A 271,268-nucleotide genomic window follows, 5' to 3' on the forward strand; every position below is an offset into this window, starting at 1 on the left:
CTCTCCTCCTGCTGCTCTCTTCTCTGATGGCCACTCTGGCTCACTCCCACAGCTCTGCCAGCAGCTTTTGTATTTCAGCTCTTGGAAGAGTCACCATAATAATGAGAACTGGACATGGTTTCTCACCTCACAGGAATTTTTGAAGCCATTTCTCCGGCCTCACACACATCACAGGGAACTCTTACACAATCCCTTTTCCTTTACTTAATGTCATCACTCCCATTGTAGCAGAAATGCCCCTCACACATGTAAAAACCTGGCTGCATGCTAGCCCACTATTTCTTGACACTTTTTCTCCCTTCTCTCCATGTGATGCAGCTGAAGGTCACTTCTCCTGTGGGATCCCCACCCTGGGGCTGCGGGAAGCAGAGTGGAATGGAAATGGAGGTGTCTTCACTCTTGACTTGGACTATAGAAGGCTGCACATATTTACGTAAGTCTTCTTCTAGAGCAACTATGCAGCATCCTGTCAGGTTCTCAACTTGTCCATTCTTGGACTTCTTTTATGACTCACTGTGAGAAACAAATCAAAATCGCCAGAATTTTGGGGATTTTGCTCATCTATTTTTTTTTTTCCCTTTGAATTAATCTTTTTCTTTTATTTGTTTGTTGGTGGCTTTTTTGTCTGCACTCTGCAAGCTATTGCCCTTTTCAAACTGCTTGACATAACACTGCTTCATGACACAATGTCGACAAGCAAAATATTGAATGGTTAAATGCTATTTTCTAAAACAATATGGGACACCTTACCACCAGGAAATGTACCATGGCCAGAGACACTGGGAGAAAAACCATCACCACCTCAAGTCAATGCTGGCACTTGATATAACATTAGGGTTCTAATTGTCTTAAACCAGGATTTTGTGATCTAAGAGAAATAATGAAAAGGTTTAGATTTTTTTACAGCTAGTCTTTATACTAGGACAACTTGAAAGAGCTTGGAGTTTTGCTATTGATTCTGACCTAAAGTGATATTGATATGAATTTTAAATGCAGGTGTAGATAAAGAGGGTGCAATCATCAGTTCAAATATAGTCTATTAGTGCTTGTTCAGGCAATTTTGTATTGTATAACATGATAAAAATTGGACAAGACCTTATTTGGTTTCTGTGTTTGGAGCTTTAGCAGGTATATGTCCCATGTCTAATCAATACACCCTGGTTTTTTGGATGGGCCCCAGAGTCACTGCTTAAGGACTGATGTAGCTTAAATGCTGGGACTTTACTACATTGTGCTGTTTCCCCTTCCATTTCTGTATTATAATTGTCATTCTGGAGAGACAAGGTATTGTATATCAAGGGGCATATTCACAGGCCTTTTGTGTTGGCTTTCATCATGATAACAACAAAACTACTGGGGGTAGCAGTAATACAAGCAGTAATAAAAATATACATGTATGTCCTGAATTGCACCCTATTGTGTCTGAGCACAAATCTTTGTAAATGCTGATAATCATTTGTTTTCCTAGACCTAGAAGATGCTTTACTCTTTCAAGTTTTTCTGCATAGAAACTCTTTTCAAGGTTGAGGCATTGTTGGAAGCTAACAACGGTGGCTTTGAAATATGTCATTTAAGCTGGAGAGTGACAAACACACTACTCTACTCCTGGGAGAGTTAAGTGAAAGCTGTGCTTTCACTTAATGAGGTAGCTGAAGACATCTCTGGTCCTTTTCCTACTTTGAGCCCAAATGCCAGAGGCAAAATGGTGAGCTTTCCTTGCATGTGTGCAAAGATTCCAAGCTCTGTGTCTCTATGCACTTGCAGCTATTGTCACCTTTCTGGAAAGGTCATTTTGGCTTGCATAGTTATTAAATCCTTCCTCTTTTGTTCTACCCAGATCAATCCTAGGCCAATGCATCGATGAAGCAATGTCTGATTCTTTGTAAAATGGAGCATGATGGCAAATATTGTTGGTAGACAAAGGCAATTTAAGCTTGACTGTGTTCTGCATCTCTTGGTGGCAGGGCAGCTGGGTCTCTGTGACCATTATGTCTGTTAGTACCACAAAGGGTAGCAAAGCAAGAGTGCAGCTGTACCAGCTATGATAACTACCTGGTTCAGGGGCACCGAACAGAGGCAGACAGAGAAGTATCACTTAGTGATTTCTGCATGCATGGTAACAATGAACTCTCCTTCTACCCCAGAAGATGCCTCAACTTGGAAAGCTCATTTGCTTCATAACAATGGCTGTGTCTTCTGCACTATGTTCTTTACAATATACACTTCAAAAAGGTTCCTGAAAAGAGACCCTATGTAGCACCTCTGTATGTTATATTCAGAGCATATAAACTCTTCTTTGTGTAGCACTTGGATAATGAGTAGGCCCAACATTCTAAATATAGGGTAAATGTCACATGCACATGGAAGAATTAATCCATGAGATACATTACAGATTTATGATGCACAGCTCATTAGGTTTTGTTATCTGATTCACCAAGTTTTCAATGAAGGCAGATTGCCAAACAGGAAAAGAAGCGAAGAAAATCCAGTCAATTTATTCAAAAGGATCCATTCTATCCATAGGACATTGTTTTGGGAGAAATCTGCTCTAAATCAGGATGCATGCAATTGGTTAATGAAACACTTTGATTTAATGGTACTTGGTTGTCCTTATCAAGTAGTATTTATTTCATCAAAGCACAGGAAACAGAAACTCAACCAGAAATTGGAAGCCTTGCTCATTAATCTAATGAGAGCTGTCTTCTCTTCCTATTTCACTTTCATGCCTGTTGGGGACAAGAAGGTTGTTTGTTTTATCATCATTGTCCATACAGCTATCCCACACTGCAGAATCCATGATGACTGCATTTTTGAAAGAGGGTCTCCCCAGGGACTGTAATTATTCATCTTTCAGGAGACACAAGATCTATAATACACAAGTGCTGCAGACAAGAACTATTTTACAGGTTTATCTCATGACTGAAAGTATAATCCATCTTCCCTGGCATGATTTAGGAGGTGCTGCATAAGAAAAGAAAGAAAGTGGGTCAACCCCATTTCAACTTGTATTCCCCTGTTCACACAGGTCTTATTCTTTTAATTTCTCATTGAAGAGAATTAACGCTTGAGTGAGCAGAAGAAATGGGCCCTGTTTCCTGTTTCCTGTAGCACACCTTGTAGCCATCAGGGTTGTGCCTGCACCAGGTTTGGACTCCCTGAGAGCTTTCTTGCCCCAGCAGCGACCCAGACTGGCATCAGCTCTGTTATGAGAAAGTAGAACAAGGAAGCCCTGTTTCTAGTGGAGATAAGTGGCTTGGGATCTGGAAACCTTGACAACTTCATGAGGTAGGAATCAAGCTATTCATAGAGAACTTGAGTGTATTAATGGAATTTTCCTAATGTTTACATGGTAGGTCTAAGCCTCTGAACAGGAATTCCAAAATTTCCCATGTTTCCCCTAATGAATGATACCTTAATACACTTCCTTGTGTCTCAATCCTTCCTCTTTTGCCAACAAGTTGGTCACTTCCCACTATCGCCAGAGAATAGCCCTCCTTTCCCAGGAAAGTTTATTCTCAAGATGGGACTTCAGATAGTTTAAGTTTCTTGGAATGCAATTTAGCATCTAAAGACACTGAAGACACAAGACTGGCATATGTTCATGCATCTGTTTGGAAGTCCAGGTTGGGTGTTCAAAAGAAAACGTGAAGAGACATGGCACCAAACTGAGAATTCATCTGCAGAATAATATGCCATGTATGACCGTGTTGACTCCTTAGAACTTATTTTTTCACCTCCATCCCCACATATTTTTAATTTCCATGTATGCTAAAATCCCCATTGGAAACAACCCATTCCTCTGTGTTTCTTCTCCCCACACCCTACAATAACCATCTGTTATTTCTAAAGGGTAAACATAGCTTGTCTTTTTCATTGCGACATAAAATGTTACTCAACAACCCTAAAATGTTTGCATTTTCTATAAAAACCTTGGCCAAATCTACTTTCTGTGGTCTTACACACAGTCTTGCCTGCTCACTAAGCACTAAAAAACCTACTAAAGCATTGTTAACAGAGAGAGCACACAGTCTCTAGCACTGGGTACATTAGGAAGCAGGCATCAGTCCTGGGTGCTCACACTGCAAACTATTTCAAATACCAGAGTAAGACAGGAACAGCTAAACTGTGCTTCAGACATCTAAATTTAAGGATTTACGTTTCTTCTGATGCAGCAGATGACATTATGAATCTGAAAGCAACAGAAGGAATGTACTGCTCTGCCTTGCTTTTGCCATTAGAGATTACATCAGCTTTGCTGGGCCTTTGCAGATAAAAAACCCAAAAAACTCTAAAGAAACCAGTTCAAAATTCAGCATCAGTCCTAAACAGCCTAAATAAATTTTAGCTGTAGCTTTTAAATACCTCTAAAACATACTAGGATGGGTAGCAACCCTAAATCTAGGGTTCTTTGAACATATAAATTCAAATATCATTGTTGCTCCTTGAGGCTGTCTCTGATTTTGTTAGGCAGAATTACTGATTTTAGTAAGGAGCCATCCTTTGAAATCAATATGATGGTCTGGGCAATATTTAGGAAAAACATCCTCATCTCTAATATTTATACTCATTCAATTATGACCATCGGAAGTGAACTAAGTTAAAAATAAGTCTTATTTATTTTTTACCACTTCACATCAATGAGTGAGCTGGCTGATTTATATGATCATTGGTATCACAGTGTCTAGATGAGAACTTGCTTACAACTACCTTAATATTCCTGGCTCATGTGCACTTCTGTGCAGACTCTGGAAGGCTGCAGACACTGCAAGAAAATAATGATAGGCAAAAAATACCCCAATAAATTAATAAGATAGTTTCCACAAGTCCCAGGTCTTGCAACACAAAGAAATAACCACAGCTGAATTAAATTTTGGGCTTCACCTACTCAGACCATGTTCATGAAACAATATAGGTCTTCCAAAATCTTACTTATTTATTTGTTGCAATAGGTTTTCAGCTCACCTTCATTGTCATGCAATTTTAGGATGGTAAACTACAGTAGGAATTGATTTGTCTGGAATTTGCTAATTCTCTCTTCCTGCCTCCCATGTTACTATAGTTTCTCCCTGACACCTGCCCTTCTGTGACATTTTTCTGGGAAGCTGACCACTGTGCTTTAATTTATTAAGCCCTCCACATGAAGATATCAATTGCCTCCTGGCAACAGGAGCATTCATTATGTGTCTTTGGGGGACAGGCACTTTCAAGAAAATTTTCTGAGTGAGGGACACCACTTGCAGTTAGCTCTTTACAAAGGAGGACAGTTTTTTACTCTTTCTTTCATCAAAATTATTCAAAGGCAGAAATACGGACATTTCTGTCAAAATGGTCACTTGCCAAGAGGTGGAGAGGCAGTTTTAGAAATTATATGTACAACTGTTGTGCCCAGGCTTTTCAGAGCAAAAAGAGTTTCTTGAAGGGGAGAAGCATCTATACAAGACTCTGTGCCTATGATAGTTTGTGGGTTTGGCTGTGAGATTTGCTTGAAGCCCTGATGAAGCCCAGACTCCCAGGTCCCAGGGGCATGCTCACTGGTTTCTACATTCTATCACTTGTTTGCATGAAGGAAAACAGCAAACTTAGTCTTACCAAATATTCTAAAGAACTGAACTGGGGTGCTTGGGATATTATTAGAGGACTAGACACTAATTCATAGGCAAGGATGCTCTTGATGCAAATCTGCTAGTTCTAAGAGAGTTCAATCATTGCAGCGCTCAAAAAATGCATGTAAATGAGTGCCAATTATAAAACATAATTTTTAAAAGAATATACATTGTAAAATTTACTCTAAAAGGACACTTCAATTTCTGGGCACCAGGACACAGAATGAGGAATTGATGAGCAGAAAGGAGACAGAAGGTCAGTAACAAGACAAAATGATTTGACACTTCATCTGAAAAACTTGTAATCCAGATTTGCAGTTCATATGAAATCTTAAATATAAAGTGAGGAAGCTGAGATAGAAAATGCCCTGGCAGATATTAACTTCTGAAGCCACAAGACTGCTTGTGCCAACACTCCAGGTCCCACTCCTGTAGAACCCTTAGCACACAAAACCTATCTCACAGCTGCCTCCATTGTCCCCTTACTTCCCTGATCTCTTCTGAGAACATCTCCAGGATGTCTGGCAAAGAGCAGATCCTGTCTGTGCAAGGTGTTTGTCAGTTGCTGATTTCCCCCCACCTGTGAATCTTGTAATCAAATTTAAAGAGAAGTCAAGGTTGTTATAATGAATACTGGGGAGAGAACAAAGGTAAATTGTTACAAACCCATGTTTTTAGCATGCCCAATGCCAAAAGTTTCTTCCCATAGCATGTTCCTACAGCACTGAGCAGGATGGTGCCTGGGATGAGGACAGGATATTTGGCTAAGGAGGCTGTGATAGTGGGCAGCAGCAAAGTGAGGCTGGAGAAGCCACAGGAAGGAAACTGCTCTTTCTTGGCAGCAATGCAGCGTGGCAGAGACCATGAGCACAGAGCGGGCAGCACCACAGGGCAGATGAAGAAATATCTGGGTGGACAAGAAAAACTGCCTGCAGTAGGAAGTGAAAGTTTGGGTTTGTAGAAGAAAGGAGACTTTCCTAAGAATTTAGAGAAGACCATAAGAAATTCATAGATCTTGAGAAAAAACTGAAAGTTGCTGGACAGAGTGAAGAGTGAGGAAACTTCTACTAACCCATTTTACTTTCAAGCCTTTTATTTAATTTGTCTCACCCATACACTGCTCTGCTCTTGTTGTGATTCAATTTGTTTCAGGGGGTTGTTCTGCTTATTTGTGCACATCTGTCTAACAAAGCACAACTTTGGATCTTGAATGCCTTTCTTCTCTATATGCTTGCTTAAAAGAAAATGAGAGATGCATCCTTCTGAATGTGTCAGCTATTTTGTTAGGCCAATCCAACGATAAAACTGATAGGATCCAAAATAAAGCCAAATCAAACTGACTCCACCAGGCTGTACATCAAAGAGCACGTAGTAACAGATGAGAAAAGCTTTTCAGCAGCTTGCCACTATGAGTTAACTCAGTAATATACCAAATCTAGAAATACCCACCATTTCACAGACTGTTGGATCTGCTGTAAACAGCAGATAACTGGGGAAAAAAGTAAGATGGGATGAGGTGTTCATTCATGCATTTTTGGGAGGGATCAGTCCATGGATATTAAGTCAAAGGCCATTTGTGTGAAGGTACAGTGAAAGTGATTTTTAAAGACAAAATATGGGCTTAGATGCCTTGCTGACCACCCATTTGTGGTTAAGTGAAAGGACATACATCACTGGAAAATATTAATAGCTAGTCTTCAGGGAAAAACAGTGGAATACAGTCAGCATTAATCACACCCCTGACTCTATCTCAGGAGCCAAGAAGAGGTCATTTTTTTTTCCATCAGGAACATCTTGGTACTTAAAAGAAAAAATGCATTCACACTTAAAGGTTTCTGTGGTGTAACCATAGAGATGTGTTAATGTAATAATCACACACAGCCATGTAGGGGCTTGTGCTGTTTTGTGTAAATGGGGTTAGCAAAGTCCAACCTTTTTGTACACAAATGCACCCTTTTATAAGTAAAGATAAGGAAATATGTGAGTTTTACAAAAGCAAAGGCTTTATTAAAATTTAATACACTTCGTTCCCCTAATTATTTTCTTTGTGGTCTAAAATTGTGACAGAATCTCTGCATGGTGCAAATCAGCACACCCAGGGTAGCTCTGGGGATCTGCTCCTGCTAAGAAACCAGTCCATCACTTCCTCAAGGCTCTGACATTTTTGAGAACCGTGTTACGACACAGAACAGCAATTCTGAAATGCCAGAGCGATCCCACTTTATCACCACGTGGTCCTGCTGAGTAAAATAACAAAGCTCAGTTTCTCTGTGCAGTGTGCATTTCAGCATGCAAGTTTATTTTTCTGCAATGACAGTTTTCTTCCTCCTCTAATTTCACCAAGAATTACTATGGGCCTGCATACTCCTCAGGTGATACTGGCTCAGCAAACTGATTTGTTAGCGTCTGGACAGAATCAAAATACATTACACTAATCAGATTCTTTGATAATTCTGTAGAGCACTGCTCTCAGGTGTGGTGTGGAACCACAAATACAGATATTCTTAGTGTCCAGTAGTTTTAAAATCTGGTGAGATACCTTAATGGACAGTTCCCCATCTGTGCTGATGTGTGCACATGTACTTTTAACATTATACTGAGCCATACTGAGCAGGCATAGTAAAACCCACCAGAATATGCTATTTTCTGTATTTGTAAGAAGTGAGCCCACCTCTGTGGGAATCCATCCCCAGCACAGTACAGAGACATCTGGTAGTTAATAGCAAAGCCACAAATCACCTCTAAATTCACCTAAACAAAGCCAGAGATGATCTAAGTTATTGCTGATGGCAGTCCTGCTTTGACTTACTGTAGGTAGCCCCTAGCAGCCCTCTAGCAGTTAACAGGAAAAAAAAAATCCTACTGGACTTGAAATGAATGGCCAATGTTTGGGGAGAGGGGAGCAGCTTAAGATTTTAAAAATTTCGTGAACAAATTTCCAATTTGACCAGGAATTTGTCCCCTCTAACATGTTTCATTTTCAGCTTGCTGATGCATTTAAAAGCATTATTTTTCTAAAAAGTGAGAAGATAATTGCCTGCCTGAGAATGAAAATGTATTGTGATACCTTTAGCTGGTTTCCATTCTGCGGATCCACAATACTCCTTTGAGTTTGTGATTGCTGATATACACCATGTACTGTAACAAAATGTTATCTTGTTTTTGTGCTACTGAAAGGGTTGTTAGCTGTTTCTTTCCTGAACTGTGGCACCACAATATACATATTGTACTCACTGGCAGGCAATTCTCTGACTGCTTCCATCTTCCACTTTACTACAGGCAGAGCTGCATTTCAGCACTGCACAGACACGCACTGACGGGTGCTGAGCTCTACATCTGGACCTGTCCAGCAAAGGGCAGCAAGGCTCACGACAGGTCTGGAAAACCTGTCTTTTGAGGAACAGCTGAGGGAGCTGAGGTTGTTTACTTCTGTCATGGTTTTTAAGTTTTGTTTCTTTACATTGTCAGTAAGAAAGGAAAGGTTGTGGGGGGAGGAGAAGCGTTCTGAAGGTTTTGTTCTGATTCTTATTACTCTTTCTTATAGCGACTGTTAATAAATTTTTCTTAATACCATTTTAAAGTTTTGAGCCTGCTTTGCCTTTCTCCTAATCCTACCTCACAGCAAGAAGTGAGTGCACTGATGATTAGCCAGCACTGAACCCACCACACTCCTTGGTGCATAGATTGAGAAATCTCAAAATTCGTGAAATCTCAATATGCAAACTAAAACCACTACACAAAATTGGTGCTTCTGCCTGGTTTCAAACTGAAACCACCACAAGTTCCAAGTAGAAGAGGCTCAGGAGGACCTCATGCTCTTTGCCACTCCCTGAAAGGAGGTTTTTGGGGCTGGTCTCTTCTGCCATACCTGCAGTGACTGGACTAAAAGGAATGGCCTTGAACTGAGACAGATGTTCAGATTAGATATTAGGAAAATATTTTTCACTGTTAGGGTGGTCAGGTGTTGGAATAAGTTGCCCAGGAGGTGGTGGAGTTGTTCAAGAGGCATCTGGATCTGGCTTTGGGTGATGTGGTTTAGGGGTTCAGGAGTCAGAGAGGCAGTGCCGGGTGGGCGGTTGGACACGACGATCCTAAAGGTCTCTTCCAGCCTTGATGATTCTATGTAGGCAAATCTGCACTTCTACATGGTTCCAACTTGCCTGCCCTGACAGTTCCTACAAGATGGCTTTGAAGCTTGCTTTCTTGCCCATTAGGGTTTCAGAATGGTGAAAATACGGACAATTTTCCAGAGACCAGGAAGATACCCATATAAGGGTATACTCAGTTTATCCTATCTAACCTACATTGCTATGTCCCCTCCAGAAACTTCAATTAACCAAAGTAGGTGTCAAAAAAAGTAGGGAACAGTCACAGCTCTGACTGAACTGCAGCTGAACATGCTCCCAGCAGTTAGGAGCAATAAAGAAAACCCTCTTGAGTGCTCAAGCAGGGGATTAATTATTTCCAAGCTGTATTTTCACAAAGGTGTTTAGACTCCTGATAGTGGCACCTGAAGAACTGAAAAACAGAGAACTTGCTTCAAACATAGACATATTTGGGAACTTTGTACAGTCACATTGTTTCAAGACAACTGTTTGACAAATGAGAGCATGGTGAGTGCTAAACAAAGGTGATCTGTTCAAATAATGTCACAGCCTGAAAGAAAATACCACCATCAGAACTAGTCAAGTGTGCGTCCATCACGACTAATAGCTGGTGTCAGGCCCCCCTGAGTGACAAGCCCTGTGCTCTGGGGCAGGTGGGCTGTGGTGGCAGCACACCAGCTGGGCCCCTCCAGCTGGCCAGGGGCTGCAGCGGCCCCAGGGCTGCACAGAGGGAGCCACAGCAGCAGGGCTGGGCGACTCACAGTGCTGGTAAGGAGGCACATAAAGCACCCTGGAAAATACAGGTCACAAGCCAACGCTAAACTAACATGAGGAACCAGTTCATTTACTGCTTGGCAGCTGTAATGGGTGGGGTTGGGGCAGAAAGAATCTGTGGGTCCCTGAAGAACTCGCCTTGCTGCTGTCCACAACAGCATGGATGGTATCAACAAACATACGAGTATTAATGGCACTGCAATTCTGCTAATTTTCATTTAAAATCCCCCAAACTATCAATCAAATGAACAAAACCAAAGGTAAAACCTTAGCTGTAAAAGATCCAGTGGAGAATCGAGAATTTCCCTCGTTTTCTTGGTTTAAATCATGCCCAATTCAAATTATATGAACCCATGTACCTTGAATCTGTAAGGGCTTTGTTGTGGTTACCAGAAAAATAGGAAGAAATTACTGTCCCAGTGATTTCTTTTTCAATTATGAAATAAAGGGTTAATGGCTATAAAATATGAGTGACTTGTACAGAGAATATGTGATATCTTTTCTCCTTGTCCTGACTACTGCCACTGTAATCATATAAGCAATTGAGAACAGACTGCAGCAGCCATTATAATTCCCCTTCGAGGCACTTAGAAAGGATGGGAATTCATTCTGTTCCACTTGCAGCCAAACTTTGCAATTCTGAAATTTCCTATCCCAGAAAATCACATTTATGAGGTAAAACAACCATAGGGGGAATGTGAGTCTGATGGAGGAAGAAGGCTGATTAGGTTATTTGGTGTGTCCACAGTAATAATCATGTTTAAACTGGAACTGGAACATGGCAATGTCCTTAACAGGCCTCCTCGATCAGACCCTCTAGAAAGAAAGTGGAAAGAAGGGAAAAAGGTAAATCCAAAGAAGGAACGTGGTAGAAATAATGTAGAGCAAGGAATATGGGAAGAAAATACTGCACCAAAAAGCCAGCAATGGGCTGCACGTGTTCTCATGTATCAGGGATCAGTCAATCCAGCTCATGGCTTGTTCTCACACCCTTCCTAACTGCACGGGGTGCCTGCTCAGCGTAATACAACATGAGGTGTGCTTCTGTATTTTAGCTGAGTTTTTAAGTTCAAACCACCTTTAAAGTGCGCTAGCAATCCTGTAACACCTGACAAAGAGGAAAGGCTGGGTACAGTTCTTCCTCCCCAATACACCCAGTCTTCTGCACCACGCTCTCTGCCCCCAAAAAGGCATGGTAAGAAAGAGGCATTCTAATCTTTACAGACCATTCACTTCAATTGGCTGTGGATTGCTTGAGCCCTCCACTTTTGTATTCTAAAGAAACCAAGAGAAAGCTCATGAAGATCAGAGGCAGCTGAATGTCTTTATGTATAAAATAGCTTGAAAGGTAGGGCTTAACCCAGCAAAAGAGAGAAAAATTCACAGTTCACCTACTCTACCCAGTCACGGATTTGTAATTTTGACACTTGTGATAAAACTAAAAGAAAAAATGTTAAAATTACATGGGGAAGGGAGGAGGGTCATGAGTCTAAACTAAAAGCCTGAAAAAAATAATTTCAGGACTTCAATTGTCCCTACAGATTTCCACTAAAGACTGACAGCATGTGGCACTATCTTACTCTAGTTTTCTCCAAAGGGAAAATGTGACATTGTATTAACATTGAATTAATCAGAGGACCAAATATATCTGTATGCACAACATATCTGTATCACCCTATCTCAGAAAACTTTCTACCCCAACTGAGCACCAGCTGGAAGTGAAATTCTTGCAATGGAGCCCTTTCTGTTTAATCCCTTAATCTTCTCAACAGTAGGGATTCTCTCTTAAACCCGACTGGAAAGTAACATCTGCACTGTTGAAAGAGAGAAAGCACCAGAAGGCAAGCCACGGAGGTCTCAGCTCCCTCTCTCCCACTCAGTAGTTTTCTCTTGAAGACGCCTGTTTAAGGGCAGTTTACATTTAATGGCAGAGACACAGATCAGGCAGAACCCCAGAGGCTGAAATATTTTCTGTTTCTCAGCAGTTATAGCTCCCCATTCTCATGATGTGGCAGGAGAACTTTAAATGACAAGGAGACTACAGAGATGGATTAACCTGCAGAGACGGATTAACCTGTAAGTGTTATTCCCTGAAAGTTACTACCTGTCCTCCCTTCAACCTTCCCTATAAGTGTTGTTATTCCCTGAAAGTTACTACCTGTCCTCCCTTCAACCTTCCCTTCTTATTATTCATGTTTAGTATTTTGACAGCTTAGACCACAGTGATGTTCCTGTCTGTAACATGTCCTGACTGTCAGTCCTGGGGCTTTATTATGGGTTTCAATGTCTCTTTTAGATTCGAGGTTAAGCAACATAGTAGTACAGATTAATTGAGTGGCTGCCTCCCAAATGCTAGGTCAAAATTTCATGGGTCTCCTGCTTAACCCAGCCTTAAAAAAACCCCATGAAAAGTCAGGCACAGCACTCACAATCTTGTTGTGTCTTCTTACAATCTAACAGAATGGGGAAAACACCCATCTCTAATTAGAATTAAATGTAAACATGTTTTAATGTATAAAATTCCTATGTATAATGTTTTCAAAATCTCAAACCACTCTGAACTCAGGTGACCAGATACATTGCTAATGTGACTCACTTCATTCTGTTCTCTCTTTGAATATCTGTTTTGTTTCCTCTCTGCCCTTTTCTCCCTTTTTAAATTCTGACAATGCTGCAGTACAAGTATCTGTTGCAGAAAGGAGAGGTGACAGTAGCTAGCCTTATGTTGTTAGACTGGCCTGTTTCTGAAACAGTACTCACAGTCAATTAAAGAAAAACTTTTTACCAATGGCCAAGAAAATCTTCACAGAAATTCTTCATGCTTACTTTTTAATAGTAATCACGATATAATAGTAATCACTTGCTCTGGAGAACAGAGCCTGACCCATGCCATATCTTAGGTTAGAAGCTACTTTTTGGAAGCAATACTGAGTTGCGAGTCCAAATTTGGCATACGCTGAAAAAGGCAAGTGCACAGTGATAAGAATGCACCTTTTTGGTCTTCCATCTAAAGTCTGTAATTTATCACAGGTTGCATTGGATATTCTGTGACTTCTGGTGAGGATTAAACATAAAGAATGCTCTACTACAGCTTTCTGAGATCAGAATATGTGATTTGTTTTATGGTTGCAGAAAAGCTGGTATGCAGGCCCAGAGTTTCCTTCGGTCTCAGCTGGAAGCTTCTGGCTCCTCACTAGGGTGAGACCTGCCAAAGAACCAGTAAGTTACTGAGCTGTAACCACAGAAAAGGTCCCCAGGTGAGACATTTAGCTGGCACTGCAGTGGTGGTCCAGAAAGATTCAAGGGAGAGAGGACCTAAGTTTACAAGCAGCCCTGAAGCCCCGTGAGCATATGTACGGTATCATGCCTGTGGGTATTCTCTTTATTCAAGTGATGCTGATAATAGCAAAAACCTCCCCTACCAAACACACCACACTTTCCAGGTTGTCTGTGTCCAAAACGGATCAGAGACTTGAGGCAGACCTTCTGATCTCCTCTGTCTTCCAGCTGGATCCATCACACAGAACACAAAAGAGTAACCCAGACTCTCATAGAATCAGGTCTTAATAAAACATATAACTAATAACTTAAAGATAAGTAAATTATTTCAATGGGGAAAATTTAGGTAAAGTGACTGAAAAAGATGAACTAGAAAGGCTGGTAAGAAATTTTTCTTCTATCCACTGGGTCCTGAATAGGTAGACACATTCCTCCAGTCCTTATTCAACTTTCAGCGCTGTCATGAGCCAAAAATACCCCATTAAGGTTTGGCAGTAAGCCTGCGTTCCTGTCAGGCCTCCTTCATCTCTCACAAGCTTCTCAGTCTGTTCCTTGCTTGTTGCCCCTTTTGTCCACTGCCCATCCCACTCTTATTGGGAAAGCTACTGTGCCCACCTTTTCTTAGGGAAAAAGAAATCATCCTCATCATTTTCTTTCTTTCTTTCTTTTCTTTTCTTTCTTTCTTTCTTTCTTTCTTTCTTTCTTTCTTTCTTTCTTTCTTTCTTTCTTTCTTTCTTTCTTTTCTTAGGGAAAAAGAAATCATTCACCTCCCCCTGCAAGGTTTGGCTTGACCCAGAAGGCAGCAGTGAGACCCTTCTTACTCTCATAACCTCTGCAACATGATGTACAATACGCAACAGTGGGCCAGAAATAAATTAGAGAAGGAATACTTATGTTCCAAGGTTGTGGTATACTTTGCTGCTTTTATGTCTGCAGTGTTTCTGGTGGGGCCCTTCAGAAAGCCAGAGTTAATGCAATGGTCTGTGAGTAACAGAGTGCAATTAGTGAAGGCTCCTGGAAGTATGCGATGCAGGAGAATCGATCTTTGCAAACCTTGGCCTTAGCCTGGAAAGAGCTGGTTTATGATCATGGTGCTTTTTGACCTGTCAGCATCATGGCAGTATATTACAAAGGCTGTTGCTGTTCCTCCCTGGAGCAGCACTGGAAACAAAAGTGGATTAAGGGGCAGAGGGCACTGCACTGCCTCCTCAGCTACCCAAATGCAAAAAGAGATATACTGCATGGCCAAGAAGAGTTTGTAATGTAACAGCTTAGTACTGTTGTTAACACACCAGTCCAGTAAGGATCCCCATGCTGCTGCATTCAGAAGGTCAGGTGCCTCCCCTCACTGTATCTTAACTGGGAGGCTCAGTGGTGAGCACTGATTCATGGACAGCATCTTTTCATTTCTGCCCTGACCCAGATTCTGAGCTTTTGCTCCAAACTGGCATGACACTGCAGGGATCAGAGGCCATTTGCTCTATTGTTGGCAGCTAGTTACAAGACTGTCCAGGGAGAGGTGGAGTGGAGGTGTTGCAAAAAGATAAGTCTCAAAAATAGATATTTTTACCTGGGAAATCCTAAAACACCACTGTGCAATCAGGTGATGCCAGGGATATGCCATACTCTGCCCTTAGAGCCAACAGCTCTGCTTTGCTGAGGGCCTTAGTGGAATTGCAGTTGGGTGGTGATGTAAGCACATGAACCTCTCCCTTCCAGCTCTCTTGATCCCATTGCTTTGAATTGCAGATTCAGGCTGAGCATACAAAAGAACACACTGTGAGAATACATTTTTCTTTCTTTCTTTCTTTTCTTTCTTTTCTTTCTTTCTTTCTCTTTCTTTCTTTCTTTCTTTCTTTCTTCTTTTTCTTTCTTTCTTTTCTTTCTTTCTTTCTCTTTCTTTCTTTCTTTCTTTCTTTCTTCTTTTTCTTTCTTTCTTTTCTTTCTTTCTTTCTCTCTCTTTCTCTCTCTCTCTCTCTCTGTGTCTTTTTCTCTCCTTCTTTCTTTCTTTCTCTTATCAAAATCTGGGCAAGTGTGCTGAGAAGGGGCGGGAGAGTGTCTGCTGCAGATTATTACTGAGACCACTTGTGACACTTTCTCATTAGCCTGTGTAATGGGAAGCCAATCTGCTGCTCAGGAAGCAGCACTGCAAATTATTTTCAGCCACAGATGATGCAGCCTGGCTTTGAACTGCTTGGGCCTTGTTGCAACAGAAGCACCAGCAATATTCATTTAATGTGCATTGACCTTTCCCTGACCTGGGAGACAGAGACAGCTCCTGCTCTGGCCTTTTTCTATCACCATGCTTTTTAAAGTAAAGATTTTGCTTGGCAGACTACCAGGAGGAAAACACTAAATGCTGGCTGCAAAAAAAGTACCAAGTTTGTTTGGCTTCAGTACAGCTAGGGGAGAGAATTTTGTGTATCTCTCCTCTCCTGTAGCCATGCTGAGGACACATGGCAACTTTTGAACCTTAAAGGACAGCAATATGGAGTGAGGACAAAGGAGTAATCTGGACAAAGGGTGCCCCTAGGGCATTAAAAATAACTACTCCCCTCACCTTCTGTTGCTGCAGTAAGCTCACACCACTTGTCACTCAGCAGGAGATCTGTATCAAATAGGATGAAACTGGGGATGACAGGAAGTTCCTGAATGTAGACAAATCCATCAAGTCCACGCTTTGGACATGAAACACTGAACTACTACCTGCTCCCAAAATGATATCACTTTTATATGCAGTTGTAGGGGCACAAGCTTTTCATTTTCCCTGACAGCAGAAGAGAGACTGGGGATGATGCCCTGACCCCAAAGCTTGACACACTACACAGTAGCAGGCCAGCACATCTGTAGGACCAATTGCACCAAAATTTGAGCCCCCATAACAAAGGCATAAATGAGGAGAAGGGGAAATATGAGACAGATGTGGAAGGGCATGAAGTAAACACTTTGTCTTTGAAAATCAACCAGAGCTCAAGGGAAGAGATCACAAAGAAGCAGAATGGAAGATGGGAGATTTCTGCCTGGTCAAAACCATAAGACTTCATACTTGAGTTGGATGAGCCTTTACTGACAACACTACACAACCATCACAGTGCCCAGCTGGGTCAGGCATGCCTCAAGACCTGACGACAGAATCACAGAATCATTAGGGTTGGAACGAACCTCTGGAGATCATCCAATTCAACATCCGTGCCAAGGTAGGGTCACCTAGAGCAGGCTACACTGGAACACTTCCAAGTAGGTTTGGAATATCTCCAGAGAGGGAGATCCATGACCTCCCTGGGCATCCTGTTCCAGGGCTGTGCCACCTTCAAAGTAAAACAGTTCTTCCTCATATTGAGGTGGAACTTTGTGTGTTTTAATTTATGGCCATTGCTCCTTGTCCTGTCATTGGGCATCACTGAAAACAGTCTGGCACCCTCCTCCTGACACTCACCTTTGAGACATTTGTATGAATTGATGAGGGCCCCTCTCAGTCTTTTCTTCCCCAGACTAAACAGGCCCAGCTTCCTCAGGCTCTCCTCAGGAGAGAGGTGTTCCAGATCCCTAATTGTTTTTATGGCCTCCACTGGGCCCTCTCCAGTAACTCCTTGTCCTTCTTGTATGGAGGAGTCCAGAACTGGACACAGCACTCCAGATGTGGGCTCACCAGGGCCAAGTAGAGGGGGGAGGATCACCTCTCTTGACCTGCTGGCCACACTCCTCCTGGGCACCCCAGGGTCCCAGTGGCCCTCCTGGCAGCAGGGGCACTGCTGGCTTATGGTCAACTTGTCATCTACCAGGACTCCCAGGTCCTTCTCAGCAGAGCTGCTCTCCAGCAGGTCAGCCCTCAGTCTGTACTGGTACTTGGGGTTATTCCTCCCCACATGCACGACCCTACACTTGCCCATGTTGAACCTTATTAGGTTTCTCTCCACTCAGCTCTCCAGTCTATCAAGGTGCCACTGAAATGGCAGCACACACTTTGGGTGTATACCTAATGGTATACTTTTATATCATCTTCCACCAGAAGGCAATTTTTTTTGTATTTATTCCCACTCCATCTTGTTTTCTGCCTCCCTGCTCTACAGATTACTCTCAAAGCTAAGAAAAACATACTGCAATTTCAGATGCCTCCTTGGAGGAAGGCCTTTGTATTTCCTTCTTGGCCCTTCTTGTTCCCTGGTTTATGAATTGCTGACATACTCATGTGGCCTTTGTTCTGACCTCTGCACTATATGCCAGGGCTTGACAGAACTCATCCAAGGAGCAAATGAGCATTTGTCAGGAATATTTATGCAAAGACAGAGTAGTGATGTCTCAGATATCCTGCCCTGGATGCAAAAGGGTTGTGCCACATCAAACTGTTCTAACATCAGTTGTCACCTTGGCCAACCACATAAGCAAATGTTGGTCTGGCACCCACTTCAAAGAAGCTGTGCAGAAAGATCTCACTTTTCCAAAGTGCAGGGCTGTGAATTCTTCCTCTAACATGTTTGCACAAACTGTGAGGCTTAGAAGGGATAAAGGTTCCATTCCAGCTATTTATCCTGTGTAGAATCAGAAACCCAAAAAGATACAGCCAAATGAATTTCTGGCAATAGAGGAGTTTAAACAAATTGCAGAGTCACGGGGCAAAGCCTTGCTGCCTAGAAAGGCCAAGAGGGAATAATACTAGAGCCAATTGCAATTACCTGCTAACCCTGGTACTTCTAAAGCTGACCTCTCATTGCTATTGCCGGCTGCTTATTTTTTACAGCAATCTTGAATGTTTACATTGAATTAATAAAGCCCAAACATCAGTGTCATTAATTTCTGGGCTTGGTAATTCTGACATTTCTGGTATTTCTTCTCCAGTGTGCAGAAAGCACTCCCCCACTCCCACTCCTCCAGTTTTGTAAAGACTCCAAGTAGCTCAGTATAATCTCTGCCCTTTGTTCCAAGATCCCCTTGTGGCTCCTTGCCCTGATTTGGGATCAATCTGAATATATCCTCTGACAAAATGACTACACCCCATCTCAGCACACTCCTGCTCCACATTCTGCTAAGTTGATTATAGGGCTAATTGGACACAGGCAATAGAACAATTTAACTTCCCTGGAAGATGACAGCACTTAAATGCCCAGAGCCATTGAGAGTAGATCTATGCAGGAGCTAATTTTTCCACCTCACTTATCACAGGCAGCTTTCATGCACTGGAAGTTTTAGGGCAATACTTCTCATCAGAAAAGAAACCAAGTGTTGGGAAGCACACTGCATCAGCCCAGGACATTAATTTTCTCATTCTCTAATCTGTGTTGAGGTGTGCCCCAAATGGCCCTTTTCCCTACTGGGAAACATAAGAGCCAGCAGCATTACAGCTCCTACAAAAAATGATACAGAGGATGGAGTGAGCCTGCTCCTGTTCACTGAAGAGAGCTGATGAAAATGGGATGACATTGGGAAGGAAAAAAAAAAAAGAAAAAAAAAAGGAAAGACTGAGCATTTGGAGAAAATTAAGCAGAGGAACAGAGAAAGGCAGACAAGAGGACAGAGGCCTCTCCTTTAGTTGAGTTGCTCCTTTCTGGACATGTAAAGCTATGGCCCTGAACAACTTTGGGAAAAGCCTTCTGGTCACCCGGCAAGAGGCTGCTGGAAAAGAGAGCTAAAGAGTGCTTTTGATATCCCTGTAGTTTTGAAACCTTTCAAAGGAATTGTTTCCTCCTGGTATTCATCAATGCTGGTTTCCTATGGGTGTGATAGGGAGGTGGCCTCTTTTTGAAAGGTTTTAGCTGCTTGAAGGTCACCTCAAACACGACTCTGAAGATAACGACATGGGTAAACATTTCAGCCACATCTGTGCTCCAGCAGAAAGAACAGAAACCTCGCTGGTTTTGTGGTACCAAAGTGCTCCCTTGTGAAAACCCATATATCCAAATATCTCAGACAATCATGTGGCTTGAGCCCCACCACACACCTAAGCCCTGTTCACAGCCATCTTTCCACGATGGGTGCGGGGCTCTGTGCTGGGGACACACAGCACTGCCCTAGGAAATGCAACCTGTTGTGCAACAGCATGTCACCCCCTTTGCCAAACAAAAAGCAGCTGGGAGAAAACATCTACCCCTAAATGTAGATTTATTAACACTCAGCACCAGGAAAGTCAAGGTCAGGGGTTAGAGCTTGCCTTTATCCATCACCTCTTGATATGACCTTGGCGGGGCTTTTTGCAAAGGGCAGGGACAGTTGACGCCGTAATGAGCTGCCCTTCCCAGGAGACCCAGCACGATGAAACAGTACAGAACATCCACTTTCATGTATCAGTGCAAGGATACAGGTTTGATTGGCAATAAGTTTCCCATTAAAAATACATGGGAACTTACCTCAGAGAGACAGAGAGTAGACCCCACAGGATAAAGTCTTTTCAGCCAGCTTTTAATGAAGACAATTATATCCAAGTATTTGAGGCTTCCCTTCTTCATTCTTCTCCAAAGAAAACAGGCTCATTTCATGGGGCAAAACTAGAATGAAAAAATAAGTGTACAAGTGTCGTACTTTAACTGGGTCAATTACATTTTGAAATCTGAATGACTGTGGTTTTAATACAACTAAGACAGTCCATAAAAATATTAGCTCACATGAAATGTGTAATAGCTGCTTTTCAGAATGAAATGGTTTTTAAATTCTGAGGAAATTAATAGTTTCTAAAGAAAGAAGAAAAATACAACTTGGGTGGTCATTGAGACCATTCATTTTAATGAGTTTGCCAATAGATTGACTCATACAAGGAAGGAGCTAATGCTGCTCTATTCTGAGTACCTACTGATGCATTCATTCATCTCTCAATCAAGACTGGATGTCACAAGTTTTGTCATCTGTTTGAACCTATATTCCAAACATAGTAAACTCTTCGGTGCTCTCCTTCACTATTTCCTCTCCTGTCCCTCCCTCCCCAGGCACACATGGAGAGCCTGTAGCAGATTGCTCAGTGGATTTGTGGATTTTAACCAGTGAACTATGGATTTTGTTCCACTTATCTGTATTTCTGAATCTGAACTCCAGTCTCATATTCATAACTGATGTATCTCGAAGCATGGAAATTCACAGCACACAAAATATCCTCTTCTGCTCGACTGGTTCTCTGTTACTACTGACACTGACACGGCCATTATTCTTATGCACGTAAAGACAGAGAAGAAGGCCACTCAGTCATCAATCCAGACTGGAATGATGCCAAAAATTACTGGTGTTTCATGTGGAATAAAGGCAGAAAGACGGTGCATGTAAACCAGTTTACACCCCTGTCTGCTAGCAGATCTGATCCATCAGGATTAGATTGTTCTCATCTATGAACATTTTACCTTCTGTGCAGTACATCATCTTCTGAGGTTCTGAGATGAAGTAAGAGGTGCAGATGGAGTTCAAGCATCATTCTTAGAAAAGAGAGTTGCTTTGGAGTACTCAGATCATGATACCTTTAAAGGTGCCCAACAGGTTCAGAGCAGACACGGTAAAGAATACCTCTTTTCAAATTGTCTCCAGCTGGAAATCAGAAGACAAATGAACCATAGTCTCCAGCATTTTTTAAAACTTTGGTCTTGGTTTAAAGAGCTGAACTGTGAACAAGGTATCATGTGAACCATAACAGCCTCATTAACTTCAAGCAGTACTGGACCTGCAACTCTCTTAGAATGGCCAGGACACAGGGCCAGTCACGTCTCCACCCACCTCCAGCAGCACTGCGGAAAACAGAGGCACAAACATCTGCCACACACACGCTCCCATCTCAGGAACCATCACACCAGATGGTATTAAAAAAACCATCAGATAGCACAGGCAAGAGCCCATGGACAACAGGGACTATAGCAGCACTGAATCTTGGCTGACTCTGGCTGAATCTGGCTGAAGCTGAATAGTTGGGCAAAATGGCTCTTCTGTTCTCCCTGCCTTGCACTCTGCCCTTCTATGAAGCAGCCACAGTGGGCCACCATCATGGCACTTGGCTGTGTTCTACTCCATCCCCAGAAGCTGTAAGAAATTCACACAGGGGAGTACCCTTTATCAAAGTGCCCAGCCCTGCCAAGACAGGCTTTGGGTTCAAATGACATTAATTTGCAAAATTCTCTGATTTCTCTCTGAGTGTCTTGTCTCTGTGTTGTTTAGGCAAAGTGCTTTTCTTAGAGCAGTCTATTTGTTCTCAATATTGCATTTATAAGAAGAATTTCCTTACCCAGAACCAGCAGACACTCCTCCTGCTCCACACTTCCTTATCTTCCTCCTTGTCCCCATAAAACTATTATTTAAAAACAGGAAAAAATACTCTGGCAAACAATCTTCCCCCCACCCTCCCTGCTATCTGTTTAAATATCCTTGACTGCAAGACATTCAGTACAGAACAGTCATCAATTTTTAATTCATTTAATCTCTTGGTAACAGTGTTCTTGTGAACTGAAGGGCCCCTGAGGAAACTTCAGAGAAACCTCAGACGCCGGATCCAGGAATGAAATTTTGAGGATAGAGCGGACTCTGTGACACTGTATGGGTTAATGGGGGAAACAAAAGATACTGAAAACCGAGAACCTTTCACCCCCAGCCAAATCAAAACACATTGTAAACCAGAGCTCTGTATCCTAACACAGCACAGATTGAAACAAGCAGCAGGGAGAGAATTCCCTGCGTCAGAGATGTTCATGATTCAGCAAACTTGGGAAGGAGCCCTCTGAGTAAACATGTGGGTTGTCTGCGCTCCTGGTCCTGCTCCTGCTTCTTTGTTCTTCTTCCAAGAAGCTCAGAGAACATCCTTATATGCTGTCAGTAATTAAATTCTGCCTGCTTAAATGCCCTGGAAGTCTCAAGAGAGGACAGCTTTTCTCCTCGAGTCTGTAAATGTGGGGGAGTCGAATACTGTGAGTATCTGCATTGTTCTCCAAAGAACTGTCACCCAAAAATGGACAAAATGCTACCTGTGTACAACCTGAATGTTAATTGGCTCTGCAGGCATTTTAGGGTAGGGAGCAAGAGGATTCTTGGTTATATTCAATCATGTCATATAATGGTAGCACTCGCAGGGCCCCGATGTACTGGAGTGTTGCATGAAAACAGGGAAAGAGCAAAACCCCGTCCCCAGTATTTTATCATCTCGTGAAAGAGGTTAAAAATAACCTATAGCTCCAGTTCTCTGGCAGCCAGAAATTATGTGGTTTATCTGAGCCCAAGTTTTCTCTTCATGTCATATATAAGAACTATATTTCTCTGAGGAGGCTTTTGGAAGGCGAAGCAGGTTTGATCACACGCTGTATGATACAGAACTTAACGCACACATAGAGCCACATCATCTCTACAGCACCCAAGCAGCACAAAATGCACACAGCTCCAGATATCCAAAGTGTCTGGATCTCACTGAGCATCACAGGGAAATGCAGTGCTAACAAGGGTGGCAGCAGAAAGAAACCTAAAGCCTTCAGCCACCCTCCTCAGCACCCTCAGCCCTCCTTCTGAGCTGAGATTCCTGACCAGAATTTCCTTACCTGTAATACCTGGCAAGCTGCTCTGTAGGGATGGGCATGGCCCAGTCCTGCTCAGCTTCTAGAGGCCAATGCTAAATAGCTACTTCAAGCAGACTCAGTTGTAAAGAGACTGTGACTGTGACTAAAGCACACAACACAATTCCCGTCTTTCCACATGCACCTTAACGCAACAGGCAGGCTGCTGCTGCAATGACAGGAGCACAAGAACACAAGGCATTACACTTCAGAGCTACTCAGGAAATTGGTAATTTTTTTTTTGCGAGATTATGCAATGTTTAGGACATTTGGGGTCTATTTTTCAAAAAATGGTGACTAGAAATTTGCAACACAAAACATGGCCTCGATGCTTAGCGCTAAAGCGCTTTCCACGACACCCACCAGCAGAACTGCAGCTCAGCCAGACACAGAGGTGCTGGGACAATTTGCAAAGTTACTCTTTCTTGCAGAGACCTCCCCTATTTGTGATGCCTTTTTCTAGGCAAGTTATTTGCCATTTACCAGCAGCAACCTCTGATTCTTTGCCTGTGTACCTCCTGTTCTCTTTCACACTATTAAGAACACTATTTTCTATTCTTGTGTCAGTGGAGTGTGCTGATGATTAGCACTGCAAAATCTGGTCCCCTTTATTGAAAATGTTAATCCTTCCTTTTTGCAGGGTTTCTTTAGCCAGGGGTGTTAATACTTGACTAATAGAATCAGGCTGCCTTTTTCTTCAATCCTTGTGTTGCATGTCTTTTAGGAAGGGAATTATTTTTGTCTTTTGGTCAGAATTTATTACAGTCTCTTGTTTGGTTCTCTTTTTTTCTCCAGAGGGGCTGCTAGCCGGGCCCCGGGCAAAGCCCCGGGAGCGGCCCCGGGTGAGGCCCCGGGCAAAGCCCCGGGAGCGGCACCGGGAGAGGCCCCGGAGCGGCCCCGGAGCGGCCCCGCCCGGAGCCGGCGCTGCGCACGGCGCCGCCCGGTGGCAGCAGCGCCGCATTGCAGGGGCAGCGCACGGAGCCCGCCTCGGGTTTGAGCGACAGCCGTCCCTAATTATGTTAATTGCACAGCTTCTTCTCTTTTCTTTTTTTTTTTTCCTCTCCAGAAACCCTTAGGCTTTTGTTTGCAGGGAATAAATAAAGAGGGATTAGTTACGTTTATCTGTGTTTTCCTAAGTCTTTATGGAATAACTGTTACGTGTAATTAAGTGATTTGTCTGTCCTTGACCATGCTGATAGCAAATTACCAGACATTACTGATGAGGTTCCATTACATTTTAATAGATTACATGGATCTGGTATTTATTGATTTTTTTTTCTTATTTTACACAGGATCAGCTGGAAATAATGGTCTTATGAAGGTGAAAATGCAAGGTGCTTTGACAAGTTGCCTTTATTTATCAGTATTGTTTGACTATATATGGATGTGGGACTTCAAAACCATTTTTAATATTGCCCCAACACAGAGATATGCTCCCTCTAGAGAGAGTTTCAGCAGGCACGCCTGGAGCTATGGGAACTGATTGAATCCCTCCCTCCACCCACCAATCCATCCAGCTGAGGAGCTGTTGTCTTCTCCACAAAGGATCTGCACTGAACCAGCTGCACAGCAAGTTTTCTATTCACAGCTTTCCCCTGCCCAGTGTCAAACCTGCTGATTTGATATATTCAGGCAATTTTTGTTAGGAGCAATATCATCCTGGATCTGTCCTCTGTGATCCTGCTGATATTGAAATAATTCACACTCTTCAAGGATCCAGCTTAGCTCCTTCCTCTATACTTTGCTGCATCTCAAATCACTAATCCATATACGCTTTTCTTAAAATCTGCTTCCTGTGGGTTTTCCCATATAATTGCCACCCCAGATTGATAAATTTCTCTTCAGGAACCACGAAACATCAATGTGCAGAGATAATGTCATAACATCATGTCTAAAAATAGATTCTCTTGTCCAAGATACAGATACCATTTCATTCACATACTTTGAAGCCACTTTATTGGGCCTGCCAGATCCTTACAGACTCCCAGGGAATATGTTCTCCTCAAAACTGAGACTGGATACTGCACCTTAAAATTTACTAATTTCATTACACCTTTGGTTTTTAGGTACACATTAACTTACTATAATCACACAAACATACTTCATACTAAACATATACACCAGCAGAAGGCTTGGAAGTATGTCCACAACTCCTGACAAGTTGCAGAGAGGAAAAAAATCTTCCAAGGAGATACTGCACTGGTGCATTTGCCAAGAGGCCTGGCCAGAACTGATTACAGCCCACCACCGGGCTCTAGAAAGTGTGGCATCAAGGCTAGGTCTTCAAAACTGAAAGGCAGCAACTAATCATAATTAAAGGGTGTGGAATTTTTTTGTCCCCTGGGAACTAGCTCTTGGGGTAAAATAAGAAACTCTTTCACTAAACCCCATTGTGTGGCTTTGTCTTCCAAACACACTGGGGAAAAGGAGGGGAGGAGATTCAGTAAGGACATCCAGGAGAAACTTGGATTATAGCCAAGAGTCGTGATCTGGACAGTGCCAAGACTGTCAGCAGCACAGAGAGGAGGGGTCGCTTCCAAAAGACTTTTTGCAGAGATTTTATCCCTGCCAAACACTCCTCCCCAGCCTGTAAGTAAGCCATGATAGCTGTGCCTTTTTTTAGTGCATGCAAAACCTCTGTTACCAGAAATTACAATGCCATTGTGATGCTTCTGTTTCTTGAGGAAATGTCAGCAGTTTCCTCAGAGAAGTGAGCAGCACCCAAGGGCAGATGCCAATGCACAGAAAACATTTTAGGTGGTTTTGGTCACGGGCCAGCCCATGCCTGTAGATACATGAACTAAACTGGTCTAGTTCCCTGGGACATGGGTTTAAGGGTTTGTTTCTCTGACAACCTGACCTGGCGCACAGGCAGCAGAAGATGCTCCAGGGAAGGCAGCTATTTTCAACAAGAGAAGTGCGAGAAGCTGGGAGTCCCCCAGCCCAGCGTGGGGCAGCCCCAGCAGCCAGCAGGGCTGAAGCACTGGCTACCCACTGCTTTGGGTGAGGTTTACCAGGGTGGGATAGGCTGCCTCTGGCTGCTCACTGGCATGGCTGAACGGCAGCCCCTCTCCCTGCTCCTCTCCTCCTCTCTCCCCTGCATGCATTTGGATGTGTGTCTGGCTGCTTCTCTCAAATCGGCTCTTGCTCTCAGCCTGCCCTAGATGAACTGATTCAGCTCATTAAATGGGCTGAAAGATAATTAACCGTGCCTGTGAGGGAAAAAGGGCAGGACACACTCCTCAGGGACAGGGAGAGGTGGCCCCAGAGACATTTCCCCCGGCTGTGAGTGGCTAGTCTTGACCAATCCTCCCTTTCAGATAGGCCAAGGAGGGACAAGCAATCACAATTCCTGCTCAGGCTACCTTCCTTGAGATTACATGCCCTGTCCCCCTACCTGCATCCAGGTTGGCAGCTAGTAGCCACCAGGGAATTCACATGCCCCTCACACACTACACACACCACATTCAGCATGAAGGCTCCTCTCCTCTCCTCTCCTCTCCTCTCCTCTCCTCTCCTCCCACACGCAGCATCATCAGTCCGTGGATCTTGCCAGAAGTCCACCACTGGCAGCTGCAGTTGTGCCACCTTAGCCTGAGCACAAATGTCCAAATTTTGTTCCCACTGATAAATATGTGAGGGTTTCGTAGGTGTCCCTGAGGAAAGATGATAATTATTTTGCTTATTTTAGGAGTTTTTGTAATTGACCTCTCTGTTGTCAAAACCACAAGTCCCACAGATCAGAATATAAGTTACATTGTCTTTTTTCATCAAGGGGAGCAAAACTTCTCTCAGTTTCTTTCTTCTCCTCCATGGGGAGAAACAAAACTTGTTTTTTTTTCAGTAGCCCAGTCATTGCCCCTTTGTTCTGTTTGTATAAAGCAAAATGCAAAGAAGCCTGAAGAAGTAACCAATTTTTGTACTCTTATTACAAAGAGCAAGTATATCAGAAATCTTTTGGTTTTTTTCCCTTGGAACCTGTCTTTTTATGTAGGCATCTCTTGAAACATAAAACATAAGTCCTTACTTCATTTCCCTTTCCATTTGGAACGGGTGGAGAATCACACAACAGAGAAGGACACTTCATTTTCCAAAGTGCTTTTTCTAACAGCCAACAGGGTGGCAACTTAGAGCTGACACCATCTCTTCAGGTCTTAGGGTCTTGGCCAGGTCACTGTGGAGAAAAAAAAGCCCAACGTGTCTGGATTCCTTGCAACAGCTTTTCTGAGTGGCTGCTCCTGCTGCTCTCTGGCTCTGCCCCACGCTTCGCTGGAGAGCGCTGATGTCCCTGAGCTGCTCCTCTGCCGTCTGCCCTGCCTGCCCAGCCGGGCAGCCCGGCAGGGACCCGGCAGCCCTGCCCTGCCCTGCCCTGCCCTGCCCTGCCCTACCCTGCCCTGTCCTGTCCTGCCCTGCCCTGCTGTCCTGCACACCCGCCCCAGCATCACAGGCTGGCCCCCAGCAGGCAAGCTGACAGGGCAGGGGCTCTGTGCTCAGGTCTGGGTCCCTGCACAGCGTCCTTCCACCTCTGAAGGCAGCCAGGTTCCCCTGGCCAGCAGTGTCATCCTCAGAGCTGTGCACGGGGTGCCACTGACCGCTGGCCCAGCCTGGCCGTCTCTCCCTGGGCAGCATTTTGCCCGGTGCCAACCTTTTCCTGACTCCAGCCTGCTCCCTTCACAGCACTGAGGCACAGCTCTTGTGAGTGTGAGCTTCAGCACAGATGGAGCTTGCACTGCTCAGAAGCCCTCCAAAGCACCTCACTGTGTGTCTCATTCTTGTCACACAGACCCTCTTCCCTTGGCTGCCTCGCAGAGCACAGCAGTCAGGCTTTAGTTAGTCCCCGTGTCTCCGTGCTGTCTCTGGAAAGATGCTGTGGAGCAGCTCTTTCTCTCCAGACACCTAACCTGGGTCTCTTTACCTCATTATCTGTGAAATAGAGGCCATCTATAACAGATTTTTTCTTACATCTGATTGCTGACTGTGTGAAAATTCTTGCTGTAATACCTTCTCCCCATTTGATTTTTAGCAGATCTGGACACAATTTCACTTTACTCAGAGATGTATCATCATTCCTTCTGAAATCCTGAAGTGTTTGAGGATAGCTTTTAAATTGGGGTGCTGTAGAAAGCGTTGGCTCTCTCCTGGTTTTCAGCTGGTGCAGGGTACCAGGAACAAAAAAAAATGGACAAACACTGAGTTATGTGCTTGCTGAGTGAGACTGTCCCTATTTAAAAACAGTTTCACCTTAGGAAAGGTTTTCTCTTGACAGAGATTCTCAGAGATTCTTTACTCTAACACTTGTAATGAGTATTTATTACAACAGTTGCATTTGTCAGTCCTTTGTATGCACTGGGCTCTGTGGAGATTTAATGTAGCTAAATGAGCCAATGGACTGGATTTCTGGTGAAATATCAGATACCCGTCCTCTCCTAAAAAAAAAAAAAAGCAACAACTTCATATAGTTTTTCAGCTTTTCTTACATGGCAGCACCCATTCTGTTTCACATGGTGCCAACAAGACACTTTAAAATTTCCTGGACCTTTTACCTTGGCAGCTCAGCAAGAACAGCTTTCTCTGAAACCTCCCTAATCAATTGACTTTGCCAAGCCTTTTGCTTAACAAATCCTGCAATTGCTTCCAGCTTTTTCCCACAAGTGATACCAAATTAATGGATTTGCAGTCTCTTGGTGAGTCTCTTGGCCTTTCATTGTCTGATTAGGCACACTCTGGCCTTCTGGGAGAAATGTACTGCATTGATAAAGATGCTGGAAGAGCTTCATTTCATGTCCCATTTTCTTTTTGCGTTCTTGGATTCACGCAAGTCAAAATGCTACAACGAACATGGATGAGATTAAAAAGCTCAGAGTCCCTCAGTATGGGCGCATCTCACATCATGACTAATCCAGTGTCTTAGGGATCCTAGGCAGTCATGCGTGCTGTTCCAAATCTGTCTTGCGTTTAAGAACTTGGCCCAAATTCATAAGAGTGTATTCTTAAAATATATTTGGGGCCTAAGTGTACATGCAGATGAAATGTTCATACAGGTAACCTAAGAACCCAGCAAATCTAACTTTATGCCTCTATCAAACAATCCAAACCAAAGCAGTATATGAAATTACAACATTTTTAAGCATGGATATTTTGAGCATACAACTGCTTTCCGAATGCTATTTTCTCTGTCATATGTTTAGAATCACTGTCCTTAAACAACAGACTTTTCTTGGAAAGAAAAACAACAAACAGGATTTTGTTATTTTTCTAAACAGTTTCAGCTCTATTTCTGCCTTGTACCAGATATTGTTTCATTTCCAGATAATCCAGTAAATCTCAGAAGTAGCTGACTCTTGCACCCCACATATGAAAATGCTTACACTTCACCTTCCTCACTCTTCCTTTGGCCACCAGTCATGCTGCACATATGATAGGGTTCAAGTCTTCTTTCACAGAATCTGTGTGCAGACTGCTAATAATCTCCAGTTCTCTAACTGCCCCCCTAGAACTAGCAGGTTCCTCTGACCCTGGGCTTCCCTTCAGGACAGATACCAGTTGCTGGGCTGGAGAGGTGCTCTAGGACTTGAGGATTATGATGCTGCCTTCTGCAGCATCCACGGACAGGAATCCCACCACCAAGCCACTGCACACCCCAGGCAGGAGAGCTCTGCGCAGATTCTCCTGGCACTGAGCCATTTCCCAGCCAGGAACACAGCCACAACCCCATGAGACAGAAGGGCAGGCAGAAAATCCTTTGGTCAGCCTAATTACTGAGTTACAGCCTGGGAGGGGAGAGATACAAAACCCCTGGATTGTTTCTGTTTAATTTCTTAAACACTTCAGTTTTGGTCCTTGGTGTGGATGTCATCTGCTCAAGAGAGTCTTGGATAAGATGGGAGCTATAAATCGTGGCATATGTTTGGTTTTGCATGCTAATCATGCATTCAGAATTTTAACAGTCCTGTTCTCCAGCATTTTTCTGTCATCAAACTACTTCTTCCCCCCTAAATTTTTGGACTGGAAAAAACAGGGACTTGAAGGATTCTCAGTTCAGAGAGTTGTAGGCAGAGTATTTGAGGTAAATCTCCCTATTCGATCAAGAGCTGCTCTGAACCTGATCACTCTTCTTTGTTTCTGGGGTTTGGTAATACTGCTATATTTCAGCAGCTCTTGATATTGCTGTACAATTTTCCTTGGGTTTCTTGGGGGGTTTGGGTTTGGTTTTTTGTTTTGTTTTTCTTCTAAAAGGCTTATTTCTCCTGTTCTTACCCCAGCAGTGAGCACTAGATCAATGCACCTTCCTTCCATTCCTTTTTTTACTTGAAGTTGAAGGTAACTTTTGCTGGACTGACGATCCAGAGGATTCTCAACATTTTATCTAATAGTGAGCAGTAGAAGAAATGTCACTCAATCTCTTGGAAGATCCTCAAACACTTCTCACTAGTTTTGATCCACAGCCACTCCAGTAATGGTGTCCCTTGAAAGGGACTCAACACTTGATACATATTACTTCTGACTATTAACATCAATACATTCCTCACATTTTATAACTTACTCTTACACCCATCTCTAATAAACCCTCAGTGGGAATAAAATTTATCCTCTTTCTGACAGTACATCTGAAAATTCCTCTTTGTGCCAGTAACGCTGTGTGTAATGCCTGTGTCCTTGTTCCCAGCAGGCTGTCTAGGTCATTCTTGGTACAGTACTTGGTTTCAGGTCAACCCATTGAACATCTCTTCCAATACTACTGAGAAGAACACCTCTGAGCAAACAGGACCTCACATCATTCTCTGTTGACATCATTGACATTCATACTTGGGCAGTGACAGTGTTCAGAAATCACAGTCACATCCAGAAAAATGTCTGGCACCACTAAAGGTCAACCCAGGCAACTCCTGTGGCATTGGGACTTAACAGGTATGCAACCAGATAAGCAAACAGGTTCACCAGAAACTTCTTCTCCTCCCTCATGTATGTGAAAGAGAAAATAAAGGGTAGAGGAAAAGGAATCCCACACAAGGCATCCAAGTGCTCTTTCTGTTGTCATGACTTCTGATGCCTGCATGTTCCAGCAAGACAATAAAGTCATTGCAGCTCCTGGATATTTCTTTTCAGTCACTGGCTCTTAGTCATGCCTTGTGATTTTCCATACTTCAGGGAGATCCATGCCTCCATGGTTTTTGTGGCCTTTGGTTTAGGGACTTGCTTTTTTCTTTTCTGGTAAGATATTTCAGATAATCTATAAGTCAACTATGGGAGTATTAACATTTGCCCTAAGCTTCAATGTGAGCTAGGCAGCTGTCCTTTGTGCAAGAAATTTTTGTTTTGCTGTCAAGGGTTAATTATCTTCACAGTAGTACTTCTTTGTTTCCCACTCTTACTGTCTTAGAATGTAAGGGTTTGGGGCAAGTTTCTTTGTTACAGATAACAAGCTGCTGTTTTACCATCTCTGAAATTACAAGATTGACTGGGAAACTTTAGATCAATCACAGACAATGTTAGGCCTTCACCTTCTCTGTACAGTATCAGTTTAAAAACGTACTGCTCATTTCAAGGGTAGTGCAACACTTTTCAAATATTTGTAGCAGTTTCACAGATAACTTTCTCTGTCTGAGTGGATAGAAAATGATTAAAAACATCTTCAGGATCAGCTATTGTGAAAAATAAAGCTGCCTACTGTGTTCCTTTTTCCTCTGCAGAGCTGACCTAAAGCTTTGTACTTTCCTCACTTACCTGTTTCCATTTTCCTGGAAAACTCAACACTGGCAGTGCTTCTCTCTGCCTTGTAATTCCAGAAGTGCTGGCCTCGTGCAGCTTACCCGTGGTGCTGTGTGCTGCCTGCCCAGCACTCAGAGCCACACAGTATCCCAGAGACAGGCTCCCTCTGCCATCTCAAGCTCTAGCTTGGCAGTGTGGGGTTAGCCTGAGAGTTTGAAGCACATCACAGCTTGTCCCAGCCAGTTCTTGGCAGACTCTTCAAGGCCATAATTTCTTCTTGCTTTTAGTGATCATTCCTTGGTCAGATTGAATGAGTGCTGCCACCTCCGGGCATACTTTTCAGGTATCAACCTCCTCTCAGTTATTAGCATTCACAGTTATGCCAATGTAATGGAAGTCAACTCACTGGTGGAGCAAGTTGGTTGATCCATAGCACTGGAGGACATTGTGTCAATGGAGACCCTTCTGGAGAACGATCCTCAGTTAAGAAATACCAGGAAATCTTTAACAGCTGCCTTCCTGCATTTGAGTTTTCCTGTTAAAAATTTCCTGGTATTTTTTTTTTCCCCTGTCCATACTCTTTTGATCCAAGAGATAAAATATCTATGACTTTGCCCATTGATCCCAGCTGTGGTTACATTTTCAGCCTGACTACAAGAGTTTATGAAATGGAAAACTTGAGCAGATATCTGTGGATATTCTAAACAAAAATCCAAAATGGATTTTCCTCAGCATATTTCCCCTAGTATGAAGTGATATTCTCTTGTACAGCAGCTCATGTGCTGCTCCACCAAATGTAGAAAGACAAAAGTAGATGTTGCTATCAGTGGAGACCATTTAGCTCATTACTAGTTAATCATACACAACACATGTGTGTCACCTGCAGAAACAGGACTGGGATAATATTAGCAGGCTGGGGAGAACCAAACCGAAGATTCAGAGCATTACAGCAGAATTCCAAAGTAAGAATCAGACTTTAGGACATCAGCTCAAAACACCGAATTGTTGGGTGTTGAAATAGGCAGCAGCTACATTGGTGAAGGCTATGTCCTGAAGTGTGCCTCTGAACAGGCTGCTTTGCTAGTTGTTGAGACGCCCACCAGCAAGGTCTTGGCATAGTCTCTGCCCTGTACTGGATCCCAAATTCCAGCTGAGGCTGGTCAATGGATGACCAAGGAGGCTGACCTGATGCATACCGTCACAGAGCAATGAAAAGTCCCAGTCTTCAGCTGCAAAAGAAAGAGAAGCAAATTTGCCTATTGTCCAGCACAGAGTTCACAGCCATGTGATGCACATGCCCAGCTCAAGAGCTTTTTGCACAGAGCAATGAAAAGTCCCAGTCTTCAGCTGCAAAAGAAAGAGAAGCAAATTTGCCTATTGTCCAGCACAGAGTTCACAGCCAGCTCTGTGATGCACATGCCCAGTTCAAGAGCTTTTTACCCTTACTGAGACAGAGAAATGGTACATTATCTCAGTAGACTTCTGAAGAGAAGAGCCAATAGCATTTTGGGTAAGATCAATAAACCATGTTACAGGCCTTCCACACAAAACACTCACTGAAGCATCTAGTGACAATGGTTTGTATAACTGATTTAAAACCTGCATTTCTGAATATTCTCTTGCATGGCTTCATTGCAGTTCCACAGAGGTGCAGCACCAGAAAAATCTTAACCAAAAGTGTATCAAGTTTACAATTTTGTAAGTCCCAGCTGTTGAAGAGGTCAGAGAACTTCCAAATGCAAGTGTATATCCAGTTCAGCTGGCAACTACCAGCAAGCTAAGTGAAAAAATCCCAACTCCACCCCCCAAACATATTCTTTGCTAGGCACAGTAATACACTGTAATATGTCCCCTTCTTCTATAAGCTTCTGGCATCTCCAAGTCTCATCAATAGGGAAAGAATAGTTGGAAAATTACCACAGCTTTTTTTAATAAGATACCATTGTGGTTTTAGTGAACTCCAATATCAGGAAGCATTTTTCAAGCACGTCACAGAAAATTAATTTCTTGCAATATTCTTTAATTGAATTGTATTTTAATCTATCGTTTCACCAATAGCGCAAGACAGTTATAGTTCAGGATTTTCTGTCTCAAAAACAACTCTTTCTCACAGATCCCACTTCTTCATACCTGTGACATACCATGAATCATGACATCACACTCATTACCATGGAAAGACACTTACCTCACAACATTTATTGTGTTATCAAACAGAAGCAGCTGGGTAATGTGGGTGAATAATCCTGTTCTGTATATTCAGCAATAGCAAAATGAATACTGAAAATTACTAACAAACTAAATAGCTACTTCTATAAATACTCCCCTTGCAAAAGTTCACCCTATTTTAAAAGCCACTTGTTAAATGCTATTTAGTATATATTTAAAGACTGGTGGATGAATACCAAAGTCCTTGAAACAGATGAGAAAAATACCTCATTGCTAAGTGTAAAGTAAAATTATCTCTTTGCCTTATCTGTGTGACTTTTCTGTCCCCATCAGCCAGAAAGAGGCATTTTGCTTGCTTTCACTACCACCTGCTTGGGCATTTTTGGTTTTAAAAAAAAAAGTAAACAAGTGTCCTGTACATCAGTTACCGTAGCACTTTCCACCACTGCATTTCATTCCTCTTGATGCTGAGAGGCAAGATTGAATCCCTACTTGGATTTAGAACAACCAACTTTCTCCACAACAAATAGACAAGTAGATAAGTGACAAGTAGTGAGGGATGAGCACCAGAAGTCTGTTCTGGAGAGTCAAAGTATTCTGTTTAATCAGTATCAGTGGAAAAGAAAAAAAGTATTTTCCATAGAGTTGGAAAATACCACAACAGTTTCAAACCAACCTAATTTGGGCCAAATTTAAAGCCAACACCAGTGAGCAAAGCACCTTGAAAGGAAGCAAATTTCAGCGCCCCATGATCTGAGCTGCTTGGGTACTCAGCAAGATGATTCCCCATGTTGTTGTCATGACTGATGATAGCAAAGTTGACAAAAGAAAAGAGCCCAATAGCATCTGGGCATCATGGTAGGGCTCATTCTTAGAAAAGGTATCCTGCCCTACAAGTGGATAAACTTTTTGCTATGGAGACATGTCGTGTCCTTGTGTTTAGATGATGAAGCAAGCCCATCCATATTGCACACAAAGTCCAAGCCACAGCCCAATGAGTTGTCACTGAGGGCAGATCTGTCTACACATGGAGAGAAAATGTGCACCAAATAGCACTGAAAGCTCCAAGGAGATTTTGGATAATAGAGCTGTTCCCTTTCCTTCACACCGAAACAAGTAAATGAGATCTCTTTCCCCTCTTCTCTCTCTAAAATATTAGAAATCATTACCAAAGCTTGGCTATTATATTCCCTGTGCATGAAAGCACCTGTTTTCTTCTTCATGTGAAAAGAACGTTGAATGCATCGCATTTGCCGCTGAACAAATGCGTTTGCCAGTTCTCTTAAATGCCGGCACAATTGCTTTAACAGAGTTAATAAGGGGGGGTGGTGATGTGAACAGCCTTATTTTTGTCCTTAGTGCCCCAAAAGGAAATGTGTTTCTTACTAATAATAGTGTATGTGACAGAAAATACCAAGTACATGCAACTGTTCTCATTCACTTGCCAAAACGGATAATACACATCAGGGCTTAAAAAAGTAAAACAAAATAAACAGAAAATCACCCCAAGTAAACAAATTAACCCTTCCCCTTCTACCAGCAATTCTCCTAAACCAGAAGCTTGAATCTAAATTATTTTGCCGGTTACCAGAGGGTGAATTAAAGGGAAGAAGAACAGAGCTTGTGTTTAAATTCCCTGAGGAGCTTGTAAGAAACCATCCTGTCTATCACATTTTTTTTCTCCAGTCAACCGTTAAGCACACCCTGCCAGTGTAAACCAGACCTGTGGAGGAAACAGCTTATTCACACCCAAATTTATTTCTAGCCATCCTTTTTTTTTTTTTTTTTTGTAGTACTCAATACAATTCTGACAGGCTCAACCATTCAACAGTCATAAATTCACTTTCCTCATGCCTTCCCCTAGAGAAATTGTGTAAGTGGGCTTGAAACCAGGGAGACTTAACTGAAATTTATTAATAAATGTTGCACTGTTTTATTTGTTGTGGTTCCTGATTCTCGAAGCTACGTGTACTCTCTGCTGCATTTCCAGGATTTTCTGTAACCACAATGACAAGGAATGACATTCTTTACACCCCTTTATTTCCAGTGGCTGGAGCTGTAGGGGGAAAACAAAAGTGAATCAGTATCATACAGCTCCAGATGGAACAGATGTATCAGTGCTGCTGCCTTGTTAGTTCAAGCCCAGCATGCTTAAACCTGAAACCCCAGCCTACTGCTTTCAGGGGTGTTGGAAGTGAATGCCACACCTAATTCCAGGGAACAAAATGGTACAAGATGGTTGGCTGAGGGTATGTGCCTGCACCTCATTAACAACTTGTCTCAAATTAGCAACCAGCTTTCAGAGAAAAGTCTTCTGCTTGAAATGTAATGGATGGTGGCATTCCCAACCTAGCCAGGTATTTCTTCCCTGCCTTGGGAGATTTCAGCACAGCAGGAGATGACAGAAAGTAGCTGGGGGACCCTGGAGCTGGGATGTCACCTGCAGTGGTTCACTGGTTACCAGGAGCCTGTTCTCAGGCTGGGGTGTGCCCCTGTGGGTGGGCTTGGCTCAGAGGGCCCATGGCCAGCAGGGCAGGGCGGTGGGAGCTGGAGACTGGCCCTGCTGATGGCACTGGTGGCACAGGGGCTGGTGGCCAAGGGGTGACGTGGGGCCCAGGGCCTGAAGAGGTGGGAAGAGCCCCATGGGGTGGGCAGGGACAGGCAGGGCTGTCAGTGCCAGGATGTGCCATGGCAGGGCTGTGACATTGTCTGGGGCAGTCTGGAGTGGATCTTCTCACAAACATGGGGAGGAAGGGGATGTTTTGGTGTTCTACCATGTGCACACAAATATCTGCAGATCTGTAAAGCCTTCCCCAAAGCCCTTATAGATACCCTGTGCAAAAGATGAATTCCTTCCTAGATTAACCCTGGGTTCATAGAGGGACCAGAGGCTTATAACAAGTACACCAAAAATCTGCTGCCCGCTACAGGAAAATCCCTCTGTGCCTTTTATTCACTCTCTGGCCACAGTGAACCAATGAGTAATTGTAGGGAGCATTTTCCTCCATGGAGCAAGGGCTCTCTAAACAATCAAGAACGTCTGGTTGAATCCACTTAAGACCAAGCAATAGCTTAGCAGTCAGCTCCTGAAAATCCATTTTTGACAGCCCAGGACCTGAGGATATATCTTTCCTTGCCTCCCTGTTGGTGCTCTCTGGAGGCCAGCATGCTCCTGAAACCTGGCATCCCCTGCCCATCTGCCCTGAGAGAATCAGTGGGTCCCTTCCTCCCCATCCAGGGTTTCAGCACAGCAGGATCACAGTCAGACCCAGGCCCACTTCTCAACTCCCTTCTGTGTGGCAGCTGGACACAAAATCCACACTATTCCTCTCAAAGGCTTATTTTATTTGTGCAGCAGGACTTCAAAGGTTGACCAGGTATGAAGCCTTTCTAATTTCTGGTTCCTATGATGTATTTATTCACTGTAGAAACACTGCTTTCCTGGAAGTTTAATCTTCCAGGAAAAAAGACACCAAAATAAAGCAATGAGTAAAGACTTACTAAATAAAACTCTTAACCCTGTCACGTTGATCTCCAATAGTAGAAAGCATTATTAATGCTTTCATCCAGTGCTGTGGAAAGAGCTGACCCAAAACCTTCCTCCTCTCCTTGCTTGGACAGAGTCAGTCCAGGAAGTATTCAAGCCTTCTCTTCTTTCCAAGACTCTTCAGAAATGCTTGGCTGTGATTTAATAAAGACAGGTTTTTCTACATTTTATTTTACGTCTTAACAAGTATGGATCTTAAGGCTCTCTTGGATTGGCACACTTGGATCTACTCTGCAACAAGATCAAAATAGCCACTAGTGCACATTTGAAGGCATGGCCTGGGAAGGTACAATCCCTCTGAGTTCTCTTTGGGGCATCCCACACATCATTTTTAGTGTACAATGGATAGAATAAACTGATACCATGTAGACTGGCTTAGCACCTAGACAGAGGCAGCCTTGCAAACCAAGGGCTGCTATCAAAATAGCATTCATAGTCCAGCAGAGAAGCATCTCCCATCTCTCACAAATGGATTCAGTTTCTATTCACCCTTCTATGAGCTCCAAGAATTAACAAAAACCAGCTGATCTCCACAGCTGTCTATATTTTGGGGGAGATAGTGAGGATCTGGGATCCACAGGGCTAGAGATGTGCCTATGCACAGTGCTAACAGCCCTTCTACCAAAAAGCGTGAGGCACCAAAATTCTGCAGTGGAAGAAAAAGCCCATCTTTCTTATGTATTTGGAATGACAATCCAGCACAACTGAAAGCCTTCTGGGTGCCCATTTTACATCAGCCCTGGTGCATGGATTATTTTCCATGTTTTGGTAGCAATGTGACAAGCTTATAGATTACGTAGTAGGAGAAGTAATTCCTTTTAAAATCATTCCTAAAAAGTAGACACAGGTAAAAACCTAATTATTGGGAGCGTTCCTAGCCGTATTAGGCTTACAGTTATTCCTAGTTCATGTATAATGCTAACTAGTCTAATAATTTTTATTGTCATGTGTGAAAATGCAGCATTAAAGGCCAACTCCTTATTTAAGACTGAGAGTGTGAAAGAAAAACAAAACAAAACAAAACCAAAACAGAAAGGAAATTAAAGCTCTGTATGACTTTTATTATTATTATTATTATTTATCTTCAGTTGCTGAGAATTTTATAGACTCTCTTTCATCTTTGTTCCCTTCAAAGACAAGTCTGTTTTTTCTCCATTCTGAGGGCATTCACTTGGTGTGAAGCAGTGGCATGGCTCCCTGGGCAGAGAGCTGTCAGCAAGCCCAAAGTGCTGCCATGCAAACCAGGCCCCCATCAAAACTTGCCACATGTTTCATGAAGCTGTCTCAGGGAGAGCCATTTTCTGAGAAAAATGTTTCCTCCTTCCCCCATTACTTTCACCATCCATATTTTTATGGAGGAGCCCTTTTAGCACAGTATTTATTTCTGAGTCATACAAATCAGCTCCAAAGCTTGGGTAGTGCCAAAAATGGGCTATTCATATTCATTCGTGCTCTTGTGCGCATCTCTGCTCTCATAAAATGGAACATGTGTCTGATGAGCTTATTTACTTTCTAAATGTGTGGCAGGAAAGGATGGAGAATGTGCAGGAGATAATGGTAGAAGCACTGGAACAACATCAATAAGGCATTTGCAAATAGCAACTTCACAGTTTGCCTGATTTCTGCCAAACTCTGTGAAGTTTGGTTATAATGGTGCAGATTTTATTGTTAGGCCCTTAAAATACACAGGCAAACGCTTCCGTCAGTTAATTCCCAAAATAATGATGCTGCTCAGTACAGCGATGACTCATTCCAAGACGCCACTTGACTGGTTGCTGTTCACTTCCACAGGGAGGAAAACTGCTTAGGTCGTCACCTGTGCTGTCACTTGGAGCCTCTTGGGGACCAGGGCTTTTTGAACACCCCCATCTGCAGCAGGTTGAGTCTGCTCTCACTCATCCTGCACACAAAACTCACAGTCAGCTCCCATACCACAGCCCTGATGGATAATGCAATACAGAAAATGCTCAGGGAGCAAATTTCTCCACTCCCTGGTGCACCCATGACATAACAGCACCTTGCAGAATGGGTAGACCGCCCCAGGGAGCGTGGGGAGTGCTCACAATGCTGGCCTGCAGCATCTCTTTCCACATAAGAGAAAAAGGCTTTATTTTCGCTGTAGGACTTTGGTGCCCCCTAATAGGACCCATACTAGAAAGGAGGATGCTCCCCACCCAGCTGTCTTGTGTACATGAGGCAGTGGTTAACTGACCAGTCTTCTCTTTGGCAATAAGAAAGCAACCTAGATAAGCCTATGTGTACCAAATTACAACAACAGAAAATGAGATTGCTGTCCTTTCTCCAAAAATATTGAACATAAGTTCGGGTTTTGCAAGCGTGTTTCTTACCCACATTGCTGACATTGTATCCCCTGTGTCACAAACATTCTTATATTTATGGTAAAAGTATGATGGAATTAAAGAGTATGATTCTGAAATATCCTTAGGGAATAATTTTGTAAATATATATTCAGTGCTATGAGTCCACTTCAACAGTAAAAAAGAAAAAAAAAAAAAAAAAGAAAGGAAAAGAGGAAAAAAAACTTCTCAGCTCTTCAGAATTATTTTTATGAACCTCAGGGATGAGTCATCTCTGGCAGAGGAGATTTAACAGGATGCAAAGAAGGGCTGATTCCACACCGAAGCAGGGAAATCACCATTCCTTCAGTTTGATGGCTAATTTTTTTAACTAGAACTTTCCTTACCACCACAAAAAGTCCCCAGTTCCTCATACATGACTGACAGTCCTCTCTGTCCCCACACTGTGCATGGACAACCTTGCCCATAACCTGGGCCAGGGGATGTGTAATAACAGGGACAAGAATCCTCTGCTACCTTGAGAAAGATCCAGAAGGGCTGCTTCCTTTTTTTCTTTTTTGCTCCCCAGAAAAATGTGTCTCCTTCAATAACCACCCTCTCCTTTCCTCACCGGGCATGGGAAGTCAGTATCAGACAGAGCCATCTCTAATCTCCCATGTACCTTTCAATTTTACTTGCTACCAGGGCACTAAGATTCCCCTCTCTCTGTGTGGCAGATAAAATGAGCTCAAAGTTACACTTTCAGGGATGGAGGTCAGTTCCCTGATATATCTAGACTGAAGCCTCTAATCATTTGAGATTTGTCCAAGTGAGAGCTGTGAATATGCTGCATTTCTAAAATCTACTTATTAACATGATAACTAATCTAATGGATGCCTTCAGATGCTTGAAAGCTGAAGGCAGAAGCAAGCGTGCATACACATAAGGACAGCTTCTACATTTTTAAGCCAATTTGCTACTTGCCTAGAATTACAAAGAAGATGACAAGTTCAGATCTGCAAAGAGTTTAATGGGAGCTAACAAAGTCTAACTATGGCTGACAGGGCAGAGATGGATGAGATCCTACTGCAGATAGGATTTTATTTTGTGGTCTTAAATCTTTTGAGTCTAAATTTTAAATACTCTATTATTTTCTACCATTTTGATGTTTGCGTACAGATTCCTGTAAGAGAGTTGCAAAAATCCATTTGGGATCATTTTTCAATCAACAGATTAAAAGAAAGACAAAGTGCTCCCAGCTATTCTACCAACCTATCTAACATTTCTAACAGCAGAAAGTACATTCTAGAAAAAGCCCTGGTCTTGGTGTGGGCTCAACAAAGTTTTCCAATATCTCACTCAAAACAAATTGGTGACAGGATTTTTCTGAATTAAGATCAGAACAGTCTCACCTGTTTTGGTGGAAGTACCCTTTCCAAGTGCAAGTCAGGACCAGCTTTTCCATTGTTCTCAGCACTGAATGGCAGTCATGCACTTGGCTTCCCAAAAGTCTTGGCCCAGGTTTGACACTGGACTGTTACCTGCATGAGACACTCAATTCAGCTGGAAGGGAAGAGCAAAGATCCTTCCTAACACCAATAACACACACACACTTGGAAACAAACTTGTGGGTTTAGTTAGTAACTCCATACGTGGAGTGGGAAGGATGGTCCTCAGTTCCTAAGCTTTCTCAGTTTTAGATCAAATTGCTACTTCTGGGGTGGAAGTAGTGTCTTTCCTGCCCCAAGCACAGCTGTGCAGTGCCATATGAATAAACAATAGAGCAAGGCAAGAGATCAGGGAAATGTAACAGTGCTTTGACACCTCGAGTTTGGATTACTTACAAACTGCATCAATTCCTGGCAAGGCTGACCTAACTTGTGCTCCTGAGAGCTCGATAAATTGAATTCCACAGAGTTCACCATGTAGTGGTTTTTTGATGAAAACTTTAAAAAACAGTGTTGTTTGGTTTTTTTCCTCTCCACAGCAGTATAGTTCTAAGAGTGTTGCATAAGAGTCGTGACTTCTCTTTCTGCTTTGAGACAAGTTTCTTGCCGTGCTATGCACTGAGTTCTCCTTGGGTTTTTCTGTCCACCCCAGAGGATGCTGTGTTTCCATGATGTATTATTAAAGTGTGCATGTTGTTTATGAGCTACCCTGATATCCTTCAGTAGGGAGACACAATCTAAATGTAAAATAGCATTACTGTGATAAATAAGGAGAATTCAAAGCTCTGGCATCTTTACTGCATGTATGAGATGTGCTTGGATGTTAAAGCTATACTGTTTTGCATGTAAAACACTAATACTTTGTAGTTTCTTCACTGAGATCTGTAAGTACAGAAACAAAGTCTGACTTCTAAATAACTAATGTTTGCAACTGCACTGCAGACCTGAGATGTTGCCTCCGCAGCCACCTGAAAATGACTGTCTGCTTCATGCCAAGCAGGACGGAATGGCAAGAAGAAAGGCCTGAAGCGGAAAACTACCCTGCCCCATCAGTTGACAGGGAGTTTATGAGATGTTTTGTTGATTCATAGCACAAAAAATGTGAGAACTGGGGGAGACAGAGGCCCAAAACCTAGAATGCTTCACTGGCATTAGCAAGGCATCTCATGGAGCGAAGGGTATAATTCCCTCCCTGAGAGAGCTCTGTGGGGACTGTGTAGGAGAGCCACCAAAAGTGAGGCAGCAATGACCCCACTCTGCAGCACTCTTTTGACTTAATAGGAACAGCTGGTCAGTGAAGTGTTTGCTAGAAATTTAACAAGGCTCAAACAGTGAGAAACGCCTGCCAATAAATCAAAAGGGAGCACCGAGCTAAATGAGTTTTAATTTAAATCCGTACCTAGGGCTGACAGATGAGAGCTTCATGGCTCTTCTGCGTTGCATTGGCACACACAGGTCTGTGCCACAGCAGCAGCAGCAGCTCAGGGCAGGTGTTTCTGGGTGGCAGCCTGGGGTCCTGGGTTAGGTGTGTGGCCATCGTGCATCACACCAAGGGGGGCTGTGGGGAGAGGCAACGGGGAACTTCTCCCTAGCGGCACAATTTCCAAGCCATTTGAACACCATGAAAGCCACCTTGGCAGCAAATGTTTTGGGCTCTGCTGTACCCCATTGCTGCCACCAGCTTGATTCCACTGTTCCCTATCAGAGCCTGTCACCATATCAGAAAAGTCTGCAGCCATAGGGATAACATTCCTCCAAATGGTAACTGGGGATAGCAAGGGGAGGGAAGTCAACTAAAATTTCTGTTCCCTTACCTCAAGAAGCCCTCACTGCCCTCAGTGAAAGGCCAGCTTTCCCTGAATCCGCAGAATACACTGGGTGTGGGCGGAAGCCTCCAGAAGATGATGACCTCACAGTGACCAAGGCCATCACAGGAACAGGGGGTTCGTGAATCCTTCCTGCTCCCCTGGGCAGTTTTCAGTCTGGCAGTAAGGGCTGGATTTCAGCCTGAGACACTCACAGGAAGACTGGGTGCCTTTGATCCCCTGGGGGATCAGGAGAGTCATGCCAAGGGAAACATGGATGTTTGCTGGTTGTGCCTGCACGTCTCTCTGCCCTACCACGAGCAAAGCTGACTTATTTTCAGGGAATGCTCAGTCGCACTCACTGTGACTTTGGAGAAAAACTTCGTGGCTGCTCATGGGCAACTTGAGCATCCACAACAGTGGCAATTCCACTGCAGACTTTGTGCCACAGCTGAGCCTGTTTGACATCCACGCCTCCTGGCTGGTCTGAAGGAGGCTGGCATCTGATTTCCAGTTGTGCTGCACCATGCCACACGGGTTCCTGTGCTCTGGGGAAAACTGAAACTGAAAAAAAACAGCATTCACTTTGCCAGGAGGTCCTGTGGTGCCATCAGTGGAAATAATCCCTTTTGAGGCTGTGAGGATAATGCAAGCAGCCAGTCAAAACCGCATGAACAAGACTAGCAAGTGGGATGTTGCTGCCTCACAGAAGTGAGAGCACAGCCAGGTGCCAAGGTGGCTGCCTGTGTGTCCCCGTGGTGCAGGGTCCTGGAGCACCCCCAGGGGCCTCTCCCTATGGTAGAAAGCTCTGCAGAGGTACATGGACAGCAAGCTGTGCCTCAAAACATCATCTGTGCTGCCCAAGGTGGCTTGCTTTGGACCTCACAGTGTTGCTGGATTGTTTGCTCACAGCTCATGCTCCAAGGGCTGGTTGTCCCTTCATCTGGGATGTGGCATCACTGGAGAGGCAAAGGAAAGAGAGAAGGTGGAAATGGTTGAAGGATGAGCTGCAAGGTGAATTTCTCTGGGCTGGCCTGTCACTGAATTCTGCATGGCTACTCTTTGCTTGAGATGGGCATTCAGTTTGGCAGCTTTTTTTGGTTTTCCCCCAAATGAAATTAAAGCTATCCAAAGCATGATACACGACAAAGGGTACCAGGGGGTATTTCTGGTCTATGAACAAACCTAAATAAATGCATCTGTATGGAAAGAATTGTGATCACTGCCTCTTATGCTCATTGATGATCTGACTGCAAGAAACTTCAACAAACTCCTTTTTTGTAATGTTTTCCAGAAGTTTCAAACAAAAGAGACTGAAAATAGTGCACAAAATTAAAACAAACAAACAAACACAAAAAAACCACAAAAATCCCCAAAACCAAGAAAACCCCCAAACAGATATATTGGTATATGTTAGCTTTTCATACACAAACTTCCATGCATGCACACACACATATGTGCACATAAAATGGATTAGATTAGTTCTGAAGCTTTCAAAAACAGCAGCTAAACTTTTTGAAAGCCAGAGGCAGCTGTATTCCCTTCAGAAATTATCTGGTAGGAAAATATCAAAAGCAGAATGTGCAGGCTTTTAAAGAAATGTGTAGGAGAAAAACGAGCTCATTTCTGTTTTAATCCAAATTGAATCATATGTCTTATGTCAAAGCTATAAAAAACAAGGAAGGTAAAAGAGGTAATTCATGTATTACGAACTTTTAAAAAATTTTGTGTTACATTATTTCCTTTTCTTTACACAAAAGAATCAAAAAAAAGGTATCAATTCCTAGCAAGAAAATTTCACCTCCTTCCTACCATTAAGAAGAAACTAAGGAAACACATCCTCTTCTGGTATAGTCTGTTACAGCTCCTCAGGAATCAAAGCAAGTAGGACAGTTTCCAACAATGGAGGACATGATCCTCAGATCTTTAGTAAGTGAAAAAGCATCCTGTCTGGAACTATTTGGGAGAGGAAGCTTATCCAGAGCTAGCTAATAAAATACTTTTGGTGCTCTGTAAAGGAGCTCAGTCGATTCCGAGCAAAAGCTGCAGCCTGTTGGGGGAAGCGCGGCGTGCCCTGGCCCTTTTCCGCAGCCCCGGCGGAGCAGCGTGCGGGTCAGAGGAGCTGCCCGGCTGGCAGAGCTGCCATCTGTCCCCTTGGAACCCGCTGCCATTATGTAATGGCCCAGACTCGGCCAACTGACCAGGAGGCCCTGCAGAAGGAGGGTTCTCAGATGGCAATCTGCTGCCGCCGCGGATGCTGAGCGCACTGCTCCCTCCTCAGGTCTGGGGAGCCCGGGGGAGGGACAGCATCCAGAACCGGGCCGCAGGAATGCTTGGGTACCAGCAGCCTGCTGCTTCCCTCTGCTTGTTCACAGAATCCTCAGATCCTGCAGGAGCAAGAGCTGAGTCTGTTATGCAGCAAGGGCTGTGCAACAGTCTCGGCTCTGAAAAATTACAGTGAGCCAGGTAGTTTGGGACAGCAGAACACAGTCTGCATGCCCATCCTGTCTGCAGGGCTCAACACGCCCAGCTGGGACAGTCAGACGCCCCAAAAATGAGCCTGAGACTGGGCTAGGACACAAAGAGGATGAAAGACCTAAAGGTCCCAGGCAAGCTGAAAAGGTTCTAGTAGCCTTGGAGCATATTCAGCTAAAAAACCTTAGGCACTGACGCAACAAAAGGATGATGTTTGGCCCAGAGAGTATTTAGAGTAAATTGGGTTCCTGTAGGACAGAGACCTCCCACTGATATTACAGACAGCTTCAGAGCACCCGAGAGGCTGAAGACTCCAGCAGGGAGCCACATCCATCCAAACAATACAGACTCCCTGCTGCCTGCTCAGTGCTTGCCTTGGTGCGTGGAGCAGGACCTGCCCTCTCTCCCTCCATTGCTGCAAATCGGGGTGTGTGTGCTCATTTCTCTTGACACAGTGTGGTGGAAGGGGACGTTGTTTCAATCCACCACTGGTTTTTACTTCCTTCCCTTCTCGGAGCAGACTGAGAGACCTTCACAGCGTGGCTTCTGTCACTGGGTCCCAGGCCACGATGGGGGCTCCTGGACACAAGATGAGAAATTAATAAAAGAATAAAAACCCAGTAACAGTTCTTGCAACTACCTCCTCCAGCTTCTTGCTTTCCCATCCCCCTCACTCCTGGGTTCTGCAGCAATAACAGCAGCAGCAGAATTTCTGTGAACAGAATAATACTGCAGAATTCAGGTTATCTCTGGAAAATCTTCCCAGAACAGCCTGAAGTGGCCACATGATTTTGGAGAAAGTGGGAGGATGTCACTTTCACTCAAAGGCCAAGATTAATTGCTGAGCTGGATCCATTAATCCTGTCTGAGCTGCACAGGTCTAAGAATCACCTGCCTCTTCAGGGAACATTGAAATATTAGCAAACTAATACAAAAACTATCATCACCCCAAGACGTGTTCATACTATGCTAAGAAACTATTCCATGCCTTTGCACAAATTATGTTGGCCTCTTACACTACCAAAGTAGCCTTTATTTAAGAGATTTAACCAGGTTCTGAACAAACAAAAGGTATTTTGGAAGATCAGAAAATCCAAAAGATCTTTTGGATTTTATACAGAAAACTCTATAAAATCACTACCATGAAGAGAAAGATGTTTCTGTGCTGCTCTCTCTATTTATTTTCTGCATGTGAAATCAGTCAGTCATTTTGAATGCTTGATAAAATCAAGGACAATTAAACTAAATTGAGCTTTAATTTCAGACTGTGACATATGTCTATGGCTAAGTATTTCTTTCTGAAATGTCTGGAATTACTAACCAGCAGCACAAGCTAAGTTCAAATATCAGTCAAGGTGGGAAAAAGTCCTTCAGTGATCAAAAAGCAGACAATAAAAGTGTTGGAATACTTTGCACTACTCTCAGAACAGGACAAGGTCAAGCAGCAATGACCCAGCTAATAAGGAGTCTCACCTTTCTGTGCCAGAGGACAAATGAGCCCCATTGAGGGCTGATCCCTCAGTATTCCTGAACAGCACCAGTGCCTGTGCTCCCAGCTTCCTGCACACTCGACATCACCTTCCTGAGCTGCATCACTGGAGATCTGTAGAGAAATGATCTTTTACTGGTGAAGGCACAACTGCAACAATTGTTTTTAATCCCAGTGTCAAATTCAATTTCCATATCTCATAATACCAAAACCATTTTTCTCTGCTTCTTGTGTCTATTGGATCTGCCTGTTCCAGGGTCTGGCTCTTCCTCTCTGAGCGACTGGTGCTTCCCTGTGAACTGACCAGACAATTGGTCCTCCTGACAAAGTTTGCTCGTGCAGCAGACTTTATCACCACCCCACAAGAGCTGTGAATTTGACTCTGCTCCTGCATTTTTGATGGCAGGTCTAGGCTGGTTTTTAGCCTGGCATGAAGTGCTGTCCCTGCATGATTTTGATCATGTTCTTTCCTTTCAAATCCTCAGATGACCTCTGAGAAGAACAAAGCTTTTCCAGGCTGAGCAGATGGCTTGCAAAGGGATACTTTTTCAGGAAGGGCAGACTGTGTTAATGACTTTTCCAAAGTTCCATCATCCCATTGCCAACAATGTCATTTCCAGAAATGTGTGGCAAGACAACAAGGAAAGATCATTTTAACAGCACAGCATTATCCTCTGTGAAAAAGTTGTAAAGACTCTTTGGACACACAAACAGTGATCCAGATTAGTTTTCTGTAGGCTCTAGATGGTTGAAGTCCTAGAGAGGGGAGCTGAAGGGAGATGACTTGTACTTTCTGGAAAAATCAAGTCAGTTGAGACTGAAGAGGCTAACTGAACCATTTCATTAGAGACCACATGGATTCAGAAAAGGGTTTCAATTCCATCCAAACCTTCTCTTAATCACAGGAAGCTACAAAGTAGGATATTATATAGACTACGGGGAAAAAGTTATATCGAACTCCTTATGAAGTTGCTCATTTGTGAAAAATCCGTCCTCTAAGGCACAATGGCTGGCCTGTCAGCAAGGCACTGTTCAAATCCCCTCTGTCCAGTGACAGCTCTGTCACAGCAGAGGAGGTGTTAGATGTCTTACTAGAGGTTGGCAGAGCAACTTACAAAGGGAACTGTGGGTCTTACCATTTCCCTCTCAGCCCTAATGAACACTCATGTCTAGAGCAATAAAATCTCCTTTTCTCAGTGATGACCTTGAGAGAAAAATCACCTATGAAGCTGATTAAGATACAGCTCGGGTACAGTAATTCTGTAAAATTACTTTTAAAATTTATTTTACTTTATAAGGTAAAATCTATCTCCATCTACCTTTGAAATGCAGGCTGATACACAGAGGCAACCAAATGTCCTACTTTAACCTCTTACGTGGTTATCGAATCAAAAGGAAGAACAGTGAGAAATTCAGCAAATCAAAGGCTTCACAAGAGGGTTCAGGGACTTCAAAAGAGCCTCTTCTCACATGCCACATTTGCATGGGAGAACAGGGGGAGAAAGTGGTGTGTTCATCTCTCCAGTCAGTTTAGGACTTATTCCTGTCACTTTCTGACATCATTTTCTATTATAATAAAACTTAATCCCCTTCACAGGCGTGACTTATTACCAGTTCTGTTTACAGCACAGAGTGCCAAGCAAAAAACCTTCTGCAATAATAAAAGTTTCCACCTCAAACAAAATCTCTTGACAGCAGAAGTACCTTTTTTCTATTATTTATTTCTTGGAAAGATATAGAAATGCTATTTGAATTACTAGCTGCCCAAGTAAATCAGAGAACAGCATGTAAATAGGATTCACTTGCAAAATGGAGGCAGAGCTAGACCCATGGAATATGTCAAAAGGGAGTTTAATTATGCCCTGTTTTTAATGAGTGACAAAACTGCCATGAAATCTATAACCGAGGTATCAGAGAAATTTGCAACTCAGTGAAGTTGAAACAAATATTTAATTCTGCACTATGCACAGTCATGGCTGAGAAATTACCCAAAAATTTATCCGAGAAACATCAAAGCAGTAAACTTCAATCACATTTTGCTGGGGCTGATATTCTTTTTCATTTTCAGAAAGTTTAGGGAATTAACAATGGTCTTGGCAAACATTTATTCTGACAAGTTAGTTTGCAGTCCTTCTAGCTCTAACAAGTACGCTTATTCCCTGGATCTCAGTGTACACATCATTCCCTCTGCCCACCAGCATTTTGGAACAGAGCCCTGTGTGTTGAGGAAGTTACAGCAATAGAAAATGCTACCCCCATATCCAGTCACATGGATGTCATGAAGCTGAATTCCTCTTTATCCAGAGGAATAGAGGAGGAACCAAGAAAAGCTGGACCAGCTCAACTGAATGTATGTGAGCTGCCTCTGATCCTGCCTGGATACCACATCCTGAACTTAGTTGATTCATCTTCCCTTCAACAGGAGCCATCACAGCCACCTTGGTTGTGACAGTCTTCCCTCCTCCAGGACATTGAAGCCCTAGTCCAAATCATGGCTACAGAAGGTCTCACCTTCGCATCACTGTGTTTTGATTTTAGATGGTTTGCTATTCCTGGAGCAATTGATTTTTCCTCAATGCTGAGAAAAACAGGAACAGACAGACATAGCGAGCCACCAGAAGCTTTGTGTTCCCATTTAGGGAATGTCAAATGTGGCAATGATTTAAGAATCACAGACATGAAGGAATGAGACTGGATCCCTATTTGGGGAATTACACTGTTTTAAATATAAGGCTGAGACTGGAGATTTTTTTGCAAAATCATCTTCTAATTACTCGAGGCTTTATGCACCTGTGGGTTTTTCAGGCCGTATGTCTTTGGGAAAATGCAGGAAAAAACTTTGGTTTGCATGGACGGTAGTCTTGTACTCTGTCACAGGATCATGGCTCAGCAGAGAGAAGCTGTAGGTTTTGCCATGGAAATGGCATTCCAAATAGCAACTCCTCTGACTTTTTATCCCCATTTGCAAAACAGGACAAGAACCATCTTGCAGGAGCATAATGCCATGTCAGTGAATACCTTTGTGACCCCAGAAGGGAGGGCACTTCAGACACACAGAATGTTGTTTTAAGCATTATTGCCAATGAATGCATTTGTGACACCAATTACAAACTGCCAAAAGACCACCTGCTTGTAGAACTTTGAGGTGCAGTGGACATTGACAATGGGCTTCTATAGATGCCGTCTTTCAGATTTAATCTATATGTGCTGTATGTGCACATGAGACACTGCACAACAGCTGTTCACATGTTAGACAGTAATTGTGGTATCCTGGATGATGATTTGTTGGCTAGTTAATTGCTGCCACTGAACATACTGTATGTACATTAGCTGTCCTGTTTTAATGAGAAACAGAACTCTTTAATGTTCCTCTTCTGACATTGTTTCTTTTCTAATATGCAATTAAAAAATTACAAATGCAACCCTCAGAAGAGGTTGGACTAGACAGTCTCTGGAGGTGTCTTCCAATCTCAGCTATTCCGTGACTTTGTGAAATTATCTTGGAGTATTTAAACAGCATCAGGGGGAATATCATCACCTGTGTGTGAACAGATACTTGAGACACCAACATGGTGAGAGAACGAGAATGAAGTGAGTTGCTTTTATCTCACACTGCAGCAGAAATGCCTTCATTACAAAACGTGAACACGAGAGCTCACTGAGTGCCATTTCAGATAGGCACTTGTCCCATGTAATTTGTAAATACTTCTCCTGAAAGGCAGGTATCAAAAGCCATTATCAGGCTACATTTCAGCTGGTCCCATCTTTCTGCACCTTACTCAACACGAGCACAATGAATGTGTCTCTTTGTAAAGGAATGAAAGAAAATTCCACCTTGCCATCAAAAAGAGCACAAGGCTGGGCCTTGGGCATGTGTGTCCCTGGGGAAGGGTACAAACACCTTGCTGCCTGCCTGACCTTGTCAGCCCTTGGACTAGTAAGACCTGTCACAACAATGGTGGTGGCACAAACTGGGGTCTGCATCTATAAGTCTAGGCTTGGTGTTGCATTTTGCATGGTTGATGATGACATCCTGCTCCACAGAAGAAAAAACAATATCCCCCTTTCCCCTGCGGTTTCATGAGGAACCACATCTACCTGAAAGTTACCTTGGTTGTTGCTTACCCAGATTTTTGCTGTGCTGTAACTTTCTGTCAGCACTATCACCTGTGTTTCATGGAGTTAAGCCTGAACAAAACCTTCCATTATATCTGCTAAACAAAATTTCTGGTTTGTGATACAAAAATGGCTTAGCTGGCATCCCATGCCCTAGCACAATACATGCAAGCTTGTGTTGTAGGTCACCTACAGGTCGCCCACCTGAATGTCAAAATGAATTCTGTCACTAAAGTACCTGCAGCTGGGCACAAGGGAGGTGATGTGACACTCTGATACCATTTATTTTAAGGAACAACAGGCACTCTTTGAATGTGAATTGAGTTCCATTGCCACTTAGAATCTATCCAGGAACTTGAAAACAAGAACTTTAGCACTTCCAGTCTCTGGGCTGAAGCAATTTGCACAAAGTATTGCAAGCTATTTTCAAGGCTCATCTAAAAAAGCTGAAAAAATTCAGTTTCTGAAAAGTGCAGAAAAGATTTCCTGAATTCTGCCTTCTGACTGTTGTACTGAAGAGCACACATTGTGTGTGGATAATCTGGACATTGCATTGCCTTTGCTGATCACCATTTACCCCACAGACCAGCTGGCCAGTAACTAGCAAGCAAAGAATCCTCACATGCTTTTTGTAACACAACAAACCTGGACTTGGTAATCTGAGAGGCCCTAAAACAACCACTTTAATAGTTTTATGATTCTAAGGCACATCATAAGAGGTGACAACCCCTTCAGCTGTCAGTCCATTTGCTTTAGCACAGTGGAGAAGGGATAAAGGACTAGAACCAGTTTGCTTGGTAAATGAAGCCCTGCTGCTGTGAGGGGGGAGGAAGCCACGGTAAGAAATTACTTCTCAAGAAAAGAGCATAATTGTGAGACATTTTGTAGTTGTAATGCCTCACGGATAGATTTGCATTTGCATACTACACACTAACCAGTCCCTTGTGCGTCATTTAAACTCTCTTCACACAGGCAATGCTCTGTCAGTTTTCATAACCCAGCTGCCTGTACAGGAATTGTTCTGTTTTCCCTCCTGAAGCTGTATGTGAAAGCAGAAACATTCTGTGCTCACAACTGGCTTTGTGGAATAGGCATTTTTGTCAAATCTCCACAAACTCAGAAAATATTTTGCCTATGGATTGAACAGGAGCTGCTACATAATGCAGTAAATTTTGAATTTCATAATCAGTGAAAGCTGATCTTTCTCCTCCTTGAAGCTCTCATTAGCAGATGTTGCAGGCATTTTGTACCTGCTGCACACTGCTCCACAGAGACACAGGTACGTGGGCTCAACTCTTTTCTCCATCAGTAGGGTGAGGAGTCCCAGTGTCACAGGCTGCTCTTCTCTTTCCATTTCTGCAAGCCTCATGAGCACTCCCTGTTCCTTCACAGCTCTGGGCCAGCATGACCAAATCTTAATGAGCGTGTCTCTAATTTTCTGTGAAGCATCAAGAAGCCTCAGTGGCACAAACAGATTTCAAAAGGACAACAGTTATTATACACAAGTCCACAAGGCCTTAGTACTTGCACAGCCACTCTGTGTCAAGGGGTTTGTGGCTCCCATAAATTGAAGACAGAAGAGTTACAGGAGTTGGTAACTACAAAGTTGTAGCTGAAAGTGACCTCCTTTTGCTTCAGACCTGTGTGCCTGCACGCCTGCTACCGATGGCCTGTCAGCCCATTTCCACCAGGCGGGATGACCCAGCCATGCGCTTCACCTCTCACTGGAGCTAAACAGCCTCCCCTGTTCCCCTGGGACCAACTTGCCTTCCCTGCTGATAAAATGGTGCCCTTGAGGGAAAGGAAGAAGGGTATTTTGCACCTCCTTCAGACACCTCTGCCTTTCTCCTCCAAAGCCTCCAGTCCAGGGGACTGAAGAGCATTACCAAGCCATGCGGTCCAAAGCTGCGCAGTGGGGAAACGCACACAAGCCTGTCAGTATCCACGTGTCTCAGCTCACCTCCATGGGGCAACGCTCTAGTAAGGCCATGATGAAAAAAGCTAATTTGTACTTTCACAGCTACAAATGCTGGAGGAGATTGGACTGGAAAGGAGGGTGCAACAGCAGCCTTTTCCCTAACGCAGCCACACTGCTCCCGCTGTGCCTGGGGGGCTGCACAGGCAGCTCGTCCCACACGGAGGGAGAGTCCAGCACCACTTCCAATGGGCGCAGCAGGCTCAGCAACAGGAAGTCACCATCCTCATTTAGCTACATGCACTTTTGAAAAATGACTTGGCTGTGACACCAGAACCGAAGGAGGTTGTGTTTTCCTGCTTGGCGTTTTTAAGAGGAAGTGAAAGGCCAGCTGCTGGTTACACTGGCTGGCACAGGCTCCTCTGAGTTTCAGGGATAAAACACACATATTTGATGAAAGCAGCAAATGGTGAGATGCACAAAGCCAACCACGGCTGCTTCAAACTACAGCATTTGCCTGCTGTAGATTATTTTTGCAGAATAGCAGCAGGTCACTGACTCACACGGATAAGTATTACCTGGAAGCAGAATTATCATCGATTTCATACAATTGATTTCTCAGCCAAAGAGTAACATACTAAATCTTTTCTGTTAAAAGAACAAACTGCCATGGCAGAAGAAAGTAAATTATTCTGGAAGACCACAGCTTAAAGCCCAGAAAACCTTTCAGAGACATTTTTCACTGCCTGATGGAGGAAAGAGTCTTGTTTTGCTCCTTAGTGCTTTCCAGGCAGTTATTTTATGAGTCTCAAACCTCCATGTTGTCAAACCAGAATTCTTCATTAAAAAGATCTTGCATGCAATAGTCGATAAACCAAACCAAAGGAGATTATAAGTACTAAAATATACAATGAAACAGGACTGACTGCCAAGCAAACTGACAAAGGGAAATCAAACTAAGATTGTTTTTCTATTCTTATCTTACCTCATTATAAGTCAGAGCTTTTGTTTACCCTAGAAAGAGACATGTTTTTGGCTTTGCACTCCTTCTGTGCCAGTCTGAATGTGTCCCCTTGTTCCTGCAAAGCCAGGCCTCTCAGCAGACTTGCTTTTCTCTTGGTCCACTTCATCAGAAATGTGGCCCATTTATAAGGATTCTTAATCTGGAGTTCACCAGAACAGTATTTGGCAAAGACAGGTCCTGGTATTTCTTCTTTTACCTCTCCAGTCCTGGAGTCTGCTCAGTTCTTCATCTGAAATTAATACATACACAGGTAAAATGTGTGTATTTTTAATTGGCAGGATATGAGGTAAGAGGAAAGTGGAGCATGGCCTCACATGCCCCACCCTGAGAGTCCAATTTGCCCGTGCCATGCAGCCAGGCAGCAGGAAGGCCAAGGCCATACCCAGCTGCTGCAACAGTAAAATCTGTCTCGAGGAGCTCTATTGGCTCTGCACATGGGTTTAGATAGCAGATTTACTTTAAAAGGGCTCCTAAGTGTCTCCATGCTCCGGTGCTCTGATGCAGAGATGTGTCTCACATTCACTGTGCTACTCCCAGTGATCTGGGAGTGTGCTCATGCCCAAGGATGAAATTGTAACCCCAAGCTTTTGGAGCTCAGGAATGGCATAGCTGTTAGAAGAAAAATGTCTTACCTGTAACTCTGCTCCTTTAGGATCTCATCACGAACGTGCTGGCTCTTGGTGCTCCCTCCCTGCTGCCAGCCCTCTCTCTCGGCAATGCTCCCGAGTCTCCTGGCTCCAGGGTAGCTCCTCACCCCTCTCACCAGCCCTTGCTCCTTCTCTTGTTCTGCTTCCTCTGCTCACCAACTTCTTTTCCTGTGTAAATGCCTCTTTTCTCAGTGTCACTGATGTCTGCTCTGCTCTCATCTTTCCACTGGAGTTCCCTACTCCGAGTGCCATTTATTATTCTACCTCTTCCCTTCCTCTTCTGTACATGAGATACGATCAGTCCTGGCTGCCTTTCATGCCCTTCCTCCACAAGACCAAACTTGTAGCATCTGTATGGTGTCCTCTGTATTGTTGCCTGGTCTCCAGTTGCTCCCACTGCACTGCACTGATTTTCTGGCCACAGAAACACTCAGCATCCCCTTCTGCACCCACAGCAATCTATGGAAATTTTTACTCTTCTTCCAAGCTTTTTCTGTTGAATTGTCTTACCTTTTTAAATGGAATTTTTTTACCATTTGGATTAAAGTTTCTCATGCATTGATGATTAAATTAGTTCAGAAACTTTTGAAGTATGTTTTAATAACAAAATACCGTTCCTCCAGTGTTATGTACTCGGCATTTATACAGACCTATTTCACATGATAATGTTATCGTCTCCCCACATTAGAGAAAGTTCTGAGTAGAAGAGTTAATCAAAACTTAATTTTCTCAAAGTATCATAGATGAATGCTCCTGCACCCAATTAGTATGCTTTCTGCTAGTCAAATAGACACAATGATACTGAGGGTGGAGGAAGGAGAGAGATGAACAGTATTTCTGATTAAATAAATTCCTATAATGGGAGTAGATTTGACTGTAATTTGATTGGAAAATGTCTATTGCTTTTACATCCAGTGCTAAGAGAATTGGAAATGGTTTGCATTTAAATTTTACGTTAGGTTTCTTTGTAACACTGAAAGAACGTATTATTACTGTTCCCTCATCAAGTTCAGTCTTCTGTATTTTCACACTTCTGGAAAGGTTCATGCTCATGTGCTCCCCCCAATGTTGACTCTGGATTGAAATAAACCAGATTAAAATGAGCCCTCACTGAGGGAAAACTGTTTTGTAAATGTCTCAATCAACCTCCAACCTCAGCCCTACAGATCTCTGCAGAAGCTCAGCAGACTCTCACCAGGGAAGCAGAGAGAGCGCTAACCTATACTCCCACTGCAAACATTAACTGATTTATCCAGATGTCAGTGTAAGGAGTATGTCTTACCTTTATTTGTACATGAAATAGGGAGATGGGGTCATGAGGGAGGGAAGGGGAAAAGGGCTCCCTGCTCATACAATGAATACTGTCACAGCTGGTAGATGCTGCTTTGATTTCCCTGAGCAAGAGTGACTGACAGGGACAGTACTGCCCTACCATCGATCCTCAAGGCTGGCATCAGGGATGAGCACACAGGGATGAGCACACAGGGATGAGCACACAGGCTCCAAGTGGAGCACTGCCCTCAAAGAACATGAGTGGGGGGTCACTCACAGGGCACAGGTTTCTCTCAGCCTCACACCTGATCACAGGACAACTGGAGAAGCAGGTAGGTAGGTGTAAGGAGGAACCCAAGCTTGGGGAACTATGCTGGAAGCACAGAGCATAGAAATTTGACACTGAAAACAAAGGGGTACAGGTGAAATCCAGCCCCTGCAGGGTTTGTGAGCCTTGGAAGCCGCAGCAGCCCCAAGGCAAAGTGAGAGCAAACCTTGTGCTGTAGCATAGGACAGAAGTGGTCTGGCTGTTTAAGGCATTTCAGCCAAATGTCACTCCCATTCAAGTTAGCAGGACTGCTTGGATTTAGCAGCAGCTGTGTGGGGCTGGGCTGCTGGCTGGGGTTAAACCATGACAGAGCACTAACGGAAAGCAATATAATCTATTGAAAATAAATAGCTCTTGACCAACTAATTGGATATTTTTAATGACCTTATAAATTTAACTGACATTGCAAGAGTTTCAATGCTATGAAATAAAAATATTTAACACCTTGCTCACAAAATCCTAATAACACAGGGGAGTAACATAAAATGTGACACATCATACTGATTGAGAAAGAATTGAGAGGAAGCATTGAAGAGACAAAAATCTGCATGAAAGATGCAAGAGGAACAAATCTGATTTCAGCTCCCTTTCTCTTTCTGCTGAGTATAGATGAATCTTAGGAAATTACCTTGCTGTGCCATCACCTTTGAGAATACTCTGAGGTTGCAGGAGACAATTATGCTTTACACATTATGCAAATATAAAGTCACACCTCTTAGACACAGAAGTGAAGAGCTGCCATGCAGAGGAGCAGGGATCCTGAAGGAGCGCTCCAGTGAAAAATCAAGCCAGCAAAAACTACACAGTGTGACGTGCTGGCTCAGGCACATCAATCCCCTTCCTTAATGCACACAGAGCCAGAGAACTGAGCAGGGGATAGAGAAGTTACCATACCTCTCCTGGTGTGCTCAAATGTCAGATCTGGTTTGGCATTTGCACTGAAGCACTGCGAAGTCAGAAATGGTTGAGAGAAGCACCACAGGCATTGTACACATAACAAGAACATAACAGCAATGGAGGCAGTATCTTAATTAGAAAGAAATTATAAAAATCAAGATAGGCTTTTTAGCTCCTGAAAAGTGCCACCTAGACAGCTGCAGCTTGAAAAAGGAAACTGCCTTATAACAATACAAGTCCAGGAGCTGGTCCAAGAAGGTGGGCTACCAGCTGTAGGGTCATGCTGAATGATAAATTGTCAGGAGAGACTACTACAGACCGCTTGCACAACTTTTCATGCAGCTGCACTTAACACTGAATAGATAAGCTACACAACATTAGCCTGTCATAGAATATGTACTTCAGGCACCAATTGGTTTCCTTCTGGTTCTATTTGCAGCAAAATCAAATTGCACTTAAAAAGGGCACAGTGGATCATGGGCACCACTGGGCTGGGGTACTCCTACCTCAGAGAAAAGCCATTGAAAAATGTGGACCATTTTCTTGGAGGACTAAACAACAGTAGCACTGAGATATCCTTGTACTTTGCACTGGTACCACAGTTCCACTGGAAAGGCATCAAAAGCAAATACGTCTTTAGGGAAAGTATTTTAAACCATTGACTTTATTAAAATACATAATACACGGTTTTTAGAGGAATGTACTTACATTTTCTGGAAACTCCACTGAACCCAAATTTTAATTATATATTTAACAAATGACAAAACAGTGGATGAAATCATGCTGTACACCAAAGAGTAGACAAGTTAGGGTATTGTTTTTCACCATCATCATTATTTTCCTGGCACAGACTCTTCTTTGCTTTTTAGCTTCAATCTCTTGAATATCTAGTAGCAGAGAAAGGAGGTTTACGTGTCTCACTGCATGAAACCCATCTGGTCCAAGTGGAAGTCCATTTCTTTTCACCACCTTCATTCAAACCTTCCCCAGGAGCCTCCCCTTCCAGAATAGCAAAGGTGATTGACCTCTCTGAAAAGCTACAGGTCACAGTGCAAGATGAGTTCAACAGTCAAATGTGAATGTGGAGCTCTGTACCTTCTCAGAATCATTACTCTCAAAATATCCATTTCAAACCGAGAGTGGGAAAAAAGACACTGTCAAAATACAAGGGCCAAAACACATACATGGACTTCGTGGAATGCACATGGAAGACAGTTTGCAGTGCTGCACTCTGGAGTAAAAGGTAAATCAGAAGCCAGGTCTTGTTGAAATTCAAGATGCAAGAGCTGGGAAGGAGAAAGACAGAAATAACCTGGACACATTCTTAAAAAAATGAAACGTCGTAACCTCAAGGAGAAGGCTGTAATTATCATACACACTGCAATTGCCATGAACTGTGGAGATCAGTGACAAAGTGTATGTTACGACAATCTCATTGACAAGTATAATCTGGGGGAAATTATTCATACTGAGCAAAGAAATAATTAACTGTGTTTTTCAATGCAAGATGCACAGAGGATGCATAGGTTTTCACATCAAATTAATAAGGCTCTTTTTAAGATATCATTTTGCAACCTTGCATAGGTGATATTATATCTTTTCAATAGATAATGTGCAGAAACTATGTACAGTTGAAAAAAAGAACTTTGATGAAAGCATTTTTTTCTCCTCAAGTTTTACCGTAGTATAAAAAGTAACTTATATAACTCCTTCAGTTCTCTAAAACACATATGGAATATCCCAGAAAGAGAAACCAGGAACGCCATCTAAATGATGCCATGTGCATTTGTACAACAGGTTGAAACAACCAGTGAAGCCACCACAAAGCAAAGTCGCAAAGTTTTCATATAGAAAAAAAAAAAAAACAAAAACAAACCAGGAGTAAATTTTGTTTACAAACATGAAAACTCATTTAAACAGAAATGCATTTTAGTTATAACAAATTAATGACCTTCACTAATCAGACTACTGAATGCATGGATGACTCACACCCTAAGTAAATGACAGAAAGAGCCAATTCAATCCCTGCTTGATAAATGGACAGTAAACTTTAAAATCTGCATTTGGTTTCCAATTAATCCCAGCTCAGAACAACTCCTCCTTTAGACAGCCAGACGGCAGCTTCTCAAAACTAATATTATGAACATCTGCCAGTCTGCTGCAACAAAAGCCATTAGGGCATTCATGTGCTTCTTCATTTGGTAAGAAAGAAAGTCAGCCAGAGGATGAGCACAGTGCCACAGGACAGCCAACCCCATCTTTGAAAATGAGTGTCCTGTTCCCTGGGACACTCATCCACCGCCCCAAAATGACTTACTTTTGCCCTGTAATTATGTAAATCAAGAGACTTTCTGTCTCATGTGGCTCTCTTCCACTGAAGCTACCTTCTCCTTTACACAGGAGCTGCCTGGCATTTGTTTTGCCATTTTCTGCCTGGATGCAAGACTTCATTATTAGCTGCTTATTACTCTTGCTTATCACAGTGATGTGTACTTTTTAGAAGTATTTACAGTGGTATCACTGTGGAGAACTAAGCCCTGTACTAGAAACAGTCTCTTTAACAGAGACCTTAATACTAAGGATTTGGTACATTTCTGATCTACAGATAACAAGACAAAGCTAAAATCAGCCCACTATACATTTGGCATTAGGTTCAAACATGGGGGAAAAGCAAACATCCAGCACATTCCCTTGTTTCAAAGGGATGCTATTTACAAGAAAAATTCACTTTTTTAATATTTCAACAACAAAAACCCAGCTAATTTTAAAATTAGAGTAACCTAAGGCGGCTTAGTTTTTAATCAACAGAGAACACAAACAACATTGCTGTTTGCTGTTAAACACAAATCTCAGAAATGCAGGGAAACTATGATCTGTTACACTATGGGTGACAAATCACAGCCAGTTTAATAACAACAGTAAAAAAACCACTCTGCTTTTTTTAAACACAGCTCCTAAAAAGTACGGCATCCCAGTATTTCCTCAGTTCCAGACTGTTGACATTATAAATTAAAGGTGAAAAGAGATCCATATATAAACAAGGCAGCTTTCCACTGATTTCATTGTACTTGGTTCTTGTCTAAACCTTTGGAAATTTAATCTTCAAATACCATAAGGTAAGGTTGAATTTATCAGTTACAAAACAACGTCCATTTGTAAGGGAAATTCAGAAAAACAAAACAAAACGAAAACCAAACTCAAAAAACACACACAAGTATTTAGAGCAATCCAGATCTCTGTTTTCCCAGCCTTCACACTTGCACGTCGCCTTCAGGAGAACTGTACACTCACGATGCTCTGAGACCAAGGCCCTATGTTATGGTACGAGGCCTTTTGGGCGGTGGGGGTGGCATGAGTTCAGTGTCAGGATCAAGGTGGTGCTTCCGCATCTGTCCTTGGGAAGCAGCTGCACATCTGTCAATGAACTCAAACAGCATCTCCTTCGTCACTGGATTCTGGATGCTGTTGCAGACAGCTGGGAACAAAGAACACATTCTCATGTAACTAAACTGATTTGTTCTAGTCGGCACTTCAATAAGCTCACCCCCTCCTGGCAAAATAACAACATACTCTGGCTCGAGTATTAAGCCTTAAACGCACGCTTTGACAAGGTGGTTGTGTGTGGAGTCACGAATCTCTGCTCTGCCCCCCAGACAGCAAAGCAATGCCGTGGGCCTCTACTCTCATGGGAGTCTCTCTTTCTAAAACAAACTGAAGGCATATATGTGTGTAAGGCTTCCTGAAGCAGCTATAACACCACCAAGAACTGACATGCTATTGAGGCAAGGAACAGCAACGAGGGCCTTGTGAGACATGGCTTTGAAACACACATCAAATCCAAGTAGATGGAAACAAGACTGGCTTCTAATATTGAAAATGTCTGAATTATGGCAACTTATTTTTTTCACCAGTAAGTATTATAAATACTCTAAACCTGCAATGCACAGCCCTTTTTTTTTTTTTTTTTTTATTAAACTCATATACCTTAATGGGGTAGAAAGATTGGCACCAAGCAAATGGCATGTCTAGAACACCAGACCTATATGACAGAGGAGCAGCCATGGTGCTGCGTGGTGGCCAAGGCACACATGTAGAGGCACTCTTGCGGTACTTAACACAACTCCCCAGACCACAGTTTGTAAGTCATGGTCCATGGGATTTTATGGAACAAATAAACAGGCTTACTTCACTTTAAACAAATGAAATATTTTTTAATGCTTTCCTATGTAATTTTATATTCCCCTAATTAATCCTCCTGAGAGACTTAGAGGAGAAAAAAAAAGGAAAAAAGGAGCATGAAATTAAGTGGGAATCCTACAACTATCTTGGAAGAAAGCACAAAATGATTAGAGGGTAATTGATAGCATGCAAGGGCTGGCCACAGTAAGGATGCAATTTCCATGCAAAACAATCTACTGACCCCCTAGAGTACTAAATGTTAGCACTCCTTAAAATCTACTTGCAATGCAGCATTGTTATGAATAACAATGATTCTCAAAAACATTCCTTTCTTTCCTGCAAAACACCAGAACCAAAGGATTACTTTACAATTAATAAAGTACCTTTCTAGAATTATTTTAATTATCTCACTATTTTTGGTGAAAAGATGCTTTAAAAATTGCACAGTATTTGAATTTAGCAGTTACGAAGCATTAAGATTACCAGTAATTTAGGAACAGAATTCCAGTCTCTTGGCAACTGGTGTAACTCATGCAACTTATCAACTTCTGAGCACTGCCTTAGCTTAATCACTCAAAAGTACCTCCTGTTTTCAATTTGAAAGGTAACAAAGTCCAAAAGCAAGATTCAGACAGATGCTTATTTTGTTGCTATTTCAACCATGGGGAAAAATAAATAGCATTTTTCATCAAGAGAAAGCTAATAGAGGAAAGAGGATCTAGAGAAAGAAGTCTCAAATGATAAAAGTATAACTTTTGAAGATTTTGAAAAATGATTAAAAGTGAAAACTCAAAACCAAAAGAAAACTTTCTGTTCTGAAAGTTCCTATAGAAAATTTGAAATATATCCTAAAAATTCTTCCTGTAGCATTTAATTTTCTTTTCATTTTAATTTTTAGGAAGTCCACTGTGTTTTGGGAGAAAAAAAGGTCAGGAATAACAAAACTGCTCTACAAATGGAGAAAATGAGAGGAGAGAAAGGACAAATATATATGCTCTTAAGAATGAAGGAAAGAAGAATATGCTATTAAAAAAAAAAAAAAAAAAGAGAGAGAGAAAGCTCCAGGGAAAACTAACTATTGAAACACTAAGGTGAACCAGAGAAGAAAAATTTAGGTCATGGTCACAAAGAGATGTCGTTCTTGTATGACTTGTGGTCCATGCCTCTTTCCTGACAGGACTGCTCAGCAAGTATTTCAGCTACACTCTGAGCTGGTTCCCTAACATGCCAACAGACTTATTATGTCCTAGCAAAATAACCACATTATGTTTATTCAAGAAAATCTACTAACTGCTCAGGCAGAAATACAAGTAGAAGGGTCTAGAGAAAATCCTACATCAGCCCTAGTAATTAGCATGGTCTTAAATATGATTAAATTTCATTTTGGCACTTAACAAAAGTCAGTATCAATACATTTATTGTTACTCATCCTTGCACAGACTTCTACTCAAACTCTTACACCTCATCTCAAAGTAAATATCATTCTTTAATTTACAATATTTGGCAAAATATTTTTTGGTAGAGGAACATAAAAGTTTCGCAACTCTGCATAAATATACCCCCACCTTTCATTAGTTTCCCGGCTTCATTGTCTGTGTAACTATTGTTGAAACCCAAGATGACATTTTTCTCCTATTAATTTTCTAGCCCATCTGCCAAATAATGGTTTGGTCTTCTAATGGATTTTTTGTTTAACTAATTCCACTCATAATGTGCCAGTCTGCATTACATCCCAGCAAGCCAACACAATGCTAGGCACTGATGTCAGCTGAAGCGATGCTATTGTAAATAAAAACTTTCTTGGCTCTGACTTGAAAGGCATGCCCTGCCATTTAAAGTCATCTTTGCACAAGTGCTTGCAGTTCTGCAGAGACTTAGGCACTTGATTCTGTGTTACCTGTTAAATTCTGCAACAGAGTATTGGTTTGACTGGCTTTATCAAATAACCCTGCAGCCAGAGGATCCATGCTATCTAAAAACTAGTGATAAGCCTTTGCAAGATGAGGCATTACTTTAATAAGTTAGGGGAGTCAGGACTCAGACCATAAATGGGAACATAGAGTGCCTTTCTTACTTAGAACAGAGGTAAAACATTAAAATTTTAGCCTGGGAACCTTCTAAAGCAAATTGTTCTACTCACCCATGGCAGTGCTGTAGGCATTTGGAAAGCTTTTGTCTATCCTCTGTCTCATGAAGACCCAGCTGTTGTTCTCAAACTTGCACTCTATAATTTTGTTGTCGTACTGTTTGAGTTCTTTTGTCACCTGTATAAAAAAATTGTTTAGTATAAACAGACTTTAATTCACAATTTCTTCTTTCTTTTAGGCATAAATAATAGAAGATCAAAAGCTGCCCTGCATTTTTCAGCAACATGCCTCCATCCTACACAAAAAAATTGCACAGAATACATCTCCATTTTACATATGCTCAGCTACTTAACATTTAAAAAATACTTTTCAAATTTGCTGTCAATATTCAGCAATTATATTATGCTAAAACATCAGCAGTGCTAACAGAGGGGGGGAAAAAGTCACTTCTGGCCCAAATGCAAATAGGTTTCCATGGGAATAAACTGCTTCCAGTTTAAGTGCTACTGCCAGCCTAAGTGCACGAAATGTATTATCCATGTTTCATCAACCTTCTTTGTTGAAGGTCTCACAGCAAAATGTCAGATTTCAATACTGGAAAAAGCTTACAAAAATAATCTTACTCTTTACATGACTGAGGTTTTTTCTTCTCTTCTTTTCTTTTTCTTCATTTATCTTTAAAAATTAAGATTGTAACTTCAAATAATGCAGACTTTCAAATGGCATATATTCTAAATCTCCTTCAGGCCTCTCTTTATTGATTCATAGATTTGTCAGCAGCCAATATCCTGAGCTATTTGTCTTTCTGTTTGGCAATGCTGTGTGGTTTGGAAATGTAGTTTATATGCATTGGACTTCGTAGTTGTTTTGGCTACTTCATCCTATGCATCCTAATCTATGATACAATGCAAAAATTTTCATGTAACCATGGTAACCTGAGAACCTAATCTAACGCTTTAACAATTTTACCCATACACTTCACTTTGTTCCAAAGAGCCTCTTCAGCAGTATAAATCTGTGTTTAACTGCTAGCTGCATTTAGTTGCTATAGTTCACCAATAAAAAGCTGTACAAAGTAATGTAACACTTTGGATTCAGGATCTTATGCATAAGCACTCTCATAGAAGGAGGTGGTTATTGCAATTCATCAGCATAATTTTTCACCTCTGTTGTCTTCTTGCTCCTGAGAAGTGACACAGGAATTTACTACTGACAGAGAGATGCAGATTTGAAAAAGGCCATAGCTGTCTCCAGACAGCTTAATAGCACATACAGTGGAAAAACCCACGACCCCCTTTTCCATTAAACTCGCAGATAAAGACAATTAATTAAGGAAATGGTTCTGAGCATGGATCAAGTCCTCCTATATTGCACAGTACAAGATTTGATAAGCAGAATCCTAACATTGTTGGTATTTAATCTGAATACTTGTGTTCGCTCCTGGATAAGGAGCCCTAGGATTCTACTTGTCAAGTGAACATGGAAATTTAAGAAACTGTTGTAAAACTCACTTAAAATTAAATCCTGTCCTGCTGCAGTACTGACAGAGTTAGAGTCAGGTTTTCATGTCACACACTCTTCTTTATCCATTCTAGCACCTGCAAAGAGGTTTTTTGCCCTCAAATCATTTACTACTTAAGTGGAGTTTGTGTCTTCTGTTGACCATTAGATTGCTCAGATTAGCAATATTTTCCTTTACAGAATGCTCTACTCAGCACTGCACTTCTTCCATCTGCACTGAAAAGCTACATGCAGCCCAGAGGTTTGACTGACACGTGTTTATGGATGCATTATGTTTCATTAAGTGTATGCAGGAAAACACAACATCCTTTTCCAGCCTACTATGGATGCATAAACCCAGGAAGAAACTCCTGGCTGTGCAGTGCCTTGGGAAGGTATATTATTTTGAAAACAGCTGCCTAGTGGAAGTGGAGGCAGCGGGGGGTATGGCCACATGTCTGATTTTCTGCCAAAGCAGGGAAATATTACAAAGATCACCTGATAGAGAAGGAAATGTATAAAACTGCAGGTAATGACTTCAACTAACCACCCACCTCATAAGGTTTTCTCATGGCTTATCACTCTTCTAGTGTTCAGATACTCAGAATAGCAATAAATTAGATGGCAGCTTTATCTGACTGTGGCAATTAAGCAATATTATTAACTATCGAGAGACATGCTTGGCCATTCATTAGCAATCTGGAAGATGGATCTTTCCACAAAATATGAACACCTGCTAAAGCACTGACTTAAATGAATTTTCCCATTAGAAAACTGGTGATCAGAGCCTTTAATGGTTGCAAGTTGTAGTAATTACTTTACAAAGGAAGAAATACAGCACCTACTATTCCCAGTACTTTGTTAAGTGACCTTAATCTTACATAGGCACTTATTCTAATATAAAATAACCTTTTAGCAACTTCTGGACATTTCATTAAAAGTACACGTATTCTGAGCAAACCACACTTTCAGTATTAAAAACACTCTTCCACTATTGCATCTTAGTAGACTTCTAAGTGGGTATTGTTTATACAAAGGACTGAACAAGACCACAGTGATTCTTGTATCCGTAATTCACGCTTTACATCTACCTGTCATGTACATGCTACTTTCTGGTACTTTAGATTCAAAGTGGGACAGGGAAATCATCAAATTTAACTGTCTAGAAATTCCTTCCTTTTGGGAATTAATTCTGAGCTCCTCAGCACAGTGTCTTCTCAATTCTCCCTTTGCAGTGTGTTCATCCCTCCTTGTTCCCTTTAAATATTACAGTCTATAGCAGTATTTGAATAATGCACCATCACTTCTCTTCCTGAGAGGTACTTCTTCTAGCTTCTAGTGTTTCACAGAAGGTCAGTTAGGAATGATGGCAGTTCTCAGCCAAAATGCTTATCCTCAGTGCTGGTACAGTGCCAGTGCTTCTGCCACACTGTTGATAAAAGGCCTTGAACCAGCATTCAGCAATTTCAAGATGGAAACTCCCACCACACTAGGACTCCATGGAGCCTTCCTTAATTAAACATTTATTCCTTAGCCTATTTTCGGACAGCCAGTCAGAATTAGAATCCCAAAAGATCAAGTCTTGGACATGGGGCTGTCAGAGGTGGTGTGCATCAGAACAGTCGCACTGGCCTGGGCAACAACTGTGTCCTGGGCAAGGACAAACACCAACTTGTACTCTTATTTCTTTTCAAGAGGAAGGAAATTGCTCAGCAGCAGCAATGTTCAGTGGTCCTGCCCGTACTTGATCTAATTATCAGGAACCAACCTATTTGCCCGACAGAAGTAATTTCCAAAAACACAAAGGGGCATACTTTTGGAAGCTGATTCACTACATTACTGCTAGTCTGCAAGGTGTGACTGGAAAAAAAATGGGCTTGAGCTGCATCCCCATTTCAGCAATAGTTCATTATCAAATCAGACTCATGTAATACAAGACCATTGCCTAAGAATGTCAGATTACATGATTATATCTTCCCCACCATCATCATCTGGGCCATTCACTGGGAAGAACTTCAGTGGCATAAGCTTATTTCTTTTTCTAAGAATGAAGACAGATAAGGCTTAGGAAATCTCTCATTTTCCAGCCTCCTTCTATCCCCTATGTTCTGGAAGAAATTAAAAATATATTTAAAAATTTTAAATATCTAACCCAATTCAAATTTTCTTGCCTGGCTGAATAGCAGAGTAATTTTGAGATGAGTCACATGCAGCCACAGTTTATGTTAAATTAGAGCAAAATGTGAATAAAACCCTAATATATCCAGCTGAGAAAGAGAAGAACCCATTTAAATTGAATGTAGTTAGCTCCAGTCCCATGAAGATGCCTTTACTATCTCTGCTGACTACCAGCAGCCAATGCTTTTCCATGTCTCTCCAGAGGGCACCTGACTGTCAGACTTGTCCATCATTCCACTCAAACATTAGTCTCATCACCCTTAACCCCAAAGGAGAAAGAAATTCCTGGGCAAGCTCCTATTCTACATAGGAGGCACTAACAATGCCAATTTAGGTTTTAAGGTAATTAAGTTAGCATTTCAGAAAGCCTGTGTACAATGGACAGGCTTAAACTTTACAAATGCATCTACTTTCCCCATTTTCAGGTTCTTTAGAAAGAAAAAAGGAGATAAGCCTTTAAATAAATTTTGAGACTTGGCTGAAAGAAGCCTTATGTTTCCATATGCATGTTTTTTCCAAAGCAATTGAAATTATTTCAGTTTAGTAAATAATCCCCTTTAAATAAAGTGATGCTTGTAAGCAAAATTGTAAACATTCTATTTCAAATTCTTTTCTCTTTAAATGCTTGTTTTGCTGCACTTTCCCCCCTATTATCAAACACAGATAGAAAAACATTCTTCAATTCACTCATTTCTATTCTTACTCCACACCCCTAGTCATCAGCCAATTTTTAATGTCCCAGAAGAAAATATCATAATAGTAGATGCAGAAAACCTTCACTTCCATGAGAGAAAAAATGAATAAAAGCAGCTGTTGAAGTCTTACAAAATTAAAAACATTGGGTTTTTTTCTCAAATAGAGAATTAAAAAGTAAAAGGAACTGTAACATAAAGGCAAGATGGATTCTAAATGCAATGGGTTTCTACTTTCTAAGAAGAATCTGCCTTTTTATAGCTAGCATGAGCAATGAAGGCATTTCCTTTTGATATGCTCAAATACACAGACTGGTTTTTTTTCTTTTTTTAAATATAAGTTCCAATGCCTGGAGGCGAGAAAAGTTTAGAGCAGCTACATAAGGCCAAGAAAGTAATTCCTTCTCTTACTGATATCATAATTACATTTTCTCCATTAGGACACACTCCTGCAGCCAAAGTGAACAAACAAGTGGAAGAGACACATCCCAAAATAAAATATCAGCTGTGTGGTCATGAAGGAGAAATCTTTTGGTTGCTTCCCAGTCTCTTACTGCAGGAGAACTGCAGTCCCACACCTCCCCTAGGAGGTCACCCTGCAAAAATAAATCACATTCTTGTAAGAACTGTCCAAATCCACGACATGTGCGAGCTCCCTGTCCTGCGGGTATTGGGATATCTTCAGCCACAAAAGACAGTCTAGTAAATAAAACCTTTATAGCAAAACACCACATCTCAAATTCCAATTTCTGCATTAGTCTCCAACGTTGTCACAACTGCAAAGTATGAGAGACTTTATTTCCAAACTTCTCCAGTGGTGTGCAATGTCCAAGACAAAGGGAGAATTAAGCTGCCCACTGGTACTATGACTCCACAGCAGTTGGGCAACATCTGAAGATCAGGGAGATGCAATCACAACAGTCAGGGAACAAAAAGAAGAATTACATGGGAATTTGAGGAAACAAAGAAGGGTCAAGACTTCTGAAGGAATAGGATGGAGACAGAAAAAATAAAGCAGCAGTAACAAAATAAAACAGCTTCTGATGATAGAAAGACAAACCAAACTCAAAGCAAGATCTTTTTGAAGACCCAACACTTAAAGGTGATGAACTCCAAGGACATTCATGTCAAACCAAGGCCATTGAGAGGAAATGAGGCGTGAGAAACAGGGATCCTTTGAAAGCACTTTTACATGTGATTGCTGGTGAAGTCATGAATATAAGAAATTCTAATAATTTGAGTAAGAACATCTGAGACAGTCAGTAGACATGAAGTTCTTAGAGCCCTCAGCACTTACAGGGCACAGTCCAGCACCTAACACAGATCCCAAGCTGTTCATTCAGTGCTTCTTCCTAACTCTTGGACTGTTTGTTCAGATGCTTTTGAAGAACTTTTTTGCCCATTCACATAAAGTACCTCATGCTTTTCATAGTCAAACTTCACTAGAATAAAAAATTTACCAATTGTGTGGTTACTAAATGCTTGTTCACATAAGTTGTGTACACTGAACCACGTGAATACTGTCTGCTGGAAAAAGTTAATCAGTTAATCTGCTTTGCATTTTTACTCAAGCCCAAACAGATTTTGTAATGCAGCTTAATATCTATTTCTTTATACAATTCAAGAGATTATTTTATCAAAGTATAGATTTCTTGCTAAACTAAACATACTGATTGTGTTTCTTTTTTAAGGAATGTTTACCCAATAAATGGTTATCAGCTTGGGTAAACACAATGCAGTTGAGATGGTTATTCAACATTAATAAAGCCTTCTAAGTGCAACTATGCTGCTTCTTATGTACACAGGAAACGGAAATGCTCCAAGTTTGAGATGTCATTCCTGAAAAAGAATATTAAGACATATAAAATTTTAGCACTTTTGTTCATGTTCATTAAACCACAATGTTAACACCAAGCACAGTAGAATCATGGGAAAAGCAAAGAAGAAAAATCATGTTTCCAAATTACAAGAATGAGGCTTTTTTAAATTGTGGATTTTCTTTGTTTGTTTGTTTTTCACTTCCAGTGCCTAGTACTCTCAGTTCATTATTTAGTCTTTCTTTTTAGCATATAATATTTTCTCAAAGAATCTCTTATTCTTACATGTAGTAATTAAAAATATGGATACTGTTTTCTGATACATATAATGGGTCAGAGTCCTGGGGTTTTCCTGGCAAGTGACAGATGGAAACATCAGAAATAAAAAGCTTTCCTCTTATCAGTGATATTACAAGTTTAATGACTTTCAGTGCCAGCTGGAAATAGATTTCTTAATGTATCCTGGAAGGTCTCCTGCACACCTGACCTTGTAACACCATTTGAACTATATGTAAGAAAGCAATGTTTTCCTGAGCTTTGCTTTTGACTCTCAGAGTAACACCCTGGTATGTATGAGAAAGCTGGTAACTGGTAACTGCTTAGACCAAGATGCAGAAGTGGACAAGTGTTTGTACAAATATTTTCCTCAATGATCACTCTTCTAGATTTTTTTTTATACTTTTATACATCTCATTTTACTCAATGGTAAAGCTATTTGCCACAGCAAACCAATAAACTCTTTGAACAATTTTGGGCATTATAGTTCAGGCATCTACATTACTCAAAGAGCAGCTGATCTTCCTGCTAGACATTGCCATCTCCACCTAATTCCTGAGAAAACTCTAAAGCTTTAAAAAACCCTATTTTCTTTTAATCATCATCAAGAATGGGACACAGAGATTTGGGTGTCCATACACATCTTGAACAGTTAAATGAAACAAAGTAATAAATTATTGTCCTCCTAGATTGATATCCCTTTCCCCTGCACTCTAATCATCACAGGTCCCTGGATTAAAGAAAAAAAATCTGTACATCTCCTGTGAAAACTGACAAACTGAAGAATTCTGTGCTCAGGCTTTGTGAACTTGGCATAGCTCTGCTGTGATGAGTTCTTAAATAAAGTGTTATTGAAAAAGCAGCTCATATAATTCTGACCCTCAGCATGCTGATGAAAGAGCAAGAAACTCTCAGGGGAACTGCAGAAACACCCAGGCATTAAGAGAGCAGCAAGAGAGCTCTCAAAGCAAGTTGTCAGTGTGACCTTACTGCAGAGAGGATGTGCATTTGCTGCAAACAGAGCTTCACCTGCTCTACAGCTCATGAATCTGTAGGAAGAGGAAAAAACAATGCTCTGCAAGCACCTGGGGTTACTTTGCAGAGGCCAAAGATAGCTACCTTGGTTTTGGTACATCATAAATAATTGTGCTAATAATAATAATCCCTGGAGACAGTGCTGAAACTAAAAAGTGTTTTTAAGTTCCAAAGAAAAACAGGCAGATATTTTTGTAGTAGTAAAATGCCACAGCAAACTGCAGAACTGTTCAGCAGGTTATGCAAAAAACAAATAAACAACAACAACAAAAACCCACCAAAAAAAAACCACAAAAAACCCCCCCACCAAACAACAAAAAAACCTAAACCAAACAAACAAACAAAAAAAAAAACCAAAAAAAAACCAAACCAAAAAAACAACCCAAACCATCAAAACCTTTCAGTGAAGAACAAGGAATTCACAGGAGGTTTCTGAAGAAAAAGCCACCCCATCAGAAAGGTAAGCAACTGTATGAGGGGGAAGAGAACAAGGATCTACAGTCCAGTCTGGTAAAAAAAAAAAGCTGAAATAACAATATAGAAATGATTCTGTGAGAAAATATTTCACTCACAGCCTGACACATTTTGAGGACTGCACCTCTGCGTGCCATGATCTACCTTGCGGAAAGCCAGTCTTAACTCTCATTTGTGCTTTGTTCACTCAGACTGCTTTTGCAAAAGGGAGCCTGCCCCAAACAGGGAGTGCTGCATAATGAGACAAAGATCCAGGAGATGAGAGTTATACACTGCTAGTAAAGAATATAGTTTGAAAACACCACTTAGCTCATTCATAAATTATTAATTCTTAAGGCTTATGATTCTCAGTTTGCAGATGGGGAAGAAAGAGATAGTTTGTGGCCACACCACAGGGAAAGCATTTACCCCCCATTAGGTTCTCTAAACCCAATCTTAATTACCCCTCAGGTACTTACACTCATACTACCAAGAAATCTTGTGACACAGGACAGCAGAAATCTTGTTAATAATTTATCAGTAGAAACCCAAACAAGTCTTCCAGAGACAAAGCAATGCTATCACTATTTTATAATCACTTTGGCAACACTATTCCTACACCACAAAATAAATGAAAGAGAACTTAGATGATTGTGTCAGAATAGAAGAAGTTTTTCTGACATTTGCTGCCTTTCACATGCTGGAATTCACCTCCAATAGGATGGATTTTCAGACAAATGTTTGTGCTTCTCACACATAGATTTTCCAGGGTACTTTCTCATATTACTGTTTTTCATCTGTACCCAAGCTCTTGCTACTGTAGGAGCCAAAGTTAATCTTGTTTTACCAGTTCTTTTTACACCATACAAGGGGTTCTGTCACTTGTCACAGAACCAGGGATGGGTTAGAGGGAGACTGCACAGGGCTGGGCTATCAGGAGCTTCCCATTAGCCTTTCTATGGAAGGAAAAACTCCTTTTACAAGCTCAGACACTATCTGATGGCTATTCATGTGGGATCCAGATCTACCCTTGTAAATTTTATGCCTTTGAGCAGCTTCAGAAGATCAATTAGCCTGCGCTAGCATCATCAGAATTGGGCCCTAAACCTAATTCTTGTTATTTCTTATTTGGCTTCTGAAATGTCCTCTAGAAACCGTGGGTTTGTACTCTTTCAGAAAGATGCCAAATCATATCAGAATACACCAAAAGAAATTTAAAATAAAATCCAAAGTATCAAGTAATTGCAAGTGAGTCTTTTAAACCCACTTTCACTCACAACAACACAGAGCTTTCAAATTACAGCCATTAAGAATCATATTCTTTTCTTCCATTTAGATGCCAAACAACCACTTGCTTAAAGTTTTTTCCCCATAAATCAAAATTCACCACTGCGAACAACTGTGTCAACACTATAGGAAATTTGTTTGCTGTGCTAAATTGAGCTTCAAAAGCCTGAACTGAACACATGATTGTGATCACAAGTAATGCCTCTTCTTATATCCATTCAAAGTGTTTACCTTATTACAGCTTATTATAAATGTACTGTCTAAAATGCAGCAGCATGACTGTTCCATTTCCAGGCCCTAATTTTATGATAATCATATGTAATATATTCATATGTCTACTTCACTGCCTAACAAAGCCCAAACTGGTTTCTTAGCAGATCTGCTTCCCCCATGGTTCAAATTTCTTTGCCTCAGAACGTTACTGAAAAACAACATTAAGAAAGATATAATCAAAATTTTACTTTGTATTTTGCACTATAGTAGGCAAACAAAGGAATATATCATTGGAGGCTGAATTTGGCATACTGACTTTATCAAATACTGGTATCTAAGTTGTATGTAAATTATTAAACATGCTATGCAAGCATTATTAGAAAAATGGGGGTAGAGAGCAAGATTATAAATTTATAAATGTTTTCAACATCTAGAAATCCTATTAATACTTGAAAACATTGGGATTGTACAGAGAGAATGTGCAGATAAACTAAGACCAGAGATAACAAACTTGCTTTTAATCTCCCATATTGAATATGTTTTGGTTTTTGCCTAGAACATATTTACAAAAAATAGTAACTTTTTCATCATAAATTTCAGAGGCAATTCCTAGTTACTCACAAATCTGACACTAGAACACAGAGAGATTTACAGAACTCATAGGAAATAGAAATTCTTTTGATCCCCATCTATTCCATTAGACTGAATGGTTTGTTATTAGCCAAATCTCCTAAGAACCAAAGTGTTGAGCCAGAGAAGAGGGCTCAGTCTTGCTCATCGTAGCTTTTGCACAGTACATGTAATAGTTTTTTTGGATGAATGTCAGATCTTGAAATCAGAGAAGTCTCTTTCAGCAGAATAACATCTTATCTTTTAATGAAATTTTCAGGTTTTGTATTTGTATTATATACTTGTGCTGGTTTTGGCTGGAGGAGCATTAACTTTCTTGACAGTGGCTGGTGTGCGACTGTGTTTTGGATTTGTGCTGAACACAGTGCTGATGATGTGGAGACACAGAACCAAGGCATTTTCTGATTTTTGTACTGCCAGGCTGGTGGGGAGGGCGCTGCAGGGAGCTTGGTTGGGAGGAGACACAGCCAGGACAGGTGACCCCAAGTGACCGAGGATATTCCGGACCACAGAACATCATGCTCAGTACATAAGACAGGGGAAGAAGGAGGAAGGAGGGAAAATTTGGGATGATGACATTTGCCTTCCCAAGTCACTGTGAGGTGTGATGGGCCCTGCTCTCCTGGGGATGGCTGAACACCCACCTGCCCATGGGAAACAGTGAATTCATTCTTTGTTTTGCATGTGTGCACAACTTTTGCCTTCCCTATTAAACTGTCTCTATCTCAACTCATGAGTTTTCTACCTTTACCCTTCCTATTCTCTCCCAGGTTCTGATGCTGGGGGTGTGAGCGATTGAGTGAGTGAATGAGTGAGTGAGTGAATGAGTGAGCGAGTGAGTGAGTGAGTGCATGGCTGAATGGAGCTTGGCTACTGGATGGACTTAAACTATGACAATAATAGAGCACAAACTTTAATTTTTGTAATACATGCCAAGAAAAGTCAAACTACAATGATTTTTAAAACCACCCCATTTTGAGAAGGTATTCTTACACCTAATTGTGAGGTTGGACTTCACAACTCTACTGATTCCACCTTTATTTTTGTAAATAATGAGTTTTAATAGGATGAGTTTTAGGTGACTGTTAGAACCACCTGAGGAAACTGATAAATGCCTTGATGGAACACTGCAATAATATACAACATAAAGTCAAGAGGAGCCAAACAATGATAACACCAACAACAAAAATAATCACGACAGTGCTATGACATCAAAATAATAAAGCAAAGATGTGTTGGGAAAAAAGCTGCGAAAGTCATGTTAGGGATTTCTCTTCCTTCTAAGATTTCAATTAGAAGGAAAATAATCTTTTTTTCCCATTACAGATAATACCCCACAACAAAAAGATTAATAGCTGCTGACTTAACGCAGACTTTCAAAAATTAGCTTTGATCAAAGGAAGTGCTGTAGTGAAAGTCAACTGCCCTAACCCACTTCTCATCTCCCTTTATAGTATTGAGCTGGCATGAACTCCCTCCCCTTTCTTGAATGGTTTGCTTTAAACTTCAAAGCCTAACTGGCTTTGAGGCTTAAGACACAGAAAGCTTTTTCCTTCTTCTTCAAAAGCAATTAATGACATGATGTATAATCTGACCTACAATCTAGTATCTAAGCACACAGGTCTTCTTGATCATTGTGGGGCTACAGAATGTAAGGGGCTCGACAGAGAAGTTAATCGTGGCTCAGTAAGTGCAAGTGGTTTTAGGGTGCCTGCCAGCTGATGAGGTCAGTCTGCTGGAAGAAAGGTAAGCAAGGGCTAATCTATCAATGGCACAAATTTGTCGATAAATGAGGCTATAGAGGGATTCTCACTGCTTTACCTTTCATTGCAAGCTCCTCTTTCCTTTCCATGCTTTGTTATTAGTGAGTCTGCAGAGTTTGCAAGTCAGATTTCCCAGAACACCACAGTAATGGATGTGGGGTGGGGCAACACAGACTGCAGTAATCATGAGGTAGAGGAATGGACAATATTCATGGACTTTTAAGAGACACAACTGGCTACAGAAGATATAATGGATTTTGCAAGATCAGGTTGGAGAAATCTATAAACTTCTTGGTCTGTTTGGGCAGCAGTGTTTCCAGACAAATGAATAAAGACTGTATCTGAGTTTTTGTTTTACTGTCAGCTAAAAGGGATTGCAACTTCAAATGGTGAATGCTGATAACAGGAAATAATCAATGGTTTAATATCTGGTCCTGCCAAAGTCCTGAAAGATAGGAAATCTGGGAAAGCCCGCTGTACATGAGCACACTTTTCACAGCTTTGTCCATACATTTTGTTATTATATGTGGCATCAATAACAAAGTAAGCGAGCAACAATATTTAGTCTTCATTCTTATTTCACTAAATGATTTCACCCACTTAGTCTGCAAAAGCTAAGGTAAGAAAAGCCAAGGAAAGTCTCTCAAGTTTTCTATCCATATGATGTCTCCAAGAAAACTCTCGTCATAAAGCTGTTTCCTACAAAGATCTCTGCATGGGCCAATTCTTAAATTCCCCAGAATTCTGAGCCTAATTTGAGTGCTCTGCTCAAGTGCTACACTTGTGTTTGAGCTGCTGTCCTCCCCTACCTAAGGCACAGGACACAAACAGTTTTAGTTCCCTAACAAATACATTTGTTTAAAAAGATTTCTTTTGCTTTCCACATGATGTAATAGTATTCCAAGTAACATCGTAAGCACTTTCTAGAGACAGCCAGTGACACTAACATTGCCATCCAGGAAAAAAAAAATCCTTGAAGGCTCTTCCCTAGAAGAACAGAAATAAGAAAAGAGAAAAAAAACAAAGTAACAGCAATGGCAACTCTGTAAAAATCTGTTTTCCAATAATCTCAAAGGGTATTCTTACAACTTGTAATGTGTATAAGTAACTTGTAATGTTAAACTCATTTCCTTAGCATGCTTTAGATAAAACAGCTGTATGTATGTAATTCTGCAGTTGAGAAGTCCAAGGTGAAAGGGAGTTGATTTGTCAGGCAAGAGTGCACACAATGGAGAAATTAATGAAAAAGCCTTGGTTTGTAGTTTCCTGCTGTAACTACTAGCACTAATTACTAATTAGCAATTAGTTAGTACAGACTTTTCCTTAAAGTTCTGAATGAAATATTAACAAGGTAGTAATTAAGTAATTCAAGGTCTGTTTGCTTTAGTGTTTGCATTAGTATTAACTTTAGTGTTGTAAATCCAAAACCTGACTCACTGATCTATAAACGTCCTTCTAAATTAATCAGAGACACCCTTTGCTTTCCTTCTATTGAAGTTAAATTATTCTGGAACCCCTTTCTATGCATTAATGGTATCCAAAATGTAACAGGTGGAAAGACAAGGTAATGATATAGTAAAATGCAGTAATTGTATCTTGCATTATTTTCTAAAAGAACAAAAACATTCTTGTCTCTAATCCTGCTTTTGCATATTCCTTTACATTGCTTCTACTACAGACCAGCCTCCTCCCTACATCCCAGCAAGGTTTAAAAGAAATGCTACAATGTAATTAAACTGTTCCTGCAACGATCACCAATCAAGCATGGCTAACCATGACCCACTAACCAAATGAAGCAGAAGCTGTGTTGCACTTGTGTGTATTACTGTTAAATACACCTGGGGAGGTTAATGTACAACTCTAATGGGCTGTTTTATTTCTCGTGTGGTGCCGCAGGAGCACACAGGCAATGGGCAGCTCCTCAAGGCAGTGAGGACCACGGTAGCATGAACCACCTCTGCAAGGGGCAAGAGGTTGTTTGGCTAGAGCCTCACTGCATCCCACTTAAAGCTCCAACAGGGTCTTGGTGACCCAGTCAGAGTCCATGGATGAGTTCTGCACAGCTGAGTGAGACAACTGGCTTCCAGCAGACACCAGGTCATTAATTCTGTTCCAAAACAATGCTGACTTCACTATTTCATGCATGAAAAATAGAGCAAAATCTCACATCATTGCCGGTACAGAATCCAGCATGGCATCTCATGAATCTACCGCTGAGAACATGCTCAAATATTTTTTATTACAACACATTAAGCTAAAATCAATAGATTCATTTACTGAAACGGATTTAGTACTTCAGTGAACCAAGAGAAAGTAACACTTTTAAAAAGAAGTGACATTTCATTACAGCATTTGGTTGTAAACTCACCGGCAGAAATTTTTCTGTATACCAATTAAACAGTAACTCACTGAAGTTAGCAACATAAAAAGCAATATTGCGTATTTACAGTTCCCTTCCCACTAAATGAAAACATCTACAGCTCTCAGCAATACAAATAAAGTCTCTGCACAACGGTTCTAACAATGCTGCCACATTTCTGATATTTTCAAATATTTCTGAACTATTTTCCCCAAAGATATAATATGCTATTGTCTCTACAATCAGCCTTTTTTCGTTTTGAAAGAAGCAGAAGTGGCATTTTGAAAATTTCAATTTGCTGAAATATAATAGCACCACTGACTTCTGTTGCTCTTCACTTTCATTCTCACTTTATGCTAGAATGATAAAACCACAGTGGCTTTACTACTGTCAAATAAAAAGTAAATGAATAATGGTTTTGTTGACTATTACATAACAAGATACTGCATCACTATTAGTCAATTGAGTTTTAATATACATTTCTCTCTCAAATGTGAAACTTTACCAATACTATAATAACTCTGGAAAACTGCCAAGAAAAGGTGTATGTGACCTTTGCAATAAGAATTTTGAAACCAAATTTGATGAAGAAATAATTTAAATATCTTAGTGTAAATTACACAAATAGAGAAACAAATAAAGAATTCAAAAGGAAATAATCTTACCTAATTTACTGCCTATGTACAGCTTCATTTTCCCCTAGGATTACTGCTTTGTAGATATCAAGGACAGTTTTTGAATTGTACAGGTGCTATTTATCATTTCCTTGAGTAGATCAGCATCCTTCTACTTTTACTAGTATGAAATCTCATCTTTTTCCCAACAGGCCAGTCTTTCAGGGGCATAATCTAGTTTAGTTACATCTTGTTCCTTATTTGCTAACCTTCTCTAAGAGCCACCAACTTTTTCATCAGAGCTCGAACAGACCCTAAGCTTGCAGGACTTACCTGGTTTTGAAGACTTCTATTATAGAATAGAAGTGGTGGAAAAAATGCTTATCTGAAAATCAATTACCAGTAGCTGAAGTGATGATTGAACTACAGGACTTGTCTGTGGGGAATATTATATTGGAAATGCTAACTTCCAGTTAAAACTGCTGTACAATAAGAATGTGTTTTTACTCCAGCCTTTAATCTCATACTTAGAAAAGTCCAGAGAGAAAGGCAAGACAAGCATTTATGCCATTATATTAGTTACTTAAAATTCAGGAGCTAGTTTCTATATGCAATTCACAGAGACTGGCACCTCTAGAAAGTGATTTGAAAGATTCAGTGAGGCAACCATCAGGCACTCTTCTTAGAGGATCCCAAACTCACTCTTGGATTCAACTGTTTTCCACCACCTATACAAGGAGCCTGCAGGGTCTGTGGTGGCTGAAATTAGATCATGTGACCTTCTTTATAGGTATTCTAATTAGACAGGATATTATCTACAACCCCGTTTCCTTTCAAAGCTGATATCCTGCATAATTATCTCATTTGATATTTCTTCTACCTTCTGTGTTATTGTTTGCAATCCTATTCTTTTTCATTTATCTAAATTTAATCTGCATTTGCCTTTTACTAGCCCTAAACCAGCACAGTACCTCTCAATACGATAATTTTTGCCATCAACTGCTTTTTCTCCAATGTTATCAGTATCTGACATTTAAAATATTTCTCATTCATGATATTCACTATTCATTTTACATATACTATAAAGAAAGGTCTCAGAAACAATTTCCTAGTCAAAGAATTTCCCTATTATACCATCTCTCACCCTTTGCAACTTCAACATCTTGATTTATTCATGAGTAATTTATTTTAAAGACATTATCATCTGCATTTTGCAAAGGTACTACAAGTTCAAGCTCATTTATCAAGTTCAACCTCATTTGTTCAGTTCAGATTCAAAATAATTCACCTCTAAAAAGCCTAATAAATTTAGATACTCTCTGCCTATAAACTGTACAGTAACAATTTGCTTTCTTTTCCCCCATCAAGCCTGATCTTGGCTGATGTTCTTATTCTTTAAAACAATAAACGACTAAGAAATGGTAAAAAATACCTAAAACATCTTTTGTTGCCCCTTTCAATTAGAATTCATTTCTAATAGGGTCTGATATTTGCAATTTTATTTAGAATCTACTTTTTTATTTATTCTTTCTCTTTGACTGTTATCCATCCCACTGCCTTTATTTTATTTGCCTCTACTATCAACAAAAGCCTCTAATAGAAAATAAAAGATGAAGAACTTATTTCAAAAATCAGAACAGATTAATAAAGAACAATTATGATCACAAACATGGTATGAAATGAGTATTTTCTGATGAAAACAATGAAGACATGCAAATTTAGACACGACTTTCTCTGAGAAGACAATTATCTACATTAAGTTTCCTAAATTGCCTAAAACTCCTAGAAACTTGAGCACACTGCCATACTGTCTGAGTATTATATTCTAGTCAAAAGAAAATGCAAATGCAATCACATTTATGGAAACTAAGCGTGGGGATGTCGGGGATGTCTACATCAAAGGAAAAAACAGTCCCTACTGCCACTCACTCAAGCATAGGAGCTGGCCCCATAAACAGCTGCTGTCATCAAGGTATCCTCAATTCAGAATAAATTACACTCTCTATGTGCAGAGGCACACCCAAACCAGGTTTGACAATGCAGTTATAACAGAAGAACAGCTGCAGCAACAAATTACCATGTTCAAGAGCTTAAAATCATCATGGACAAATCATTCTCTCTGCCAGATGATTTCTGTAAAACATAAGAAAGCAAAACAAAAGATGCTGCCAACCCCAAATCACCCATGTATGGGAGCCAGAACACTCTCAAACACTGAAGCTTGTGAAATAACAATGTGACAAAGAGGACAAGGACAATAGCAAAGCACAACTTGCACTACAGCACAAGAAATCTGGCAGTTTTACAATGACCTGATCAGTTATTCCACTGTGACAAGTATGAAGGCTCAACGCAAAGCAGATGAGAAATATCTGCAATATCTATGCTCATCTATTGCTAAAACAAACCTTTCATTTCCAGGATCCTTCTCAGCATTTTTTAGTCGGTAGTGAGCAATAACTTTATGGTTCAGAAACAGAGCTTAAGCCTTTTGTTTTGCCATCTTTTCAAAGTGGAAAATAAACTGTCTATTAATGTGTTATTATAATGAGACATAATCTGCATGTCCTAATGCTCACATTTATCACAATATGTTTCCATACCACTGGACACAGGAAAGATACCATAAGAGCAATCTGCTTACCACTTTGAAAATCCAGTTTTCTGTATGACTGTACCTCTCAGAATGGTATCCGTAGGGGGTCAATGGTAAATACTTGGAAAATTACAGTAAGGTAAGAAAGCAAATGAATTCAAGAAGAAGGAATGCAGGGATAAAAAAAATAAATAAATAAAAAAGAAAACTAAAGTCTCATGGCACATACATTAGCTACAACTGGTTTCAAATTTCCTTACTTATCAAACAAAAGGAAATGGGAAACTCCAAATCAAACATCTCTAATGTGATAAAAAACTGGGTTTTGGCTTAATCTTGTGGGTAGTACGACAGAAGTACCCCAACCAAAGCAACTGAAGAAGAAAATACTAATGGCCTTAGGGATTAACTCTGGAGGTTTTTTCCAAGGATCAGTGTTGCTGCTGGAACAGGGGCTGCAGACAAGACTGTAGGGGAAGGAAGGAATGAATGTTAGACAGCATGACTGTGCTGTCAATATATGCAAGTGTTGTTTCTTCAGGTATCCTGTATTTTAATGCTGTTACACACCCTCTTCCCTTACTAATGCACAACAAGCCATTTGACACATTTACAAAAGTCTCTTGGCTCATGTACATCCAACAGCTACTCACGGGCAGCTCTTCTTGCAGCCCGTTACTCCTGAGCTTTGCTACTAATCTAGCTACTGCTGCCACTTCCAATTTCTTTTCTTCATTGCTATATTTCTTTTTAAATTAGTTATATGGCTCTGAACAATCTATAAGCCTCTTGAGTTTTAGACACATTCCTGAGAACACCAGCTTCTCTCAGCTCCAGTTAGACTCACAAATTTTTAGATTAAGACAGAGATGCTTTATTTTCAACATATACCACATAATCCATTAAAAAAATCCATACTGTGTCATTATGGGAAAACAGCTGCAGAATGACCTCAAAGTAAAACACCCATCTTTCTTCTTCTAAATAAACATTTTAGTGAAGAAAACACAGCATGTTCTTTGAAAGAGGACCATAGGATTTCTGGAATATAATGCAATTCTACCTCTTAATGGAAAAAGGGTGCATCTTTTTGTATTTTTTGTATTATGAGAAAAAACGACACTTTCAAGGTAAACATATAACAAGAAAGATCCCAAGATACTAAGAATGGAAGTACTGAAAGCCTTGTATAATGCAAGTTGTGGTCACAGCCATCAGAAAAGATAAGAAGGAAGAACTGATGGGAATACTGTATGCTAAAATTAATTAAGGTATGCTATTCAACCAGTAACAGCAGAGGTTCAGAAACATCCAACTGATGGGAATACTGTATGCTAAAATTAATTAAGGTATGCTATTCAACAGCAGAGGTTCAGAAACATCCACCTCTAAAATTTCCCAATAATATATCCTTATGAACTAGTTAAATTCACAGCAGTGACTGCTTATACTCCCAAATGTCACAGAACCCTTCAGGTCAGAAGGGACACCCAGCCACCAGCCAATCCAGCCTCCTGCTCTAGGCTGGTTAACTTCAAAGATTTGTCAGGTTGCTCAGGGTCTCTTCCAGTGAAACTCTGAAAAGCTCCACAGAGGTCTTCAGGAAACCTGCTGCTGTGCCCCACCAACTTCCATGAAATTTTTTTCTTACATCCAACTGGAATTTTCCTGCTTGTCCTTCCCCAGGCACCTCTGAGAAGTGTCTTTCTTTTTTTCTGCAATCTCACGTCAGATGATGGAGGATTGCAATAAGTGCCCCCTTTACCCCTCCCTTCTAAACAAACCCTATTTCTTTAACCTCTCCACACAGGCCATATGCTCTTCCTTTCACCATGACCCCCACAGAGGTCACTCCAGAGGGGTGGCTTCTCATGCCCCAGGGAGCCCAGAACTGTGCACAGTAACCACAGGTGTCTCTCAGAAACGCGTGAGTGGAGAACAGGGACCTTCCTCAACCTACTGGCAAAGTCCTGGGTGAGACAACCCAAGATGTGGTTGGCCTTTCCCAGTGCCACAGCACGTGGCTGGCTCAGCTTGTGGCCACTGGGACCTTTGGGGGCTGCTCTGCAGAGCTGCTGTGCAGCCACTCAAAGGCTCCAGCTCGCTCTGCCCATGATGCACAACTCTGAATTTGCTGCTACTGAACTTGTTGAGGTTCCTTTGTCAGCACTTGTTTTTCTAAGATTTTCGAGAAATGAGGTATGATCATACTGATTTTGTATTGCTAAGATGCATTAGCAAGCCCAGGAAATGGAAGGCTTGAAAAAACTGCAATCTGTTCATTTTTACGATACTCATGAAAAGCATTTGAAGGTTTTCTTTTTCTCTACACAGTTAATATAGAGGTAAATAGAAAACAACAAAACATGCCCAATAAATTAAGATCTACAATCAATTAACTATTATTTTAACCTTTCCAGAAGGTTTAATTCACCCCATGCTTGCCAAGAACAAACTTGAATTTATTTTCAAAAAAACACTACTAGGAGCTGAAATAACAAAAACCTGCCCACCCCCCACCCCAAAAAAAACCCCAAAAACTCAACAAAAAAACCCAACAAAAAAAATCATATTCCCAAATAAAAAAACAATTATTCTATCTTTTCGGCAGCAACAAGAGAAAACTGCAGAGGTAACACTCTTAATTCTGTGGACTTCTATGGAACACTGCATGCTTTACAGAGAACCATTTTTTAAACTGAATTCATAGCTATAATCATGAAAAAAAGCAAAATGGGGCCTGATCCATCAGAAGAGAGAGAATTTATAAATTATAGCTCATTAACATTTGGCTCTTAGGGGCAGCAATTGTGACAGCATAGAAAATCACCGCTTCAGTTTTTGCAGTGCTAATGCAGATTTTATAGTTATTCTCTTTCTGTTTACATCACCAGTTCTAGGGCTGGATTTTTAAAAAACAATATTTTTGCTCCTTAATGTATCTACAGAGAATAAATATGTCCACTGTATGCTGGCTTTTACAGTAATATAAATGCAAATATATAATACATTAATATTTATTTCTATTATTGGTGTCTAACATTCCCAGGCAGGACTGAGAGCTCTAATATTCCAGGATCTGTAGAATCACACAGGCAGTCAGGACCTCTTGCCCTTATGATTGAGAAAAGCTGCAACAAACAATGTCAAGATGTAGAGAAAGGTAAGAAAGAAGCCAAGGGATAAAGAATTAAGCCATATGCTTTTTTTCTTTCCTAATTAATTCTCAAAGTAGTGGTTCAGAAGTGCCTTTTTTCAAAATGAGCTAAATTCACTACCTTTAACAAACATATAATTTAGGAATGAGCAGTTGGTGATTTTTTGCTAGCACCTTACATTTTCTAACTTGCAGTTTGTTCAGTAAATTCTTCCTAGCACCTCTCCCACCTTCTTTACAAGATATCAACTGTGTGGGTACGGCAGAACCTCCCATGGATTCTGTTACTGCTCTCATGAATTCAGAATTTAGTTATTGAATATGTTCAGATTATTGTTTAGGACACATAGAAAGGCATCTTGAGCTTGGGACAGAAGGTTCCAAGATGTCTAAGTACTCTAGGTTCCACCAAGTTCACTCCAAGTCCTGTGGTGTGCTCCTGAAAACCATCTTGCTGCTGAGAATTATTAACTTTATCTTTAATGTAAAACCTTTCATCATTCCTGCCAAAGGCAAACACAGTCCACAACCCTATGCCAGGTAACTTTTCATGAATCTCAGAGAACTCTGAAGATAAAAAAAAGGATGCTGAATTTGACGCAGTACTGTGGAATGATGTGGAAACAGTGTAGAAGAAAGGAGAAGTAGAAAAGGACAGGTTCAGACTCCAGAAGGCATTATCACAGCATTGTATGACTTCCCATGATGGGAAGTGCACTGACCCATACAGACTTCCCATAAGACTGTACATTTTCATTGTATCAATAAACATTAGAACAAATCCTAAATTCCCACTATACTGAGAAATTTATTTTGAAATATTATCTCTCCATCAGCCCTATTTTTGTAAGTTTTGGTGCTAAAGCTGTTTCTTTGTGTTGACTTCTGCATATACTTGACACACAAGTATAGGTGGTTACCACAAAAGACAGAATAAGAAAAACAAAGAGAAGGATTTCTTTACGCAGTTTCTTGACAGCCCAATACTAGCAACTCCAATGATGCCCAGTACAGTTTCTACAAGCAGCAAGAGGATATGAAAATCCTGCTGTAACATCCCACAAAACTCTATAAAATGTAAAAGCCACCCACCAGTTCTCTTGGAAGACTGTTAATAATAAGTATAGATAATTAATGTTGATTACTTTGTCCTAAAGATGCAGTTTGAACTTCAATAAAAGCAGATTATACAGCTTTATCCTCATCCTATGTGTTTTAATTTAGAGTGATTGTATTTAATGAAATGTAGGGACTCAGATTACCTGGATTTATCTTCTTTCACAATCACCAATTAATATAATTATGACATTCCTTCTCAACACTGCCAAGTTGTTCCTAGTGGAGGTTGGATTCAGATCTGTAGCTCTGAAAGCATTCTTCAGCTTTCAGAAAAAAAATTATTTCTGTCCAGGATAACCCATTCGCTGTCCTATCATTACTTTCCCAGCTAAAAATAATGTTCTCCCATTTTTCTTCCCCTCACTGTCCATGTTAACTCTGGTAATAAGAAGATGAAACAATCCTTCTCTGACACTATCTTGCTAAGCTAACGAAGGTTACAGCTATTTGTCTTTAATTTGACAGGCACCTGTTCAACTCAGTGATGTCTCTTTCAGTCTGAAATTACTTGCCTTCAATGTGAACAACCAGAACCAAACACTTAGAAATAAATCAGCACTTCTGTTTTCTCAGGAGCATCTCACTTCAAAGATTCTAGGGCTGTACCATCTCCAAGCTGAAGACATAGATTCCCTAGGTCATATTCTATGGCATTTCACATCACATAAAACACAGTGACAGCATAAAACAGTAAGAAGGGGAGACAGACTACAAAAACAAAATTCAGGGTATGACTTGACCATGATAAATGAGAAATTCTTTTGCTCTACTATTTGCTCTGGTAGTGAACACAAAAATCTCTGTGATTACGTATCAAAGTCCCGTAAGCAAAGCATCAAATAATTAGGACACCAACATACTCTTAGTGGCTGTCAACGGACTCAAAGGCAAAACTTGTAAAAGTATTTTGCTAAAAAACTTTACAGACCACACTGCTACTGTGGAGCTCTGTCTGGGCAGCAACTGATTGTGTGGCGAAAGCTGGACTAATTCTCTCCCTATATTTGGAGTAGCCTGAAGACCTGTACCCTAAACAAGGGCATCCCAAGCTTTGGGATCACTCATCGGTAGTAGAAATCATTATCACTCAGGGAAGAAAAACATCCCAGCTTCAGCTGAGAAATCAGCAGCTTATCCTACCTTAAAAAATAACCTCTTAAGATCAGCAAGACCATAAATTCATTCATGTTCCCTCTTCTTCAGGAGAGGATTGTTTGGTAAATTGTGGCCAATCATTTCAGTAATCAGCTGCAGAGGTTTGACATTGCTGAAGGAGTCATGAATTATGTCTGACCTGGTTCTCAGACACCAGTTCAGCCTGGGTGTTTGGACGAAGGTAAGGCAGCTTTTTTCATGAGGCTTCAGCTCACGAAGTTTCAACTCTTGGGAACATTACAGTAAATTATCTGAGGTGCTGAGTCATTGCCTGCAGATCTTAAAGTAAAGCTAGATGGACTTGTATCTGGAGAGTCTACAGGTTCTGATTTGGTACGATCAAAGAAATTATTTTGGGGTGATTACCTCCTGCAAAGCCTCTCTCTGGCAGAACGTTACAATGCTTTATCATGTTTTAAGTTAAAAGTGTATCTGCTGAGGGAAAATGAGGCAGTTGGACAAATAATAGCTTAGAACCAAACTACATTCCTGGAGTGTAGGTGGTCAGCTTAGCTGTCTCAGCAATCAGCAACACTGTTCTCAAGTTTAATAAAATCACAGATTAGGGTTACTGACATGCAGGTCAGAGCAGAGATCTTGATTCCTTGCTAGTCCTTGACAGCAAGACTGCTGTAACTACAGCAGCAAATTCCCCAGAAGCAAACTTAAAACTCAGAATCTTTCCACTGGGATCCTATCATAAAAACAAAATACTAACAACACATTATTATTTTCAAAATATTCTTTTCAATGTAACTGTCCTCATATTCTATCAAATAGAACAATTCTATTTTGAACAAAGTAGTAGTTACTATGAAACTTTTAATAACTACTCTTAAAATACTAAAAATAAAACAGTAGTAATTAATCTTTATTTAAATGGTAATTTAATGTGCTAAGAAAGCCAAAAAATGAAACTAGTCATTAGCTCACAGTAAAGACTGCCAGAAGCTTCATTACTTATTAATAATGGAGAACACAATGTACTGAACCATTTCCCCTAACCCCAGAAGCTACTAGGAACTGAACTGCAAAAACTGACAATCCTAATAAACTGATTAAGCAGTATGATTTTCTTTATAGATATAATTACTGCATATAGTTTAGCTAAGTTTTCATTGTAATTTACACTGATCAAATCTCAAGTTTAAAAACAATGTGTCATAAAACGCCAGTAAAATACCCTTCCATTGGGCAATTGTTATGTATACTGGGACAATGGATTTAGTTACTCCTAATAAGCACAAAATTTCTATTATCAAGATTTTGCTTTACTGGCATCCTTGTTAGCAAAAAAATACTAACAATACTTAGGGAAAAAATATAAAAGAAAGCTTGCCAGTTAATTCCAGCTGATGACAACACTTTGTCTTCTTGATCAAGATTATAACTTACAGAAACCTTTTTCATTTCACCAAATTTCCAACAGGTGTTTAACAAATAAGAAAACCACTGGTCCTAAACCACTTAAGATCCAAAGAAAGCTGCAAATCATTGCATTGCTCCAGAGGTCTTTGAAAGAAAGCTGAAGTGACAGTAAATACTACTATTACTACTACTAACATAGCTTAAATGAGATAAGATACTGAAAGCAAACACCTATGGTGAAGCTGTTCTACAATACCACTGAATGGACATTAGAATTAAACAGTAATTTAGAATAATTTCATTTAGAAAAAAAAAAAAAATTTAACTAGCCTCTATTAAATTGATTCCTTCAATATAAGCTTAAAGAAAATCCCCTGGGGAAAAAAATGAGAAACCATTACCATAGCAGAATTTTGAAATAATTAATTGTCTCATAAGCTAACTGAAACAGCCATCTTTTATATTTGTCACTGAACTTACTGAAACTCACTAAATATTACCCTAGAACAAGAGCAATCAAAAACACTGAGCAAAAGTTTAAACGTTCTGTCATAAACTCTGTTCAAAATAGCAACAAAAAAATCTTGCAAAAATCTTGCAATATGAACTAGCAGATTATTAGAAGAGTTAAGTTCCAGGCAGATCCCTCTCACCAGGAAAACTTTTTTCCCATTTCTTCTATCCATCTGCTACCAGATGCAAGATTCAAAAGCTTCAGGAGTGAATGATTCACATTTCTCTTGCATAATGAAGTACAGATATCCAACACCTATCAAGCTCAACCACTGATACCAGTGAAAGCAAGTTGAGGAGGAAGATCAGGTAATTTCAGTTAATCTTATCAGTTCAGCTATGTCTCAGAAACATTATAAATATTAATATATATTAATGAATTATTGATATAAGAAAGACATAGAAAAATCATCCTAGAAGAGACATTACTATTTGAAACTCTTTTCTCAGAATTGCCATCTAGAGTCCTTCATCATCAAAGACATTGTCGCAATTATCTCCTGCACAGTTTTGGAAAGTCAAATGTGTTTGCTTTTGGGAAGGGATACTTTGATAAGGAGTTTTTCTTTTTGCAAATGCATATAAGCTGAAACATGAATATATGAACACTATATATGACTACTATATAATAGTTTCTATGTTACTATGAATGTTTCAAAGACCTGGTAACATTCCTACTTGTCCAACTGAAAGTGCACTAAAATGCACTGGAAGTACTGCTGTCTAATAATGGTCCACTTTGAGTAATAAATCTACACTGGCAGAGGACTGCAATGGTTTGGGGCATTCCTTAATGCACACATTTGGCAAAAAAGTGCTGTATCTTAATAGAATACGTAATACTTGGGATGTTTGCAAATGAACATGAGTGGGTAATTTATATAACAAGAAGGACCAATCTATCACACAGTGCGTAAAAGCATACTTGAACTAAAAGCTTATAGAGATTCTGCCTTATATATATTCAAGGGCCATATGTAGTTCACTGATCTTTTAACTGATGGGATCATTAGCAACAGCATATTAAACACCTGAAGAAATGCTGGGGGAAGAATGAAAGAAACCTGTGTCAACAGTTATGAAAGACCACTGTACATCTCCAGAGTACACAAACTTCTTTTTGCACCACCAACTCTCACTGTGAATTATTACTTCCTTTTTCTTTTTTTGGTGTTGAAGAGCTCTATAAACTTGTGGCACCATCACTCTATACCAGTTCCTCCTGTTGCCATGCAGCAAAAATCAATCTAGAATCTCAAGCAACCAGAGAGGAGCTTCAATTTCAAAAGCTTTTTGTCTTTGTTAACTACATGCCATTTCCCAGTTGAAGGTAATAATAATGCACACCAATCAGCTCACCACTGCAGCATTGCTTTTAGGACCAGAAGCAAAGCAGAGCAAAGCAAAGCAACAGTGTGCAAGCATACACCCATATATATATCCCTATAGCACCAAAATTAAGTTATATTTTACAGAGTACATCTTGTGGAATTCGCTTATTCAAACTTATCATTGTCATCTCCAGTAATTAAGTGGAGAATAGGTTTTGTTTTTTGAAAGCAGCAACTGAAATTTATTTTGATTATCCACTTAACCTATTCTGTGGCAAATGCAACATTTAGGATGAGACTACACCAGTGATATATTACCAGAAAGTCCAGTATTAACTTACTCAAATTAACTACATCAGGTACCATGTATAAAGAACTGCAGACAAAACAGAAAACCCAGTTGTGCCCATATCTTCGACACTATGCCATCCCCTACTCTTAAAAAAGCAACAATAGAAATACAGAAGGGTAGGTAAAACAAAAAATCAATTGGAGATACAGGTAGGATTTCAGGACTAGATTAATTAACTAGATTAAGTACCTGTGGTCTGGAGGATGCAAGATTGGGTAATGTGGAGGGGAAGATAAAGATCAGGAATAGAGAATGGCTGCTCATCACTTCTCTTGACACAAGGGATAGATTGAACCAAAAAGAATAATTTGGCAATAGATTTAAAAGATGTAAAATAATACCTTAACTCACAATGATAGTATGGCTTTGTACGTTGAAAATTTAGTGGAAAATCCCTCAAACACACTGAGGGAGGCAAGTCCAAGTGAGTCTATTAAGCAACAGGATGCAGATACCACTTACAGCAGAGAAGAGGATGCATGCAAATTGCAGGAAGCTGTCTGCATGCTTTGTCTTTATCCTGTTAGTGCCCTCTTTCCTAAGCATTTGCAAGTGGCCTGCCACTCAGTCCTGCAGCTGGATCCTGTACAACATGTCTGTCTTGTGAGCAGAAGGGTCTCTCCCTGGCCCAAAGTATTAGGAGGGGTACCACTGCTGACTGCAAGCAGCAGAAAACAAATGGGGTATTCACCTCTTCTCTCTCACTTCCACCCAGGGGACTTAAGCTCTTCTCAGTCATGGGAAAAACCTCCCATTTTGCTACTCAATATTCTTATAAGTGGATGGAGCAGGCAGAAACTGAGAATCTTTTAGAACAGGAGAACAGTTAACTTCTATAAAGCTTTTAAAGAAGCACTGTTCTGAAAGTATCAACAAAAGTATAGAAGAAGAATTTGTTTTTGAAGAAACTTCTACCAAGCTGTTTCATGCAAATAACATTTTAATTGTTTGGTTATTAGCCAAACTGAATAATACACACGTAGGAACTGGGGAGATGAGTGAAAGGGAAATAGGAAGATGAAAAGCATGCATTTCTTATTTTAAAATAATTTTAATACAGTACCAAAGTTTAACTTATAAAACGTATTTGCTAGATACAGCTTGGGAATACTGTTTAGTAACATAATTAGGGATGGCAGACGAACACATCTGAGTTTTAGAAATTAAGTTTCATTTTGATGTAAAACAAAAACAAGGTTTTTAACATTCTGAAGCACCAGCATATGCACATGATGGAGGGAACAATGCAGCCAAGAGTGCAGAATATGTAATAATTACAGGTATCATCTAGGGCATGGGAACACTTCAGCATTATAAAACAGATACCACATTTCCACATTGCTGTGTAATGGCTGACATGCTAATGCCTCCCTCTCTTTGTTCTAATGAAAATATCAATGACACTCATCAGAATCAGTCCATATATACTTGTAAAACATTTTTGTTTGCAAGTGACATGGCAATAACTAATTAGCAACTGGCAATTCGAAACATGAAGCTATTATAGTTCCACTGAAGAAAAAGAAACAATAAGTCATAAAAGACAAATTATTTTCCAGCAATTGTATGAGTCTTTCATAATAGATCTAATAATACTGGGAAAACAATCTGTGCTTTTTACTGCAGAGTCTGCAGATCCCTGTCAAGGATCACTTAAAGAACTACAGGGCTTCAAAAGTAGCTTTGCTTTGAAATGTCTCTGACAAGAAAACATTCTGGTAATTACACCAGAGTCAAAATTAATCAAAAGATAATTGGAAACACTAAACTTCTTTGACAAGTTAAGAGCACAGATTAAACCAAAAGCAAATCCAGAATATGGTAAACATAGCCAAACAGCACTATTTCCCATTGTTTTTCCTGAAGCTATATTGATAACTTGAAGTCCTGAAGTTCTCTAAATCATACAGAAGTGAAATAACTGAAATAACCCCCTCCCCCCCAGCTTATTAATCATACCTTAATTTGTGCAAATGGTCTGTCAAAGTTTCCAACATAAAGAAGACCAACATTCTGGGTGAGTAGCCTAAAAAATGAAAAGAATCTTTTAAGATATCACTTTATATCCGTAAGTTTTTTCTGCATCTGCAGTAATTGTTACCAAACCTTAGCAGGGCACCAATCTTCATCACGATAGCAAGAGCTACCCTTGCAAATCTGGTTACACAATTCTGTGTGAGCTACTATAAGAAAGGAAAATGCACATTAAAGATGGGTGCACACTAGTAATTCGTGTTTAAGTTGTAAGCAGGTCTTCAACAAAATAATTTCATAGGCTTCTTTGTGATGGATGCCACTGAGTAACATGGAAGAATGTCAGGTATGTGCCTTTTCTATTTATTAGAGACCATTAGAGACAAAGAGACAGCAAGAGAAAAGAATCGTAAACACACATTCAGAGCAGCAAGCCTAAGACTTAAAACAGATTAGGGCACATAAAAGTAGGCACAGTAATACAAAAATTACATCAACCAGAGAATCTCTGTAATATTGCCTAATGGTTTGCTGAATAAACAGATACAGCTTGTTCATGCTGTTCTCTTCAAGTCTTAATAAAGTTGTTGCGTACTTTATATCACCAAGGATCCAGAGGGACAGTGGATAAGTTGTCTCAAATGCCTGTTCATACTTCTGGAAAAGAGTTTGATTTCTGCAGATACTGTGCAAGTCAATGCTATCAGTACATAAATTCCAACTTCCAGAGGAGCATTAGGGCACTGCTGTAACAAACAGGCTGACAAGAACATCACTGGCCAGCAAAAAGGGCAGGAGAGCAGTGTTCTGTTCTGACTTCATAATTACAATGTTCCTCTTGCTAAGCAAGGGCCCAGAAATCATTCCCTCCATTTTAGAGCCTCATAAGCATTGCACTGAAATACAGGTTCTTCATAATAATGAGAACTTTTTTGATTACAAAACCTGGAAAGAGTTTCTGTTTTGATTATAAGGGACATTGAAAACCCATCATACTCCTCAGTAGCTCCAAATTTTCATTAAGTGTTTGCTATTTTATATTTTCCTTCAATTTTGCATTCCATTCCCTCTAGCAATAAGGCCTCATGCACGAATTAAATTAAATAGCCAGAAATAAGTACAAATGTAGACATCACTCAGCTTAAGCAATGACACTGAGGTGTCTCTTTCTTACATTATTAAGCATACATAAATATATATATATATATATATACACACACACACACACACACTTATAATTCATACAGAGATTTTTTTTTTTAGTAACTAAGCCACCTGTCATTTTCAAGTCATTTCTCACTATTGTCAGGCCTGTTTTCATAAACAAAAGAAAACAGAAACTTAGATAGCAGTAAATAATTTTGGGCCCACAGACTATACATACCTTAGTAGGATCTTGATTCTTCCCAGTTCTGACAACAATATGATATATACGACCTTAAACTTGTTCATCAACAGTGGGAATTGATGGAACTCAGCAAAATTATGAAGTCAAAACATTCACACACATGAAACAGTTAAGTAAGAAGAGGTGTTGAACTATCACTCTTCAAATAACTTTCCATAATTAGATATGGTATATAAAAATTTCCAGTGCACTGACAGAAATACCCAAAAAAAAAAAAACATCAGTAAGGACAGGACCACATCAGCCACAGTACAGACAGGCAAGTGGACTCCTCCCTTTCCCTATCAGTGTGCCAGTCTCCATCAGGAAGACTTGTATTGTTAGGCATTGGTTTAGCAATGGTATATATAAGTCAAGATAAGCATATTGAGCTCATTTTCAGCCACAGTAAATCAAATTTATTCAGAACTCAGGTGTCTGGAACTGGAAAATCCAGTATATTGAGCTAACTTTGTCCTAGAGCGATATAGCAAAATCAGAAAATATTTAATGGTTTTCTAAATTGAAAGAAATATATGGGAAGTAATCAGCAAAGAAGGTTTTAAGAGGTTACAAAAAGAATTCAAGGTAGGACATCATATTGCAGAGGGAGGAACCTTAAAGCAACAAAGTCTTCTTACAAAGAACTGCACATAATTATCATAAGACAGAAAAGACAACCCACTAGCTGTTTTTCTAGTAAGGGACCATAAAAAAGAGAAGACATTCAGTGTGGCAATTCCCATGTGGTTATTCTTCACATTTTCTTTACCAGATAAAAATGTAGGACTATTAAAAATCGAAGTCTTTAGTTAGAAGTAACAAACATCCAGGGAACCTTAAGATTGGTCTTTCCAAAAGACTGCCCAGCTGTCTACACAGTTTTAAGATGGTATCACTGATGTATGCTCCAAATGAACTGCAAGACTTGACTTCCTTAATAAGATTGATACTGACACAGTACAAGCTGATTACTATTCATTCATCTTTCACTGCCTCTGCTAAAAAGTAATTTACTTACAACTTTTTAGTTGTACTCATATGGCACTTCAAAAAGCAATGTTAATGCAATGTTAGGAAAATGTTTAGGGAACGGAGTTATTTGTAGCTCTCCCTTCCTTAAAGAAGAGGTTACATTCTGTATTTCTCTAGTTTACACATTCCTACTGAGTTCTGTAGTTCCAAATTATATCACCAACATGTAATCAGTTTCCATTTAAGAACTCAAGAAGGTTGAAACGAGCACCCCAATATGATCAAATTTAATGTTCTGAAATAGCCATAGTTTATGCCCCTAAATGGTCTGAGCAATTAAAAAAATACCAAATCTCATCACTAGTCTAAGCTCTTTGGGTCTTTCTTTTAAGCATAATCTCTGTATTTCAGAGGCAGAGCTCACACAGAAGAGCCTGGAGAGGTAAGCAGGCTGTGACAGGAGTCCCCACTGAGGCTCTGAGTAAGCCAAGTTAGTGCAAGAGTGTCACTATCTCCTCAGCAGCCACCAGTGGCAGCACCAAAAAGCCACGTGCCATTGAGGAGACGGGTGAGAGAGAGGAGTATGTGCCAAACTCCATCTCACCTGGAGAAACTCATCACAACCAACCTCTAAATAACATTTAGATGTACCTCCCACCAGTCAGAAAGTTCAAACTATGCATAGCTGGTTTTGGAGTTCTTCACCACAATACCAGGGGGTACTTAAAAGTACTTAAAAGTACCTAAAATTAACTTTCTATTATAAGCATCAATGTATCTAAATCGATACAGATATTCTCTCCTAATACTTTCAGCTAACTATCCTTTGATTTTATAGGCTTCTCAATGGTAATCAGGGTTGGCATGTAAGCACTTATATGCCAAAGCTGTCTTTTAAATGTCACTATTTCTTATGTAGTTTAACAGTTGCACAGTTCTGCTCTTGAAACACCATCAGCAGTACTCAACACCAAACCCTGATAAAAGTTGGGCATCACTTGTAATTTGCCAAAATCGATACCAGGCGATGAAACAGTGATGACAGTTTCACAGCACAATTATTACCTTTGAATGTCACTTCAAATAACTACCTTAAAATTATGAGAAACAATCATCAAAAATATGAATGCTTACTGGCACTTCAACACATATTCATTTTTATTGAAGAATATGTAGCAATATACAAAGTCGCCTACCTTACAGACTGTCTTATTTTATTTGGAGTCTTCTCCATTCAATACATTATCCATACAATTCCCATTTTTTTCTGTACATTGAAGGAAAGAAACACCACTCCAAGAAACAGTAGTTCTTTAAGATGTGCTGTCCATATGTTACACAATACTCCATGCTTTTCTCTCCTATACACCCAAGTGAGCAGACCTCTAGCCCAATATGCCTGTTAGGGCTGCAGAATTATATTTCAATGCAAACTACAAAAAAACCCCCAAGTGTCAGGACAAACCATTTCAGAGATTTGACAATATAAAATCAAGGTCTTAAAGGCCCTTCCAGTACCAAGAAAATGTTGCTAAATAGTTATCACTAAATTTCCCTAGATTTGGTCTTTTCTGGGATATAAATGCACACAATGTTTTCAAAATCCAAGCTGCAGGAGCCAGGTACTGCTGTTTGCGGGGGAAGTTGACCATAGGAGTAGGCATGGTCAGGCCAGGTGATCCAAAAAGTGTGGTGGCAACAGTGATGGTGGTTAATGCAAATAAACACAGGACACGACTAAGAGCTTGGGTAAAAAGAAACTTGGAGTAAGTCACTGTTGGGACGGCGGGGGATGTAGAACACAAGGGATGAGAAAGGTATAAAGAGTGAAAAATCAGCCCTGTGGGTTGGAAAGCACTGGGGTAGAGCTCTGGACTGGAGACCAAGGGTTTAGAATGGGAGCAGCAGAAACTCATTTACCACAGAGCTCATCCTCCCTGAGCATAGCTGACCTTGCCTGGGGGCTGGGACATCGCCAGTACTATTGCCTCTTTCCTGTTGCCTTTGGCCACGGGAAGCAGAGTGACCCATGACTGTGGACTTTATGAGGGCAGCACGTTTCAAAGAAGCCGGATCATTTCCTGTTCTCCACACAGTCTGTTCCTGCTAACTTACTAATACATGATGACTTACATGATACTTAATACATGACACTTACTAATACAAGATGAAGGTGAATTACCCTTTCAGTACCTAAAGGGGGAAGGCAGTAACAGAGCTGGAGAGGAACTTTTTACAAGGGCCTGTCATGACAGGACAAAGGGAAATGGCTTTAAATTGAAACAAGGCAGGTTTAGATAAGGTATTAGGAAGAAATTCTTTCCTATGGGGGTGGTGAGACACTGGAACAGGTTGCTCAGAGCAGCAATCCATCCCTGGAAGTGTTCAAGACTAGGGTGGATAGGGTTTTGAGCCACCTGGTCTAGTGGGTGGTGTCCCTACACATGGCAGGGGGTTAGAACTTGATGATCTTGAAGGTTCCTTTCAACCCAAACCATTCTGTGATTTCAAGATAATACTGACAAAATTCAGGCACTGCTCACCAAGCCACCAGTGCTCCAGCCATTAAGTAGTATTTTGTGAAGGCAGAAAAGCAGGTGCCAAAGAGTTCCTTCATATCTTTTTGGAAGGTGTACCTTGAGGACACCCCACTACAGCTTGATTTGTACCCCAAATGCCCACCCCTTCAGACTCAAAAGCTGCCTTGAAAATCCACTCAGGTTATCAAACAGGACCACCCAAACTAGAGCTGAACACATTAACTCATGTGTATGAGGGGTTCATACACAAAGCAGTTGTGAGTTTCCCTCTAGGCTACCTAGTGCTGCTGTGCAGATCATGGAAGGGGGCTTCCAGAAAGGAGGAGAATATAAGGAGCACATGGTTCCATAAAGGAGCAGAGAAATAAAGGTGCAGGGAGGAGCCAGGAGCCGCTAACTCTCACAGGAGCAAGTTACTGCAGATTAGCTGAACACGGTAATTTGCTCCTGTGCGAGGCAGCAGCTCCTGCGCTTGCTCTGGAGGGTGCAAGAATGGTGCCACACTGTGCAGGAACACAGACAGACCTGCAGCTCTAGCCAAGAGCACAGGGTTCAGACAGGCTTGGAAAGCAGGGAATATGGAGTGAAAAACACAGTGTGTGCAGCAGGAGGGCTGAAAAGAGGTAATTGGCACTAGAAAGGTGGAATGCATAGAAGGAAAATGACGACCAATGAACAAGCATATGGCTTGGGGAGCCTGGTTTCTCAGGAATAAAGCTGCCCTGCAACAGGCAGTGGAGGGGACAGAGCTACCCACAGCAATGCTTGTTACTCACTAGCCCTAGGAAACAGAACATTCAACTTCTTCCTTACATTTCAACAAAAGTGCTCACGAAATCCCAGAACTGATGACAATTTATCAAATAATGTCTTGCAGTATTTTATTAGGCAATTGTAAAATTTAACTTGACAAACATTATGTTTGAAGAGTAGCTCATTGCTCCACATAAGTCAAGTAGTTTGATACTTTATTTCTGTTTATGCTTGATTGTTGCCTGTTTCGCCAATCACCGGGAGCACCTGACCCTGGATGAGTTTCATTCTAGATAAGTTTGTGTTTGTTTTTAGGAGCTTGGTAAATGCTATAGTCTGCCACCAAAGCTTTGTTGGACCTAATAATACTTCACTGTTGTATTTTATAACCACAAATGTATTTGAGGGCATTCAAAACAGCAGAAACTTCCAAAACTCATCTTGATACTGTGCATCTTGATACTGTCTGTCTCTGCTTGTAATGACAGCACGGATGGAATTGACTGCTTTCTGCAAAGGATGAGAAACAGCTTCTGCTGTGGTCTGCTCTCTTATCTGAAAGAACCCTCTCCAGATCAGACAGGTTTTCTTCTGGTTTATATGAACAGTGGATTAATACCTGAAACATCCTTGGTGTCTGCCTGGAGGGATCTCGCTCTATCACAAATTATTAAAGAGGAATTCCACTGATGAGATGATGAGATAAAGGAATTAAAATGCATAGATTAATTCCACTCTACAGTCAGTACAGTCACTGGTGCTGGGAACTGATGTAACAACTTCATCGTTCATATGCTGTGGGCAGATTTGCACTCAGCACAGAGGTTGGTAGTAAAAAGACTTCAATCCTGAGAAGATGTGTGCCAAGACTGGAATAGCTGTGAAGCAAAATGGAAAGAAAAAAATATCCTGACACTCAGTTGGGTTATTGACCTTTCTGCACATCTGCATCTTTATTGCTGAGACCACCTCAGTGTACACAGCCATAGCTGATTAAGGCCAAAAATGCAATACAACCTGTTTTGAATATAAATTGCAAAGTCAGAATAAAATTTTAGAAAAAACTCTGTGACAACATTCAGTCTAAACTCCCATATTTAAAATAGCTGTATAATGGGGATTAATATTCGTTATGAATGTTTTATGTTTAATTTTAAAATGCATCTTTTGTGTGATAAGTATACACAAATGCTATACTGACATGCTCTGTATGTGCTTTTAACTGTCTCTGAAAGTAACTCTGGATGCATTTGCACATTTTGGGTAGACATGACTATCAGAAGTCCTGAACACAGATGAACAGCCCTGACAACAGAAGTAACAACTTTGTAAGTTAAGTTACTGTAATTTCAAACACTGCTTGAACATTCTTCATGGGTAACTTTGAGGATAAAGGTACCTTTCATACATAATGTTATAAATTTTGTATTCAATTGTACAAAGAAATTATTCCACTATGTCATTATTGCTCATGATGACCCGAGCACAAATACAGCATTATGACACAGCAGAAAGGACACCATGATCATGTGATGAAGTTGATGTCTTTTACAAATACAATAAATATTCTGCCTTGATCCTGTGCTCACTTAAACTTGGAGGGAAAACTGCACTATGCAGCAATATAATAACCATAGAAAGAGAAGCAGCTTCCTAAATAGTTTCTTGAAGAATCACTTGAATTCTACTACAGTGACATTCCAATTATATTTTGCTTCTTCCTTATGACAATCATTTCCTATTGGTTTAAAACTCTAATATGTATTTTCTACGGATATAAAAACAAGAAAAAATCAGAAAAGAATGAACAGAGAATTATGAAAAATGATGTTAGGGTCAAAAGCATTAACTTCTAATATTTAATTTTTTAAGATCATTATTTCATTAATGTAACTCACTGACTATTGTAAGAGTAACATGGTGAAAATACTGCACTAGGTATTTTAAATATATAAATATTTTTTTAAATATTGAAAAAGAAATATTTAAAACCAGCAATATTTTAAAATATATCAAAGGATCCAATACAAGTTCTGAAAAAGGCTAATAACAGTGCCTGTAAATTTAAATTGGCATGCATATATGGTCTGCAAACAACATGCATTTCATCTTTTTCTGGAGGTAGAGAGTCAAGAACTTGACAGTTCCACAGAAGCAGTGCATGCAGAACAAGGACAATGGCAGCACACAGGCTTCACAGGTGAGACAGAAGAGCTGTCTCCTGCTTTCCACAGTGCATTTACAAACCACCTGTCTGGGCTACGAAAATATTTTAACAGAAGTTGTTACTCATCAGTCAAGTAAGAAAACATTTTTTTTGTGGACAAATATAAGCTATTCTAGTATAATCATCATGGTTAGGAATAGGCAAATAGAGTGTATACCTGATTTAGGACATTCTTCAAATAAGAGAACAAACTCAAGAAAGTTATGAGGGAACTGAAAGAGATATTATGCACTGCCACTTACAAAGTAAAAATGCAAAAATCCCTGGGTTAGAACATGAGGGGGAAAAAGGTTGGGAAGGAATCCATTAAAGTGCAAAAAAAAGAAACCATAAAGAATTTTATAATGCTAAATTAATCTCTACAAGAAACAACCCTGCAGAAATGTAAGTAAGCCTCTTTCATTCCATGAATTCTGAATTTGCAGAATAGTCCAAGCCAAGTTAACAGTGACTGCAATTAACATAGAAGTGTATTCCAAACAATATTCCCAGGGGAAAACGCAGTGGGTAGCACAAACTACAGACTTGAATTTAACACCCTCAGCCCTCCCACAACAGTACTACAATAGCATGTGCCATTTGTCATATTAATAAGCATGGTGCTTTCAAGCACATGCAACTCAGGCAACAATATCAACGTTATGTGCTAATTGCCCTCCGAGCTCTTATGTGTGGTACTTGAAAGGCTTCACTGCACTACCTCACTCCCCACAGTAAATCACTACCTGTCACTGACTATTGATAATGGGAATCTTGGCAGTAACTGATCCCTGAAAGACATACTTCCACTGAACAATGTCACCACTGTTATATACCAAATGAAATAAAAATTACATTTAGAGGGATTGAAACTGCAAAATGAAGTGACCTCATATCTGAGGTAATGGTGATTCTAGACCATCAAAAAGAATAAACTGATGAATATGAAGGTTTACTTTCAATTAGTAGGGTTTAATTTGCACCAATTTTTGAGAAAGTGTTTGGCTGTAGTGGGGGGTATTTTGGAAGCGGGGGGGGGGGAATGGGAGTATTTATATACAAAATTCCTAAAGACAGGAAGATTTTATCAAGGCATATCTGTGCATTTGATAAATAAAACCCCAATATCAGATGTTTCCAAACAGCACTTCTTTTTGTTTGCTGCATTTATGTCTAGTGGTGATAATATTTTAATCTTTGTCCAAAGCATGTTTGGCTTTGTTTTACAGGCAAATAACATAAAGAAGCATTTTGACTACATTTACATATAACCTATCCATAAAAAACAGAAAGGAAAACTAAGTAGAAACAAAAAGTACCTATTAAATAATCATGCCCATTCCTCCACCAATGGAATATTACTCCCTGTAGTATAATGAGCAATTTGGCCAGGCTGGCCATAAATTATCTGGAAAATGAGGCTGCTTGCCTTTTCCTTTGGGAGGTTATTACGTAGTTCAAGAGATTTCACTATTAGAATCTATTTCTGATCATAAACATCAATTTTTCTTTCTGAATACCATCCCTTTCATCTCCCTGAAATATAGGACAGGAGTTAGGAACTATTCCCAATTTGCTGAAAGAGCTGCCTGACACTGGCTGTGATGCAACTCTGCCCAGATTTATCCATGTATCACAAAGCAAGAGCACTCACACAGCTCTGTAGTGGCCTCACTGGAACACCATAAATCCACATTCTAGTCTATGACCCCAGAGGGTCCTTTCACCTTGGCCATCTTTCAAAATATAACAGACACCACAATACAGCAAATTCAACTACCAGAATTAAGTGAAGAATTGATACCACAATGTAAAGGTTTGTATCACGAGACTTCAATAAAATACGAAGTCTCATTACAATTTTAAAGTCCAAACAAAATAATTTTCAGTGTTTCAAGAGCTACTTAAGAAAAACCAATTTCTAACAACAAGTAAGATATAGAAGAAATAAATGAGGTAATGAAAAAAAAATCTCAAGCATAGCCAAAGTAGAAAACTGGTAAAAAAAATAATGTGGAAATACAGGATCATGTGAAAATACAGGAAACAACCAAGAAAGATAGGCAGACTGAAGAGGTTGAAAAGGTAGTGCATCTGTTTGTACCCACTAAAGAATATAAAGGCATTTAGTCAGGAACATGGGGTTTTTTAGTCACCAAAATAAAATCCCTGCAGAAAAGGGAGGTACTAAAAGGAAAGCTCTGGAGTTATATTGATAATCAAGGTGAAACAATCACCAAATTCTGACAATTTTTTAATACACAGTGTCTGAATTTTAAAAAAATCCAGGTCAATCCTACACACAGAAATAGGGTATTTTCTGCAAACCTCCCAGAGCCCTACCCTTTAGCACAGCATTGTTCAGCACACCTACCTTGGCCACGCATGGCAGCGCTACTTAGGAGGTTGCACATCCCCTGCACTCACACTGTGGCTGCATCTGCCTCTCTTTTGATCATTTTAATGAAAGAGTGCTTGAAAAGTAGTGGGGGACAGGAGAGGCAGCACACTGACATAATGGATTGAGACTGCCAAAAGGCATCTGCTACACTCTTATTCTGTACTAATTTATTTTTAAAAGACCATAAAACTAGGCAGTAAGTACTTCTATATGGAAGACACTTCTTACTGTTAAGGACCAAATCCTGATTGCGATTGGACAGGCAGAAAAAATGGTCAGTTTCCATCTTGGCAAATGCCAAGTGACTACTCCATTTATACAACAGAGATTAATATATTTACTAGTAATCAGAAAAAGATATGTCTGCTGATGAAGCAAGTTATGAAGCAATAGCTAGCAACTTTAGCCAGATTACAAAGTTCATCACTTTGAAAGGAAGCTGATGTTGTACTTAGTATCACTCATACCACCTCAGCATTACTTTCCTCTGAAGTGAATGATGTGTGCCCTTTTGTGTATGAATGAGGGAAAGGTACTTACACCATTTAACTAAGGGATGTATCATAATGTGAATGAGCCTGTCAGCTAGAATTCTGTTATTTTATAACATGTAAAGGGTTGACTTCAAAGCTCACTGAATTTTCTTTCCATGTGAAGTTTTGTCATTCCTTTGTTCTTGGTCTTTCTAATGAAAAAAAAACCAAAACCAAACAAAAATCCTGCACACACCAAAAAAAAAAAAAACAAAAAACACCCCCCTAACCTCCAGACTTTTGTCCTGCACAACTATTCTTAATTGTAAGAACAGAGCTGGAAATTTGAATACGCTGCAATTGTAACAGGTTGTTACTACTGAAAAACCATGACAAAGAACTGGCAGGGAAGTTAGGATGGGGTGATCTCATCTGGCTATAATTTACCTCATTCTGCCCTTCATTTGGCAGCACAGATGCTCCAACAGTTTTCTGGTTTTCCCAGTGCCCTGCATGCCACACCAGTGGTAGCAAGACCTGGTACCCTGAGTAAAGCAGCATGCTTTTCAGAATGCAAGGCAAACCAAAGACTGACCGAGTGATCTGTATTTAATTCTTGTAAGAAAAGAACAAGGAGTCATTGAATTAGTCCAATTGAGTGAGAATTCAAATATGATAAATATTTAAACACATAATAAAACTGGAACTCATAGATGCTGCTCTGGTGCACAAGAGAAACAGAGATTTGACATGCATGTGCATAATAAAAACGGGTAGAAGACTAAAATTTTTCCCTTAAAATAAAACAGAGAATACAAAATTCACCTGTCCATACTAACCAGAGATATAATCAGTATGAAAATTTCCATCTTCTTGTTAAAGATCCTCCATGGGAAGAGCACCCTTAGCCATATGTATGCACACAGCCAGATCACTCCAACTGATTTCTTTTCCTTCCTGTTTCTCCACATCACTTTAATCATTTATTAAAAAGAAATACTTTATTAATTAATCATGCACAACCAGAAAAATTATTGAATTACAGTCTACAAACCTTTTAGGTATGGGTTCATGGGGGACTATGCAGATTGCAATCCCAAGGTGAAGCCTGTAATGAACAACGAATTGTTTGTTTGGAATATAGGATATGGACCCAGCTGCCACTCTATCCAGACCCAAGTGCCACCAGCAGAATGCTTGAACAGCCATCTGCTGCAAACAAACCTACCACCCAAAATAAGGTAGGAAGGCTGTCAGAGACCTCATGAACACTACTGAATGCTTCATTCACGCTCATTACTGAAACCTTTACGGATGGTGCAAGATTTAGTTCCTCTGTCAATTATAAAATTAAATCCCTCAGCATAGTCATACACAAACTTGTAAATGAAATTTCTTTCATAGAAATTCTTCAGGTAGTAAGAGACATAAATATAGTATTCTACATTCTGAAATATTAAGAAATGTAGCCTTCCTGGGTGTGACAAAATAAAGGACTATCTTGCAATATCAACTAACAACACTGTGATACTCATTATTGCATCCATAATCTACAAGGCATTTGCAGGAAAGCTGCCCTGTGATTCTAGTGTGCTACCCTTAAAAAAAAATTAAAAAAAAATATTTGTATCATGACCCATAAGGCTCCTTTCTCTATAAGGGAAATCACTCCTCTGTATAAGGGTGTTCTGCTTCACCTCAGAAGTGCCACATCCTCTTCCCCTTTATCCATTTCTCTATCTTTCCTGTATTTCTCACTCTAATGTTCAGCTGCCCCTTGGTTTTGTTTTCTATAGACTTCTAAAGATGGCTATGTCCTCTCAATACATTCCATCCCTCTTTTACCTTTTACCCCAACTCCCATAATTAGAGGGGAAGTGTACTTTTATCAGAGCCACCAGGAGGGGAGTGGAAATGCACTGGGACGAAGGCAGCTTGAACAATGCTAAGAAATGGAAGGCAGACAGGATTAGGCACAAAACAACCCTTCTGAGATGCCTCTGCTCCACACACAGCTCCAAGGTTCACAGCTACTGTTCCAGGTTCTCCTGACCAGCCTTGGTCTCACTGCGTTTTAAACCTGAGGCAGCTACCAAACCAACATAGGGCTCCCTCCTTCCCAGGCACTTGGCACATGGTCACATCTGAATTCACACCCTGAGAAGTCCTATGCAGCCAGACCCACCTCCCTGTGTGAGGAAGAGGACCAGGAAGCTCCATCTTAAGGAGCTGCCTCTAGAAAATTTTTTGTCCAATACAACCATTTTGCAAGCTCTTCATATGCTATCAGTATTCTTCTTTTCCAGTGCCAGCTTTTTAGACTTTGTTTAAAATTATTATTCAATTTTGTGACACACTCTCTAAAAAGTCAAATAAGCTGAAGTCTGTGTGATAAGCAACTTGCAGAAATGTATCTTTTCTATAAACTGTGGGGGGGAAAAATTGAATTCTTTATTACAATTTCTGTGTTATTATTACAGAAAGAGAGCATCTTTTCATTTACTGCACTGAATGATTAATTTTTATTATGTAGGGCACAAGTGAAGGAGCAATTATGATTAAATGCAAACTGCACAGGACAAAAAATTGATTACTTCCAGACCCTGGTTGATAACCACTGATTTAACTGGTATCAGGATGACCTGCTTTGTCTCTTCTTCCACATCTTTTTGAGAAGATTTATGTAATGTAAATTATTAAGTTATTAATTAACAAATGTACAGTAAAGCAGGGGCATTTTTTCCATTTTGCAGTCTGCCTCCAATACATAATTTTTTTACTCCAAGCAATTTTGCATGTCCTCTTAGACTATCATTTACCCTTGCTAAAAAAAGCTTGCCTAAAAAATTAGCGCAATCTGGTTCAGTATATTTTGGTTTTCCAAGTAGAAATCCTCATGGTGGTTTTTAAGGTACCTGCATGGATAATAAGCCTTTTAAAATAATATAGCTAACTGCAATTATCTACTAGTATTACAGAAAAAAAAATCACAATGTTCATTATAAAAATTGTGAACTTAATTCAGGTTTGATTTAATGTAGGACAGTCTCTATGAAAAAGTAGTATGTTTTCTTAGGCTAAGCAATACAGCCAGAAAAAACAAGGATGGAGCATGCAAGTTAATCTCAAGTATGAAGAAAGACTTTGATGTCTAGAAATTTGGCTATTTTTTAATATATCTATGATAAGCATAACAAAACATAAGCAATTGGCTTTCCCTATATACCAGCAACATCTTCAGACCATCAAAGAGAAAAACTTATCAATCGGCATACAGGAATGAAATTTCAGCAATTTCATGGAAATTCTATGCATTTTAACCAGGACTTTAATCACTTTGGAGTAGTTATAGCAAAAAAAAGATAATCACCTTTACTGGTAAACCAACCCTGAAGACTCACATGCAAATATGGATGAGAGAAGTAAAGGAAAATGAATAAAACTTCAGCAGGAACACAAAATTCAGTCTATCTGGGAACAGTGACACAGTAATGAGAAGGCACAGAAGAGAGAAAAGGGCAGACTGGTAGAGCACACATTACTGTTATAGATGGTGGGAAAGCTACATTTTAACACACCCCTGCTGTCAAGTTTTATATCAGCTAGGAAACCCAAGAGCTGAGTGTCTCATATCTTCTTTTACAACCTTGTTTCTTAAAAGAAGTGCAATTTAGGAGTGGTCAAAGTTGTTCTGTTTACTCAGCTACTAGACAGATCTGTGCTCTGGTTCTGTGCTCTGTCCCAGCACAGCCCCTGGGGTCAACTCTTTGTGGAAGAATTCCACTTCTTATGGACATTCCTCTGCTACATGTTACAAGCACAGATTAGCGACAACGGGATTACACTGACAGTTCCTGCAAATCTACTTTTTTTTGTCTAAATATTTAATTCCAAATTCAAAATATTGCTTCAATTTTTCACACCTGACATTTACACTGGAAGAAGTCTTATCCATGATCAATTTAAAATGCGCAGAAAAATAATTACCTCTAAGTTGATGTTACATGGAAACACATTCCTGAAGCAGTAAAAGAATATCAATCAGACAACAACTAATACAAATACTGCAAAACAAGTTTCAATTGTTCCTTCAGAGAAATCTTTATCACTCTTTTTTTGAAGTTACATTCAACACTACCTTGTTATTATGGCAGAGAAAATTTACTATCAGAGAGCAAACAGGCATTTCATTCAGATATAAATCACTCAAAGCTAAAACAGAAGATGATTACTGTATTTGACATTTGAAAACTAAAAGAAAGGAAAATTAAATTGTTTTCCTTAAGATCAGAATGTAAGAAGGGGTTTTGGAGAAGCTAGAGAATTCTTTTTCATTAAGTTGTTATGAAGACGACCAGGCTAAAATAGTCTGGGGGAGGCAAGAGTGTTCACCCTTATATTTGAGACCTTGAAATAATTTTGCAACTCTCAACTTTCTCAAGCTTGCACACATAGTACAAGCAGATTTTCTGCAACTTTCTCAATATCTCAGCCAGTTCTGCAAAGTTAGTCTGTCTGTACTGCAGTTGAAATGAAGGTTACTCTTCTCCTCACTATACCTTCACTTTCTCCACTTTCAAGAAATCCCACCTTTGTCTAAGTTTATCAGTGGTCTTGCCTTATATAAAAAACTGGTTAGTATCTACAGAAACTCAGAGTTATGGGGATTGGGATGTTCTCACTGTTAGTTTTGTTTACTTGTCTCAAACTTGAGTAGAAAGCTATCACAGGTACCAACAAATAAGTAATAGATTACCTCAAATGAGGGTAGAGAAGGAAGATCACTAGAATTAGGTTTCCTCCACCCTGCTTCTTCTGGCCTCTCACCTTCCCACTGCTAATATCATTCCATAACTTCTCTGTCTTTTCAGGTCCCCTTATTAATTAAACTTGAGGATAAGGCTTTGTCAAAAGAAACCAAATAAAACTGCCACCAGCTTCTCTGTTGACAGAATTGCTGTTTTAGAGGTTCAGAAACTCATTAGCTTTTTTAAAGTTAAAAAAAAAGAACAATATGTGATTCTGGAGCTATTACATCATAGGAATTAACTTTAAATAATTACCAATTTTTTGCCCTTCTGTCAGAAACATCTATGCACTTTGTCTTGCAAGAAATTTATATGAAGTCAAATTTAGTGAATGAAAGTAATAATTCAAGTTGAGCAATAACAGACATATGCCTTCTTAACATGAAGACAGATCACTAAACAAGAGTACATAACTAGATCACACTGTTTAAATAATAACCTGGTAAAAAAGGTTATTCCACAAAAAACAAGCAACTGTGCAAGATCTACATCTATAACATCTTTATTCTATGCATTCCTAGACTGTTTAAAAATCTTTCTGCATTAAATTTTCATTTTAGAGGAGTCATCAGTTTCATAACTCAGCTTCAGCAACAAATACTTTTGGACCAAATGCTGTACAAAATCCTTTGGGAAATGAATGACCCTCAGTCTATACAGGGGAAAGCAGCAGAACAGACAGTGCCATAGGATTTCAATATTAGTTCTTTTCTGCAGTCAATAGGGTTCATAGCTCTTCCTCAGGCTCGTCCAGTAAACTTGTCAAGTTTTAAAGTAATTAGTACAATTATACCATGCTTTAAATATGTGGGACCAATTTACTTTCACTCAAATGAAAGTGTTCCACAAGTCTAAAACAATGGCCCCTCCTCTTGCCACAGTCTGGACATAGGCATGCCTTTTGCCCATAGAGGCTCTATCAAAACACAAAATTTGCCAGCCAAATAACATAAAAAAACTTAATCTCTGAAAAAGGCAGGATATCATCTTCAGAAAACACATGGAAAATTTCTACACACTGCATGTATCTGTATATTACAAAAAAAACAACTGGTATACGATACATTAAAAAAATAGTTGTGTAATAGTTTAATCTTATTTTTAATATGAGAGAAAAACTAAAGTAAACAACAGAGAAATTATCACCATGCAGAAATCATTAATCATATCTTATTAAATGGCTGAGCAAAAGAGAAAAATGACCAGCTTTCAACATTTTGTTTTGGTGACATAATTCAAATAACTGAAACTTAATACTTCTGTTAAAGCAAACTGTATTTATGGCCTATTTTAGGTGGAAGAAAGCATTTGCATGCCATGCCACTGCCTCTCCTAAAACCAAAAAATTATTCCACTTTATCATGATAAAGAATTCATCTTTTGAAACAATTTTCTTAACACACAAGTAATGTGTGAAGATTTTTTAAAAAGTGAGCATTGTTCATAAACCAAGTGCAAACATCCTGCTCAGTGGGACTCCAGTAATTTCTGCTTCTCTTCTTGAATGAGACCAGAATGATCAACAGTAAATCCTGAGTCAGAACTGTGTTCAGATTATTTTAATTACAAATTAATAAGTCAGAATGTTAATGATACTTAGTTGAGGAGAGTTAATCATGTGCATAGGAAATCTTCCCTTCTGAAGGGGAGAAAATAGTTCAGGTCCTTCATTAGAAGACATCCAATTCTGAAACTATCTGTCTTAATCTATTCCACAAATCCAAAGCTCTCCTGCAACTGAATATCCACTTTCAAGTAGAATTCTGTATTCCTGAGAAAAAAGACTAAAATCCTGAGAATTTGATATTTGATGCTTTAACATTCACCAAAAGAGTGAAGTGCTTTTATAAACATCAGTGTGAAATGATGATTTTGACATTTTCCCATTGAGAAGAAAAAAATAAAATAATCAAATTCACTATCCCGTTTCACTCTTCTCAATCCAACCTTCTCTATCCTATACTTAGAGATATACATATCATATTTAATTTATAATCCACTGATAAATATTTGGTCACAGTGTAAGTTTTTAATACTTTGTGAATAAAAGGCTTTAAATATGAAAATAGCCAAATATTATAGCTTTGAAAATATTTAGTTGTTATAAGGGGGAAAAATGCCATCTGCTGGGTACAGATGAGGACTGTCCTTTTCTTACTAACACATCATGCTGTCCTGAGAGAGTTTTCTCTCCACTTCATAATTAATTTTTCCCATCTTGAAAACTGATGCAGATACATGCATTGTTTTTGAGGGAATGTAATAGCAACCTGATTAAAACTCCATAACAAAAGTTTCTTATCATATACCTCTCAAAGGCTGGAGGGCTGACAACAGATAGGATGACTAGCAAAGGAATACTAATGCTATTATTTCAAAAACATTAGAACTGTCTCTAACACCCCTCCCCACACCCCCAAATACTTCAAATACTTTTGTATCTTCACTTATATAAACTTCACTATTAGCTGATTTATAAGCCATGGAATGCTGGTTGGTGGAGTACAGATGAAGAACCACATAGTTACCTAGCTTAAAAGCATGAAACCAAGGCAATGAAAACCTCCTTAATAAAGTATGAAAAAGAAGTGAGAATATCCAGTTAAGAAATATATTTGTATGAAGAGGGGAAAAAATTAAAAAGAGAAAAACCTGATTTAATAAAATGGATAAACTTTAAAATTAAGTGTGATAAAAGGTAGATAGGGTTTCCATATGTAAACATGAAGAAGAAAACAAGAGTTGCTTTGATTCATAAGAGACAACGGGATTCCTTTACATTTTTGCTTGTTGTTAATTTTACAATGTAAAATGTAACAGCTGTCACCTGTGTTTGCATATACACATATGCATATTGGTAAGTATATTTATAAATTTAAAATTCTGATTCATTTCATATGAAGCTGAACCAGCTTACAATCTTGAAAATCTGGGTTTCAAAGCTAAAATAAAGGCTTATTTCTCATCTATACAATGATGCTAAAAATCATGCAGCTTCTGTGATGTATATATCTTTCTTCTGTTTAAGATAAAAGCCTTAACTTCCGAACAGAATTCAGTAAAAAACCATGCTTGAACTTTGCACTCACTGTCTGCTGACTGCTTTGTAAAAAGACAACAAGCATAAAAACTATGAAAATTGTTTGGCCTTTTTAAGATCCTTGGAACTCTGGCCTTTTTAAGATCCTCTAGCAAGAGGACATGTTGTCAGATGGAACCAAAACTCTACTGAAAACTATTAAATGCTTTTTACAAATTCCCACTCAAAGTGCAATATGTGCACATGTTCCATACACCGCAGTTACCGTTCTCTTCTCTATCACTCAGGTAAGTAACAACACGGATTCTCCACTATCAATGGCCCTGATTATGCAAACTGATCTCCCTCTGACAGATACATGCACCCATAACCTCACTGATTTCAATGCGCTTCTACAGCAGGACAAGCATCTTTTCCCAGAAAAAGAAGCTACAAGCTGGGTGTTAGTTAAAAAGACAGCAAATGTGAATTACCAAACCTATGGCACATCCTGTCATTAAACAGATATCAAAAATCCAATTTATTTCTTCAAAATGAAAATGTCCCTCAAAATGCTAATTTTTAAAAACTCATCCTACATATACATAGTTTTTTTAAGTCAATCATCACAACTGGAATCCCTGCAAAACCAGACATACTAGATAATTATCCTGAAAAAGGATCAAGTAGGTTTCTTTTCTAATGTCTCTGAAGTTGTAAGATAAGCACATGTACCAAAAGTTTCTCTTTGCTGTCAATGAGGGAAGGTGAAACTGCTGATAATCTCACTGTATTTCAGAAGCCCACAGTTGCATGCATACCATATTGATAACACTGTTATGGCAGAAATGCAAACAATCTGTATCAGGGTAATTTATTTTGTTGACACATTTTGCTGATTCCAAACTACTTGTGAATTCAGTAAGACACAAAAAGCTGGGCTTCTAATTCCTAAACCAATTTCAAAACATTCTGATGGTATCAGAGCAAACTGAATGGTAGTCTTGGAGCTATGACTGTCATGAATTATTTTTATCTTTAATATATCCATTATTTAGTACTTATATCTGTTCTTTTATTATTTCTGAGTTTGGTGTTGTCAGAAAATTAAGTCATAAAATGCTCAGAGTAAGACCAATGAAGAGTAGAAACAATATACAATATCTTTGTCTGTCCAGACTGTTTGCTCTACTCTACCATGGTGATAATTTCTTTTCCCTTTTAGTTTGCTTTATTCTTCTTTGAACTACACCACAGAAGGCAAGGAAGTCATCTGAGCTGAGCTTTTTTTCCTTTTAAATGCATGTTTCATAGAATCTCAGAATGGTTTGGGTTGGAAGGGACCTTCAAGATCATCAAGTTCCATTCCCTGCCACAGGCAGGGACACTTTCCACTAGACCAGGTGGCTCAAAGTCCCATCCAACCTGGTCTTGAACACCTTCAGGGATGGGGCATCCACAGCTTCTCTGGGCAACATATTCCAGTGCCTCACCACCCGCACAGCTAAGAATTTCTTCCCAATATTTAATCTAAATCTGCCCTTTTTCAGTTTAAAGCCATTCCCCTTTGTTCTATCACTACAGGTCCTTGTAAATAACCCTTCTCCAGGTACTGGAAGCTTTCCTGTCTCCATGCTGAACAAGACAAACTCTCAGCCTGTCTTTGTGGGAGAGGTAGTCAGCCCTCTGATCATCTTCAGAGCCTCCTCTGGACTCATTCCCACAATTCTTTAATTTCAAACACCATATTAAAATACTTTTTTTCAGATCTGTAATAATCCTATACAAATGCTCCTTTCTCAACACAGATTAAGATATATAGATCTGCAAACTCAAGAAAACAAGACAATAAAATCTCATTAAGCAACAAATTAAAACCACAAACACATACCACAAAAAAACCAAACCCAAACCAAACAACTGAATATTAATTTGTACTGTAAACAATGGAGAAAAAAATATTCTGAGTTAAAGTACCATCCATGACATACTTAAAAAATCTAGAAAATTCCCCTTGTCTGAAAAAGACCAAATAGTCACTACACGCAAAAAATGCATTTAAAGAAGCTCACACCAATTTCTAAAATTCATGTAAAGCACTTTGAACAAGATGTTCACAAATACTCTCTAATAAGTCCTATAATTTAAAAAATTTATATGCACTGGTGGAAAAAAAAACATGTTCACTACTGAGTTCCAGTAAGTTTGAGAGCAGCATATCTATTTCAAGTTATAGCAAAAGGAAGACAAACATCGTGGAAAAAAAACCATATTCACTACTGAGTTCCAGTAAGTTTGAGCAGCATATCTATTTCAAGCTATAGCAAAAGGAAGACAAACATTTTTTCTATGTAAATTAAATGGCTTTTAAATTATATATCTTGCAAACCTTTACAGTGTATAACATAGAACACTGTCAAATTCCTGTTTATAAAAACTGTATGTTATTTTACTTTGCAACTCACAAATCTTCTCAGAAAGGACAATCCCACAATTTGTAAATTAAGTATATGTACAATAAGTACTCTTACTCTAAGTACTGTACTGAAAAAAATCTCAATTTACAGTAAAGAAAGCATAAAGAAAAAACCAAAAAAATGTTTTAAAATACATATTAGTTTAAGTGTCTAACAGTTCCATGCTATTTGCAAATTATTTAACATCTGATCTGCAAATTACCTTAGAATAAGTCTGATTGGCAAGGACCATTGCATGTCATCTGCCTCATGCTCAGGACTGGGTCAGCTTCCAAGTAGTATCAGAGTGCTCACAGGCTCATCTAATTTAACTTCTGAATGCTTCCAAAGATGCAGACTCCACAACATGCCAGCCTACTACAGTGTTTGACTTTCATCACACTGTTTCTCCTCTTGACCTTCTACAATTTGTGTCCTTTGCCTGCCATTTTTTCAACATCAATCTCAGAGCAACGTGGCTTCATCTGATCTATCACCTGCCACTAGGGAGTAGTAAACAGCAGTAAAGTATTACACAGCCTTCTCTTATTTGGACAGAGGAAACCCAATTCTCTCAGCCTTTCTTTATATGTTGTGCTCCCTAATCCCCCCACAGTCTTGGAGGCACTCCGCTGAATTTGCTCCAGTGCATCAATGTCTTTCTCAATTCGGGGAGCCCAAAACAAGACACAGTACTCCAGATGAAGTCTCAAAAATGCCAAATAGGACTGAAGAATCATCTACTCCACTGCAGCCCAGCTATCACATTAATTGGCTGCCTTTGCTCTAAGGGCTAACTCTTGCCCCAGTTTCAAAGTTTTGCCTTCCAGTATCCTGAGGTCCAGTTTGCCTAAGTAGTGCTTAACTTCAACTTCCCTGCACTCTGCCATGAGGTTCAGGGACCACAAAAGCCTGAGAACAGACCTTGCCAAAGCAAAGGCTGCAGTGTGTACCCTCAGCCTTTTTGTATCTTTTCCACTGTCCAGTGCTGCATCAGCATCACACCATTTCCTTAAGTCTTCCTCCCATTAACAAGGTACCTACAGACATCAGTGACGCAGCTTCAACTCCAGTGTAGTTTTGGCTTTCCTACATCTTTCTCTTTAGACCCAAACACTGTTTTTATATTCTTCATGGAGGTCTGTCACTGTTTACAGATTCCATACATATCATTGTTCGGGTGAGTTAACTTAGGAATTCCCCATTCAAGCAAGCTGTACCTGCTTGCCATACCTGCTTATCTTCCTGCACAGGGAAGAGTACGTCCTTGTGCATTTGAGGAAGCTGTTCTTGAAGATCAACCAGTTATCCTGAGCCTCTCTGCAGTTCAAAGGGACCTGACGTGGGATACTACCTCTATTACATGAAAATGCCAAAGCCAACTATTCTGAAGTCCAATATAGTTTCTTTACTGCCTGCTTTTCACTCCTCTCAGATTCCACCACCTTACAGTAGTTTAGTTGGGGTTGACATCAGCCCTCCATTTTCACATTCACAAGTAGCAAGGAATCTAAGGTACATGGACAAATAGGAATAAATATCTATCCAAATGTAAATTAGAAGAGAGAAATACATGGGAGGTATGAAAATTTTGAAGATGTGGTATTTGGGAGCTTTTCTTCATCTCACTCAGGAGATAGAAATGGATCTTAACAGAGTGGATAATCATGATGATAACTGGCACAAGCAACTGGAAAGACTACTTTAAGGCAGCAGCTATTTCAAGAAAAGGGAACAGGGTACATAAAACATACGAGACTACATTTACATTCCAATTTGCTAGCATATAGATAATTTTAGGATGATATGAGGCAAAGCTTTTAAAAATCTGGAGAAATGAGTAGCTGAAGTAGAATAATTATCTGACAGATGGAGATTGCCCAAGACTGCCACTTGAACATATAAAAAGATGAGACTGACTTCATTTTTGAAATACAACATTAGAAATTCTGAGAGCATCCTGAGTATTAGTTGTGGAAAGTACAAGATTTTGTTCAGTGTACCAGAGTATAAATAAAGGTTAGATTCAAAACTTTACTTTAAAAATAGTTTTTTAAGCCTGAAGCTTTACAAGAAGATTTTAAGTATTCTCATATAAGCAATACAGCATAGATATTTACAGCATAGCATTTTGCTAAAATGTCTGTTTACCAGTTTCCTTTGCAATACCAATGTTGCAGCTGCACATGCACATTTCTACCATGGTGGCATTTGGGCTTCCCCTTCTTGTGTCTCTGCATTGCTCTTTCTACACATTACATTCTCTTCAATCTGTTGGCACAACCATGCCCCTACATTTCCTCTTCAGAAGGTCAACTCTAGTAACAGCTGAATGCCTGAAGGTAACAGCTAATCAAATTATTCCTTTACCTTCCCTTGAAACTCTCACATTTCCACAAAAAGTAAGCAATTCCAAAGCACGCATGCTTCCTTTAACAACAGTACAGCCATAAACACACTTAACACATTCAAACCAGCACTCAGCCTGCTGCCATCCTCACATGGCACAGCTTTGGCTCTATTTGCAACACCTTGTTCTTATTTGTTCCATTATCCAGTTGCTGTACAACTTCACCTGCATTCTGCCTTGTAACTCCACTGTACCCAACAGCAATGCAGCCCCAACACTGACTGTGGTCATTGGAGTCATAGGGAACGTGGGACTACTATTTTTATCACCAGGGTATTACTTGTAAAAGCCCCTTTCTGTGGTGCATGGCACATATAAGAATGAATCTGTGCTCTTTGATAATGGACATTCTGTAAACAGGTGAGAAGGCAAAGATTTCACAACTCAAACTAACAACTCCAGTATCATGTAAAAGTGGGAATGGGAAGAGAGGAAGGAGCACCAACACCCAGGCCATACAAACTATCCCATCAGTTCTGCTATCTTAGCTGACTCAATTAACTCATATGACTTTTCAGCCAGTTACTATTTTTTTTTCTAATTTTTTTTAAAGCAGGAGAGTGAGAAAGATCAGCTTATAAAAAGGACAGAAACATAGCTATATGAGAGCAAATCAAGAATATCACAGCCATTTTGAACCCCTTGCAGCTCTTCTTCTCCCCCAGTCCTTTTCAGTTTATAAAACAAAAAAAAACCACTTCTAAAAAAAAAAAAAAAAAAAAAAAAAGAAGACGACATCCACTTGCCTGTACTTATGGTATCTATATCTGGTTGTTGATTTGTAATTTCCAGTGGATCCAAGGATATCCCCACTATCCTTGAATGTATTGCATTTTATCTTCCATTACTTATTACTTGAATTATTTTTTTATTATCTTGTCTAAGCTAAACAGAACTTTGCCTAAACACTGTTTGGGGATTTCCCCATACAGTCGAGTTAATAATGGATACAATTAAAAAAATTACAAACTTAACACTAATAAATAATTTAAATAGTTCATGTCTACTTCAAATTACTAATTTTTTAGAGGAGTACAACTTCAAAGATGACTAAAATCCTTGAAGTTTTTTATCTAGTACTTCAGGGTACTACATAAAATTTATATTATATTGTGATTTGAAATGGTAACAAATTGACCCAGTAAGACATTATTTCAAAGCAAATAAAGCCAAAAATTTGCTTGTAATTTGATTTTAGCAGTCTGATACAGATAAAATTAAGGGATTTGCACAGGCTAACTAAAAATCTGTAAAAGGAAGCACGGACATTTAAGAAATTCTGGTTATGGAAGCTACCAGAAATATGGTACTATGTGACATTTTCAGTTGATATTTGTGACATTTAAGTAAGACTCAGAGTTACTTTGGGGTTTTTTGGCTTTTTAAGTAATATTCATACAGCTAGACATTTTGAGAAAAAGCATCTCTACTATTTAAAAGCAGTCTTCCCTGCTAAGTGAGATCTGCACACAGCAAATAAATATCCTTCACATTCTCTACTTTTAAGGTTATTTAAATTGTAGATCATTGGGAAAAGCAGTTAATGTGCTTAAGACTCTCTTATTTTTTCATGACCATCATCATAATTTAGGAAAACTCAAGGTATATGTCAGACCATTGTTCTAATAAACCTGAAATTAAATAGAAGTGCTAGGAAGCAGGTCTGCCTTTTTAAAACACACAATATTAGGGCTTTTCAGTTCAACTGCTTGTTTCACAAGAGACAAACAACAAAGTACTCTCTTGTTTAGCTGATTTAATGAGTTGCAGGGGTTTTGTGTTAGAGGGCTTTGGGTTTTTTTTAACTAACTACATTGATGTAATGAGAGGAGATTGAGGAAGAGCACAAGCTGAAATTCTTGCAAACACAACACAAAAAGAGTTAATCTAACCATCATCCTGATGCTTGGAAAGGCTGGACTATGGTAATACACAGGAGACAATTACCAAGGCTCAGCTGATAAGATGTAACTCACTAAGGTGCAATAATGCAATTTCTTTCAAATATGTGCACTGAACAGGAGTGTCAGTATTAGGTCACTGAGGTTACAGAAACCCTGCCTTTCTCTGGGATGCAATAGTATCTTTTTTCTTTATGTTTATTCTTTGTCATGCAGTCTTCATCTTTATCAGGCTTATTCTAAAAGTACTTCCCAGATCATAAGACCAATTCTTTTTAATTCAATGACAAAACTCCTTCCAATATCAAGAGTGAAACAACTGAAGCCCAGATAAAAGCAATTGGTCATTCATCCATAACGGGACTACATCTGGGGTGAAACAGCAGCTATTTTGCAGTTAACACTTCTATTGCAAACTGATCTATGGATGGAAATTCTCAACGCAAAACACAGGGGAATTTACATAGATGGAAAATAATCACTCTGACTAAAATCTGGCAAACTCCCCAGAGGTAACTCCTTTATTCAGATGAAAAATGCACAAGATTGTTTACAATTGTTCAGGATCTCAATTACATATGCTATCTAAAAGACATGTCCAACAGCTGACAGAACTCTAATCTCATGCTACTGAATAAATAATCCTCCTATATGGGGTTTTTTCACTATTTGAGTGAGTAGGGAATTATAAATGCAAAGGCTGCGTGATTGTAGCTTTGTGATTTGGTTCAGTTTGTAGCACTGCTGCCCAGGCTGTAAACTGTGGTAAGATCACACACAACTGCAGCACAGGTTTAGTTATGTCCGCATTTCAAGACTTAAAGACGAATCTGTAAATGAGAACAGAGGACTTGGAAATTACAGACAATCCCTGTTCGCATTGTTTCTAGGTATTTGAGATCAATATTTTAACTTGGGCTCCTTATTTGTCTGTAAGACATCAATACAAAGGTATACCTTCTATTTCTGTAAATGTTGTTTGCCTGTGTCAAAACAACATGCAACTTCTGTAAATTCTGTACCACTACTTCAGCCACATCTGTAGTATTTTGCTGTCAAATGCCCAACAGATTCACTGGCTGAATGGCAGATCCCAGAGGGTTGTGATCAGCGGCACAGGTCTAGTTGGAGGCCTGTCACTAGTGGTGTTCCCCAAGGTTCAGTAGTGGGCCCAGTGTTGTTTAATTTACTCCTCCATGACTTGGATGGAGGGGCAGAGGCCTCCTCAGCAAGTTCACTGACGACCCAAAGCTGGAGGAGTAGCTGATAGCCCAAAGGGCTCTGCAGCCCTTCAGAAGGACCTCAACAGGCTGGAGAGAGGGGCAGAGAGGGACTTTCTAAAATTTGTCAAAGGGAAACATGCACAGTCCCGCACGTGGGAAGGAATAACCCCATGTGCCACTACAGGCTGAGGGCTGATCTGATGGAAACCAGCTCTGCAGAGAAGGAGACCTGGTGCTTCTGCTGGAGTACAAGCTGTCCATGAGCCAGCAGTGACCTTGTGGCCAAGAAGGCCAATGGTATCCTGGGGTGCATTAGGAACAGCATTGTCAGGAGGCCGGGGGAGGTGATCCTGCCCCTCTACTCTGCCCTTGCAAGGCCACATGAGGAGTGCTGTGCCAAATTCTGGGCTTCTCAGTACAAGAGAGACCTGGGGCTCCTGGTGCAGGTCCAGTGCAGGGCAAGAAGCATGACTGAGAGACTGGAAAGGAAAGGCTGAGGGAGGCCTGTTCAGCCTTGAGATGGGAAGACTGAGAGGTGTCCTCTTCAATGTCTGTAGGTATCTAAAGGGAGATATCAGAGGTTGGAGCCAGGCTTTTCTTGGTGGTGCCAAGCAATAGGACAAGAGACAATGGGCAGAAACTGATGCACAGGAAGCTCCATCTGAGCAAGAGGAAGAACTTTACTGTATGAGTGACCAAGCACTGGAATGGCTTGCCCAGAGCGATTGTGGAGTCTCCTTCACTGGACATATTCAGGAACCATCTGGATGTAATCCTGTGCCATGAGCTCTAGGATGACTGCTTGAGCAGGGAGGTTGGACCAGATGACCAACCCACTGTGGTCTCCTCCCAACCTTACCCATTCTGTAGTGCTGTAATTCCTTTTTGGATTACTGAAGAAGAAAATTTTGTTTACCTAAAAAGTTGAAACCATCATCAATGCCTGCTTCTAATCTCAGTGTGGTGGGGAAAGCAGGAAGCCCATTGTTGTCACATTAGAACTGCAGTAATGAGATGCTCAGTTAATCAAATCAAACAGAATTTCAGTTAATGATGATAACTCAGGAACTGTCTTTATACAGTCTAAAGTTAAAGATGCTTCTTTTAAAACTCTGGGCAACAATTTCAAAACCTGTTGTATTCCAAAGTTTCTTCAAATGACTTTAGATTTTACCCAAAGTAACAACTGAAGCAGACAAACCAGGAATATTTCATTCACAGTTTGTGTTTCACTGAGCAGAAGCTACTGTTCTACACAGGACAGTATTTAAGATAAATACCTCTCTCCCAAGAGTGCTAAGTTATTATTTTCTGTCCCATACTTCATTAAATTTTATTTTTGTTGGGTAAATGCACTTAGTAGCAGTCAATTGTCATGTGCGATAGAGTAAAACTTACCTGGAAGACCTGTACTTTATTTAAGAAATATCAGATTTCTAGGATTTTCTATACGCATTTGAGAGCAGCATAAACACTGATATATTTATATATTACATTATTTACAGAGTAATTCAGGTAGTTATTTCCATAGTACAAGAACTTCTCTCATTTTCACATAGCTGAAATATGATAGAACTTTTCTAAATGTTAGAAAGTTATTTCAATTCCACAATGGGTCAGCCATTCTTTAATAATTTGCTATTAACTGCTACTAACTTTTTAGAAATAGCTTTTTTCCTGGCTCATATTTTATAACCTTTCCATGTTTCAATCAAATAATCTATGATGCAATATATTAAACATAACAGCACTGACAGTTTGGTATCTGAAATCAGAGATGACTAATCAACCAATACTCCTTTATTAATGGGAAATTTAAAATGTGTTGCATTTTGTTTCTGAATCACATGCTAGTACTGTATATGTGTAAACTCCAGCAGAAGTCATAAGAATACTCTTATAAAAATAACCTTCTTATCAAATAATTGGCAGTTTTTAAAAGAACTTTTATATAAATCTTTCATATTACATTATCCTGTGACTTAAATAAATTGCAAGCAAACATAAAATGTTGTAATCAGCTGATTATCTGAAGTAAAGAGAAGTATTTCTGTGTATTCTCTGAAATAGTTATGTTGTCACTGAAGACATTGCATTTTCAAACACAAAAATTTGAACAGATAATTCTGATTTCATGAAACACTGAGAACTTATCAGTTGAGTATATTTTGCATAAAGACCCCATATCCCTAAGATTCTCTCTATTCACCCAATGTTTTCATTAATGTGACATGCAGATGTCTAAAAGTTAAATGGGCCATTATTAGCACCCTGGAATATGCAAGCAATATCTGAATTAATTGTTTCATCATATTGAGTTGCCTGTGGCACCAAGAAAAAGAAAAGCTAAATGTCAGTATTTCACACCGTCAATTGAAATGAGTCCCAGATGTTAAAACACCAAGCAATCTAAAAATCATTAATTTCATCCTAACCAAAAACTTTTCCAAAGCAAGCTTAATCCCCTCCCCAGCACAACTAAACATGGAAATAACCCCTATTTAATATGTGCAGTGACTGAACTAGGCAAATAGCAGGACCAATGTAAAGATTTTCATGTCTTCTGCCATTAAAACTCACTGGTTTTGATTAAGATTTTAACGGCATTAAAGACAATACCAAAAATCCAATACCAATTTTACTTGTTTACTCACAAGTAAAAATGTCAGGCTTTGTTTTTCTCTAAGAAAACAAGTACTGTTTGTCATTGTGCACAATTCTAAAGTAGAAGAAAGCTTCAGTTGTTATCGTTTTGTCTAAAATCAATGAAGAACAGTTTTAGGAATTTAAGCTAATACAGCCTGCCTACTCTCAAAAACATACTGCCAAATCCAAATGGGACTTTTTTTCAGAAATTTGAGGAAACTTAATTTAAGAATGAATAAATTCATAATATAAACATCTGCCATTGTTTTCAGTACAACACTAATTACAACAGTTGCTTATCTTTTGGATGAACAAGTTCTAGAGAATATAGAAAGGCTTAGCCCCAGGAAGTGTCAAGAAATATCAGAGGACAGATTAACTGCTAAGGGACATTCACACGAGTGCTACAGATTTAAAAAGGGAAGAGATTACATACCCCTCTCCACCAATTCTTGTTATCTTTAGACGAAAATCAACTGAGTTCAGGCTGGGTGGCTTCCATTTCAAAATATCATCACATCGACCAGGCTTGTATTTCTGAAGTAAATTAAAATGCAGTTTAATTATGCTTATTGGTTTTCACTGGTTTTAAAAGTAACAATTCAGCCTTTCAGACTCTATTAGCTGTCTCTAATGAATAACAATAGTTAGTGACTGAAACAACAAATACCATTACCATGGAGGTAGTTGTGCTTCACTACTTTGCTTCTCCCTTTTAAAACTGCTTAGCACTGTAGCTCTGCCATTGCATATAATAAAAAGCTGAGAATGGTAATAAGAATTAGCATACTTCATTATCTCTCTCTGGCTAATGGAAAATTTCAGGAAAGAAAATAAGACAGAACAGAAAGAGACAAAAACACTCATAGGACATACAGAAAACACAAATTTAAAGTCATCTCCACATTTTGGAACTATTTTATGAACAATATTTTTGTTATCCATGCTATTGGCTGACAAAATATGAAAAAGGCAAAAGCCACCATACTGCCAGCTCTCCAAAAGACTCATCAGAAACATGTTCTTTCATACCAAAGGAATTTAAGTTATGTAAAGATTAAAGAACATCATGATATATCAGAACATAAAAAATAGAGCATCTCTTGCTAAAGAGGGTACACATTTGAAACACAAGTTGAAAGAAACAATTTTCTCTTTAATTTGAGCTTTAGTTTCTCATGGTCTCTGCTACTATTTGCTTTCATTTACTAAGCTGCCATTTTGTTCATCCTCACCTATCAGTGAGAGTTAACTTGTTGACCCCTTCCTTATCAAATATCTTTCATAGCAATGGAGAAAATATGAGTTAACATGAATAGGGCAAAAGTAAAAGAATTATTTGCAGATGCATAGAATGAGAAAAAATTACTTCTTTATACAGTGAGAAAATTTAAGCAATTTTATATGAAAAATAAAACTAATCAAGAATGTCCATTGTCTTTTGGTAACAGAACAGTCATCAGCATCATACTGCACTCCTGCTGTGTAAAATATTTTCAAAATACAGACTTTACTGATGACAAACCTAACAGTTCTAGATCTAAAATGACAAAAGCAAATGAATTTTCTGTTTGCTGATGGAAGAATGTAAAGTTACTCCTTCCAAAACAAATGCAGAGTATCTTACCTACCATTTCTTGATGAAAAGCTGGTCATTAATTCTTAATGATGCAAAAAGGATGGACCAACCCCTAAATCACAGCAATGAAATTCTGAGGAAAAGCTACATCTGATCTATATAAAAACCTTCCTCACTAGAGCTCTTATATCCTGACTCTGACAACAGCCAACAGCACGTGCTCAGGGAAGATGAAAAGCAAGACTATTATATATGATATTTTCTATTACTACTCCTTGAGAAACTATCCATTTTGAAGCTCAGAGACTTCCTGATGTGGATATGATTCAAATGTGATTCTTACATATTTAGTTATTTTCAGTTTCTCTGCATGAACTTAAATAGCCCCCCCCCAGTAAGATCATGTAAACCCCCATCAGCTGTAAAAGCCCATGGCACAGTCTTTCATGCACAGCCTGATTACCTTGCAGGAATAAAACCACTACCTTTTGTGTTTTTTGAACAAGTTTTTGTTGTTTTTGAAGACTTGAACTTCCCAGGGATCATAGCAGAAGAGATGCTTAACAATCAAACCCCATTGTTTCCCTGCACATCGTAATTTCTTCTGCCTCCATATGCACAGAAATGCACTCAGCCCAGAGGCGATCATTTTATATGTACTGCTACAATTTTTTTTCCACTTACATTACTCTACATTCATCTACATAAAAGTTTATGCACTCTTTTGTCACTCAGCCACCCAGTCTTGCAAGAGCTTACTATAATTCTCCACATTTAGGACCAGCCTTGGCTAATCCATCAAGAAAACATCACTGAATGGTTCATCCAATTTTCAAACTTGCTTACATGCAGTACAGGTGCCTCCCTTTCCTGGTGAGGACTGAACAGTACCCCGTCCCCTCACTCCTCCTTTATAACCAATTAGATATCTCTGCAAGAACCTTTTAAGTCTTACATTACTTTAGTTTCTTCAAGAAAATTTTGACAATAGGCTTTCTGGAAATCTTAACGAGAAAAACCACATGATCCTTACTTAATTGCATTTTGAACCCTTTGTTGGAGGGGCATAACCTTCCTTTCAAAAAGGTATGTAATTTTCACTAACTATATAAATTATGTCCACCCAGATACCAACTGCTATATTCCTTATTGTTTCTATTCCTTTATCCAACATACCAAACTTACAGGACTTATTTCTTCCCTGATCTTCCACAATACCTGTCCCCACCCCTGTTTTTTTTTTTTTAATTGGTATTGTATTTTCTACCTTACATGCTTAGGTACTAATGTAGATTTTTCACATGGGCTCTACTATCCAATTTTTCAAGCTCTTTTTCCTAGACTGACAAGTTACATCCTCCTAAAAGTTAGTAAGAAACCAACTTCACAAGAGACAGGAACAATTACTCCAAGATCAGTAATGAAAAGCAATGTTTTGACACAATCTATCTGCATACCTGTAATTACACTGTGTGATCCACAATTTTGACTGAAGTTTAAAATTAACTGGCTGGCTTACTTGAAGGAAATGGGGGAGGATTTGCTCACTAAGATGGAGATATTTTCTTTACCTTGAGAACCAGCACAGTGTGAGACAAGACTCAAATAAACATTTTATTCTATTAATATAAAAAATAATCTCTAGCACACCTTAAGTTAGTCAAAGATATCTCACTTAGAAAGCAATAACAATAAATATATCCTTTTATATACTTTTGACTATTACATTTAGTTTTGACCACTGTCAAACAACAGTCTTCTCACTTCTCAGCAATTTGTTGATACCACCTGGTAAAGGTAACAGGTAAATTACAGCTATCTTTCGAAGCTACAAAGCCTTAGATAAGCCTCAGAATTCAATTTATACAGCTCCTCCCTGGCCTCCCCCAACTTCTGTTACTATGAAAGACAGAAATTCACAGAAGTCTTGCTCGAAAGGAGAATTCATTCAAAGGCCATATTAATAATCCCTAAGAAAGAGATTAATTTTTAACAGGTGAATCCACATACATAAGACAGCACTAGTAAGTTATTGAGTTTGAATACTAAGTGCTAAATCAAATTCTTTAAATATAAGCTGAAGCCAAACAAGAATTTTGCTTGTTAAATATATGGAAACTTCACCTTAGATGAATCACTGCATACTGCAGACCTGTTCTGCGTGAAGTTACTCTTTATTTTAACTCCAAACCAAAATGTGAAGCAATCTGTTTGAGATCGAACTACACCCTAGCATTTTAAATATAGCATTCATAGCAATGATATCCTCATCACCACTCCCCAACAAATATCTATGTACACGACTACTTCTAAAACATATCAGATCCCCTGTCATCTCAAATGCAAGTTCATGCTTCAATCTGAAACCTGTCAACCTAGTCTAAACACAAAAATTAGAACTCCAAAAAGGTACATTGACAAATCAGAAACTATCCCAAATAGCTTTAAAGGATTGGACTAGGTGGCATCCTGAAGTCCCTTCCAATCTAAATTATTCTGCAAAATTGTGTCTCTCTTCGCTTGCTTGTTCTTTTAGCAGCCATATTGGATGCATTTTAGTTTCCAAAACCAACGAACATTCACAATAAATACCCTGGTTGATCCAGTTTACTATATTTTAGTTGCAATAGCTCAGCAGCTCTCCTGCATGCAAACTGGATTCCAACAATGTAACACCAAATTGGAAGTTTCCCTTCAGGGACACACCTAATACTCTTCACGCCAAGTACAGACACCAGAGGCCAAGGCAAAACTAGTCCATTGCATTGCTACCTTGCACCTATGGACGACAAGCAAACCTGAGCTGTAAAAGGTACCCTGCAGCATCCTGAACTGCTGCTTCAAAGAAATAATGGTATCAGTGCCTTCAGTTGGCTATGAACCCTGAGCTCTCCAATTTTTACAGTTTTTTTAATATATTTTTTACATCCACTCACCATGTACCCAACATTTCTTCTATCTTTTCAGTAGTAGTAGTAGTCTTTGTATAAATGCCCTATCTTCTCTGGCCATTCTCTACTGGCAAAACCTCGTGCCCTTCTTGCTTTCATGAAGAGGATGAAGATCAGCGACAACAGATGTGTGAGAAGCAGCATCACAAACGGCAATCTTGAACTTCAGGCAAGAATATAATAATGACCCTAAAACTCAGGTGCACATCCAACACCCTGGGACGAAGAATCACCACTGAAGAGAGCTCAACAGAAAGCCCATCCTACGGCATCCCTCTTAGGCTGCTAAATCCATTGATTTCTCACCTCAAACACAATTCCAAAGGCTCAAGTGGGTCTAGTCAAACCACTATGAGGGTTTTGTTAGACCCTTGTTAGAACCATTTTAGCACTGCAGGGTACAGTTATGGGTTGCTGGTTATGTTGAATCTCAATCCCCTGTCCTGGCCCAGAGTACTAAGTCTAGTTCCCTGCTTCCTCCACAGATGCCCAAAGAGCGGTCCACTCTTTTCTCATCTCCCATCAGATCAAGAGAAAGGCTTGCCCTGAAAGGCTCAGGTTCTGTTAGTTTAACTTTTGCTGACACATTTCTTGTCAGCTGCAGATAGCCTCACTCACAGATTTGGGATTTGCCTAAAGGCATGTGTCAACATCTGCATTCAGTGGATGGCACAGCAGAAAGCTGAAAGCCTACACAATGGAGATATCAGAGGCCCATAAGGAGGATGAAGTTTAACTCCAAATAGCTGCTTCCACATGGGATAGATGTTTCTGCTTAGTATTTTGTAGAAGGAAGAGCAGGGTTAGTTTCTGGGACTGCATTCTGGGCAGGCAGTCTGGGGTGTGGGGTGGTGTTGACTCACCATGAAGACACCCACCTGGAAGGCTGAGTGACTTCAGCCTAAAGTCTAGACAAAACAAACAGTTTCTCCTAGTGACTGAAAAGGAAGAGGTGGTGGGATGATCAAGAGAGAAGTTCGTGTCTTATCAAGAAGAGGAAAAGAAGGTTTCCTTTACAAGGGTGGATGTCTCACTATCCTACGAAGTCTAAGCAGCCAGCTCTACCTCCCATAACCCTTCTTAAATACCATCCTCCTGAAGTGCGAACAGCAGCTAACACAGACCACCTTACATTTCCCTTCCTCCATATCTTCCCTCGCTTCTTCCAAACAACAGGAAGCCAGCAAATAACCCAGCTCTTCATTTTCTCCTAAGTGGCTGCTTGTCAGCTCTAATTTCTCCTCAGTAAACTGGTCAGACCTAGCCCTGCAAAGTATCCAAAGGCTGCAAAGCTGGCAGCTGCAGACACACACTACATTAGAAAGAAAGCTAAAATAAAGGGTACAGAAAGCTCAGGGAAGGTTTGTTTGCATTGTATGCTTGCCCAAGAGGTAGGAAAGGTTGAGTACCTTTGAGGAGTGACAGCAGAGCAGGTGAGAGGGGATGGGATTAACCAAGATTAGGAATCTACTGGAGTTCTTTTAAATCATTAAATGTAGTTTGCCATGTTAACTACGACAATTTATAATGACAACAAATCTGCTCCTCTTACAACGCAAAACAGTGTTAAATGTTTTATCTGAAGAGCACTACTTAATTCTGAGGCCTCAATCCATAGAGCAGCTGCTGGCCTGCCCAATCTAATAGCTGGCATTCAGCTGGGTAAACATAAAGACGGAATCATTACCCAAAATGTGTTTTTATTTTCTTGCACTACAGACCCTGAATCATTTTAAAGAACCAAAAGGATTGATTACAATCAATCATTTCAAGCTAGACTTTATAAAGAAATGAGCTGAAGACACTGAAGTTGCTAGCATTGTTGACAGATTATGTGAATAAATCACAACAACGGATCAAGAAACCACAAGATCAAAGGCAACCATTGAGTCAATTGTATATTCATAGATTTTTAAGACTGGAAACCATTACTGGGCTCATTGAGTTGGCTCTGTTGCAAAAAGGACAGAAAACCTTGAACAATGTTTATATCAAGCTTATAACTCCTATTCAAACTACAGTAATGTTTGTCTCAAGTTTATAATGCCTATTCAAAATACAAGACACCTTTATGAAAAATACCACATAATGAAGAAATCACAACATGTATCTTAGGGAAGTTACCACAGCCGTTTATTATAAGCTGTGCTTAAAAATGCTTATTTCGACACTGAGTCTTGTTCATGCCTTGCTTTAGACTGAAGCCTGGCTCTCCATATAATTACTTCCCTTTTTAAGATAAAATGAGTAAGTCGGAGTCTCACTGCATGGATAATTTCCCCATTGGCTAACATACACATCATCATAGTGTAATTTCTCAACAGCCTTTAGAAGAGTAGGCAACAGAACTGAATCTACTATTCCAATATTCTTTTCATCGCTTACACATACAGCAGAACACAAAGTGTATTTGTGTCCTTCTGCATTGCACTGAGAGGTATTGATAACTAGCTCAAATAATTCTTTTCAGATTCACAACTTTAGCTGGGACTTAACACACTTACTCCTGGAAATACAGCCCACTTTTGTCTGTATTCAAGCACCATCACAAGATCAAATGATCCACCTTAGCCTATATGATTGATTTTTCAGGAAAACAGATAAGTTTGCTGAAAAGTTCAAAATATGAACAACACGACCATAAAAACAAGCAAAATCCCAACACTATTATTAAAACCCTTAAAGTCTTCATGGTAATGTGCTTCTTTAACTGTCACCAAAAAAAATAACCAAAACCAAATACAAGCAAACAAACAAACAAAAACCTAAACAAAAAACAAATAAACAAAAAAAAAAACCAAAAGGAAAAAAACCCCCAAACACAACCAAACTAAAATCTACTTGTAAAATCTATTAGCAGTTAAACTGTGACCCTTAGCTCCTTCAAAAATTCTGCCTTCTGTCCATTCCAGCTTCCCTTCTCAGTTCCAACTCCTGTTCCTCAAAGTGCCCATACAAACAACCTACAGTCTCCCCACAGTTCCCACAGACCACAACTGTAATTCCTTATTTATTACATTCTGTTTTCTTTGCCAGGGAAAAATCTAAGTAAAAGGGAATGTGGCACCAAAAGTTTCTTGATCATTGATGAATTAATGCTTGTTCTTGCTGTATATTGAGCAGGACACTGGGAACTGGAAGAAAGGAATGTACCAGTCTGATCATAGGCCCACTGCACTCCCTGGCTGAGGAGCCTGGCTGAGAAAGTCCAGCTTTTCTTATTGATGCCAGAGCCAAACCGGTTATTTGAAAAAACTGCTTTGAGAGCAGCAGGATCACCCCTAACTCACATCTTCAGAGGTGAAGGCAAACAGTGCTGTACACTATAGCTTTGATAGTGTTTGCTGGTGGTCACTGGTCATCAGCAAACCAGCTTCAGAGATTATTCATCCCACCCACAGGGAAAGCTACTTTGAATGTTGGTGGTCTAGGAGAGAAAGGAGAACAATGTCCAAGAGCAAATGCCTCCAGATTCAAACAACAGAGTGTGTGACTGATATAGAGAAAAAGTTAATAAAATTGGTGCTTTGATCTGAAATAGACATTGGAATAAACACCTAGACAACACTTTCTACTTAGACTGAAGACCAGGCAGTAAGAGACAAATATTATTGTTCATTCTTGCACTAAACCATCATATTTACTTCTTATTTAAAATACATCAGAGCTGGCCAAACTGACTATATGTCTTCACCAAATAAATTCCACATACCATGGAGGCAGAAAGAGAACTCTTAGAATGCCGGAAGAATTCAGAGGCATCCAAGAAACTTCTATGAATTAATGCAATAGATGAAACTTTTGACAAATGCATTTCAGCAAGAGAATGACACATGCACCAGTTCCAAAGAAAAAAGGTGCCTCTAAAAAAACTCTTATCGGGATTCTTTTCTTCTTTAAAAACCAAATCAAATGTACTCATCTCTTTCTTGTAGAAATTTGACATAATTTCTGTATAAACTCCGGAAATAGTAAAGCAGGCACTTCTTTTAATAAATGTGAGTCAACTGTTCCTGTATTTGTAAAGGAAATCCAGGGAGATGTGATTTGTAAGTACTCCTAAGAGTGATCGGGGTAAGAGAAACTCCTAGATAAACTGGTGCTTTCCAGACATCTATCAGTTCTGAAAGCTATTTTCATAGTTGAGACAAAACACAATAGTTTAAACAGAGAATGGAAAACATGTAAGAACACAAAATGGCTGCAAACTTCATACAGTTCCAAAACACAATTCAAATGCTTTCCAATTTCATGCAGTTTTCATATGTTCTACCAAACCCTCCACCAAGCACATCCTGTGTCTAACCATGGAGAGACCGCCATGATGCCCTAACTAAAAGATGACCAAAAAAAAAAAAAAAAAAGCTAATTCATTTCCTTTATAAAACTCTTTTAATGAAAAAAAATTAATAAATGCTGCTTTTAAGCTTTTAATGCTTAGTGTTCTAAATTACTGATTCAAACCACCTGAACAATCAAAGAGCTGCAGTCCTCATTAAACATCATCTTTTTGTCTGGTTCAGTGATTTGACCAGAATAGACACAGTGAAGTCCAACAAATATTTGATCAGCTTGAAAATAAGGCTGTTAATGAATTCCAGACATTATACAAAGTAATGTTGTCACATCATTGAAAGCAAATCTGCAACAGTAACTTTAGAGACTCAAAAAGATGGAGAAAAGACAAGCTCCTCGGCTCAACTCAAATAATATATTGTCCATGTTTAAGCCAAAAGGATGATAGAGCCAACTCCAGACAACAGTTTTAAATAACTGATTACTTGACAGTGAAGTTTCCATGCTGCTTTAGTTCCATATAGTCAAACAAATTTGTGTTAATTCTCTCATTCCTCCACTTTAAAAATCAAAATAGAGAAAAATTAATGTGTTTTAAGATACAATCACATTTGTATTCCAGAAATTTTTCCTTTAGAAAGTTAAAGAATTAAGTAGGAATGATATTTTTTAATGCAGTAAGACTGGTTAGCTGTGAATAACTGTTTTGGAACATCTGTTTGAGAAAATGTTATTGTACCACAATCTGTCTTGTCTGAAAATGTGACTTGAAGCTATATGAAGTAGAATGAAAGCTATTATAATCAAAATTACCTATGAAGCTTAACTGTCATACCAGACTAAGAAGCAAGACATGCACCCATTTAAATACAGTTAGATTATGGTTTATGCTAAGGATTTTAACACTTGAATGCAAATCAGGTTTAGAAGGTTAACCTGTATGGAGAAATTATTTTGTTAATATGTTAATAGAAAACTGCTTTTTCCAAAAGTGCCTCTGATCCTCAAGCTAATGCAATATTTATATTGGACTTCTTTCATAATTAGTGGGCTAAACGTCTTCTCCTCTTGCACTTTAATTTAGCTTTATACCTCCAGCTTCATTAAACATCTTGTTTCACGGCTATACTAATAGCTTTTCTCAATATTCCATTAAGCAAGGAGAAAAATATGAGGACATTTTATTCATAACTAGCATCATTTACATATTAATAATATTAATATTTGATAAATGTAGTTCAGATCACAGCTAAAACTCGACAGCAATCAAAACATAGCAGACACAAAATTTTTTTCCTCCTTTCCCCAGCACATTACTAGGAGCAGAAGAAACCTATTTTTGATCATTTCTGTCCTTTCACTGGATATAATGGTCTGCACCAAGAAACTCCAATACATGGGTTTGAAGCAAAACCAAAAAAATAAATGGCTTGAAACCATTGGCTAATGTATATGTGATCCAAAATGGACCAACTGGCATCTGCCTTTGATTATGAACTCTACTTCTGGCAAATTAAGGTAACTGTTGTAGAGCTACATACCTTCTACCTTTGTTACAAATAATCTCTTTACTATAGTGCCTACACTCAAAGGAATTGGTAATGGTCCATGGTTGCTACTTAAGACATTAGATTTATATTGCTATTGATTATTTTGTAATCTTCTTATTTTTCACCATCACTAACCTCATTTATAACTTCATTGCATATGTGCTATGTAAGTCCTCTGAAAAAATAACACAACAATAACAACACTCAAGATACTTCAATTGGTCTTCCCTTGATGTATTTCATTCTATACTGCACTTTCCATCACTAAGTTAAACTGAGGTGGCCTCAGCATGTAGCAACAGTGTAAACTGTCACCAGGAACTACTATATTTGCTTCTCCAGATGAAATTTTGTTTCAAATTCAGTTTCACAACTAATTAACAGCCTTAACCAGAAATTAATACAATGGAAAAGCCCTTATCTATGTAACTTTTTCCTCAGCCATACATTGTTAATTTCTACCTGTCTAGAAACACACATAAACAAGCCCAAAGGTAAGAAGCTAAATGACTTAAAACAACTGTCCATAAACTGTTGGGAGAACCAAGATAAAACAGCAGCACTCCTGGCTCACTCCTTTACTGGTTTTTCTTTTTCTCTCTGCCCCAGCAACACCACAAATCTTTGAAAGACTCTTAGGGAGATCATCTTCCCTCTAATCTTCCTGCCACACTTTTACTGTGAAAAAAGCCTTGGTCACATGAAGTCAGTAACATTGGAGAACACATCAATTTTCATTGTATAAAGTGATGTGTAGTCGCTTCACTGCATCACTTGTTTTACGAGCCTTACTGTTTATGTCTCTTTACAAGTTTAAAGTGTTGTACATACCAGCCAAAACCCTCTCTCATTTTTCAAACCCTATGGTACCAATCTCTCTTCACCTTCTGTCGCTTCATTTTTACCACCTCTGTCCAAACTCAAGCTTAAGTGTAATCACCTTAAGTGTCATCACTTAAATTTACATCAGAGAAAGAAGGAAGTCAGTCTCTCAGAGGACTTCTTTCTTTTTGGCTAGTTAGTTTGTGATTAATAAGCCCCTAGAAGTCCGACAAAAACTCGGTTGGATCAGTGGAAAGTATTCAGTGCTCCAAGTCTGCCAGCCATAGCATCCTGGTATAACAAAAGAATCTCCATGAACTGAGCAGCAGTGCTTTTGGCTGACTCACTACAATAACCCAATTTGGAAGCTGGGTAATTTATCAGTATTAGAGGCCACATTTGCAGAAGCTCCAACCTGTAAATTTAAGGCTTCATTATAACATCAGTTTTGTTGACATTTTTAGTAAGCTACGATGATAATCAGTATACCAGGAATAACATTTCAGAAAATCCCCTCAGAGCCCAGGAAGATTAATGAAAACTATGAAACTTAAACAAAAAAAATGCAAAAATATAGTTCAAAATACTTCTTGAGGAATGCAATCTTAAAAAAAAAAAAAAAAAAACCAAAGAAAAAAAACAGAATGCAGCTTTACATCAAAAGGCAATCAGTAGGCTGGAACTTTTAGCTAGTCTGAACATAAGGAGAAATGTGCAAGTACTAAGAATCTGCAGCATGTTGGTCTCAGACACAGTCCAATTTCTCTTTATAATTCCAGTGATAAAAAGCCCCTCAAGCTGAACAGATACGCCTGAAAGATGATGCACAGAATTGCCAGCAGGATTTTTTTCTGCATGTTGCTAAATGTATGCTACACAAAATTGTCATTAAGGGCTAGCTTATTATTTCTTACAGGGCTACAAATCTCCTTGAATTAAATATTCATGAGTCTTGCTTGGAATACTGAATCCTGTGGTATTTTATAAGAAACAATAGAAACTAGCCTTTTCAACTCCGTATTCTAGTATATAAATTACAAAATTGTGAGTTTCAATCATATTAAATTCATCATTAGCCACTGACATGAAAATAGCAAATTTTCCACATATTTCACATCCTTATTTTCAAAAGGAAACATTCATACAATATGGGAGTTAAGTCCCACCAGTAGAACTCAGCAAGCGCTCCACAGTGCTTTCACTTGGCAAGTAGCAAGCTGTTGTGCTCAGAGATGAAAAGCAAAGTGGGGAAAAAATGTATATTGAAAAAAAAAAATAGTATGTAGTTTCTCTTTCAAGTCTCCTACAAGACTAATACAACTTAAAACTGCATTTTCAGGAGACTAATTTGGATAATGAGCAGGGAAAAATCCTCATCTAAGAAGAAAAAACATACCACACCAAATGAGAAAATGAAGGGATCCTGCCCACTCTTTGTGTGAAACTAATCCTTGCAGTTCTGACTTAGGAACAAACAAGTCAGCGTCTCTGGGTAAGAACAGGTTAAGTTGAATAGGATAGCTATTTGCTGAGCACTCTAAGCAAAGGGAAAAGAAATATAGGTGGTATTTTAAGAACATTACTCAAAAAAATACAGTTACTGTGAAATTAGTTGCTATCCTTCTTGGGAAGGACATTCTTCCATTAAAAGTAGTGGTTTCAATGTAAGTTGCTAATATTGCCTTGTAATCAAACAATAGTTCCTGCCACATTAGATTTTTTGCCCCTTCTACAGAGCATGACCACACAAACACCCATCAGACATGCAACACAAAATCTCTGGTTTGAATACTGGGACTGAGCAACTGCCATGAAGAACCTGTTCCAACTTCCCTGCTGTTGGCAGGGAGCATTCATTCTGTTACTGGCAGAAGGGTTAGAATCAGACTTTTTCCTCCATTCCCGTTTCTTAAATGTTTCTTCTTTAATTATACCAAACGTTTAAATGTTAATGTAGCTTTGCTTCGAGCAGGCAAGCAGCTGAAGGGCCAAAGAATTAGGGGAGGGGGTAAGTGACAATTACCATTTGCCAAAACAAATGTCATCAGGTTTAGCTGCTATTTAACAATTTAACATTTTAACAAGGAAGAAGAGAAGGAGTAGTTAAGGACAACTTTTCCATAAACAAATGTACAAGGTATTTGAAAAACAGAATTCTATTTCTAAAGAAAGAGAACTGCAACTCATAGCGCCACATCACCAGCATCCATCAAGTGAATTGAAATGTCTGATGTGCAGTCACTGGGAAATTCTGGGAGAAGAAAGCAGACAAACCTGAGACAGTTCAGGAGAAGCTTTTCTCAAATCTGATTTCTCTCCCATGCATCCTTTTTCTTAATATCATAAAAAGACAACAGTCCTTTCCTTAACCTCTAGAACATAAAACACAACTGAGAATGCCATAGGAAAAAAATACCATCATTGATTCAAGAAAGATTCTGTGATGATATTTGGAAGACAGTTTAAAAATCTCTTCCAACCTGCAAGATAAAGTGAGTTTATCACTTCAATATAAATGTTACTAAAATACTGAGATAATGAAGAGCATGCTAGTATGAATTCTGAGCTAATAAATTAGATCTCTCTGAAACTCAATCCTACTTGTGAAACAACTTCAATGAATCCTTCAAAAATTTTACTAAAGCACAGTGAGTAGTACAGAGATGACAACAAAGTGAACAAGCTCACCAGTCATACTCCAGAAAGAATTAGAGAGCCATGTGGAACTACATCTCTCTTGACACCAGGAACAGTAAGTATCATGCTCATTTTATGAGCTGTCTTGTAAAAACCTTTCTCTTGTATAGTACATCTTCAACAGAAGGAGAACATGGCTTTTATAAAACAAAATAATTCAACAAGCTAATTGTTGAAATTAAATTCTGAAGCTGGGACAAAAAATATGAATCTTAGCAGATGGAGAGTCAGTGGTATCGGTTTTGGCAGAAAGATCTAGAAATTCAGTTCAAGTGGAAATCAAAGATATTTTAGGTAAATTGAGCTATAACAATGATTGCAGTGTAAGATGAGGAAGACTATTGGGTGAAGCACCATTCTGTGTTTACCAAAATACTAAAACAGGCGGATCAAAGTTTTACTTACGTTACATAGATGACAGGTTATTAGGCCTTTGAGCACATTTTCTCCTCAGTCGCACATGTGTATTTGTGCTTTCAAAATGTGTGAAATTGGGAAAAGCTTGGAAAAAAATGGGTTTCAAAAGTGGTAGCAGCTCAGGTCCTGACAACTGTTTATAACTGTTGCAAACAGACATATTACAGAATAATATGCTCCAAGAAGGTATAATAAAGGATCTAAAGCTTTAGACTCCCCTCACAACTAGGGGTAAAAGAGAAAGACCATTAAAAAACAAAACCACTCTAGGACACTAAAACCTAATTAGAGCAGAGGAGTAGTATACAAAGGGAACAACACTCAGCTGTTCATTAGGAACAGAAGGAAAGCAATTTTGTCTTCGGGGTGGCATAAGAATACTTAATGGTGTTTAACTCCCTGCATCCCTCCTCCCCAGCACACTTTGTACAGGAGGGAATAGGTCACACAGTGGTGTTCAACAACCAGTATCGTTCCCTAACCCCTCCTATTCCAGCACCTGGGGATCACAGCCATGTGCATTTAAGTAAGTGCAATCTTGCAGAAGAGAGCTGTGAGCATGTGTGGCTGCAGTCAGAAATGCAAGAGAGCAGTCAAAAGCTGCCTGCAGGTGACCACAACATTGCCGTAACAGTCACTAAAGAAACTCCCCTTTATGAATAGCAGCCGAGATTTTCATATCTCAAAACCACTTCTTTCATCTCAAGAAAAAAAAGAGGTTTTGTAATTTACCCCTAAGCCAATAAATGAATCTTAAATAGTGAGCAATATCATGACTTGAATTAAAAATTTACTGTTATTCAAAATTCCCCTCCAGTACAAAGCAGATCTCACAGTATAAAGGCATTAGCTAGAGAGATAAACATATTTTTTTCCTAAAACCAGCAAAACTCTACTTCTTTAATAGTTGTAGGCTTTTTTAAGTAACCAAGATGTGTGCAAGCAGAGCAGTATACCCAGTTAAAATCAAGCTGGAATATCTATTCTAGTAAAAAAATATTATCAAAAAACCCTTGCTTACTGCATGATCAAAATGTTAATAACTTTTTTCCCCTCCATTTTTTTCCTGGCCAGTTACCATTAATATTCCTAAGAAATTAATTCATATATATTTGCAGTGAGATACTGCGAAGTTTCAGAGGTAATGGAATAACACCCACCAAATTCGATAGAGGACAGAATCCTACTTCTTTTGAAGGCCTAGGACAACATGCAAGCAAATGTCATGGAAACAGAAGCTCTCTCCATAGTAACACCACTTGTGGCACTGTAGCTAACCACTCTAAGATGCTCCAAGACAAGGCATTAGCTTAAACCCACTTGTTCCATTAACATTCCCTATATCTATCAACTGTAAAGATTTATTAAAAACATTAATAGTTCACAAGAATGCAGTATCAAAGTCAAACATAAGTATAAGGGCAAACTAATTAACTGTGATAAAACAAGTCTGAGTAACATTGTCTTTTGGGAAAAAAGCCAAGAGACTGATGGCACTGTAAAGAATCATTATATTACAGCTAGTTTCTACTACAGTCTCTGACCCCACGCAACAATTGTCAGATGTGCAATAGCATCTTACATGAAACACCCAGAAGGAGCTACAGAGTAAGGTGCATAAACATAAATGCAAAATAAATTTTTAAAATATATAATTACACTTAAACAACCCTCATTACCTGCTGTTATACAAAAATTTAAATTTTTTATCAACCAACCCAACAACCAAAACTCTCAAAACCAGCTGAACAAAGACTCCAACTAGCATTGTAGCTGCTCTCCATGGAGATGGACCAGCTTAGTGCATAGCAATCAGAGCCATGGGAATGATTTTCAATGAAAATTTATTTGACAAATTCGGTCCAGTTTGTGAACAATCTGTATGCAGTTCATGACTCTGACCAAAAAAAAAAAAAATCCTGATTAATTTTGTGGCAATGCTTGTTGGCCCATTTTCTGATCTGATGACCAATACAAAGTTTCACTTCCCTGATTGTTACTAGACACAAGGACCGTGGTACTACGTGTCCCTTCCATCCAGAAACTGAAAAGGGTCAGCAGTGCAAATGGGTACAAAAACACATTACCTCTGACATTTTTGCAAGTAAAATACCAGGTCTTGCAAGCATAAAAAATAGAGCTCATTCTGCAGAAATTTTTTAAAATGTCACAAATAATCACAAAAATCATTCATCTGGCTGTTTATATGCAAATTATGAAAAGCTACATGTGTTCTTTATTGGTTCAAGTACTTAATGAAATATAAAGTTTAAACTGAATCCTGTAACAATGAAAATCATCGTGACTGTATTGCTGTAATACATAAGCTGTCTGAAAATACATTAAAAATAACTTTACCAGTCTTTGTACATGGAAGTAGTCCTATGCTTTATATATATTTTAGAGAGTAGAGCTGTTTCTACTCAAAAATCAAACATATTCTTCCAAAAGCATGCTATTGCTTAAAAAAAAAAAAAAAAAAAGCTCTGAAGGTTTCCAAAATATAATATATCCAATATGGTTCACTACATACAAGTTTGCCTTACAGAAAAATCTGTATTACTTAAAACTGATACCTTTAAAAAATATTCTGTAAATAACAAACAGAGCAAAAATCCTTTTGTCTACTGGCCTTACAGCCAGCTCTGTTAGAAGAGTAGGGGAAAGGAACTCCAAAAGCCAAATATTAATTTGCTTTGCTTGATATTAGTTAATGGTAAGACTGCTCCAAAGGAATATGCCGCCTAAAAACTAGCAAATACTGACCTCTGCCAGTCTCTTCTTCAATTAAACTCACATTTTTCCTCACCATCATATGCATCAGACAACTTGCAGAACAGATTTAAGTAGGAAAGTGGAATTTTACATTTTATACTTTAAGACAAAAGGAACAACCTTGAAACTCTTATTTTGTTAACCACAAAATAGCAAACTTCTTTTTTCACCTGTTTTGAGCTCTGAGCACTATGAGTACTGGATCCTGTGATCAACTTAGATTTGTTAAACAGCTGTTTCCAAAACTATTTACAAATTTCCTTTATTCTTCTGGTTCCTTTTTCTCATTACGAGCAGAACAAGCCATATTTTCCCTTAAAAATGGCAACATCAATTCACTATCTGACAAGTCCCAGTGATACACATTTCAATTGCTCTCATAAGTTAAAAGTTCTCTAGAGAATCTCATGTTGCTTAAAACACGTTTTGTTTCAGTGGTTGAATGAATATACAGATGCAAGATCTCCCTGGGACATCTAGTGATCACTGTTTGGAAACAAGCAACCTACTGTTTGTCAGTTCAAACTTGTCAAAACTTTCAGACAGGATGTAACAAGTGTACTAACTGGTTTTTAAAGAACAATTCAAAGCATACAGAACACATGCATTTTGGAAATTTGAGAAAATTTTCAGCTAAGACTTCTAGTAATTTTCCCCTTTTGGAACAAACCAGTAGACAAGTCATAGTAGTACATTCCCCTATTTCAGTGGAAAGCTCCTAGATTAATGTGGAAAAAAACTGAATTTCATTTCAGAAATACAACTAGCAGCATAAAAAGAGAATAAGCTTTTGCTTTATGAATATCTGCACTAATTACATAGGAAACCTTCATCAGGTTTCTGATCTCTGACTTCTATAATCAAGGCATGAAGTCCAGCACTGCCCTTCTACCTCTGTACCTAATAGACCTGTATGATACAATCACATCTAAATTATTCACCATGCACCTCAGTGGAAGACAATGAAATTTTCATAGAAGCAATTTATAACTTTCATATCAAGCTCAAGACTTTCATTTTTAATCATATTAATGGACTTGGTTCACTATTTTTGTAATATCAAAGGCTAGGCAAGCTGATGAAAGGAACAGAAAGTACAATTACAATTAAAACTATAGTTACTGTCAGTCAAAAGGAGACTGAATTATCACACAGTGTTCTGTTGTACCTCTTCAGTAGAGAACACTACTCCACAGGCACCTCTGAGCCTTGCAGATTACTGTTCTGTACAGTATCATGAACATGATTATTTTAAATGTGCAGTCACCAATATGCACAATGACCTTCAAAGATTTATCTAATAATACATGCTAGCACCTAAGAAAAATATTCTTATAATTTAAAAATTCAGTTACCCTTTGGTGATATTTATCATGCATTTTCAAAATTGCTGTTTATAAGAACAGTGACCCAGTAAACACTCCAAATTACAAATAACAGGGTAATGTAGAATAAATCACTTTACTTTTAAAGAAAGTGTCTTTAAATGTTTTAACTATCCAGATACCACAACGCAAGTGCTGGTACTCCTCTGAAAGTCATCCTGTTTCATCACATCTCAGGTACATATATAATTTTTCTGAAATGATAGGCTACTGCTTACACTAAACAGCAGGATGGAGATCTAGACAAATATTCTGTTTATCCTGATCCCACTATTTCAGTTTTACTGCTGTGCTCCTGCCTAATAAAGAATACAAACATTTTATGGAGAATTTTCATGAAAACCTGAAAAGTTTGTCAGCTGTCTTGTTCTGCTGTGCACAAAAAAACAGAACTGGGAGAAAACAATCACAACCTAGTTCTTCCAGATACTTTGCTAAATCTTTTCAGTTTGATAGAAAGAGTAGAGAGGGATTATAAATGAAGTACTCTGTTCATGGATATCTATTCTGGGATCTGAAGAAAAGAGAATGTTGACAAAATATTTTCTACTGTATTGTCCACTTTCCAAATCATTCCTGATCTATCAACTTCTTCTTAGTCCTGGAGAGACTGCTGTAAATTTCAGGATGAGTCGGAACACTGCCATGAAGACAAGTGACCACTTCATTAATCTATTCAAGAGCTGAATGAAATGATTTAGTAAAGAGTTCTCACTGATTCAAATCAAAAACTCTCTTAGATTTCCCTATGCAGCTATAAAAGAGATTTTCTTTCAGAACTGATCCACAACACATATAAATAAATGTAATTTTTGGAATACGGACCTACTAATTTAAAACAGGAATGTTTTGCAGAACCTGAACCACTGTGTTGGTATTCTCACCTGAAATCTCATTTACAGTAGATATTCCTAACATTTACCTATTTACTTTAGTTAGAAAGTACATGCAACCATAGTTAGAAGCACGACAACAAATGTACTCCACAAGATCCCTGACAGCTGGCTTTGAGACAAAGAAACTATGCAAAAACCATTTTTGGAATCCTTTATGATGGATGATCCTACAGCTTTATTTTCCCAACATTTAAAACAGCAGCAGGCAGAGAAAGTGTTTTTTTCTTTTCCTAAACAACACATGCAGAGACACCACCAAATTAATGTTAACTGACAATCCCAAGGATGACTAGTACACATAATGTAGGAAAAATCTTTCCTACTGCCACTGGCAGGCAAAATGATTAAACTGCACAAGAGAAGTTCAAGAACCCATTTAGATAGCACCCATAAATGCAGTTCACTGCCTGACAAATCAGAGAATGTCAGGCAGTACAGGTTATTAGCAAGCAAACGAGACAACACAACAATTAAGACCAACACTCTCCTTAGGTAATCAGACTCAAGGCACTGACATCTATTTAGGCTGACATAATAAGGAAGTCAGGTTAAACAATTCTGCCAAATAGCAAATACGTTTGCATTTCAACCTGAATGTACTAGCGGACCAAGAGCAGAAAGTTAAAACAAGAAAGACTTTTGTTACACCCCAACCTTACTACATTCAGAGCTGAAAATTATCCAGAAAGGGAAAGAGGGAAATGTAGATATTTTCTAAGGTGTGAGTTATCTCAGGTTTTTGGAAAGTAAGTGGAAACCATAAAAATCTGCTACATTCAAAAATCATGGTACCTGTATCTAGGAGTCTAACGATTTAATTAAATAAGGTGTAATCAATTTAATAAGACCTTAATTATTGGTGCTGGGTTAGCACTTCTTAATTTTCTAGTTTTCTGATTAAAAAAAAAATTAGAAAACAAGTCACCCCATGTGAGCAAAGAAACTTGAATTGGTATAAAAGTTTTACTTGTATAGTCACAGAAAACTCCTCAAAGGAATATTGTGTATTGTTAATATATTTAGGTATGTTTGTAAAGCATATGAAAAAATTATGTATTTGAGATAGGATTAGCTACTTAAGAGATGAATTGCAAGGAACATTGCCATGGAAATTGAATATAACAACTATTCATAGGCAGAAAAGAGTTGCAAAAAAAAAAGAAAGCTCAGTGGCATTTCAGGAAAATGACAGCAAGTTCTCTGTTAAAGGAAAACCTACAACTGCACAAAAAGTGCTCAGTGACATGACAACAGCATCCCCTGACTAGCAACAGATTCAGTCAGAAACATTACTCTTCCAGAAGAAATCACATTTACCAGAGATACTTTGAAGATGAAAGGTTTTAGTAATGTGGATCAACTCAAAAGACTGATGAAAACTATTCTCTCCAGATTCTCCTTCATTCTGCTGCAAACTCTGGAGGCAAAAAAATTAGGTGGTCTTAGCATTTGTGTTAACAAACTGAAGTGCTGATGTCTTCTCCCAGTGACAGGATGTGTGGGAAACAGTTCAAAGCTGTGCCAAGGAATACTAAAGTGGACATCAGGATGTATTTCTGTACTTGAGAGGATGGTGAAACATTGAACGGGCTTCCTAGAGAGGTGGCCAATACCCCAAGCTGTCAGTGTTTAAGAGGCATTTGGTAAATGTGCTTAATAATATGCTTAAATTTTTGGTCAGCCCAGAAGTGGTCAGGCAGTTGGACTAGATGATCTCTGTAGATCCCTTACAACTGAAATAGTCTGTTCCATTCTACTCCATTCCATTGCCTCTAAATCCTACATGAATCACTACAAAAATAGAAAACTAAATCCAGAAACATGTATTTCTTGGAAACAAAAATCTATATTATTATATGATTCTTCCTAAGCCTTTATATATCAGCTTTGGTATTGAGAGTATATTTGGTATATCTGAGTCTGCCTAAGGCCATTACTTGCTATTGCACCAGAAATACATGGCAGTAATTGTTACCCCATCATTGATAAACAGGATATCTGAGCTTCAGAAATGAGCCAGCAAGTGACTATGCCTATGATTAAAGATCTACACACCCTTTAATAAAATATATACTGTGGAAGAAAAGGCTTTCCAATTATATAGAATTATTTATGACAAACTGGCACTGCTTAATGAAACAAATCATGGAGATATTTTATTTGGTGGTATCTTTTGGAGATATTTAATTCAGTTTTAACTTCAGTGATTTTGGAAGAACTTTCACAATGACAGAAAATAACACTGCCTATTATACAATAGGAATAGCACAAATAATTAACAGGCAACCAAGCATTTCAGATCACCACTAAGTCTGCCAAGGGAAGGGAAGGAAGATATAGTAATAACTCATGCAATGTTATTCAGTTATAAAAATCTATTCATTATTCTTTCATTTTAAAGGCTAAGCTTTCCATTAGTATTCAGTATAGGGAGTTACGTGTTAAATAATTCAGCTGTTCTTTAAAATAACATTTATCTTAGAAGAACAGAGCTTAGCAGCTGCCCTTCGTCCTTCCCTCTAAAAATCCCAATTCCACACAACTGGACTTTATTCCTTATACAAAATGTGAGCATGGAGGAGTACCAAACTGAAATCAGCCTGAGCCAATGCAGAAGTGTAACAGAGCTCAGGAGGAAAACACAAACCAGAAGATTTTAAATTGTGATACAATTATGCTCAAAAGCTGTCCTTAAGCCTTCCTAACTGATGGCCAGTGAGTCTTCATTTAGTTGGCTAAAGTAAGAAAATAATTCCTATATCCTTTCCTGAAGCAAAGGAAAAGTAATAGTTTTAGTCAGCAAGAAAGCTGGTTATTTGGAGATTACTAGCATAAAAATTAGACAGTCTGAGATATTTAGCAAAAGTACAATTTACAAGGGAGACATGAAAAGTAATTTCACTGATGAGTGGGCAGAGGCCAAGAAGAGGCCATTTCTGAGATTTCCATTAAAAACATACGGCTGGTAACCTGCAAGTGTTCTAAAACAAATGGGAGACATTTATTGTTTTGAAGCAACATTTCAAAAGAAAAGGACTGAAAGCTTCCAATCTTTACACAAGCATTCGGAATCTGTAAATAAGGCAAGTGGTCTTCACCTTTAAACTAACTCACTCTTTGTCTGGGGCATGATCCCAGGGTGAGAACCCTGTCCATGAAATTTCCTGCTGCTCTGTTTTACTCCTGCTTAATACTTAACTTCAGGCCCTGCTCTGCCAACCTGTTACAGGTAGAGGAACCAGAAAGTTGATCAGATGGAATAGAGCTGATTTAGGCATATGGGAGTTATAGTGATAGGATCTTAAATGGATAGACAATGATGTAAGGAAAAGTGTCACGGAGAAGCAACAGAGAAGGGAAATCAAAAGGACTGAGGAAACGGGCTGCTGGATAAGGAGAATGCATGAAACAAAAAAGAGTAAAGGAAAGAGTACAAAGGGAAGAAGAGAAGCTATAGTAGGAAGATATTTGTCTCTTGCAATGGAGTTGTTAAGAGTAGGATATGTTAATGCAGGAATTACATAAGAACCACACATCACATCAAGCTACCTACAAAGTATTCTTAAATCATAAATGAGGCAAAAATATCCATCACACCTGCTAACCATGCTCTTCTCATGATCTGTGAAAGCTTTCGCACTGAGAAGGGAGGAAATCAGAAGGAGATGGGATGCCTCAGCCATTGCCTTTCAACGGTCACTGTGAAATGAAAGCCCTTGTATAACCCAAGCAATAACCAATATAAGTAATTCAAGTAACCAATGAAGTAGTACTAGTAATGCTCAGTTAATCTGATCTTGCAAAATAAACTAACCTGCACAGGCAGAAAACAATCTCCTTACTCCTTAATGTTGTTTTTACCATCATGAATCACAGTGCAAAATAATTTCTGCTTCAGTACAAGAACCTTGCTATTCATAATAAGAATTTAGATAGGAATACTAAGAGAAGTATTTCTTACATCTAACTGAAACCCTAGATTCAGTAGTAAAACTTTTTCACAAATTCCTTTTCATTAAAACATACCAATTTCTCAAAACTGGACTAATAGAGGTACTTGATGCCAAATCTCTTCAAACCAAAGAGAAAAGTGAGAAAACCAAGAGCTCTTAGAGGCTAAAAGCATATTCACAGACAATTTTGGATATTTTGAGTTTTATTGCAAATCAGAATTAAACCAAACTTCAAAACAACAAAATATCCTTTCTCCATCCACATTGACTCCCAGTATCAGTGTTGCCTGCAGCTAGTGAGGAATATCCACATACTCAGGTCTGGATGCCTTTGTCTGAGACCAGACAACAAGAGGAACACCTCTGAGTAAACCAGGGCAGAGGGGAAGGGAAACTCAGGAAAGGCATCCAAACAGTACAAACTAACAAGCTCAACTCTCCTTGTACTAAATAGTTAACTTCTGCATTCTCTTAATCCACCAAAAATACTGTATGTGTGGGTAATTTTCCCCAAAGAATTTTCTGCCTGCACATGTTGACATTCTGCTTATCCTCCTCTGCTGCCACTTCATTCTTCTTTGTGATTTTGCTCCAGTTCCTGTCTACATTTGTGTACGTCTCAAAACACACACTGGATTTCAGGGACTCCCAAAAGATGTTCTTGAATTTCCCTGATCTTCTAAAACACAGCTTCATTTCTGTCTATCCTTTTTTTTTTCTGCAAGATCAATTTTGTCAACAAATATGGTTCTTAATTATCTTCTGGATATGTCATGGTCTCTTCACTTGAGACAAACAGTTTTTATAATGGTCTCTAACCCTCACAATAACCAAAGTTCAGGATTTACACCCCAATCAGCAACAGGAGGTTGTTGTTTTCTCTCTGAAAAGACCTAATACATCATGCATTCAACTACAACACAAAAATTATTTCAGTCAGTATTCTCAAGGGGTCATTTATGCACTGTTATACTGTTATTCCTGTATTGTTGCCTATTTATTTATTCCCTCTGTATTACATAACAAAAAAAGCCACCTCTATCAGCTTCATCCTTTTCACTTATTCAGCTTTATTGCTTCTTTCCCAAGTAACAGGTCTACAATAATATTTTTCACTCCAAATATATTACTGTAGCGGAAAACCAGCACAATTATTTATACTTACTCAACTAAGAAAGTCATTACACTGAGAAAACTGCATATTGCTTCATCCAGGAAAATCAGCTTAATAACAGAAGCAACAAACTTACATTCCATAAACTCAGAAACAATATTAAAATTTGAACATTAAATTAAACAAATACATTAAAGATGAATAACCTTTTTAAGCATTTATAAAAGAAAATTGTTTTAGTTGGGTTATAAATTTTTTAGTGTGCTAAGTCAGAAAACACAAGTTCTAGAAACAAAACACGTCAGATATTGATTTCCTGTAACAGTGACTAAGAGATACATTGTTCAGCAAGTTCATTTCAACTAGGAAAGGTAATTTCAAATTCAGCTGTAGTAACTCTGCTTAACTTAACCTCCAATTTTCAGGGAAGTGCTTCTGAGAAACTTACAATTGCTTTAGATTCTAACTGTATTCTAAGATATATCATCAGGATTTCTTATGAAAGTGTGAACTCTCTTTACCCTAGTATTTGCTTTAAATTGGAAACAGCTATGTATTAAAAAAAAAAAAAAAGTACATCACGGCCTAATTGCTTAGTTAGCTGATATAGAACTTGAAATAGAGAGGTTTATCTTATTTCCAGATGGCAGTGTCATCACCCCTTGCTAAAATCTGCAGTATAGGAAGGGAAGAAAACCAGGAAAAATATGTTTCAACTGGAAAAGTACACACATGTACTTTCCATGAGTAACTGGAATGGTAGAAATATCTGTCAAATTTGAGTTAATTGAAAACAATTCCTTGCTTGATTCAGTCAACACACTGGAGGGAAGGGATGCCATCCAGAAGGACCCTGACAGGCTTGAGGTGGGCTTGTGCAAACATCCAAGTTCAACAAGGCCAAATGCAAGGTCCTGCACCTGGGTCAGGGCAATCTCAAGCACAAACACAAACTGGGTGGAGAATGGATCAAGACGCTCTCCCTGGGGAGAAAGATTTGGGGTGTTTGTGGACGAAAAGCTCAAGAAAAGCTGGCAGTGTGCACTTGCAGCCCAGAAGGCCAATCATACCCTGGACTGCATCAGAGGAAGCAAGGGCAGCAGGGCAAGGGAGGTGATTCTGGCCCTCTGCTCTCATGAGACCCCACCTGGTGTGCTGTGTCCACCTCTGTGAGCCCCAGCATAACAAAGACATGGACCTATTAGAACAAGCCCAGAGAAGGGCCACTGAGATAATCTCAGGGCTGGAACACCTCTCCTACAAAGACAGGCTGATGGAGTTGGGAATGTTTAATCTGCAGAAGAGAAGGCTCCAGGGAGACCTTAGAGCAGCCTTCCAATGTCTAAGACGGACCTACAGAAACAGATGGAGAGGGACTTTTGACAAGGGCATGTATTGACAGGACAAGAGAGAATGCCTTCAAACTGAAAGAAAACAGGTTTAGATTAGATATTTGGAAGAAATTCTTTATTATGAGGGTGGTCAGGCACTGAAACAGTCCAGAGAATCTGTGGATGCTCATCCCTGGAAGTGTTCCAGGCCAGACTGAATGGGGTAAAAGGTGTCCCTACCCCACCTCTGGCAGAGGACTGAAATTAGATTATCTCTACAGCCCCTTCCAACTCGGACCATCCTACAATTCACAAGCTAAGAAAAAAGTCAAGATGGATGATGCTACAGCCATGATCTATGCCAATATACAGTACACACTGCAGTGTACCCACTGTATCTGATACAAGAGGAGGAGTAATAGAATGGATGAGGCCATGCTAGCTTGAGAACCACTTGCATTATTTTTTCTGGTTGTCTGCAGTAACTTCTCCCCAGGCCGCTCATATACCTTTACACTGGCAGACATGGCTCAAGAATTCATCATGTTTCATGTGCACTAAAACCACGAGTCACAAATTTTAATGAAATTTTAATGTGTGAACATCCTTGAAAAACCAAAATAACATGAGAGCTCAAATCAATGGTTGAAAGATTCAAGGAATGCAAGCAGTCACAGAAAATCCTTCATTATTTAGCAGCACACATGCATAGTACATACTCTAAAAAAACATGAGATGATTCCTGAAGACTACCACCGTTGATTAGTAAGAAATCACACATACTACAAATGAGATAGCAACAACTAGTCAGAAACAACACTGCAAAGTAATCCTGACCAAAACAAAGATTAGCTAGCTAGTCGATGGATGAGTGAGGAGGGAGAGCAAGAATTTCATCTGGAACTAAAGGCAGAAAAAATCCATTCTTTATGCTACTTACTCCTGTAGGTTGAAATATCAGTCCATCCACTTCATGGCTAACTTCTCTAGCAAAGTTTCCTTCCAGGAGCTGTAGAACAAAACAGAAAGAAAATCTTTTTCCATAGAGAAATGCACATCAAAGTGAGTAGTAGTGGATTATATGCTACTACTGCAATGGTTTGCCAGTAAACAGCTTATTTATGGTTTAACGTTAGAGCTTGGGAAATGCCAACATCAACAAAGTAGCAGTTTCTACAAAGAATATTCAAGACTAGAAAATCCTTTGTCCAAAAAGAAATACTTGGAAACCAAGATGGTTCTATATACCAGAAAACTAAGAAATATCAATTCTAATACAGGACACTACAGTCATATGTGGGCAAATTAAAAAATCCATTTGCCATTTTAACACACAAGTAGAACTTCAGATTGAACTTATTTCCTGAAAAGTACTTCTGGGCATCATTTGAAATTCATGTTTGACAGACTTCTTAACTAGGGCATAAACCAGTAACACAGCTACATGACTGTAAAACCAACTCTTTGAATTAATTTGTATCTTGAATACAAATATTTAATATTCTATTTAATGCTTTCAAAGCCTGTGAATTCTGTATGGAGGTAAATATATCCATCAAGATGAATTTACCAGAGAAAAACCATCTAATTAAACAAACTACTGAAACCAGCTAGTCAACAGTTATGAGAATTGATTATATACTTCTATATTAAATTCTGACTTGCCTAAGGAAAAGCAAATAACCAAGGAGAATTACAACTGACAAATAATAGCAAAAATTAGGAGAATTATCAAAATATCTCTTTATTAATTTCAATTTGTTTTACTGTTGAGATGAAGAATCTGTCCAGAAGTTGTAGATACTTTTAGTAATATTTTAAAAAACTCTGGCGTAAAAGTTGACAAAACATAGCAAATACAGAATCAGTAAATCACAGTCAGTTTTAAAAGCATCAGTTTGGCCTGGTCTGCTAATTTTGTACAATTTCCTTTCTAGAGCTCAACTTAATAACCTGCTGACCAAATTATTACTAAATTATTCAAATGAAGTCAATAAAGTACAAAAGGAGCTGAGAACTAACATTTGTATCCTACTAAGGCTGTACAAGTAAAAGCAATGCAATTTTATGTCTTGTGGATCAAAAGCCTGTTGGCCAAATACTTCAAACAATAATGATTCTACATATTTCACTTAAACCTGTAACTGTTTGCAGAGAATGACAGATAATGCTGCTATAAAAAGCTAACTTTTTCTCTTACCCAGTCATTAGCCTATATTTGTGCCTATATCTCCAACAAAGAAAGCTTTGACTATTCAACTTTTACATACAATTTAATTGGAAAAAACACACAATGAGAGTACTCTCAAGTGGAAAAGGATTTTAAGAGTATTTAATTCTGAGTAAGAAACTATCCAAGGAAACATAATTGCTCAGAAGAGAAAACCCATAATTGAAACTTGAAGCTGCACCTTGCTGTTATAACCTGTTGCTAACTTGAAATTTACAGCTGAAGTTCACAATGTAATGCATCTGCTACCATATGACTACACAAAATAACAACAAAATAATCCCAAATTCTTTCATAAATCTATTGTTAATCTTTGTTTTTACTGGACCAATGAGTGCATTGGAAAAATATTTAAACACATGTCAAAAAGTTTTAAAAATAGTGGGGTTTTTAAATTTCTAAATTTTTAAACACAAAGTCTTCCATGGATCACTTGCAAGTTACTTAGCAGTTCCAAAACTGACTGGCCAGTCATCTGTAATAAGAGTATGCTTCAAACTTACAAAAATACACGAGACTGATTTCATTAAATTCAGGTACCAAAAAAACCTCTCACTGAATAACGTCAATATTAAGGAATAAAAATATTTTAAAAAACCAAGCAAACAAAACCAAAACCTTCAAACTAGTTAAGACTATTTTTTATAAACTTCTGACCAACTTACCAAGGGCATTAACCAAAGTGGCAAAGAGAGGAATCCATCACCTCTGTTTCTGCCTCTGTTTTTGAAGTTGTTAAGGAAATTACAATTTGAGGAGACAGTTATTTCTGTGTTGGAGCTTACAGAACTGAATTATGTATTCCATCCCAAAATAAAACTTAAGAATACAGAAACAATCTTCAAAGTTGGAGTATGTGCAAAAGCAGAAAATAATTATCATGCTATTTAGCCTGCAACTCTCTCCACTCTGGTGAACATGTAATTTTAGAAAACTACATTCAAGTACTATTACAACTTAATAAATGGAGAGGAAAATATAAAACAATTTTTTTTTTCCATTTCAGAAATATATTCTGATACTTTTTATTCACTACTTAGCCAGAATTACAAAATGTAAAGGAATCTGTCCCATCAAGCTCCCACCCAGTTTCAGAGTCAAACATTCTGTTTGGAGGTCCACAGTGTTTTCACTCAGACAACTCTTCCCAAGTGTCAATTAGACATCAAAGACAAAAGGATTTTAAATCCAAAGCAAGCCTCAACAGATAACTACACTTCTTCGCACTCCCAATTATTCTGTTTTCATTCTCATTAGATCAATTACATGTATTTGAATGATAACACTCTCTCTAGAAAGGAATTTTGACTAAAAAGGATTAGCAACTGGGGGAAGGGAATGGAGGAAGGAATGTACATTTTCCCTGGCATTATTCCTATAAAAATTTTCTTGAGAATTAAACTATGGAAAAGTTGTCTGTGAACAGCAGAATACACAGACATTGAATATTGCAGAAGGTTTGGAGTGACACAGAAATGAGCAGAAAAAGAATGTTTGACATACAAGCAAGTGTTTTTTAGTCTAAAAAAGTTACATTTTTTCAGTTTATGAACTTCAAATGCAAATATCATGGTTCATCTTTTTAAAAACGTTGTTCAACATTCCACATGTTCAAATTTCTAATTAACTTGAACAGAATGATCTTTTTTAATCGGCGCCATGATAAATGGCACACCTGCTTGACTGGGATGACTGCCATGGATCAGATAAAGTGCAATGCATCTCAATGACATTTTATAAAAGATGGGTAAATGATGCATGTGAACCAGCTCTTCTGGCATCCAATTCCATGTTGCCTCATGGCATCTATTGCCACCTGAGATCCCCTCTGTTCACTCCTTTCAGCTTCCTTCTTCCCTGTGAACACTGCAATAAGCCATATACTCATATTACAGTTTATTATTTAAAAATTTTCCTTTCATAATTTTCAACTAAATTTTAAATTATCCCTACATCTAATAACACTTCTCTAAGCAAAAGGATGGTATAATTGCATGGATTGAGTGGAGCTGTATAATGAGTAACAGGATTTCTCCCTGCTCCTTAACCACTGAGAAGAAGAGCAGCTAAAGAGCACTAATAACTTGCTGAAGCTGATTTTGCCAAAACACTGAACCAGTCAGCAGTTCTTCTGTGGATAATTGAAAATTCACGCTTTAGAGATCTCTCTGTACTTATACCAACAAAGAAATCACTTTGCTCCTTCAGCAGGAAGGGGAGAAAATTTAGGTGCATACAGATTCCATACAATGCTAGTAGGTTTTCATTAGTGTTTTGGTATTTCTGAGGCAAGACACATAATTCTGTAAATTCACAAATATTACACTATTCATAAAATAAATAAGCCCAGCAGGTACTACTGTCCCTTTTCCTTCCCCTTACCAAAAAGAAAAAAGTCTCATGTAAACACAACATAATGTGAGTTATGAGGATTCTAAAACATAATGATGACTGAAAAGTCATACTGAGTTTCTACAAAATAATTTTACTAAGGTCCTTGCACACACATCACAATTATTGATCTCCTGTGTCCAAATATGAAAATACTGCTAACCATCTTGTCTATATTTCTGATTCAAAGCTGACACTGCTGGCTAGCCTCCTAAAATACTTAAGGATAAAGAAAAAATCCCTTTCAATGTTATAATACAAGACAAATACATGTCCCTTTTCCTTGCTTTTTCAGTTTCAGAACTGCTATATGCTTCACTTCAAGTCAAGACAGAACAATTCTGCCTGCAGTCCCTATGGAGTTTTCCAGATCCACCTTCCACTACTGATCATCTGGACCTGCTCACTCTACAGAGAGCTGTAACAGCTGTACTTCACTCTAAAGCATTAGCTACCAATAAACTATTAATTGAATTGCCAGTCAGCCAGAACATAAAACACCTTCATACATGGGCCTACTGTCATTCCTAACTTCACAGAGCCAGCATCTTCACCAGCTTAGGTTTTAGTCCAACTTAAAGGACCATCCCTTTCTCCAAGGATGACAGCCCTCACCATCAGTCTCAAAGAAATTCTCACATCCTGACAACTGTCGAGTTTTATAAACATGAGCTCATACAGCTCTGTAGATAACCTACTACATAAATCTTCATAAATCCTGTTTTTGAATGACACCAGAAATCCCACAGAATGATTTTTATGCTAAGATCAGTTAAAATAATGCAAAAATAGTCTGGCTCAGATTCATGCCAACTATCACATTTCCCAAAAATACATCAGTCTGTATCAGGCAATGATGGAGCTATCATCCAAGCTACTAACATTCTAAACTCCAGCTTTCAAACAGTATATTTTGAAAAGGAGGCCTCCTGGAAAAGAACTAAGCATGCACTTGGTGGGGTATAAGCTTCCTTTCAGATGATACACAGGCTACTGTGCAACGCTTCAAAATATTATCAAATGCAGCTTAATGTCAAGTGAGGGAAGTGGTCCTCTACGCTACAGCTATAGCTCCTTCCTCCTCACCAGGATCTTTCCAGTTTCTCCTGTCCTGCAGCATCATGTGTGTCTAAAAGCAGAGAAGGTATCAAGAATGGAACAGCTGCTTTCAGTCTCAAAGCAAAAAATCATCAAATAGCATGTAAGTAACTATGTCATAGGGGAGAAAAGTTTCATATACTATTTAAAAATTAAACCCAGAATCTCAAACTTTCCACAAAAAGAAGTTAGCTAGTTCACATTTTAACAGAAATAGAACCCAAACCAAAGTGTTCAGAGAAGTTTTGACTTTCACTGACTGTATTACTACTAATACATGGTAAAACTTTCAAAACAAACTTTAGTCACTCTGGGGAATTCATGGTTTTGGGAATTAAAGGGAGCACACACCTTCTGAAGTATAGATTTAAAACAGGGGGAAAAAAAAAAACCAACCAAAAACAAACAAACAAACACAGGAAACTATCCATGCAGACTTTTATCTTTTTCCCATTCAGGATACTAACAACTCATCTAACATTTCATTGCAAGTAAAACAGCTGATCTAAACCAACCTAGTGTAAATTAACAATCTGGGGGTAGATGGGAGAGGATCAAAGACACATCTCTGGCAGCTCTATTGCTTCCTACCCTCCCTTCTCCAAATCAGACATAATCTGCATCACCATTTCAGACTAACTTTCAGACAGCTATGAGGATGAAACCTTCTCCTCTCATGCATATATAAGTTCCTCTTCAAGTGATATGCTCAAGTGCCAAGTAATTTATTTAGAAAGCTCTGCAATCTCAATTACAGCATGCTGTGATGGAGAACCACAATCTTCATTAAGCTGTCCAATGAAGTACTGCCTGTGCAATTAAAAAATTAATTCCTATTTCTCAGCAATTTTTTTCTTCCTTCAACTTTCCTTCCTTTCTCCTCTTTTTAGACTCTGACCAAGACATCTCTTAGAGGTTTTTTCTTTAAGAAACAAGGTTCACATTTCAAACATTTCACAAGGAAGCAGATGTAACTCTTCAAATATTTCAATGTGTCCTCAAAAGATATCCCACAGATACTATTTTTTTATCAAATGAAACCATGCCATTTAGACTAGACAGAATATTCCAGAAGGGCCACAGCAGCAAAAAAAATGCACTCCCTGTTCTCTTTCACAGGAGTCTCCTTTCAAGGAGATCTCTACATACTTGAGCACTTGCCAAAGTATTTGACCAGCCAATGGCTTATTACAACTGGCTGCTTGCCTCCAAGTGGCTCCTGCCAAGTAACTCTGAGGATCCTGAAATCACAGCTCATGGTCTCAGAAGTGTGACTTAACACATGGTCATAAAGATTTCTGCTTTATTGTTAACATTCGTTTCCCTCTCAAAACCACAAGTGATCTCTCATTTATATGATTTCAAGTTTTCCTCCAAATGACCTACAAAAATGTCGAAAAGCAGATTTTCAGTAATTTAACATGACCCAGCTTCCCCTGCCTCAGTCTCACTTCCTAATCAAAATATTATATGCTACCTTACGTCAAATAAATGGGGTAAGAACAGCAACAGTTGAAGTGTATCTGTATGAGGGTAATGTCCAATTCTATAATGCATCCTCCTTCATTAGTCATTGTATTTAGCTATATTTATCTTACCAGCAATAAAAAGCAAGAAAGAAAATGCATCATAATAACTGAGAGTACAGTCAGAAAACCACAGCTCATACTAAATATTCTTAAGCTAATATGCTAAGAAAAAATCATGAAGTAACAAAGTATTTCCTGGCCCATGTCAATGATCTAAAATATGCATAAAGGAAAAGTAGGATCAAAAACTGTAGAAAATAAATTAAAAACTGAGCTCTGTAAGAAATAATTGCTTAAAGAAGTTTCCTATGCTAATTAGGAACCAACACATATTGAAGATAGCTGCTACATTTTTAGTAAACCAGTGAAATTATCTACTTTGCCCTAACTGCATAAGGAACACAAAGTATAAACTTCTCACTTGCTCATTACTTAAAAAGAAATTTCATGCTTTTGGGCTGTAAAATCAGGACTATAAAACTGTATGAAAATCCTTTAAAAAATTCATGCTCAAAGCTCAAATCCTAGCTTTCACACAGCCATCCAACTCAAGATGCTAATTCTAGACAAAAACAGAGAAAAGCTGCAAACATTATTATGTCTGTATGAACATGTACCTATTGAAAGCACTTGATGTCAACCAGTAACCCCGTAACTAAACAAAAAGAGTAAAAGTAAATGCCCAAGTTTCACCTGTTTAACAAAATCACCACTATTTTGAACTGTGTAATCTCTGGCAACAGCTGAATCATATGGTGATGAAAAATATACCAAATGACTGTGTAAAGACACATGGGAATTTTTTCTGTTGATAAAATTTAAAAATATATACTTTTTATAAAACATTATTTTATAGAAAGCCTTTCAATTTGTTAATTTACTAGAAGCTCTGAAATCAATCATACTGAAAGACTAAAAATAACCTTTTTACCAAGTTAATCATACAGAACATTTTGGCTCAAAAGACATGAAAAACACCTAATTATGGCAATAGATTTGTTCCCTATAAGAATGAAAGCAGATAATGGCAGCATTGTGAGACTGATGTTCACTAATATGATCAAGAGACTAATTATTATCCATGAATCATTTGTAGCATTCAAAACTTGATTAATGTCAGGTCAAGTTTAACATGTGATAGGTTTTATTAGTAATGCTCAGCTATCCCACAGCTTGTCAATGTACACGAGTGCCATCTGTTAGGTGTAGGAATAGCCAACAGCCACAACAAAAACACATTGGCAACAACTGGTCACTGAAGTACGTTTTAAGAATTCCATAAGGAATACCCTAATAATTTTAAACACACTAGAGCAGAATCCAAGTACTAAAGACCAGCTAAAGATAGGAAACTTGTAGCCCAAAAATAAAGACCATGCAAGGCATGTTTCTCTCTTTTGAAAGGTCAGTCAAAGGTGTGTTTAATAATACTGAATTCTTCACAGACTGACCAGTTTCTAGCAACAAAGATCTTCTTGCTAGAGGGATATGCGTAGCTTCCTCTCTACACTCCTCCATGGATGTCTAGCAAGTATTCCTGTAGAGAATACACTGCTTTACCCTTCTGAGCTTCGCATATGGTCCTAACAGCTCATCTAGCAAAACACTGCTAAAGGATACTCAGTCTGAAATTCATATTCCACAAAAAAACCATTCACTGACAGCCTTTCATTTGTTTTAGTTACAGATAATGGCAAGAAGAAATCCTTTTGTGGAAGGGTCACTTTCTAGTATTTCCCAGCACTTTGTGGAGGTCACATTTACCAGGGGTCACCTCTCCCATGTACAGCCCATTAGAGCAGGACAGGAAGTCACCTGGGCACTTCCACTGAACCTCCACAAGCTCTGCACTAGTAACAGTGAGGGCAGCACAGCTGAAGTAACATGAAGCAGCAACAGACAGGTGCATGCACAGAAAGGAAGGAAGGTGACCTAAATCTGGGTTTGCTCTGGCAACTATGTACTCTCCTCTGTCTACAATTAGTTAGAAACTCAGCATGAGCATTGAAAGAAACATTTACATATCTCATCGCTACAACAGCCCTCTCAGATGTATTACAGACATGCTCTCATTTGATGCCCTCTTACATTCCAAGTGGATGAAGCTAAAAGGCTGCAGATCTAGGCTGCCACTGGTACCTGCAGTCTGCACTTCAGCTCCAAGAATTCTGTTTCCTGCTGAAAAGTGTGATGTGCAGGGCTCCCAGACTCCTTTGTGTCAAAGTCAAACACGTAAAAGTCAAATATACTGAAGACTTAGTGTTAGTCAGCAGACCACAGACCAAAAATAACATAATTCCAAGAACCAACCGCAACTACTGCAGAGTGTCTTCCTCAACTATTTGCTCATATAATTTCATAGTCAGTGACTGACGAGGGCCCAAACTACTAGTGACTGGTCATTAGCATTCTAATGACACCACTCTTCATTACCTTTTAGAACAGCAATTCTGCAGAAAAATCCCCACTGGAGTCCATTCATTTTTTCCAGGAGAGGAAGGCAATAGAAATTCCAGTTTATACTCATGTGATAGGGAATGAGCAACACCTCCAAGCAATGAAGCCAAAGAGATTCAACCCTCCTCTCTGTAGCTTGCTGTGTGCCATGAGGCACCTCTTAGGAAAAAGCATGTTGGGATGCAACCTTGGATGTGAAAGTCTAAGAACCACACTAGCTTCATTTCACCACCTAGCCACACAGGAAAAAAATGCTATTGTGAACAAGAGTAAAATACATTGTGAGGGTGGCAGGGAATCAAGTTTGATGGTTCTAATTTATTTTTTTTTAATATCCTCTTGGCTTTGCAGCTAATTCATTAACAGCACTCTTCAAACATGCTAATAACACTAGCTGTATGCCATGTTTCTTAACTATTTGGAGACATCTTAGAAAAACCTAGAGCATGCTACAGTAAGAGCCCCACTGAGCTATCACCCATGTGCTGGTTCTGAGTGAACAACTCCAAAGGTTACGCACCTAATATATTCAACACAATACCCAAGAATAACACAAGCACTATGTGTGTTAATGCTTAATTTGACAGCACATCTGCATTCCTGAATTCAAAATAAGCATGAGGCATTTCTCACTGTCAATCTCTTCTCAAAGACACAATTGAGAAACTGACATCAATTAACTACGATGTTTTCAAATGCTTCTTTCAAATAAGAGAAATAAGCTCCTCCAAGAAACTTATAATTGACTTTTGTGATAGCTTCAAAATTAGAGAAACATGGTCTTCTCAAAGCTTTGCAGGAATGACCCTGCCAAACAGCAATATTTGATATTTATTTTTCCTGACAAAGAAACAGCAATATATTTCATGGCTTGGCCATTTCATGTACTATGCTCTGCACAGTTCTCTGTTTCAAACTGAACGGTGAATTCATTTTCTTTCTTTTAGGCATGGGGTATGTTGTCCACATTGCTTTCCCCATGCTCTCCCACCGGGCAGAACACACCCATCTGAGATTACAGTGTTGCTGGAGCCAGAGGAGATTTAACAGGTTCCACCACCACATGCTTTGATCTATTTACACATTAGCTGCAATTTATGACATTCCTGAATGGATGAAAGATGCTCAGTAAAGTCTGTAATGTCTTCAACTGAGCAAGGCTCTTATTACACTGATGCTTGCAAGCTCCCTAATACTCTGGGTTTGACCAGATACTAAATTCAATAGTTTTTCTGGGTCAAATGAAAGAATGGCACTGGGTTGAGTACAATGGGGCTGAATGCTCTTCCACTTCTTGATAAGGTGTATCTGTTACCCAGCCCCTGCGCAAATCTGTTATCCAGCTCCTGCGTAAACTGTTCCAACATAATCTGGTCTCTGGTTGCCAAAATCATGGATAGGTCTGTTTTAATTAAGTCAGATAATTGAGGATTTTATTTTATTAAGCATTTCTAATAAGACTTGTCAACAAAGACAAAACTGTATACACAATAACTCAGTCAGACACGAAACTTACATTCAAGAACATAATGTTTTCATACATTTACTGTTACAATTCCTGATTAAAACTGGGCTAATATTTTATACTAGGCCTGCAGCATGGATTTTAATACCAAAATTAAGGTTTAACTTTATATTCTGGATGTTTAAAAAAATCAGATTCTTCTGCTATGCAATGGCACTTAAGGGCTTTATTTGCTATGAAGTTGAAATTAAAACTGTAAAGCCATAATAGTAAAATGCTAAGATTTTGTAATTTCTTTATTTTAAAGATTAATTTTGTTCAAGGTCTGATTTTGGGGTTTTTTCTCAAAATTGAGCATATTACAAGAAAAGAAACAGCCAGCAGCAATGTCCTATAATCTTGCATTATAATAAATTGCTTTAAATTTCACCCCCATCTTTATCATTTTCTTTGTGCTTTTATTCATTTTATCCAAATTAAGCGCATGTCTCTTGAACATCATTCCAATAGGAGAAGGCTGATGGCTTCCCTGTGGAGCTGCATTGCCAGAAGGCAGTTTGGAAAGTGACAGCCTGTGAAGTGGCACAATGGACAATATTAAACAGTTGCCCCTCAATTAATGAGTGGAGTGACCCACTTAGTCACCACAGCTGAGTCTTCTAACTAATTCAGAAGATATCAAATATACAATTCAATTGTCCATACTGGCATACCAATTGGTAATTAGGTCCAAACAGATTTGCATTTCTCTGGTTTCGTAATACACCATAAACTGAAAGAAGAAATTATTGCTAAGGACACTTTTCCCACTTAGAAAGGTATATAGTATTTCCACTGTACAAAATACAGAAGAAATAATTTACAAAAATGTTAGAATGTTCAAATCTAATGTTAAAGTGTTAAAAGCTAAGCTGAATATGTACTGCCCTGATGTTTAAACTTACAGTGTGCACCAAGTAGAACGCTTTATCCATACAGCTTTATTTTTCCACTAGTTTCAATGCTTGCTTTCTCATATGATAGTTTGACAAGTCAGAATTTAATTACATATTCAACATTTGAATCATTCTACATTAATTTAATTTGTACCACTAGCAATATCTAACATGGGCCACAAGTTATGAAAATAATCCTTCACAGAAATATCCAAGACTGTTTGTTTTAACTTCAGTAGATCACTTTCTGAAAAATGTGAAATGTAACTAATGTGTGAATAATTTCTCAAACAAGAAGAAAAATACTTCTTTCCTAACCAAAATACTACTGCGCTGAAATATTATACTTGACTTTCAACTTCATAAATAATAATAACCAAAAGCAAGTAGCCTAATCCTCTTCTGTTTACTCCAGGAAACAAACAGATTCTTCTTCGTGAATGGGTCTCCTTAAGTGACTCCAGCAAAGCCAGGAGGCTGAGAAGTCAGCCACAGCTGAGTCAGTGTTACCTTAGCATGAAGGAACCCAAATCTAAGCAAGTAGCTGCTACCTCCCTGTCCCACAGAAAGCAAAGAAACAGTCAGAGGCAGCTGGACACCCCACTAGCACTGGCCTACAAAGCCTCTGCTACCCTCAACCTCCCACTGACAGAAATTATGTTTACCAAATAGTATTCACACCACTGCAGTGCTGCAGCTGGCTGCAGGAAATAGCTGCAGTTCAAGCACTGAATTTCAAGTGGCAGTAACCTACATTCAGCTCAAGATATGCAATTTAGTCACCTATTTCATCTTACAATTTACAAAGCTATCAGTTGGGCTGATTGGCTGTACTTACCTTTACAATTCATGTGGTAAAATAACTTTGAGCAATCAGGCTGAAGTACTACATGCTGGGACATAAGACAGCTGACAGCTGCCTAGTGAAGATTTCAAATTCTAGTATAAGGTAACATCTTTGCAGCTCCTTATTCCCTATTTGTTTACTGAGTTCCTCGGGTCAATGATTATTTGTGTTTACAGGAAGAAAAGCATGCCAAAAAGAAGATTTAAGTGAAGGTTACACCAGCAGAAAAGCATCTAAGAGTGCAATAAGGCAATACTGCTTTTACGCCATTAAACTTTCCATTCTTGGGGAGACAGAACAGGACAAAGAGAGGAAGAAATGCAAGAAATTAAGAAAAAAACAAACAGAAACAAAATGGTAGAGGGGGCATGGGTTAGAAGACAACTAAAAGGTGATTAGACAATAAATAGGCCAAAACCTTGGAATGGAACAGATGGAGTGAGGAATATGATGCAGGCCAGACATGAAGAATGACTGCCAACTCTAGGTCTGGAAATGCAGGATTGAAAGGTGAGCTGATTAAACTGCTCCTGAAGGCATAGAAAATCAAAACAAATATAAAAACAGAGGAAACAAGTCTTCTTGGCAATAAAAAAACTCCAGATGGTAACATTCCCTCTCCATTGAGATGGGGAATTCAAGATCTTCAACAAATAGGCAAACTATTTGACACTTCTGCATCCACCATTGTTGCCATGCAATTCTTCTGTCTTCTGTCCCATGACTGCAAAGCTTCTCCACGTGTTGTCTGTAGGCAACTTGGAGATATAAGACAGAGCCTTGTCATTTCAGTCAGTTTTGGTTAACAGCTATCTTGGCAGACACAGATGAGCAATGTCTGCATATTCTGCCCTTCATCAAGGTTCACTCTTTCAGGGCATGCAAATACAAGCTTACAGCTGCCTCAGCTGCCTGCAAAATACATGAACATCAGCAAAGTGTGCACTTACACATTCTCCTGCACCACCAGAAGTCCACAGCCGCTTAATTTTCCAAAGCAAACCATCTCAACAGGAGCTATACCTTTATTGGTATGAACTCTAAACATTCCACCTCTCCTAACTACAACTGCTACAAAAGCAGTTTTAAAAAGTAAAAATAAAAATCCAAATGTCAAATAAACCAAGAGAACAAAGTAAATCACCTGTCAGTTCAGAGATTTGACTGAAAATTTTTAAAAGGATCCTAGACCATTTAATCTTCTAGCAGAGATTACCTTCTCTCTAATCCCTCTAGGACAAGCTGTCATTTTAAAACTAGATAATAGTCTAAGAACTGACAAGTCATTGACATACAGTGTGCTAACATTTGCAAAAGGTTGTTCACTTGACCTGTATCATTGTTTAACCTTTAGCCCTTTTGTTCCATTGAGAGTGATGGGCAGAATTCTCCATGGGACCACAGACTGCACAGAAAGGAACTTTTTTCCTACTCCTGCTAGACAGAATTTTCACGAGACAATGGGCTTTAGTGATGACATCCAGACTCAGACTGTCCACACAAAAAAACCTTGCAAGAGAACTGTGAATTGGTTTAAGCAAGGAAAGCCAAGAGTTGGACCATTTCCAAGAATATAATTATTTCTATGCACCTGTACTTCCTGCTGAATATAACAATAATAAAGTCTTGCTGAAAAGCCTAAAATTCCTGTAAATACAAGGCCATGGTTCAAAGCCTAAGAGTATGAAGCATTTAAAACACTAACCTAAAACTCAGCTTCTTCCACTGGCTGCTGCAATCCTCACACAATGGGTGGGAGAATTTGACCATATCGTCTCCTTGAATTCTGATGCAAACCAGTAAGTGCAAAGAAAGCAAGCTATGCAACAAAAGTGACCAATCATGCAAGTGTAATGACAAACACCAAAAATTCAACTTTACTCAAAAATATCTATGAGAACCTGAAAGTTACATTAAAAGGAAGTGCACAGCTAGCACTAAAATACTAATCTGTGTTTAATTGATTACAGAGGAAAAAACTTTTTCTTCACCAATATCAGAGTTCAACAAGGCAATATTTTTAGAGACTGAGACTATACAACCTTCTCTCCAGGGCTTGTTTGTTTCTTTTGTCTTACCACTAAAACTCAGTCTTGCAAAAAATAAAAGTCCATCCAAACATCTTAAAATAACACTGAAGGCAATATTATAAAGACACAGCCCTTATTTCCAAAATCCAAAACTAAATCTCAAGACACAACTACAAATGCTGCCATACTTTATAACTGCACTTTAAAAGTGCATTTCATTTCACAGTAAATTGATTTCCAGATTTTAAAAAAAAAAATCAGTCAGTACCTAACTCTGGTATTAAAGTTCCAAATCCATAACTCAAAGAACATTTTCATTAGTGGATGTATTACATAACAAAGCACAAAGTTTACTGCTGTTTCAAGTAATTACTTCCACTTTTTCACTGAAAATAACTGAGTCTACATGGAAAACATTCATTTTTTTCTGGTATAATTAAAAGTTTTAGCCACTTCTTCTGCTATTAAATATAGCAGTGAGGCTCCTGGCCTTTTGAGTAATCTTCCTATAGTCCACACAATCTAACACACATTTACTGATACATTATTTTTAATAAAAAGAATGGATTGGAATGTCATAGAAAGGAATGATGGAGGGAAGCTGTGAAAAAGAGGTCTAGAGCATTCTCTTGTGAAGTTCAAACTGCATCCTGAGAACATGTTTCAAAACTTAAAGCTTCTCAAAACAAAAATAAGATGAAATAAGATGTGATGAAGTACACTTGATTCTTTTCTTGATCCCGAGCAAACCCCAGCTACACTGAAAAAAAACAAAAAAAAAACAAAAAAAAACAAAAAAAAAACCAAAAAAAAAACAACCACTACCCAAAAAACCCAAAAAATACCCCAAGCAACTCCAAATCATACTCTAAAAGTTTTGATGAAACCTATTCGGACAAGGTAGAGGTTGTCCACTTTTTCAGTCTTGAATATGCTGGTGCAATCAGAGAGCCATCTTATCTGTGACCAAGGACTGCTACCTTCCTTGATCTTTTAAAACAACAAGCCTTGGGGGTGACTTAAGAAGCCACATCTTCTCTCAGTGAAATACACTGGGAAGAAAGTAGGAAAGAAACCCAGGCTTAAAAATATCACAGCTTTTCTGAGACCACTCAAGGGCGCAAATCTTTAAGGATCTTGTGGTGGTTTTACCCCCAGCCAGCTACTAAGCACCACAAAGCTACTCATTATAGTCAAGAAAGGAAGGATCCTGTTAGATCCTTTCTAGATATGAAAGGATCCAACTCTTCTTGGAAAAGAAAATAAAAACATCTAATTGAACATAAGGAGAAGATCTGCCTAAGCAGGTCTCACTTGTCATCCTTTAGGATCCATTCAGCAGCACCTCTCTCTGGAGAGGGATTGATGGATATGAACAGACTTAGAGGATAGAAGGAATTCCTTGTCCTCCTGCAGATCTTGCTGTCCTGCACACAGACTTGGGAAACCCTCTCAAGACATTGATCACTGATGCAAGAGGAAGTCTGTTCGCTTTTTCAGCTATACTGATGAGGTATTCATCACTATGTTTGTTGCTATAGTTGCAGAGACGACTAAAAATAGGATAAAGATCCTTTGGGCAAAACAATACTATTTTTAAATAGTCTTTTTTCAGAATAGGGCAATGCTTCAATAGACTGGACTACTGTTTATAGTCTATTCTGACCATACAGAATGAAAAATTGACAAAGTTATGATGAATATGAAAATGCAAGGCTTTTTTCATTACACTAAGGAAGTGTTACCGGAATCACACTCATCAAGTTCACAGAAGTAATGAAATTAAAAGGTATTTTGAGGTAAGTAAGAGCAACAATAATTCCTACTTTATATATTGATCTTTTGAGAACATATTTTATGAACACTATTCTTATAGCAGATATAGATTTAAAATCTATTTTGAACCAATAATTATTTCTCTTAAGTGTTTAGCAATATTGCCTTAGATAAAATTCCACATCAATACTGGTACTGGTACTTAAAACTCCTTACAGTTATCATAGGGCATACAAACAATTCTCAAATATTGACATAAAATTTCTTGCTTATTGAAAACAATTATCAGATTTCAAGCCTCCTAAGAAGCTTTCTGTTGTAAGAGTAGTAAAAAGAACATATTTCACTCGGTAAGGCTGATTTAAATGTGGACAAAAATACCCTATCATGTACATTGTACAAAAAGAAAAACATGTAACCTTAACTCCAAAATGTAGAAGGCTTCAGAGTCTGTCATGATTGACACTTAAAACACATACCTCAAACCAACCAAAAAAAAAATCCAAGGAAAAAATACCAAAGTAGCCATACATCAATGCCAAATATCCCAATAAATTAAAAGTGTATAGATATTCATATCTATAAGATGTTTTTAAGGTGGTGTTAACATATTAGGGTAAAAAACTGTTGACTGAACTGCATTTGAAACACAATCGTCTCACATGCAGATTGCAATGTCCTTAAAGTTCTACCTGGTACTTCAGATTTATTAATATCTTCAAAAATTGTTTTCTAAAACGCTGAGATAAGTAACAAAACAAAAAACCCCACTTTTCCAAATATCCCAAGCTGCCAGTCACTCCACAATTGCTGAACATTTGGTTAGCAGAGGAACTCACTGGAAGACACAACAAAAATATGGAGGAAAAACCTATACCTATCACTGTTACACAGCCTCCAGTACCACAACACTAAACAACTGAAATCAAGCTTACCTTTCTGGAAGTGTAGATGTCAAAAAATGGTTTGTTTCGAACACTGAATGGTTCCTGAGCTTTGTCAATGAGACCACTTTTCATCTTTTCATGTCGTGGGAATATAATCTCTTTCTCTATACATGCAAGTCGAACATTAAAATCGCAGTCTCCAACAGGCTGTCCCTGCCAAGTTACAAAAGTCAGTATTAAAATCAAACACCAAATTATTTGAACAATGTAAGTTTTCCTAACACAATATTTAGAAAATTACAGCTACACAGAAGTATTATCAAGTTACTAAATTTTTCCCAAATGTGTGGTTTTCAAGTATTTTTTTCTCAGGCTCTAAGAGATTTAACCTAACCAAAGTTCACAGAAAGCTAGAAACCTGTAATATGCATTCAAGCATACATGAATTAAACACTTAAATACCTTTAAAGTTAAGTAAAATAATTTAAATACTCCCTAATTATAGCTTTTATATGGCAGCTATACTTCTCCACATAGCTTTCCTCTGAAGTCATTTAGATAATTTTGTTCACAATACTTTTAATGACAAAGCATTTACACATTTAAGTGAACTCCTTGCTCGAATGCAGTATATTGATGCCTTGAAAGAAACATTAATTAATGTTCATTTTTCTGTCACAGAAAAAAGAAAAATAGGTGCAGTTGGAAAATGTGCCAGTAAACAATGGCTACAAAAACCTGCAAGATATTTGATGGCTCAGTAACAAAAAGGCAGTAAAACCCTTAGCTAAGCCTCAGCAGCATGCCCTGACCTTTCAAGATCTGAAATAAACCAGCAGCTTTACATTGCTCTTTCTACATTTGGTGCATTGCACCAGATCAGTATGAGCATTGAAAATGCGCATTTGTCAGATTAGTAACGGCTTGTAATGGGGGTCATTATATTTTGAGCATTAGATGGTGAGGAAAACACGCTATGGATATCACTAGAACAAAACAAGCAACTGTCAACTAATAAATTCTAAAGCTCTTTTCAATTGGAGATGTCACTTTCACAGCAATGAGACACAGAAGTCATAGATTTGCACTGTTACAAATGTGATTAAGCACAGAAAGTTATCTACATGAGATCATCCCTCATTTTGCCACCCCTTTCACACAAGAAAACAATTTTCAAAACCCATTCCTTTCATGGCCTGCAGGGAATAAGCTCACAGAGCCTTGGCTTGCAAGTAAGAATTCTTCAAAAATTGAAAGCAATGAGCAAAGGAAATTGGGAAGACATGGGACTCAAATCACCAGTGGCAGCAGTACACCTGAGCAGAAGAACTGGCTACCAGGTACCTCCTGTACTACAGGCAGCTCGAAGGAAAAAAGCACTGCTCCAACATGCATCAGAGAAGATCTGAACTAGTCAACTGGAAAGAAGGCCAAAGAAAAAATGGCAAAATTACATTCTGATGAGGCATACAAAGGTAAGAGAGCAAGTAGTATCTAAATAGGTATCTCAATTAAGAGAAAAACAGAGTGCCTATTTTTAATAACATTAATTTAACCACTTCTTTCCAAAATCATATTGGCTTTCAGCAAAGCCTTTGACATTTCATGCTCCCAAAGTGGCATTAAGCTGGTCTTATATTTCTTTGCTAGCATTAGAACCTACTAGACCTCTATCGTAAGTCCTCAGTTGTTCATGGCAACAGCTTTAAGAATTATGTATTGCTCCCATACCACATGTAAGTCATAACCACTTTATTTTAGGACTCTGCTTCAGTCTACATAAGAGCAGGCAGCACAGCCATCAGCATTCTGTGGGGAAGCACATCTTGTACAAAGCCTGTGGCAGACACCATGGGTGAAATGTCCACTAATCTGTGTTCACTGATCCATGGTCATGAAGAAGAAAGCTTAGCTGGCTTTTAATATTGCCTTCAGTGTTGTCCACCTTTCAAACATGAAGGTGTTATCAGTAAAGAGCCATTCAAATTAATAGAAAATTAAGAGTATGGAAAAATCCAAGGGGCAGGAGAGTGGTTCACTCTTTATTCATTTCTCACAGAATACAGATGCACAATCTACAGATGTTTAAGTGTCACAGACAAAATGTTGGAAAATCAGTCAATCAATCAATCTTTCCTACCTTCTTTTTTCTTTCCTTTCTTTCTCCCCCTATGTATAGCATACTTGAGTACTCATCTATACAGTGACTGAGCTTGCCCTGATTTGTACATGTAATTAAAACACAGAAAACACATCTCAACCCCTGTAACAATGGACTGAAGAACTGATTGAAGAATTCTTTCCTGGGAAATATGTATATGTATTTTTTATCCCTTCAAATAACCCAATAATTCTCTAGGTAGAGTTCAGCAAGATCTAGTGCACATTCTCTCTTCCCTATAGTATCTTCTCCACTCAGCCACATTTTATTAGTAGGTCTGAAAGAGCAAATTAACTAATTAATATTTCATACATTTGAGCTTCCAATAAGTCAATCAGCAGCTAGGTTATTTAGAAAGCTTTTTCACAAAGCTTTCATTTTTTTCCTTCAAAAAATGGTTTTGTACAGTCATTTATATTTCCATCCATAAACAGTTAAATTAAAATCTGAGGCATCTTCATATGCACCATAAACCAGCTGAATCACTTTCTTTTCCTTAAAATATTCCTTTCACTTTTCTCATTTACTTGGAACTAATTATTTCCTGCAGTTCTGCCAATCATATATTTCTATTTTAAAGCTTGTTAAGTAGAAGGGTATATTACAACTAGGTTCCATCAAATAAAGGTCAAAGCTAGGTTGACATAAGATCACATGAGAAAGGAAAACACAGACAATGCTGCCAAGCTACTTCTTCATCAGACTAGTAAACTAAGAAGGCAAAGAGTATTTCATTACAAAAGCACAGGACATTAGCAATAAGAGAATAAGCACATCATTGAATTTAAATCAAGGACATACTTAATAAAAGTAATATCGTAGGAGAGTGGCTCTTCCTTTGTTATTAGACATTTCCCATAATTACAAAAAATGTTGCTAATATACAATGCATTTATCCCAAACATAGCCAAAATCTTGAAGTGATAAAATCCTTAGCTTTTATCAAATAAGTAAGAGAGTAATGTAGGCTACAATAAATAATTCAGAGACCTTGACAAAGCCAGGAAGAGATTATTTAGTGTATAAAGCACACATTTAATAATTGTCAAAAACCAAGACATTGATGCATATATAATCTAAACCCAGGCATTAAGAGCATGTTTTAGGCAATACAGATGTTTTACTAACTTAAGCATTCAGATAATTAAGATCTTATTCCAATATGTAGGTTTTTACTTGTCTGAGAAGGATGAGGGTCACTATTGCTTGACAGCATAGTTACTGAAGTACATTAAATAATAATTCCTGTTCTAGATATTTTTAACCTAAAATAAGTGTGTTAGCAAAGGGTAAAACAAAATTAACAAGTAACATGTATCTCCTACCTATGCTAGAAAATTACACTTCCCTCTCACTGTAAATAAAATGTATCCTAAAGCAAAATATCATTTAGACAAGCCTTAAGAGAAAAGTCATCTGTTAAATCAACACCTCTTCCTCGAGCAGCTTTCTTCACCTGTTGAAACTCTGTGCATTGCACTAAGGTCACAACATGGAGTGGGCTTGCAAAATACAGTTTGGATGTTAAAACATCCCCCACACAACTTCAAAACGTAAGATGAAATTTTTACTGAACTTTAAAATCCACCCAGGACTCAACATTTCTAAATTTAAACTCCAGTTATTTCAAATTAACTTCTCAACAGAAATGATACATAACAAGTCACATAAGAATCACAAAAAGAAATGGGTTTAAAAACACTGAAAAACAGGGTCTGTAGCTCATTTAACATCCATTGTCTTGAGCAGATGGGGGAAGGCAATTTATTTACTGAATGGAGATTAGAAAAAAAAAAAAAAAAAAAAAAAACAAAGGAAAAAAAAAGAAAATAAAAAAATGCTACCACCAAAAGAAACCCACTCACCCAACAAGACCAGTCCCTCTAACAATGCTCCAAATGGGTGCCAGAAGACAGAATTTGGACAAGTGTCAGGCTGTGCTCCTGCCCTCCACCCAGTTCACGGAGACAGCAGTGTTGAAGTCACAACCTCATGCTACATCAGGTGAGGAAATCCCAGGTCATTACATACAGCAGGATGGCAGGAGTGGCTGAGATGGGGATAAGAGGCAAACACAATTTCTGTTGCACATTCTGCCTCTCTTTCCACAAGGAGAAAGGTATCCCTGAGGATCTACCACCATCACCCTCCACGTTTAAGTTTCCCTTCCCCTGTGTTTCTAAGGTTACCTCGTGGCCACAGCTCAGCAAATGCCATAAGCCTCACACAGAAAGTCCTTTTCCTAGATGGATGCAGTGAACACACACAGGCACCAAATTCCATAAAAGTACTTCATCTTTGATTTTGGTATTTATGTGCTTTTTTCCGCAATGCAGCTACAGTAAAAAGAAAAATAATGCCTGGGCCTCTGCACACAGCTGATAACCGGCACAGGCCAGGATAAACTGAGAATATTTATTCTTTTCTTCCATGAGATATGGCTGAAGTGTACCCACCAGCAAAGCATGCTCCATTTGCTTCTCCAGAGCAGTGCCTGAGACATGAATAATTCAGCACACAGACACAGATATACATCCATGCACGTCTTCACTTACTGTGCCAGAGCAGGACATATGTCACAACTGTCTCAGCTTTAATGATTTTGAGAGAAGAATAAAGAATAAGCTCAGCCTGATATTCTACCCTGTGTTTAACATTATTATTGACAATTCAAGGCACCCACAGCTGACATCTGTATTCCCAATGAAAGCCCATTAATAGTTTTCCCAACTTCTGAAGACCAGGGAGTGTAATATTTTTCCTTTCATATTCATGATCTGGCACATGTTTCTTCTGACCATGGTTTTATAGAGCTGATTTTTTTGTACACATAGCTTTATATACAAACAATCTAAAAGTGCTGTTTGAGTTTCCAAATAAGATTATTAATACATTTAATGCCTAAAAGGTTTTTTTTTTCCATTTCCTATGGCATTTTCTTTTTGGAGCAGAATTAAAAGTAAAGTATTAGAGAAAATAAAAAATTTCTAGAAATGCGACCCTTAAGTTCTTTATTTCTAAAAGGCAAAAGGCATTGCAATCAACAGAATCTAAAAATTCATTTCAAAATTTTGGCAATTATCTAACTTTAAAATGTTGGGGGTTTTCTAACTTTTTTCACTCAAATATTCGAAACATGTATGACAAGAGCAAGGAATTCAGCAGTTTCAAAAGGTTTCTAAAGTTTATCTTAGTGTCAAGGAGGTACAGCATGTGAAGTACTGTTTCAGTTATAATAATACAACCACTGTGCTGCAGGAACATGATTACAATTTGTATGTTGCTGTTTTGTACAATGGAATTTTGCTCTGATTTGCCACAGAACAAAAATGGCTTGAAGAATGTGACCTATTAAAATTATTGCTTGAGACATATATTAAATTACTGGTATTTCCTTAAAAAATAATCACTGAAAATAAATTTTTAAATGTGCAAAGGAAAGAAGTTAGTAGCCAATGGATAACACCATGGTCTAACAGAACATACAAATACAGCTCCATAGGGTTTTTTTACTAGTAAACATAACTTGAACAAAACAGCAGGACTGTCAAAACTGTGACTAAACAGATATGACCAAAACAGAAAAAGTAGATTGTACTACAAACATTGCTCTCTCCCTTACTCTTCTTGGATTGCTCAGAATTTTAAATAAATTCACAATGAAAACCATAAAACTCTGTAATTGCAACTGGATGATAAACTTGCATCACCAGTATAAAGATAACATATACAAAGCAGAATATTTACAATCAGTTGAAGTGACTGAATTATCATTGGCATCACGAACACTGAGCAATAAATAGGCAGAATTATGGAAATAGGCATCTAGCACAGATTAACACGTAAGTCCTCCCTTTTGAAAACAAAGCTCCAGTTAGACACTGAAAGCTTAGTAGTTGCTGTATTCAGAGAACAGACAACTCAGTCAAATTCATTGACTGCATGTACAGTGACTTCATTTAGAAATCCTTCTGAGTCCTCAAAACCAGAACTCAATAAGGGGATTTTACTGGGATGTAAATTACTTAAACGAAAAGGAATCCTGTTCTGTCTAGACTGGTTGCCTCCCCTCAGGTAATTTGAGCAGATGAACTTCCCACTTCAATTACAGAAGGAAAAGTCATAGTTCTAAAAAACCCTAATTATAAAATAGATGTGTCATTATCACCATGGGATATTTACACACAAAAAGACTGCATATGGGAATATAAGTTTTAATAATTTATTTTACACTGAATTTAGGCTATCTTCAAAGTCAAACACAGGATTTTACTGTTTCAGTTTTTTCTAATTATTTTTTGTAGTGCTTGTGTTGCATGAAGTATGGAGGTATTCTTACCTTAATTGGACCACCTAGTATGAGTTGCAATCAATATTTTCTCTTTCTGTTTCTACTCTCCTCACACTTTCTTCCTTTCTATCTATTCACAATGACTCTTCATAGGAATAGCTATTGCTGGGTTTTCAGACTGCTTTCTTTATGATAAGGAATTATCACTGCAGTGAATTAAAGAACAGTGGGAAAATTCCTTCATCTTAAAAACATTATTCAAGCCATTTCATGAAAAGATTGTGGCACTAGTGTTTTTAGAATATAAATCGCTTCATGGTATTTCAAATAAGACTGTCTAGTACAGTTAATATGAAGTCTTGTAAAAACTTGAAATGAGGGGGGAAATAGTAGTAACAATCAGCACTTATTCACAACGACTATCTTAGAAAAGGAACCACCTACGTTGCCTAAACCATGATAGAACTAAAAATTAAGTATCAGCTTGTAACACCTGAAGACTTGCAAATATCTATCATTTCAGCACGCAATCTGTCTTTACATATATAGTTCATTGTGTACATGGTTAGCTTATGAATAAGAAACACTGAAAATGTAATACTCGTTACACTGAATAATACACTGAAATGTACTCTTGTTCTTCTGCCTCTTTCTTGTAAATAAGAGAAATACTTTTAAAAGTATGAAAATACAGCATTCACATTCTCTCCTAGATGGTAACAGTCAGTCAGGCTATTCAAACATGTTAGAATCATAGAATGGTGTGGGTTCGAAGGGACATTAGAGATCATCCAGTTCCATCCCCGGCCATGGGCTGGGACAGTTTTCACTAGACCAGATGCCTCAAAGCTCCATCCAGCCTGGCCTTGAACACTTCTAGTGATGGGGTATCTACAACTTCTCTGGGCAACCTACTCCAGTGCTTCACAAAGCTCACAGTGAAAAATTTCTTCCTACTATCTCATCTAAACCTGCCCACTTCCAGTTTAAATCCATTCCCCATTGTTCTATCACTACAGGCCATTGTGGAAAGTCCCTCTCCAGATCTGTCCTAGGCTCCCTTCAGGTACTAGAAGGCTGCAATAGTGTCTCCCCTAAGCATTCTCCTTTCCACACTGAATAATTCCAATTCTCTCCCAGTTAGGCATGAAAAAGAAAATACTAGTGAGATCCTGCTTTCAACCTTCATAAAACCAATCCTGAAATATACAGTTATTATATTTGCTACATCCTTCTGATTAACTTTGACTATTTATTTTTCTTTAATTCTTTTCCCCTAGAAACAGGAAAAAGATGGGAAGAGAAAGGGAAAAATATGAAAAAAAATGAAATATTGTTGCTAGATTAATTGTAAAAAAAGGAGTAATTAAAACTAAGTTAGGGAAATAAGACATTACAACATTGGAACACTCTCACTGCTTCCATATGACATTTCCCCAATACTCTATTTTGCCTACAGATTTTTGTTTTGAAATATGTCAGATGAGAAAAGCCATGTTTAAGACTTCATTCCCAGTACTTAGAAAACTGGACATGATAATGCAACTGGAAAACCTGCCCCACTGTAAAGTTTTTCACACCTTTCACTTCAGCTGTGATTGCTGCCACATTTTTGAGAGATCTGAATATTTGCTTGAGACAGAAGCTGGATTTAAGTCCACTTGGCAGTACCTATGGGAATGACTGTCAAACTGTGAGCTGAAGGAGACAGTTTTTCTATTTAATCTTAAGTTTCTGTAGTGTAAGAAGAAAAATATACTGCAGATAAGAAGTGAGGGGTTTTAAAGGTTCGAATCATGAGAAGCAGAAAATTGTTTTACAAAGATACTGAGAAAAGCTCTTTAAGGAAACCTCCTAAGAACAAAAAAAAAAAATTTGGCTTTGGACTCCAAATTGTATTTCAGGTTTAAAATATCTCAGTTATTTTCATTTACAACCCAACTTAAACTTTCAGGTGTGACTTTATATTTTTTTATAGCAAGTTTCATAGTTTGCTGAAAAAGTATCACATCAGGGTAAACAAGTAAGAATACAGACACAAAGACACAAACACCTGAAAAATATAAAGGATTTATTATCATGGTAACTTCTAAAGCTACTCTTGGAGAGCTACTTGTCCTGTATCTCTCTCCCAGGAGCAACACTGTGTCTCTTCCTCTGACAATTAGTGATAATCTGCCATTCAAAAAAGTTTCTGGTGAGACATGCTCCATGTTGAGGTAGAAGAACACTTATATTCCGAGAATAAAACAGGCGTGATAAAATTTAATTAACTCCCATTCACTTCTATATAATACTTTATTAAGCCTTATTTTGGAAAATATGGAAAACAAACCACCTTCACTGTGATCCATAGTGCCCCCTGGGTTGGGAAAAGGAGGATAAAATAATAGATGTAAGGGAAAGAAAGAAATAAATGGGGTTTGGGTTTTTTTTTCACACAATCTAGCCAGCAAGTAAAACAGTCAAGCTTCAAGCTAATTACAACACTAGAGAATGCTCCCCAACAACAATCAGCTTGTTAGATAAAAAATAAGAGCATGAAAACAGCAAATACATCCTGGTCAGCATGTACTAATTATCACTCTTCAACAACAATCTAAATTTTGCATGCATCATAGCAAAGGAGATTTTTTTTTTTTTAAGGGATGCAAAAATGAACAGAAATGCCACTTTTCAGTTGCTGTGCACTTTACTGAAATACAAGGAGTAACAGTGAAGCAAGCACAAGGTAGCTGTCTGAAAGTTTACCAAAGAAATAAGATTTTCAAATTGTGTTGTTCAGCTGTACAAGTCAGGTTTTTAATGACAGATGAAAGGTGATCAACAGGGAAGGGGAATAAGGCAAGAAAGACTTTAAAATGACAACTAGCTATGATTCTCCATCCTATAAGCCAACATTTGTTGTTCTTCCTATACTGTAATGCTGCCCTTTTGTAATTTCAGGATACTCAAATGCATTATCTGACCAGGCTGCCCTTGCTCTCAATAAACAGCACCATAAAAACTGGAGGAGGAAGAAAAAGCAAACTTAATGCACCTCTCCCAGACTGAACAGCAGAAAGCAAAGCAAGACAGAACTGAGTGGACGGTCTGTACTTCACTTACCTGACAGCCCTGAGCCATGAAGGAATGAGGTGATACATATTGAGAACATAACACACAGCACGAGCACCAGTACAAGCATTTGGATGTTTCTTAGATAAGTATTCACAAGAAATAATCTAAAGGGTGCAAGAGCAAACATACCCACAGCACACTTACTCTCCAGAGTCATATTAGTACTGTTAGAAACAAAAGAATTTCAAATCTGTATTTTCAGGTGATACTGTTTGAAAAGAATTCAGAATTAAAATCAAGAGCAGAAGGGTGACTGGCAGCCAGGTGCACTTGCAACAGAAGAGATGCAATTAAACACTTGCATCTATGAGTTGTGCCCTCAAAGCTTTCACAGTACAACTTTAAGATAAGGTTAATAGGCTAATAAGTGAGAGACAGCATGGACTGTGAGTCTTACATTGCTTTAAAATAAGGTTTGTAACAGAAAAGCCAGACGTGGTAATGTTTTACAGGGATTTAAAACAAACATTTTTCATGCATTAATTCAATGAGCACATTGGCTGTGGGCAGGATTTAGACCAGCATATCTGTTTACCATGACGAATTTTATCAATAGCAACAGCATTGCTACACATAACGACAACCAAAGAAATCTTGATCTTGACTTAATTCAATGCACAAAGTATTAGCAAATTTAATCAAAATTCTATCTCCTTTCTAAGCATTTAAATAATTATTCTTTTTCAAGCATTCAGTCTATTCTTACCATTGCAATCTGGTCTCACAAAAACTTGGCTAGAGTTTAAAAATTTAAAGGCCAGGGTTAGAAAGGAAAAGGAAAGTTGTACTCATTTGCAGCATCTTTGCTAAGAATGCATTAATTAGATCCTACATCATGCCAGTGTTACCGTTTGTTACTTAACTAAGGAAAAAAATAGTTGCTTAAGTTTAGTGTCCATACGTTTACAAGTAGCTACTGAATATTATCTAAGAAAAAGCTTCTCAAAACAAGGTTTTTCAGGAAGAGCTGTCTCCAAGATAACAGAAGAACGAAGACACATTCTTTTCTGGACTGTTTCAGATGAAAAGGGATTTGGATTTGCCTGCATTTGCTTCTGGGGCTATTAATTATTTCACTGTCAGCTTCCTCTGTTATATTAGAACTATCCACCAAATTATCTACCAAGTTTGAAATTGTAGCTATACAGCTGCAGTTACTATAATGATGAACTCAACCACATACAGATACAAATCAAGAAGCTGAAAAGCAACACACACTGCAGGGATTTAGCTCTGTACTCATTAAGACTAAACACCATAAGGAGTGTTGGGTCCTATTAGCCTTTTATGTTCAGAGGAATACGAAAAATCCAGATTTCTTGTGTGTAGAGCTCACAAAGGTCGAAAGGCATGCTTATTTCACTAGGATACAGCTTTATTTCTATGAATTTGATTTTAGCAGCTGAGATGAAAGCAGTGAGACAGCAATGTCACATTTTGAGGTGCTATTAATAACAATCAATGCCATGCTTCAGACAGAAGAAAATTACAATAAAAATCTTTTTAAATCTGAAGAATCATTTGTTTTTCTTGACACAAACATCTCTCGCAACAAAATGGGATGTGTTACAAGCTTTTAGAAACTAGATGTCACAGAAACAGTAACTAAAAGAAATAGTCAAAGGGTTCCATCAGCATCCTTGAAGACAGAGTTTTGCAGCAGCTATATGCAGTAAGCATCAGAATTCGATACAAAACTTACCATGGAAGAGACAATCAAACCAACTGACATGTTTTGCTCAAGAGCTCAAGTATAGTTTCTCCCAATCACTGAACTCAATTTTTATGGTTTCCTTCCTCCTAAGACTTTCCTGTATAGACATCTAGAGCCAAATACACACTATGTATGTCAATCAGTCTATTCTCTTCCTTCCCTTTGTTTCTTTCTAGAATGCTGCTATAGTTTATTCCTAACACACTACAGCAAAATCAGAAGGTAAATAACAATAAGCCTCACCGTTAGCAACATGGATTGAAATCTGTAACAGGTAGGTGCTTATCCACTCACTTTCTCTGCATTATGAAGGCAATATTTCAGAAGGAATATTCTGACAAAGCCATAAAACTCTGCAATGCTTAGCTAGCAAAATAGGTCAAGCATTTGAGAATAAGCTCAGCTAAAAATATCTTAGTTCACGAGATCTGACTAAAAGATGAGGTTTGCCTCAGCAAAGGTGTTTATCACTAGGGTCTGAATGTGCATTTCCCCATCTGCAAAGCTGCATCTCCCAGAGCAGAGTAAGTTGAGTCCAGTGGAGGGTGAGACAGGGGACATGCTGCAAATCTTGTAATTCATGACGGACACCAATACAGTAACTCCATCATTCACCTTCAAGACTCAACTGCTTTCCAGATCAAAACAAACTGCCAAATTCCAGAGCAATCTCTGTTTTGGGGAATTTTTGGAGTGGGGAGTTGTTTGTTTGGAAGGTGGGGGGGAATGTTCTGGTTTTGAAAAGGACCAGTCCTTAATGTAATTATTTTATTTGAAGATCTGCTAAAAGAATTAACAAAGACCTAACTTACGCAACTTAAATAGCAACTTACTCTTTCTTGCCATTTACAAGTCATATTACATTTACCTCTCTTGATGATAAAATTCTGTTGATCATTTCTTGCCAAGCCAAACATCCTTGGGTGCCCATTTTTATAATTAAACTTCTAAAATTAACCTAAAAACAGCTGTGCTTTTTAATCTTTATAGTAGGGCCACTGTTAATGACTTCTTGCAGCTAAAGACCTGCTTGTACTCATACTGATAACATTATCTTAATTCGTCCTTGACTTTAAAAAGTATTACATGGTAACCAGCTCCTCTTCTCATTCCCACAGCACTTAAAAAACAAACAAAACCAAACACTGCTCAAAAGCAGACTTTTCCTAAACACTGACAATCCTTTGGAAACCTACTGATCATTTTTTCCTGTTTGCTAAGTGGGTTTCATCGTGTGAAGTCTGGACACTTCACTACAAATGAGGGATTCTTCCCCTTCCACCACAAAACAAAGCTTAACCAAAATAATTATGAGTTTTGAAAAGTGTTATTTTGCTAGTATACGCACATCCCAAACTGACTGACTGTACACTTTTAACATCACCTGTTTACTTCAAAGGAAATGTAACAGCAGTGAATGGCAGGTTAGACTCAAAAGGAGAGTAGAGACAAGGCAAGACATGAAGGTTAATAAACATGGAAACACAGGTGGAGCAGCAGGTAAGAAAATGTAAAGAAAAAATGAGAACCCATGAGTGGGTATAAAAGACTGTTTTTCAGAAGAGTACATGGAAATCATGCTTAGGGAAAAGTCTTCATGGTAGGAGGGATCCAGGAAACTAACACCTACTTTTCAGAAAAGGCTAGAGAAAGGAGATCCAGATACAGAATTAAAATGTGTTAACAAAAAACTTCTAGTCCTAATCTAACACATCTTCCCCACAAACTACTCCTTTTAAAAGCAGCTGTCCTAAGTCACAGTGTGACTATGCTTCCAAGAATACCTAAGTAATTTCTGGTGACTGGTACCATGCCTACACTTGCAATTCCCACTTAGACTGAGTGACTGAGCTGAGTAGTACCTTACTCAAGACTGGAAGAGTCAACTGTAGTTTAGGTTGAAAGGCTGAAATGTCCTCTGGTTTACTAATACTGCTTTTGTCCTGTTAGGTGCATTGAAACAATCATTTTGTTTTTCCAGAAGCATTAACACCAGTGTTTTCTCCACGGGCTATTTTGACTAAATTTAACACATTGTTGTGGCTTAACTACAGTAGGTGCTAAGTCTTCCACAGCCACTCACTCCCCTGGAATAACATGGGGGGAAAGAATCAAAAGGGTATAAGTGAGAAAACTCAGGGCTTGAGATAAAGAGAGTTTCAAAGCTATAGCAAAAGCTGCCCATGCAAAAAAAGCAAAACAAGAAGCCATTCATCACTTCCCATAAGCAGGCAGGTGTTCAGCCATCCTCAGGGCAGCAGGGCTCCATCACACGTAATGGTGACTTGGGAAGACAAATGCCACCACGACAAACACCTTCTTCCCCAGCTTTATTGCTCAGTACATCATCACATGACAAGGAATGTCCCTTTGGTCGGTTGGAGTCAGCTGTCCTGGCTGTGTCCCCGTCCCTACTCCTACTCACTGGTGCAGTAGGGTGAAATAGAAAAGGGCTTGAAGCTGTGCAAGGGCTTGAGCGCTGCTCAGCAGTAACAGAGAACATCCCTGTCTACTCCATGCTGATTTGCAAATCGATACACAATACCATATGGGCTACTATGAAGAAAACAACAACAACAAAAAAAGTCTGTAAATGACTCCAGCAGGAGCCCCTTAGTGATATTCAAACCTTTACTGTATTTGAAATCTGGTCTTATAGAAATTTCCTATTTCCAGTACTGTTTAACAGCTCTTTCTTGTGATTGCAAAGATTTTATTCCTACACTCTATTCTCCTTTTCCACAACTTGTACAACATTTATTATTATTAATACCTTATTATACATTTTCTCTATATGAAAATATATAACCGTCCTGTTGAGGACTTAGCAGAGGACCAGTTGCCTGGTTTCAAACAGAAATTTGAGAAGGAGATGACAGAGCAGCCTAACAAGTATACTGTGAAACTCTGGAAACAAACACACCAGGCTAACTCCTTCATCCCCTCTTGATTTCACTGCCTAAACAATTCAAACATGCTCTAGAAATGGGAAGTTTTCCAACAGTGTCTAGCAGACTATTTCAAATGGCTACTTTTTCTTGAGCAAGTGGAAATAAATCAACATGTATTGTAGGGCTGCTTTCAATCTAAATTCTGATGCATTGTTTGTTATCAAGATGCAAAACACTCAGATGACTTTGGTGTTTGTATTTATTCTGAAGATCTTACTTATATGAAAAAGATTAAAATTGAAGTAAGAATTAATAACTAATGATAAGCAATAAAACTGAAAGTACTTACATTAAACTTAATAATGTCGTATATCAAGTACCGAGGGACAACCTGTCCGTTGACCTTGTCGATGATCATTTCCTTAAAAGAAAAGAGAAAGCATTGGCATTTTTTTCATAAACACAGAAGAAGAATGTTGACACATTTATACTTACTGCTTATACAAGCATGATACAAACACCGGCCAGGTCTTTATTACAAAACAGATTTTAAAACAGGTCAAGATTATAAAAATATTATTGCTGTCTTAAAAGTCTCTCATGAAGCATTCAACAAAACACCAGGAAGCTGTGCTAGGGCTTCCCATTCTGATTTGTAACATTTATACATGAGTTTACCCACAGCTTTCAAAATCTTCAGTGAATAATGAGTTTTTAGAAACCTTAATAAGAACTGTGATCCTAAGCCAACCAAGCACTACTGGAAATCTTGCCCACAGTCACAAGCACAACAGTGAAGATATAAAGAACAAGCATTCACATTAATTTTCTATGTTCAGTTTGGATCTTTTAATTTTAATTGGATCTTTTCATTTTAAAAGTGTCCTAGGCAGCACTGAGAGCTGCAATTTGCTTGAACATTGAACATCGTTGCATTGTGACTAAACAGGATGGAACCTTCAGACAGAAGCATCACAGACACTCTCTGCATCACATGAAGTCAGCTAACACTCAATATGTACAAGCAAATCAGATGAAAAATAGGCCAGGTAGGGAAAGAACATTACTGATCAACATCCAAACACAAAAGTGTTTCCTGAACTTAATGACACATGCAAAAATACATACATCTTACATGGTGGTGTTACATCTGTAACTCAGGCTTCCTATGACAGGAATTAGGCATAGTATATTGAGTTTGATGAATCAACAGGGAAGATTGAAAATGGTAACAAACAAGACCTGGTAGATCTTGTCCAGAGACAACTCTGAAATAACCACTTCTCTAAATGCAATCCATCTTCTCCCCACCTCCCTCCCCTACCCGATTCTTGGCTAATAAATTGTATCACCTACGGATTTCTTTTTTTAATTAAAAAATCCATATTACAAGTTAAAAGTTAAAATTCCAAATCCATATGAACAAGACAAAACAATTGAAAAACATGAAGACAGTTCACTATGACATGATGAAAACAAAACCAGGAGCTCAAGAATTATTCCAAAAAAGAACATTACATCAACTCAAATTATTTTTATTTAGTAAATGTCTTGCTATTATTTACAACCTTTTAATTTTTCTCAGAATCCATAGATTCTACAAAATAAACTCAAAAAAGTCTGATTGACTCATGTAAGATTAATTTTCAGTCTATACAACAATAACAAGATTCTTTAATTATACCTAGCATCTAACCACAATCTGCTTTGAAAAATAAGCAAGCAGTTCAGTTGTAAAAACACAGATTTGGTTTAAAGCAAACATAAAGCTTGAAGCATTGAAAACTAAACTAGAAGACATGAACATGTTGTTCCCAAAAACCACTGGGAAATCTAAGTTGCCTATTTAGTATTTTGGAATGTCATCCTCTGTGCAGCATTCACAGGTGTTGAGAGTGACTCCCTGAGTTGACCTTACACATCATTCCACATAATTTCTTTTTTAAAATTAAAAATTAAAAAAAAACATGAATCCAGTGAGTGAAAACTATTCCTTTGTAATATGACAATATCTTCACTCTAAAAATTTAGTCACAGGCACTGTCAAATAGCACGTGCAAAAAAGGTCTACATAGAAGTGATGTAACAAAATGCCTTTCTGCTAGTGTCCAAGATTGAGGCAGGACATTGGTGAGCTCTCAAGGGAACAGCAGACAGTGCTGCAATGCCTTCTTTGACAATAAATGTCATAACTAACTACAAGAACAGATGGGTACAACTCAAGAGACAGAAGGCATGATATGCAAACTTGGAAGAAGGTGTAAAGATATAATGCAAGGGAAAAAAAACCCAGGATAAAAAGCCCCACCTGAAATTCCTGATAGTAATCAGGTGAAACAAATAAAGTAACAGTAAAACAAAAGAATGACATTGTTTTTCATTAACTCTCAGCTGAACTGGCAGGCGAAACAACTTTTTTGGAACACATTTAATTGAGCACATTCTTACGGTTTAAGGCCTCACTTTCTCAGTATGCATATTCAGAACCTCAGCTTTGATGCAAAGCTAGCATTTGTATGCAAACCCTAATAACATTTCAATGCCTGGTATTACAAGATTTTATGCCTAGTTTTAAAAATCTGAATCTCTGCATATTCAGTTTAAGAAAGATTAAAAAATACAACAAAGAGGACCAAGAACCCTTTTTAAACATCCTTTGAAGTGTTTATTTTTAACTTTTTCTCTACTTCAGACATGCAAACATTTTTATTATGTTACTGATCAAAGAAGCCTTTTCCCTCATCTCCTCCCTTCTTTTATTCTTCCCCTGCCTCCTGTTCTCTTTGACATTCTGACTGAAATCCCAGCTACTAGAGCAAAAAACAATAGCACAATATGCCTTAGAAGATGAGATGACAAATTCCTGCGCTGCTCATCTCCATCATGACAACAACATTCCCTGCTCCATTAGTTACGCCAATACAACTGTCATAAGGCAAAAACTGTAAAGTGAGCATAGGAATGGTTCAGATTAGAAATGCTCTAACACATCATTATTTTACAGTCTGATTTCAGAATCTTCCCTGAAATTATCAGAATTGAAAAATGCACCAGGGAATAGACCCCAGAGACAACTTCAGAGAAGATGGGAAAATGTAGTATTTGAGAAATTACCACAATTAAATTCACTCATTCTGACCTGAGTAATAACCTGATACTATAAGATTACATTCAAGCAAATTTTTAGATAACTAAAATCTTAAACCCAAATCCACTCACATGACATGTTAATATAATGTAACATTATCCATAAGGCACACCTGCATCCATGCAGCAGCTCCTTCTACAGACTCCATGCAGATTTACAGCCAGTATTGTGTGTTTCAAAACTACCTCTGCTACTGGCACTTGTCTATTAGCTGCTGGTTTAGTTATCCACTTAACCCATGGGCCTGAAGAACAAGGTCCAGTGTTCAATTAATGCGATGTAATCTGGCAACACTGTGCTGGTGTGATTCTCCTCAATCCTGTGGTGTTGCAGAGCACAGCTGTACAGTGTATTAGACCTGCAACAGTGCTAAGAGCTTTTTGCTGGACAAGTACCAGAAGAACAATGCTCAACTGAGAGCTCACAGCTTTTTTCCTTGAATCACATCTCTAGAGAGTAACTTGGACTTAAAATAATCCAAAATTCAATCACAAAGCAAAGGATCCAATTTTACCAGCCACTTGCAGAATGTATTTTTTTGTTGACATAGAGTATGGAATCAGATCTAATAATATATCTGTCTGTTTTTCCTTTTTCTCCTGTGCCTTTTCTTAATCCTTTATCCATTTACCTTTAATGCAATTCTAGTCACTGCTGTATTTCAGGAATGAAAACAGTTTTTGTTTTGCCTTTTCACTTACGTCTATTTTGCATAAATCTATTTTGCACCAGCTTTCGCAAACTCAAAAAGTTTTAAGTTCTGCAATTTCTGAGACAGCTTACAAATAGAAAAAGTCTCTCCTGACAGAAAAACATAAATGCATCTTTATCTCGCTCTTCATTTATAGAGTTCCTGGCCCTCTTAAGCCTTCAAGTGTAAACAGTATTTTATATAAAAATAAAATAGTTTAAAAAATTGCATTAAAACTGTAAAAGTTACTCCAAGCCTAAGGATGACTCTGGATTTTCTACTCAACTGTTCCAAAGCTGAGCAGAATGCCAAAAAAGCTCCTGAAAATAGCTATTTAGCTTTTTTACATGACAGCCAAAACATCTGAACAAAACTCCACGCATTCCCTCAGATAGCATTATGGATGGAAAACATTTGGCTTCTAAAGGAATAAGTCATACTAGTCACCTGTAGGTTAAATTTAAATAGCTTGAATGAGGTTTGCAGAAAACTTTCTTCCATGACAGGAGAACAATTGCAACGAAAAGCTGGAGAGGAGCACAGTGTTGCAGATCTGTCCTCACCCAAGATGTCACTGATCACATTAGAACTGTTTGCAAGTAATTTCAGCCCAAAATGAACCACAAATGCATCTGAAATTCTCAAAGAGTACCACATGAAAGGCTCATACCAGAGGCCTTAAAGCAAGTTAATAGATCCCTGAATGCATGGAAATTGCCTTTATGAAAGTTTCATGTATACTGTCATTTTAAATAATGTTAGGGGGATATTAATCTTTTGTATTCTTAAAACCAATAGTTGTTCACTACATGGCACTGATATTTCTCTTTTCTCTTTCCTTTTTTCTCATATTTTTAAGAATAGTCTAAAGTGATACCAATTGGACCACCTCAATCTATACTTTCATTCCCTGAAAGAGAGAAAGCTACTTCAAGGACAGGAAGTATGAGCTACTCAGCCTGTAACTAAAGAATTAATTTCAACAGTCCTTCAAGCACTAATTAGCAAAATATGTTAAGAGAAAAAGCCAACTTCTTCCCATGGAATTAAAAAATAAAATCAATCATGCATATATCTAGAGTAAAGGATCATTCATGGAAATTTTCATTTGGCATCAACATTAGACAAATATTCAATTACAAAGTTAAGTTCTTCTGATGCTTCAAATAATAAGCAAGTCTTATCCTCAAACCTGTTAAAGGACTTTCAATTGAAAAAAAAATATTCCACCAGCATCTTTTTATTTGGTATTTGACCATACCAAAACAAATTTAGAAATATGTACTATGAAAAGTATTTATCCATTGAAAGGTTTTAGTTCTATCTCAGGGTACTTCATTCAATTAGTTATTGTTCATTTCATGTCACTTTGCTATTCACTTTATTAAAGAAATAATGTGGGAGAAAAAAAAAAAAATCACACTTAGACTGATTTTATGCCAATAAAGTGAAACACCAAAATGCACTATTAACAGTTAAACTTTTACAGAACAACAAATTAAGCAAAGTTATAGTTCATGCCCTGGGTACCTGAGAGAACTTCAGTCATTCTTAGGAGACTTAAACAATAAATCTGGGGAACACAACACACCAGACCAGAGACCCTCTTCCATGCCCCACAGCTACATTATGCACTTATCTCAATATCCCTGTCTTCCACCATATACATATCAGCCACCTTCACTAAAACATCTGTTTGAAATAAAGAGAATAATTAAATAAACAAATGAAAGAGCAGCCACTTCCCTCAAGAACACCTAGGACTGTACCATATGGACACTAGCAAGTCATTACTTTCTCAAGAGCCTTAGAGGTAGCAGGGGAAAAAAACAGCAACACCAGGTTTGTGATCTCAAAAGCATGGAACCTAATGCATGTCATGAAGAATAATATGTATATCATTCGGAAGCTGCCTGGCTGAAGAGGCTCCTACCAGACACGACAGCTTGTGCAACCACTTCTGAGCTGACAGCATGGCATTTCTTGCATTATGCTCTCAATTTTTCAATGAAGCAGAGGTGGTGGAAAATATTCCATTATCTGCTTCTCTATCCCTGAGACAGTACATCGTTCCTTGCAGTAATTATCCTCACAGATTCAATTTATACACACTTCACATGTAAATAAGTAAGTAAGACACATCATTCACAGAAGTGACATTTCAAATAGAATACTGACAACAAGGGCCTGAGAAAGGAAAGAAAGTTAATAAAGACAATATGGCTGAAAAGTGCAATAGACTTCAGAGGATCAATATGGAAGCTATCTCAGGTACAAAAATACTTCATCAAGCAGGAGTTACAGCAATGTAGAGTCTCCAATGCTACTGAAACATAAAAGGAAACTGCATTGATCTATTAGTGTAAGAGCTAGTGAAATTCTCTCCGTCATGTGAAATGGGACAGTCAAGAAAGAAATAATTTCTTCTTGTGGCTACAGTTGTGAAAAGTTTGCCAACAATAGTCCAGCCCAACCTCCAAAGACACAAATCCATATGTTTTACAGCTTGTTTTACAACTGGCTCAAAAAGTTCATTAGCAAATTGACATAATTTGAATTAGCATAGCAACTTATAAATGTTTTAGCCTTAAACAAAAATAACTAAGCTGTTTGTAAATCATTCAAAAATTCCAATCAGGTGAAAATAAAGGTGACAGAAACAAAGACATCAATCCACAAAAGTGTATCAAAACATCATGAAAATTGTATCAGATTTTAGAAGTATTTCCATAAGCTGGATAAAATTGACCATGTTTACTATTTCAAAATATAAAGCTGTAGCAAGAGATAAGTTCTGCAGTAATTTTTTAGATTTTCTTCAAGCCTTTTCACATATTCAGATAATGCCATCTCAAAACCTTGATTTATTTCGAAGACAAACAGCTCCCCCCAGAGCAGTCACCAGTCCTATTCTGTAGGTAAGTAATTTCTAACAAAATGCAACTCCCACATTCAGCCAGTTACTGAACTTATATTCCTCCTGAAATCCTATGATTCATTGATCCAGGCCTAAAAATTTGTCCCTGTGTATGAACAAAAGCAAACAGCACTGAAATAGTTACAATAATTATACATTATGCTCCTTACCCCATCTAGAAGAGTGTTTGTTAGATGTGTGCGAAGATCTTTACGAAACGGAAATTCCAGGTTGGATACATGAAAAATGGAATTGTCTCTATCAATCATATAAACTTCATTCTTGCCATCAATCAGCATCATATACCTGCAAAGGCAGTGTTAAGATATTATAATTACGGGTATATCCTCAAAATATCTATTATTTTGTTTTATATTAAGTGGTAAAAGCAAGTAATCGTGACAGATACTATTTAAAAAACATTTTATAAATACTTTTTTACATTGAAAAGTTTAAACCTGTAAACTAACCAAAGGGATATCGCAGACCATATGATGCTGTTCTCAGCAATAAAAAATGGGAGAAGGAGAAGGAAGCAGGGAACATTTGGAGTTATGGTTTTTTTATTCCCAAGGCAGCGTTGTGCATCATGAAGCCCATCTTTCCTGGAAATGGCTAAACACATGCCTGCCAATGGGAAATAGTAAAAATTCCTTATTTTTCCTTATATTTATTTCAACCCCTGATCTTTCTCACTTTCACCCTTCTGATTCTCTCCCCTATCCTGCTACAGGATGTGTGAGCTTAGTTGCTACAGGAGTTAAACCAGGCCACACCTTAGATATTCCTTTCACATGGACAAACACTGCAGAATTTCGTGACAGATACTATTTAAAAAACATTTTATAAATACTTTTTTACATTGAAAAGTTTAAACCTGTAAACTAACCAAAGGGATATCGCAGACCATATGATGCTGTTCTCAGCAATAAAAAATGGGAGAAGGAGAAGGAAGCAGGGAACATTTGGAGTTATGGTTTTTTTATTCCCAAGGCAGCGTTGTGCATCATGAAGCCCAGGTTTCCTGGAAATGGCTAAACACATGCCTGCCAATGGGAAATAGTAAAAATTCCTTATTTTTCCTTATATTTATTTCAACCCCTGATCTTTCTCACTTTCACCCTTCTGATTCTCTCCCCTATCCTGCTACAGGATGTGTGAGCTTAGTTGCTACAGGAGTTAAACCAGGCCACACCTTAGATATTCCTTTCACATGGACAAACACTGCAGAATTGGGCTACAATTCTTCAACTGAGTCCATGTAACAGACCTCTTAAAGCCCAAAGAGAATTTTCACAGGCATTCGGTATGGAAACACAGTTTTTGTTAAGCATACATCTCTGCATGCCATCTTCCTTCATAACTAGATGATCTGGGTGGTCCCTTCCAATCCAAACCATTCTATGAGCCTATGATTTCTATGATTCTGTATCTTACTTCAGAGAGATGCTGAGAAACAGCATGCGCTGACTTTGAAAACAGAAAAAAATCTCAGGACAGTGAATTACTTTCACGTAGACCCATCTGTCTGGGTCTCATGGTAATATACCTGTCTAACTTAGAATCTGATCAAGTTCTCTGCTTGCAAAAGACATTAAACTGATCCAGATATGTCTCATTTTAAAAGGGTTTTTTTGAGCTTCTTTTAGCTGAATGGCTGAAAACTCTTCTAGTCTCCCAATTTAATAAACTATTGCAATAAAACTCTGAATGTGGTCTCCAAACAACAGAATTTATCAAAATTCTAATTACTACCAACATCAGACAGAAAAAAATTTGGTCAAGGATGGACTGAAAAACAGAAGTGTTCTATGAGAGCTAATAATTGAAAACATGCAAGAAGAAAGAGATAAGCAAGGTTTTGATGAAACTGAATTTATCAATTAATGAGGGATTTGAGCTGGTTGGCTGGTTGAGGTTTTCTGTTTGCTTGTTTCACTCAAAAAGCTTAAGTTCATGTGCTTAATGTCAGGTTTAAAGTTTCATCCAGATGACACTACAAGCATTCATGGAGAAATCTTGTGGACTGCTGAACAGCACATTTCTGAATATTACTTCAATGTACCATGGCCATTTATATTTTAAGAAGTTAATTAAGGTATTAGGAGATAAGCACTTACGCCAGAATAAAGAACATGCCTCTGGGCAACACCACAAAGGCAAAGAAAAAACGTGATGATTTCTCAAACACATTCTCTAGAGACACAACACAGGAACTTAACTGTGACGCACTGCACTGCCCACTGTGAACACCACTTGCTATTACAGCTGAACATTTATTACTAATTACCTCTATTGTGTGAGCATCCAAAAGCTCCAATTAGTAACCAGGCCCCATTGTTTTAGATTCTGGGCAAGTATACAAGATGACATGGTCCTACATCAGATGGCTCAATCCAAATGTAAAACCAGACAAGTGAATAAAATAACAACGACAGGGCAGCAATAAGAGCAATAACATAACTGCTCATTCACCTCTGAAAACTATACATGGAAGTACAGAATCATACTTGAGCTACAAACATCATCTCTCAAAACTGTCAGTGCAATCTCTATAAACCAAGAAATTCTGACAAATAGAGGGTCATGGTGTCCATGCAGATTAATATCACAAGCTGATAAAATATCTAGTCATAGAAATGGTAAAATCTAAAGTTTCATTAGAAGCTACTTTTCATTCACTTCTGATCCTGAGGCAACTCCTGTTATTAATTCTAACTGGGCAATATTATTAACACAATAATTCAGGAAACAGGATGAAAATTTCATTTGCAGAGTGACAGTTCTTGGCATTAGACAAACAGATCTCCAAATCACCTACCAGAGTATTAATAATTTTAATTTTTAAACTGTAAAAAATGTCAACCATCGAATAAAGTTTTCTCTTCAGAAATCAGTTATTTTTAGCATACCCAAATAAAGGCAACTGTATCAAAGGCTCATTTGCTTCCTCCTATATGCTGTATCTTGCAGCCCACATCAGTTGGGCCCCAAACACAAGCTAAAATAATTATTTTATTAGGCTTCCATTTTCAGTTAAGTTTGTTTTGGTGGTGGTGGTAGGTTTTTGGTTTTTACACGATTTTTAAGCTGACATGAGCTACACTGAAAATCCAAAGTTAAAAACAGAGGTTTCTCCTTTATGTGGATGTTTAGCATTTTTCATCATTAAATTTGAAAGTGCATTTCAGGAAGATATTACTTAATGCATAAAATAAGGCAAATTACTTGGTGTCCATCAATATATGGTCACTGAGATTAAGGAACAAGAATAGAACTGCATTTCCCAATCACCACCTCCAACACTGTACCCACTGAAACACGTGGCTTCTGCCCTCTTTTCCCTATTATTATGATTCACAAAACTGGATTTGAAAATACTCCCCCAACACAGTACCTCACTACACATGGTGTAGTGCTTGCCAAAACATATTTACCACAAAATTGATTGCCTATGTATTCACAGAAGTTTTGCCTCCAACTTCAATTTTGTGATGTGCTTTATTTATGTTTAACTTTCTCTCAGCCAAAATGACAGCAACCATCTCAGCAGTAAGCTTACATATGTTAATTTTGTGCATTATAGGAGTATTAAAACCTGAAGACTAATACAAAAATACAACACAGCTTCCTCAAAGTTTAAGATCCTATCTTCTGAGCTTGAGTCCAACACACAAGTAATTTTCTGAAAAAAAATCTACAAGTAGCAAATGGATTAGAAATATTGTTTCAAAGGAAGCTTAAAAATTCAGCTCCTTTAGGAGCTTTCTTTGCCCTGCAGTATTTCTTTAGACAGGCTGTATCAAAGAAGATTATTCATTTCGACACAGTGCTGCCATCGCTGCTTTTTTTAAATTTTCCTTTTTAAATATGCCTGTGTCTGTATTATCACATTAAAGAATGCAAAATATAAGAAATTCCATCACCAACTCTAAGCACGAAATACACAGCAGCTCTCCATTCCGAAGGGAGTTCATTATACAGCCTGGAATTCAGTCTTGTGCAAGTGCTGCCCTCCCACACAAATAAGCATTACCCAAATCTGAGCAGCAATTGGCATCTCTAATATGCTCACTGACGCAGAGGTAACAACGAAATCCTGCTACAGATATGATTTTCCATTTCTTAATTTCCTTTTATGATTGGCAACGTTTCAAAACCACGAGCATGTCACCACTCTGCAGATGGATCACCTAAGATGAGGCCAAGTCACACGAGTGCTTTACATTGGACCCTGCCACTCCCTCCTGGCAAGAAAGCATCAACTTCTGGCCAGATGCATCAAACACTGAGGAAAAGGCCAGGAGAATGAAAATTAATGACTGCCCTTTATTCACTGACAGTAGGAGATCATCTATCTGTGTCACTAAGCTGCTGCAGTTCCATGCCCTGACCCGAATCCAGGCTGTGCTGGATTTAGAGTAAGTTTAAATTAGAAGAATTTGAAGCTGGCTTGTGGTACATGAAACAAAAGACCCTAAATCCCGATAAATGGGGAAGGCTCAGCTTGCTTTCTTCCATGAATTGCTGCTGGCAATGGTTACTGCTTTAAAAGATGTCTCCTCAAGGATGACAAAGCCTGGATACAGGGACACTAACACAGGAACTTACAAGAAGACTTATAATATTGTTTTCAATGTGTAAACAAAAGGAAACAATGTCTTTTTAATCAGCGCATTGACAGTTCTACCACAAACCACCTTCTCCAAAGATGTTGTCATTTGCATGAGTACATGGCACACCAGCCAGCATGAGACACTGCTTTCTACATGCAGCAGCTGCAGTAGAATTATGTATTCAACAGTCCAAATTCCAAATAATTTTTTTTTAAGCACACACACAGACCTTTGGAAGTTAGTCTGCTCTGAGTATACCAACACTTTGTATTTCTCTTGCTTATTTCTAGATTAAAGCATGCCATCAACAGTTTCCACAGCATTTTAAACCAAAAAAATCCCTTAGATTGTGACTGACAGTCATTTCCAATTAACAGTCTCCAGCTCCAATATTTTTCATTCATGACCTTGCATTTTCTACTACTAAATATCCTTCCAGTTTTATTATTCTGCTCCTCAGTGAATTCAGTGGCTGATCTCCCTCATTTTTTTATCAGATCATACTTGGATTCTGTTTCGCAATACTTAATGATACAAAAAAATTTATATTGAGGAGCTCTACTTATAGTTTTTTATGCATTTTCTTTCAAAACCATCCACTGCCATTTTCTTTCAATCTATTCTTTACCTATCTTCGAATTCTAGCAATCTTCTTAGCCTCATTTTCTCTAATAAACAGCAATTTTTCAAAGTCCAGGAGCATGAGATATACCAGTCTTTCTAGGTCAAAACCGCAATTTTTCCCTTATATGAACTCCTACCAAAATGCCTGAACTCAGAGAAAATCCCATTCCTCATCTATACTGTGTTCCTCAGTCACAGTAGTTCTGAATAATTCTATTAACTACTGCCCTTAGGGCAATCAAATCTGTCATTCAATAAAGAGAAAACCTGCATTTTTGATCTATTTTTACCTCTCATTACAAGCATAATTATTTAAATGTAAAGCAAAGCCTTAGCATGATTGATCCAAACTTAGCTTCTAAAATCAACACTTTTTTTTTCCCTCAGTATTAAAACACTGTTACTAGGCTCTTGTTTAGTACATAAATGTATCTTGTACATCTCTTACTACACTCAAAAGCACCTAGATTTGTCACCTGTTGAAATGCTCCACCAATTCTCCACCCTCATAAGAGGGTAGAATTCAGCTTCTGGTTAACTTCCACAATTGTAAGGTGTCTCCATGGGGTGAAATGACCAGTTCGCTGTGCCTCAAAACTGTCCTGGTTAAACTCATATTGTGGAGGTCAAAACACTCAGCTTGCATTAGATGTTCAAGTGTGCTCATCGTGACAACTCTGATCAGGCATCTGCAGCAGGTTCAACAGTAACCCAGAAGTTTTCTTTAATAATCCTGTAGTCTTTTTTTTTTTTTTTTTTAATCTGAACTCTGTAACAATTTTTTTATCTTTCTGTTATTAGGAAAATGTTATTCCGCATATTTTGTCTTGCATCTTGCCTAAACAAAATGAATGCTTTCCTATATTTATGTTACAATCAAGAAAGTTGCCCTAGTTCATCTGTTACACCAACATCTAAATTCGTGAGAAATCAGAAGATTTCCAACAACCAGCCTCATGTTCTGAATCATTAGTTCAAGATACCACTGCCCTGACTCAGCGCTAGTACAGAAAAAAAAAAAAACTTTCTTGTCTTATTGATCACCTCATATATCACAATGGAAGGGCTATGCTTTTGGTATTCATAACATCATTTCAAGTGGAAAAGACTTTTAGGATAATTGAGTCCAAATGTAAGTTTAACACTGCCTATCTGTCCACCACTAAACCATGTCCCGAAGTGCCACATCTACATGTCTTCTAAACAGCTCCAGGCATTGATGAATTGATTTTCACCAATCACCCTGCTTATTTGAGAACCAAGAATTTCATTTCCACAAGATTTGTTGAGGTGGTATTCCAGATAATGAAGTAACCTTGTCAAGTCACCACTCTAAGTTAAGAGATACCACACAGCTTATACAGCTTTTCAGTCTCCATAAATTTTACTATTCATCAGTCTCCTCCACAGTTATCATATGCAGCATCAAAACCTTATTCTTGCCTGCCATCACTCTCCTTTAAATTCTAAATGTAAGTTTCCCTTTCCATTTGTTTCCCTTGACATTGCAAGGTCCAGAGGGGTTATTCTGTGACTGTTACGGCCCTGAACGTCATCAAAAGTGAGTGGATCTGCAGATGATATTTACTACAGAAATATTCTATATGCCCAAAACTACAGCAACAAACAAATACAAAAAAATTTTTGATACCCAAAGGGTACCACAGCCAGGAGAAGAGATGTGACCACACTTGCCCACCTTACAAGGTTCTAAATTAACTGTCAGCAGAAAAAGCTCATATAGCAGCTACATTTTAGGGTTCAGTGAGAGCACAGAACAGCAGCTGCAGCCAAACAAGAAAACAAACAACAAAAAAACCAAAACAGCAAACAAATAATTAGGTCAAATAATGAACAGGGTAGTGAAAAATATAGAAATAATGTTGCACTGTTATGCAACTTTACAGTATCCTCTCACCTGGGGAAGTTTATTAATAAAGGAGACAAGGGCAACAATAAGGACCATGGAAAAATGTATAAGCATTGTGGAAACTACTATAATTTCTCCTAATAAAGTATCGCAGTTGAGACTGAGCTCGAACTTTAGCTTTTCCTGTTTTATAAATCAAAGATAAAGATGCTTTAATTAATTTAACAGATGGCAAATTCAAAAGCAGTGTAAAACTACATTTTCTGTCTAAAGTATTATTAGACTGTGAAACTGCTGGTAAAATGAAGAATTTAGCTAGGTTAAAAAAGCCTATCCAGTTACAGTGTTTTTCTTGTCTGTCTTCCAGGGTTTTAATTAAGTTAGAGTGCAGTGGGGGTTTTGTTTCTTTATTTTTAGAAGGATATTAAACCTTATGGATTAAATTTAAAGTTTTCTTGTAATCATTATTAGACTTACAACAAACGGTAAATTAAACTACAACTACAACATATTGAGGAGCTCTTATAGCGTATTATGACGTGATTTGTCTGATGTAAAACAAAAGAATTGTTAACAAGCTAGAAAAGATATTACCCAGTTACAACCTGTAAATTAACAGATTAATTTTAAATATTAGATTATCTTTGTTTCAGCCAAATTTTAATGATGCTAAGTGCATTTCTCAATTACTGATAGGAACACTGTTTAAAAACAACCCCATGGTATAACGTTCTGATAATTTTGCAACTTTAAAAAAAGTTAATGGAACAAACTGTATCTCAAGCTTGACAGATTTTTTTCTGGTTCTGTTGTTGTTGTTATTATTATTATCTTCATAATTTATTGCACATAAAGAAGATCAAGCAATCTTGAAAATCTTACTCCATACCTCTCCACAAACCTTCGTCTGAAAATATCTTGGAGGTTTAAGGCAAAATTCAGGCCTGAAGCAACAGGCTACAAAAATATATACAAGAAAGAATAACTAATGAATGTAGCATTAGATGACAAGTAGTTACATTGCTTCTGTCCTAAGCAAGTGAACCATAACGTCTCTCATTAAGGGCAGTAACAGAGCAGTCATGAAAAGGGTAACACAGCTTTGAAAAAGGAGATTCCCTTAACTTGGAACTGATTTATGCCAGAGTGTATTCTGGGTCAATTCTGCCTGCATCACCGGCACAAGCCACAGCAGGAACACAACTGCCATTTGTGCTCACAGAATAGATCAGCTCCAAGAGAAAGGGATGCCCTAGATATTTATATAGTTCAACTTCACAAACCGAATGTCATTCTTCCCTGACTGAACATAAGCCGTTACGCTTCATGGATGTGTTTGTAATCCCCCCCAGGAGAACCAGCAGCACAGAATGTTCTGTTCCACTAAAAGTGGTCTGGGAGAAAGGAAAATAAATAAATAAGCCAGTAATCACTGATACTGGTTGCTTGAAAAGCAGATATACATGCAGGCACACCCTTTATCTGGATCCCATTAGAACATTTTAGGACTACAGTTGAATACTCTAAGATTAGTATTCATAGCACAAGCTACACAATAAGTTAATGCATTTTAATGGATTAACTATTTACAAATAAACAAAAGAGCTTGCTTATAAGACAATCTGTCCAAATACTCAAATAGTTACATATGAATAATCAGTTAGGTAGCATTTTTCAAAGAGCCCAGAATTGTGACCATGAAACTTTGTGTGCTGTCAAGAGGCTTCAGAACTGTGAAGTATCAGGCCTGCTTCTCCACAGAGTAGACTTCCTGTATAGTATCTCATCAGAACTGCTCCTTAAACACGCAAGAAAGGGACACAAAACCCTTCTTTCAGGGTCATGACAGTGTTGTGAGCATATATAAATGAGAAAGCACAACCTAGAGTAAGAATGCTTTCTTTGGCCATTCAAGGCAATTTAGATCCACATGAGGGATAACGTGTTCTGTCACACCTATTTATTCATTCCTCTACGTTGACTCAATGACTGTAAAAGGAGTATTTCAGGCGATGAAGAAGCAACAAAGTGATACGGATGTGCCTTAGTCATAAATACATAAATACACCATCACCATCCCCCTCCCCCCAAAACAAACACAAAATCAGACATATTTTTATATCCAATGGTTCCATATATTAGTCCAACAGTTTATGACACTCTATGCTGCCTCATTTGAGTTACGGTCTCCCAATCAAGAAAGACCTCTCCTGGTTCAAAATTAATAGTTAAACAAAATGAAGGAGATATCTGATAATACCCATAAGTCCGGCTATGAAAACCTGACAGCTCCTTTTCTGCTGTCAAATCGGCTAGCCAAAGCCTAAACACGCCCCCATTGCCTGTACAGTAGGGAAAACAAGGGAAAAGGACAACATGGCAAGAGGAGAGATAATGAGGTCCTCTTGTACTAGACCTTCCTTGCACTGAGCTAGAATATCTTTACCTAGAGACTGGGAACATGGTAAACAAACCAGAAGTGCCTTTAATCCGAACTCCATTTACAAAAGTTTTATTTTTACACTCACAAATGAAAACTCAAGCAACCATACAATATTTTTGGGTTCTAATGCTGCAGAGAACAGGCAAGTATTAGTCTTATAATCTTAAATTTACTGGCCAATACAACTGTACAGGACAATTATTAAGGTGCAGAGTGAGCAACAACTCATAGTTCCTGAATCTCCAACTCTCTAATGTCAAAACACTTCATTCCTGCCTCCCCATTCCATCTCCTCTTCCTCTCCTACCTAAATGCACAAACTAGAACCATGAATTAGGCATTTGCTTTTTAGAAAATGAAGAGGAATGCTGTAGAGTGCTTAACATATATGAATTGTTCCCTTCAGCCATCATTAGAAAGGCACTTAATACATTTTAATCCTGAACCATTTATGTGATCTTTATATACTTTTGCAGAAGCTTCTGACATTATGTTATCATTACACTCTTCAAAGTTAAACTGCAGGTTCCTAACAACTAGTAGTACTGCAGTTTATAACAGTTATTTATTTAGAGCTTTTAATCTTGACTGGGAGGGAGTAAAAGCTTTACTGCAACCATTTCAATAACTTTCACAACTTTAGTTTCCAGACAAAATATATACTATCTTCAATTAGATATATTATTCCAAGTAAAGTCAGTGAAATACATTCCACATGGATTGCAGCCTCATTCTCAACCAAAATTCTTCCATCTACAGAGGCAGATGTACAGAACTAGTTTAAAATGAATGAACTTGTTTTCCCTTAAGAATTGTTAAAATAATTATGAAGAAGGACCACAAAGGACAATGGCATGTAAACAAAAACTGCATTTTTTTCCCCCATAACCTTAAAAACTTATAAAAACACAGTGTGGAGATTGGAAGACTGGACTAAGAACAGTCACTTTAAAGTAAGGCTCTTTAAAGGAAGGTTCCAAATCTCTTCTTTAAGAGTCACCCCATTTTGACAATTTCATACAAATAATAATAGAAAAACCCTTACAACTACTTCTTTGAGACTTTCAATGAAAATAATACAAATGTCTGAAGAATGACTATACACACAACTGATGTGTAATTACCAGTTGAGGTTTTACCCATTGCTGACAGTTATATAAGCACAATTGAATCAAGCTCATTTAAATTGGAATCAAATAACTTGGGGTAAGCCCAGTCGTTCACAAAACCTGTCACTCCTATAAAAAAATCCACTTGGTCCTGAAAAGTCTATTCAGCACATGCCCAACCATGGAATATTTCTATCCTTTAAAATTTCCCACCACTGAAACATGTCACAGCCACAGAGCAAGGAATACCAGCTAATGGTGCAAAACTGATTAATATTTAAGTCTATTTCTTAAGAAAAGTGGGGAGAGGAAGAAGGAAAAGGAAGGCATGGTTTAAGAGCAGCCAGATGATTCTTGTGTGTGTTTTTCACCCTATCCTATGATTAGGAGGCAAACATTCCTTCCTTACTCCAAGACCACAAACACGTATTAATCCTAAACATGACTCAATGACAAGACACTCAAAACACAATTTATAATAGTTCACTTTCACAGTAGCTACCTAGGTCAGAAGACAAGGTGCCCAGGGAGAGAGTATTCATACCCTGAGAAACATCATTCTACTCACAAATGCTTTCTTGTGATTAACAGCCCTTAACTTCCCTGCTAACACCATTTTTGAAGATGGCTGAAAATCTCAACACCCTATATTTTTGTCCCCCTCCTCTAAATCAGGGAAGAATGCACTATCAACTTTGCAAACCTCTATTTCAGGAACTTTCCAGTACTAGGAAGAAAATTTCACATCCATAAGAATCTGGTCATGTAATTTGTACAATGAGAAAATTCATCTATGGCTTCTTTCTCATTTCCATAGTCTCCTTCAAGTTCAGCTCCACATTAATATCTTTGCTCCCAGAAGCCAAGCTTTCCAGTGCAAACCCAGGACACTCCACATCTGCTTTCACGACAATCTGGTCTCCTGTTCTTAATAATGAGTTCTCAAGTGTATAGATTTGGGATTTAATTGGATTAGTACTACTCTCCAATCTTCTCTGTCCTCCTTCATTCTCACTATTATCTCAACTTTTTCTCCTCTCTCTCAGGGATAATAGTTTTTCCACTAACCCATTCCAGTATCTTTTCTTTAAGCCTTTACAGACAGGCAACCATTTTGCCTCCTTGCTACCTAATTTTGGGCTAGTACCTTTTACCTCCTAATTTCTAAAACAACCAACCATTTGTTTCTCAATTTTATCTTTTTTTTTTTTTTTTTTTTTTTTTTAAGAGTTGTTCCTTAGCAGTGATTTTTTTTTTTTTTTTTTTTTTTTTTTTTTTTTTTTTTTTTTTTTTAAAAGAGATGTTCCTTAGCAGTGGTTATTTTTTCACAATTTACTCTGGATGTCCAAATGACTTTTGGATAACTTCTCATATTAGGAATTTGCAATTTCTCAGTTATGCATGTAAGCTTCATCTCATCGTGTAAAGGATCAAAGAGTAGGGAAAGAAAAACTATTGAGCCACGAAAATCAGAGAAATTTCAACATTGTTTTCATGACATTTATGGAAAAGTTATCTTAAAATATACTGAGTAGATTTCCTTCAGGTAAGGGCCACAAATATGTTTCTGAAAAGGTTGCAACTGACAAAAAAAAAGAAATTTTCTTCAATTTCTTCAAAAAGATGAACTAAAAAAAACTAGGAAGCTATCTCAAGTTTGATAAAATAGCAACTAAATCAATATACTTATATTCTCTCTATGTATATATTGATTTATTGATTGATACATTCAAGATAAATCAAACTTATTTGATCAATAAACAATCAAAAAATGCCCATCAGTTTTATCATACAATTAAGTGTACATTTACTATTTTTATTTTGTATTAGGATAACAACAAAAAGTTAATTACTTAGGCAACAGGCCTTTATTTTAATGTAAATGTAATTTGCTAATCAAGAAAGAAAAAACAACTTCACAGATGTACCTAACTATTTTGTTACAAACACAATAGACAATTAGCAGCAATTCTCAAAGAGCTGTTTTATTCTGCATCTACTTACTCACATTTAGATATCTGCAAGCCATCAAATTTGCATGAACATTTTTCAAATTTAATAGCCTTTGGCAAGAACTACCTGTTCTGCATTTTTTAAAATAGCTGCCTTAACATAATTGAACAGCCATAGTATTATGATCATAGTTATTATTTTTCGTGTGTACAGATGTGAAAAATAAAAAAGGTACTCACAGAAATGTAGAAAAATAATTTACTCCCCTTAATACGTTCCATTTAGTGCAGGTCACATTTTACCACCATAAAACCTAGTCCTGTTTGATTGTATTGATTTGAATTATTCCACAGCCATTTTTAAGCTTTTTATTATTGTTAGTGGTGGCAGTCTTTCTTTCAGAACTGGTGTCTCATTACTTTACCCTGCCTGAACAGTCAGCTCCACTCATTAGAACAAGCATCTGCTACAAACAGTATTAATGAGATCCATATGAAGGGATACAACAAGCCATTACCCACCTGGGCTAATCATTTTACAGTACAAAGCTGATAATGCAGAGTCATCCAGCAATGCCTTGAACATGCTGTTACAATTACCTTACTCAGACAGTAACTACTATTTTAGAACAGGGCGCTGCAAAACTGGATACATTTGTAGTTGTATTTACTTTGTAGCTACTGTTAACATACAAAACATATTTCATCTCAACAAAGCCAAAAGGCATTATTTTACTAGTGGGAAATTTGCCCTTTGGCTTATGAATGGATTAGCATTAAAATTATTTATAAGACACCAGTAGTTTGACTACTGTTCCAATAAATATTGAGAATTTACACTAAACCAGTCAGAATAGCTGCAGAACTCAGTGACTTTTATTTAAATAATAATAATTTAAAGCAATATGATTTTAGAGGTGGTTTTCTTCAAAACAGCATGAGTTTGCATATAGCATTTACATACAACCAAGTAGTTGGTACAAAGGAAATATTTCACCAAAGAGTGTCAATGCTAAATGAGCTTCAGAGATCTTTTAATTTAAAGTTCATTTCTCTAAACCTAAGATACAAATACACACATCTTTATATATTGGCATTTACAAACATGAGGGAAGAAATATTTGTCCTCATTGTGTTTTTTCCTTTAGGACAAACATACTCCAGAAGGAATGCTGGAGCAGAACCAGGAGGTGTGCCCTGCTAATACTTATACAAGGGCCCTGGAAACCAGGCACAGAAAAAGCAAGACCACAGTGAAGGCTCAAACTCTTCAAAGCACAACAGACTAGGCTAAGCAAGGCTAAGTCAAAAGATTTTGAACTTAAAATTCCAAGAAAATGAAGGAGGATGAGTTTTACCCAAACCAAACTCACACACTTACAAAAATATGTAAGATACTACTCCAGTAAATCTCACAACATATTTTATAGAATCACTATCAAATAATTTAACTAATCAATTTCCCATTGTTAGACAACATTATTTGAGAAATAATGTTCTTTTATTTAGGGAAATACTTTTCCTTTTTCTAAAACTATGGAAAAATACATTAAAAAAATATGAAAAAGAAAAATACAACAACACTAAGAAACCAAAAAAACAAGCGCAGTTCTACCACTGAAAAAAAAACCCAAACAATGGGGAAAGGGGGAAAAAATACCAACCACAAAAAAAACCAAAACCAACAGCTCTTAAAATAGAGGACGAGAGGTTCAGCTCCAATTGGAATCTAGAATTAGCAAATGCTTTTGAAGAAAAGTAAAAGTACTTAGTGAAGTCACTGACACTGCATATCACTTAAAAGAATGTATAAAAAAATGCCTCAGTCATGAAACCTCTAGGAAAAACTACTGCTGAAGAAATCAAATATAGGTAACTAACAAATAGTGACATTCAAGAAGTTTAGCTAAGTTGAGCAAATGTTGTTATTTTAACTAAAATAAAACTGTTTTATTTCAGTGAGAAAGTATAACAGAAAGTTATTAGCTATGCATCTGCTTTTCTTTAAGTCCAACAGGATTGACAAAAGTGCATTGCTTTTTAAGCAAAGAGAGAGAACAAAGCAACAAAAGAAAAAAGTATGCAAGCCTAATAATATTCTAATAGGCAAGGTCTAGACTGATGCATCTAAACCACTTTTAACAGAATAGCTTCAGAGATATTTGATGACAGGGGTTCCATCTCCAGATAATGGAAGCAGGAGATCCATAAATGGGGCTCCACTAACTGATGTCTTAATATTAAATTCAAGAAGGTCACGCCTGTCAACACAAGCATTCAGAATAATTAATGAAAATCTGTTTAATTGCATACAGAGTCTGGATCACTGGAGAACAACTAAATAATTAGAAGCATGTCCAATGTAAAAATTATCATAATTTTTCATTGTTGATTAGGATACATATCATGCAAAGTGTCTAAATGTCCAAATAATAGCTCAGGTTTTCACCTCTAATCTCTCTTTCATATTACTTAAGGTGAATTTCATTAAGATTGGATCTCTGTAGATCCATTTTCTTCTCTGAATATACCTATCAGTCTGTGTACCTTCATAATCTATTACCAGTTATTATGTTTTGAAAAAAATTAAAAGAGCTATGTAGTTCCTTCAGTTTTGTTTTTCCTCCATTCTGTTTTCCCACCAATCTAAAACTAAAAACACAGGATAGAATGTTCAAAGTACTGAAAATCTCAACAAAAAATTACATGTACACTTAAATTTCTTTCACAAAATGCAGTCTTCCAGGTACACTACTATGTTCTGTATAATTGCCTTAGTATGCAGAACGTGGGCATCCAATCCACACATTTGAGTAAGAAAAAGAGATATTATATTAAGACATCAGTTTTCCAAATTAATAACATACGATATGACAAAGACTCTTCAGGTCAGTTTAAGCTGGCTGACTTCATTTGTTCAGGGTCAGCAGCTTTGGAATGCCCTATGCCCTGTACTGCTCTGAGAATATGCCTTGACCTCCCAATACCCCATTGCTCTAACTTCCCACCCTGAGAACACCTGCACTGCAATATCCAAGTGCTTGTGCATACAGCCAGTGTTAGTAAATCAATTATTCACACACATTTCTTAATGCTAGGACTCCATACTGACTGCAAGCTTACTTACACTTTTCACACCATGCTCTGTCCAAGCTAATAAATCCTTGAAGCACAAACTCCACTGAGGAGAGACACTTGAAGGGTCTGGGGTTTTTTTATACAAGACAGCTTAGTTCTGGCTGAATTGTGCTGAATCCTGACTGACTCCATGTGGAGCCATTTGGCAATTCTCATAAGACATCCAATTCCCCATATTCTCCAGGATTTTCATTATCTAGGATATTCTATTATTAAAGACAACAAACCTAGCAAAATAAAGAACTCAGGAAAATCTTTAGAATATATCCAATAAGTCAAATTAGGTTGTAGTTTGTTATTAAACAAAAGACACCCCAGCAATGAATGTAAGAGAACTGGTGAAGGAAGATAAAGTTATTGAGTCTTTAGCTGACAAGAACTACATGTTTGAACAAAGGATCACAGGATGAATTTAAAAAAAAGACCCCTACAAAATTTCTGATACTACCCAGCTTCTGAAGGATCAATTAGAAGTTTTAATTTTGCTTATAAATAAAGTCCTCACCTTAGCAAACTTTCACTGTTATGTAAGATTATTCTAAGACCTTGGTGGCAAGTCGTGGCTGACAGACAGGCAAGGGTTACGGAGAATAAGGGTACCTGCCTTTAACAGTCAGTGTGTAAAACAGCTGCTAGAAAGAAACTTGGCCACAAACTTCAGCAAATAACTGAAAAAACTTCAACTTCTTGGGTACCAAGACAGAATAAAAATTAATCTCTGGAGCCAGTTTTGATGCTGTGCTTTGTCCTTTGTACAAGCAAATTCACTTTCCTGAGAAAATACAAACTGTCTACTGAATTTACTGTGTTTTGCTTTTTCATTTAAAATGAACTTACCGGGTGCCGTCTGCTTTCCAGCTAACTTTGTATGGCTTCTGCTCCAAAAATTTAATATTTTGCTTGTCCATGGAAACAGGCTGTGCTCCAGGGAATCCAGTCCTAATAAAAAGAACCATGTTTATTAATAGTTCTGCAATAAATACTCACACAAGTAAATACATTTTTCACATCAGACTCAAGTCACACCTCATACCAGACTAGCTGCAAGGTTAACTCGGAGTCCAAACGTCTTCTCCAAGAAAGCTTTTTGACTTCTATTGCAAAATACTATCTCATAAGAACAAAGTTATTTGCTTATGACAAAACACTAAATTATGTGAAACTTCAAAGTTTTAGCTTTGCAGAAAGAGATATTTAAATTAAAAATTAGAGGCACGATGAGCATCAACAAGTTAGGAAGCAGTGTGGATCACCAATTTTGGAATGGAAAAGTTCGGAATCATAGACACTAAAACCAACATTTTCATTAGCATTGGACACAAATCCAAGTTGGCTATAAAAATGAGTATTATACCTCCATACTTAAGTGTAATACCAATGGCATAAATAAATCTACTGCTTGAGAAAGAACTAAGCTTTACACAAATAGCTGGACTAGGCTACATCTGGAATTTGAACAACATTTTGTTATCTCAATGGAAAATTAATTCTAGAATCTTGTTTCTCAACATCAAAATCTGATCATTCCACGTCATAATACAGTGCAAGACTTTCACTGCCAAGTGTGTTTGAGGCTTTTTTTTAATAAACAATCCATGGTCACCTTTTTCTCATTTTCACAATGAGCAGTTGCATTCTGCAAAATACAATACTTATTTCTAGATAGTATAAATAAGTAAGTTCTAAATATTCTCATACCCTTCCCATCCACAGAACTGCTGACATTTTTGCTGTATTCCTCCTAATTTTGGTTGCGTTGTCACCTGGGTCACACATTTAACTGTTATTCCTTCCAAGAAAATTGCACCCTAAGTTAAAAAAAAAAATAAAAAACAAACAAAAATTAGTATTAAAGACCTCATAAAATCAAATCAGAATATATCAATACAAGATTAAGACTGTTTTCACAACCCTCTAGAGCAATACTAGCTTAAACATTTCTTAAGGATTTACCCTCAAATGTCAAGATACATTAGCTGAGCTTTGCCAGGAAACTCATAGGTGAGCCATATTATAAACCCAGGAACTCAATGAGTTACTTATGAGGAAAAAATATAATTAAAAAAAGGCGACAGGGATAAGGCAAAAGGAAGGGATAGCTAGTACTTAGATGCTTACACTACTTAGCTAATACTCTCAAGAATGTAGATCTAGGACAAACTGAACAAAAGAGAAAATATAAACAGCAGATTTGTAACAAAATATTTGTGCAAATATATTTTTATATTTTTTTCTCAATCTAAACCAGGTTATTAGAGTGGAGCTGCTATCCTGAAAGCCCCAGAAAAGCCTATGCAGAGATCAAAATAAAATCAATCTGAAAATAAAAATCTAAAATAACTTGTACATTCTACAGAAAGTTTGATGCCAAGATGAATAAAAACATATCTTGCATAACAGAACAAATGAAAGCCACCACATCTACAAAACTACCAAATTGAAGATTTCTATGGAGATCTGAAATCAACCAGACTTAATTCAACAGAATGTCAAATAAATTTTCAATGCACACAAAGAAGATCAAACCATGACTATTCATCTGTTGAACCCTGCATGTGAAGACACAAGTATCTCATATCTGTTCTCCAAAACACTTGAAACTAGCTTTAACAAATCCAGCTGCATACCACTGATGAAAGAAGTATTTTTCTCTTCTACATTTCCACATATTGTGGCACTCCTATGTTATACACTTGAGCAAATCTAGGAACTAATTTGGCAAAAATAACACCATAAATGAGTAATAATTTTCTGCCAAAATAGTATCCTAAACTAGCTCACCATAGGATAACTCAGTACTAGTGACAGCACAAGGGAACAAAAGGGAAAGCAGGGAAAAGCAGGACCACAGATTTCAGTACAACCTGCAGTTAGTTAAGATTGGCTCAGTCACATCACCAAATCACACTCTGAGAACAGAACATCCTAAAGAAATATACTGGTTCATAACCTTAACTACCTTGAGCTCCACAGACTCTCTGTGTATCACTCACCCCATACAATTTACATGGGCACCAGCCGGTGCAACAGCGTGCAGGGGAGTGGGCGAGAGAGGCAGACAGCTACTCGTGCCTGGCCAGCACATTGTCTGCATTCTGATAAGTGGTGAAGAGCACCAGGAAACAAAGGAAGATGGTTCTGCCTTGCTTCTGTCAATAATGGCACAGTGGAATGCCAGTAAGACTGCTAAGATTGAATTAACAGGCAGGGAACGGGAAAGATTTTCCAGAAAAGAAAAAGTAATAAACCCAAAATTCATACTTGAAAGTGTTTCTTGCAGATTATCTGCTTCAAGTATAATCACTAAGGCACAGCACTATGAAAGCAATGTGAGTCACTTGGGTATTCGTGCTTGGCTAACTTTAGCGCTCCAGGTTTCATGAGGACATTCCTTGCTTAAGGTGCTAAAACTGAGCCAGACCCGTGCAGTTTTTACCCTACTGTTCAGCTACCAACGCCTTTGGAAACGGGACACTGGAGACCATGGTGCAGAGACTCCAGAGAACTCAGATCACCAGGAGCACATCGACTCCTCAGCACTGATACTAAACCAAGAGTTTATAAGCCCTAAAGGATGCAAGAAAACTACATGCACTGGTATCTACACTGTGTACAACCTTCCCACCATCTGTACTAATCAACCTTGCCCCATTTGCCATGAATTTCTCTATCCATCACTTCAGCTGAAGGAGAAGTGGCAATGTGGATCATCCTGTGTTGGTTCATATCCTAAACACCATCTGGAGGAGTGGGGGAGTGGGAACAGCCCCAAACACACACCTTCCTGACCCTAGCAGCTATCACCAGGCCTCAGTGAGAGCTGTGTTCAGCTACTCAGACTTGACTGCATGCCAGTATGCTCAGACTACCTTCCAGAAGTCAAGTAACATTCCAAAATATGTCAGGAAGAGATATCTTCTAAAGTGAAGGAAGTGAGAGACAGAGAGTTACACTTACCAGCTTAGATTTAATACCTAGAAACACAGGACCAAATCACAGTAACTGTCTCTTGGCATGCACAAGTGAAAAAGAAAACAAAATCATACTGACTGTCACCCAGTAGCAAAGGTGTTCTACTAAACATTTGGTTTTCATAATGAAACAGGCTTCGTAGAATTGGTATTGCATGCATTTGCCTTGGTTTGTCTTTTATTTGCTTATCTTGCCCTCATCAAGGAATTCAAAAAACATGAGGTAGATGTAACTTCCATAAACCAGAAGCGTAACCTCTTTCAAAACCAGGTTCAGAGGAGTTAATGTTTCACTAACAAAATGGAAGAATCTCCAAGGTCTGGTTTAGCCATAACATAATAAATTTATTTCCACTAAACTTCCTATTAGCATTCTTATTTTTGTGACATCTCTGACTTTAATAACAGGGATATAGACTGGGATGGTAGTTTAAGATTCAGTGTTATCCTTCATTTTAAAAATGGGCTGGAAATAACACTGTGCAATTCAGCATAAATAAAGTTCTACACTTAATAATGGATAAGAAATTATACAAACACACACTGGTAGATAATTAGAGAAAAATACATGGAAGCAGCAAGAGACCAAAAGCTGAATTAGTATTGTTCTGTCTTGTGAAAGGCAATTATGTTGAGATATATAAACAGAAGTATTAGCCTTAAGACATGTGAAATTAATTTTTCCCTATTAAGCCTTACTAGGATGGCCTCAACTAGAGGCTTGCATTCAATTACAGGCACCACAGCATCAGGAAAACATGAGTCAACATGACAGAATACAAAGAATAACAAGAAAGGTCAGTAGTACAAAAAAAATAGACTATAAGGAAAAAGTGAGCTAATAAGCATTTAACATGGAGAAGGAAATGATACCCATATTCAAGCACATAAAATGTTGCTGCCAAATCAAAAAATAGTATTCTGCCCACATGCAGAGCAATAAGGGTTAAACTTTGCAAAAGAGAGGTGGTTAGGCAGAAAAACCCCAAGTCACTAATATTTAAAATAATTGTACTGTGATAGTTAACTAATAAACATTATCCTCATTACATCAAATCAGTTTAATTGCTTCCTTCTGTCTCACAGATGACCACAAGACACCTGCACTCAAAATCACGAAGAAAATCATTAACAGCCATTATCTCTTCCAGATTGTTTAAGATGTCACCATTCATTTCAGAAGCACTGCATCTCACACCCCATAAAATGCAACTTAGGTGGGACTAGAAGAAAGAACATTCCTTAATAAACAGTAAAAGTTCCATTTGACCCATGAAAGGTTTGTAGGTTCTGGCTCAGAATTACAACTTTTTGACCAATTTGCAAAATAAAGTACCTTTTTCCTGAAGTGAGATTCTAAGTGTCAATTAATAACGTTGTTTTGATGCCACAATCAAAACTGCATGCACTGACAAAGTCAAAACTTGTTTGGATTTCCTGTGTGGCACCGCAGGCTGCAACAAGCAGATTTCCTGGTACCTGTCAACTTTCTTCAGATAATGACAAAGTGATGGTAATGGCTTTATGTTCTAATGATTCTGGACACTTTCTGTAGTGTAGCAAAGAAAGGCTGTCAAGATTTTTTGACATCAAAATATGGAAGTTTTAATGAAAAACGCTGCAGTAGACTTCTCACATCAGTTTCTGAAAGGGACAGCATATTAACTTCATTTCACAGGCTAGCTAGCAGTTGTTTCTGACTATTCACTCTCCTAGCAAGATGCCTGGGAGCGGTCTCCTCCTCTACTACTAAATTTTTCTTCTGTCTCCACAAAGATTTGGGTCAAAATGAGAAAAATTCAGAACACTGCTATCACTACAGCTACCTCTAGTTTTACACTGCCTACTCCTAGGCTTTTAGGAAAGAGATTAATTGTAAAGGTGGAAACATCTGCTGCAGGAAACCAACATAATACTGAAAATGTAGCCCTTCAGACAGTAAAATAAGAATATCTGAGCAAGAGGTATTTACCTGATACTCACTCCCCCTGCAGACCGCATATTTACAAGGAATCACAAATATCCATCTCTACTGAGTTAAGAAGCAGTCCCATCTGCCAGCCAAGAACCATGGTAAAGAATTCTGCCCGTTCCTCCTCTTCGTGTCAAAGAATGTTCCTTCAGAGCTGCAAAACTGAATTATACGAATATGCATATTAACTAGATGATTCTTTCTTTCACAAATTCTCTAACTCATAATTAATTTTTAGTTATTAATATGCTTATTCGTATAATTTAGCTTCCAGCTTTCAACAAAACTATGGTGGCAGACAAGAAAAAGCCAGGGAAGCCAATATCATTCCTGTTAAATAGACCAGTTGAGTTTTATACTTGATGAAGAGGCTGTCATTGTAATTCATCCTAACACCTCAGTTCCTGATGCATCAGAAGGTACATCAAAATAACTTTAAGGTTCCAGCCTCCCCAAAAATATTTCAACATCAGTGTTTTACCGCAAGGCTAATGGAGGAAGTGAATATACTTTTACTATGTCTTTACAGTGTGGGAAAATTTTTATACCAGACGAGGGATAATTTGAAAGTTTTCAAAGTTCATGTTGCTTCTTTAGATTGGATTTTGTATTCCTGTCAGGCTAATATTTTCCATACTCCATGTGTAAATCTTGTTGACTGCAGGAACAACAAAATTCTTTTTTGCAACCTATTTCAATATGAGGATTTCCAAGTCTTTGCAAACAAACACACCTCAGCACACAAGTAAAATAATTCAGTGCAATGATAAAAAAAATCTATTTTTGCACTCAGCAATGGTCTAGCCTGCTTTATTTGCAAATAAAAAAGTCAGGAATCTGAAGAGAACTGAGTCATTAGTCTTCAGATGATACAAATATATTCTTTGTACTTGAGTATTAGTTCCATATCATGGTAACTACAGTAACTCATTTCATCAGAATTAGGCAGATGTATGTCAGAAACCACAGTAAGTGATCAGTTATATTTCTTACAAAGCTAAAGCAGCTTTGAACACATTATGATCTCAAAGCTGCCTTGAGTTTTTTAAGCTCATATTGCTTTTTGCTAATCCAATTTTCAATCCCACAAAATTTCCCAAAGAAAGACTATTTACCAAAATGAGCACTGAATTTTAAAAATTCTGAATTTCGTCCACATGACTACAAAAAACAAGAACTGTTTCCATCCAACTCTAATAACATTTCGTCTCCAAAGACAGACTGAATAATTAAAAAGCCCTTTACTATCTCAAAAAATTGTTATACTAGAAAATGTTTAAGTCATTTTTACAACTGGAATATTGGAGGTGTTGAATATTAAAGTTTGCAGTTCACATAAGAAATACAAAATGTTTACAATGTATCTACAACTTTTTCCAGTTACAGACAATGCTTCCAGTCCCCATTTGCAAGAGCAGTGACACAAGCATAGCATGTACAATGAGGTAACTGATGGGTATGAGGTGATGAAATTATGTTTAGCAATTTGAATATTAAATTCCAAATCAAAATTACCAGTTTTAGGCGTTCTTTTCTCCTCTTGCCAAAGGAAGAGCTTGATGATCCGGGTTCTGATTCTGGGCCTCCAGTTTTACCATTATCATCATCCTCCTCTTCATCTTCATCAAAGCACCATTCTGGAAGCTCTGGTGGTGCTGGTGCATCATCTTCATCCCCATAACGACGAAATAGTTCCTTCAAATAGTCACCTTTATAAATTCCTGGAGGTCTGGCCTGAGCAAAAGTAGCCACAGCAGCCTCAATACTGCCAAAAAAAAAAAAAGAAAAAAAAAAAGAAAAATCACTCTGGATGCTTGATTTACATGTCTTAGTCATGTCATCCTTTACCAAACATAAGAATTATTGGGACTGAGAATCAATACAAATTCTGAAGTGGTAATTGCAAAACATTCCTTATATTTGAAAGTCCATGCTTAGACCAGTCTCGTAACAGCTGCTCTTGCACAAGATTTTGCATAACTTTGTAGGCACTGCAAATGTTCTCAAGTAACTGCAGCTGCTTTGAGTCCTTCTTGCAGCTCCTAGTGGTCTGCTGATCACTGTTTTATCACAGACAAAACTTTTTTTATTGCTACAGAGAAGCAATGGGTGATATGCGGGTAAATACCTGAGGGCTGCACAAACACAAAAGAAGACCAAAGCAACATATCAACAAACATAATGAAGAAAAATGCAAATGTTTAAATTCAAGTATGGTTACATTTTTCTCCACTAGGAATTGTCTTTCCTCTCATTAGAGGTTTTGCCATCATACTGGGAAAAATCACCCTAATCTTTTTTAATTACTTCTCTTTCCAGAAGTTTCTCGTAAAAGAACTGTGGTTCAGTAGCCTTTTACTATGCACCTAATACTTAATCTTGCCCAAATAAATTGGAAGCTGGACCACAAAAAAATTAGAAATCAAAACAAACAGTCCTGCATCTTTACCAGCCAAGGGGAAAATTCTCCAAAACATACAACAGTGAGCACAACACAAGGGTTTTATTGTCACCATTTTCATAGATACAATGAAAATGTTTAACTAAAAACATTGGATATAATTCTGTCTTCCATTTATCATGGCTACAAAGAGCAGTAAGGCTCCAAGAATCAACATCTTAAAATCTTACTACATAAGGGAAAGGAGAAACCACAAAAATAGAGAGATGACTCTCTTAGGCTTCTTGACAAGCACCTGTCTTAAAACTAGAACAAAAGCACATACTACACCCTGAGACTTGTTTTTTTTCAGATATTTAATTCAAAAAACCTTTTTTTCTTGTCTGACCTGTATAGTATGTAATGGAGCCTGAGAACTTTTAAGAGGTAAATTTTCCAGAACAGACAGAAACAGTGTCTAAGAACCACTAAGGCTGATTCACTCCTCTGATCTTCATAAGAGGAGAAAACGAGACATTCTCCAGAGTGACACTATCACATGGTATCACTTCAAAAATGACAGTTTAAGAGTCTGAGTTACTTAGAAGGACCTCTCTTCTCCATTCTGTTTTTCTAAGACTCCTAATTTCTTTCTCACAAGACATTTTTTACTCTGCTATCTTTCTTAAATTGTTTCACATCTTCTGTAATGAATGCCACTGAAAGGACAAAACAAACCAAAAGTTATGGGGTCTGAAAAATGCTCTATTTTTTTTGATGATATCAGAAGAACTCTATAATCTTCTGGAATAGATGGCAATGAAAGCCAAAGGAGGTGGCACAGATTTCAAATACAGAATCCTAGCTGAAAAAAAACAATTTTCCAGGTTACAGAAACACAGCAGTGTTTGGGAAAAATGAGTTGTTGAAAAGAGAATCAAGTAAGATTTCTGACCTTACTGGTCAAAAAGCTGAAGAGCTTTCAGGCCTTTCTCTAAACTAACTATAAAATATATCCCACTGTACACAATAAAGCAGCAACACTCCTACATCATATGCTTAAGGAATGAATATGGATGGATTTTTCCATCAGGAAGATCTTATTTCCTCATTAGCAAGAAACAGTGCCTTGTTTTAAAGAATGATACAGCAAATTAGATTTATCTCAATACAATGCTCAGCATTAACCAGCAGCTTGCCAAAATTGTTTCTTCCACTGTGGACATTTTTTCCTACCAGGGGACATCTGGATGTTCTATGAAAATAATTTGACAGAGATGAACAAACTTGATACAATTAAATACCCAAAGGAAAAAAAAAAAAGGCTCTTGAGTTTTAAGGCTTTTCCCACCAAGGTTTGAAAACAGATAGGCAGCATAAAAACAGGAGGTCCAAAGAGATTCAAGTGCCTTTCCTCTTCAGAACAAAGGATCAATTCTAAGTCTAATTATTGCATGCCACTTGAAAATTGTTTGATTAAAAGCATACAAACTTTCTAACTCATAGGAACAATGAGAATCAAAATATAAAGCCATTTGTGTCTGTGTCTACTTCCTAGACACAGCTAGGATCCTGCAAAGATTCAGCCACCCATAACTAAAGGTTGTCCATCTCCATTACTCCAATATCTTTATTCTGTTTACTAAAAGACAGCAACGACCTAGTTCTTTGCAAACAGCTTGCACATGTATGCTAAGTATAATAACTGTATGTCCAGTCATAAGAAAATCCTGCAACAGAAGCAGAATTTTCTTCACTTAAAGGACCACACATAAGAAATATCATCAGAATGTTTAACAGGCTTGTCAAGAAACATGACTTTCACAGGACTCTGTCAAGAAGGAAATAGGGTTTTATAAATACTATAAAACAAAAGCTATGCAAAAGTTATGTCCAACAGGATGGTACAGACATTTTTTGGGTTTGGGGTTCCTTTTAAAACTAATGTTATGTAAAAAAGATAATTACTCTGTATGAAGGAGCCAACATTTTTAAAAGATGGAAGAAATGAATGAGCCTGTATACAAGTATGCTGTAGATTTTAGTCAAAAAACAAGCTGGAAACAAGGACTTTCTTTGCTCCCAATCCTTCAGAAGTATGTATGTTACTCTGTTGTTACACTAGTTAATCTCTTCAGATCTCAAAAAAGCCCAAAAACCTACACCCACACCTACATGAAAAAGATGAAAATGTATGGGAAATAATCTTTCAGGAATCTCTGAACTCTATATTCTTACTTAAAATGTGGGACATGTCATGGGAAAGAGACACACTATGACACATACACTGCTAAAGGCCCACACACAGCAGGTACAGCTGACTTTTGACCTACCAGACCTGGAATTCTTGACTGCAACAGGCTAAGCTAACAAGGGATGATACAAAAAATGTTAATATGGGCTGTTTACTCAAGATTATTAGGCAGGTATAAAACAAGCAATGGTGAATACATTAGCATAGCTGTCAGGACAATGATTGAAACATACTGAAGAACGTTTGGCCACATTCCACAAATCCCCAGGAAGTAACATACAAAGTTACCTCCAGTCCATCTTCTCGACCAAAAAGGCACAGATCAAAAATCCAGTTCTATTGAAACCATGTGTACAATGGACACCTAGAAAAGACAAGAAAAGGGCATAGTCACTTACAAGGGGTTTTAACAAACATATTTAGTATCAAAAGTGTGGGTTAAGATCCTTCCACCTTCATCTGTAACATTAAAAGGTTATCTCCCTTCCCTTCATGGCAGTACAGACCACATAAGGCACATAAGCCTGAAAGGCAATTTATTACATTCTTTCTGCAAATTAGCAGCAGCAAGGGTATAGGACACTTCATCACAATCAAGAGCACTAACTTAAAGTGATTGAAATATGGCTAATACAGATAAGATTCACAGATCTGCTCAAATGCTTGTCAGAAGGCAATATAGTCAAATTCATTAATTGAGCTTTTCTGGATTCAACAAGCATGACATTCATTTCATACCATCAGGCAACATATCATATTAATATTACCTTACCTCAAAGCTGAAAGGGGTGCCAATAAACTATAATTCTATCTCAAATTCACTATAACCATGCTAAGACCAAACTTCTTAATTTTGAAAAAAAAAATTGTACAAAAAGAGAACTACACAAGAGTATAATCATCTTGAATTACTTATCTTTCCAATGTGAAAAAAAGAATTAAGTCTTCAGCCTCTGTTTTACTGAACTCATCCCCCAATTAAAGGAGGGATACACTGTCAAATGCATTGCATTTTTTTTTTCTCTCAAGGCAACAGCACCATCTAGTGATAAGCAGACCAGCCTCAAAACTTGTGCTATTAAAAATGTCACGAAGGATTCAGGCAAGATGTTGTGTCCTCCTCCTACTTATTTTAAAATCATAAATATCATTAAAGTTTCCACTAACATCAAGAGCAACTATTCTTAACGTTTTTCAGTTGTTACCATAGAATCATAGAATTGTTTAGGTTGGGAAAGGCTCTTAAGTACATTGAATGCAACCATTAACCCAGCACTGCCAAGTCCACCACTAAGCCATGTCCCTAAATGCCACATCTACATAGTTTTTAAATACCTCCAGGGATGGAGACACAACCACTTTCCTGTCAGTTTGTTCTTGTGCTTGACAACTTCACCTTTTGGTGAAGGAAATTTTTCCTAATGTCCTAAACCTCCCCGTCTAGCTTAAGATAATTTCCTCTTGTCCTGTCCTGGGGAAAGACACTTTTTCCCAAGCTGGCTACAACCTCCTTTCAAGCAGTTGTAGAGAGTGATAAGGTCACCCCTGAGTCTCCTTTTCACCAGGCTAACCAATCCCAGATCCCTCAGCCACTCCTAATAAGACTTGTGCTCCAGACCCTTCACCAGCTCTGGACACACTCTGACTTTCTCTGGACACACTCCAGAATGCCAATGCCTGAGCACCAGTGCCAAGTACCAGGGACAATCACTTCCTAATCCGACTGGACATTGGCCACCTGGACACACTGATGGCTCATGGTCAGTAGACCAACACACTCACCCAAGTCCTTCTCTGCCAGGCAGCTTTCCAGCTGCTCTTCCCCAAGCCTGCAGCATTAGCTGGGGTTGTTGTGACCCAAAGTGCAACACCTGGAACACAACACCTTGAAGCAAGCCATTTAAGCTTTAATTAATTTGCTCATTTCTCTACCACAGCTAGTAAAACAAGGTTAGCAACAATTCACTTGATGCATATTCAAACAAAATGTGAATATCTATCTTTTTTTACATTCCTCTACATTGAGGAGTAGAACTTGTTCAACTGGAGAACCAAAGTACCTACAAAAAGTAGACTGATAAAAAAAAACAAACCAACTTGAAGTGGGTAAAAAAGTCTGTATTAACTGTAATAGGATCAGGTTTTATGCCTACCCCACCAAGGTTCCCTTCTTGATAAAGCAAGGTAAAAATTATAATGAATTTTTTGGATTCATAATTTCTAACCATTTAAAAATACTAAAAACTGTGTAACTTGCATCAAATTAAATGAATTTTAGCTTCCTTATATAATTTATTCCTAACAATCATTTCTCCTTTGTTTTCTGCTGAAGCAAAATTTTTGTATGTCACATCCTTAAGGTTAGCAGGCATAATCCTGTCCTTCAGGCTGCAAAAATAAAGTTTCCTTCCTATATTGTTATAGATGAATTGAAAATTTTGATCACTTAACATTCACATTTCAGTCTCTTTTCATATCTAATCGTGACACTGAGAACAAAATTGTACACAATTGCTACCACTAAGTCCTGCAGCTGTTACTGCTGCCAAGAAGGTTAAGTCAGTAATTTTATACACATGGCAAAGATAAACAATCTCAGCATGAGACCAAATGGCTTGGAAGAGAAAAATCACACAGGGTACAGTACTATCACTGCTGCAGACTTCTTTCACTTTTGATAAACATTCTCCACACTGGTCCCTCTGATGCTCTGTCAGAGGAAACAAGTGACCAAAATTACAGATTTCAGTAATTAATGGAAAGGAAATGGAAAATTCCAACATTTCTCTTTTACTATGAAAGCCTAAACAACATGTTCTTCAAAAGTTTAGTCAAAATAACTATTTTCTCCTTGGCTCTTCCTAAATGACTTTTTTCCCCTAAAGAGATGAGACATTTAAATAATGGAAAAACATTCCACAATTCAAAGCCAAAAAGTTAGTGACTCAACATTAAAAATGGCATTTTATAAGTTGAAATATCAACTAAATGGGTCTGCTACTTATAGGATATCACCATGCTATCCATGCACTATTACAAATTGCTGATCATAACCACTGTTTTGAGTTCTAAAATATTATTGGAGGACCAGTGGAAGAACTACAAAAGGAGATTGAAAACAAGGAATTGCTGAAAGAAAAGTGACTGGGATCAGTCACCAACAATATCTTGCTTCTGGTGTAAGTTTTGAAATACTGTTGGTGACTGGTTCCACTCACTCCCATTTAGCAGCTCCTCATTTTTTAAACCATGTAGCTGTGTTACCATTCAGAGAAGTACACACAGGTCTCTGTCCTGGTTTCAACTGAAGCAGAGTTAATTTTCTTCACAGTGGTTGGTGTGGGACTGTGTTTCGGATTTGTGCTGAACACAGGGTTGACAAATAGAGAGATGTTTTTGTTATTGCTGGGCAGGGCTTACACAGAGCCAAGGCCTTTTCTGACTTTCATGCTTCTATATTGGTGAGGAGATTAGGGGTGCCTGGGAAGCTGGGAGGAGACACAGCTGGAGCAGTTGACCGAAACTGGCCAAAGGGATCCTCCACACCATAGAACATTCAGGGCATAGAGTGAGAGGAAGAAAGAGGAATGGGGGACATTCATGATGGCATTTGTCTCCCCAAGTCACTGCAACACAGGGTTGATAAATAGAGAGATGTTTTTGTTATTGCTGGGCAGGGCTTACACAGAGCCAAGGCCTTTTCTGACTTTCATGCTTCCATATTGGTGAGGAGATTAGGGGTGCCTGGGAAGCTGGGAGGAGACACAGCTGGAGCAGTTGACCGAAACTGGCCAAAGGGATCCTCCACACCATAGAACATTCAGGGCATAGAGTGAGAGGAAGAAAGAGGAATGGGGGACATTCATGATGGCATTTGTCTTCCCAAGTCACTGCTAGGCGGGATGGGGCCCTGCTCTCCTGAGGATGGGAAGCAGTTAATTCATTCCTTGCTTTGATTGTGTGCATGGCTTCTGCTTTCCCTGTGGAACTGTCTTTATCTCAATTCATGGGTTCTCTACCTTTACCCTTCCACTTCTCTCCCCAGCCCCACCAGTGGAGAAGTGAGGGACCAGCTGTGTGGGGCTTGGCTGCTGGCTGGAGTTAAACTACAAAAGTCTCCAACTAAACTGCATTCTGTGTGCAATAAAGAAGTAAGCAAGTATCTAAAAGAAAACTAGGTGAAAAAATGTGTGACCAAATGAAATCTTCCAAGCACTCAAAAAAAGAAAATTCTCAGTGGTATTGCATCCTGCAAGAAGTGGTATTGCAGCAAGAACAAGAAGCAGTGGCTACAAATTGAAATACAATAATTTCTATTTCAACATGAGAAAAAAAAATCTGTGTAAGAACACTGGAAGAGGCTACCAGAAAACATTGTGGAGTCTCCAAGCTCAGAGACTGGTCAAAAGCCAAATGGGCACAGTCCTAAGGAAGCTGCTTTAGCTGGCCCTGTTCTAAAGAAGGGCAACTGAGTAGCTGATTTCCACAGGTTCCTTCCAGTAACTTCAGCTATCCTACCATTAATCTGGATGAATCCTAAACTGCATGAACACACCAGCTTAGTTTATTAAGCTCTTAGCAACAACACCTGCACAAACAACTGTTCCATGTACTCCTAAGTCACATACACGCTCAGATTCAAGGCTGTAAAATTATCATCCAAGAGGGTTGAGGACGACACCCATTCTGACTCTGGAAACTCACCTGCAAAGTAATTTCTTGTCTCTAATAGTTTCCAGATAGAGATGAACATTAATATGATTGACAAAAATCAAAGTAAAATAGTTTTAACTAAAACTAGAAGGGATGCAAATTAAACTCAGAACTTATTTCTCTCTGAATAAAAGAAAAGTATGCTTAGAACATTCAAATATTCACTGCAAGACAGTATACCACAGAAGAAAAACTTAGCCTAATATCTACTACCAGTTTTGTGAGGCTTGCTGAAGAATCTCTGATAATCCAGTTACAAAATATGACTTCAAGTAAACCAGACCACCAAATACATAACTTGAATTTGTATCAGCAGAAGTTACAAAACCACAGCGCAAGTATCATGTATTTCTAGACAGCCCTTGTGCCTGTGTATTTTTCTGCATTAAGTCAACAGCTGTTACCAAACTGATGGATGCAGAAGCATACTACTTTCTGTAAAAAAATAAAAGAAACATTAGTTTTGCAGTAAAAGCAATCAAATTTATATATGCTTAAACACTGTATTGAGGAAATTCCTTTGCTTGGACTTCTAAGAATAAGAGACTGAAGTTACAAGCAAATATGAAACAAACTAAGAATAAAAACTAATGATGGGCATAAGATGGATATAAGATGTACCTATAAGCTCTGAAGGATTCTTATCACTGAAGTGTTCGCATACACGGATAAATGTTTCTGTATTCTCAGGTGTGGGGCACTCACCATGCCTGAAAAACACAAGAACACATGGATTAGGAGACACCTGGGGGAAAGGGAAAAAGAGGAAAAAAAATTAATTTCTTCAGTGTGATCTTTTAAGTTAAAAGCCAAAGAAATAATTAAAAAGTGCATACAACTTACCCTTTACATTGGAGCTTTATATATTTAATTCCCTCTTTCTCTATATCATTTCTGTCATAGAATCTAGTGGTGTTGGTCAAGTCTACCAGCAAACCCATTTTAACCTAAAAAAATAACAAAAAAAAAACCCCAAAATAAATTTTTATATGTGGTTCAAAGAGCCGTGCATAAATACTAAATGTCTAAAACCATAATAATTAAAAGCAACCACAGGCTACATTTTTAAGTTTAAAAAGCATTAAATATTGTATTTGTTTGTAAAATCTGTATTTTACCACCATTACATACATCTGCATTTCTTTGTGAAAGCTGGTGTCTAAATTAGCACTAGTCATCAATTCCAACCAATGATTCTATATAAGAAAATTCTGCTAACAGCAGGAAAAACTGGTAAAGAATTACTTTAACATCTAAAAAGACAAATATGGTGGAATCAAGTGCTATTATGCAAAGCAGAACAATACTAAACACTGGCACAGTGAAAGTACCATAAGAAACATTAACTACTGAGACTTTCATAGAAGTATGCTCCCAGAAAAAATAACTCATTTTAATTTACCTATTAGAGTACAAAACAATGCAAAAGAATTAACATATTTTCAAGTATAAAAATTAATCAAATAAATTAAATTCTTAAAACCCTCTTATTTAAAGCTAAAATGCAAAACAACTTCAGATATTCAAACATGCTGTCAGCAGCTAAGGTGGCAGTGTCAACTACTCAAATGTTAGGGTCTTCCTGAATCCAGGATGTCTTGCTCACTCTACCCTAATGTGTTACCTCGCGCATTAACTTATTTTTTTAGTGTTTGTTTTTACAGCTGGAAAACGGATCTTTTAAAGAGCCTTGTGGAAGTTACTACATTTTGAAGGATAGAAAGCAGAAATTCCACTTGGTGGCACAAAACACACAGTGTATCAAAGTATATTCTACTGATTCTTGTTGCAAACAAAATTTCCAACAAACCTACTAGTTTTATTGTGCAAAAACAGCCCACTAACACACCTGAGCAAAGAAAGTATTTCTGGTTTCCTGTCTTGTAAGTGCAAGCAATTGCTTTTGGACAAAAAACTCAATGTCATACTTTCAGGTAGGACCAACAGACTGGCAATCATTTAGTTGGAAGAATTACAAAGCAAAACACCATTTCCACACAATTCAGAAAAGGAAAAATCCAATTAGAAGTAGAATACAGTTCAGAAACAGCTATTTCACATGAATGTGTTGTTTAGTAGACCCCTAAAGGAAAATTTCCAATTTTCTACAGATAGCTCTCCAAGATATTCAAACTTCTGATGATATACATTTGTAATACTTATATACTTTTCTATTACTTTTATTTAATCAATGTTAAAGATCATCATGATCTTAAGTCAACAGCATTAAAGCTTCTAAAGTAATATCCAGATCAGTTCTGAATTTCTCATTGTATTCAGAATACTTTATTTACTCATATTACTGTGTTTTGGAGAAATACAAACCACCTCACAAGGGGGTCCACCTGAAAACAATGTTACACCACCTGAAACTTCAAATATAAAGTGTCAATCGAGCTGCTAAGCATGGAGACTGACAGCATCCTAGACAGTGATTAAAATTCTGTAGAAATTATACACAGGCAATTAATTCAATGATTACTTTCCCCCCTCTCCATTCCCTACAGCAATTTGCAAATGTCTCAAAGACTACTTAATTCAGGCCTGTAGAACTTTTCACTTGCTATTCCTTTGCCATTATTACAGATGATTTCAATCATATACAAGTGAATCCCATGTGAAGTGACACTTCCTCACACACTTCATGGAGCAGTACGGCAAACAGGCATCGAGTGCAATTTATCCAAAGCTGCAAATGCATTTATGGAATACAGAGCATATAAGACCTGAAAGCAGCTTTCCTGCTTTACAGAAAGCCTAATCATTTGCATTCTCAATCCATGGGATTGACTGCACATACACATTACAATTTAGTGCAAAGCACAAGAAAATTATAACGAAATTTTTAAAGAACAGGGGGATTATGCAATATATCAAAGTATACAGCTATGATTTTCAAAAAATCCATGCAAAAACCCCACCAATACCACTGGAACAAAATAAAAGCCTTCCCCTCACTTCCTCACATTCCAGACATCTCCAGCTATTAATGCCTTATGCATGTGCTCTTCTGCTGCTGTGCAATAAAATGGGCTTTGCTAGTTTCCCCTATATGACCTCAGAAATTTCTCCTTAGACACTGGAGATTGAAAACACCCTCCCCAAGGAGAGAGCTTACCACAATACACTGACTTCACTCCAGTCTCAGGAATTTTTTCTTGAATTTCTTATTTGAGAAAAACAATTTAGATCAGTGATTGAATGTATCTATGTAAACAGTAATGTAGCTGAAAACTGGTAAGTAGTTTTCCTAAAAGGAATTCTGTAACTTGAGCATACTAATTACCCAAACATTCTTTTGAGCTAACTAATGTCTTAGCTCTTTGTGACAGAAATAAATCTACCTATATAAAGCATAAACTGTACCAACCTACCAACTCAAGAAATTAAAAAAATAATAATAATTCATGCTGTCACCAATTGCTCCTGCAATTCATTTCAGAGAACACTAAGATACTATGCCCATACTGGCAATCACAAGAAAAGTGGGGCTGGCATGGCTAATGAAATCAGTTTCTAACATTCAGATTTTCAACACCCAGCTCAGTGAGAAAAGGAATCACACAGCAAGCTTGTCACAGATAGCTCTACCCAGACAGATGTTGTCTTAAATGCTAAACCAGTACCTTCAAAAATCTGAGGTAGCATCAACATCTCTCTATTACAGAAATCCAGATGTAAAAGTTTCTGCTGAAGTCTCATTTGGGAGCTAAGTTATATGGACTTAAGTAATAACCAGTTTTCAGAAGTATTTCTGCAAAATATTAGCAGTAAAAAATACACTACAATAAAATTACAAGAACCATGCACAGTGAGCTACTTTCACCTTGGGTGGGAAAATTCAGTCTTACAGGGCTCCTCAATTTCACCTTTATTTCATTGCTGGCTTGTTGGTAAATTGCTAATCTACAAATGGAGCACTCCAGTAACCACTACACACCTTGGCAAATAAAAAGGAAATATATATTATAAAACAGCAAACACTCATCAACAACACCAGGGTCCAATACAATGTAATAGATTTTACGAGAACAGCGAGTTTGAGAGAAATTCTATGTTCTGCTTGTTAATCAAAATTACCAAAATATAAGTGGGGATCCTCATGCTACTAATTTTACTATTAAATTCTAATAATCTGATGTCACTCAAGACATGAATTTGTCGCATTACAACAGAACTGACAGATGTGACTACTGGAGAGGCTAGAGTCTCACCATGATTATTTCTTTTTGGTGGCAAATCACTAAGGAGGCAAGCATTTAGAAATTCTGAGTAAGGTTGTGAAATTCTACGAAATTTCAAAATATACACAGAATTTTAAATTACTTTAAAACATGCATAGGATTGGTTTGGGAAAAATTCCAGTTATGCCTATCAAATCCAGTCAGAGTCAAAAATAACATAATATATAAAAGAGGAACTCAAGTAGAATTTAGATGCACATGTCAGACTGAAATATTACACATTATGGTTTAAACAACTTCATTAAGGATTTTTGTCCATTAAAACTCTATCATGAAGCTACACCAATAAAAGCTGCATCACCAAAGCCCACCCTGAATGGGCCCCCTGACTGAGGCCCTGGACTGTAAGCTGATCTGAGATAAGGTAAAAGTGACACTGTTCTCAGGTCGGGGCTGGGGAGAAGAATACTTCCACAGGAGAATTAAGCAGCTTTGGGGTGGAGCCATAGCCCAGGCTTATCTGCTGCCAGGTCTGCACACTCTCCTCCAACCCGGGAGGAGAAGGAGAGGTTTGAGTGTTTAGCCTTTGGGCAGAGGTAGTGAAAGCCGTGCACAGACTAGCTCATTTGTGGGGACCCCCACCCCAGGAACACCACATCTACTGGACATTCACGTGAGGGACAGCAGAGGGGGTCATGGCCCATCAAAGGCCCCTGAATGGTTCCCCAGAGCCTGCACCACAGCATTGCACGTGATGCAAAATGATGCAACTGACACAAAGCCTTGCTAGGGACAGTGCCAACCTTCCCCTGCTCAGGGGAAGCACCTGGGCATTCCCACCTGACCCAAACGTATATTAATCCACTGGATTCCACACTTTGCGGTGGGAGACCCTCCCCACCAAGAAGACCAGATGGAGGGGAGCAGAAAGATGTCATTGGGACACATAGTTTCTATTTAATCTGTCCCTGTCACTCTTTCTGTGCCCCACTCACCTCTTTTTTCTATTTCTTTTTCTTTGTTTCTTTTACTGTTAAATAAACTATATCCATTTTTTGGTATCAACATCTAACCTCATTTGGTTTTAATCTTCTTTTAGGAACTATTTTGAACCTCAGGATTCTTACTGTTTTATTCACAGAGAGTTCTGTTTGATCCTCTGTGATTAGAGTAGATCATAAAAGCGCAGATGCAAGAACTCTAACAAGAAAAATCCTACCAGCTCAAGCACTGAGAACAGGCACATGTGCTTCACTGATCATACTTTCTTATGGCATTACTACACAGGTACTCCTAGCACTGCTACACTGAGTGGTTCACTATCTACTTCATACCTATGCCTAAACAAGATTAATAAAATGAGGATTCCCATCTTTTAGTCACCTAATTCTTCTGATGTTTCAGGTCTGATACTGTTAAACAAATTCAGAATTAATTTAACCTCGATGAACAGCAAAAAATAATGAAAAAACCCACAGAAAAAAACCCACCACTTGCATGTTTCATCTCAGAGACACAATCAAAACAAATGGCACCAAATTTCTTTATAAAGTTTAATAACCAATTCAACTAATAAAGTAGTAGACCTTTCTTTGCCTGTCAGGCTCAAAATCCCATTTCCCACATCTCCAGATACACCGGACTGGCCACAACACTACAGAGACCTACATGAAAGGCTGGAAAGGTCCTCTTCCCACCTTCAGTTATGCTACAGTGCAGAACATGCAAACTGAAGCACACAGATAGAAATGGGCAAAACAGAGGATGAAGAAGGGAGCCAGAACCACAAGTCTGTAGTGGTGGATGCCACAAGGTTTCATAAGGCAACTGCAGGGTCCTGTCACAGCAGCCCCGGGCAGGGGAAGAGTGGCTAGGGAGCTGCTGGGCAGAAAGGGCCAGGGGATGCTGGCTGACAGCTCAGTATCAGCCTATGCTCTGCTGCCCAGGTGGACAAGAACGCCAAGGGCACCTGGCCTGTGCCAGCAATAGTGTGCCAGCAGGGCCAGGGCAGTGACCCTCTCCCTGCACTCAGCACTGGTGAGGCCACACCTCAAGTGCTGTGTTGAGTTCTGGGACCCTCACTTTAGAAAGGACATTGAGGTGCTGGAAGGTGAACAGAGAAGAGCAACAAGGCTCATGAAGGAACAGCTGAGGGACCTGGGTTTGTTCAGTCTCGAGAATTCTAACCTGTAAGAAAACACTTTCAGAAATCTGTTAATTGCAGAGGAGACCTGGAAATGTAAACAAACAAAAAAAGTTTTCAGTTCAGGTGTCCCAAACAAAGCTATCAACAACGTTTTCCTTAGATCTGAAAACCAACACTTGAGTAAATATTAATAATGAGAGCAGTGTTTCAATTATTAGAAAATTTAACATTACCTTCAGACTCTTTAAGTAGTTGGATAACATACTCGGGTGAAATCGATTTTCTTCAGCAACCTGTTCATCATATCTTGGTCCTAACATTGTCTTCAAAGGTAAAAACTTCCCTATGAAAGATAACAAATTTTTCAGTATTTTATGTATATGTACAGTTACAACTTAGTATTTCGAACCAACATACTGAGCAGTTTTAGACATTCATTTTCAATAATAAATAATTGCAGAAATAGTACTGACAACAGTAAATTGGAATATTTTTTAGTTATGAGTTCTCAGAATTAATCAGTAAGTTTAAAAGTTTAAAGGAAATACAGGTCAGTTCATCTGAAACAAAGTAATTAAACATTTTTAGCTAACTTTTAGTGTGATTTAAGTTGGGAGGGCTACAGCACAACAGAATACAGAAAATTTAAACTCACTACAATGGAAAACATGAAAACGGCATTTTAAAATAACAGTTTGTCATCCAATCATGTAAACATCAGTTTTGATGACCTGCAAACATAACATACAGTAAGGATCCCTGCAAAAAAAAGTTCAGCAACACTCTGTACAGTCTCAAATAAGCATCTATCTTCCATGAAATAGACATTAGAAACCACAGAAGACAGACAGATGTAGAAACTAGGAAGCTTTATGCAACTGGTTAGTTCAGGTTAGATGTTAGTGAGCAACATGAGAAACAGCCTCACTTTTCCCCTGAGACCTTTCCAAAATTCACAGCTAAAAGGAGAGTTATTCTGTCATACAATCAACACTCACAGTAAATAAATTTTACTGTAAAATAAACAGCAATAAATTATAGTCACGTCAACTTGTTTGACAGCTAGAAAAATTTCACTTTACTGCCCTTTGCCTTTTCATCCCAACTTACACACCCTCCATCCACTGTGGTAAAGGCTGTGGAGCTGGATACCTCCCCTCCATTTCCTCAGCTCTTCAATTATCTAATTTTCTTTGTTCTTTGTGTTCCTTGTCACCTTCAACACTATCATACAGCTTCTCTCTCTATTAGCCCTTCCACTTTAGCTTGCAATACTCCTCTGTACAGACTGATTATGTGAATCCTTAATTTACATGATCTAAACTCAAAAATCTATCATCACCCTGATTTTTGCAAAACAACATTGTTCTTGACAGTTTTTTGACTTTCCCACTGGTCACACCCATACTAACATATCTACTCATTCCTTATGGAACACGAAGAATCTAACTAAGCTTTCTTAACCATGGCACTCAAGAATAGGAGCTGCACTGACAAAAGAGTCAATGGCTACAAAAGAAAACCACCATCCTTTACAAGATGCTGGGGAAAAAAGAGTGGGAAAAGACAAAGTAGTCCAGTCAGCATCCCCTGCAGCATTTGAATACGTACAGACACCTGTGGAAGTGATGAACATTTCATATTTCATTTACTATGACTTTCAAAGCTGAAACACAGACATTTAGAAGTATTTAGGTGCACAGCTTCTATAAATTCCAGTTTCTTCTTCTCTACCTGGAAAATTTGCAATTTGGTTTTTATATAGATGCTTAAAAAAACTTCTTCCCTGTGTGCATACAAGCCTCTCATTCAGCATCATCAAGCTACCAAAAATCTAAGCTGTAATTCTATAAAGATTTCTTAACTTTTTGAGTAATATGGACAAGCATAAAGGAGGCAGTAGCTACTGTCTCTTCTACAGTTTTGTCTTACATCTTGTGCTAAAGAAGTGATGCAGTAACAGCTCACTGCAACTCAACTTAAGCCTCCGTGCACAAACTTTTGAAGATTAAAAAATCATTTGCTGAATTAGGCGATCCTACAGTAACAACGTGATACTTTATATGAACATCAAAAGCATCCCAAGTCATTCAAGTACCTCAACTACATTATGACACTAATTTTAATTCCTCAATAGAATTTCCAAATTAACTTCAAAATGTTACTGGAACCCTAACAACAGATTATTACCACAGTTATGTTCAAATTTCTCAAATAGTTCTGGAAAGTGGCTATTAAAAACCATTTTCCAAATTAGTTGCCTGTCTAACAGATGGTATTTCTTTAGGCTGAAAAACAGGTAAAAATTCTAAAAATAAGAGCCCAGTATATCAGAGCACAGACATCAAGCTGGTAAATCTGAGGGAAATCAAAGAGAACAATGTAAGACATCACATTTTCTCCATGTGCATGCTCTAACTTTGTCACATTTTTTATTTTCTAATCTAAATTCTAGAATATACCAGCGAAAAAATACTCTTAATTTAGTGTGATTTTCTGTGACATGAAGCTATCAGCTCAAAACATGACATACGTGATTATGTATGACCATGGCATGTTTAGATTCAGCACTGGTTAAGAAGGCTAGACTGGGTAAAGTTTGAGGTTAAGGGAATAAAATTAAACGGTAAAATCCACAAATTGAAAAAAAACCCAGTATCTCTACAAAGTAACAGTTTTCTGATTCAAGAGAACTATGCTGGATCAAAGCATCCATTTCACCTAGTATGTCATCACCAACACAGGCCAATAAAAGACAGCTAGGAAAGAGAGTAAAACAATGACAATGAAAAACCATCATCCAGATTATTCTCCCCAACTACAACAAGCCATAGTTCAGAAACTTCCTAAACCAGAAGCATTGCTCTTATTTAAGGTGCTTTCTCATATGCAATATGGATGCCCTCCATAATATTCCACAGTTCTGCATGCTACCTGTGTGTCCAGAACAGGATTTACTAATATGAATCAATTGAAGGAGGCTGGAAAACACTGCTGAGACACTTCTCATGCCTTTTCTTCCATATCTTGCTAGCACTTTACACAGCAAAATTGCCAAGAGAATGGGTTTTCAGTGGTCACGAAAAGCAGATACCTGCTGAGATGGTGCTGCCAAGGCAGCAAGGCTGAAGCAACCTGATCACTTGAGATCTAAGCAATCAGAGAAAGCTCTTTCCATCAAAATGACTGAAGTTCTACTGTGAAAATGTGCGATTCTGAGGACAAAATCAGAAAGTGGCACAAAACTACCAATATGTAAAGAAGTGAACAGGAAAATAATGGGAGACATAGATGAATTCACGTTGTCCAGGATAAAGAGCCCTGATAACCTGAATGAACCCAATCCCACCAACAGCAGAGTTTCAGGCCTCATTAGTACTTGTCTTGAGATCATCCAGAAATTCTAGATGCCACAACCATGAGACAGGAGCATCACACACAAACACTCAGTGAATATGAGCCCACAGAAGGCATACAAAACTTGCTTAGCAACACTATTACTAATACACTATCAGATGGAAATAAAGGCGCATACAGGTGCTTACAAATCTGATTTAAACGCTCTTTAAACCTAGACTGTAACATATCTGGGAGACAGTACCAACATCAATTAAACCCTAAAAATCATCTCCCATAAAACTTCTTTATGTCTTTCAATGTAGAACAGCAAAAAAGCAAAGAAGACCAATGGCTTACCATTACTTTTGGTAATTTGTTCACACTAAAAAACTAAAAATCAGGTGAACAAGAACACATCCTGATAAAGCACACAAAGAAATGAGTCAAGCACTTTCAGTTTTTTTACTGTGCGTTAACTTCCTGTGCATGATCGCATGGAATGGAAAAGAATTACCTTGCAGTTCGTGAATAAACAAACACACAAGCAGTGATGGCACAGCAGATGACACACTGATGACCCTCATTCGTGCTAACTCTAGGTTGCTGTTTCTGAGAAACCATGGCTCAAAAGACAGACAAACAAAAGCCACAACTAACAGAGATCAAGAACTTGCTGAGAAGAAAAACGCAGAATAAAGAATCATTAGTCTGTTTTTGTCATGGTCAAAGGCTTAGGCTATCAAATCTCTATGATTAGATACAAAGTAATGCGTGTGGCCATGATCAGGAGAAAGAGATAATGGACACGAGCAATCCAACAACACTGTTATTTAAGTGGGAAGTCCAGAGAAGTATAAGGAACTTGACAGAAACCAGTAACCCACAAAATTAACAACTGATGTTAAATACTGATAAATGCCAAATAATGCATACTGATGATTACTCAGGATTAAACCAACTGAGATGTCTCACCAGGTTCTAAATATAGTCATCAGTGTCTTCCATTCCATAACTAGCTGCCATCAAAAAATGTAAAATGACGTGAAAATGTGGGATAGAAAACACAGGAGTTGTAACTATTAAGCAAATCATGGCACAGTGCCAGTTTAAATAACACACTGAGTAGCACATGTTGTGTTTTGAAAACATACCTTTACATCATCACAGAGAGGGATATGAAAGGAGTGAAAACTAGAAGATATTGGAGGAAAAAAAACCTGGAGGCTGGAACTGCTTGCATTATAAAGAAGAACTTCAGAAAACTGAAAAGACAGATGTTTGTTTACTTTATCTCATACCAGGCAGCAGAGGAAACATTCACCTGAAGTCAGTATGATGGCTAACACACAATCAAAAATGTGTGTCTAGACGGTACTGAATTCACTGCCACTACCTGCCACAAGACTAGATACTGAGTAACACCCAAGACAGTGAGTTACGGGCAAGAATATCCAAGCAGACAGCAACCACTGACAAACCCTGAAACACAAGTGCAACACTAGAGTGTTACACTTTAGCTCATTTTCCAGCTAAAGAACTCAGGAGCACGTTGGTGACTGGAAGGGCACCGACAGTCAGCAGGGTAACAAATTGACACAGATAAGACTTCAGAGCATTCAGGAAAAAGAGAATCAGACATGGAAGAGGCTGCACAGAGGACTGATATCACAAAATTGGTCAGGGTGGAGGGGACTACAGAGGGTCATCTGGTCTAACCTTTCTGGTCAAGAAGAGTCATCCTACAGCACATTGCACAGGACGGCATCCAGATGGCTCTTGAATATCTCCAGTAAGGGAGACTCAACAACCTCTCAGGGCAATCTGCTCCTGTTCAGCCACTTGCACAGTAAAGAAGCTCTTCCTCATGTTCAGGTAGAACTTCCTGTGCATCAGTTTCTGCCCATTGCCTCTTGTCCTACTGCTCGGCACCACTGAGAAGTTCCATCTTCCTGACACCCCCTTTAGATATTTATACACATTAATGAAATCCCCTCTCCATCACCTCTTCTCGAAGCTGAACAAGCTCAGTTCTCTTAGTTTTTCCTCCTAAGAAAAATGCTCCAAGCCTCTCATCGACTTAGTAGCTCCACTACGGCACCTCCTGCATGCCTGGCTGTCACATCTCTCACCAGATGTGACAGACAGGAAAAGTTTCATCCCGAAACTGAACCAATGCGAAGCGAGAGCCCAGCACTAAGGCTCCGGGGGGCAGGAGAGGGCCCGTACCCCGCACCTCTGGGTGAGCCCGGGCCGAGTCCGTGAAACAGAGGGGCACAGGCTAAAGGCAGGGCGAGCCCGGCGCTGAAGGCAAAGCGCTGCTGCGGGCCGGGCTTTAAGGAGAACAGCCGCCCAGCGGGAGTCAGGTCCGGGACTAACACCGGCCTGGAGCTCCGGGTGGAACACTGCACAGCCGTAGCCCCGGGACAAAGAGCTCCGGCCGGGACAGAGTGCCAGAGGCCGCGGCGGCCCCCGGCGATGAGGAGGAGCGGGACGGGCGGGCAGCGAGCGCCGCAGGGAAAGGGGCCGCGCCCGCTGCCGCCCCACGGCCGGGCAGGGCCGGACTGGGCCGGGCGCTCACCTGCCACGGGCTGTCCCCTCCTGGGGCAGTGGAGCCAGCGCGGCGGGATCTTGTTGTAGGACATGGCGGGGCCCGGGCGGCCCCGGGGGGGGAGGGAGGGAGGCGGGGAGGGGGCGCGGGGTGCGGGCGGCCCCGGGGCGCTCAGCGGCCCCTCGCCCGCGGCGCCTCCATTCAGACCCGGCTCCGCCTCGGCCGCCGCCGCACACGGAGCGCCGGGAGCCGCTTCCGCTTCCGGGGCTCCGGGACCGGGGGTGGTGCCCGGCCGGGAAGAGGGCAGCGTGAACTGGAGCTCCTCAGCCTGGGAAGCGGGGTGGGCTGGGAGGGGAGGTGGTCACCAAGTGCTACAGGCTCCTCCTCTTTGTGCAGAGAGGGGCTGCGAAGCTGGGGAAGGGGCTGGAGCGCAAGTTCTATAAGAAGCGCCTGAGGGAGGGGTTTTAGCCTGGAGAAAAGGAGCCTCGGGGGGAACCTTATCGCTCTCTGCAACTGGCTGAGGGAAGGCTGCAGCCAGCTGGGGTTCGGCCTCCTGTCAGGCAGCCAGCAGTAGAGCAAGAGAACAGTCATAAGCGGCACTGGGGGAGGTTTAGGCTGGACATGAGAAGGAATTTCTTCACAAGGATGGTTAGGTATTGGAATGGGCTGCCCGGGGAGGTGGTGAAGTCACCCTGGAGGTGTTTAAGGAAAGACTGGACGTGGCACTTGGTGCCATGGTGTTTGATCATAGGTTGGACTCGGTCTCAGGGGGCTTTTACAGCCTAATTGATTCTGTGATTGTGAGTGAGCCCCTTCGAGCCACTACGGGAAAGTAACAGGACCTAAGCTGGAAGCAGCTGGGGCATCATTTGTTCAGCCACAGGAGCAGTCAGCAAAGGCTGCTGCAAATGCAGAGTGTACACAGATCTCAGGGAAGCCTGAGCAGGTGCTTTAAAAAGAATGTAATCCACGGCTACTGAAGTAGCAGGCTGCATCAGATTTGAGAAATGGTCTGAGCTGAAAATAGCTGGAGGCTTGGACAGACATAATTCCTCAGCTTTTACTTTTTGCCAGATGTTCCCTTATAGCCAGAAGCAGATGTGGGAGTAGGTGGATCCTTCTAGTAGTGCAGTTTATTCTAATCAGGATGTAACAGGCTTGCTAGTGTAGCAGAGATACCTCTGTCCCAGGCTTTCTGTTTCTTTTGTGAAAAAACACACCCAGAAAAATGGCATGCAGAGAGAAACAAAAACTTTGTTTCCATACAGAATGCCTGTGAAAATTCTCCGTGGGCTTTAAGAGGTCTGTTGCATGGACTCAGTTGAAGATTTGTAGCCCTGAAGTTTTTGTCCATGTGAAAGCAATATTTAAGGGGTTGCCTGGCTTAACTCCTGTAGCAACTAAACCCAAACAGCCACTTACTCGCTCCGCCTGTAGCAGGATGGGGGAGAAAATCAGAAGCGTGAAAGTGAGAAAGATCAGGGGTTGAAATAAATATAAGGAAAAATAAGGAATTTTTACTATTTCCCATTGGCAGGCATGTGTTTAGCCATTTCCAGGAAAGATGGGCTTTGTAATTCACAATGGTGACTTGGGAATAAAAACAGCATAACTCCAAATGTCCCCTCCTTCTCCCATTTTTTATTGCTGAGAACAACGTCATATGGTCTGGGATATCCCTTTGGCCAGTTGGGGTCAGCTGTACCAGCTGTTCCAGCTTTGTGCCCTGGCAAATTCCTGTGCACCCCCAGCTGCTCACTGTCAGGGCAGCATGAGAAGCAGAAAAGGTCTTGGTGCTGTGCAAGACCTACTCAGCATTAGCTAAAGCATGCCAATGTTTCCAATACTGTTTTGGTCACGAATGCAAAATGCAGCACCCTACAAGCTACTACTATGAAAATTTACTATCTCAGAGATGCCTGAAAGATAGGCTGGAAATAAATCCCCATAGACTGATGTTTATAGAGCAGGTATTTGTTCATTTCAGTGCTGGTGGTGAGGGGGATATCTCGGCCAAACGAACTCACCCTTGTCTGTGCTGTGGTATATTTATACAGTAAGGTTGCTTAGTATCACTATGTCACTACAACATCACCACGTATGTGCCAGAACTAATTTGCATAATATGATATCGCGGTTATTAGATTGTTCGTTTGCACTGTGCTTGCATCTCCCCAATTTGGGGGTTGTCAGGGGTCTTTGATGAAGGCTTCCAAGGTCTGCTTTGCATCTGAACTTTTCAACTTTGTCTTCGGAGAATGCGCAGTTAGGCTATTCCTTGGTCTGTCTGGTCTTAACCGGCCTAAATTCTTTCTTTTGTGACTAACTGGCTTTGCACTTGCCAATTTTTCATTAGTGCTATACTTGTCCATCTCTAAAACTATCCACCTGGCAAGTTTGGTTTGGTTTGGTTTTGGTTTTTTTTTTTTTTTTTTTTTGTTTGTTTGGTTTTTTTTTGGTTTTTTGTCTATTCAGCATTTAGCAACTAGTTAACCATATATTAGCCATTATATTGTATAAAAAGTTATGATTCAGGGTAATAAGTATCAGATTATATAGATATATAAAAAGTCATTATTTAGGTTATATTGACATCAGATTATATTGATACATAAAAAGTCATAATTTAGCTTATGTTGATATCTTATAACTCAAGTTATATAAGCACCTTGTAACTTTGATCTGTTACATAGGCATCATCAGCCAAAACCAGTTCAGATGGCTTCAGTGAAGCATTAGGAAACAACAGCAATAGATTATTTTTGTACCTAATTTTCCAGTTACTTACATTTCAGTACTCTTCTGTCTGCACTTTCTGTATTGCCATAAGCCAGGTGTGTTCCCTTTGCAAGTCAGTAGGTGCCACAGCTTGCAGAACCAACCAGAGCTGTGTGTGCAGATTTAAAAGGAAGCCCTTAGGTTCAGTGAATACATTGAAACAATGAAAATCATTTCATCCGTCTAGAATTCATTACAAACTTCATTACACATTTTCCTCCTGCATTTTATAACTGGATTTTATTGGACATAGTTTCTTCCCTAGAATATCCTCTCATAGTAATTGAGGTATTCAGTTAGGTAGTTTGCATAGCTGAGTCATTAGGTTCTCATGTTATGTTATAAGTTTCTGAATTCTGTTTTCTAAGGCTTTTGTCACCATCAGATAGTAATCTTCTCATCCTAGCTAAAATTGAAGCTATTGCTACCGCAAAAGACTAATCATATTATTTTTCCTAACTGCTAAATGCACTTCCATTATAATGTTACTTTATGCTGTTTAAAATAATTTCCTTTACAGAACAAACAAGTGACAAGTCAGACACCAGGTGGTGCCGAAGACCAGCCGGAAAAGAAAGTGAACCAAGGGTAAGGCATGCTCAGAAAGAGTGAGAAGCAAAGAGCAACAGCAAGATACTCAGTGTCTGATTTCAGGAAATTGAGAGCAACCTGCAGTAAAGTCAGCAGTATGGCAAAATTAGGAACTAAACCATTTGGAGGGGGGAAGATTAGCACAAAAAGGTATCATGAATGAGCAGTAGTCTGTTCTCATCACCTATATTTAAGATTCTGATATGCTTTTAAACAAGTGTAAGAGCTGCAGATCAGAAATGTCAGGTTTTATGTGTATAATATATAGTTAAAATGGGAGGGTATATTTTATTTAGCAATGCACAAGGCAAGTAATTGTTTACAGCTGATGTTATGTGTTATATGCATATATATGGACTTTGCCACATTAGACACTTTGAACTATTTACACAGTCATCTGGTGATGTTTGCATGTGACATCAAACACTCTTTGTGAACAGCCATGTCCTGCTTGCCTTTATACCAACAGTTAATCTAATTCTTCTGGTGTACTGGCAGAGGAATCCAAGTCCTTCATGTCTTCCTGTGATGTTCCAAAGCTGACATGGCTGTGTCTGAACAAGGACTGTGAGGGTGGCCATAGCGGTCATTTCAAGGATTGCTTTGAGAAAACAACTGCAAGGTGTTGATAATCTATGATAATCTATTCCTCTTTACCATATATCAATTTTATTTTATCTTAGAGGTACTTAGATGCTTGTACACTTCACTCTGGTTTCTGCTCACCAATTTTAATCCTTTTCCTGGCAGAGCAGATACTACAATAAAGAAGTCATTTTCCCAGGATGCATCTCATCCTCTGTGCCATGGGTATCACTGCTTTGGTTTCAGCTCAGCCATGTTGGTTTAGGGGAGCTGAGTTTTTGTTCTTTCTTGACTAAACCATTAAAAGAACACCACACAGGAACAACACACATTTTAACTTTTTCCTAATTACATACTGAACATTTACCCAAATTGTTGCTGATGAATAATTTCACACTTTTAATGTCATAAATTATGTAACTACTTATAATATTAATGTAAGTTACCTGTTCTACAGAAAATTAATAAATTAGGTACTTTTCCTGACAGAAGAACACATGGTGTTGCCCTGTTCTATAGTGATACAGGTCAATGACCCTATTACTCTTCCGCTTCAGTATAGCATTATTTTCCATGTGCTGATGAAGTAATAAAAATGTAACACGAAAAACATCCTTTGTGACTCTCTATGAAAAAGACACTTCTGACTCTATCTAGTAAATACATTTCTTGAAAAAAAACCAAGCAAAACCCCCCAACAAACAGATTATTAGCTAAACTGAGATTGCAAAAGGATTTAATTAAGGGAAAGTAACTGTGAAAGAAGCTAACTGTATGGAAATATTATTCATATAATATTATTTACTTTGTGGTGTAGGTGTTCACTTGGAAAGAGACTCAATGTGATAAGCTCATAAGTACCTGGAACATAGAAAAATATGTTTTTTCTTTACCTATTAAATTGATTTATTCCTTGCTTATTGGTTTTAATGTTCATGGCAAACTGACTTAGGGGTACAGTGTTCCTTTACAACTGATTTCAGCATGCATGAATCTTTTGTGGAGATGGGTGACTACTGGTGAATAAATATTTTAACTTTGTTACTGCAGTTGTATTTTATTCCAATAGTACTTACATTCTAGTGGTATTATAAGGAAAAAAAAACTAAAAATGGTAAAATTAAAGCATAATTTTAGATTTCAGTGGAAGTTAATATTATGGTAGCTTGTGGTTATATTATCTAATACATATGTAGACTTCTGAATTTAAAAATGTATGAGTATGCACTGAGTCTTAAAAATCAAAAGAAAATTCTGGGAACACAACATTTCAAATTGATTCCTATTTGTTTGGTGTCGACAGATATTTAAGAACCTAACTTCTGAGACAAATTATGTTTTCAGGTTTGAAAATTAAAGTAAGACTTAAAAAGAAAGTTTTTTTATTCCTTATGTGTATACAATATGAAAAAGGGATATTGAAACAAAGTTTTGAGTGCCACAATATATTTGAGAAAATAAAATGTCATTTACAGTGTTGTTTCTACAGAGAGTTTTGAGACAAAGCAACAAAATTACCAGTCTTTAGTCCTGGTGACATTAGGGGGCATCGCAACCTCACAGACTGAGAATAATGTAAGTTAAAGCAGTACTTTTCCTGTCCAAAGTAAACAGGGAACAGCACAAAATAGCAAAATCAACTCCTGAAATCATTCCCTAGTGCAAGGTTATGATACAGTTCTTGACAAAATTTCAAACAGAAACAACCCAGATATTCAGTACCATATAGACCACGCTCTCCTTTTTCTTTTTCTAAGAGTACTAAAATTAACAGACTAATGGATGCTGTCTATGCAACTTCCTGTCAAGTCTGTTTAAATCTTGAAGCTTCCTTTCAGCTGAAGCCTCTAAGGTATCACAGTGTTAGTTCAATCAGTGGAGTGAATCTGTGTATGTGCAGGGAGCACAGAGTGAGCTTGGGACTGAGCTGCTTTAAACCCAGGTCCCTGAACTCGGGTATCATGCTTGGAGTAATCACCATAAACTATCAGTCTACACCACCAAACACGTGTGTGCTGCACTGATGACATGTAAATCTCACACTGTGAGAGGGGACATTGCCAGCCTTAGACAAGACATGCAGACGTGGCAGATGATTTACTTAGTAGATGATTTACTCAGCAGATCGGGAAGGTGTCTGTCCAGAGGCTTGGTGTGCTTGAAGAGGAGCAACAGCTGTGACTTCATGCACTGATTTGCAGGCCTGAAAAACAAGATGCCTTGCTATTGATCCTCTGCAGCTGAAATGATGATGTGCTTGATGTATCAGAGATAAGAAGCTGGACAACAAGCTTATAAGCAGGATGCCTGTCATTCCTGGAAGACTAACACTGGTCTCCCTAGTGTTCTTACCGGTTGACCTGGACAACTGAGCCCTTACTTGCATCAGCTTTGAAGGATGATTTTCAATGGAAATCCACACTGTAAAAAATATCCATATGTAACATTGAAGAGTATGTGTTCTACAGCATAAAATGAATCATTATAGTAGGGTGCTTTGAGTACAGATGAAGTAATCAAACAATTAAAATGTCACGATGGAAGATGACTAGCAGTAGGGCAAAGTATGACATGATATATGAGAAACTCATCCAAATTAATTAAGTGGAAAGTATGACTCATAGCCTTTGGAGCTGGGCTGGGGAGTGACTGGATTCCACAAAGTAGAGCAATGTTCTGATGCTGCACTTTCTAGTTTCTCTGCTGCTTGAATATGGACATGTTAGTAAAAAGCTTGCCCTGACTGGAGGCTGTGGTTAAAACTAATGGAGTAACTGTGGTCCTGGTTAGTGCACGAGGCAGACTGGGGCAGAAATAGCTGTGAGCGAGTTATCACTTCTCTACAGCCTGAAATAGCAAAGAGAGTGGCAGTGTTTCAGCCTATAAACCTGCATACATGATGATTAAGATCTGGGCTACTATACTGGCAGAAATCTTTCTCATGCGACCAGTCACACAAAGAAAAGGTTATTACCCATAGGCACTCTCTCAGACTTTCTGCATCATAATTTTATACCTATAGATATATATGCTATGATTTTCTATGTGAATATGTAGTCTGTGAATAATAATACATGTAGGAGCTATAATAAAGTACCTAAGAAAATATATACAGACCTGATTTTATTTATAAGACTTCATTATACAAAATATGTGTAACATACTGTACAAAAGTAAATGAAGACCACAGTCTCTCTTTTGAGGTGCTTGAAATCCTGAAAATACCCCAAGAAACAGGCCAAAGGTGAAGGAAAGGAATACAGACTAAAGCAAAGGGATCAGCCTGACAGCCTCACAGGCTTTTTAAAAACCAAATCTGAATATATATATATATATATATATATACAGTACAAAATAAGTTATGGTAAATATATATGTATGGTTATATATATAATCAGATGCTCAAACGTTGCTCTGGTGAGGTTAGTTTCGCTTTCTGTTGGTGTGCATTGTGGAACAAGCTGTACAAGAACACATGCTACTCCTTCCCAAAAAAGCCTCACTCCAAAGTAGAGAGAGGGAGGCGTATCCTACATCTGCAGCACCACTGATCTAGAGAACTTTAACAATAAACTGGCAAATGTCATTTTAAATACTGATGTTGAATAGGTTGTAAATTCTTGTCACCTAAGCATTCCATAGAGAAAGGGGGGAAAAAATCTTTGTTTGGAGTATGTCCATGTCCTATACTCCTTTCACATTCTTACCACTTTAGGCTTCACAGAACAATGATATTTTATGATGGTCATGGTGGAATAGACTTGGCCTCAGAGAACATAGTGCCTGTGGTCCATTGCTGTTCATACAGCTACAGCTGGAGTCAATGCCATGTCTTTCCACTGCTAGTTTTACCTACTGCAACTAGGTTAAGATTAATGAAAAAAAGAAAAAAACGTTATAATCCTTATCCTCAAACCTTCACTCCGTGTGGAAAATGTCCTTGTCCAGACTGGCTTTTAGGGAATTACTCTGAGAGATTAAGTTCCTCCAGAAAGGGAAGGAAAGAGGTAAGAAAATTACTCTGTACTGGCCTGAAACAAATTTCTTAGATCTCTGAGTAGTTTAAAATTTTGGGTTCTGAAATCTGTACACTCTGAAAGAGTGCAGGCTGTTACTGGAAAATGTTAACACTTCTTCAGAAAAGTCACTTTGTGAAGTCCTGTATCTAGCTCAGCCCTGCAGAAACGGCTTCTCAAAAATCCCCTTTGGGAGAAAAATCTTCACATGTCCTTCTACTTTCTGGGAGTTAGATCTGCTAAAATGATTTTAATACTGTATTTTTTTAATATAATTGTGTGTTTTGTCAGAGATCCACTATGTCACACATTCTAGGCTTTCAAAACCTCAGTGAAAGACTTACCAGTCTCTGAATTTAGACCTGACCTATGCATGTTCTCTAACACAGAGAATTAGAAAAACATGCCAGCATGTGTTGCTACACAACAGCAAAGAGTCATGAACAGAACTAAAAATTATTAATTAAATGTAAATCATTGAACAACAACACAGAAATGAAGATGCCCAAATGAGTATAAACAGCATGTACACAATGCTGGTCATACACAAGGTTATGCTGTTTTCAAATAGGAAGCCTGTTTCGATTATTTGCCTCTGATTCAAAGTTTGATTACCACAGAGGGAACAGGAGAATGAAAAGACAAGACATTTTGTCCTGAAAAACAACCCACTTCATTATTTTCTATTCTTCTCTGTACTGCAGTTATATCAGCTTTGAAACTGGTAGAGCTGTTGCTAGGTGATCTTCTTTATCCACTTTGTAGCTGAAATTTCAGCCCGGCTGAAAAGAGTTTTTATATCTCTAACAGCATAAAATTAAATTCTAAGGCATTAATAACTGTTTTCAATGCAACCCTGCTTCTAACTATGGGCCTCTTTCCTCGGGCCAACCCAACAACCAGCACAGGCAACGTGCTTTCGTAGGCTGCAACATGATTTAAGTGGTAGCAGCTGCAAACCCTCCCTGAGCATTTCCCTTATCTCAGCTGTGTGCATCTGGCTGAAACACCCTTTCTTCTCCAAAAGGATTCCTCCCTTGTGCTGAGCAACTGTCTGTGCAGTGGGACAAGGCTGGGAATCAATGCAGCCAAAAATCAAACAAGTCTTCCACTCCCTCCTTGCTTGGCTCAGCTGGGTGGAGATCCTCATTCTGGTTTGTTTTGTGGCTGCACAAGGAGTCTGGATAAACTCAGAGGGAAATGCAGTGGATGAAAAGGAGCTAGTGGGCATGGCTTGAGCAGGAGAGGAGCTGTTCAGGCTGCTTTAATACATGCCTGGCATTGCAGACAAATATAAAAACAGAGCCTCAGATTTTCTTAGGTTTGTGATCTACCAAGGAAATCTGGGTCAGCTTTATGAGTAAAGCTGAAATAATTGAAGTTAGAACTGACATTATTAATCCAGATCTTTAAACAAAGATGTCATTTATACTAACTGAAGAATGTGGGGGGAATTTTACTGCTGTGTCTCTTCAGATTTGCAGTGCAGAAAAGACAAAGTTAAACCCAGGACAGTTCCCACATAACCACAGTCAGCAAACTGGGGTTATATCCCCTGTTGTTCCTAATCTAGCTATGTTTTGTTCCATCTGTTACTGACACCCACTGTCACCACAAACAATTTTTTGTTTTAGTTTTGGGTGACAAAACCACACATACAAAAATTAGCAATTGCTTTTTTTTTTTTTTTTTTTTTTTTTTTAATGGGGTGAGGGCCATGAAGGATGGTTCAATTACATTCAGTGTCTGTTTAATGTCAAATATTTTCTTCTACATGACCCATAACATCCAAAACCCTGATAAGTAACTGTCTATCCAGTTTCAACAGCACTAGTCACCTCGGAGATACAGAAATTTCTGTATCAGGTGGCCTGCAGTGAGTCCTTGCCAGCCCCGCAGATCCACCCCAGCCAATCTGTGGTGGTACAAGCAACCTACCACCTGGCCTATTTATTCTTTATTCTGCCTTCTAGAGAAGAAACCTGGAGCCAAGCTTGCAGAGCTCCCTGTGGGATCGCTGATCTCTTTCTGCCCTAAGGGCATGCCACTTCTGCAGCAACTCGAAAAAACTTCTGCAGTGAGAGCTCTGGCTTTCAATCACAACTGCTATAGAATAGGTTGCCAAAATACAAGTATTTCAGTCTACTAGCACACTGGCTGAGCCAACACGATGTATACACAAAGTACATTTGTTAATTTACTTTCTTAGAAGTTGTTCAGAACAACAGTGTAACCTAGAATAAGAACTGAAAAGGGATTTAAAAAAAAAGCCTAACACATAAAACCATGTAACAGAGAAACCTTTTGATCATCCAGTTTGCATCATCCAGCTGCATTTTCATAGAAGTAACACATACTATTAAAGATAGGCTATCTAGCAGGCAGCAGTGACAAGTCATGCTGCTGTATGTGTATCATGTATGTGTAACACAGTGTTATGTTCAACCCAGTAAACTTTTGTTTTCCACGTATTGTGCAAATGGGTATCAGCAGGACACTTAATTCAAAGTCTCATTACAGATTGGTAGAGAAACAAATATAGTTCTGTCCCAGTCTTCTTTTGTCTGTTAGCCAAGCTGAACTATTTCTGAGACAAAGACTTGACCCTTATCTTGAAGCATAGCTTATAAAGCAATTGAGGACAAAGAGCAGGCACAAGTGATTTCACAACTGTAAGTGCTGATGAATGAATGCCGCAACCAAAAATTCCTACAGTGCTACGTAAATTCCAGTAGTCATCAACAAGTTACACAATTTTTCTGGTTTATATAAACACATAAGGGAAACATGTTCCATGACTCCTACTTTGCTGAATGTCCCAATCAGTTGCCTCACTGTCCAGTTAAAGTGTAAGAAACAGACCCTAGCATTAGGTTGGACTGAAGTCTTTGCAATCATTGCTGATGGGCATTTTACATACTAGGATTGTACATACTTATTAAGATCTGCACAGCTGACCATTATTAAAAACTGAATTTTAACAACTTTTAAGCTTGACTTTTTACAGCTATTCTACCCAGTACAGCCCAACATTAATTTTTGTTTTGAAACAGATGTTTTATCACTTTTGTAGAATTAGTGTTTTGGTCATGACTTGCATTTTTTCAATTGTCTGTGCAGCACAGACAGTATGGATAATCTTGTTGAAAAGGAATTGATTTGCCGTACTAAAGTATGTACATATGATTCTTGGTGAACAAAAGAAAGAAACTGTGCTGGCATATCCTGTACTCCAAACATTCCATCCCATCCTTTTTTACCATGATTTCTTTCCAAGGTCTGTTGCAGGTAATAAATATAACACATCCCAATGATTTTCATAACTTCCACAAAAATACGTTCAGCTCTTTGTAAAGTCAGCAAAAGCCCTGTGTGAATGCATGCCAAAATGTAGGCAGGGAGACGAGAATTTCTTTTAGCAGTAGTCTTACTACAATATTTACTTAATCTTTCTATGATTAAAAAGAAAAACAATACAGTTTGCTTTGGGGACTTGCACATATTGCATCACCTCACCATGTCACGTCCTATTTGGTGTTCTATAAACCCAGCACTGGGAGCCTACGTAAGCAACAGCTGATTGATTTGCACCTCTCTTACCAGACACATCACAGCACTCACAGTTATACTAGTCTTATTTTGCAAGTAGTTTGTAATTTTTGTTTGCATTTCTTGGCCTATCGTTAAAATAAATCAGAACCAAATAAAAAGACCAAGCTCTCTCCAATTACAGATATTTAATTTTTCCATAATGCCTCCTGTTTAGTATAATTTTCTGCTATATACGTAGTTTCTCACTTGCCAGTGCCTGCGGTTTTGTTTTAAAGCAAGACAATTGGTGGTGGCTATTCTGGATACAAGAAGCATTGCCGAAGACAGCAGCAAGGAATTATAGAAGAAAATGTAAGGTACTGTGACATTTTAAAGGAATGTATGACATCAAAAGAAAATAGATCAGGTAGGCAGCAGAAGCCTCGGCCAGGACCTGCAGATAGCCATTTGAAATTTGAGGCAAACGGGAAAGAAAAACAACAAGGGCAGCCAGAAGAGGACACAACTGAGCTAGTAAGGCTGGTGCCTTGCCAGTACGATAACACAGATGTAGGAAGTCATGCAGTTCCAGACAGAAGATAAGTGGGATCAAAGAACAGCACCAAGAACTGATGAGGTCCAGAACAAGGTTTTTCCAGGGGAAATGGGTACAGCTGGTGGCTGTGGAAAATGGTGAACGGGACAGGGGAAGGAGGGGGTGGGGACAGAGTTGTAACTTTCCAGTTCCTCTCCGCAGACAAAAGAAAGCTGATGGCAGCAGAGCAGGAGAGATGAAAGGCTTGTAGTTGCACATCTCTTTCTTTAAAGAGGGAAACAAAACCAGACTAGATCGGTATCATCAACTATAAATGGCATGCAGGAAGAATTTTGTGAAATGGAAAATCACAATGTTGCTCAGTGGTGAGAAACTCCCCATCCCTTCCAGCTGAGGACACGTCACTGGAAAAGTCCCAGCCTGGGAAAAAAAAAATCCACTGAGTAAACAAATTGCATAGGCAGTGAAAACAGAAAGTGGAGCAAAGTCAAATGATACTTTGGCTTTAAAGGAGTTTATTTTCAGGTTAGCATTTCCTTGAATGGCATCAGCTCAAGTTCAGACAAGAAAAATCTCATTTGAGTGAAAATGGTTGGTAAACTTCACTGCTGATATTAGGCCATTGAAAGAAAGCTTACTTATTAAAAATCTAGGATTTCAACCTGGGAGTTCTTGAATTTTCAGCTACTGAGTGTAGTAAAATAATCCCACTGACAAACCAGATACCCAGGATTGGGCAAGTTTGTGGATATTTTTTTTTCCCCTTAATTTACATGTATTTCTAGACAAAGAAGTCCTTAACTAAACCCTTCTGAACAACTCCCTGGGCATGGCTCTTTGTCTTGCAAACAAGTTCAATGGTGAGAATTTTTGCAGCTTGTCTTTAAAGAAAACAAGGGGAAAACTTCCTCGGTGGCAATCAGACAAGAAATACAGTATTGGATAAAATTCTAGGATCCTTACCTCTCTAACTAGCATTCATAAAAACAAAAATACAGACATGAATTACTACCCTTCTCCGATAAAAATCTACTTTCAGCAAAGGTACTTCATAGTAGTTAATCACAGCAACGTTAACTCAAATTCTGGAAACAATTACAGTGGCAGCACTTTGTAGCTGTAATCAAGGAAAATAATCAAGTTAGTTTTACCTTTGCTTTTCTGCTCCCCGCACTTAATGAGTGCTGCTGCATCCCGGCCTAAGCACATGACAGTCCAACCCTGCTAGCAAACCTATTCACATTCTCTCAGACTTCGGAAGAGGATCAATTAAGAGTTTTTGGGCAAAGAGGTTATGAGTTTTTTGTTTGTTTATCGCATAGTTTCTAAAGTGTATAAATAGTAGAAAGGAACCAGAACTTCAGGAAATTTTCAAATTTCGATTATCATTTTTCCTGTTTCAAGATAAGGGTAATGTTACTGATGTTGCATCAGGGGGCAAAGGATCTTGACTGCTAAGGTGGAAGCTCAGGGCTCAAGTCTACTGATCCCATCTCTAGTTTTGGAGCTTCAATAACAGAGAACAACAGTGACAAAAGCTTTCCTGAGGCACTAAGCTGAAGGGGCAAATGTGAAATTCAGTCGTGTTTCAATTCCTGCATCTGACGCAGTTACTGCGTTAAGCTTTCTAAAAGAGAAGTGCCATCAATTTTCTGTGTGTGCTCTTACATGCATGGCAGGAGGTTCCAGGATGTGGCTAGGCTGGGGACAATGCCAGAAATACAGACAATGCTCGGGAAAATGTACTAATTGGACTAATTTACAATTTTTAAAGGAATGTTCTTTTCTCAAAGTAATTTTCAGGCAATAAAACCAGGTTGTGACAGTATTGTAAAGATGATCTGCTGTTCTTTAAAAGTTGTTTTTTTCATGAGTACACACTAGGGTTGACCAGGACAAGGTAGTGTGGCATCTGACAGCCAGAACCTGTCTTATGTTGGATGACACCTATTGCAAGAGATGTCTGTCTTAACACTATTTTCAGTTTTAGCTAACACAGTTTGCTAGAAGAGTTGATCTCACTCCTCTGGAGAGCTGTTAGTAATTTGGAAGCTTTGCAACTTTTTGTCTTTTGGTAGTACAACCATGCTGTTTGAAACCATTTCAAAATAGTTGCATCTGCAATGCTAAGAGGTTTGCTCTTGGATTCAACTCACATGCTGTTCCTCATGCTGGTAACTCAGTCAAGACTTTACTCATGGGAGTAAGTACCACCTAAAAGCTGCACATTGCAGCCAAAAATTTTGTGCATTTTAGATACAAGACACACGCAAAGTTGATGTATTTACTTACTGAACATTTAATGCAGTTAAGCAACACTGGGAAAAAAAAGTGTTGGTGATGTTCATTCTTGCTTTGTGTGAGCAGGTTTTTTCTCAGCTGCAGCAAGGTTTTATGTGGTAAAGCTTCTTTAAATAGCACGGACATAGAAGTGGATCAGAGTCAGGAAACAGAAAACCTCACAAAGGAGGGAAGACTAAAAATGCACTGAATGAAGCAGAACCAACCATACCTTAATCAGAAAAAGGATTTCCACAGTCAGACCTCACACTTGAAAAAAAAAATAAATTATCAGACTAAGCCAATTCCTAATGGAATAGTGGTTCTCAGATTAAAGAAGTCATTCCTAGTCCACAAATAATTCTGCACCTGGCTTTGCTTAGTGCTATGCACATAATTATATTTTGTTAGTTTTCTTCCCTGACCTTGCCCATCTTGTTACAATGAAAGTTCACTTGGCAGCTGATAAGGGAAGCAACCAATTGTAACACTGAGTGACTAACCAAGAAAATATAGGGAAGCCATTTGAAGGTCTTGGAAAACCCGAACATGGTTTTACACTGCTCACCCACAGACTAAGCAAGAAAGGCTAAAAGAACTTGTAAGTTTTCACTCTCAACATCCAAAAGCTGGAAGGTGCTAGAATTAACACAGGATGTTCACAAGAAAGCCCGGACTAGGATCAAAAGGGCAGTACAGAGGGTATGGCTGCAGAAGGAGCAGCTTCACCACAAGCGACAGGGCTGTACGTAGGTCACAGGGATTCACACGGGATTTCAAGAGCAGGGCTTCAGCCACCAGAGCTGCGCTGACACCGACGCTGGCAAGTGTCACCATTCCTGCAGTAATGGAGGCTGGTATGGACAGGGGGGCTGGAAACCACGGCAGCCATGGGCTTACCAACCGATACCAATTGTGGGGCACAGAACAGGCTGACATCAATTTGGCTCTGCCTGCCCCAGGGATGGCAAAGGCACAAGGCAGACACCAGGGAACAGGAGTCACTTTAACAAGTTCAGTTAAATCTGCCCTTCAAAAAAGCTGATGTGTTCAAAAAATATTTAAAAAACAAACCCAACCAGCATAATTACTGCTTTCTTCATGCTTGCAATTCACTAGTCAGTCATTCCTTTTTCATCACATGAATGACATCACTGTCAGAAATGACTGCCTGAGGACCTAGACTGAAACCAGCTCTGCAATCACATTAAAAGGTCTCTGTGCAGATGCAGAAGCAGAGCTTAAATTAGCTTTCAAATTATTTTTCCAAATAAGAAACACAATAAGTGAAACACCTCAACAACAACGAATCACTAACAATTAAAAACATAGAAGTAATAACTTTATTCTACAGACTCAACAATTTTAGTAGGGAATTAGCATTGAATGAAGATGACTGCAAATGAAAGACTATCAAAACCCAAGAGTGTACTGAAACACTTTAAAGGCTTCACCTTAGCTTGTGTGAGTGAACACTAGCTGTACATACGTGGCTACACAAACAAGCTTGCAGGTCTTTCCCGTACATTTCAACAGTGCTCGCAAATTGTGCAAGATCAACCTTTGGTGTTCACTCTTGGTGTAAACCAAACACACATAGCAAAACTACTGCATCTGCATAATAGATGAGCTCAAACTTTCCCTGGAATAACAAAACTATTAAAAGTGCAGCTGCTGCTGTGGTATTAAGCAATCTTTAGTGTCTTCTAGGCCCATGGGATGCAGCAGCAGTTCAGTTCTTTTTCTTCCCCCTAACTTCTGTTAGGCCTCTGGTCCCCTCCTGGAGCCACAGCTATTCCCCAGCACACAATAGCAGAGAGAGCCCTACCTTGGCACAGCCCAATTCCAGTCTTATCCCGTTGCTAGGGTTACAAGGCCACACATGAAACACAGCCCTGTGCTCAGGGAAAGACATGGCCGTGCCGAGGGAAAGACATGGCCATGCCGAGGGGCTCAAAACAGGCCAGAGACTGGCATCGTGCAAAGCAGGGTGGCATGAACATTAACTATTTTGTTATAATTCAGTATTGTCTGCATGCAGAAGCACAGGGTATCAGAGTGTCCATCCCTCACCTGGCATTTTTGAGGAGATTACGGTGGGGTAGCAGTTGTGCCCATCGTAAACCTGTCTGCTCTTCAACCACAGGCACAACACTAGAGCAGTATTTCTGGCTACCTTCATTCTAGTGTTTTTATGAGCCACTGGTCACCAAAAGCACTATTACACTTACATAAGACTATTGATCGTTTTTCTGCTGAAATCTTGTTACAGGGACATCTGCGACCTAAACAGATTGCTAAGAGCATCACCTAAGAGGCTTTTTGCATAGGAACATTAGCAAGCAGAGAATTCAACTACTTTCAGGTCTCAGAGGAAACACTCCCTGATACAGCAAAAACACTTCTGCACACTGTGATGCGTATACAAAAGCTTCAAGTTATACAAATAAATTATTCCAAAGCAGTCATTTTATGTGAGTCATACACCCACGTAATGTACTTGTATTCCTCATGTAATTAAATATTTTCCCAACTGGAAAGAAAAAAACCCCAAAAAACAAAAAAGCAAACTACAAAATAACACAATCATTTCACAGTGATGCCATTTAAACTTTCACACCGTGAAAACTGTAAAGATTAATAGAGGCAAAGCACATTTCATCTGAAAGCTTTTATTTAGAACTTTGCTTATGATTTGTTCTTATCTGAATCTCAATTATCTTCCATGGACTTTATATTCTTCTCAGAAAACAAGTGTCTTGGCTATATGTATTAAACTTACTCTTATCTTAAAACTGTGTCCTGTAAGAAACAGTGGTGTTCAGTGAGTTTATTTGGTGTGAAAACATAGGTGAGAATTACTCTTCAGACTCCAACTACAAATAAGCACAGATGCCTGTAAGCATCAAGCAGGTACCCAAAATAATTTTGACTTTGATTAAAAAAAAAAAAAAAAGCTACTTTTAATTAAGACTCATTAGTTTCTCTTAGCCCTCAATAAATAGAAAGCGTAAGGCATGTGGAATCCAAATTCTTTAATGGAGCTGAAGCTAAAAACCACCATCTGCCATGTACCCCGCGGTTTTCAACCGGGACTTTCTCCTTCGTCCGTCGCAAAAATCTCCCTTCGTCCGGACCAACACAGGCGATCTGGCCACTGCTGCCGGCAAGTCACGCACGGGGGAGAGCGAGCGAGGATGTGCAGGCGGGAGCTGCGGACACCGTGAGCCGTGGGGCCGCCGGAGCGAGAGAGCAGCAGCCCCAGGCCCCCGCTGCCGGCACGGCAGGAGCGGCGGCGGGAGCAGCTACTTGCAGAGCCCCTCCAGCCGCTCCAGCGTGCCCTTCATGTCACGGATGCGCTTGGCCAGGGCGGGCACGGGCTGCATGGCGCGGTCCAGCTCCTCGCAGCGCGCCACCAGTGCGTACATGGCGCGGATGCTGAGGTCGGCCGCCTCGCCCAGGCTCTCCACGCCGTCGCGGTAGGTCTGGATGCAGCCGACGCTGAGCGCCGTCAGCGCCTGCAGCCCGCAGTGCACGTTCCGCAGCAGCTCGTCCACCTGCGCCGCCACCTGCCCGGCCAGGGCCACCACGTCCTGCAGCGCCCCGGGGTCGATGGCGGGGATGGAGGACCCGCCGCCCCCCGCCGGAGGCTCGCCCCGCGGGGCGCCGCTCAGCCGGATCCGCCGCTCCAGGTTGTTGGCTACGAACTGGGTGAGGCGCCCCTCGCGCAGCACCGTCCCCTCCAGTTCCAGGGCGCTCGCCAGCGTCGCCCGCCGCCCCTCCGACAGCTGCCGCCCCGCCACCGCCGCCCCTCCGCCGCCAGCCAGGCTGAGCGCCTCCAGGCTCCGCTCGTCCCGCCCCCGCCCCTCCGGCGGCGCGGCGGCCGGGCCCGGCTCCTCCATGGCGAGCTACGCGTGCCCGCCCGCTGCCACCGCCCACCGGGGGCGCGCCGACGCCTGTTTACGTCTCCCGCGATTGGCTGAGGGGCCCGGGGAGGTGCGGCCTCGGCTGTTCGTGCGGTTCCCGATTGGTCGGTGGAGCGGCGCCCGCCCGCCGCGCACTGCGAGCCCGTGACTCGGAGACCGGGGGCGTGCCTGCCCGGATTGGGCGGCCCCTAGGGGAGGCGTGGCCCCGAGTGTTTGTGTCGCTTTCGACTGGCTGGAGCGAGGGCAGAGAGGCCGCCGCTCCGCCGCCATTGGCGGGGCGCGGCGGAGAGGGGCGGTGCTAGCGCCGTCCGCGCGCGGCGGTTGGCGCGGGGGCGGAAGTGGGCGGGACGCACCCGGGTAACAACACCGGGGAGCTGCTGGTGGCTCGCCTCACTCCCCCGCCATGTTCTCCTAGCGGCGGCTCTGGTTGCGCCACCACTTCCTCACCCCGTCACAAAGCCCGGGCAGACCCTGCCCAGCAACCCGACCCGCTCGTCCCTGCTTGGGCTTGACCCCTCTCCCCGGCACAACTCTGGGTACCCACGTCCTACCATGGTTACCACCACGGCGCCGCCGCCCTTCCTGGCTCGGATCTCGGCGGGCACCGAAGACCCGCGGCGGCTGCCGCCCTCCGCCCTGCTCCAGCGCCTCCGGCGCGGGGACAGCAACTGCGAGAACCAGCCCAGCTGCTGCCTGGCGGGCCCGGGGGGCAGCGCCCGCCCCGCGCTGAAGAGGGTGCGGCGGAGGAAGGGAAAGATCCGGCCCGGCCCCGCGGGGCTCCTGCCCAGCCGCTACCAGCAGTACCAGCAGCACCGCGCCGGGCTGGGGAGACGGACGCCGCTGGGAACCGACTTGGTGACGGACGCCGCCCCGGAGGAGCCCCCTGCGCCTGCCCCCTCGAGACCCGCGCCCGGCAAACCCCTCAGGAAGGAGGTAAAGACAAGGCTGAGCTACTTCTCCTCACTTCAGCCCGCTCCCGGCGAGCCGGCCGACGGTTCTCCCTTTCCCTCGGGGTGGGGGGGAACAGCGAGCGGGGCGCCCCCTCAGAGCGGTGAGGGGGGCACCGGGCGGGGGGGGCGGCAGAGTTTCCGTTACGCTCGGACGGGGCGGGGCGGGGCTGAAAGAGAACCGCGGGCGGCGATTGGCTGCCCGGCGCCCACCAATGGGCGCCCGGCGCTGCGCCCCAGCAACAAGCCGGATTTAGCCCTGCCGCTGGCCGCGCGCCAGCCCCGCCCCGCGCTCGCCGAAGGCGGGACGTGCGCGGCGCGCAGCGCCCCATGGCGGCCGGCGGGGCTCCGCGCCCTCAGACCGCCGGGGCCAGCCGAGCCGTGGGATAAGCGAGAAATAGCGGGGGAGAAGACTTCTCGGTGCCTTTCCCCTTGCCGACATGGCCCCCGGCGCTTCAGTAAGTGTCGGGGGCGGTGAGGGAGCGCGGAGGAGAGGGGTAGTGGTTGACTTGATTCTTCTTTGTCTCCGCAGTTCTTAAAAAACAAGATGGGAAAGACAGAGAAGGCGGCCGTCCCCTACGGCCAGCCCGTTCACAGCTTACACCTGTGTGAACAACCAAAGATTAACAGGCAGAAGAGTAAGTGTAACACGCCAGTGACGAAGATCGCCTCGGCGAAAAAGATAGAGAACTTTTGGCAGGATTCTGTGTCGCCAGAAATAGTTCAGAAGCAGGAAAAAAAGCCACTTAAAAACACAGAAAACTTCAGAAATGCCAAGTCCAAGAAACCTATCGCCCTAAATGAAGTGAGCCAAAAAGAAAATTACGCTGGGGCAAAGTTCAGTGACCCACCATCTCCCAGTGTCCTTCCAAAGCCTCCCAGCCACTGGGTGGGTGGCACAGCTGAACTGTCTGACCAAAACAGGGAGTTGATGGCAGTCCATTTGAAAACTCTCCTAAAAGTTCAAGCGTAGTTTCCAGTATCTCTTGAGTAATTGGCAAAGAAAACTCCATCCAGGAAACTTAAACATGCCTTGTTGCAACAAAAATTGCAAAAGACTGTCAAGTCTTATAATCACATAAAAAAAAAAATCCTTGTATTATATTTTTTATGGTTGTGTAAATAGTGTACATCTTGTATTATGTGTATATTCTTGTTCATACTTTGAGAGGTACATTTTAGTTTTGTTATGAAAGGATGTATTTTGCACTGCCTGATTGGTAGATGTCTTGTATATAAAATATGGACAATTTTACGTGTGTGCTTGACACATGAAGACTTGACTTGCTTTGCACAAGGTAATGAAAATTTTGGAAGGAGAGTACAGCTTTCTGATTAAGGTTCCAGATCAAATGTGAATGTTCTATTCGTGCACTACTGACAATAGTTTTACATTCTGTTTCCCAATCAAGTATAAACATGGAATTCTCATACAAATGTGAAGTTTTGCCCTCTGCTCTGGAAACTATCTGGAATTCCTGTTCATCTGCTCGTTTTTAAAATTAACTGGAATTTGACTAAGATTCCAACCCACCAATTTGAGCACTGCTGATTTCTTTTAAAAAGTTAAAAAAAAAAAAAAAACAGCCAAAAAACCAAGGAAAAAAAAAAAAAAGGAAGGAGCAGAGCTTTCTGCCAAAAATTCAATTGGTCACTAAAAAATTAAATAAAACAATTTGGCCTCCCCTTATATGTGTCTCTGTTTTTCTTTGAGTGTGTGTCTGTTAATTCAAGTACGTGAATTTAAATCACTTGATAGCCTTCTAGTGCATTGGTAGAAATACTTCGTCTTTCAACTATCTCAGGGAAAATTAGGAGATTAATAACGCACCAAGAATTCCTTATGTTTAAAAAAAAAAGCCACCTTTGTGACAAGTCGTTCTAGGATTGTTTTGTTTGTTGAAAATTGAGAGTTCAATCACGTTGGGCAGTTAGACATTGAAATGCTCCTTAAGTGTTTTCATACTACGTGGCTATTGAATGAGTCAATGCGGAAAAGTAAGCAGTGACAGAAAATGAATGGAGCAAGTAGAATTTTGTATTTTTCACCAGATTTGTCTCTTGCTCATAGCTGTGCTGGAAAATACATCCCCCTGACTTAAAATTCTTAAGGAATTGGACTGTGGATTAGTCTGACAGGCATGTGGAGGAGGTAACAGATTTGCAGTTATTTTCCTATTCTAGTGTTTAAATAAGATTAATGCTAGGGAGTATGTAACATTTACATAAGATAGAAAAGCATTTTTGAGTTTTTGGATCCACCAAAAAAAAAAATACACTGTCTGTACGCTGGTGTCCTAGGAGAGGAGAGGCAGGTAGGAAGAAAAGGGCTGCTTGTGTCCGGCTGAGGCGGCTCCCCAGTGCGGGCAGCATCTCCAGAGATGCAGACTGAGCAGTTAGGTGTGTTCAGGCTGCACGTGCTGCAGCTTTGGTCCAGAGCATCGCTGCATTCCACATGGGGCAATTGGCAGGATTCATTAGTACAGCCCTGACATGAGCTTGGTCAAAAGCTGAAAAACTAAGGATTTTTTGGCTTGCTTGTGGATGTTGGTTATGTAATTGTAAAATTAGGCTATTTAGCTATAGATGCTCTAAACTAAGGGTTGATAAATTTTTGGTTTACCCCAAAGAATTAGAGGTTCACTGTCTCGCAAAAGAGACTGGTATTGGTGTACTCGAGGTCAGTGTGTGGCTTCAACAACCCAGTTTCCTGCCTAATCTAAATACTCTCTAATTTAGTGTCCCCCATCTTCTAGTCTAAAAATGAACAAAACCCCTCCTGGTTTTCTGTTTGTGGGATTTTTTTTTTTAAATAAACAGTATTAGGGTGAAGAAAAATACCACTGGAATCTCTCCGAGGATGACTCAAGGAGACTGTAAGTCCGAGTTTGCTATATTTGGTAAAGGCTGTATTGATCTGCCGTTGTGCTTTTTTTTCCCCCCTTTTGCTTGAGTGTCACCCAAGTGCAAAGCAAAATGCCTTAACGATTACCCATAGCTTTAGGCAATGGTTAGTTTTGTCTGGTCCCCGTGAATCTTGCTGACTAGCTTGACAAGAGGGCGTTTCCATCAGCCAGTGAGTTGGCATTGTTTGGAAGGATGTGTCCTTTATCCCCCTGATTATTATCTCATTGCCAACAGCCTCTTCCTTACCTTTCGGAGCTTACGGAGTGAATGCTAGCTCTGATCCTGGATAAAATTTATCGAAGTCACATACCTCTTTGTTCCTGCCCTGATTTGCCAACACATCCCGCAGGGTTAAGGAATTCATTAAATGTTAATTGCCAATAGTTCTCAGCTCCTTAGTCAATTCTTTGAGAGCTGGTGGTTGAGACTTCTTAAGCAGTCGGGAACTTAAAACTTCCCGTAACTTGTTGGACCGTAAAGGGTAAGATAACAATCTGGTCTTTCTGAACAGGAGCAAAAACCCCGAAGCTTATTTAGCACATGTCTGTGTCAATGATCCCGCAGAAGTGTTGGAGCACTTAATGTTTCTGTCTTCCTGGGATCTTTGGGCTGATTCCCTTCCTGCACAATCGACAGGTTTGTCTGTTAGGCCTATGGGCAACATGCACTTCAACATGACCAGCTGAAAATAAGAACGTGGCCATCATTTAGGACCATATTCTGCACCTTACTTGTCACTTTCCTGCTTTTTTTCTTTTATGTTTCCACAATATCATCTTACAGCGTTTTTCACTCTCAAGATTTCCTCCACTTTTACAGATTGCTTCCCAGTTTCCCGAAAAGGAGCCATTCTATTACATGAACGTATTCTTTTTTGAGTTCAGAGCCAGCAAAACACTAGTGTCATATTTGGATGGCTTGTTTGCAGTGTAATATAAAATTATGGAGTGACACTTAAGGAGTGACCAGCCTTTAAGGAAGAAAATGAACAAAATTCGTGGATGTGTTATCAGCTACTCATGTGTTTGCTGTACAGGAATTAAATAAATACCTTATTAAACTGAGGTCATTAAGGAGACTGAACACATTATCTCCTCAGACAAAGGAAATCCTTTCTGTTTGAAAGCCTAGTGCAATGCTGTGCAGAACTGCAGGGGAATCTACTGAGAATTAACTACCACCTTACTTTTAAACAGTTAAATGTTATGCGTTGATGGTCCTGAAATTTAGCTCTCATGGAGGACAGGAGTATCTGTTGTTGGGTTCTCATGCGTGGCTAAGGCTCAGCCCATTAGGCAGCTTCATTAATAATGGCTGGCTTGGTGCTCTAAGGCTGAAATGGTTCTGCCTCCTAATGCAACCGGAGCTAGAAATCCTATGTGCATTTGAACTCTATTACACCAGGATCTCTTCAGAGATTTTGCTGAATTCTGCTGAATACTTAAACAATCTGCATATGAGACTGTAAATTTAATTTAATTCTGTCTGATTAATATTTTATCCAAGGCATGTAATTTTAAACAGTACTTTAATTATTTTCAGATTATTTTTTAAGATTTTGCATTATAAAACATTTGATAACTGTCACACGAGGATTTTTTTTCTTATTTAGACAGTTTTGAAACCAAGTACAAAGCTGTGTAGATTATATAAAGCCTGAAGATTATAGATGACGTTCCATTGCAATTTTGAAAATAAGTTTACCTTTATTTTCTACATAGAGTCATAGAATCATAGAATGGCTTGGGTTGGAAGGAGCCTTAAAGATCACCTAGTTCCAACTCCCTTGCCATGGGCAGGGACAGTCCTCTAGACCAGGTTGCTCAAGGCCCCATCCAACCTGGTCTGGAGCACCTCCAGGAATTGGGCATTCCCAACTTTCTCTGGGTAATCTGTTCCAGTGCCTCACCACCTTTATAGCAAAGAACTTCATCCTAATATCTAATCTAAACCTACTCTCTTTCAGTTTGGAGCCATTCCCCCTTGTCCTGTCCCTATATGGTCTTGTAAAAGGTCTTCTCTCCATCTTTCTTGTAGGCTCCCTTCAGGTTCTGGAAGGAAAGTCTTGACACTTCCATTATGCAGTTAAACACATTCCTTATTTTCTTCTACAACTTCTTGTGCTCTTTGAATTTTGATTTTACAATGTGTTCTTTAAATATTTTCTTTCATATTATATGCTTGACTGAACTTTTCAAGGGGATTTTATTTTCTGTTGTAATTTCTAAGATGGCTTTCTGTTAGGAGTCTCCTGTGTTCTGGGTACAGTTCCTCCAAGACAGCCATTGTGCCATTCTTAATGTCATAAAGCAAAAGGTTTTGAGGAGATTGCTGTTTGTATTAAAGATGCCATGTGCTTCTTTAATGAAGCAGTGTGCTTTCATCAAGTAGGCCTTTGAACCCTTTAATTTGCCAATGTCCTTACAAGTGGTGATGGCAATGGCCATCAAAATAAAATTTACTTTGTTTTTAATTTCCTGAAACAAGACCTAGAGCTACATTTAATAAAGGGCTTAATATAGAGAGGCTTTCCTCTAGTTTCTCTCATCACCTGATTCTTGTGTCCTTTATTGCCTAGACATAGCTGCACAACAAAGAATAAGGTGTGCCCTTACTTAAAATGATATGTAATTTGAGACCTGTAATTTTATTCTGTGTGTATATAGCATGAAGCTTTTGTAAGTTTCATTCCTAGCATCAGGATATTCACAAATTGTATGTTATCAAATTTAGAATAGCAATAAGTTATTGTAGGAATTAATGAAGTTGTAAATTGATGGACCTTGTCCAAATTTTAGACATTCTTTGTATGCAAGTAATAAAAAAGGGATGATTTTCTTGTGTACTGGGAGTGAAAAGGGGGAAAAAATGGTGAGACAGGGAGAAAAAAATACCCTGAAAAACAAGGTCAACTAAGACATGACAGAAGCAGCGTAGATGTCACCATAATTTAATGCTGGAAGAAAACATACTGCAAGAAAAGATTGTCTTCTGAGGTAGCTGATGTTACTGCAAATTTAAGGAATTTTAATGGCTAGATGTAACTCATTTTGCTTCTACATCTTGACTGGGACCATCTGGAGAATGACCATATGAGATGGCAGATATTGTAACTGACTTTTTCTCTGACTGCTCAGTACCTACTGTTCATCTCTAGAAATTACACCTTGGTGCAGCATTCTTAATGGTTAGCACTGCTTCAAGTGTCACAAAATGCTGCAAAAGTGCTTACTGCTCTCAGGTTTTCATAATTTTTTAGAAGTAGCCAGATAAAGTATGTATATTACTGTATGTTAGAAGCCTACTGTATGTTTTACAGCTGGGAATACAGGCATGCTAGAAGGGAGCTAGCTGGCTTGAGGTCTCTCAGTAGGCTGTTCATTCACCCAGAAAGTGAACCACAGTGTCTGGAGGTCCAGCCATGTTTTGCCTTTGCCAGTACATATGGTTTGTTGTGTGTGTGATCTGCAAGTCTTCCTTATCTCACTGTATAGTGTGTAAAATGCAGTTAATACAAGGTTCTGCTTAGAAATGTTTGTAGTTTGATAGGGTTGGTGAGATAAATCAGGATGCACCTAGGTTTCGTGTTGTATACAGTTTTATTACACAATAGTTTTAGTAATTTGCACAATAAAGATGACTATTACACTTTTCTCTACTGTTTTTTTGGCCCTTTAATGCAATGTATAATCTATACACACCACTGTCCTCTCCCCATGACCAGCAGTGGGGTGGCTGATGATAAGTCAGCAGTTTCTGTTCATTAGCTGCTGCTCTCCACTGCTGCACAAACATGCTGCAGCCAGCAGCTGGCTGAGAGGGCCATGGACATGCACAGTAACCTCATAGTTCCTTGAGTTTACATTTGCTTTATCTTTTGCCTTTTATTAGATCCTGGAAGAAAGAGAGAGGCCCAGTCTTTCCCAAGACAGAACATTCTCCACCAGGAGGACAGAACATGCAATTTGCAACTGATCCAGTTTTTGTCTACCACCAGCCAGTCCTTCTTAACACCTCTAGTCTTCCCATCACTTTCCCCAACTGTTTTGTTTACTTTTCACTGCAGCTGTGTCTTTTTTCTTGTATTTCCTCCCAAATGCATTTAATTGTTCTCAGGTTCCCTCACTTCTGGGCAAATGTTCATACATGTAGTTTTTTTCACCCAAAAAATCAAATTGAGTGTGCCACATTTATTCTGCTGTGTTCTGGGTACAGTTCCTCCAAGACAGTATGCACTTTTTCCTAGAGGATAGTTAGATTTTTACAAGAGGCAATGATTCTCTTGAGATTTCTCCTGTCAACCTGATATGAATTGACTTGTCAAGCCTTGATAACTATAACATACCTCACTTCATATCCTGGAGGACTAGAAACAGCTGCTGTACTGGTCCACACAGATACCACAGAATTAATCTGTCAAACACAACTCAAAACCCAAAACAATTGAAGTTTAAGAAGACTTTCCTTAGAGATCAGAAAGTCTAAGAGGTCTGACATGGACTGGTCACTGGCAGGAGGACATATAGGAAGATGCAAATGCAGTCTGCAGCTCTGACCTTCATGAACCAAGAATTTTAATCTAATTTTCTAGGCTGGGTCTGCTGTTTGAGAGCCTGCCACATGTACAGTCTGCTTGTTGCATGTGTCCAAAACTCCTTAGCCTCCTGCTGTAGGACAGTGGATGTCTGAGTGTTCAGTGGTAGTTCCATGGTTAGCCAACACATTTCTGACCTGGCTGTGTTGCAAGCAATTCAAGGTAAGAGTTTACACTGCTCCTTTGTGTTTTCTCTCATTTTGGTCAAGGGTAGTCTTTCAAATTTATAACCATTGAGGCTGAATTCAACAGCAGCCATGTGACTTCTTGCTGCATGTAAGTTAACTTTAATAAAGAGAAACTGGTAACACAGGTGCCATTACTTTGTCCACAGAGATAACTCTGATCAACTAACTGTGCCTGTGCACTGTTAGTTCAACTCAACTCCTATTTTCAACACTTTTCATTTTCCCTCTTTACTTTTCAGTTATGAATTTTTATTTCTTTTATTTTTCTGACTACAATGCTGTTGGGAACACATGCTGAAGCTCTGGAGAGCCATAGCTCAGTACACAAAAATGAACAAGCAACATACACATTGAAATTTCTGTCTTTATGAAGTGTTGGGGTTAAAAAGGGGTCAGGTTAGGACCCCCAGTTCTGGTGAGCCCCCATCTGGATCACACAGCCACCAGCCTGAGTAATGTTCTGAAACATGCCAGCTTTGATGGCTGTATCAGTGTATTCCAGAGTGTTTAAAGAAGGCAGCCTTCCAAAAAAACCCAAAAACTGGTTTTCCTTTCACAGCCCCAGAAGTTGCACTCAGTGAGAGGGCAGCCCACACCACTAAATAGCCTTCAAATGAAACAGGAACTTCTACACAGGCAACACATCCTGATTTTATCCTCTCCCTGTGGCAACACTGAAGACTTAACCTGTATTGCTGTTACAATTGATTATTTCCAGTCTTCCAAACTATTGTATGTTTATATGACTTTTAACACATATATGACCTACTTTTCAAATACTATGGGAAAACAGTGTGAAGATGTGGGGGAAGGGTAAAAGTAATCTTGATCAAGTCTTGCAGCCTTGATCCAAATGCCATCTTAGTCACAATTTTCTTAGGAAGGGCTTTGCTCACTTTTAACACTGCTGAGATGGTGATGTGGGCAGTGCTCTTGGGACTGGGAAGGATGTGCTTTGCCTCTGGGCTTCAGTGAGATATGGAAGAAGGTGAAGGAGTGGGAAGCTGAGACCTGATGAGGAAATAGCTCTGCTGACATAGAAACCAGCCTCCCTGACATTGCTTTTTAAGGAACTCTAGCCCACCTCCACCCTTCCTTAATTTCCGTGCCAGAAATGCAAGAGAATGCATTTTACACACAAAGTAACTACGGACACATTCAGTAACTTTTTGGTTCACATCCAGTGAGCATTGACACAGGGTGGACACAGAGGTGACAAGGAAAGAAAAGAATTGACAGAAGTTAAAAACCCACGTTACTGCTGAGAGAAAAGATGAAACGCGCCCTGTGCATACGGAACGCAAAAGAACACTGGTACGTTTGTTCAGCAGATGCCTTTAAAGCACATGCATATAGCTTCATGTGTGCTATGCTTAAGGGTCCAAGGAAGTGAGTAGTAGGGAAAACCCAGTGTCAAGGCCTCGTAGGGCATAGGCTGAGTTCCCTCTAGTGACTTGCTTTGGCATTCCACAGGGGTGGCCCCAAAAGGACCCATTTGGGGAGCAGTAGCTCATCCCTCCTCATTACAGCCCTGCCCTGAACCCATGCTTGCATTAGGCAGCTGGAGGGTATAATCACTGAGTAATTCTTGGTGAGGGCCTAATTGCAAGTTAATTTAAAGTCAGTTATGTAAACAGATTAAATCAATCCTTCCCTGTATTTATTTTTCATCACAGGCGGACTCAACCACTCTTAAAAATTCTCTATCTGCTTTACTCTGCTGCTTCATGGAGTTGATGTCCACTGCTAATATTTGCTGCTGCTAATACCTGCGTTAGGCAGAGGCTTTGTGAGATCACAGTGAGTCAGAATAATCTAAGTGATGTCGTCAGGCAGTTTGGAGAAAGGCTCTGCAGATGGAAAACACAGCCAGCAGCAGCTCAATCTGTATTTGTGGCTCAGTGTAATGTATTTATTTGTAGAGAATAGCAGGCAGTAATTTATTAGGCAAAAATATTTTTGAATTATTGTGATACTGGTGTGTCAGAACAATGAAAGAATAGCAACGAAAAAGAATAGAAGAAAACCAACAAAAAAGTTAATGTTTTTGGTTTTGTTCAGCTTATGTTTTACCAAAAAGGCAGCTGGAGACTAGAACAAGAATTAGGCAGGAAACCTTAATTTCTAAAAGAAAACATCCAGTGCACTTTTGGCACCATGTACAAAATACACTAGAAATAGAGTCTTTTGTAAAACACAAGCTCATGACATATTAATGACTGCATCCCTGGGGTTTTAACAAAATTTAGAAAAATCACATTTCCTTCTGCAAACTTATGAACTTTGGAGGAAATTTCAATAAATAAAACTGTGTGATGTTGCTTTCTATCCTGTCCTTTTATCACAGGATAAACAGCGTAGAATATGTCATAATTCAAGGGCCTAAAAGTTAGATACATTTGTCTAACCCTGGCTTCAACTTAACAGTCAGCAAACAGGAAGGGACATGTATATTTCTGCAACTATTTTTACACGTTTAGAGGACATTATAAATAATTCTGTTTTTCAGAACTTCACTAGTTTATCTAGGCTGGTACACATTGTCAATACTAACCTAGTCAGAGCATAGAAGAAATAGGTATCAAGTCATATATTTCCAAAGAAATCTGTAAGCTATTAGAGAGTACTGTAAAATACAATGCTTTTCCATTTCTCTTTCAAACTTGCCGTTTTAAAAAATATTTGCAAATATTTTGATTAATTATGGTATTTATAAATGTAAATAAGTTACAGTACTCTTCAGGCCTGATGGATTTGAACTTTAGCAGCATTTTTCAGCAGTACATTTTGTAGACTAGATGTCCATTAAGTGACAAATTAAAGATTCACTGCTACATGAATGTACAGGCAACTTCATGGCTAATGAGAGCTATTGCTCAATTGGCAAAAATATTTAAGAAAAAATGAGGCCTTTTAAAGTTTCTTTTTTATTAAAAGCATCCTAATTGTTGAAAACAACTTATTTATGATATACCATCTCACTGAATTTGAACCAATCAAATTGTATGTTTGGAGTGTGCTCATACTTTATAACCAACACCAGTTAAAACATTTAACATTTCAGTTAAAAGCCTAAAAGCCATACATTATCACAACTGAAAATACTCCTCTACATACGATAAAACAAAACAAAACAAAAAAAATTACAGCTTATCAAAATGTCCCTAATACTTTTAACTGAATATACTTAATTTTGACTTTTAGAATAGAATTTCTATATGAGATACCAGATGATTACTTGTCTAATTTACCTGTGTATCACCTTTCACTGTGATTAACCTAAGCCTTTTAACAATACCCCATGAAACCAACCCAACTGTTCACCTGACCCAAATGAGCTCATTTCATTGCACTTCAGAGTATGGATCCTATTTCATACTCACTCAGCCTGGCCTTTTATTGAGTTAGCTAATTTTTTTAATTTTTTTTAATTAGCAAAGCTTTTGACAGGTTTTGTAAGACTTGACAGTTTAGCCTCAGCTTTGTTCTGGAGGTGCTCATGACATCACTTGAACAGCATCTAGGTGCAGAACATCAGAAACTGAAGTTCTCCTTCTACTCTGCTTCCTCACATGAACAGTCACTCTGATTTAATGGAGGTCTTGGGGTGTCACTGTACCAGGACAGATTTTCTCTTGACAATGGAAACACCAGTTCCTGAACCTGACAACCTTTCCTGAGAGCTTGACACCAATTTTTCCACATTCTTTGGGCTTTCCTGTAATGACTCAGACTGTGACTTTGTCCTTGATTACCCCATTAATATGCAGCATCTTGGAAATGATCTGGAGTGGAACTGAGACTGTCATCTCAGTTCTCAAATCTCAGCTGTGGAAGTGTCACCTATACTCTGACAGGCAAACCAAACAGACTATTATTACAGCACTTCTTCAGGAAAACTAAAGTATTTTTTATAGCAGAAATTACATCTTAGTCACGCATCCTTGATCTGTCTTGTCAATTCTGTAAACAGTGTTCCTATATATTGCTGGGTCTTATATCTAGGTACCTCACAACACTGTTTTTCATTTTTAAGGATGGTTTCTTTGCATTCAGATTTCTGACAACTCTGGATTTGTGCTACCAAATTAGCCATGTGAAGAATAAAAATATTGCTGTGAATTGAGTTATATCATCAGCAGAATAAATATAAGAAAACATTTAAAAGACAGCATTATCCATACCATCTCCTCAAAAGAAAATAGTGCTGGCAGGTTTTTGTGAATCTAGGCCTTTGTTCAAAGTAATTTCATAAGAACTTTTCTATATTCTACATGTAAACTGTCTACATGTCTGCTTGTCTACATGTCTACTGTCTACTACTTTCCTGTCTAAGCACAGAATCTGGAGGAGATAAAAGCAAATGAGATATGTAACAGATTAAAATCTAGGGACATCCTGACCAGGAAGCTAAAAAAGCTTCATTAATGATTTAGTCCTTCATAATAATGGATAAAGTGCACCTCACACTGGAACATTTACCATGTGTCTGGACAGTTCTCATTCTTTAGCTTTTTAACTAAGTGTGGGTCTCCTGTCCAGACAGCAACACTTCTGCATTACTGAGGAGAGGACATTCAAAGTGCTGGGAGAGATTTCTGAGAAAAAGTAAGTACAAACATGCACACCAAATGAAATCAGTCACAGAAAATGTCACCATGGGTCTAAGACCTGACTTTACAGACACACTCATGCTTATTTTTTCTATTAGAGATTAGTGATTAGACTTAGTGATGTGACAACTCAGAACAAAACTGAGCAGGTACTAAACCTGTGTTCGTGCTCAGGGCCTTACCAAAGGTCCATGTTTGCACACTAGCCATGAAGTTACTAATAATTTCCCCACAAACTCTACACATACCTTCATAATTTTCATTCCCTTACATAATGTGTATCCCACTAAGGGCACTAAGGAAGCAAACAAGATGGATGGTGGTCACCCCATGGACCAAGGTGAGACGTGCCTCGTGAGAAGGGTGTGTTGTTCCTATACCATCACCTCAATGCTGTAATCATCCAAAGGGCTGTTTGTGCATCCTTTTGAGGCAGGAAGAAACATGTTGAGTGCTGAAGGCCATCGAATAGATGGTCTCTAACCCTCCCCAGCCAAGGAGGTGGCATCAGATCTGCTGCCAGGGGAGGGCAGCAAGGATTTGTGCCTGCTTGATGGGAAGGTCTGTGCATAGCACGATGTGGTGGCAGTGCCCATGTGCCTCCCTGGGGCCTCCAGTGGCCATGGCTCATGGTTTGTATTAAGTGAAGGAGCAGAAAGAGGATGTCACAGCTGTTGTAGGAAGTGAGATGTATATTTTGAGGATATCAATGAGTTATAACAATTTCTTCTTCTCTTTCAAGGCAGGTGTGTGGCTCCAAGGTGGGGTACCTGAGATGTTTCTCATGTAAGCTGAATACCTACACCACAGGGAGAGCTGCAGGTCTATCTGCACATTTGGAGGTTTGGAAAGTTCCTCTGACACTCCAGAAAAATTGCTTTGCTAAGGCTCGCCGTATTAAAGACTAATGCAAACAGTAGCTCCCAATACCTGACTATAGGTAATGCAGGCTGGAAGGGACCTCAGGAGTCTTCTGGTCCTGCCTCCTGCTCACAGCAGGGGTGGCTGCTAGGTCAGGCTGGGTTACTCAGGGCCAGTTCTGATTGTCTGAAATGGAGCCTGGCAGAGGGTTGAATGGCTGAATGCCTTCAGCCTTTCCTGTCACACGGGATTCTCCCTGTCAGAGAGTATAAATATATCTCCATAATGCTAACAGGTTGGGAAAGCTTTAAAATCAATCTGTCCCCGTTACCTGTATATTGAGTTAAAAGGGCTAAAAGATATAAAATGTTTAAGAATGAACAGGATTAAAAGAATAAGCAGATTAAAAAAATCACAATGGGTCTTGTGTAAAATGTTTTGATTCTTCAACTGTCATCTAAAATCAAATGGTTATTTAGTCTAGTGTCCCTTGAGAGGATTTGTCCCAGATTGATGGGAAAGCATATCCTTATGTTACAAGCAGGATGTCAAGAACACACACTGTATTCATAACTGAACTGAATGTTTATATGCATTTAAATTGTAAAAATTTGAACAGATTAAAAAAACTTAAATTATCCATACTACATAATTAATTGGTTATATTGTTCTACAAACAGGGTGCTCAGCAGGCTTAGATAGCTCATTGTCTTTGCCAGGTAGCAAATAGCAGTTTTGCTTTAACTGTCCATAAAATCAAGTGAATACATGCTGGAACTGTGAGCTTCACATGCATGTTACTCCACAAGCAGAGCTCAGTAAAGCATCTGACCTGTCTGCACATTGTGTCTCACAATAGACAGTGTTATCCAGTTTGTTTGTTTTTGTTTTTTTCTTTATGCTTTTGGAAGGATTTATATGCTCCTTTTTAAAGGGACATTCTGGAAAAGGCTGGATACAATAATTGAAGACAGGTGACATTTATAAAATAGCAGATGAGGAGATTGAGGACACTTGATGCTATAGAAATAACACAATTCAGAGATGTTCCCATTGAAATTAGCAGTAGTAATAATAGATGGTGTATACCTTAAAGCAAATATAAGAGGAGAGTTTAAAAATCTGACAATCACTTTTATGTGTGCGGTGCTGATTGAAAGTCTGGGCTGTATTCTTTTCTTTGGAAAATGAAGTCCTTTATTGTAAGTATCCTTTAAAAGAAAAAGGTGATACCATAGAATCAGTACCCAGCCTGACTCCAGAAGAGACATTGCTAGGGCTGGAAATTTAATTTTGCTATTTTGAGTCACTCAAACCTTGGACTTTCTGCCAATCTGCAAAGTAATCAGGCTAGAACATCTTATGATAGAGGCACCTGCTGCTAGGAAACCCAGATTAATATTACCAGCACATATTGAGTAGGCTACTGAACAGCAAACACATACTAATGATGCCTGGGCTGTGAAGTCAGCTGGCAGCCTCGAGACACCCCATTGTTGGTCCCTGAGCTCTGCAGCTCCACAGCTTCCCAGTATCAGCACAGACCCTTCTTGACAGAGCAACTTTACCCTTTCTTTTTAAATTTATTTATTCCAAAGTAGGTCATGCCATGCCATCTGCTGACACTTAAAACCCACAGAGGTTTCCAGATTCCCTGTGGTCTCCTGCAGTTTAACATGTATTTTTAATACCCTATTGCTCTGCCTAGCCGCTGGATGTACTGAGACTACTAATCACAACAGCTTGTTCAATCACATAGTGCAAAGGAGTACAGGTCTTGAAGTAATATACTAGAGGTGAGTATGGCTGACAGGGGAGGGAACACAACAAGAAGGGCCTGGGATTTTTGGTGATGGTGAATCCTGGGCAATAGGGCTTTCAGCAAAGAGGTGCTCATGTCCACCTGCTTTCTGCTTCTCCAGCAGCCTTGTTGAAAGCTTAGGAAAGCAGTTAGTCCCCAGATAGGTATATAGTGGGTTTTTTCAGGCTGCAGTTAAATTTGCTTCTTTTGTTCTCTAACTGTGGGTATGTGAATTGAAGAGTATTTCACATCCACAGGTGTCTTTAAGTTCCTTGTACAGCACTCTCAGGTCTCTGCCATGTGCCTGTTCCTTGTGAATTACCCACACACTGTGAGGATGATTTTTAAAAAACCCAAAAACTAGTGCTCCTGATTTCAAGTAATGACATTCAAGTTATCCACTGGAAGATTTCTGGAAAGGCACATGTCCACATGGGCGCAACACTGGCATGGCACACAACTCCTACAAATATCCTTGGTATGTGGTACAGGAAGCAGCATTGGTAAGGAGAAGGGAGCTCACGTACATGTAATATAAAACCTACATAAAACATTGTGCAGTGTACACAGATATTGGTACATGAACATTGTGCCTGAGAATGTAGGAGATGGGCTTTTAACTACAGGAACTGACCCTGACCACCTTGCTACTAACTGGATGTTAGTAAAGCACCCCAACAAACTGCAGCTCAGGGTCTCTAAAATGCACTTTAAAAACAAACAGCTTAAGTCTAGGCAACAAGAAGCAGGCTGAGGTAGCTAAAGATCAAGCTCTCTTGGGCTAGAAGCAACTAGAACACATTACCTGAGTTTGCCAGACATCACTGGGCAATGTATGACTTCGCCTCGAAATCATCTTAACCATTAGTGGAAACCAAAATGGATTGGACTAGCTTATTCAGTAACACAGTTTGACCTCCACTATGTGCAATTGTCAGTTCTTGTTCACAAATTTCTGGATATACTGGATGCCTTTTTTTCCTTGAATTTTAAAAATACAAAACTTTATTTGTTTCATTTCACAGTGATGATTTCACAAGTTCAAAATGACCCTGAAACTCTGGCAACGTTCTGCACATGCATTACATTGATTTGGAGAAATCCAGCTCTCATGAGTTATTTGTACAAAATTAGCAAAGTTCATAGTATTGTAAATTAGAAATATGATTATTTCGAGTAGCCTTGTAGACAAATATATCTTTCCCTTTTCACCTTTCTGCTTAATTTTTCCCAGAAAACTGATATAATTTCCAACAAACCTGCAAATTCATTATACCCATAAACCTCTTTTTGTCAGCAGTAAACCCAGAAGTATATATGGTGAGAGCAAACATACTCTGTGTTTACTTATATTTGTGATACTACAAATTAAATTTTAAAAAACACTAAAAAAATCATTGTATGCTATAGTAGTTATAGCTACTGTGTTATTCCATCATTGTATGCTATAGTAGTTATAGCTACTGGGTTATTGCTTTGTATATTCTCACTGTGACTAGATAAAGTATAGGTTAGAATGTATTTTTTTGAAATTAATTAGGCAAATAATTATTAATGAGCACCCTTAAGGCTTGTTGTGTTTGTATTTGCATAATTGGTACAAATCGAGAACAAAAATAATTACTCTTTTTAATGTAATTTCCCAGGGTATTGTGGAAAATGTCACTACTTAATACAAGTGTTTTTATTATTATGCAATATATCATACTTCTGATTTTTAAAAAATGATAACATAAAATCTTTGAGGGTAAAGGTATTTTCAATTAGACACAGTAAGCTGCTGGTTCTTTCTTAATAGCTCCTCAGTACCACTAAATCCACAACAAAGTATTTAATAGCAATTTTTGATGTCTAACAGATGTAATCCATTTAAGATTCCTGTGGATTGCAAATATATAATAAATTTGCTGTCTATCTGCAAAATAGTGTACTCATATGAAAAAACTAGAGGCTTTTACATAAATTTTTGAGAAGAAAATGTCCATCTATATTTAAATATAAATTTAACATTAGAAAATTGTATATTGAATGGTTTGAATTGAGTAGTCATCTTCTGTATGTTTAACCCAGAAATACATACTGTCTGTGAACAAACAGCTGTAATACTTCAAAGGCTCACTGTATTAAAAATAAAGAACTTAAAGAGCTGCAAAGTACGTTCTTCCTCCAAAGGAATAAAAGAGCTAGGACCTAACTGTGGTTCTGTTTGAATCAATAGCAAAATTAAACTATTTCTAGCAGTATAGAATGTAAATAACTAGTGGCATAACTAAAGTGTCGTTTTAACATCAGGAAAGGTAAGATTTTTTTCATTACTTTGAAAAGTTTAACACAGTCTAGATTTAATTTTTCACTTACATTTTCAAATACGAAAAATGTTATTAACCATTTTTAAACTGGGAGCTGAGAGAAGTAATTAAATGCGTGGAGAATTGTGTAACAATTTTTGACTTTGTTTCAGCTCCACCAGGATTTAACAGGGAACACATTTTGGTCTTGTGTGTACAGGGATGGATTAACTCTCTTTGAGAGGTAGTGGGGGGGCAGCTAACACCGATGGACGGAGAGGCTGCAGTTTGTGGCCTTAACACACCTACCTGTTTTCTCTGTCTGTTTCCTGTGCTGTGGTCTATGAGTCAGCCAGCACACGCACAGTGGGAAAGCTGCAGTCCCTGCTCATTGCCGTGCTCCTCTCCTCCCAAAGGTGAGCTACCTCAGGCTTTCAAGAGGAGTTGGCAGCCACAGAGACTTAAGCTATCCACATCTCATCATCAGTTTTTCCTTCCACTCTGGGCTGTTAGTGTTTGTTGCCCAGTTAGTAAGTCATGCTGATGCCAGAATAATTTTGGCTTTTATATTTCTTATATATCTATTCATAGCTCTGTAGACTATTGCTGGATATAGTTCCTAGCTAGCTCCAGTACTTTTCCCTACCCTGACAGGCAGAAAGACAAAACACACTCCAGAGGCTCCAAGCCCTGAGGGGTCCAAGGCCCTTATCCTATCTTGATTCTTTATGGGAGTCAAGGTTGAAGATCTGAGACAGATCTTTGAGACACATTTTCATGTACAAAGTTTGGTTCCTATCTAAAAGGGGGGCTACAGAAGAGGTGGAACCAAAAGGGAGCAATTATTTCATCACTTGTGCTTCTAATTGGGGATTCTTGTCAATTATGCTAATTTGCTAAACTTATAAAACTGTATTCACCCTGTGCAGGGTATGCATTTTTCCATATCTGTCCCTCAGAGGCCTCCAGTAAAGACCAGCCTTTATATTACTCCTACACTAATATTGTCTCAAAAGTATATTGTTTTATTTCTAGGTCTGTAAGGCATCAATGCTATGAAATTAAGCATTTAATTTATCTGACATTAAATAAGAAAAACCTGCCCTTAGAGGAAGAAAGGAACTAAGCATCTAAGCTACAACAAAATATAACAAATAATATAATACTTAAATAAATAAAATGAAAAAAGGCTTATATTGTCAGTAATTGACCTAATTTAGCATCAAGTGTCTTGAAGAAACACATATGTGATCAGGCTACTTTCATCACAAATCTTTTCAAACTGGGGTAGCAATATGACTGTATTGATGCTGCTACTACAGAAATGATACAAATATAACAATTGACCTATAGTATAATGTGAAATAATTACCATATCACAGATTAAAATACATATGAAAATGTAACAGTGTAAGAAACAAAAGAGCATAGTTGAGGCAGGATTTTTTATTGGAGGAGTGAGGATTCAAAGGCATTTTCTGCTGAGGTAAGATCTCTGATATTTGACACTTTTCTTGCTGTTACAAAAGTAAAATTTGAGTATGAAAGAGAAAGTAAGCAGTCAGTAAGTTTGTGTGTCAAGAGTCTTGGATATCAGTAATTTAATTCCCTGTTTACATTAGGCTGTGCATACTTCTAAGAGCCTGGTAGTAGCTGATAAGTTTTATGTAAGTCTTCACAGAGACAAACCAAAAAAAGAAATCTAAGTTTATCTAGCTCTACCTTTTTTACTAGCACTATCTGCTCTAATTGGCAATGTTTAAGTCAGGCAATTTTTAAACTTTTCTTGGAGTTAACTGCTGTTCCTTGTTGAAACAATCTCATCCCAGTTGGGGGGAAAAAAAAAGGCAAAAATAGCTACAGCTAAGCCCTTGCTGCATTCTTGCGGCTTTCAGAGTGCAAATGAAAATCTGCATCAGATAGAAAAGTACTGTTTGTTAAACCAGTCTAAAACTGGCAAAGCTTATACAGCCTCTGTGGCTAATGGTGCATGAAAGTGATTGTTTTGAAAATAACTGTGTCAGTTTAAAATATTATTGCCTGTCTCTCAGAGGATACCACCCACATAGCGGAGTCAGCAGACTGAGAACACAGATAACTCTTAAGCTGCTTCAGGATAAAATCCAGTGTTAAAAGCATAAAATGCCAAGGGGGGTGGGGGCAGCTTGAACCAAGCTTTTGGACTTTGCACTGAAACAGCTTGGAGGCAATTGTCTCATTCTGCCACCAGAGCTGGGGCAGGCATCTTTGGCAGGCACAAAGAGCTGGGGCAGCAGCAAATAGCCACAGCTGCCTTCTCAGTGAGGGTGTCTGAGCTCCAAGCACATCTCTTACCTTTCTGCTACAGGCTCACAGCATCTGGGCAAATGGTGAGGCCTTACCCACTAAGTTAAATAGCTAATAAAACACACCGTGTGAGGGGTTTCAGATTTAATTCTGAGTATTGTGCATGATGTAACCAGACATTAAGAAGGAACAATAAGCTCATGTTTTCTGTCTCAGTCTGCTCTGAATTTTTGACTTCACTGCGGTTGACTCTTAAGTGGTGGTAATGATATGTCTACAGGGAGAAGATTTCACTTTTCTGAACCCACCTACCCTGCATTTTTTCCCTTAATAAGAAATGTATAAGACGTGTAGTGGCATCCCTGATCCAGTAATGGTTAAAAGAGACAGTATGCTTTAGTGACTCAAGTTGTTTCTCTTCCTGAGTTCCTAAAAATTCTTCTGCTCTGTGTTGATATTGATACTGTGATCTAACCAAGGAAGCCCTTACCATGCCTTCTTTTTAAACACAGGATTCACTGTTGTAGCATTGCATGTCTTCATACATACTGCCTAATATAAAGGTATTTGTATACCAGGCTGGAATGTTATCTTATGCAGGTCAGTGTATAGCTCCTACACACAGCAGCAGCCTACTTTTGTTTTTAATACTTACTGTGCTCTTGTTTTTAAAGCTTTGGAGCTTGGCTTCAAATCCAGGCCACCTGGAATTTAACAGCAAAACTTTTGCCGAGTTCAGTGTGATCAGGATTTCAACCTCAATGCCTAATGTTGCTAATGTGGGATGTGGTAAACTTGATCATCCAGTTTTTTATGGCCACAACAGATGTTCCTTCTTTTAGACCAATGGAAAGCTACTGAACTTCATCCACCCTCCAAAACAAAACTACAAGCATTTGTTTACAGCCTGATTCCAGGAATATGAATTGAATTAGCAGCTGTGAGGTTTGTTCTTGTTTATTTATGAACAAATATATGCACAATTCTTGCTTTTCCCAAAATGTTTCCCAGATTGTATTTCCTCTATATGTAGTAACAGTATTTTAAACAGCCTAATGGTCCATTATAATTTGTTTAGCACAATCAAAATATCATAATAGTATTTTTTACTTTGTTTTTTAAAAATGGACTAGTAATTTTCCTCTGTCTTAGAAAACAACATGTTATAGTTATATGTTTTTCATTTTGTAGACTTATAATTTAGATTGACTATAATAGAACATTTATGTAATCATGACCCAAGGCACAACCTATAGAAAACAAAGGTACTGAATATAAATGTTTTTTTCCTCTTGAACATATTCAGTGAATTTTCAAACCAGTATAAAAGGTTAAAAGACTGATGCCTTCCCCTAAATTAGAAGAAAATACATGATAATGTAATAATTGAGACCTGAAATTTTCTAGTATAAGGAGCAAGAAAATTATTGCTAATTTGAAAGGTACCATCCCATCTCTGGGGTAAATATCCAGTGGTTCTTCCACTCGAACAACAGAATAGGAACAAGAATGGGAGTGCAAATGCTCTTTATTAAAGGAATGGAAGCCTATTAACATGCATCTGTTTCTTATAATTAAAGAATTTTACACCTTTTCCTTTCTCCTTCCTGATTTGGACTGATTTCAGGAGTCACAGCACTATTTTTATTGTGTCAGATTAAAATTTCTTGTTGTCTTGCTTAGTCTTCAGCTTGTGTGAAGATGTTTCTTTGCTTTGCTCACAACCAAGCCCCTCACTTTGCTTTAATACGTGCTGCAGCTGTGTTTATTTTTAGTTCTGTGGGTTGTCCTTGACAGTGATGCTCCCAGCAGCTCTCTCAGGGTAGGATTTATCAGGGTGGCTGAGCTGGCTAAGCAGTTCATGCTTCCACACATCTAGTCTCACTACAACTTCCTTGTCCTGGCTCTTTGTGGACCTTTGCCCAATGGTGAGCCTTTGCTCACTAAACCAATAGGAAATTACCTCATTTTTTGAACAAGCCTTTTTTTGTGCCATTTTAGTGAATTGCATCAGCTCAGATAAAGGTCCCGCAAATACCCAAGGCAGCCTAGTGAGTGGCACAGATTCTTGGCTGGATGAGGGAAAATCATGATGGAGCTGTGAACTTTTGGAAGCAGAGATCTATTGTGTGTCTTGCAAAACTGTTTCCAGATGAAAAATATCCATTTTTCTTTTCTAAGCATATTTTTACTGACTGAACTAGGTCATTGAAGACAACACAGTTGCTGGACCCACACAGGAGAAGCAGCAGCAGGAGCACATTCCAGGAGGTATGGAGGGAAACTCTCCGGTCAGCAAGTCCCTCTCAAGGAACCACACTTGCAGCTTGTACACAAAGTGTGCAAATTATCTGGAGTTGTGAAGTTGAACATACCAAAACAACATACTCATTATTATGTTAACTGATGTTAAAGCTCATTATGATACATATTACCCCTTTTCAGACATGCAAATTTGAATTCTTAAGCTGGTGTAAACTCTGTAACGCTTAAATTTATAAAATTATTGGCTATCTTAGTGCTGCATGCTTCACAAGTCCTCACAGGAGACAAAGAAAATTCCAACTGTATTCTAAAAGTTAATTTCAAGCAAATGAGACAGTGGTCACATTAGTATTCAACCCTCTGATTATCTGAGATCTCAGATGGAAAGGAGAACCTCAAGCTGTGAGCAGATAACATAATCCTAAAAGTAATTTAGCTGTTCCCCATGAGTGGTAAATTTTCCTGGAGGAACCAGTGCTAACTTTGTCCCACTTTCAAATGTTGGCATTCGTGTGCACTCTCTACTCTTTCTTCAGCCCGCCCAACAAGCAGCCAGCTTGTTTGGAGGCAGCTGCCACAGAACAATTTGGTCCATGGCCAAGCCTCACCATTCCTGTGAGCTGTGGCTCTGAGGCTCGGCATTCTCAGCTGTAATGCCACACACTGATCGGGTATGCAAAGATCTGGAGTGTCCTGAATGAATCTGTGCAGCTTCAAAAGGACCCTGGGTTTTTATTGAAGAAATACAGAACTATATAATGAACAGTAGTGCCTCAAGGAATCAGGTACTTGGGAAGCAAAAATACATGAGGGTTTTTTTCCCTCCTCACTAAAACTTCAAGTGGGAGCCAGCTCTTTCCATGAGTGCAGAAGTGACTGAGTTTGATGTATGCCTAGAGTGATTGTTCCTAAAGAATGCTGGCCTGGCACTATCCTCAGGAACATTCTGCCTGCTCCAAAGGGTTTCCAGCCCTAAAAATCCCTTGGCAAACAGATCTGAATTACGTGACCCTCTGCTGAGTACGTGCCCCCTCAGCTGCTGACAAATACTTACTGCATGTGTCCCTAAGGATAGTTCAACATGTGTCCAGAGTTCAAACTAAGTTCAGCATGTTTTGGGGTTGATGGCTTTATTCCACTTGGAAGAATCTGGGGGTGGAGGAAAGAACCAACCAGAGCCATAATACTTGTCAACATACTTGTAGTATGTTTCAAGGGTAAAAATAGCTCATGACAAATGTAAGACATGGGAGCCTGAGCTCCTCTTGGAGTGACTGAGAGTCCTGTAGGGTTTGGGTGTCACTAGGAAAAGAACCTCCCCCCTCTGTGGAGAGGGGAATCCTGCAGTTCAGCACACCAAAGCACCTCTCCAGTTGACAGAAAAGTTGTGGAGAAAGAATACAGTGGAT

The 271,268-nt window shown here is 38.9% G+C and overlaps 3 protein-coding genes across 4 annotated transcripts; 1 reads left to right on the forward strand and 2 right to left on the reverse strand.

The window, feature by feature from the left end:
• Nucleotides 1–58,043: 58,043 nt before the first annotated feature.
• On the reverse strand, nt 58,044–229,023 carry RNGTT (RNA guanylyltransferase and 5'-phosphatase). 2 transcript variants are annotated; one of them, XM_041480416.1, is made up of 16 exons: nt 228,877–229,023; nt 223,193–223,302; nt 217,473–217,576; nt 217,251–217,339; nt 212,205–212,280; nt 208,798–209,047; nt 203,038–203,147; nt 202,177–202,278; nt 185,758–185,893; nt 179,181–179,252; nt 164,703–164,867; nt 147,950–148,018; nt 121,680–121,780; nt 92,031–92,097; nt 63,717–63,840; nt 58,044–60,872 (listed from the first exon to the last, which is right to left on the reverse strand). In XM_041480416.1, the coding sequence occupies exons 1-16, from the start codon at nt 228,938–228,940 to the stop codon at nt 60,709–60,711; spliced, it is 1,803 nt and encodes a 600-aa protein (XP_041336350.1). In that variant the 5' UTR covers nt 228,941–229,023; the 3' UTR covers nt 58,044–60,708. The 2 variants fall into 2 exon arrangements, with proteins under 2 accessions (XP_041336350.1, XP_041336351.1); XM_041480417.1 differs by lacking the exon at nt 147,950–148,018.
• A 17,180-nt stretch (nt 229,024–246,203) lies between these two features.
• BORCS6 (BLOC-1 related complex subunit 6) lies at nt 246,204–247,663 on the reverse strand. Its single transcript, XM_041480357.1, is given in 5 exon segments — nt 246,204–247,194; nt 247,196–247,304; nt 247,307–247,478; nt 247,480–247,551; nt 247,598–247,663. Coding segments are annotated over 5 exon segments (1,125 nt in total). The 3' UTR covers nt 246,204–246,488.
• On the forward strand, nt 247,478–249,746 carry PNRC1 (proline rich nuclear receptor coactivator 1). The gene is made up of 2 exons (XM_041480350.1): nt 247,478–248,042; nt 248,589–249,746. The coding sequence occupies exons 1-2, from the start codon at nt 247,662–247,664 to the stop codon at nt 249,027–249,029; spliced, it is 822 nt and encodes a 273-aa protein (XP_041336284.1). The 5' UTR covers nt 247,478–247,661; the 3' UTR covers nt 249,030–249,746.
• Nucleotides 249,747–271,268: the final 21,522 nt, after the last annotated feature.

The sequence above is a fragment of the Pyrgilauda ruficollis genome, unplaced genomic scaffold, assembly GCF_017590135.1.
Source record: "Pyrgilauda ruficollis isolate IOZ18807 unplaced genomic scaffold, ASM1759013v1 scaffold51, whole genome shotgun sequence".
Lineage (NCBI taxonomy): Eukaryota > Metazoa > Chordata > Aves > Passeriformes > Passeridae > Pyrgilauda > Pyrgilauda ruficollis.

What these genes read in the sequence shown, in the direction of transcription:
- RNGTT (XM_041480416.1), bottom strand. Translation starts at nt 228,940, where the DNA reads ATGTCCTACAACAAGATCCCGCCGCGCTGGCTCCACTGCCCCAGGAGG. An exon ending in ACTACTTAAAGAGTCTGAAG is followed by an intron (nt 217,577 to 223,192) that starts GTAATGTTAAAT and finishes TTATTTTTTTAG; the next exon opens with GTTAAAATGGGTTTGCTGGT. An exon ending in ACAAGAATTGGTGGAGAGGG is followed by an intron (nt 92,098 to 121,679) that starts GTATGTAATCTC and finishes TTCATTTTTTAG; the next exon opens with GCTACTCACCCAGAATGTTG.
- PNRC1 (XM_041480350.1), top strand. Translation starts at nt 247,662, where the DNA reads ATGGTTACCACCACGGCGCCGCCGCCCTTCCTGGCTCGGATCTCGGCG. An exon ending in GCAAACCCCTCAGGAAGGAG is followed by an intron (nt 248,043 to 248,588) that starts GTAAAGACAAGG and finishes TTGTCTCCGCAG; the next exon opens with TTCTTAAAAAACAAGATGGG.